This window comes from Arvicanthis niloticus, chromosome 21 (assembly GCF_011762505.2).
Source record: "Arvicanthis niloticus isolate mArvNil1 chromosome 21, mArvNil1.pat.X, whole genome shotgun sequence".
Lineage (NCBI taxonomy): Eukaryota > Metazoa > Chordata > Mammalia > Rodentia > Muridae > Arvicanthis > Arvicanthis niloticus.
Genome location: NC_047678.1, coordinates 31,880,338 through 32,126,296, shown reverse-complemented (window position 1 = coordinate 32,126,296; position 245,959 = coordinate 31,880,338). Strand labels below are relative to the sequence as shown.

Sequence of the window (245,959 nt, the reverse complement as noted above, 5' to 3'; positions counted from 1 at the left end):
ACATTTTTATCATGAAGTAAAATTTAAGAAGCCTGCTGTCCCCAGATATTGCTAGATCTTTCATTTTAAAGAGACTTTATAAGTCCTTCCCAGACTCTAAAGTGTTTGGTCCACCACCACCACCCCATATTCAGACTCATCTTTTCCACTTCCAAAAGGCCTAGTGGGTTTCCTGTGTCAGAGTAAGGCAAGAGATGGTGGAGGCAGTACAAGAGTAAAATGTGCATCTGTGCTTTTCCGTCCATTTTCACAGCATTCTCCTCTAATATAGGTTATACTCTTCAAAATCATCGCATAAGTAGATCCTTTTTTTCAAAATTAACTTTCATCAAAATGAGGTATTGGTACATGTTCATGTCTGTAATGTGTTTGGTTGCTACTTGAAGTATTTCTTCACAGTTTTATAGACTATCCCTATCCGGTAAACATTTTGAGACTGCTTACCAAAAGACCTTTATGTTTGGTGTTCTAGTTTATCTGGGTATAAAATTCAGGATCAGAAATCATTTACTCCAGTGTCTTCTAGCTTCGAGAATCATTGAAACTGCTAGAAACGTTTTACAACTGACCTCTTGTATTGCTCGTTTTTCTTTAATCTAGAAACCAAAAAGAAATTTCTTTTTCTCTTCCATGTTTTGAAGTTATGCAATGCTTGGCAGAGATGTGGGCCCAATTGTCCATTCCACAAGCCACTGGGTGTATCGTTTCATTCTTAGCAGTCAGACTCTCCAATTAACTTGTTGTTTATTTCTTCTCTGTATTCAGTATCTTCTCTTCTTGGATAGCCCTATCATTCAGATATTGGACTTCCAGAATTATCTCTGTGGCATAGTTCCTTAATTTCTAAATCACCATTGTCCTGGTTGACATTTTTGTTTTTTTTCTGCTCTTGCCTGTCTGTCTGTTTGTTTGTGTCTCACTATGTAGCCTGGGTTAGCCTGGAACTCACAATAGATAGATAGATAGATAGATAGATAGATAGATAGATAGATAGATCTGGCTTTTAACTCACAGAGATCTGCCTGTCTCTACTCTAATTTGTAAGCAGTATCCTCAACTTTATTTTTCCAATTCATCTTAATGACTGTTTCTTATATCAGACTTTTACTTTCCCAAGAACTCTTTATACAGTGAGCCTTGCTGTACTGGCATTCCATTTTCTTCTCATGATTGCATAGCTTTCCTTACCTCCCCCTAGAAACTGATGGCCGTCCTTTCTTCTCCTGCAAACTCTGTTGTCAGGATCTTCTTTATGTTTGTGTGCCTTGTTTCATTATGTTTCCTATGGCCTCTCTCCCCATGTCTGTTGCCCATGAGGATGACTAGGGGGCAGATGTCCATCACAAAGACACAGTGGAGAAACTGTGATACATTTGTACTTTAGGGTGCTATGAAGATATACTCAGGCGTGAAGGACATCTTCGTGCAACCCTATAGGCTGGCAATCAGGAAATATAAAGTGGCAAAAAATTTAGGTGGAACCGTATACTGTATAGTATGCCACTTTTGAATGATATCATTTGAAAATGTATTTTTTTAATAGGAGGTAGGTATGTGCACTTTAGTGTAGATGCTCACAGAAGCCAGAAGAGAGGACATCAGATTCCTGGAGCTGAGGTTACAGCTGGGTAGATTGTAAGCTAATCAACAGGACTGCTTGGAGCTGAACTCTGCTAGAGCAGTGCACATTCTTAACCACTATGCCTCCTCAGCCGCCCCAGGACGATACTTTTGGAGCAAGATAAAGAACTGGATATTTATTTATCTGTCTGTCTGAAAGAAACAATGTCAAGAAAACCAAAAGCTGTCATGCATGGCCACCTTTAAAGAGCAGTGGAGTATTGAGGACAGGGGCAAGCAAGGTTTCCTTACAAATACCTTATTTAATATAGTGTTAACTTTGGAACCATGCAAGCCTCTACCATAGTTGAAAAAGTGTATTTTAGTTTCTAAAAGTATTTCCAAATGGTGAAAATCAACAGAGATAAATGAACTTAACTATAGTCAAGTGGGTAGCATAACACAGCATGACAGTTACCTGAGGCATGAGGGTCACATGAGCTGACAAGTTTAAGACCAGCCTGGTCAAGCAGACCTCATTTCAAAAGTAAAATGAAATCTAAAAGGAGACGATTGTTATAGTGAAAAACAAAACAAAAACAAAAAACAACAACAAAAAAACCCTCTAATGGTTTGAGGATTATAACAGTAATTTTCTCTGTAACCCTAACATTTTACTTTATATATTGAACAAAATTATCCTTAGCAAGGATCTATCTAAGAGATCCATTAAAAAAAATATTTCTTGCTCTCTCTCAAGTTAAAAAACAATCAAACAAACAAGAGGCCAGTGAGATGGCTCAGTGGGTAAAGGTGCTTGCAGCCAAGCCTGATGAGGGGAGTTCAATCCTGGTAAACACAGGATAGAAGGAGAGAACTGATTCCCACAAAGAGGGAGGGAGAGAGATATGGAAAGAAAGGAGAGTGAGGGGATGTAGGGGTGACTCAAATAGAATATAAGAGAGTTAAATAGCATACATAACAAAATGCCACACATTAACCTGGAGTCTTGAGTCTAACAAACTGATTGTAAAAGTTAATCTTAAGACAGTCAAAGTAACTGAACATGGTGATTTTCTTTCTACAAATTAAGGAATTGTTGTTAGTTGGGTTATATGTGACAACCCATTATGGTGATTTTTTTTTTAATTGAGTTTTTAAAAGATTTATTTTTATCACTTTTAATTGTGTCTGTCTGTGTCTGTGTATGTGTTCAGGTGCCCATGGAGGCTGGAGGCATCAGATCCTCCTAGAACTGAAGTTACAGGTGATTGTGAGCCTCCTGATATGTGTGCTCTTAACCACTGAGCCACCTCTCCTGCCCCTCTCGTGATATTTTAAAGAAGTTTTTCTGTCATAAATGTGCCTTTTTCTTTAAAAGCAATGAAATAGTAGTTACACTGTGCCAAGTACTTTATTTAAAATACTCGAGCCGGACTTCCAAGTGGCTCAGCAAGTGAGACAGCCGCTGACAAGCCAGACAACACAAATTCTGTCCTTATCCCACATGGTGGACAGAGAGAACTAACTGACAAGCTGTCCTCTGACCACCACATGTGCTCCCCCAATGAACAAACATTTGAAATTACAAGACTGAAGCAGAACCGATGAGACAATGTCAGCTGATGCAGGCATGGGTCAGAACTGGGTAACAATGGCGAGGCGCCACAAGTGTCATTGGCTAGTAGGGGCCTTCTCCTTAGCCACGGTTTGGCCTGCCACCGATTCAGTCACCCACGACCAACCATAAAAATGTTAAATGGAAAAATTTCAGAGTTCAACTTTGTAAGTTTTAAATTGGGCACCGTTCAGCATGATGAAATCTTGGACCATCCTGTTCCATCCAGCCCGCGCATGAATCATCTCTTTGTCCACACTGTACTCACTACCCGTCCTTCCTGGTTATCAGACTGACTCTCAAGGCCCTCAAGGCCTGTGCTCAAGGAGCCCTCATTACCCTTAATCATAGCTCAAAGCACAAGGGGAGGGCTGTCAAAGCAAAGCCATAGAATGTTCCCTTTAAATGGAAATCTAAATAAATCTTTCACCTAAGATGAGGGAGAGAAAGAAATGTCAGAGTTGTTAAAATTGACAGAACCATCTTCTGTGGTTCCGGTTGTGAAGGAAAAGGAAATTCAAGCTATTGCTGTAGTCACATCAGGAGACCACCAGGGTTACAGTCACAGTGTGGGATAAACAAGTGGAGGAGTTAGACGGAAAACCCATTAAGTCTGTGTGTGGGTAGGTTCCAGAATACCTGCAGTTTCAGAAATCGGCTGAGGGTCAGGAAGAATTACTTTTCACTTCTGGGTACTTTTCTTAATTTTTCCATAATGAAAATATTTCATGCCTACAGAAACCATTCTGTCCATAGAGTCCTTGCTATGTACACAAGGTCTGGATTCAGTGCCCAGAATCCATGTTTTCAAAGCTCAGTATAGGAGTGTACAGATAATCCCAATGCTCAGAACAGAGACAGATAAATACCTGAGGCTCACCGACCTGCCAACCTAACCTATGCTGTAAGTTCCAGATCAGTGAGAGACCCTGATATTAAAGGGGTGGGGGATGGGACCTGAAGAACATCACCCCAACACCGAAGATTGACCTCTGTCCTCCATATGCATGCTCACCACACACATGCGTATACACACAAAAGACGAGAGGTTTTGTTGTTTTTGTTATTTTAAGAATGATGGATCTAAAGACAACTGGCAATCAGAACTATCTGGTGCCCATGATTCTTTAGCCCTGTATGATTATGTTGTGTAAAATGAGCTAGCCCTTGCCCTCAAACCTCCCTGCTGTCTGTAAAATGAGCTAGCCCTTGCCCTCAAGCCTGTAAAATGAGATAGCCCTTGCTCTCAAACCTGAAAAATGAGCTAGCCTTAGCCTCCAAACCTTCCTGCTGCCTGCTTGCTGATTGTCATTCCCTTTCCTGTAACCGCTTTCTAAAACACAGCCTTTGCCATCTCAATCTCCTTCTCTGGACATCCTTAGGAATAATTCCTTTACTGGGGGCTGAAAAAATAGGAGTGGGCAGGGAGGTAAACCACTCAGTGTGCAAGGGTGAACTAGAGTGCAAGCTCCCAGCATCCACGAGTGCAGAGCAAAAGCCTGGCTGTCATCCCAGTGCCAGTATAGACAGCATCCTTAGAGCTAAGTCTACCTTAAGTCAGTCTCGCTTTTTAGACTAGCTTCATTGATAAGCTCTAGATTCAGTGAGAGACTGCCTCGATATACAAGGTGCAGAGCAGTTGAGGAGCCACCATATACCAACCTCTGTCCTCCACATGTACATGCACACACGGGCCAAACACTCATTCACACGCATACATACACACTCTCATGCGCATGCTCACACATAACACATACATGCATACCCCACGCACGTGAAAAAATTCTAACTAGGAATGGTGGTGCCCACTTAAAATCCCAGCACTTAGAGGCAGGGGTGGGAAGCTAAGGAATTTAAGTTAGTTTGAGATCAGCCTGGCTCTCCAAAAACCTGTCTCAAAAAAAGGGGGGTGGAGAGGGACAAGCAGGGGAGCTAGGAAGATATCTCAGTTGATAGAGTGCTATGCCCGAGGGAGGGCCTCAATTCAAGCCCCCAACACCCACATAAAAAGCCTGGCATGATGAGATACATTTATAATTCCAGACAGGTGGATTCCTAAGGCTCACTGGCCACCCAGCCTAGCCTCATCATGACCCCCAGGTCCCAGTAAGAATCTATGATGCATAAAACAAGATGAGACGCTCTTGAGGAGGCCATACCCACGTGGCCTCCACGCCCACAGAAACACACAAGCTTGTGCATAAACACACACATGAAAATGCATGCACATGCACACACACCGCACATAAACACACATACACATAAATACACACAATTAAAAAAAAGTCTTTATATAGTTCTAATGAGGCATGAAGAGGGAGAGGTGCCAATATCTATGTTCATTCCATCACTGTGCCTCGGTGGTTGAAAGACCTGTCTTTGCTGAAGTGTGTGCTCCGTCATGTCACTCCTGCCCACCACACACACCCACACCTGAGCCCAGCTAAGCTGTGACATCAAACATCTCTTTCGGGGCCTTAGATTGCAGAGACAAAAAGAAGGGTTGACTCATCGGGGCAGCTGCCTGTGTTACTCACATGGCTGAGAAGCCTGAAACATTATTGGAAGGTTGACAGGATGGTGATGGCTGTGGCTATCAAACTGCAGGAGTTTTGGGGAAGACTGGAGACAGTGTTTTGGAGGACAGACAGAACCCTGAGGGTCAGATTCTCTAACAGCAGGTGGGTATCCCCTTCTGCTCAGAGCAGAGGGTCCTACTGGTCAGAGGGCTCTGCTCACGTTGTGCAGAGGCAGGGCAGAGCATCTAAATCCTGTCATAGAAAAATCCTCTAGACCACAGAAGAGACACTGTTATTCCAGAGCTCTTCCTCACTGTGCTCAGCCTTGCTCCTACCGCCCACTGCAGACAGACTGAACAGGTTTGGGGTCTTTGGAGACAGCCCAGTTGGTAAGGTACTGGCCATGCAAGCATGCTGTCTTGAGTTTAAATCCCCAGTTGGGTATGACAAGGCACACTTCCCAGTGCCAAGGAGGCAGAGATAGCCAAGTCACTGGAACTCACTGGCCACCTAGCCTATCCAAATGGGCACACTCCAGGTCCAGTGAGAAACCCTGTCTCAAAAATTAAGGTGGAGAGGAAGATGCCCAGTGTCAACCTCTGATCTCCACCAGTATATGCATGCACTCCCTTAAACACCTAAACACATAAATACACACATGTAACCCACACCCATGTTCCCCCACTCAGAAACACACAAAAATAACATGAATTTGGAAATGCAATGAAATGACTCAGCCAGGTCCACGGGCCTCCTTCCTGAGCCTGTGACTCACCTGCTACTACATAGTATCTTGTGACCATATCTTGCCCACACATCCTTCTGTTTTTCACTTATAAATGGTTAAGGAATAGAAAGCCCCTCTCACTTAAAAGCATTCAATGACTTATCTAGTAACCTTGGCGGACTGAAGATAGGCAGACGATCTTAGGAATATATGCAGGTCAAAAAACATTGTCGGAAACAACGAAAACAAGTAATAATTGAGCCCTACCAACCACAACGGCACGTGAAGACAGCAGACCCAAGCCCATGGTTCACCAAGTACAAAGAAAGACACTTAGGCACATGATTGAGATCATAGAACATGTCTTGTCAGACACCGTGTAACGGTGTTTATTTCAGCCAACTGCAATCTGCACCTGCAAAGTTCTGATCTCCTAGTGACAGCATTATCTGTCGTAGTGTTAGCCATGGTTCACATGTTTGTGGTAATTATGTAAACAAGCCCATACTGTCAATCATGCCGAAGTACAGCAATATGGTTGCGCATTATATATAACACTTTACATACGTATTATATATACATAAAACTTTGTATATAGTAAATAAGACTTTATATATATATTAGACATATAAATTTTTATGTGTTTATATATGATGTTTAATAAATGTTATTGGAATATGTTATGTTTACATATTTTATCATAATTTTATAGCATACTCCTTTCTCCAGAAACAAAAAGGCTTAATGTTCAAGAGCATGCTGTAGGTAGTGGCAGACATCAAACATGTCATGGTAAGCACATTTCTTGATTATGTCAAGAGACCACGTGAAGCAAGACCCACACCACCTAGACTGGTACACACCCATTCCATGATGTTATCACAATGACAAAACTGCCTAAAAGTGTATGTCTTAGACCATGCCCTGCTGTCAGGCAATGCATGACTGTATACACATAAAATCTGCTAACTACATTTAAAAGGAAGAACTTGCATGATGCCATGCACAGGAGGACGTGGTTTAATGTGCATTCAGCTCGCCTGTAAACTTGACAATACTTTAAATGCCTATGATGATCCATGTTGTGTTTTTGAAGTCACCCCTCAACCAAGGGTATAAACTAGCCTCACTTTACAGAAAAGAAACCTAGAGAAACGCAAGGGCAAGTAGTTCGCTGTGTGCCAGGGATCAGAGAGCTGAGCTCGGGAAAAGGGAAATGCAATCAGAACAACAAGTTTGGCTGTGTTTCTTGCACTCAGGAAATTCTGGCTTCTCGGACTGAAGAACAATTTCACAGGAGATTATTGTAGGCATTGTATGTTTTACATGCTTAGAGATGGGTGGATCTGTACAACAGAGATCATAAATTCTGCGCTAATATAAATTTTGGTTTTCACACAAATTCTAGTATAAGTGCGGCTGAAGTGAGCACTAAATCTTGTTTTTCACTTCAGCAGAGCCTGTCTTCTCATTGCATGTCAACACTCTAACAATGCCAACTATGCCAGTGCTGGCTCTCATCTATCCGGATGGCACAGGAGAAAAAAAGGGAGATCATTTAGTCCAACTCTAAGGCACATAGCTGTATGTACAGTGTAGCTCACACACACTGTAGGAACCCAGTTTAACATGACTACAGCCATCTTGCCTTCCAGGTGTCCTGTAACACATCCCAAACTCAATAAGACAAGAAAGTCATTTAAGATAGCCAGGCAAGCATGTGGTGCTACACTGATCCCTGGGCCTTCCTTAGCTGGTGTTTGACATGGAAATAGAGCTGTTTTTAAAATATCTTCTTTTTTTTTTTCTTTTTAAAAAAGATTTATTGCTGGGCAGTGGTGGTATACACCTTTAGTCCCAGCACAAAAGAGACAGAGGCAGGCAGATCTCTGAGTTCCAGGCCAGCCTGGTCTACATAGTGAGTTCCAGGACACTCGGGACTACACAGAAAAACCTTGTCTTAAAAGAAAAAAATTATTTACTTTTATTATATGTATATAAATGTTTTGTCTGAATATATGTTTGTACACAGTGTACATGTCTGATAGCTGTGGTGGCCAGAAGAGGTCATCGGATCATGTGGAACTGGAATTTAGTGATAGTTGATAGCCACTATGTGGGTGCTGGGACTTGAACCCAGGTCCTCCACAAAGCCATCTCTCCAGACCCTATGTTAACAGTTGTTTAGAGAGCCAAGTACAGTCTTGCTGGCCACAGGCTACCACTGCCTGAGTTAGCCCTTCGTCCCCTTCAGTGTGCTGAGACTTTCCTGCCTTGTTGCCTCAATCTCATTAAAACCCCCATCTATCTCAGACTTCAGTCTTTTCAGGCCTCTCTTCTTTGGCACCTGATTCTCAACATAAGGGGAATGGCTTTGTCAGAAATGTATCTATAATGGCACGGAGAATTCCACACTCTCAAACATGCTCACCTAAGATAAACAAATGAACCAGCCATTGCAGCTAACAGCCACACGTGACACAAAGACTATTACTGTCCCAAATTCCTCATTTTGAATAATTAAAGCGATCTATACAGAAACCAAAGCATAAATGCTCTCACTCAGCCTGCTGCCTACAGCAGGAGCTTCCTCTCTGTGTCTGCATTAGTCGGATTTTTTTTTTTTTTTTTTTTTTTTTTTTTTTTTTTTTTGTCACCTGAGAGGAACAATTTACAGGAGAAAAGCATACTCTCACTCGCAGCTGCTGACGCCTCAGTCTGCATTCAGCTGCCTCCACTGTTTCCAGGCAACAGCGAGGCAGAGAAAGCATCAGAGCCAAAGAGCAGGGAGAACAAGTTGTTCCCCTCATGGAAGCCAGGGAGCAGAGAATGAGTCAGGAAGGCGCCCCGAGACAGGGTATATCATCTAGAGCATTCACCAGTGGCCTACTTGATTCCACCAGGCCCACTTCCCAATAATACCATCAAACAAGGCATCCATCAATAGATTAATTCACCAATGAGGTCAAATGCCACTCATCCAAGCATCTCTCAATTATAGATAGCATTTCTACCATCTCTCAGTGATAGAGTCTACGTGTCCCGTCCAAAGCACAAGCCTTTGAGCCATCCCTCACAGAGACATCGGTACCCCTGAAACTCCTTCTGCCACTTACTGCCTGCTCTAGAATGGGATAAACTCGGGGCCTCCCATATCCTTAATGGATCTTCGGCAAAGTCTAGAGACACTGCTTCTTGCCCCAGTTTTGCAGGAGAGCGGATGGTTGTTACTGGTACCTGCTGGGTAGAGGCCAGAGCTGCTGTTAAACACCCTACAAAGGTTCATTCAGTAAGCAGTTATCCAGCTCCAAATGTCAGTGGTACCCATAGTTAGAAAAGCTTGTCTTAGAAGAAACAGTAGATTATCCTTTCTTAGCTCCCTGCTAATAAACTATGTGGAGGTGTATCTTCCAAGATAACTAGGCTTGATTTGACTCTGGATGGAACTACATATGCTGGGATGGGCACACACTTAGCTCAGGGCAGCCAGCATACAGACTAGCCAATTCTCCTTCCTGTGTCTCACTAGTACAAAAGTTGTCCCAGCAGGCACTGTGGTGATGTGCTAAACCAAGCCACCTCCAAGGGCTATGAAAGGGCCATGGGAATGAAGAGCCAGGGAAGTTGATACAGGGAACAGACAATAAAAATAAAGAGGGAAGGCAGCTGCAGAGCTGTCGCAGTCAGAGTTAGCTAAGTTGAAGCCATAGGGTAGAGAAAGAGAACCATGGAGGTGTGGCTGGTGGTTGGAAAGGAGCAGAGTGGTGGAGATGGCCAGTGGACTCTTGGTTGTTAGCAAGAGTCAGTAAGGATCAGGCTACTCTGGGGAAACCTCTTTTTGTTTCCAGTCTGAAGAAGGCCTGGATGTAAGGGTATTTCTGTGAACCTGAGTCTTTTCTGCCTTGTGGCCTGACAGACAGAGACGGTGCTGTAGGTTTGAAACTAGATTTGGTTCATACTGCCAGTCACTTACAGAAGCCCATAAAAGCAGAGACAGAATTAAATCGTGTGTGTGTGTGTGTGTGTGTGTGTGTGTGTGTGTGAGTGTGTGTGTGTGTGTGTGTGTGTGTGTGTGTGTGTGTGAGAGAGAGAGAGAGAGAGAGAGAGAGAGAGAGAGAGAGCATACACAAGTAGAAGCCAGAACTTGGTATTGGTATTACCCTCTTATTTTATTATTTGCCACCTTATTTTGAGACAAGGTCTCTCTGTATGTCTTAAACTCACCTATTCAGAAAGACTAGCTAGCCAGAAATGCCCAGGAACCCTCCTGTTTCTGCCTCCTGGTACTAGGATTATAGGCCCACCACCATGCCAGCTTTTGTGTGTGGGTGCTAGGGATCTGAACTCAACTCCTCTTGTTTGAGCAACAAGTGCCTTACCAAATGAGCCATCTCTCTAGTCCAGGAATTGAATCTTAAAACTACTTTATCCAGAGAGCTGGCAATCCGAGAAGAGTATAGCTTTGTACCCTGGTGTCACATTGCTTCTCAAGCCAGCAAATTATATGGGGAAAGCCGGCCACAAAGACAGCCCATCATTCTAGTCTTCAGTTTGCCTCTGTGGTCAAGTGGGCAGCCATGTTTTTGAGATGTGGATATCTGTGTTTTTCTCATCACCCCCTCCATTCTTTCCTTATCCTGGGGATGTCTGGGCTCAGGTTCCATCCTGAAACATTGAATCAAACAGTTCCTGCTGATATCTCCCTTGTACTCCTCCTGGGACATCTAACCTCTGAGGGAGGTTAGCTGGGAACAAAGGAACCATTAACAGTGGGAATGTGCTGACCTAGGCTAAGCTAGTGAGAGCAAACCTTCCCATAATGCTCTAAAATGTGGAGTACAAATGTGTCTTTATAATTCACGATATACTCACCTTCCTGACCTTTTTTTTCTGCACCGTCAACAGTGACTCTCAAAAGGTGTGTGCCCTGCCAAGGATGGGATCCTGTCACTGAGCACCTAGTGGGTTTCACCAGGACTTTTACTACTGAAAGAATCGTCCTGCACATAGTCTGTACACCAGGGCACACAGAAAAATGCCCAAAGTATGTCTGTGTCCGGAACAAATATCTTAAGCAGAATAAAAGTAGGAACCATGGTTAGGCAATATTAGCTAAGTGTCAGGTAAACCAGTCTGCTCTAGTTACCTCTGGAAGGGCTGGCACATATGACTTCACTCTTGTTGCCGGCTGTGAGATAAAGACCAGGCTGGCCTCAAGTATGAGACCCTCTTGCTTTAGCTTCCCAAGTGCTGGGCTTACAGGCAGGCACAAGCATCATGTCCAGTGGGTCTTTACTCCAAGCCTGACACTGTGATCACTTGTCTCTGATCAACATTCTTTGGAGATATTGCTGATTAACCATCTGTTGTTTGATCCTGATTGTCCTTCACTGCCACGGCCAGGATGAGATCTGTCCTGCCAGCTTTGTAAAGCATTTTCTCAGTACTGCATTTTTTAAACCTTCTGAAATATTAAAGGCATAAATACAAATAAAAGACCCAGTACACTTAGCATTACTACACAGAATATATACATACATAAATATATACATATATATATATGGCTTATGTTGGTATGCACACATATATAGGGTTGATTTTGTTTGTTTAGTTGGCTGGTTTTTCCAGACAGAGTTTCTCTGTGTAGCCCTGGCTGTCCTGGAACTCGCCCTCTAGACCAGGCTGGCCCCAAACTCACAGTGATGGGCCTCTGCATTGCTGAGATTAAAGGCATGCACCATTCCCAGAAATGTGGGGTTTGTTTTAAAGATTTTTTTTTCCCTCACAAAAATTGGAGAGTTACACATTTTATGGTCCAGCAAGAGCTGGCAAGACAACAAAGCGTTCAATGACCTTGGACAGCAAAGTAGCGTGTATGCCCAAGAAAGCAGTGGGGAGGGAAAATACTCAGAACGCCAGAAATCTTTATGTTAACCCTGTGTTTGCAGGCAGGACATGAAAGTCATTTGCTCTACTAAGAACGAGAGACAGAGAGAGAGAGAGAGAGAGACAGAGAGAGAGACAGAGAGACAGAGAGACAGAGACAGAGACACAGAGACAAAAGCAGAGGCAAAGAGAAGACAGAAACTAAGAGGAAGAGACAGACAGACAGACACACACGGGTAGGCACAGACAGAGTGCATACCAACAACTGCTTCTTTTTCATAGGGTCACAAGCATAATCAGGCCGTTTTGGCAGATTATGCTTCACAAGGCTGCCGCCAGGAAGAGGAAGTATGTCCACTTCTAAAGATGGAGCTCTGAAATAAACCAGGTGGAAAGGAGCAGAAGCTTCCTTTAAGTCAGAGGCCAGACAGGCCATAACCTGGGAAGCAGAGAGCAGTAGAAAGTGCTTTTAAACCAAAGGTCAGACAAGCCGTAGTCCAGGAACCGAACCATAAAACGCAGTCATCCACGGCAATATGTTTTGTGAAGCCCGTGGCTGAAGTAAAGAGAACAAAAGCCTCCAAGTGAATTCACCTGGTGGCTACGTGGTTCTCCGCCATGGAACCCCCAGTAGAGTTTTCCAGAGCCTTTGGTGTCTCTAAGCCAAGTCATTAACTTACTGGAGGCAGTCAGAGCAGTCATAAAGGCTGATGGTGCACACCTTTAATCCAGCACTCTGGGGGCAATGAAGGTGGATCTCTGTTAGTTCAAGGACAGCCTGGTCTACACAGTAAGTTCTAAGTTAACCAGACCTTGACTCAAACAAACAAACTAACAGACAAACAAAACCTATGAAACTGGAATTTAGTCACAATACCTTTCACAGAAACCAATAAACAGAGACAAGACTCAACTGTTCTTTTTTTTTTTTCCTTCATTTTTAAACATAGTTTTTAAAGATTTGCTTATTTTTTTTATTTTATGTGTGTGGATGTTTTGCCTACATGTATGTAAGTGCACCACATGCATGCCTGCTGCCTGAATAGGCCAGAATAGGGTGTTTGACCCCCTAGAACTGTAGTTACAGATGTTTGTAAACTACCCTGTGTGTGTGCTGAGAACCACACCTGGATCCTCTGCAAGAACAAGAGATTGTAACTGCTGAACCATCATCTCTCCAGCCTTTTCTCATTTTTTAATTCAAAGATCTACAGCTGGGCAGTGATGCTGCCTGCCTTTACTTTCAGCACTTGGGAGGCAGAGGCAGGCAGATCTCTGAGTTCAAGGCCAGTCTGACCTACAGAGTGAGTCCCAGGACAGCCAGGGATGGCTACACAGAGAAACCCTGTCTTGAAAAACAAGCAAACAATAAAACAATTAAAAGACTTGTTGTATTTTTAAATGTGTGTGTGGGGGGAGGGGGATACATGCACTCATGTACACATGACAGTGTTCTGAAGGCCAGAGGAGTCGGGTCCCCTGAAGCTGGTATTTCACATGCTTGTGCATGTGACACATCTGAGGCTTTTGCTAGGAATTAAACTGGTGCCCTCCATGAGATCGGTAAGCGCCCTTAACCACGGAGCCTACCTCTCCAGCCCAGGAACTGACTCTTGAACGCATACTTTACTCAGACAACAGCACTCTGAAGAGACAGCGGTCTAATACCCTAGAGTGCTCTCTCTCTCTTATGCCTCATCTCCAGTAAGCAGACTGCATGGGCTGTGGGAACACAAAGGCAGTCAGCCATTCTGGACTTCAGTCCTGCCCCCTCTGTCTTTGAGACATGCACTGTCTGGATTTCATCTTCATAATCACTCTTTGTTCTGTGGCTGTTTGGCTTCAGGAATACCTAGAAACTCTGAATCAAGTTAGTTTCTGCTGGCATCAACCTTGTCCTCCTCCAGGGACATCTGGACCAAGGGACTGGGGGTGTTAACTCTGAACAAACAAACTATTAAGGGTGTTCTATCTGACTCCTACTAGATGGGCTACAAATGCATCTTTGTAATGAAAATGTAATAGTGTCCCTGGCTGTCCTCCCTGTCCCTTATCAGGTTGATTATGTCCCTCTGTGAAGAATTGCTGAAGTGCTTACCTCAGCACTTCAGAATATGACCATGTTTGGAAACATAGCTATGAGTTGCCTGACGCTGGGGATAGATTCTGAAAAATATGCTATATGGCAATTTCCACTGTGCTTAAACATCCTAGTGGTTAACAAGCTTAGATGGTAAAGCCTACTACAAAACTAAAATATAATATATATAAAATAGGTACATAATGGTATCTATGATTATGTGTATATACATTCATGGTGTGTCTATATGATATTATAAACAAGACATTCCCAATACAGTAATGACTTCTTTTTCTGTTTTTTTCTATTATTTTCTTTTCTTTCTTTCTCTCTCTCTTTCTTTCTTTCTTTCTTTTTTTGAGACAAGGTCTCACTATGTAGCCCAGGCTGGCCTAGAACTCACAGAGACCCTCCTGCCTCTGCTCCCTGAGAGCTGGGATTGGGGTGTGTATCACCCACACCTAGCTATAACCTTTCTTTAAAAAGTATAATTATACTCTAAATTAATGTCAAAAAGTAGACTATCAAGAATAGATGAGCAGTCACAGAGTCACCACAGAGAGAGACCTGTTTATGCCAGCATTGAACAACTATATGACTTTATGTTCTTTTGCAGTTGTTTTTTGGTTGGTTGGTTTGGGGGGGGTTCATTTTGTTTCTTTGTTTTTCTGTTGGGGGTGGTGTTTTGTTTTTGTTTTTTATTAACGTATTTATTCACTTTACATCTCAATCTCAGCACCATCTCCCTCCTCTCCTCCCAGTCCCACCCTTATAAATCCCTCCCCCATTTTACCTCCTCTTCTCCTCAGAGAAGAGGGACCTCCCCTTGGGTACATTCAGTCCCAGCAAGATTAAGTGCATCCTTTCCCACTGAGGCCCAAGCAGGCGGTCCCATTAGGGAAAGGAGATCCCATGGCAGGCAACAGAGTCAGAATCCAGTTATTAGGGAACCCACATGAAGTCCAGGCTGCACATCTCCTAGAAATGTGTTAGGGGGCCTAGGTCCAGTCCAACCATGCTCTTTGGTTGGTGGTTCAGTCTCTGTGAACCCCCACAGGCCCAGGTTAATTAACGCTGTAGGTCTTCTTGTGGTGTCCTGGACCCTTCCTCAGGCTCACTCAGTTCTGTCCCCCACTCTCCCACAAGACTCCCCGGGCTCCACCTCATGTTTGTCTGGGAGTCTCTGCATCTGTTTCAGTCAGCTGCTCCATGAAGCTTCTCAGGAGACAGTTATGCTGCTAGGCTCCAGTCTGCAAGCACAGCAGAGTGTCATTCGTAGTATCAGAGGTTGGCTCTCTTACCTGGGACGGGTCTCAAGTTGAGCCAGTCATTGGTTGGCCATTCCTTCAATCTCTCTGCTCTATCTATTCCAGTGCATTTTGTAGGCAGGACAAATTTTAGGTTGAAGGTTTTGTGGGTGGGTTGATGTCCCCCCCCCTCCACTAGAAGTCCCACCTGGCTACAAGAAGTGACCACTTCAGTCTCCATATCCCTGGCTGGTAGGAGTTTCAGCTAGTATCAATCCCCATAGACTCTCCAGAGCCTCCCCCATCCCAGGTCTCTAGCTAGTCCCAGAGATGCCCCCATCAATTGCAGGTTTCACTTCCAGGGCCCTCCACCCTCTCCCCAAACCTGATCTCCATCCCCTTTTCCCTCCTCACCCCTCTCCCACCCAGTTCTCTCTCTCCACCCACCTTCAGTCTATTTTAGTTCCCCTTCTCAGTGAGATCCATGTATCCTCCCTTGGGCCTTTCTTATTACTTAGTGTCTTTGGGTCTGTGGATTGTAGCATGATTAGCCTGTACTTTTGTTTTGTTTTTTGTTTTGTTTAGACAAGGTCTCACTATGTAGTCCTGGCTGTCATGGAACATACTTTGTAGACCAGGCTGGCCTTGAACTCATAGAAATCTGTCTATGCTGCCTTCTCCCTTCCCAGTACTAAGATTAAAGACATGCCACCACACCCAGCAGTTGAGTTACTGATTAATTTAGTGTGTGTGTGTGTGCGTGAGTGCGTGCGTGCGTGTGTGCATGTGTGTGCGTGTGTGCGTGCGTGTTCGAGGACACCTATAGAGGACAAAGGACCTCCACCAAGGGAGCTCCAGAGATTGAACTCTAGCCCATCAGAGTGACAAGCACTTTTACCTGCTAAGCCACGCCATTACATCATGATGGCAACCCATGTCACTAATTAGAATTTTCAGCTCCATTTAATTTTTTTTATTTTTCAGGTTTCTTGGTAACCCCTGTCTTTTTACATGTATTTATTTTGTGCATGTGGAAGTGCACGGGTACATACATGTGTACCACACAGTTCCTATATGGGGGTCAGAGGACAGCTCGTGGGAGTCAGCACTCTTCTTTCACCAGAGGGTTCCAGGGAGAGAACTCGTAAAGTGGTCAGCCTTGGCAGCAAGCCCCTCTATTTGCTGAGCCATCTTACCAGCCCTCCATAATCTTAAGGGGATATATATATATATATATCTTAAGAAAATACAATTAAGAAAACTTAATTGTATTACCCGGAAGTTCCCTGTACTGGCTGGTTTTATGTGTCAACTTGACACAAGCTAGAGTTTTCAGAGAAAAGGGAGCTTCCCTTGAGGAAATGCCTCCATGAGATGCAGCTGTAAGGCATTTTCTCAATTAGTGATCAAGGGGGGGAGGGCCCATTGTGGGAGGTGCCATCCCTGGGCTGGTAGTCTTGGGTTTTATAAAAAAGCAAGCTGAGCAAGCCAGGGGAAGCAAGCCAGTCCGTAATGTCCCTCCATGGCCTCTGCATCAGCTGCTGCTTCCTGACCTGCTTGAGTCCCAGTCCTGACTTCCTTTGGTGATGAACAGCAGAGTGAAGTGTAAGCTGAATAAACCCTTTCCTCCCCAACTTGCTTCTGGGTCATGATGTTTTGTGCAGGAATAGAAACCCTGACTAAGACATTCCCATTTAACTAATTCAAATCTTCCATGCAGTGTCCACTAAGTCAGAACTAGCCACAGACCAGCCAGATAGGTCAACAAATTGATTAGCAGAAATAACACTAAACACCTACACTAGACCTACTGGGTAAGCTGAGGCAAACTTGAGGCTTCCCTCCATTTGATCCATTCTGATCTCACTGACTCCTCACTATAGCTAGAGGAACGTACGGGGTTTTGTGAACTGTTATTTTTTTCAGATGTATATATTTTTATGTGCCATGAATACTTTGCCTGCATGTATGGATGGATATGCACCACAGGCATGCCCCATGCCCATGGGTGTCAGAAGAGGGTCTTGGATCTCCTAGTCCTGGAGTTAGAGATGGTGAGCTGCCCTGTGGGTGCTGGGAATTGAACCTAAGTCCTCTGCAGGTGTCTAAAGCACTGAGTCATTGCTTAGGCCCCTGCGCTGTTATTTTTGCAAACTTACAAGTCTTCCTATCCTCTTCAGCCTTGCAAATTCCCAGTGTCCCCGTCTCCATGGTAACCTGTTATGGCTCAGGCAGCCTCTGCATCTCTGCCCTTTCTCTCCCTCACACTATTACATAGGCAGCTTTTCATGGTTTCCTTTTGGACTGTGGGGGCTAGCTCGGCTCCCCAAAGCCTCGGGTTATTTATGTTCCGAGATCCCTGACACTTAGCTAGCACAATGCTTGCAGAGTGAATAAAAAAACAGTGCATTAGCAATAGATATGAACATAACAAAACTGCTAGCGGTAATTCTAAAATAGAATACATGACAGTAAATATCATCATCACACACACACACACACACACACACGGAACCAAGTGTAGGGGAAAATAATATTCGGCGGGAATACTACATGAAAGAAATTTACATTAAACTTGGAAACTGATTCTCATGGGGAAATGAGGAATAATGATGTCAAGTGTCCAAGGACAGAAAACCTGAGGTGGCTCCGAGTGGCTGGGTCGGCTGAAGGTGGGATTGTAAAAGAAATGGCAGGATGCAAACAGGGCACCGTGAAAGGAGCGCGCGTGCTCTTGTGGAGAGGTGACTAGAGTGTGGGGTGATGAGAATAAGAACATTCTGCTAGCACTGTGCTATGTGTCACCCAGAGCTGACTCACCTGAGAAAGTTTTGTTTTCTGGATGCCTTGGGAGCATCAGCAGAGGATCAAGTGACTAGTCTGCTGCCCCCGTGTGGCGGGAGCGCACACTGCAGCGTCGCGGCAGAAAGCTTTACCACCAGAGGGCGCAAAGGGCTCACTCCCCCCCCCAACAGGCCTATAAACCTATGATGTCATTTGTGTATTTTCCAGAGAGGTAGGGGTGTGTGTGTGTGTGTGTGTGTGTGTGTGTGTGTGTGTGTGTGTGTGTCTTAATCTTTTATTTATTTATATTTCAAATGTCTCCCAGGTTTTCCCTCTGCAAACCCTCCATCCCATCCCCCCTCCCTTTGGCTCTATGAGGGTGCTCCTCCACCCATTCCCCACTCCCACCTCACCACTCTAGCATCCCCCTATGCTAGGGCATTGAGCCTTCCCAGGACCAAGGGCCTCCCATCCCACTGATGTCAGATAAGGCGATCCTCTGCTACATATGTAGCTGGAGCCATGAATCCCTTCATGCACACTCTTTGGTTGCTGGTTTAGTCCCTGGGAGCTCTGGGTGGTCTGGTTAGTTGATATTGTTCTTCCTATAGGGAGATAGAACCTGTAGAGACCACCTCCAGTAGATAGACACAGCCTCCAGTTGAGAGATGGGGCCACCTACCCATTTCAAAAATTTCAAACTGGAATTGTTCCTGCCTAAAGGAAATGCAGGGGCAAAAATGGAGCAGAGACCGAAGGAAAGGTCATCCAGAGACCATCCCACCTAGGGATCCATCCCATCTGCAGACCCCAAACCCCCACACTCTTGCTGATGCCAAGAAGTGCTTGCTGACAGGAGCCTGGTATAACTGTCCCCTGAGAGGCTCTGCCAGCACCTGACTAATACAGATGCAGATACTCACAGCCAACCATCGGACTGAGCCCGGGGAACCCAGCGGAAGAGCTAGGAACCAGGATCCTCTCTTCGGTTTCTTCCTTTCTGTCCCACTTAGGGTCACTATCGCTGTGATGAAACACCCTGACCAAAGCAACTCGGGGAGGACAGGGTTAATTTCCACGTACACTTCCAGGTAACTGTTCATCACTGAGGGAAGTTGGGGGCAGAAACCCAAGCAGGGCAGGAACCTGGAGGCAGGAGCTGACCCAGAGGTGAGGGGGTGCTGCCTGCTGGCTTGTTCTTCATGACTTGTTTAGTCCCTCCCCCATTAATCATTAATTAAGAAAATGCTTACAGCCAGATTTATGGAGACATTTTCTCAACTGTGGTTCTGTCCTTTTAGATAACTCTAGCTTGATATAAAACTAGCCAGCATGCTTACTACCTTATAAATTGCTAGGTCTGGGAACCTCATTCAAGTACACAATACACACACACACACACACACACACTCATCTCAGGACCTTGTACATTGCATACACACACACACACACACTCATCTCAGGACCTTGTACATTGCAGTTGCTTAATTTAAATGCCTCCGATTCTTGGATTTATATGAATGCCATGTGTAAGAAAATTTTAGACCTCCCAAAACAACTTCTTCTCCTTCCCCTCCCCCTCCTCCTCCCCCTCCTCATCCCCCTCCTCCTCCCCCTCCTCCTCCCCCTCCTCCTCTTCCTCCTCTTCCTCCTCTTCCTACTCCTCCCCCTCCTCCCCCTCCCCCTCCCCCTCCTCCTCCTTCTTCTTCTCCTTCTTCTTGGCTTGGTTTTTTGAGACATGGTTCCTCTATATATCTCTGGCTGTCCTGGAATTTATTCTGTAGACCAGGTTTGTCTCAAACTCAGAGATTGGCCGCACTGTCTTTTTAAAAAATGAAAGTAAAGATATGTTACCTCTAATTCTATAATAGTGACTCTCAGCCGGTCACTATTGATGATGATAAATAAGTCAGACATAGTAGATTCCTTCGTGTTCTCCATGAAGCAGTAGCCATATGGAATTGCTGGACGTCACATAATACTATGGAAAGAGATGTGGGGGAGATTACTTACCAATTCCACTTAAGTTGCTTTAGGCTTTTGGTAACAGAGAAGCCAAATCAAATTAGCTTAAAGGAAAACATGCTGGCTCCTAACTGAGAGGTTCAGAGATGGGTCAGGAAGTTGTCCTGTCCTAGTAACAATATAGCAGCTAGAATGACGTCAGGAGCCCAGAGTAAAACTTCCCTTTGCGACTTTTACCTCCTTCCCCCGACTTTGCCAATTAAGCCCAGCCAATTAGCCTTTCGACAACAAAGCCATCTCAGTCAGCCTTGCTAGTTCCTCATTATTAGACTGAAGAGATCCCACAAATCTGAGGGAAACATGTACCCGAATGACAAAGGAACACCAACAAATGACCTCTAAGGAAACAGAGGGGGAAGTGTAAGCAAAAAACTAAGGGCCAGCAAGATGGCTCTGCAGGTAAAGGTGCTTGTTGCCACGCCTGAGGACTGGGGCTGAAGTTTAAAATGCAGAGACAATAAGTTGAGACTAAGTATGGCTTGAAACCAAAATTAGTGAATTCATAAACTAAACACCATAGAATTATGAATTACGATGTTTTGTCTATCACAGTATCATATAGCTAGATGCCTAGGAACATAAAGAAATGGCATTTATATTATGCATTTGGACTCAGGGCCTCCATTTCTAGAAGACAATACCACATTAAGGGACAGACTCAGGAATACCAGTCACAGTGTTTTTATTTAAATGTGATAACAGGGCAAACATCAACTGATAGAGAAATTATTAACTCCCTTCCCCCAACACTAACCCATCAAGAGATCATTCCCACAGCAGCAGAAGTGTGAATGTGCCTTGGGTAGTGCGGGGAGGGAGGATGAAGAGACTTGACACGGGCTTTTAAAGTTTTGATATAAAATGCATTTCATGACCTGGATGTTGGCCATGTAGGTGTTTAATTACAACAGTTTATTAAGATGTGCTTGTACTGGAGAGAGGGCTTAGCAGTTAAAAGCACTGGCTGCTCTTCCAGAGGACCCAGGTTTGATTCCCAGCACCAACATGGCAGCTTAGAACCACCTGGAACTATACTTCCAGGGGATCTATAAAAGTAACTTTTATTCCCCTGGCTTAATTGTATCTCCAAGGCTTACTCCTTTATCTGCTAACCTTGGCTTAGACCTGGAAGCTTCTATCCTCTGTTCACTCTAATCTAGGCCTAGAATGTTTTCAGCCTGAGACTCACCGCTGAATAAACTCACACTTTCTATGTGTTTCTGAACTCTTACTGCCTGATTCAATTCAGCTGTTCTGGCTCAAACGCCTCTCCACACTTACTGATTCAGTCTCTCTCTCTCTCTCTCTCTCTCTCTCTCTCTCTCTCTCTCTCTCTCTCTCTCTCTCTCTCCTTCTTGCCTCTGATGTTTTGCTCTGCTTGGCCTCTAACTAAATTTTCTGGCTTCTTCTCATTCTCTGGCTTGTTCTGTCTCCACCTGTGTCTAGCTTGTTCTCCCTCTGCAACCTGTGTCTGTAAAACTGTCCCAATAAGACTGCCTCCTCCCTCTCTTTGCACTGCCTCTCAGGTAGCTTCCCTTTTCTCTCTCTTCTCCTAAGACTTGGGTATACCCTATCTTGTCAAATCATTCTCTGATTCATCACTTTGTCTGCCCCTTAATTAGACATCACTTACCAACGTAGATGCTTTCTTCTACGAACTAACTTTACCTTCATTGTTTGGGATTAAAGGTGTGAATGAAGGGCAAGTCTGCATCCCAGCCAGAAGGATTAAAAGTGTGTGCTAAGGGCTGAGGCACGTTGTAGTGCCAGAGAAATGTTAGTGATCCTCCCAAAATAGACAGGAGCCAATCTGATGCAATTCACAGCAGGGTCTTTATTCTATTGAGCTAGCTCGCCCCTCCCCCCCAACACACCACCATCACACAGGAAGGTTTTGCACAGGGATGCCCTCGAAGGTCTATCGGGCCAGGGCCTTATAGTAAGCAGCAAGTAGGGAGCACGTGTGCAAGCATCTAATTGGAAAGCTACCGTGGCCTTTAACATAATTAGCTGGTGCTGGGAGTCATATCACAAACTTAATTTCTGTTCCCCTCTTCATTGGTGGTCGTTAGGCAGGGGGTGGGCTTGTAACCTGGGGGTGTAGATTTGTTGGGGAAATAACCTGGAGATGCCTGTCTTGTTGAGGGTGTAACCTGGAGATGCTGGTCTTGTTGGGGATTAGCTTAGAGACTGGAGTTAGGCTCAGGTTTTGTTGGGGGGCAATTTGGAAACTAATGCTAGGTACCAGCCTGTTAGTTTACCTGAGTTCAAACTTAGGTCAGGTTCTCTAAAATGGAACCTGAACTTAAAAGATTTGGCATCTCAACATCATGTCTAGAAAAAGGTATTTTTAGTAAATAACAAAATTTTGGGGTCCACAATGTGATCGAGCATCTTGGAACAGAGATCCAACACCCTTTTCTGGCCTCTGGGAGCACCACATATATACATGGTTCCCAGACATAAATGCAGGCAAAATGCCCATACCCACAAAAATTAATAAAAAAAAATATTAAATCAAAATTCACAGAAACTAAAAGGCAGATTAGGGGCAGGGAGAGATGAAAGAGTCACGCTGGTAAAAATGGCTAGAATAGAATAAAAATTAGGTCATTTCAGAATAAAATCTAATGCTGTAAAAGTAACCAACAGGGAGAAAAATCAATGGCACAGCTATGATTAGGAGTCTGTGGCACAAAAGGAAGAAGTGGATGCTTACTGATCAGGAGAGGCTAAGACGTCACAGGCTAGCGGGGTGGCTCAGGGGCTAAAGGCGCTTGCTGCCAAGACCAACCACCTAAGTTTATCCCCCCTCCCCTGCGACATTCGAAGACAGAAAGGACTTCCAGGAGTTGTCCTCTGGCCCCTACATGTGCACACCCACACACAGTAAATAACTCTAATAAATGTAAAAACAAAATACAACCCATTTCAAAAATGAAAATATAATTCACAATATACAGATATACACATGAAGCAAAAATTAAAAAATAATATAAGAAAACGCAGTGAATCGTTAGGGCACATAAAGGACGGAACAAGGACACGCAGGCCTCTTATTATCTCTTTCAGCATTCTGATTTTTTTTTTTAATCACCCAGAGTCTTATGTACACAGACCAAAATGAAATATTATTTGCTGAGGCTTCCTTCCTTATGTGCTGTTGCTATGGATAAGTTCATGTCTGCTGCCTGGAGCCATTCATTAAGTGGACCCCGGTTGCCTAGGAAACCAGATCTGATACCAAAGCAACACCAAGGCGTACTGCTTCACCAGGCAGCCTTTCTGATCTATCTCCTGCTCCTGTGCGATGCGATGCTGTCAAGCCATAGGGAGCTTATAGTGTCCCCTGACACTGGCTAAGAAGTCACAATACTTAGCAGTATTGTCCTCTCCCTCTCCCTCCCTCTCTCCCTCTCTCCCTCTCCCTCCCCCTCTCCTTTCCCTCTCCCTCTCTCCCTCTCCCTCTCTCCCTCTCTCTCTCCTTCTCCCTCTCTCCCTCTCTCCCTCTCTCCCTCTCTCCCTCTCTCCCTCTCTCCCTCTCTCCCTCTCTCCCTCTCTCCCTCTCTCCCTCTCTCCCTCTCCCTCCCCCTCTCTTTCCCTCTCCCTCTCTCCCTCTCCCTCCCCCTCTCTTTCCCTCTCCCTCTCTCCCTCTCCCTCCCCCTCTCCCTCTCCCTCTCTCTACCTCTCTTTCTCTGTCTCCCTCTCCTCTCCTCCCTCTTCATCTTCCTCTCTGTCTCTCTGTCTCTGTCTCTGTCTCTGTCTCTCTCTCTCTCTCTCTCTGTGTGTGTGTGTGTATGTGTGTGTGTGTGTGTGTGTGTGTGTGTAGTGGTTTGGTCTGATGCTGCTATGTATTCAAATGCTAAATTCTATACCCCAAGATCTGGTTGTTCCAAGGCAAGGAGGTCCTCACATACACCAGCTTTTGTTGTGTAAACCTTCACACAACAATGAATGAAGTTCCCAGGCTTGGGTTCTCAAGCAGGAACCACGAGGAGAGAAGAAAGGATGAGGGGAAGAGGTCCCCATGGGGTAGCTGGATCATGAGCATGTAGCCATGAGGGCTGGCCTGTTGTAGTAGGAGTGGCCTAGGCAGAACATAGCAAGAGATATCTCTGGGTTATTGACAGAGAAGTAGACAAAATACCATAGAGGGTTGCTCTAATGCTTTAAGGCTTATTATAAACAGAAAGATTTTGCCAGGCAGTGGTGGTGCACGCCTTTAATCCCAGCACTTGGGAGGAAGAGGCAGATGAATTTCTGAGTTCGAGGCCAGCCTGGTCTACAGAGTGAGTTCCAGGACAGCCAGGGCTACACAGAGAAACCCTGTCTGGAAAATAAATAAATAAATAAATAAATAAATAAATAAATAAATAGGTTTTAAGTGTTTATTTGGGAACTAAATGCTCTAAGGTGGGTTAGAAACCCCCCCCCCAAATTTACCACAAAATGTGTTCGCGCATGTATATGTGTGTGTGTATGTGTGGGTGTGTAGAAATGTGTCTGCCATATATGTATTTGTGTACCCTCAGAGGCCAGATGAGGACATTGGATCCCCTGAAGCTGTAGCTATAGGAGGCTGTAAGCCACCCAGCATGGGTGTGGGGAATTGAACTCCCATCCTTCTAACCCCTGAATTAACAAAACTCCCATCCTCTTAACCCCCACCCCCAGTCATCCCTCCAGTCCCTCAATTCATTGGAATTTCCAAAGGTACCCAAGAGATGACTCCCCAAGTCTTTGCTCTCAAACTTTAACGAGTTACAGGAGATTATGAGATGTCCACTGTGGGTGCTGAGAACCCAGGTCCTCTACAGGAGGAGCCACTTCACATAACCACAGAGTCATCTCTTCAGCACCCACATTTCTGTATTCTTTTTCTTTTAAATTTTTAAAATCTTTTTTTTTTTATATATGCATAGGTGTTTTGCCTGCATGGATGTCTGTGTACCGTGTGGGTGCCTGGTGCCTTCAGAGGCCAGAAGAGGGCAGCACATTCGCATTACTGGAGTTACAGATGTTTGTAAGCTGTAGTGTAGATTCTGGGACTAGAACTCATGTCCTCTGATAGAACAACCAGCGCTTTTAACTGCTGAGCCACCTCTTCAGTACTCTATTTTAGATGATCCAGCATTAGGGGCCTCACTGACCTAAGACTGTTCCTCTTAGCATGCACATGTTTCTGGAGATAGCACATTAATTCTGTGAAGGTGCCACTCAAATGAAGCACCCATCTGAAGTCTATATCCTCCTCCTGCTTCTGCTTCTGCTTCTGCTTCTGCTTCTGCTCCTGCTCCTGCTTCTGCTCCTGCTCCTGCTCCTGCTCCTCCTCCTCCTCTTCCTCCTCTTCCTCTTCTTCCTCCTCTTCTTCTTCCTCCTCCTCCTCCTCCATCTAGCTCTTCCATCATAGGGTCAATACTCCTCTTCCTGTCTCATGCAGGACTGAGAACATCATCACCAGGATAGTCTCAGTATGGCAGAGGCCAGTGGAATTATTATTACTGAGTGCTACGCTTGTTGTCCTGCCTTGCCTGTTCATGCTTCCTCCTGCTCTTGGACACTGATGGATCCTGGTGCTTGATGTACATCCCTGTGTGATGTGTGACATCCATTCTGGTCTTACTTTTCTATTGCTGTGATAAAATACTATGACCAAGACAACTTATAAAAGTGTTGGATTGGGCTTACGGTTCCAGAAGGTTAGAGTGCAGGCGTGGAGCTCACATCTTGAACCACTGGGGATGGCTGGAGGCTGTTGAAACCGCCAAGCCTACCCCTGTTACATACCACCTCCCACAAGGCCACACCTCCTAATCCTTCCTAAACAGTTCTACCAATTGTGGACCAACCATTCAAACATATGCACTTATGGGGGCCATTCTCATTCAAACCACCACAATCTTCTTGGTGCTGTAACAAATGGCTCCCCCTTTTGTCACATATATGGTTTGTGTACATGTGCACGAGGGCAGGGTTAGTGTATAAGCCAGAGGTCTTATTTGATTACTCTCCACCTTATAAGTTAAGGTGGGGGTCTCTAGCTAAACCTGGATTCACTGATTCAGTCTGTCTAGCTACTCAACTTGCTCAGGGGATTCTTTTTTTTTTTTTTTTTTTTTTATAATACCCTGCAACAGGATATTATTCTTAACTTTAGTATTATTAACTTTTTTTTTAAAGATTTTTATTTATTTATTTATTTATTTATTTATTTATTTATTTATTTCATGTATGTGAGTACACTACCACTGTCTTCAGACACACCAGAAGAGGGCAGCACATTCGCATTACTGGAGTTACAGATCCCCGTTACAGATGGTTGTGAGCCACCATGTGGTTGCTGGGAATTGAACTCAGGACCTCTGGAAGAGCAGTCAGTGCTCTTAGCCACTGAGCCATCTCTCCAGCCCTCTCAGGGGATTCTTGTCTTCACCTCTTGTGCCCTGGGATTACTGATGGATGACCACACCCACCTGACATTTATGTGGATACTAGGGATCTTAGTTAGGGTTTCTATTGCTGCGATAAAACACCATAACCAAAGCAACTTGGGGAGGAAAGGGTTTATTTGGCTTACACTTCCACATCATAGTCATCACTGAAGGAAGTCAGGACAGAAACTCAAGCGGGGCTGGAACCCAGAGGCGGGAGCTGATGTAGAGGCCATGGAGGCTGTTGCTTACTGGCTTGCTCCTCGTGGCTTGTTCAGCCTCCTTTCCTATAGAACCCAGGACCACCAGCCAGGGCTGGCCTCCCCATCAAATTACTTATTAAGAAAATACCCTACAGCCTCCTCTTACCAAGGCATTTTCTTCAGGTTCCTTCTTCTCAGATGACTCTACCTTGTGTCAAGTTGACATAAAACCATGCATCATAAGTTCTAAACTCTGGTCCTCAGGCTTGCATGGCGTTTTGAGTCTAAGTTCTTTACACTGAGCCATCTTTGCAGCTCACGAACTGTCTCTTATTTATTTATTTATTTATTTATTTCCTTCCTTTAGGTTTTTTTTTTTTTTTTTATCTTTTGGTTTTTGCTTTTGTTTTATTTTCAAGTCAGGGTTTCTCTATGTGGCTTTGGCTGTCTTGGAACTCACTCTGTAGACCAGGGCTGCCTCTGTCTCCCGAGTGTTGGGACTAAAGGCATGCACTGCCTGGCCTGATTTTATTTTTTAAGTGCTCTTTCAATGACAGTCATTTTATCTTTTGCAGTCATCATGGTTTCTCTTGTGCTTTTTAATACATTTAAAAAAAATATTTACTGAGTAAGGATGAGTGTACGACAGTGTGTGTAAAAGTCAGAGGACAACTTTTAGAGTTAGTTCTCTGCTTCTACTACGTAGGTCCTGGGGACTAGACTCAAGTTGCCAGGTTTGGCTTCATAGGGTTCACTAAGGGAGGCCATCTTTGAGAGTGGCAGTCCTCAGTGTGATGTGCCCCCCAGAAAGTGTCCCTCTTCTACTCTCCCAACCACAGACCTGAGGTTACAGCTTTAGATGACAGACCCCTTAAGAGAAATGTCCCCCCAGTCACAATTGTGGTCCACAGAAAAGCAGCAGCTAAAGTCAGTATACAGAGGGACATAGGCTTGTTTTGGGTTTTGTTTGTTTTTATGAGGAAACAGTACAGACCCCTCCATTACCACTATTCACTGTACTCCAAGCACGTGCCTGGTCAGAAGGAAGACTGAATAAGCACAGGTCACTGCCCAAGAAATGGAGTTAGTACCTGAGATCAACCATTGGCATTAGAGAAGGATGGTTCCAGAAGCCAGGGAGGACAATGAAGGTTGGCCAGCCTGCAGGGTCAATGGTGGTTCTAAGAGATGATCATTTTGCAATATACAGAATGTTCCCTGCTAAATTCTATGTATATGCTATGCCTGTATGTGCATACAGGTTAGGTAAACACATGGCGGCCAAAAGTCAACATGTGGTACTTTACTTTCCACTTGATTTTTTTCAAACATGTTCTCCCACTGAACCTGGAATTCACTGATTTGGCAAAACAAGCTAGCTAGCAAGCAAGCCAGCCCCTGAGTCCTTCCATTTCTCCCCAGCACTAGGATTTCAGGTGTGCTCCACCACACCACCTGGCTTTTTTATGTGGGTGGCAACTGGGGTTCCAAATTCAGGTAGGTCCTCATGCTCTCATAACAAGTACTTTACCCAGCCCCAACCCCAGTAAATTCTTACATTGCAATCCTAACCCTCAACGTTGACAGTACTGCAAGAATTGGGAGGTATGTTGTGAAAATGGGGTTGGCTGGTACAGACAAGAAAAGGCTCCCCATTGTAGAGAGTATCTTGTATATTATGTGAATGTATCACTTGTCAATTAAAAGAAGAAACTATGGCCTATAAAAAAGGGTAGAATAGACATTTGGTAGGCAGAAAGGAGTCTGATAGAGCCAAGCATGGTAGGACATGGTCCCTGGAACCCAAAGGAGGACACATGGAACTTGAGCAGAGGTAACCTGCCACATGGCAGAACTTAGATTAGAATAAACAGGACATTAATTTTATGAGCTAGTTGGAGAATAAGCCAAAGCTCATGGCTAAGGTATTTATAAATATATTTTGAGTCTCACAGTCCTTATTCTGAGAGCTTATTCTGGAACAAGAGGAAAAACAGCTTTTACACCTCACTACATAAGGGCACAAGACAGCCAACTATAAACCGGCAGAAGCTTGTTGCCAGTCACTGGTCATTCGATGTAAATCTGAACTATGACATTGCCTTAGTTTTTCCCTTAAATTTTCCTTATTACTTGACACTAGATATGTTAAGGCTATTTCTTACTTTTTCATGGTCTAGTGCCCTGATGCTTGTCAATACTAAACTTCTTTTAAACATGTCAAGTTTCAAACACTTCAGTTGCACAGTAACGTTATTTTAAAAAGATGTGTAGTTTAAAATGTTTTTAAATTTATGTCTATGTCTGAGGGTGACATTGGAGGACAAGAGAGCATCAGATCCCTTTGGATCAGATTCCTATGGGTAGATGTGGGTGCTGGTTCTTGTTAAGGACCATAGTGAGCTCTTACCTGCTGGGCTCTCTCCAGCCCTGGGCCCTCTCCAGCCCCAGTAGCTAAATGTGTATAAGCACCAGTTATAGTTACATAGTCATAGTGTAGTTTATACCACTGGCACATTTAAAGAGGCCTTATGCTGGTACTATTTTAGGCTTAATACAAATACTTCCTCATCCCACTGCCTTTTACCTCTCTGCCCTAGCTTCCAGCACCCACCTAGCCACCATAAACGTGAACTGTTGGCAGTAAAATCATCCCACTAACAGACTCTAATCATCATCTGTAGAACTGTAATATAAGAACTTACACATTTCTGAAATCAAGGTGGGTTTTGTTTTCATTTCTACATATCTTTAAAAGTTAAAGATTAGTGCTTAGTGGGATAGTTAACACATCATAAGCCAGCGTTACAGCTTATGTTAAAACCAGTGGAGCTTCCAAGAGCAAAGTGGTAGAGCGTGTTTTACATGCTTAAGCCTTGCATTCATCTCCCAGCCTGAAGATAAAAACAAAGCCAAGCTCAAAGCCTCCAAACAAATAACCACTCAAATCACAAAACGTTTTATCTTAACCCCCAAATTGTATAAGCACAGCATTCAGCACACAGTAAAGTAAGGAGCTGGAAACAAAAGGTAAGATGTTAGAAGAGACACCAGGAAGAAAATATGTGTGAGTAAAGATGTCGGAACAGACAAACTTCAGCTTTTAACCTGATAGCAAACCACTGGAAGTTTTTGAGTAGGAAAGCAGCGCTATCTGAGAGATTTTTAAAGTAGAGATCAGTTTGGCTGCTTTGTGAAAAATAACCCATATAAAGTAAGTAGCAGACGTAAGGTTATCTGCCAAGGAATACAGCAAAAGGAAGGGGTAACTGGCACATGTTCACTGAAAGACAAACACAAGGCTTTTAATAGCAATTTTATTCATAATGACCATAAACTGGAAACAATCCAAATATTTATCAACATTGAATGGATCAACTTGTACAATGAATGGACTGTGACACAGAAGTGAAAAATGAGCTGTTACAATCCACAACATGGATTACTATAGCAGACACAGAGAGAACAGAAGATACAATAGTGTATTTAATTCCACTTGATATACATTTAAAACAGGCAAAACTAACTGACAGGCAATACAAGTCAGACCAGCAATTATCTCTCCATGAGAGGCAAAGGGCACCTACTGGAGTAACAGAAACATTTTCTACCTTGATCTGAGTGGTGCATTCACAGGTGAATATAAGAATCCACTGAAGTGGACACTTAATATTTGTAAACTTTAATCTCAATGAAAAAGCAAGACATATTTAAAGTGACGTAACTAGGGGAATAGAATGAGGATCAGTACTATGATCTTCCAAATAGCTAGCTCATCTTCCTCCCACCTGAATGGAGGGATTTGCAGTTCTTGAAATTTGGTGTGGCTGTGGACTTACAGAGCCAAACTTTCTCTTCTCTTTTACAAAGTGAGCAGTCAACTCCTATTGAGTTTATCTGCTTAGTCCCCAGGTAGGTAGGGACAATCTTAAGCAGGAAACAGTGGACTTTTCCAAAAAGTATTTTAGCTTGTGTTTCACACAGTGTCACAACTATGCAAGTCTGCAACTGTAGAGGGAAGTAGCCATGACAGCTCATAGACAGACATGGCTATAACTCCTGTAACACTTTCCTCAGAGAAGGATGAGCAGAGACGGACTTGGCCTGTGGGGGTTGTAGCCTGCCAGTTCAGAAAACTCAGATAACTTGTCACAGACAAGCTGTTGGGACACTAAACTTTTGTAGTTATTTACCTGCTCATGGCACCTCACCAATCCTGATGCAGAACTAAAATACTAAACAAATTGATTATTGATTATTTGCGAGTCAGTCAGGAAGATTGCTACTGGAAGATAGAAAAAAAAAAAAAAAAAAAAACGACACAGGGATGAGTTATATTATAGAGAGGCGAAAGTGCCCTGTGAGATGAACTGGGAGATAGGATATCTACCCTTTATTAAAGAAGAAAAAAATACTTTGTTGTGGCTGTTGGCTGCTTTAGACAAAATGTACAGGACATAAATTCAGTATTTGGTTGGTTTCAAGGCAGAATAAAGTACTTACAGTATAGTATGAATCAACTTTTCAATTTTTAAAATACGAGATTAAAAATGAGAAACCTTTATCCCAAAGGGTGACAAAAAACTAGTTTTGCAATAGGGTCAAATCTCTGGATAACTGTCATACTACCAAGACCTCAGAATGAATTAATTAGTGTGATTTCCTAAAACTGTAAGTCCAACTAAGAGAATGATACCAGTTTGTCTCTTAAATTGGGCAAAATGGCTTAATGAAAGAAACTAATAAGCATTTGGCTTTCTGACTTAAGACTGAAATGTCTCATTTACCTAGAAATGAAATTCAGAGGCATGAAAAAAGAAAGTAGGAAAATATAGCAACTCTAAAAGTCCCTGTTAACTGGATGTCATCTGGGGGTTTCCCCTTAGGAGATGATGTGGGAATTCTACAGGTTAAAAAAGAAGAGCTGAGGATCTTGTAGTCAGAAGGGCTGACTAAGACATCTTTCTCAGAAACATGTTTACTTACTTTTAAATTCCAGAAGAGCCAGAAATCATCTGTAAAGGAAAGTAACTACTAAATACCATGCCATTTCCTCCTAGGGTTGACGCCTACAAAAGGAAAAATGGGCATTAACTCTTTGCAGTATTGTCTTTCTTTCCTCAATACTGAAGGTAATTTTTAGATTACTGAACTCAGTTCAATCTAAGCAGTTATCCATTGTTTTCCTTCTGTTTGTAGGTTCCTTTGGAAATTAAAATAAAGACTCTGTATTATGAATGTACTTAACACTAGAGAGTAGATTTGTGAGTACACCTAGGTTTGAATCTTGACATTACTACTAGTTTACTAGGGTAAATTACAATCTGTTTTCTTAACATTCACATAATATTTGAACCACATGCTAAGCACTGCACTAAATTCAAGAAACACAACAATGAGATTCCTAGTCACAAATAAGGTGAGCTTCATTTCTTAATTTGCAATACATGGCTAAGAACTATTAAGTGAACAGGCAGGATGTCTGTGAAGGTCAAATGAAGACTGTGAAGGTTTCATATATATATATATAAGAAAAACATACACAAGTATTTATTTGCCCAAGCATTTGTTCAAATGCCAGGCATTGCACTATTCACTAGAGATGAAACAATGGACCACGTCTCTGGTCCAGTCTAGAAATGACCAATGCACAGTAAGAAATGCTAATTAGAAAGGACAGGGTGTTCAGCATGTGTAGTTGGGCACCTGGCCTAGAGGACACACCTGAAGCTTCTTAGATGATACGTAAGCCAATGTTCCACAAGATGAACAGAAGTTTGTCTTCTATCTACCCTGATAGCAAGGAAGGCAGGGGAGTGGTATGAGTGAGCTGACTGTTTTTGGCTTAGGCAAGGGCAACTGTATAAAGCCATTGGCTGAAGGAAAAGTGAGAGAAAGAGCAGATTTGGGAGAAAGAGCCAAGATGTGAGAGAGCATAGTGTTAGCAATATTAGCAACTAGGATTTAAAGCGAAATCTCAGGAGACAAAAATTTGGAAGTATCTGCATACAGGTGATACCTAAAGTCATAGAAAGAGATCAACTAAGGAAGTAATGTAGGGAAATGAGGCAAGGGAGTCTTAAAAGAAAACAAAACACAACAGCAAACCAAGCAACCAGATAGACATACTTAAGGAAGGAGGTGACTGCAATGACTGGAGCTGGTGTCTCTGCAATGCTAGGATGATTTCAAGAAGGGGAAAACACTGAACTTGAGTGATCTGACTGGCAATGTGGGCGCCTGGGCAAGCAAATATTTGAACTAGCAGGAATGAGAGAAATGGGAAGGGACAGTTAAGGACACAGAGTTGTAATAAATGGCACTTATTTTAACTATATTCACTGATACCACAGGACCAGTAACAACTATGTATTTAAAAAGGGAAAAACTGCCATGCAGCTACAGTTACTTACAGAAATACAGAAAACAGCAAAACACTTTAAACCAGCGGTTCTCAACCCATGGGTCCTGACCCCTCTGGGGCTTTGAATATCAGATATCCTGCATATCAGATATTTACATTACAATTCATAACAGTAGCAGATTACAGTTATGAAGTAGCAAAGAAATAACTTTATGGCTGGGGGTCACCACAACATGAGGAATTGTATTAAAGGGTCACAGCATTAGGAAGGTTAGAACCACTGCCTAAAACAAAGAAACAAACAAAAAATAAGACTAGTTACAGCAAACTATTGCTGACGGTCAATTTAAAACAAATTCCTTAGCTTATTTATATCTCCTCCATATTCACACAGTGGTTACATGATGCAAACTAATTTTATTATCACCTTAAGCAAAACACAAGAACTTGATAGAATGCACAAGACATTAATATTTAAGGGACCAGAAATAGAAAGTAGAAGCAGCTTTCAGGACTTCCAATCATTCTCTCAAATAACAAAAGAATTTGAAGTATTTACTGTGAAAGGTAATACACAAAGCTACCGGGAAACTACCGGTAGACTCCTGTTTTCCAGGTACGTAAGCTTATTCTTTGATAAGCAAAATGTCAATCTGACACTCGCTTTTCTTTTCTGAACTGTTGGAACTAGGCTTTCCTATCAAGTATACACCATCAGCTTCCACTGGAGATTTTCCCCTGTCCTTTGAAATAAGATGATGTATTCTCGATGGGGAGGAGGTGCTGGCACTTTGGGAGGAATGGATGATTCTTTATGGCATCAGGCTGTCTGAACACCATAGGAAGGAGAAATCTTCTTGGCTTACGTGCCAGCACAACCCTCCAGAAAATAAGATAATTACAAAGGTGCCCCTAACGCTTTCCAGCACTCTCTGGAAAAAAGGGTTTCTACCTTTGATTGAGAACCATTGACCTAACTTTGGTTCTTAGACTCCTGTGGCTTAATCATCAGTTCCTTCCAAATTCTTGGTTGTAATCAGGTTCCTTGAATGCGCAACACGACAATGCGCTGCAGTATTTCAGACAGAATGCAGCACAACAGCTTGTAAACTGTACTTGAGGATGAGTTACAAATCAGGTGCTGCTTTTAGTTCAGTTTGGCATGTTGAGCTTTACCTTTAGGTTGACTTTTCCACAGTTAATATGTCTGATAACATTATAGCACAAAACCGATGTCTCTAGAAACAGCAATTATTACAGTCTGTGGATAAGGCTGCCTCTTGAGATTTCAATATTTTTACTTGTGCACTGTCTTAACTACTCAGTGTGTGAGACAGTTCTAAATTCTAGAGTAAATCCATTTCCTGCAGTTAACAAAATCTGACACATCATTTCAGAATAAAGTGTCTCCTTTAAGCACAGTTTCTTTATAAAACACTAATACCCATGCAGACAAGACAAGCACGATAAAACCTCTCCTAACTCCTGATCTTGAAGTGTAAAAGTCTCTTCCCCCTTACTGTTTGGATAGGGCCAAAGTTCTGTGTAGAGGAGAAAAAAAAATTACTGACTGGCAGTGATCAAGATTCCATACTTACCATGGTCCTTTGATAGATGAGCTGAAAAAAATTGCTCCAGCTGTGAAAAAATAAGGAGCAAACCACCAATAATTGGTTATTCTTAACTCCTGGTAGTAAGAAATCTCCTAAATCAGAAACGTAAAATAAACCTTGCTGCTCCAACACCAAATTGATTACTTCCTCCATCCATAATGTCACCATCAACTGGTTAGGTGGGGATGGGGATTGTATTTACTTCAGACTCAGAAATATGCTTTAAAAAATAAACTTAAATTCTGTTAGCTAGATAAAATACCTCCACTGTGTATATGCTATTTATTTTCAGAAACTTAATTTGATGTTTCTGTAAACGGACTCAAATACACTTCTAAGAAGTTGGTCATTTCAAACCATGTGCCACACTTTCCACTGTGTCAAAATGAGAGCTGAAACTTTTGGCGTGTATCTTTAGACCATTTTAAAACCAGACTTCTAGTTCAACTGACAATATCAATACTGTTTGTTGAAAATCCGTTATAATAAAAGTAAAAGGCAATGAGTTTTCCATTACACTAAGGTTTTTAAAGGTGGTATTCTTATGCTTCAGTCCCACGCTGCCAAATGGGATAGAGAAAGGCAACTCGTCAGAAAGACTTCAATGTTTATCAATTTAGACATCTGTAGGCAGTTCAATGCTTTCCAACCGTCAAACTAATTTTCCCTTTTCAAATGACTTCTCCTTGTACCACGGTGGCTTAAGAATCATTTCTTTCTCTCACAAGATCATCCCAGCGAGGATCCATTTCAGTTGTGGCAACTCGAAATAGTGCTTGGAGATGCTCATCTGTCAGTGGCTGGCTCAATGTGTGCTGGTTTCGAGTTAAATATGCGAAAGCCTTATCACAGATTTGGTTACTATCAAATAAGGATGCCACCTTATAGGCAACCCCTTTGATAATTGGGTAAGCTTCACCAGACAGTCCAGCATAAAACTGTCCCAGGTCTTTGACTCTGTACTCATTCCACAGGTCAGTGTTCCCCTGAAGTTTTGTTAGCTCCACTCTTACGGAAATAGGCGCATATTCTGGTTTAAAGCTAAATGGATTTGCGAAAAGTTCTAAGTCCTTTTTAATGAACCTGAGGTCCTTAAAATGTCTCTCAAAATCTTTTTGCAGACGGGAGATCACCATTTGATACCTGTCAGGATCAAATATTTTTTGATCTTCCTTAAACTGCTGTCTAAGTTCATCAACGATTATGCTGAAGGCAGGAAAGTCTGTCAGGTTTACTTCTTCCATATGTCTCTGAAGTGAACTCAGCTTGTCCTCAAAGGTACAGATGCGATCAAAGGCAGCAGCAGCAAAGACTTTACTGATTTGCAGTTCTTCACTGATCTCTCGAAGATAATCCATAATATCTACCAAGAAACCAAAATCACAAAGCCACTGCTTGTCTGAGAAATGAACTGTTGTTGCTCCCACTGAAACCAAGAATGCCTCGATTTCTTTCCTTAGTGAAAATATTAGTTTTAACGTTTTGCCTCTTCTCAGCCAGTTGTTCAAACACCGTCCATTAACTCTTTCGCCATGCTCTGATTCAGACTCAGTTAGTAAAGACTGAAACTCCGGTCGCCTGACACCTCTGGTCTTAATCATAACTACCCATTCAGATATGGTATTTATGATCTGATTAATGTCAACATCATAAGAGCTCAACAGTTCCAAGTGAAGAAATCCCGAATAGTGGATAACGTTCCAACAGTTGGGACTCACAGCCTTTTCTCTCATGTAGGAGACCAGCCCGGAGTTCTCGCCGATCATCCTTAACGTGTGGGTCGTGGTCAGTCCAACCATTCGCTGTAAGCTGAGCCCTGCGGTCTGCAGGGCCTCCAGAATTGCCGACATGAGAGCCCCAACACTGAAGTGATGAGTCAGGTTGATAATCGTCAGAAGATCTTCCTGCACCTCCAGGTCCCGGCCGACGCCTCGGATGAAGACCAGCAGGTAGTTCTCATAGGCCACAAAAGCCTGGTCATCCAGAGCAAGGGAATAGGCCTTGAAGTCCCTGGCTCGGTTAAACAGCTGGCTACGGAGGTTGCTGTCAATGCTCAGAATCCTCTGCCGTGTGATCTCTGGAGATAAATCAATGCCTTCCAGGACGCCGACGTGATCTGGCAGCACCTCTCTCAGCAACACCTCCATGCACTGGTGTACGAAGTCACCCTCACCCCAGCCGCGACCCTTCAAGGCCAAGAAGCGGCAGAGGCCGAGGCCTGCCCGCGTCGCCCTCTCCTCCGGAGTGAGCACCGAAGCCAAAGACATGTCGCCCTGCCGCAGACGTTCCACCAGGGCCGCGCGCTCCTCGTCCCCTACAAACCGTTCATAGAATTCGTGTTCGGCCTCGTAGTGGCGCCTCACGTCGCGTTCCCGAGTAGAGGCGACCAGGCGGCGACACACCAGGCACAGGGCCCCGTCACCCTCCGCAGGCTCCACCACCAAGTAACGCTGGGTCCACTCGGGCCGAAACACCAGAGCCTCGTCGACTTCCATTCTAATCCTCTTGGGCGTCATCCACATTCTGCGGAGGCCACAGAATAACGCCGAGCTCTGAGGCCGCAGCAAACGGGGAGGAGCCCGAAGAACGGCAAGCACTCCCTGGGTTCTGCGCCAGATCACCCGAGCAGGGGTGCACCAGCCTCCGCCAGAGCACCTCCGTTCCTATTGGCTGGAGATTTCGTATTCCCTCAGCTCTCAGAAATGAGCCAATAGGAAGAGCGGACCGTGAACTTTGCCGCGCAAGCGCGTTGCCTTCTAGCCTGATGGGCAGCCGCTGTTTAGGGCGGGAACAGAGACCACAGGAACTGACGTAGGAAGCCCTTGACTGGCATTCATTCTGCCCAATCAGCACTTGCCGCTGGGAAGGCGGTGCAGGAGGGCGTTCGGCCGAAGCTGAAGGAAGAATTTGTGCGTAGGGAGCCGAAGTGATTGGCTGACGGTGAACTCGGGCGCCAACATGGCGTTTGTAGCGGGAGTTATTCGGCGTCTGGACGAGACGGTAGTGAATCGCATAGCGGCGGGGGAAGTCATCCAGCGGCCGGCCAATGCTATCAAAGAGATGATTGAAAACTGGTACGGAGGGAGCGGAGCCGAGTTCCCTGAATGCGAACCGGGACGGACCGACCCACCTGCTGCAGTCGGCCACCGTACCGGGCGCGGGGCACAGGGACCCTCCGGGGCCCCGGGCGCAAGGACCCTGCGCCCGCCAGGCCGGTGTCCCACTAGGAGCGGGGCCTTGGGTCCTCACGGCTTCTGTGAGACCTGTTTGGGTCGCAAGTAGGGAAAGCACGCGTGGTATTGGTTTAATGGCACCTTTCCGGAGGAACCGCCTCGCCACCACATTACATACGCAGAAGATGCGAGGCTGACGATAGGTGAATGTTTAAGGGTGGAAGAGAGAAACCGTCTTCAGAGTGTGCCATTTTAGGTTTATCGTTCATCCCCGGAATAATCCGTACACATCCAAGGCACAGTTTCTTTTGAGTTTTATTCAGACTTATCAGGACTTTCCTGTTGTCAAATTAGTGACCCTAGTTAATGTTCTAGGGGGAGGCATTTGTTGCATCTGAGATTTAAACCCTTCAGGTTGTGGAAGGGAGAAGTTAAACGTGTTAAAAAGCAGTGTGAATAGTATAACCCAAAATAGACACACCACCAAATAAGTTCAGAAAGGACACTCTGTATACATAAAGACTTTGTGTTAATATCAGTCGATGGTAGTGAGAGCCCCTACATGTTAAAAAAAAAAAAAAAAAAAAAAAAGACAAATAAATGCTCAGTGAAGAATAGAAGTCTGATAGAAGTGCACCGAAAAGGCAAACCATTCAGAACAACGACACTGAAGTAAATGACCTCAGGCTCTTTTTGGAGTCCAATGACCTTTATACAGGAGTCACCTAAGACCATCAGAAAATACAGATATTTATATTACAACCCAGAGCAGTAGCAAAATTACAGTTATGAAGTAGCAACAAAATAATTTTATGGTTAAGAATCACCACACATAACAAAGGGTCGCAGCTTTAGGAAGGATAAGAACCACTGTGCCACAGGGAGAAAGGAGAAGTTAAGAGGTAGCTAAAGGCAGGAGCAGGAAGCCTTCAGACATTTGATTGGTGTCCATAGACTGCCATAGGGTAACTTTTACAGTGTTAGGATGAACAGGATAATTTGAACCACTTAATTGTACTATGTCCGAATACTGTGCAATAAAATTAAGCTTAAAAGTAGCCTAGCAACGTGTATGCAAGCAGAGAGTTTGCACAGATTCTACTTAAATGTTTAAGTCAAGGTTTTTGATACAGAGGTACTAAGGAAAGTTTATTGCTTAAGTAACTTACTGGTTGCTTTTTTTTTTTTTTTAAATAAAGGATTTTTTATGAGAGGAGTTGAGAACTTCCCTTTTTCATGCAGCCCCAGGTCAAATTGCTTTCCTGTGGTAGATATTCTATTAGTATAGGCTGCTCTGAAAACTCACAAGAGTTTCATTCTTTTAAAGATTATTTCCTCTTTTTAATTTAGTTTATTTTCTTCTGTGATAGGGATTGTGTGTGCAACACACTTGTGAAGGTCAGAGAACAACTTGGATTCTCTCCTTTTATCATGTGGGTCTCAGAGATGGAACTCAGATCCTCTGGTTGGTGCCAGGCAATTTACCCACTCAGACATTTTATAGTCTCTATTGACATCTTTTTTTATTTTAAGTTTTCATTTTATTTGTGTGGATGTTTTGCCTGCATGTATGTCTATGTACCATGTACATGGATTGCTCTCAGAGACCAGAAAGAGTGTCAGGTCCTTTGTAGCTGGAGCTACAGATACCACGTGGATGCTGGGAATGAGCCCTGGTCCCCTGGAAGAGCAACCAGTACTCTTAATGGCTGAGCCACCTTTCCAGGCTCCAGCTCCTTAGGCCTCTTAAAGAAATTTCTGCATGGCAGTTTTTCTTTGCTTCATCATGAGTGTGTTTTCTTTATAAGAGTAGAGGAAAGTTGCATTTTTAAGTGATGTTCATTAGAGTCACTTAGAAACCAGAGACTGACTAGAGTTGTTATCATAGTAAATGTAGTTGAGAAGAGAGTAAGAAACACTTGTGCTGAAAGGACTGCCCTACAGGGATAGAAATGTGCACTGTCCTTGTCACTTACGCATGTTCATACAGTATGCATGTTCATACAGTACCCACATTGACCTTGTAAGACAAAGAAAAAGCATGCTAGTCAAGCACTCTATTTGTTTGAAATTTGATATTACAATATGTGCCTCAGAGTAGTTGTAACTGACAAAATTTTTTCTCTGATTTGCCAGTTTAGATGCAAAATCTACAAATATTCAAGTGATTGTTAAAGAAGGAGGCCTGAAGCTAATTCAGATCCAAGACAATGGCACTGGAATCAGGGTAAGCAAGGCCAGGGGAGCCAGTTTTCAATGCTTCATATCAAATCTCTAGGAAAATGCAGGACCTCTTCCTAGCCTGGTGACTGTAGTTTTTTTTTCAGAAGGTATTTTAGATTGAAAGCCTGAACACTTACCAATAATTAGTATTAAATTTCTACTGTATAGTGAACATTGTTCAAGGAATATGGCAGTGACTGACTGAAGTGGACAACAATCCTTTGTTTTCTGATAGGTGTTTTCTGTCATGGTAGTGGGAGTCAGGAAAAAGTGAATAGTGTGCCAGGTGACATAAAGTACTGTACAAAACCCAAAAGCTGGGAGACAGGATCAGAATGTGGCAAAGGATGTGACTTCCATTTATTCAGGGGGGCTTTGATATGGATGCAGACTTTATGGAGAAAACAAAAGGAGATCGGGGAGCAGGTTGAAACTGTTGAAAGGATGAATGTCTTGGGCAAAAAGAACAGAACAAAATCATGAAGTAGAAGCTTGAACTGATGGACCCGTAGGGAAGCCAGTGTGCCTACAACATGTCAAACAAGACAAGGGTAATGAGACATGAGGCCTAAGAGGAAACGTTCTGGGCATAGGAAAACTGGTGGTCTTTTTGGCAACTGTGGTGAGATATAACTCAATGATTGTAAAGCAAAATAGTACATGATATGGTGTTGAGTTTTATTTGAAAACCTTTGAATGGGCCTGGAGTGAGGACTCAGTGGTTAAGAGCACTTACTACACTTGGGGAGGAACCAAGTTCTGTTCTCAGCATCCATATCAAGTGTCTGACAACAGCTAGAACTCCAGTTTCGAGGGCTCAAGTGGCCTCTGAGGGCACTTCAAGCATATGGTACACATACAGTGAGGCACACACATACACATCAAAATAAAATTAAAAATTTTAAAAAGACTTTTGCAAACAAGTTGCTGGATGACAGTGTAGACAGAAGACTCTTGTAGGAACCCAGGAGTGGGATGACAGTGCCTTGGACTAGTTTGATTGTATTTGAGATGTAAGGAGCACTGAGATTCCTGAGTTAACTCTGAGGGCAGACCTCTCAGGATTTGCTGATGTAGGATATAGGGGATAATTGACTAAGAGTTGCCATTTAGCATAATAGGAAAGATTATGGAAGAAAGGTGTGAAGGAAGGACAAGCAGTTCCTATGGGGCATGTTAAACATAAAGTGCTCTTTACAGGGGTGTGTGTGTGTGTGTGTGTGTGTGTGTGTGTGAGAGAGAGAGAGAGAGAGAGAGAGAGAGAGAGAGAAAGAAAGAGAGGATGAATAAAATGTAGGTTTGCAGATCAAACTTTCAAACTTTGCATTTTGATATATGAGAAGTATAAGATTCATGAAAAGATGCTCGTATGTAGCTGTTTCAGAAATGCAGGTCCAAGCTGTGGCGAGATACTCTAATTTCACAATTATTAACGAGAGCACTATCAAAGAAGTAAAATTACATGGCTTGTTAGAAGGTAGAGGCATCGTCTCTGTGCTCTGTTGGTTGGGATGTAAACTAGTGTGGCAGTTATGGAAAGTGATGTGGTGTTCCCTCAGAATCACAGTCGCTGTTTCTACTGCGCACATATGGACAAGGGAAGCCAACTTGTGTACATCAGCCGATGAGTGGATAAGCAGATGGGATACACCCCACACAACATAGAAGAGTATCCAAGCCTTAGGTGGGCATGAAATTCTGACATCGTTCAACTTGGATAAACTTGGAAGAATTTATATAAGTGAAATTAATCAGTCACAAAAAATAAAAGGGCTGAACAGTTCCTATTATATGAGGTTTCTCAAGAAGTCAGACTCAGAGACATAGTGTGGAATGGTGATTGCCAGGGACTGGAGGAAAAGGAAGAATGGAAAGTTATTGTTAAACAGGTACTGAGATTCAGTTTAGGAAAAATAGCGAAGCTCTGGACATGGATGGTTGTGTATTTTTTTAACTTGTTACATAAATTTAAATAATGTAAATGTACTGAACTATACACTTAAAAGTGGTTAAAATGAAAAGGTTTTTTTTTTTTTTTTTTTTTTTAAAGATTCTCTGTCTATATGTAGGTGAGTGTGTGTGTAGGGAGTCTGTGTGTGTGAGTGTGTGTATGTGTGTAGGGTGTCTGTGGGTGAGTGTAGGCGTTTATGTAGGTGTGAAGGGTATGTGTGTGTAGGTGTATAGGGTATGTGTGTATAGGGTGTGTGTGTGTGTAGGGTGTATGTGTATAGGGTGTGTATCGGGTGTGTGTGTGTAGTGTGTGTAGGTAGGGGTGTGTGTGTGTGTGTGTAGTGATTTGTACCTGTGAGGGCTAGAACCTATAGAGGCATTGGATTTGCTGGAGCTGGGGTTAGAAGTAGCTGTGAGTCACCTGATGTGGGTGTTGGGAACTGAATTCAGGTTCTCTGGAAGCAGAAAGTGCTCTTTCCACTCTGAGGCATCTCTCCAGCCCTGGTTTATGGCTTTTGAGGCTGAGTCTTTTGTGGGCTAGACTAACCTTGATTGCACTGTGGAGCTAAGTTCTCATCCTTCCTACTTCTACCGACAAAGTGCTAGAATTTCAAGTGTGTGCCACCACACGCAGCTAAAATGATAATTTTGTTACAAGTATTTTTACTACTTGTAAGATAGTAAAGGTTTCCTTCTTGTAGACTGAAAATAAAGTTTTGGTTTTTTTAACTTAAAAAGAAAGACAGTGAAATTTGAGTATGATGTCACATGCATACAATTCCAGCACTTAAGAGGTCAAGGTAGGAGAATTAAGATTGAAGCATCCTAGACTATACAATGAGACTGTCTTGAAAAAGGATGGGGGAAGGGAGGGGCTAAGGAAGACAGAAATGAGTGAGTACAGGCAGAGAAGAGGTCTAAGCATGGAGTCCTAATGCTAGGAGGTGGGGGCTGGAAATGGGCACTGTACATGACACTGAGAAGGAACCACCCAGTACAGTGAAAATCCAGGTCTGAGGTATTTTGTTTGCCAATAAGGAAGTTGGTACTAATTTAGGCCTCCTGAGAATTTCTTCTCAGATTAAAGCAATAAAATGAAAATCCGGATTTGAAAAAATGAAGACATAATTATTTTCTACCCCTCCTCCTTAATCATGTAGAAGGAAGATCTGGATATTGTGTGTGAGAGGTTCACTACAAGTAAACTGCAGACTTTTGAGGACTTAGCCAGTATTTCTACCTATGGCTTTCGTGGTGAGGTAAGTTAGACTTAAAGGAAATATATAAAAATGCCCTCCCATGATAATGTTCTCATTTCTCAACAGATACAAATGTAATTTAATACTTGTACTCGTTCACTACATGTAAATTTGACAAATTTAGCTTTCCGCGACGAAGAAATTTTGAAAAATACTTAATATACTATTTTATCTACAGAGGCACTGGATATCATGTGTCTTTTTATTGAAGTCCTTAGCATTACCTACTGTGGTGGTTTGAATGTGGTTGGCCCAGGGAGTGGTGGTATTAGGAGGTGTGGCCTTGCTGGAGTAGGTATGGCCTTGTTGGAGGAAGTGTGTCACTGTATGGGTGGGCTTTGAGACCCTTCTAGCTGTCTGCAAGACAGTCTTCTCCTGTTTGCCTTTGCAACAAGATGTAGAACTCTCAACTCCTCCTGCACCATGTCAGCCTAGACACTGCCCTGCTTCTTGCTATGATGGTAATGGACTGAGCCTCTGAACCTGTAGGCCAGCCCCAATTAAGTGTTGTTCTTTATAAGGGTTGCCTTAGCCATGGTGTCCATTCACAGCAGTAAAACCCTAACCTAAGACACCTATGAAGTTTTATCAAAAAACCAAATGTGAATCTGATCAACAGCTTTATCTGCTTATCAGTATATTAAAAATATAGGAGACATGCAGGAATGGTAATGTAAGCAGTACTGGGATTAGAAAATACAGTACATACAATACATACAATCGACTGTCAGCCGCTAAACCACAGGAATAAGGAGCAGAGAAGAGCACGGACCTGTGAACTAAAGAGACTCAAAGGGTGTGAAAGCCTATGTGAGGCCCAGACTCTTCTCTGCCCGAAGATCAGGATGGAGTTCGCAGATATTTTTCTAGCAACATGCTTGCCTGCCTGCTGTCATGTTCCCAGCTATGATGACAATGAACTAATATCCCTCTGAAACTGTAAGCAAGCCCCCAGTTAAATGCTTTCTTTTATAAGAGTTACTATGGTCATGGTATCTCTTTACAACAATAGAACAATGACTAAGACAGGCATAGATTTTATTTAATTAAAAGACAGCTGATGTGGATACAGCACCAGGGATGTGAGGTAAGAGGTGACAGAGTCACTTGATGAATCCCAGGAAATATGACCCTGGAGACCAGCATCACGGTGCAGATCTGAGTTTATTGTCCCACCCATAAGCTTATATACAATGTTTGAGCCAATCCCAAGCCCCTAAATTGTTGATCAGTCATATCTCACCACACCATCATTGTGCTTCAATGAAAGCTTTGTCTAATGAGGTATCTCAGAAGGAGTTGGGGGAGTGTGGTCACCTGTGAGGACTTCGGTGAAGATGGGAAGTGGCCACCGCCCTGGCCTGGGTTCCTTTTTGCTGTCTCACTGGTGTGCTGGGAGTCATCTTACATGTAATACCATGTGCGGCAGATCAGAACTCTCTGAAGAGTCCCAGGAGCCTGTGGGGCCTCACTCTCCCTCCCACTTTTCCCTTTCCTAGGTTGACTTCCACATCCCCTACAAGTTGTGAGCCTTTCTCTATAATTTAGGTAGTGTAGGTCAAACCAGTATAGTCTCAATTGCCCTCTGGCTCCCAGTAACTTCAAAATTGTCCCCAGTAGACATTCTCTGAGAGGCTTGATTTACAGCTGCCTCTGGTCAGGTTGTAGCAAGGCAGTTTTATCCTAGCTGCAACCCTATGGGTCAGCTTCTAAGCCTCTGGCCTCTTGCACTTTAGTCTGTCTAAGGAGTCACTGTTTACTCGAATCAGAAGGTTTATACCTTTGAGCCAGTGATGTTTCTTTTGTGAATTAGCTCTTCCTTCTAATCCCCACAGCATAGAGTTACCATCTCCCTGATTCACATAGGATGTGTAAGAAACCTGATCGCTGCACACTAGACAGTGACAGAATGGAGGAGTGAATATAGGCACTCTGACCCCAGAATCTGTTCCTGTTTACTTGAAAAGGCTCCTTCTGAAGCAGCAGGGCTATCTGCTTGTATTGTGTATATTGGCCCACTTTCTTCCTGAAAACACAGAGGATTGTCTTCTGTGAGCAGCTCTTACCTTACACAGGTCTCAAAAATCATTTACATTTTAAATGTTTTTTATGGTTTGAACCAGGCCTTCTACAGCCCTGCTTGGTCTTGAACTTATGTAGCTGAGACTGATCTTCCTGCCTTTACCTCTAAAATATTGGGATTAAGGGTCTGCTACCATGTCAGGGACCCACTCTATCAATGTTGGAACCCGAACTGCCAAAAGCCTTGGGGGCTAAATTGTTAAAGCTCGCACTGCCCCAAGCTGTCCCGGTCCACGGGTCAGAGTTCAGCAAGAGAGAGAGTGAGGGCAGACACAAAGAATGGAGACCAGACAGAGTGTGATTCAGTCCCGTTTATTCTTAAGTCTCTCTTCTCTCCAAGTCCCTAGTTCCCAGTCCCAAGTTCCAAGTCCCTAGTTCCTAGTTCCTGGTGCCTGCAAGTTCCAAGTTTCCAGTTCTAAGTCTTAAGTCCTCATCCTCGTTCCAGCTGTAATAGGTCTCAAGTCCTTATCCCAGTTCTAAGTTGCTAGTCTTTCCCAGTTCCAAGTTTCTAGTCCAAGTTCCAAGTGCCTAATAATTTCTTCTGTCTGTCTCTCGCCTTTTATATGTCTCACTTAAAAGTCATGCCTTTAAGCCACGCCTTTAAGTCTTATCTCTAAATCACACCTTTAGGTCACGCCTTTAAATCTCACACTTTTAAGTCTTACACACCCAAGGGAAAATCCTGGATATCTAAAACAAGATGTTATCAGAGTGTGCTCAGTTGTTGTAGGCTGTTATAAACAAGTCTCTTGTCAGGGTATATGGCTCATGATGGCTGCAAGAATGATAGCCACCTTCTGTCGGCTCCCCACACTACCACACCCACTTTCTTAAATGTTGAAAATTATAAAAGCCAAGCTGGATGCAATGGTATATATGCCTGTAATCCCAGTACTTGAGAGGCTGAGACAGGAGGATCTAGAGTTTGAAACCAGCCAGATCTTCATAGCGAGTCTGAGGTCAACCTGGCTACAAAGAGAGAGAGAAAAGGTTATGAACCAGAGGAGTGTGGCTCTGACCAAGTAATGTCTGAGTGCGAAGCATGTCCCGTTTTAGTTTATATGTTTTCAAGATGGGACTGAGCTCCTCTGCTGATCTCAAACTCCAAACTCCAAGATTCCGGTGAGCCTTTTGCCTCAGCCACCCAAGCACAGTCATGCTTCTTTCAATGAGCTGAAACTGCTTCTGGTGTTTAGATACTGTTGCACAGACCCATTGTAGCAATTTTAAATTTGTATTTTTAAAAATATAATTGTTTCTGTAAAGCTGTTTTGAGAGATCCCATTATTTCTTTCTGAAGACACATTTTTAATTCCTTGTAAGATACATCACTGAGAGTATATTACTCTTTGAATCTGGAATATTCTCTAGAGGCCCATGAACTAAAAGCTTGGTCCATGGTTGTTGTTGTTGTTGTTATTAGAACAAATTTTAAGCTAAGTTTTGGCCTAGTAGGAGGTTTTGGGGTCATAAGATGTGCCCTTTAAGGGGACAGTGAACCCCTTCCTGTTCTCTTTGGCCTCTGTGGATGTGAGGTGTGAGTGGCTTTGGTCTTCATGAACTCTACACCACGATGAGTTTCTTCAACACAAGTTTTCTTTCATCTGGTTCCCTTTCCTCCCTAGGCTTTGGCAAGCATAAGCCATGTGGCCCATGTCACTATTACAACCAAAACAGCTGATGGAAAATGTGCATACAGGTATGTGTCCACCCTAAACATAAGTGTTACTCCCCACTCCACCCCCAACGCCTGCTAAGATACTAGTTTTCCTTCCATTCCTATGGATAAAGTATTCACCCACAGGGGTGATCATGAGTTGGTACTCTCTTCATGGCTTCTTTTTAAGACTTAAATAAATGTACTTTATGTGTATGGATATTTTGACTGCATTCATGTCTGTGTACCATGTGAATATTTGCTACCCTTGGAGGCCTGAAGAAGGAATGGCATCTACCAGGACTGGAGTTAGATATGATTGTAAACTGAGCACAACATGTAGGTTCTGGGAATAGAATACAGATTCTCTAGAAGCTTCTAGGTAATGAGATAGTCTCATTTCCTGTTCCTCTCTCTTTGGCCTCTGTGGAAGAGTAGCCAGTGCTTTTAACAGCTGAGCCATCTCCAGCCCCACTGAGTGTCTTCCTAAGAGATAGGTTGTAAAGAATTAGCAAGTGCCCAGGAAGGTGTCCGTTGCAGGTAGGTTTTCTAAGCACACAGTAGCTGCTCATGTTGTATCTGCCCTTTTGCCCTTCAGTGGGTCGGCACTTTGGGCTGATTACAGTTCTGTGGCTGGGATACTGGAGATTCAAAATTCATTTGCTGGCTCCTGAGCTTCTGGTTCCCTTCTTCCTGGGCCTGTGTGAGCTAGCTTGCTTTCCAGGAAGTATCTGCTGTCTGGTTGTTGTGCTCGCAGTTTCCAGAGGCTTGGAAATGGTCCTGAGACAGAACAAAAATGGGATTCAAGAAACCACAGTCATGCTTTTGTTTTTGTAAGCACTGGCTAACACTGCCTGAAGACTTTAGTCATACCTAACGAATGCAGAAAGAAAAAAGTAAGCATGCAGGTTGTTTGTAAATTAAATCAGGACAATTCTGTGTCAGTCTTCTGAAGACTAATGTGTGATGAAACAGAAGAGAGAGTGCTTCTGAGTTGGCAGGGCTGGTGTTAGGGGTCTTGGTTCTGTGTGTGCATTCTGGTGGGCTGATTGGAGTGTTACAAACCAGAGAGACAAATGTGAGTTAAGTTTTTGTGGGTAGCCTGAGCTGTGAGTCCTGTTTCAAGACCTTTGTCTTTTTGTTATGCCATACCTAAGGCTTCTAGTGACTCCCTTCTGTGACAGGATGAAATCCAGAGGTTTCATCTTGGCACCTGGTGCCTTCCTGTGCTGGATAGTTTTATGACATGCTAAAGTCATTTAAGAAGAGGGAACCTTAATTTTAAAAGTGCTTCCCCTCCCCCCCCCAAAAAAACCCAAAAACCAAACAAACAAAAAAACCCAGCTCCCCTAAGATCTGGCTGTAAGACATTTTCTTAATTAGTGATTAATGCGGAGGTTCCCAGCCCATTGTGGGTGGTTCCATTCGGGGGGGGGGGGCTGATGATCCTATAAGAAAGCAAGCTGAGCAAGCCAGTAAGCAGCACCCCTCCATGGCCTCAGCTTCAGCTCCTGCCTTCAGGTTCCTGTCCTACTTGAGAACCTTGATGTGGACGTGAAAGCCTTTTCCTCCCTAAGTTGCTTTGGTCATGGTGTTTCATCAGAGCAGCAGCAACCCTGACTAAGACACTTGGAAATGTCCTGACCCACTTTTCAGCCCCTTCTCTCCACATGTTACCCAGTGCCATGTGTTTCAAAGCTACTAGCTCTCTGACTTACAAGGTTTGTTCTCTGTTCACCTGAAACTATTTCTCCTTAAAGTCTGAATGAGTTTTCTTCTTTTCTCTGATAATACCACCTCCACAGTCACCTACCCACGCTAAAGGATCTTCTTGCTGGATCCCTTAATACATCAGTCTACACTTGTATAAAAGACTGTCCCTGGGGCAGATCAAGAGCTGTTTTTTGTGGGATATTGTGTTTTGTTTTGTTTTTGAGACAGGAGGCTCTGACTGCCTGGAACTTGGATTGACACTACTTTTGCCTCCAGAGTGCTGGGATTACGGGTGTACCCTACTGTTGCTGGTTAGGCTTTTCTTTATTACCAGGACATTAGCAGGCAAATGGTTGCAGAACTGCAGCAGCATTAACAGCTACCTTAAGCAGTGGCAAAGCTGTTGGTTAGTAATTTAGAATTTAATAGCTCAGGCAAGATTTGTTATCATAGGGCTTTAAAATAAAATCCAATTAATGTATAACATGGCTATGTTATAATGTATGATTGATATAATTTTTATTTTTAACGTGTGGAAATATGGACTGAATCCTGGTAATGGACACAATTATGAAAGAGATTAGAAAGTTCATTGTTTTACTAGCTCTCTCGTGGATAAGTGCATAAAATATATTCCATAATGAAGGTGTAAAATTTAATGTGAAGCTTCACAGATTAATTTCTCAATGCCTAGTTCATTGAGTTGTATAGACTTTGGGCCTGGTTAATTTTTGGTGTATGATGTTTTTATTTATGTGCAAGCTGTTTTTTAATGATGAAGTTTGTCATTTTTTAAATTTGACATAATAATGTATTTATGTTTTCTGCAGCTCAGGAAATTGTAAGGCATTTACAATGTTGGGGTTGCAGACATAGGCCTCTATACATGTACTATGATTTTTATTTTTATGCTTTGGATAAACATCCTGTTAATAGTCTTTTATATTTTCTGACTAGAGCAAGTTACTCAGATGGAAAGCTGCAAGCGCCTCCTAAACCGTGTGCAGGCAACCAGGGTACCCTGATCACGGTAAGGATGGTACATGGGACTAAAACTGCTGATTAATAGCTTAGTATGCTGAAGTAAAACTAAAACAAGCTCTGAGCTTCTGATGTAAAAATCAAATAAATTTTGACTTGTAATAGAAGTCCCAAGATACTTAAGCTTCTAAGTAAGAAAAATGATTATTGGGTTTTATGTATGGCAGCTTGCCTATCTTCTTGTCTTTTAAAGGGAGCTTAGGATGGTAAAAATCAGTGGGAAACAAGTTGCAGTTGACTCCAGAAGATGTGTCGGAGTCCCAATCTGGTATTTCAGCGCCTGTGTGTCCATGGGCAAGTCACTTAACCTCTCAGAATTTTAGTTTTCTAATTTCTCCAGTAGAACAAAGACTACCTAGCCATCTGCCGCAGAGGGTCATGGGTGGGTCATGTGAGTGCTGTTAGTCGAGAGGAAGCCCATCATGCAGCCTCATCACAGCATTTCAGTGTCTTTCTAGCTGGAGATTCCATGAAGCACCTCACGATCATGTTCCTGTCTGGTCCTTTACCCCTGACCCCAGCTATAACACATCGTGAAGGATTTCCAAGGACCTTTCCAAGTCCTGGCGTGATAGGCAGGCAGGAGGCAGAACAAACCTGTGCTTCACAGTGCTGGCTAGAGGGAGCCTTAGCTGCATACAAAGTGTGATTATTGAGAACTCCAAATTCTCGCCAGTTTTATGATTGTTCTTAGTTTGAAAAACATCTCTGTGTAATATAGTAATTGTTTGCAGAGTTACATTCGTGTCTTACTAAATTGTCCACTCTCTTGAGCAAGACAATAATTTAAAATGTCCTCATATTTTTAGCAAACAGCCTACCATGCAGCCAGCCATCATTATCTAAGAAGTCAGTGAATGTGAGATTGATGCTGTCTTATTTCTTCCCCTCCCCGAGTCAGCACTTAGAACAGTCTGTTGGGAATGTCACAGCATTCAATACTTTAATATCCAGCTTTCGGTAGACTGTGTGATTCTTTCCACACACACCCAGGAATTTACAAGACAAACGGATCTTTCTTCAGGTGGAAGACCTTTTTTACAACATAATCACAAGGAGGAAGGCTTTAAAGAATCCAAGTGAAGAGTACGGGAAGATTTTGGAAGTTGTTGCCAGGTACCGTCCAAAATTTGGGAGTGGGTCCTTGAGCTCTGTCTTTAAAGGAATGTGCCCCAGTGCTTGTCAATTGAGAGTACCTGACAGCTAGGTGCAAACAGCTGAGCAGGCCGTGTGCTGTTCTGGTCCCAGTTTGTTCATCAGTCTTGAGTCTTGACTCATCTTGCAAGGGGCACAGTTGGTCTCTTTTGCTGGGTTCCTGGCTGCCAGATGAAGCAAACTAACCTTAGATATCTTGAGCCAAAAGGAAAAAAAAAGTTACTGTTGCTCACTGGGTAGGTGAGATGAGGCAGGAGCCAAGGCGGCTGGTGATCCTTCTGTTGTTTTTTTCTGCCTCGGCTTTGGCGTCAACTCCTGGACAGTGCTATGATTGGCATTACTAGGATCCATAGTTTGGTACCCACAGCTCTGGGGAGACTTACTAGTTAGCAGTCTTTACTTAGCATGCTTTTGGAGGGATGGGATAAAAGAAGTTTCCCAAAGTGACTTCGATGTCTGATCCATTTAAACAGGAAAAGGGGATTCAAGCAAGCAAAGGTAGAATCAGGTACAGATAGGCATCATCCTTCACTATACATGGCTGCAATGGGGTTTGAACTACATGTCTTAATCATAATAGTGATTTGTGTCAGTAGTTCTAAAAATATATCTGTCCATACAGGAACAGGTTTATGTATTCGGTCTCCTACACTCTCCCCACTCTTCACTAGTAAAATTGTGTAAATTAGCATCAAAAATATTCTCAGTGGCTGTTTTGGTTCTAAGTGCGCTAAGGTAGACAATTGATATTAATAAAGACAGTTCTTTAGTTCGTGGAGTTAGTGAATATAGGAGTGATAAAGTTGGCTTCAAAAAGGCTGTGGCGATACTGAGATACTGGAGAGGACCAGCACCAGGAAAAGAGCAGTGATGAGCATGCTGTGCTGAGGGAATCAAGTGCAGAGGTGAATCGAGTGTTAGGATGTCGTGGTGGCAGCCCAGGTCTGTCACCATGAATGGAACCTACAGGTTCATATTAACTGAGATCCCGTCAGCAGCCTGTAACCCTTGGTGTTTCCTGTGACTTGGTCACATGGGGAGGCGTAATCTCCACGAGTCTGTGTTACTTTGTTTTCTTGTGGGTAATAGAGATTATACCAAGGTATTTTAGTTTGTACATACCTTTGCTTAAATCGCCTTTTTCTTATAAATCTACCAACTTATCTAATTAAAAGTAGCTGGCTGAATTTATTGTGCATTTGGATGCCCTCTGCTTAGCTTTTACTTTTTCTTTTCCAGGTATTCAATACACAACTCAGGCATTAGTTTCTCAGTTAAAAAAGTAAGTCATGATTTTTTTTTAAAGATATATCCATTTTTGTTTTATGTGTGCAAATTTTTGCCTGCATGTATGTCTGTATACCATGTACATGCTTGGTGCCCACAGAGGCCAGAAGAGGCCATCAGATCACCTGGAAATGGATTTATAGATGGTTTGTGAGTGCTGTGTGGGTTCTGGGAACAAACTTGGAACCTCTGCAGGAGCAGCAGCCAGTGTTCTTAATGGCTAGGCCACATCTTCAGTCCCTAAATTATGATTTTTGAAGAACAATTTTATATTAGGAAAGAAAAGTAGATGATTTTTAAGAAAAGCATTCTTCTTGGTGCCATCAGATGTCAAGTCACAATGTTGTCTGTTGTTTTTCAGCAAGGTGAGACAGTGTCTGATGTCAGAACACTACCCAATGCCACAACTGTGGACAACATTCGCTCCATCTTTGGAAATGCTGTTAGTCGGTATGTCAGTAATCACATATAACAGAATTCTTTTTGTTCCTTCCCTTGGTTCATCAACCCAGTTTTTACTTGAAACATGTTGACAGTAAATGCTGGAGAGTTGGCGTAGTCAGATATTAGGCTTGTTCCTGTGCTTCATGGTAGTTGATAGCGTCGATGTTTTATGTAGTCAGTGTTCCCTGGGGTGCTTTGTCTACTGGGTGCTGTGCCTATAAATCAGCTTGTTCTCTTTAAAGTTTAGAGTTCTGTCACTCTTGGACGTTCCTGTTCCCTTTTTTCGTTGTTATTGGGAGGATTTAACTTACTTGTCACTCAACGTTGATTAATTGCCTTTTTTATTTTAGATTTTGTGTCAGGAGTTAAAGATGTAAATCTGGATGATTTTTTTTTTTTTTTTTTTTTTTTTTTTTGGTTTTTTGAGACAGGGTTTCTCTGTGTAAGCCTGGCTGAAATGTTCTATTCTTAAAGACTACATATGCAGGCATTAGCAGCGCTTCATTTTCAGAGATGGCCCACAAGGAGAGTTTGCTTCTGGGATGAGTTCCTCTGGAGCTCCCCTTGTTTGTAAAGCCCACTATTCCCACTAGGAATGCCTGCTTTTTTTCACCACATACCCCAGGTGGCTTCCTGTGGAGCCAACGGGGTCTGCCTTCCCTTCCCACAAGGTTTCAAAAGCATTGGCAGTTGTCCTAATACTGAAATTCTACTTCCAAGGACAAACTATTCATTCTTTGAGTCAAACCAAGGGAACAAGTACTTTGATTGTTATCACACTTTTCTTTCTAATTAAATGTAAACGAGTTAGTTTTAAAAACTGTATTCCTAGAGCAAAGGAAGATCTCTGTATTCTACAGGGTAGCTTTTAAGAGCTTTTGACAAGATTTTAAGACTGAACAGTAGTTGCCATGGAATCCTCACAGGCTATAAGAGATTAGACATTGTCCCTAGAGAGCATTCCAGAAGCAGATTTCCAGTCTGACCTCCTGAGACATTGGCGGAAGAAAGAGTTTGTGTGTCAGTGTGTATGTGCAACCCTGCAGGCTGCACTTTCCACCTAGAGACTCAGGGCCTACTGCAGGAAAAGCATCCTCTGTCTGTGCAGCCAAATCTAGTGAGTGCATACCACAGTAGGGATGCACTTAGTTACCAGCTGGGATGACTCTGCTTCTCACAGGACTCTAGGAGGTAACTAGCTACCAGTAGGCTATTCTGAAGACTTAGGAAGAACTAAATGTGGCTTTCAGAGAGACCGGCTCCTGTTTACCTGTCCTTGCCAGTAAACATTCTTGGGAATCCATTATGGCGATAATCAGTACAGTAATGTTTCAGGTCAGCAGAGATGGGTTTGGGGCTTAAAGCTTTGGGATTTAGTTATGATAACAAAATTTAATTTTAAGCAAAGTAAGGACTGAGAGCCTAGATTCCTCTTTTCAGCAGTTAGAGTGGTGCCCAGCACTCAGCACATACTTGAAAACACTGAGTAGGTGGCTGGGCAGAGAATGGGTAGACAGTTGGATAGATGGAAGACAGATGTTGAGAGGACTTATAGGACCTTAGCTGAACTTAGACATAGATTTTTTTTTTTTTTTTTATGGGGCAAAGATGGCTTATGGGAAGGAACTCTGTTTTTTACTATTGTGATTCTTTTCTGACATGTAAGATTTCTTGTGCTTTCAAGAGTCTCAAAATTTCTCTTTTCTAAACAGAGAACTGATAGAAGTTGGGTGTGAGGATAAAACCCTAGCTTTCAAAATGAATGGATATATATCGAATGCAAACTACTCAGTGAAGAAGTGCATTTTTCTACTCTTCATCAACCGTAAGTGCGGAAGAACCAAGTGTCTACACAGATAGCTGTATGGAACCCAAGAGTTCCTAACTCCCAGGGAATCGCACATGGGGAGACTTCATGTCACAGTTTGGCCCAGTTAGAAAGTATCTATAATTTGTACCTTGTCTGTGTTGTTGGCTATCACACTCCGCTTCTTTACCTTGAGCAGTGTAGGCCAGATTGCCTTCCTCTGTGCTGGCATTACAGCCTTTACAAGCAGACCCTATTCTGCCTTTAGGTCAGGCTGCTGTTCCACATTGTACGGCAGAAAATCAAGACTTGAGTATAAGCATTGTCTTAGGGTTTTACTGCTGTGAAGAGAAACCATGAACAAGGCAACTCTTCTAAGGACAACATTTAATTGAGGCTGACTTACAGATTTAGAGGTTCAATCCATTATCATCAAGGCAAGGGCATGGCAGCATCCGGGCAGGCATGAGAATTCTACATCTTCATCTCAAGGCCTGCTAAGAGAAGACTGACTCCCACATGGTTAAGGGGAGGGTCTCATTGACCACCCCCTCAGTGACACATTCTAATAAGGCCACACCTACTCCAGCAAGGCCACACCTCCTAATAGTGCCACTCTGTGGGCCAAGCATATTCAAATCACCATAGGCATTGTTACTGAAAAGCTGAATCCTGAGAACCTTGAGAATTTTTCTTTTAAAGAATGAAATTTATGATACTAAGGATAATTCTAGAAATCAAGGGAGAAATTAAATTAGCTTGAAATTCTCTCCCAGTTCTTATCTCTCTGATAACGTGTTATTTACATGGTTTTTATTAAGTGAGTACTGTTTGACTTTCGGATTTGTGTAGCTCAGTTGTATATTGTGAGGGTTTGATGGTGCTAGAGTAACAGTACTGCCCGCCCTGGTAGTCAGAGCTCAGGGTCCTTTCCCACATGAGAAACAAACACCTTTCCACACATTCGATTTTCCTATTCTTATCTTCAAAGGCCTTTTTAAAAAAACAAAAACAAAATTGGAGTTTACTAAGAACCTGTTGAATAGAGATTTAAGATGGGTACTGAGAGAATGAAAAAGAATATACCTAAGACATGGGTATAGGCTGGTAAGATAAATTTAGTTTTGGCTATACTTATTTTACCTGTGTGAATGAATATTTTGCCTCCCTGTATGTTTGTTCACTGTGCATATGCCTGATGCCCTTGGAGGCAAGAAGTGTTGATTCCCCTGGAACTAGAGTTAAGAATGGTTGTGAACCATTGTTTTTTTGTTTTTAAGGTATAGATATATTTATTTTGTTTCTTAATTTGCATATAAAATAAAAGGTCTCATGTCATTTTCACACATACTTTTTGTCACTCCTCAGCTCCTGTCCCCTGCCCATGCCCTTCCTTGCCTAGGAGTTCCCCTTCCATCTCCATGTCCTGGTATTCTGTCCTATGCCACATCTGTCTTCCTAGGTCAGGTTAACTCTGTTAATATCACTTCAAGTTCCATTAATTTTTCTGCAAACTTGATGATTTTTCTTTATGACTTAATGAAATTCCGTTGTATTTATGGACTACATTTCCATATCCATTTATCTGGTGATAGCTTGTAGGCTGGTTCGGTTTCCTTGCTATTGTGAGTGGTGCAGCAGTGGACGTGAATGTACAGCACCTCTGTGGTGTATTGTAGGCCCGTGCCGTTATTATAAAGTGGTCATCATAACTCTGGTTGCTATCTTCTTTGTTTGCTATTGGAAATTGTATATTTTCTTCCTTTTTGGGGGGGGGCAGTAAGTGGCTATAAATCTTTTAAATTACACATCTTTAAACAAAATCTTTTTTTACTTATTTTTATTTATGTGTGAGTGCAGTGCCTGCAGAGGCCAGAAGAGACTGTTGTGTCTCCTAGAACTGGAGTTTCAGGTGATTGTGAGCTGCCTGGTGTGAGTTCTGGAAACCAACCTTAGATCCTGTGTAGGAGCCACCTCACTAGCCCTCAAGTTATGTATGTTCTTATCTGGTTTGGTTTGCTTTGGATTGGATGTTTGAGACAGGATTTCTCTGTATAACAACCCTGGCTGTTCTGGAACTTGCATTTTAGACCAGGCTGGAATCAAACTCCTAGAGATCTACCTGCCTTTGCCTCCTGAGTGCTGAGATTAAAAATATCCACCACTACCTCCTGGCTCATCATGTATATTTTACAGCAGTTGTTCAGAGCAATCCAGGAGCAGTTAAAGAGGCCAACCACTGTTAGATACATTCTGTTAATACCACTTATATAGCAGGCATCTTTTCTACTATATTAAGAAGTCCTAAGCCCAATAAATAATAAGGCTTGTCACATGTAAGGCTTAGGAACAATGTTTTCATTAGTTTTGTTCTAAGCATAAGAATAACAGCTTTAGGGGACAGTGTAAAGACTCAGCAAGTAAAGGCACTTATCAGAAAGCATGATGACCTGAGTTCTGGTCCCAGGACCACATCTTAGAACTGACTCCTGTAAGTTGTCCTCCATATGTCCTTGTCCCTCCTCCCCAAAAATAAGTATACTTAAGACTTAAAAAAAAAAAAAAAGAATAACTGCTTTATATTATACATGGTTACTATAGAGCACAAAAGCAAGAGTCAACCAAGTATTATTTGACTAGCCTGTTCATATTTCTGCTTGGTCCAGGAACCATACATCTTATGTTTTAACACTGGCTGATTTGTTCATAATGATGAAAAAGGCCAGCTTTCTATTCTGTCCTGTACATGCTCACCTAGGGACAGTGATAACCATCACTGTGAAAGAAAGCCTGCCTCACGTTCATAGACCTCAGCAGATTTGCTTCGTCTGTCTTGTTAGCTATACCACCAGGCCTGTATACCAGCAATACAGGAGTTACAGAGCACAGTGTGGCATTGTTAAAGGGGCTGTGAATGTGGAGATCACTCAAAAAATAATAGTCTCATCATTGATAAAATCTTCACTCTTGTTAGAAATACAAAGATGTGACATAGTCTTCTTGCCTGCCAGTTCATAGAACACAGTTCATTAAGCTACTTTTAAAAATATGTCTCAGGAGAAAAAAAATTTCTGAAAATAGATCTTCCTTTGTCTTTAGTCTTGACTTCTAGCCTTTCTCTATACCCTCAAAGCTTGGTTCACGTAAACCACCTTAACCAGCACTGAGCTGCTTCTACTGCCTGAGGTGCCAGGGAGCTTGCTCTTAGCCTTCCTCGTTTAGTATGGAGCCCTCTGTGGACAAAGTTAGTGCTCTCACCTCACTGTGGATCACACACATCTGTGCTGTAGGACTGGACACTTGGGCATAGTTTATCCATCACTGTGGTTTCTCTCAGCTTTTGGCGTGTGTGATTGGCAGCTTTGTCTTTGTGGACTGAAATGTCTGAGAGCTGCTAAGAGCCACTGACGGCAAAGCTAACGTGCACGGGCTGATGGGGGAAGGCAAGTGAGCAGGCAGAATTGGACACCCTCTCATGAGAGGAAAACCCCAAGCTTGTAGTGAGATGCTGGGAAGTGGTAACAGATAAAGGGGGCTCTTGTTGCTGGGCATCTGATAAGGTTGCCACTCCACGGGTGACTATGGCCATGTGTGAGGATGCAGCTGTGACCATCTAAAGGACAAGTATGATCTGGTTAATTCTCCTTTTATTTTTTCAGACCGTCTGGTAGAATCAGCTGCCTTGAGGAAAGCCATAGAAACTGTATATGCAGCATATTTGCCCAAAAACACACACCCATTCCTGTACCTCAGGTAATTAGCACCAGACACTTCAGTGCTCTGTGAAAGAGGTTGCCTGTCAGTTGTCAGCCACAGCCCTGAAAGGATGCCCTGTCCTTCCACAGGAAAATGGCATCTTTCTTACTCACTCAGAGACTGTGCTTCCTTCCACTTGGGTCAGGAAACAGCATCCTGCCTTTCAAGGAGTCTTTAAACATTTTAAAAGATTCTTTTTCTTTGTTTATTTAATGTAGCGGGGTGGTAAGAGAAAGAGAGAAGGAGTGGGAGAGCATGGGGCATGGGACACAAGGGACATGTATGGAAGTCAGCAGTCACATTTCTGGAGTCGGTTTTTCTTTCCTCTTTCCACCAGTTCTGGTTGGCAGGCCTGTGGTAACTGCCTTTACCTGCCTGCCTTCTTGTAGGGTTCATGCCTTAGCTTGGCAGATGCCAGTGGCTTCCTTAAATATTGTAGCAGCCATGCTTCATCATCACATATAGTTGAGGGCTTGCCTGACTTAAACCAAAGCCCATACAGTCAAAGTCTCTTCTTTATGTCTTGTTCTGCTTATCTGAAAAAGCCTCTCCAAAAATCAGCATGAAGAATGACCATTGTCTTTGCAACAAAACTTCACAAGGGCCCCATACAGAACTGAAATCTTTCAAGTTTGAAACCTTAGCCTTCTGGCAAAAACTGTCAAAAAGGTAATTCTTAGCTTAGCCTTCTGGAACACTCCTGTGAACCTGGTGTTTTGGAGAATTTTAAGTTTCTAGGCCAGTGTAACAAGACCCTGTCTCAAAAAAAGAAAGTTTTCTTTGTTCTAATCTCACTGAAATGAGAGAAAGAGTAAAAAAAAACATGTTCCAAAATGGGTTTTAGATGAGATCAGACATTTTATGGCCATGGATGAAAGTAGCTTTTAGATTTACTGTACAGTTGTTGACTCCATCATATGTGTCCTTGCTGGGCAATAAATCTGTAATGTCATCAGCTTGTTCTTTAACAGGCAGGATCTAAATAGGAGATAGAAATCATGCAACAGAACAAGAAAGTTTAATGAAGAAATTAATACTGAAGTCAAGTACCAGAGCCTTAAACAGAGATCAATGACAGGAACAACAGGTGCAAGAGAGCAGCCCCTTCTCCGGGCTGAGATATAATAGAGCCTCTTGCCATTCCTGTCTCCACCACCCTGCTGCTGAGATGAGGCCCTGATGAAAGAATGTGCCTGTGGCTTGTGTTCCTGGGAGAAGTGCTTGAGGCAGTCCTCAGCACTGTCCTGAGGAGCTGCTGTGCTCCTACTGCCCATAACAGGAAACTGCTGCTGAGCTTTGTGTGCAAGAAGACTCCTCCCGCTGTGCCTGTAGTGCCCTCTACCGACCGAGCTTCATAATGCCAAGCTCCATTTTTAGCAAGCCATGAAAGATGGATGAGGAGCAGGGTAAGAGCTCTGAGTTGACAAGAGAGTTCTTTTGCATCTTCTGGAAAGTGAGGGAAGGGGACAATTTGATAGTTACCCTGTCTTTGGAGCTGAGAAAACATTCAGAGACGTTGGCTACTTGCCTGAGGTCACATAATCCAGCAGTTCTGCTGACAGCTGACATGCGGTAACTAACATGCACACATGCATGCACGCACGCATGCAAGATGTCTTGCATGGACTTAATTCCCACTGTAACTAAAGTGAGGAGAGCTACTGTATCCAGTCTATAAATGATGCTAAGGCCAAGGACAGTGATGCAAGTCCCCAAAAGCCACACGGTTCCTGACTTGATCTTGAGGTTTGAGGCCATGGTGATTTGGCCTTGCCATGTTGTCTAGTCATCATATGTCACCACATGTAGATTTTTCCCATCTCTTGTGGTCCTTTTCTCTTTTCATGCTAGTTTGGAAATCAGTCCTCAGAATGTGGATGTCAATGTGCACCCCACCAAGCATGAAGTTCACTTTCTTCATGAGGAGAGTATTCTGCAGCTTGTGCAGCAGCACATTGAGAGCAAGCTACTGGGCTCCAACTCGTCCAGGATGTATTTCACCCAGGTGAGGAAGTCTACCTCTACAGTCTTTCTGGGCCTTTGCTGCTTTGAAATGTGTTCCACATTTTATCACATCATGAAAACAGGTTTTTTGTTACAACCTTGAATTGCCTTTTATTTCTTTGATAGTTTTCTTTCTTTCTTCCTTTCTTTCTTTCTTTCTTTCTTTCTTTCTTTCTTTCTTTTTCTCTGGGATTTTTGTACTTGAGTGTCTCTCTGTGTCTCTGTGTGTGTGCATGCACATGTGCACAGGTCATGCATCCATACACTTGTATGCAGAGGCCAGAGCAGGGTATTGACTTTGTTCTGTCTCCTTACTGCCTTGAGACTGACTTTCACTGAACTGATGCTCTCTGAGTGAGGCTGACGGGCAAGTGACTCTCAAGAGCTGCCTGCTTCTACCCCAGGAATTAGGTAATGGACACTGTGGCCAGGCCAGACCTTGCTGGATGCTGGGCATTTGACCCAGGTCCTCACGATTACACAGCAGATGTTCTGACCCCTGAGCCAGCCCTCCTCTGGACTTGGACTGTCTTCAAGAAAGGTGTTCTGTTTTTGAATAGCGCTGATACTTTGTTTTATCTTTATGCATTTTCTGTTATTTTGTCTTTTTTTTTTTTTTCCAGAGCTGAGGACCGAACCCAGGGCCTTGCGCTTGCTAGGCAAGCGCTCTACCACTGAGCTAAATCCCCAACCCTTCTTTATGCATTTTCTAAGCAGAGATAAAATTAAGTCGTCATGGGCTGGAGAGATGGCTCAGTAATCAAGAGCACTGGCTGCTCTTCCAGAGGTCCTGAGTTCAATTCACAGCAACCACATGGTGGCTCACAGCCATCTGTAATGGGATCTAATGCTCTCTTCTGGTGTGTCTAAAGACAGCAACAGTGTACTCATATACATAAAATAAATAGATTTTTTAAAAAATTAAGTCGTCATATACCTGTCGCCCAGCTTTAATAACATCGGCATTTTGCCCTGCTGGGTTTATATATTTTTGTCTTACTTAGGGGAGAGAAAATTATATCTTAAAGATATTTTAGACATTGATTTCTTCCTTAGTACTTCATTATACATCTAAAAAGTTTCTTATATAACCATAATATAAATAGGACACAATAAAATTAATAGCAATGACATCATTTACTATCTAATCTTATTCAAATATCTTAATTTTCCTGAGAGTCTGTTAAACAGTAGGTGTGTTCAAATCTGTATCCAGAGAAGTTCAGGTCATAATATTTAGTTGTTACATTTTTTTAAATCTCTTAATTTGGCTGTCTTGTCTGTGTTTACTTTTATTTTGGGGGAAATTGGGTTTCATAGCCTAGGCTGGCCTTGACTTTGAATAAAGTTGAGGAACCTTAAACTTCTGATTCTTCTGCTTCTGCCTCTCAAGAACTGGAGTCCCAGATGTGTACCACTGGGCCTCCCTTCCTGAAGTCTCTTAAGTTTCTTTGAATTAAGTAAAGCCACCTCCTTTGACTTATTTGTCTGTGTGTGCTCATGGAGGCGTGGTGCACACATGCTGTGGCGAGCATGTGAAGATCAGAAGGTAACTGTGATGAGTCAGATCTCTCCTTTTAGTGGTGACTTCCAGGGATTAACTCAGGTTGTCATGGTTTGCCGACCAGCACTTCTGCCCACAGAGCTATCCTGCCAGCCCCAGCTTCTTTTTTAAAATTGCTGTTCTCATTGGCATCTCTGTGTTTCCTGTAGCATAATGTACATTTAGATTGATTGGCTGGTTGTTTCTTTGTAGTGTTATTTAATTCTCTCTGATCCTCTATATTGCTTTGAGTTGGAAATCTAGGGGCATAACTATATTCAGACACAAAAACATTTTTTGCCTAGATTTTTTTAATAAATTTTATTCATTCTAGTTTGATTTCTCAAAAGAAAACAAATCCAAGTTAGCATACCTTGGTTTTCTGCACTTCCCGTGGCTGTAAATTCTCATACTCTAGTCCAAGAGCTGGTGTTTGATGTTATAGAGTGTAGCATCCGAAGCATTTTGACCACATACACAGTTCAGTGCTGTTAACTACAGTCACATCATCAGGATCTGGCTCAGAACTTCTCTGAATCACACACAGCCTAAAATTAGTTTGCCAGATGACTGTCGCCTTGCCCCTCCCATTCATTTTACCCCAGTAATTCTTTATCTGAAGATGGGTGTTTTTTTGGGGGGAGGGGGGCTCACTCATATGTGTCCATCTTACTCCTTTTGGTAGTGAGGAGGCAAACACTAGTCTTGCTTCTGCTGTGGATTATGGGATGGAACCAAGGCTTTCTTGTGAGAAGCAGTTGGGGGTGGTGGTGAGAAAGAGCACAGTGTTAGTCCCTGGATACTGCAGGAGTACACCAGGCTGAAAGGTAGGTTGGCCACATCAGAATCATTTCCTGCTGGGCTTTTTCCCTGTATTCTTTCCCTGTGGGATGAGAGAGCAATCTGGTTGTGGCATCTGTCACCCCATTGGTCACCAGCTGATCTGGCTGGCTGAGCAGGTTTCCCCTTCCTTACCACTCCATGTGCATCCTTCCGAAAGCTACATGCTCCTTCCTGAACAGAAGAGGACCTACAGGAGGACAGGTCTTTGGTCAAGAGTATAAAGTAGCGCTCCCCTGCTAGAACCTCCAGTCAAGCTCTCATTGTATCCGTGCTTAAATTACGAGCACTGAAGCATCTGGAGAGTGTTGAACAGTCTGCCTTCCTGTTAAGGAAATAAGCATGTTACTCTTGACCATAGCGTGTCTTAGCAAGTTCAGTGCAGTTTTCTGGGTCTCTCACATGTCTTTCTCAGTGTGGAAGTTGTAGCATAATTGTGAACTGCCAAGGACCAGCTTCGGGTTGGAGAGAGGGTTCTGTGAGAAGGGGTGTCTGGGAGCGGGGGAAAACAAACAACTGGAAGTCAAATCATAGGTCCAAGCTGGCAGCCTCTCTTCTGCTTTCTCTGAAGATCTCCAAACTACTCTCTCTATATATATTTTCTGCTTGAGACTGTTCTCTAAGGAGTTCTCTCTTGATATTCTAAAAATTCCTCTGGATAGCTCATCTCCTACAGATTATAAGCCCAGTCTTTTATTTTGCGTATCAATCCAGTCATTTACTCCAGGTTCCCTTTTGATTGTCTTATACATCAGCACCCTTGACCCAGCCCTCTGATTCTTTGGAGACAACTTGTACTTTCTTTATTTTTTTTTTTTTAGCATTGCAAAATAATTCAGAAATCTGCCTTCCTCTGTTGGTATGAAAAGCTAGCTGGGTGGGATCCCATCCGGGAATTACCGTTCTGACCATACCCGGACCTAAGTGCATTCTGTCTCAGGCCGACCTTGAACTCAGGAATCTGTCTGCATTTGTATCTGCCTGTCTTTGTATCTGACAAGGTGGTTCACAGTGTAGCTGCCTCTGTTCCTTCAGAACTGAAGCTCCTCATACAATTCATATTGTATCCTTACTGCAATTCATATTGCATCCTTATTGCAATTCATATTGCATTTTTTGCATGGTTGAGAAATTATATGTTTTTTAATTTATATTTTTAGAGTTCTTTTCTACAGCTTTAAAGGGTGTCCTGAAGGTCATAGCATTTACTGTTTAGCTGAGATATTAGCCATATGTTTGACTCTTGAACTCATGCTGTCTCTGATTATCATAGAGTCTTTAGTATTACCAGGGAAGACATTCCTTGGAGGAATTTGAAAACATGTACATTATTATACAAACAAGCCTTATGCCCATAGCAACCGTCAACACTGGTGGAAGAAGCCTACAGCCTGCTGGCTCTGTTCCAGGGGCGGGAGGAATCGTGTCATGCTGTCTCTTACACATGGCCAAGCTGGACTCAGCATCTGTGGAACAGGCCTGGAAATGAATGGTTCTGGGAAGGCTGGACCCTATACTTCCTAATGCATCCAACAGGAGGCTCATAATGACTTTCTGTGTTACCAGTAAGCTCCTCTGGTGACTGCCTGGTTCTTTTGCTTTAAGGTTGCCCTCCACGATATACCTTACTAGTGTCCCCAATACTGTAATCAGTTATTGCTTTAGATTGTAGGGCTATGGTCTTAACTACTTTATCATCTTGTCCTGTATTAATTGACAGGAATCTTTTATATAAAACTTTTTCTCATTTGTTAGAACTGTTGTTCCCTCCCTACTTTCTTTTCTTGGTACTGAGTCACAACAATTAACAAAGCAACTGCCTTAGTCACTTGTAGACATTTGTCTTTTTCTCATTTTCTTATCCAGTTGAAGTCCCTTTTAGCTGTTCCTTCATCTTTTTGGACCCAGTTCCATTAGGCTTCCAGATGTCCTGTGTCTGGCAATACAAGATGTTGTGGGTAGCCTTGTGCTTCTCTTCCAGCACCTGCCGGATTGGTTATTTCTCAAAGGTGCTCTAGTTCATGTCAGTGGAATTGGTATTTGGTAACTAGAATTCAGAATCTGGGACCTGGGATTTTCACTGTTTCTGGGTAGTCACTGTTTTTTTTAGACTCCGGTAACAGAATGAAGGAAATAAGTATATTTAAAAGTAGAATTCTGAGGCTATAACTCAGTGGTAGAGTGTCATAAGAGCCGTGGGGTCAGTCCCACAGCAAATTTAAAAGACAGCAGAATGACAGTTGTCGGGGCCTGGGGTGAGAAGACATGGGAAGTTGAGTGTGATTTTCGAGGGGTAAAAAGTTCTAGAGATAGAGCCCAGCTATGTGAATGTACTCACTGCCATGGAACTCTAGCTTAAAAATTGCTTAAGGTGGTTTGTTTCCTGCTGTGTATGTTTTACCATAAAAAATAAAATAGAATCTTTTTATAGTAGAAAAAGTCAAAATATAAGAACTTTTTACATTTCATTTAACATAATTTTAAGGTTATAAGAACTTTGCTTAATTCTTGAATTTTATATTTAAGAATGTTATACTGTGATGTAACTCCATCTGACTCTGACATCTTTGTCCACTACTGTTCTTTTTTGGGATCTGGACATTTATGTGCCCTTTTTACTGTCTTTTCTTTTGAAACAGACCTTGCTTCCAGGACTTGCTGGGCCCTCTGGCGAGGCAGTAAAACCCACAACAGGTGTGGCTTCCTCATCTACGAGTGGAAATGGTGACAAGGTCTATGCTTACCAGATGGTCCGTACAGACTCCCGGGACCAGAAGCTTGATGCCTTTCTGCAGCCTGTAAGCAGGCTTCTGCCCAGCCAGCCCCAGGATCCTGTCCAAGGGGACAGGACAGAGGGCTCTCCTGACAAAGCCATGCAGAAGGATGAGGAGATGTCTGAGCTCCCAGCCCCCGCTGAAGCAGCTGCTGAGAGTGAGAATTTGGAGAGGGAATCAGTAATAGGGACTTCAGAAGCAGCGGCACAGAAAGCAGCATCCACTTCCAGTCCAGGCAGCTCCAGGTGTGGCCTCCTGTGCTCCTCACTAAAACTCTTCCAGCAGGTTCTCCACAAATCAGTTGTGCCTTTTCCTACTAGATGTGGGCAGTGCGACAGCCGTGTTTACTGTCTGCATTTGACAGTAGTTCACATGGTTTCCTGTGAGAGTTCTTAAATGTCCACTGTTCTATGTTTTAGTTAATGCATCAGAAGGAACCAGAGATGTAGCTTTTGTTTTTAATAAAGCCTTGACATCAGAGATTACTGAAGAGAGAAGCCTAAAATGGCTCTTCTATCCTTGCCACAGCTGCTGCTGGTCCTTTCAGAAGCAGCCTAGTTTACAGGATTTCTAGTATATAAGCGTGTGGGAAAAGAATTTGTGAAAGGAGCTGTAGTCAAAAGGTGTCATTTAACTTTGAGCATTTCTAGTGCATGCTCTACAAGTTTGCAAAGTCTGGGTCTTGGGAGACTCAGGAGGTGGCCAGGCTTCATTTCATAAGCTGGTATTGACCCTAGTGCTCAATTTAAAATCCCTTGCCCGAGGTGCATGTTCTCTTAGAGGTGTTAGCAGGAACTGGCACTGTGCACTTGGACATACTACTTAACTCCAGTTGATCATTCCTTTATTATCCAAGCAAGACAGTGTCCAAGCAAGTTTTCCAGAGAATAAAATGATTTGAGTATTTTTCAAGCATGGGTACTTTATTTATATTACCTTATTTAATGCTCTTACTCTGCCAGGGAAATATTTTATTTGTTTATCATTTGGGAATTAAGTGCTATTTAAGCAGTCAAAAAACTTCAAAGCGATAATAGGGTTGTATTCCTTCTGCTGAAGCCTTTCTAAGGCTTCCCATTGCACACGAGATGATAGCCTGTGTCTCACTTGCTCCCCACTTGCCCTCTTTGCAGTACTTTAGCCACATGACTCATGGCTGGTCTGAACTGGCTGAGCTTCCCATCCTTTTACTGCCCTTGGTATTCCTCATCCTAGGAGCGCCGGGCTCTTGTCATCCATGTCTCAGCCCAAGTGTCAACTTTCCCAGAGGCTTTTGTCTTAGTTACTTTTCTGTTGGTGTGAAGAGAAACCATGACCAAGGCAACTTTTAGAAGAAAGCATTTAAGGGCTTCCACATAATTCAGAGGATTAGTCCATGATCATCATGGCAGGTAGACAGGCAGGTAGGCAGGCAGGTAGACAGGCAGGTAGACAGGCAGGTAGACAGGCAGGTAGGCAGGCAGGTAGACAGGCAGGTAGACAGGCAGGTAGGCAGGCAGGTAGACAGGCAGGTAGACAGGCAGGTAGACAGGCAGGTAGACAGGCAGGTAGGCAGGCAGGTAGGCAGGCAGGTAGGCAGGCAGGTAGACAGGCAGGTAGACAGGCAGGTAGACAGGCAGGTAGGCAGGAACGTAGGCAGGAACGTAGGCAGGCAGGTAGACAGGTAGGCAGGCAGGCAGGTAGACAGGCAGGCAGGTAGACAGGCAGGTAGACAGGCAGGTAGGCAGGCAGGCAGGTAGACAGGCAGGTAGACAGGCAGGCAGGTAGACAGGCAGGCAGGTAGACAGGCAGGCAGGTAGACAGGCAGGCAGGCAGGCAGGTAGACAGGTAGACAGGCAGGCAGGCATGGTATTGGCACAGTACTTGAGAGCCTCCATCTGATCTGTAAGTTGGAGACAGACAGACAGACAGAGATAGAGAGACTGGAACTATTGTGAGGTTTTGAAGCCTCATAGCCGCCCCCAATGACATACCTCTTCCAATAAGGCCTTTCCAAATAGTTCTACTAGGGACTAAATACTCAAGTACATGTACAGGTTATTCTCATTCAGACCAAACACACTGTCCGTTCCAATAAAAGATCCCTCTCCTCTTAGGTTCCCATCAGCCTTATTATGTGGCCTTATATTTTCTTCCTAGCATCTGCCACTATTAAAAGTCTTTTTCTTGGGCTGGAGAGATGGCTCAGTGGTTAAGAACACTGGCTGCTCTTACAGATGACCCAGGTTTGATTCCTAGCACCTAAAACCTGGTGGGTCACAGCCATCTGTAACTCCCAGGAAATTCAGTGCCGTCCTCTGCATACATATGGTGCATGGAGATACATTCAGACAAAATAGCCATACATACAAAATAGTTACACATTTAAAATTTGATTTTAAAAATCTTTTTCCGTTGCTAACTTTTCTACTAGAAAGTAAGCAAGAGGACTTCTCCTTTCCAATGTGTTCACTGCTGTATGTTGCTGGTGCCTATCAGTGTGAGATGGATGGGTGGGTGGGTAGACAGATGGATGGATGTATCACGGAATGATTCATGAATTAATGAAGCTTCACAAGGTCAGTTTACTTGCTCAAAACCCTTGAGATCTGAGGGTTGTCAGATAAGGAGTGTGACACAGGACAGTTACTGGTCTGCCACAGCACAGCTGTGTAGAGATAGCCACTGGAAGAGAGAAGCTGCTCCTTTCTCCAAAGTGCAACAGTTACATTTAGCTGAGTTAAAAATAAAACAGAAGAATAACAACCTGTCAGTTCTTCTCTTCATTGCAGAAAGAGACCTCGGGAAGACTCCGCTGTGGAAATGTTGGAAGATGATTCCCGGAAGGAAATGACAGCTGCTTGCTACCCTCGGAGGAGGATCATTAACCTCACCAGTGTTTTGAGTCTGCAGGAGGAAATTAATGAGCGGGGCCATGAGAGTACGTAAGTGCTGAGATCTGCCTGGCACTGACTGAGGGCTGTGGAAATACAGAAAGCACTCAGGTTGTCAGGTGGGCACGGCCATATGCTACACAGAGAGCTAGAGCTATTTCCCCTTACACAGAAGACAGTTCTCTAGAGGAAGAGAAAGGAGAAATAATCTATTGATTTTAAGTAGAATTAACTGGTATTTCTATTAACAGAAGGGGTTAACTACAAAGGTCATCGCAGAAATTTCTGCTTTTTTCTGTTACTGCTAAAAGCAACACTGTGAGTGAGCAGCAAAGTCCGGATCCTACCAGACGGGGTGTGCATAGCTGGGGGTGACAGTGCCTGGACTCCATCTCCACTGTGTGACCTCACTCTGTAATTCAGCTGTTCTGTGCCTCAGAAAGCGGTACTGATTTATCCTAGAAGGTCACCAGACTAATTAGAAGTAACTAATAAGACACTTGTTAAAAACATGGGATATTTCTATATCCTGAAGGCTGATAAGTTTCTGTCATCCTCAGAAATAGCTTTTGAGAATAATTGGGTACCAAACTTTATCCTGGTCCCTGTTACTAGAAAACTAGCTGAATGGTTTTAGGAGGATGGGGTCAGGGGTGTGAGCAGGTGTGTAAGGAGACTGTCCACACCTTAGGAGCTACGAACATTCCTAGTGTAGGGCAGCGTACAGGCTCCAGATGGCAGTTCTCCTTGAGTCTGTCATCTAGCCATGACCTTTCTGGTTTCATCTGTCAGGAATAAGCCCTAAAGCCTGCAGCATGGCTCCATGGGTAAAAGCACTCACCACAAGACTTGACAACCTGAGTTTGCTCCTTGGGACCCACATAGTAGAAAGAAAACTAACTCCTGAAAGTTGTCCTCTAATTTTCACATGTGTCCTGTGCCACATGCATAACCACACACACACACACAGAGGCAAGGGGAGAGGGAGAGAAGAAAGGGAGGGAAGAAGGGAGAGAATAAATCCATTTCAATATTTTTATAAACTATAAATGATGACCATCCGGGTCATAGTCATCTTGTTTGAGACGGTTTCATTATCAGCTCAGGCTGGCCAAGGGCTCAGGGTAGCCCACATTAACCTGGGTTCTCAGCTCTGCTCCTGCCTTCTACAGCTGGAATGGCTGGGCTCTGCCACCACACCTGCCTCCTGGATTAATTTCTGAAAAGACTATAAAGCTCAAGAGCAAATTACTTCTGTCTCCTCTAACCCTGAGCCTTCTCTCATGGCTGCTCTGTGTCAGCCTCTTCACTTCCTGTCTTAGTCACCAACATCTGAGCTCACACAAGAAGGCCTCAACTTTGTTTTCATAAATTGCTTCATGTCTGTCTGTCTGTCTTTGTCTCCTCCATCCCACCTTTCTGTCACTCTGGCATGTTACATGTAGTGAACATCTTCCTGTGCTGGGCTTCTGCCGCTGTACGTATTGGCCTCTGATTTTTCTTTCCATGAAATGTGCTGTGGTTGTTCTTTTCTTGCATTACCTTCCAAGCTGGGAGCGCTTTAAGTCCTAGAAGAAAGGTGAGGTGTTGTCTGATTTATTTAGCAGTCCTCTTTAGTAGTTTTTATAATAATCTCCCTTATCCTCAGAGGTCAGTGAGGACAATTCCAGTGATATCTTCCACTAATAGGCTGTTTTCAGTGCAGGTTAAAATTGTCTATCAGTGTGGTCAGGTTTAGAGTCATGCTGAGGGGGGGATGATGACTCTAAATCACACACACACACACACACATTCATGCATTCATGCATGCTACCTCTCTTAATTCTCAGGTAGTCTCTGGAAGGACTGCACGTTTTCCTTTCCTGTTTTAGAGATTAAGAAGTGAAAATAGAACAGATTTCATGGAACATCTGAACAATCTAAAACTGGCCTGCCATGCTTGTCCTTGCATTTAGTCCCTACCACTCTGAAAACTGAATCAGGAAGATCACTTCAGCCTAGGAATTCTAGGCTAGTCTGGACAACATAGTGAGACTTCATGTGAAAAACAACAAACAAAAAATAAATAAATAAAAAATGAAACAAACCAAAAGACAACCAAAAACAGCTAAGCAGAGTGAGTTGTACTGGCAGTGGCTCTGTGGGTAGGATCACTTGATATTAAAATGTAAAGTCAGGTCGGCCCATTGGTCTTTGTTAAATACTCTGTCTTGGATCAGAAGTTGACACTATTAACCTATTCGCGGGGACTGTTGAGCTACCCTTCAGCTAGTTACTTGCAGCATGCTATCAGATATACAAGTTGGCGTTGCGCCTACTTGTGGTGGCAGGTGAGACACATGGGGCTGGCACAGATTGTTTAGTGAATCCTGCTTCTCCAGGCAGAGTGGAAGAAGCCCTATGCCAGAAAAAAGGGCAAATAAGCAATACCCCACTGAGCCCCTGAGACCTGAGGGGCTGGGTGAGCGCATCTATTACCTCAGGCAGCGGCAGAGGCTCTCAAACGGTCCACTGGGGAACGGGGCCTCTACATTAGGACACCTCCTCAGATGAGCTTCATTTATTGGTGCTGAGACTCTGTCAAGGTCCACAGTCTCAATTTTGAAGTAGTTTATGTGGTTTAGCTTTGATGTAAAATTTGATGTAAAAGAAGGATTTTTTTGTGTATTTTGGTCTTTGCAGAATGGAGGAAAGCACATAGGAGAAACCAAGGCTAGAGGAGTGTTTAGGGTGGTGTAAAATACAGGCCTTGAGTCCTGTGGAAAAGGACCCGTGCTGGATCAGCACACATGGAGTCTGCTTTCCTGCTGGCCGAGTCGCAGGCCAGTAGCTGGAGACGGATAGAGAAGGCCATGAGTGTTCCTCTTGGAACCTCTGGCCTCGTTTCAGGTGGGCCATTAGTCCAGATTACTTGGTGTTTGTCAGCTTTAAAAACAATCACTTCCACCTACATAGACCATCCTGTAAAGACATGGAGTTTCCAGTGGAGGGGGGGAATCCCTGGTGCTCATTCCATAGGTGAAGACAGCAAGGTGCCGTAAGGGACATGGTTGCAGAACGCACACCGCAGTGAACACTCACAAGCACATCAGAGCAGCAGTGACAGGTTGAGTTCTGTTTCCTCAACTTCACTTTTTCTTAAAACTCCAGGTTGATGATGGTTTTTCTTGGGTGTTGAAGGTAGCAATCTTATGATTTCTCCTGTTGGAACTTCAGCCATGAGTCATGTACTGACGACTCATGGTCAGCCCTGCTGTCTTTCTGAGTTCATTAAGTATTCTTTTGTCCTCGAGTCTTCTCTTTGCCTTTCTGGACTGAATTGTGAGAATTTCTTTGGGCACACTGACATTGTGTATTGTGTTGCCTGCCTTTGTTTTAGCTGCAGTCAGTTCTCCACATTAAGAAGCTCTACCCAGTTCTTCAGAGTTGTACTTGACATTTGCAGCCGTGTCCTGCTCAAAAGTAGCTCAGATCCTCAGCCCTGTGACCATGCTCCTGTCCTCTGCTGTGTCTCCAGTCTGCAGGCCACTTCGAGTCTTCTGAGCTTGTTTCTGGACTCTGAAACTTGGGTCCTTGTTTCTCTTTTATAATAACACACCACACACACACACACACACACACACACACACACACATACACACACACACCGCACACACACACACTACACATATTCACACACATATACACACAGTCACACAGCTGCTACTTATTAGTACTTTATCTTGGGGAATTACTTGGAGCCTACTCTTAGTTTAACCCAAAAATCTCCAGTAGGGTTCTCAGGTAACCCACCTTTAAATCATTTGAGGATCAGCTGGTGAGTACACACTCAGGATGTCAAGGTCTTCTCTCCTTTCTTTACTGTCAACACGAAGATGGCAGGTGGTTGAATAGACATGGGTAATGCTTCCCTTGATGTGAGGGTGCAGCTCTTTCAGCTCCAGCAGCGGGCACTGATTTGTCAGGGTCTCCATTCCACACAGCTCTTACTTTGTCCTCTGTATGCTGCCACAGCCTGTCATGCTGTCGTGCCCACTCTGGAGAAGCCTTGCAGTCTTGGGCAAAGCTGGCTTCTTGTCATATCTCTGGCTTCCCACTTTGCCTTTCCTTTTGACCCTTAGCCTTTTAGCATCTTTTTTTGTTTCTAATTCAGTTTACATCCCCGTCACAGCACCCCTCCCTTCTCTTCCCAGTCCCACCCTCACAAATCCCTTCACCCCTGACCCTGGAACTTCCAGTCCCGGCAGGACTAGGCACATCCTCTCCCACTGAGGCCCAGTCAGGCATTCGAGATGGGGGAAAGGAGTCCAATGGCAGGAACAAAGACTGAAATGGCCCTTCCTGACTTGTTAGGTGATCCACATGAAGACCAAGTTGTCCATTTGCCACAAGTGTTTTTTTTTTGGGGGGGGGAGGGGGGTCCAAGTCCAGCTTCTGCATGCTTCCTAGTTGGTGGCCCAGGTTCTGTGAGGCCCCATGGTCCTAGGTAGTTGACTCTGTAGGTCTGGTTTCTCTTCAGATTGTATAAATCTTTGACCTTTTAGCATTTTAAGAGGTGGATTGTGTGTCGTTCCATATTTGGTTTCTTTCAACAAGAGCCTAGTTGACGCATCTTTGCTTGCCTGGTGCTTGAGGCATGAAGAGGTCTTTAGTACGATTCCATTACTTCCATGGTTTTGTTTGTTTCTAGCTCTCCGGGAGATGCTCCGTAACCATTCCTTTGTGGGCTGTGTGAATCCTCAGTGGGCCTTAGCACAGCACCAGACCAAGCTGTACCTCCTCAACACCACCAAGCTCAGGTAACTCTATATGTGAAAGCAGCAGAGCCACCAGAATAGCAATCTCTGAAGATAGGCACCAGTGGTGGAGGGTGGAGGAGCAGGTGAAGTGGCTGGAAAGGATATAGCCTTGAAAGTCACAGATGTGAGTTCCAATCCAGGGCTGACCTTTTCCCATTTACATGATAGGAAATTTCTTTTCTATTCTGTATTTCATGTATCTAACCTATACATAGGTTAGTAAGACTCAATTTGATTGGAATTTTGTGAGGATAAATAACTCGAGAAGCCCAGCTCTTGGCTTAGCACTCAGTAAACACTGGCTAAAGACCAGATGTTGAGGGCTTCCTGCTGTTAGAGATCTGTCTGGTGTCACTTATGTGCAGCAGAGTTGTGGAGAGGTGATAAAAGGAAGGCCTTGCCTCTCCCTGGCATGGGAGTGCAGCACAGGCTTCTATTCTAGCCACCAAAGTCAGCATTGCACAACATAGGAAGGGCAAGCCCAGTTTACCCTGTTCATACCTGGGGACATCTTTATTGTTTCCAGGGACTTTAGATCTATTGCAACTAGAGCTTGTAGTACATACATCCTCAAGTAGGTGGGTATATGGAAGGATGCCACTGCCTTGTGTCCACTATCATTTATCTGCTCTGGGACTTCTAAGTCTTTCTGTGACCTTAGGGTACCTGTTGGTCTTCTAAATAGAACAGATGCTGTACACTGCATGGACATGGTACATGAACTACAAATTTATTTGCTTTCTCTAATCTAGAAGCAGCCCCCGTCCTAAAGCTCACTACTGGACAGTACCTGCTCTGGAAATCAGGGTGATGTCTTGAGTTGGGGGCCTTTGGGGCATAGTGCTGAGTCCCATTCTCAATCAACTTGATAGCTCCTTTTCTCATTTCTGTGACCAATATATGTCGAGAAGCAACTTATAGGAAGATAAGTTTATCTGGGCTCCATGTTTGAGGAGATGTAGTCTGTCATGGTGGGAAAGGCATTGTGATGAAGTGCCTTCTGGCTGCCGTGAGTGGAGGAAGCATGAGTTCATGGGCTCATGAGCTGGGTCTGTGTGTGTGTGTGTATACTCTTCTCTCCATGCTGTGGCTTTTCTAACACATGTACATGTGTGAGACTTGCACGTCTCTACAGCTCACCTATGTGCAGCTTCTTTGATCTCACAGTAGCAGTCAAGGCTATGATATCCCTAACCTGAAATCCAAAATGACTTAGTGTAGTAAACCCAGATGATGACAGTATGGAAGTAGAAACCAGTGAGCTCCACGCCCTCTTTCATGGCTGCCATCTACCTGGGTCTTGTCCCTTCTTGTCCCTAATATTTAGTCTTCTTTAACATTGGGTTTTGTTTGTTTGGGTTTTGGGTTGGTTTTTTTTTTTTTTTTTTTTGTTAATTTTTCAAGACAGGGTTTCTCTATGTAGCTCTGGCTGTCCTGGAACTCACTCTGTAGACCAGGGTGGCCTCGAACTCAGAAATCCGCCTGTCTCTGCCTCCCAAGTGCTGGGATTAAAGTCGTGCGCCACCACTGCCTGGCATATTTAGTCTTCTTAGTTCTTTCTCCATGCTAAACTGCACCCACAAGTACTTTGTTTACATATTTATACTGTAGGCTAGGATTTGCATATGAGGAAGAACATGTGGTTTTAATTAGTAATTCAGTATACCTACTTAATAGCTGTTCTTGGATCATTGTCAGCCAATGCAACATACTAACTCAAATATCAATGTACTTCCAGACATGGGCTGTTTTAGTCAGGGTTTTACTGCTGTGAACAGACACTATGACCAAGGTAACATTATAAGGACAACATTTAATTGGGGCTGGCTTACAGGTTCAGAGGTTCAGTCCTTTATCATCAAGGTGGGAACATGGCACCATCCAGGCAGTCATGGGGCAGGCAGAGCTGAGAGTTCTACATCTTCATCTGAAGGCTACTGGTGGAAGACTGACTTCCAGGCAGCTAGGATGAGGGTTTTAAAGCCCACACTCACAGTGACACTCCTACTCCAACAAGGCCACACTTCCAAATAGTACCACTCCCTGGGCCAAGCATATGCAAACCATGACATGGGACAAACACTTGCAATTCAGCACTTGTCGGATGCAGGTAAGTTCCAGATCAGGCTACATAGCAAAACCTTTTCCCTACTCACTCCCCCCACACCCAATCAATGCAGCCCTAATGCCTTAGGGTTCGCTTCTGATAATTCAGGAAAACACTGCCTTTCTGTGTTCCATAAACGTTTCCACCTACACACTGTTTCTGTGGTGCTGAGGGTAGAGCCCAGGCCTTCATATGCTAGGCAAACACTCTACCCTATGGTGTTGAATGGTTGAATTGTCTCTTAACTGGGGGAACGGTAAGCAAACAGTGTCTTAAATTTCATTGCCGGTGTCTGAAACCTTTTACAGCACTAGAGAGGAGATGAGCCAGGCTTAGTATTTGAACTTGTCCGGGAAAGATGGCTGCAGAGTCCTGGCAGGAGTCAACACTAGGAATCCCAGTCCTTTGCATAGAGAGGACCTCTTAGCCAGGCAGCAGCTAAGAGGTTCTGTCCCGTTCTGTCCTTGCTGCTCGGCTTCAGGCACAGATTCATTCTCTTAAAGTCTTGAATTCTTACTTTCAGTGAAGAACTGTTCTACCAGATACTCATTTACGACTTTGCCAACTTCGGTGTTCTGAGGTTGTCGGTAAGTCTCTCCTCCCCGCCTTTGAACTGCACCTGGTCATTTCTCAGAATTTGAACTATACGGTGATACCCTATCTAGCAGAATGTTAACTTGCCAAGATTTGTTAGGAATATCTGTACATATTATTTGCAATTAAGTTTTTGTGGTTGAATCTTTTCAGGTGAATAGTTACTTTTATAGCCAGCTTAAATAAATGCTCCTTATTATAGAAGTTACTACATATTTACTTAAAATTAAAAGTAGAAGTATTCTGTAAAACTGTGGCCAGAACAGGGATGGGGTGTGTGTTTGCTTTCTCTTTATTTTGTGGCACGGTAGTAGGCACACACTCTGTATGGAACTTTACTCTGAACCTCTAACAATTTTAGCCCATCTGCTCCAAATGGTTTTGGTGCCTAATTTTAATTTAGCCTTTTGGAAGTTTGATTAGGATTGTATTTCATCTGTAGATCACTTTTGAGAAAAGACATTTTATTAATGTTTCATTTTTTTATAAGTGCCATCCATGGCAACTTAACAGTTTCAATTCCTGATGTTCATTGCTAGATTATAAATGCACTAGCTAAACAGTTAAGCAAAACTGCTAGTTTGCTTAGAGCCTTTGTAGAGTCTGGTTTTCTACATAAATGGTTATAATATTGAACTAACGGCTGCTGTCCCTCTTCACACCTAGTTTGGATGCCCGTCCTTTGTCTTCACAGCTTGCAGTCTGGGGCTAACTAAAGTAGCAGGGATGGAAACCCTTCTCTTGTTCTGATCTTGGGGGAATGGATCACACTTGTTGTTGAGTATGCTAGTACCTGGGAGCGAATTTTTGTGGGTATCCTTAGGAAGTTGGGGAATTTTTTTTTTCCTTTTTAATTTAGTAATAGACATTGAAAGTTTTTCAAATGCTTTTTCTTCCTCTAAAATACTATTTTGAATTTTTAGACTATTAATATGGTGAAATACATCGACTAGTTTCTATGTTTAGTTAAACCAATCTTGCACTCCTGGTGTGAACCCTACTTAGTTACATGTTACCAGACGTCATTTCCTAACGTTGTTATTTATGAGTTTTGTGTCTATGTTGATGAGTGTTACTATGTGTTGCTTTAGTAGAAGATAATGTGGACTCAGAGGAGTTGTGCGCTCTCCTTTGCCATTTGTCTGGAAAAGTTTGTAGGGTTGTTATTATTTACTCATTGTTTAAAACAGTCTGGGCGTGAAGATTGAGTGATAGGAAATTTGTATTGAGATTCAAGTTCTTGCTGTGCAAGTTTTTAGGTTGTCTCTTTTGTTTGTATGTGAAAGCCAGAGGATAGTATCAGGAGTTGTTCATGTGTGGAGACCAGAGAACAGTGTCAGGTGTCGTTCATGTGTGGAGACCAGAGGACAGTGTCAGGCGTTGTTCATGTGTGGAGACCAGAGGACAGTGTCAGGCGTTGTTCATGTGTGGAGACCAGAGGACAGTATCAGTCGTTGTTCATGTGTGGAGACCAGAGGACAGTGTCAGGCGTTGTTCATGTGTGGAGACCAGAGGACAGTATCAGGCGTTGTTCATGTGTGGAGACCAGAGGACAGTGTCAGGAGTTGTTCATGTGTGGAGACCAGAGGACAGTGTCAGGCGTTGTTCATGTGTGGAGACCAGAGGACAGTATCAGTCGTTGTTCATGTGTGGAGACCAGAGGACAGTATCAGTCGTTGTTCATGTGTGGAGACCAGAGGACAGTATCAGGCTTTGTTCATGTGTGGAGACCAGAGGACAGTGTCAGGAGTTGTTCATGTGTGGAGACCAGAGGACAGTGTCAGGAGTTGTTCATGTGTGGAGACCAGAGGACAGTGTCAGGTGTTGTTCATGTGTGGAGGCCAGAGGACAGTGTCAGGCGTTGTTTCCTAGGGAATATCACTTCATTTTGTTTTTTGACATTGTTTTGTTTTTGAGACAGGATGTCTCACTAGGACCTGGAGCTTTCTAAGTAGACTAGGCTGTTTGTATTTAGATCTCCATCATCTGGGGATCAGTCTCTTGGAGATTTCCCAGAAACCTGTAACTGATGTCTACCTTAATTCTAGCTTAGTTGAAAGACATTCATGAGTGTTCACACTTACTGAGACTTTTTTCATGGTCTAAAGCATGTGTTGTCATCTGAAAAAAATTATATTCTTACCTTGCTAGTACTGTTTATAAATGTCACATGAATCACACTCATTGTGGTACTCAACTTGATTGTCACCATAATGACTTGTCTACTTGTCCTGCTGTTAAGAATGAGGATACTGAAACCAGCATTGATGAGTGGCCATTCTGTCTCTGTTGATGCTCTATATCTGAACCGAGTTTGGTCTGACAGGCTTAAGGTTCCCACCTGATCCCTATATTTTTGCTCCTTCCCAGGAACCAGCACCACTCTTTGAGCTCGCCATGCTGGCCTTAGACAGTCCTGAAAGTGGCTGGACAGAGGAAGATGGCCCGAAGGAAGGACTTGCAGAATACATTGTTGAGTTTCTGAAGAAGAAAGCTGAGATGCTTGCAGACTATTTCTCTGTGGAAATCGATGAGGTAGGTGGGGCCATCTGAATGTCTTTGAGTCATCTTTAAATCGATGAGGTGGGTGGGGTCATTTGGAGTTACTTTTCGGATAAGAGTCAAATGCCTAGGTTGGGACAAAAAGGCTGGCTTCCCCTCAGAAGCAGCATGTATCGGTCATACATGGTATTTTCTCCATTTCTCATTTGCACTGGAGATCACACAGCCATACTGTTTCATCCATCTTGCTGTTCTTGTTCCCAGGATGAAAGACTCTCCCACGAGGGAAAGCTGAATCCCTGTCCTTGCAGGCCACAGAGTAAATGAAACTCTGACACTCGCTCCATTTCTTCCTCTTACTTACGCTTGTTCTTTGGGGCTTCCTGTCCTGACATTTGCAAGCAGATCCAGAAGGAAGAGTTGTTCTTAAACACAGGCTCTTTTTAAATGCGTGCCTGTCAGCTCACAGTGCCCATCCTACAACCTGCAGGACAAGGCTTGGAGAAGCACCAGAGAAATAAGCTATCATTTATAGTGCCATTATTTGTTACCCTCTTTTCTTGGCCTTTCCCCCACAAGCAGGAAGGGAACCTGATTGGATTACCTCTTCTGATTGATAGCTACGTGCCACCTTTGGAGGGACTGCCTATCTTCATTCTTCGACTGGCCACTGAGGTACATAGCAGCAGATGCTAAGCAGTGTGTGTGTGTGTGTGTGTGTGTGTGTGTGTGTGTGTGTGTGTGTGTACACGTGTGTGTATGTGTGTGTACTAGAGGATTTGGAATGGGAAAGATTAAAAAGAAAAAAACTCACCACTGAGGGCTCCATCAACCCACCCCCCTAGTCATCCCAGCTATACTTACAAGTCAAGTCTTAGTTCCAGAAAAGCCATGTTTTTTTTTTACCTGTTAAGTTTGTCAACTGTTCAGAAATGAAATGTTAAAGCACTGAGTTGAATGCTTGTCTTGTCTTGAATTCTGTGGACCAGGTGAATTGGGATGAAGAGAAGGAGTGTTTTGAAAGTCTCAGTAAGGAGTGTGCTATGTTTTACTCTATTCGGAAGCAGTATATACTGGAGGAGTCAGCCCTCTCAGGCCAGCAGGTACTGTGGTGATTACTGTACACTGGAGGAGTCAGCCCTCCCTCTCAGGCCAGCAGGTACTGTGGCGATTAATGCACACTGGCATCCAGGACTGGGGTAGGTCTCATGTACTTTTAGGATATGGGACTTAAATCATGTCTAAAATCCTATCTGTTCACTTTATATTGAAAAATTCAAACAGCAGCCTTCAACTTTTTTTTTTTAACCCAGGAATTTGCATATGGTTAATGTTAGCTTTGAACTCCTGCTTCAGCATCCTAAGTGCTGGGGTTATAGTGTGTACCAGCACACCCAACTTTTTACAATGATCAGGTTTTATTTATGAACATTATTTCCTTCTGCTGGACTAGAATATAGACTTCCAGAACGATCTAAGAACCTGTCAGATATAGTGGTGTATATATATAATATCAGAGTAAAAAAGGAGATGTTAGGCTGGAGTGTTGTAAGCCAGCAGCTCTGTAGGTACCACTGTTAGCACTTAAACAGAAGTCTTCAGATACTAGTCCAGCCCTCAGTCCACCTGTTTCTCCTACTTTGCATCCGACCTCTGCCTTCCTTACTAGAAAGTCTCTAACATCCCTCTTAGGCCAGCCTGACACAGAGCCTGGGCTCTACTGCTTGTCACTATTTTCAGATAGGAATGTTCACTCACATTTCAGAAGGAAGATTTTTCAGTGCTTTACAGTGGTGAACAGAAATTAGCCTTGGTTCCAGGCTGAAACCCCAGGAACTCTGATCCTGGTGGGGAAGGTAAAGCCCACAAAGGGTCTGAGCTGATCTGATAGGAACCAGAGGGATGGGAAAGAACATCTTTCTGTGAGGCATCCAAGGCTGACACAGAGCAATGGGGAGGCAAAGTTACCCACCATGAGGTGGCAGAACAGCACTGCTTTAAGGTATCCCAGGTTTAGTGTGGCGCTATGATCCAGAAGCCAGGCTCAGAATGTTAGATCCACTGAAGTGGAAATAAAGGTCTCTTCCATAGGCCATGCTTCCTCAAAATACTGCTTCCTTTTGCTTCCTCACAAACTTTGCTGCTTCTGCTCAGACCTGTGGGATCTCAAGACTGTCCTGCAGAAGCTGCTTCATAAGCATTGGACAGCACACCCATTACTTACCACTGAGACCTTTTTCCAGGCCCAGTGCCTGTCTTGTCATTATGTGGGGAGATAAGTGGCATTTCATGTATTTTTCAGAGTGACATGCCTGGCTCCACTTCAAAGCCCTGGAAGTGGACTGTGGAACACATTCTCTATAAAGCCTTCCGCTCACACCTTCTACCTCCGAAGCATTTCACAGAAGATGGCAATGTCCTGCAGCTTGCCAACCTGCCAGATCTATACAAAGTCTTTGAGAGGTGTTAAATACGATCATAGCCACCACAGAGACTGCATGGCCATCCAAGGTGAAGCCACAGGACAGGACACTTGGTTTCCAGTACTCACTGTTCTTGCACTGTATCCCATTGTTGGTGCTACAGCTTAATACTTCACCTATGGATTGGCTGCAAATAAACTCATGTGTGTTGATGTGATTTTTCTACAACCGAACACTGGAAAACTTTCTAAGATGATTATCACCTAGTATATACTGGGTAGAGTTGAAGATTCCAAAAAGAAGTTTGAAAATCCCTAAATCCCTGGTCACTGAGGAGGCATTTCTACACACATTCTTTTTTTTTTTTTTTTTTTTGGTTATTTCGAGACAGGGTTTCTCTGTGTAACCCTGGCTGTCCTGGAACTCACTCTGTAGACCAGGCTGGCCTCAAACTCAGAAATCCACCTGCCTCTGCCTCCCAAGTGCTGGGATTAAAGGTGTGTACCACCACTGCCCAGCTCTACACACACTCTTAAAAAAAAACTCTTGAAGTTTCTCCTAAATCCTGTTCTGATGTCTGTGTTCTAGAAATCTGCTGTCAGATACCCAGTTTCATCAGCTCAGATTCCTTTAAAAGAAGCCCCAGAACAGTAATTTTTGAGAAGTTCATGTCCATGTCTTAGGTTTTCTGCATCCCATCCCTCAATGTTCAGGCTTAATTAAATCCATCTTAAAACTTTCTTAACTCGTTTTACTTTAAAAGAAAAAAAGAAAAAACCCGAGGCCGGGCACTGTGCATGTCTTGATCCCAGCACTTGGGAGACAGAGACAGGTGGATCTGTGTGCTTGAGGCCTGCCAGGGCTACAGTGTGAGTTCTAAGCAAATTGAGACTACACAGTGAGACTCTGCCTCAAAAAAAGACAAAAAGTCTAGAGCACATAAGGCAGTCTTGTCAGGTGATTGGCTTTAGAGTGCTTGGGAAGATGCCTGGTTGGGCATGTCTCTGAGTGCTTCCAGAGCAGACAACTGGTTGGGAAGGCTTCTCCTCCAATTGGGCAACAGGAACCACTTCTAATCATCTGGGCATGAGAAGTTTGCAGGGACCTGCGTGTCCCCATCCTGATGCTGCCCACAGACTCTTAATGTCTTTGCCTTCCAAGGTGGACCTGGTACCAAGATTCCAGGTTTACAGAAGGGATGTGGAAACGTTTGGAGCTCAGGCTAGGGGGGCTTTGGAGTGTTGTAGACAGAACTTAATGGATGACTCGGTGGGACTTTAGGAGAAATGCAGCCAGTGAAGGGCATGGCTCTTGTGGGTTGAGAATGAGAACAAGGACGGGAGTAGGAGCTAGCAAAAGCCAGCCTCTGCCTTTCCTCTGAACTTGAGTAAGGCTGGTGGTAATGGATTAAGTTGTTTGGCAGAGGCAGTTTCAAGACAGCATAACCTTTGGGTGGTGGCATGGTTACCACTGTGTTTATTGAGGTTGATAATGACAATTTAAAATAGACAAGATGAAAAATAGGCAGTCTGGTGAGAAAAAAACAAGAACAAGGAGGATGAACACATTTAAAGTTGCAGAAAAGGAGAGTGCAGACAAAGATGAGCACAGCCAGAGAGAGAGAGAGACCTTAAACTCCACTGCGCAATGGCAAAGGGGTCAAGACTCCTCACCGAAGCTTCAGCATGTAGATAGGCAAATCCACTTGAGAAGTATGACCAGCATGCTAAGTAAAGGGTTTTGGGTTTTCTGCTTGAAAACCATCTGCCAAATCTTGCCCATGAGCTCTGCCGCACACCCTCTGTCATCCATAATGGGCTTTACTCTTAAATTGTGAGTCAAAATAAAGCTATCCATCCCTAAGTTACTTGTAAGGTGTTTGGTCAACAATGAGAAAAGTTAGTTAAAACTTCGGTATGTGTGTTGGTATTGAAGAGAGTGAGACTCTGTTATTATTGATAATCAAAGCTAATTAATTACTAGGGTCAAAACTTAAAACCACCCTTGCCCAGTCTTTTAACTGGCAAGAGTTAAGTCAGCCCACTTGGTGGCTGTAAACATGTTTCTAGGTGTTGTTTGGAAGATCTTGGGGAAGCAAGCAAGAAAAAAAAAAAAAAAAAAAAAAAAAAGAGTCAGTGGCCTCAGCCGGCTTTCCCCCCCCCACCCCCTCCCCCACCCCCCGAGTCATTCTGTTTTAGAGTTACTTTGGAATTGAGGACTAACAGGACTAGTGAGAAATATCTTTATGACGAGGGACCAAAGCTCCTCCCAGATAACACTCACAGGACAGATCATCCCTCAGAGTGAGACATTTCTCACAATGATGAGCCTACACTGGAAGAGGGAAATAACTGTCATAGGAACCATCAAGAGATGCTGGCAGCCACTTCTCCAGAGCCTTTCATAGGACCTGAACTTAATTACCTGTTGGACCACTGGCCTGGCCAAGATGACTTGCTTCATCAGCAATACATACTTCAGCTAGCTGTCTCCTTTGTTCCTTCTTTTGAACCATTAACACTTGGAAAATTAATTTGGAGTTCTGGGACCTTTTTGTCTCTTCCTCCCCACATGTCCATATGAAATGGCTTCACTATTCAACTGTGGTGACTTGCTGGGGTGGGTGGTCAAATCTAGTCCACTGGGAGTTAGCCAGGGCTTTTTCTCTAAAACCAGTAATAAAAAAATATATTATTCAGTGCCCAAACAGCTGCCTTAATACAGCCTTCCTCAGCAGAAGTACAAAACTCAGCCCAAGGACAAATGCCTAAGATTCTAAAGTAAAATACAGACCACAGGATGCAATGAAGAAGGTTCTAAAGAAAACAATTTATCTTAATGAAGAAATAGAGCCATTTCAATTGAAAAGACTAAAACAAGGGCTAGGTCCAGGCAGGGCTCCTCAGAGGGAAAGTTCAGGAGGCCAGGAGGGATACAGGCTAAGTGACATCAGTGAAGAGGAAGAGGTGCCGTCTAGGTATGAAGAGCTGGATAACTGGATTGTAGCTGAGAGATGTTAAGACAGATCTGTGTTCTTGTCCTACCCTTAAACAACTGTTACTCCTATTAGAAGATGCACAGGATCTTCTCAGCTCAGGATGTAGTTTCCATATTCTAAAAATGAAGGGTTATTGACTCTAAAGAAGGGACAACTATCATTCACTTGTGAGTTAATTTTATTATCTAGTTCCAAGGCTAGATTTATTAAGAGGCTTTGATTCATTAGATTTTTTCCTCAGTATAGTTTCTTTGTAAACACTTCGAGCTACAGTAATCATTCCCATGAAACCACCTTGATTCTGACAAAAGAGAATCACAAACCCTCTAAAGTAGTTATAGTAGGGGCAGGGGTATCTTGAACTGGGCTCTTTAAAGATCAAAGTTTTTAAGCATTTTATGTTCTGGAACCAGGCATGAAAGTACCGGCCTGGAATCCCAGCACTCAAGAGGTCCAATGAGGATGATTGTGAGGTGGAGACTAGCCTGGGCTACACAGATCCTTTCTCTCAAAAAAGTAGAAGAAAGTTCTGTACTCCAAAGTATCTCCTCTTGAGAAAAGAAGAGCAAGACAGGACTGTTCATGGTTGCCATGACTTGTCCTAAAGGCTTCTTTAACAATGACTGCCCGCAGCCAATCCTAGATGGCAGAAAGGTGTGTTTTAATAGGCAGATCCCCTGCCTGCCTGCACTGTCCCTCCCTCATTCCTTGAGCTTGTCTGAGGTTTCATTTCACAAATGAGCAGCAGATGGAAATACACAGAACAGCACAGTGGGTGTGGAGACTGAGGACCCTACTCTTTGGAGTACAGGCTTGGACTTGCTCTGCCCCATGCAATAAAGTTTAATATACACTCCCCGTATTGTTTTCTAACATTTTTTATATAAATTTAAATATCTTACAAGAAAAAGGCTTTTTCCTCCAAACACAAATTTGAGTGAAACACAAACTCCCCACTGCTGAAGACATCCTCACTGAAATGTAATTGCTCTGGTAAGAGGAGTAGGAATCTTGGCCACTTGGGTCTCTGAAGCCTGTATCACATTGTGGAGAAGGCACTTGTGTTTTTGAGGGCTCCAGCAAGTGTCTCAGCGCTCAGAATGGCCATCCTTCAGAACCCACAGCAAGGCTGCCCAAGTGCCTCGTCAGTGAGGCAGCTGGAAGAAGATGGTGAGAAAATGTGATTCTAGAATGTTGAAAATAAAAACAGCATAGACTAGTACTCACTGTAGGAGTGAACTACAAACAAAATCCAAATCCATAACGATTAAACCTGTTTCATTCTCATAAATTATAAAATACAAAGGTGGCTGTTTAATGACAAGACTCAAAACAGTACTTGAGGGGGTTTGTGTCAATGTACAAAAGAGTCAGTATCTCCCAGCAAGGCCCTCAGAGCAGCACCCAGGTGGAAGGAAGGAAGGGCGGCCTCCTACTGCTGGGCGAGAAGGGCTGTCCTGTTGGCCTTCATCTTCTCTAGCCGCTTCGCCAGGTGGCTGTTGGTCATCTCCATCTCCTCGATCTTGTCCTGTGCTGTCCGTAGCTGGAGACAAAGGGCGCAGTCACTTTATGTGGTAAGAAAGCCCAGAAACCCTTCCCACTTCTGGGAGACGGGAGCTGTGCCAGCCATGTATAGAGTCCCCAAACAGCTGCCACCTTCCTTCAGACCGCTAGAGGCCTAAGGAATTGTGTTGAAAATTGTTTAAACCACAACACAATGTGTAAAAGCTGAAAAACCTAATGTCATCTGAAGCAAAACCCAAAAATACTTTTTTTTTTTTTTTTTTGCTGCTTTACCAAAAAAGTCAGTGGCAGCCACTGTGTAGGCCCAAAGCCTGCATGTAGGGCAAGTGGCCCCATGATGTGTTTACCAGGTCTTCTTGGGTTTGAGACAAGGATCTCACTATGTAGACCGAGCTGCCATCAAACTAACAGAGACAGACCTGCTCTTCTGCATCCTGAATGCTGGAGTTAAAGGCACCACCATACTTGACTAAAGTCAGATTTCTTAGGCAGCATGAGATTTTCCCACAAAGTCTGTCTCTTTAGGAATGTGTTCCCCAAGAAGCGTATCAACACGGTACCTCTCGCTGTAGCTTCCTCCTTTCTGCTTTCAGCTCATCTTCAATTTTCTCAGCATTCTCAGCAGCAGTCTTGTACCTCAGCACCTGCCCTTCAAGCCGGCTGATCTGTGAATATAGCAAACGGGCATGTAGGGTCTGCCACCACTGGCAGCAAAGATGGAGATGCAGTGTCACTGGGCAGCCAAGGCTCCCAGGGAGGAGGACAGCTGCAGGCAGTCATTCACCATAGGGCTGATTCCCGTGGCAAGTCTTTAGGCTTGTGAAATTTATTATGAAAGGTTTTTTTTTTTTTTCCTTAACAGGGCCTGTTTTTAAGTCCTCTATAGAAATATCTACAAAAAACAATGACAGTTGCAAAGTACTGTTTGTTTTTTTTTTTTTTAAATCAATACATATATTTATTTACTGTGAGCATACAAGAGGTCTGTGCTTGTTTTGTATCAACTTGAAGAGGAGGGAACTTCAATTGAGAAAATGTTTCCATAAGACTGGACTGTGGGCAAGTCTGTAGTGCATTTTCTTAATTAATGACTGATGGGGGAGGGCCCAGCAGATTGGGTGATGCCATCCCTGGGCTGGTGGTCCTAGGGTCTGTAAGAAAGCAGACTGAGCAAGCCATAAGGGGAAAACCAGTAAGCAGCACCCTCCATGGCCTCTGCATCAGCTCCTGCCTCCAGGTTCCTGCCCTGCATGAGTTCCAGCCCTCACTCTTTTGATGAGGAACTGTGTGTGAGCCTACCCTTCACTCCCAAGTTGCATTTGGTCATGGTGTTTCAACACAGCAATAGAAACCCTAACTAGGACAGGATAAGAAGAGAACATGTGGGAACCAGTTGTCTCCTGCCATGTACTGTATCTTGAGGATCAAACTCTAGCCTTTAGATTTAGCAGCAAGTGTCTGTGCTGTACTATCTTGCTGACTCAGTCCTTTGTCTTTAGAGCAAACACAAAGCTGGGTTACCCCACCAGGTGTTCTCTGAGTTTTTCAACTATAACAGAGCTTTTGAAAAGATCTAGTTGCCAAGGCCACCCACAGAAACTCAAAGGTCTAGCCACTTTTATGCAAGAGGCTGAGAGGCATGTGATCTCATTTAGTGGCATGTAAACCACTTGGTGCATCACAGGACTACTTACACTTTGTTCCAAGGTAGCTATGTCTTGTTCTGCTTTCGAAAGCTTGAATTTGTATTCACTAATTTGTCTATTGGCATCTCCTAAAACAGAAGATAATAATGAATCACTCATCTCCAGAGAGGAAGCTGTGAAGGAGCATACGAAGGACATGCAGTTCAGGGTCTGGATGCTATGTACTACAAGAAGCTCCTATATTTCTGTTCTTCAGTATTCCTAGGACCAAAAGTCAGAAACAAAGTCCTTCTTTCCCTCTAGACCAGCAGTTCTCAACCTATGTGTCTGATCCCTTCAGGGGTCACATATCAGATATCCTGCATATCAGATATTTACATTACAATTCATAACATGAACAAAGTTACACTTAAGAAATAGCAATGAAAGATTTTTATGGTTGGGGGATCACTACAACATGAGGGATCACCACAACATGAGGGATCACCACAGCATGAGGGATCACCACAGCATGAGGGATCACCACAACATGAGGGATCACCACATGAGGGATCACAACAACATGAGGGATCACCACAACATGAGGAACTGTATTAAAGGGTTGTATCATTAGGAGGTTGAGAACCACTGCTCATGTAAACAGACCTTTGAGAAGGAAAGCTCACAGGGTGGCAATGCCCCTGCAATGCCCCTGCAGTCTCTGGGCTTCCTGCTTCTTTGAACCCAGCCCTGTACCTTGCAGCTCTCAGGCAGTTTCTGCTCTCCTACACATTCTGACAAGTCTTCACCAGCCTCAATAAGATGTACTCATTCATCTTCATGATTATGTCGTGCAAAGTTTATGGAACATAAATCGGATCTAACCCACCAAAAGAAATAATTCAAACACCCCAAGAACTGTCCTCTGTTTTCACATGAACAATAGTAGGCCTGCCATGCAGTGTTCAGTGCAGTTTTGCTGTTGGACAGTGCTATTACCTTAGAGTAATAGGAACCACAGGAGATAGCACCTACCTGTAATCTCAAGTCCCAGCACATGGGAGGCCAAAACAAGTGGACCATGAGTTTCAGGCCAGCCTGGCTGTACAATGAAATTATCTCAAAAGACAGATAAAGCAGCTATCTCCAAGGCTACCTCTGGGAGTGGAGAGAACATGCCATCATGAGCTCTTCAATGGAAGTAATAGTCCTGTTTTTACATTCATATCTCCAAGAACTCATTATCAAAATAGACAGCTTCTTTATCACTTCCAAACACTGACTCCTTCCTGTGTACAAGTCTATTCATTTCATGTGTGTGGTTTAGAAACCTTGCTCATTCTACAGGCCAAGCTGCAGTTCAGAGGCAGCAGCTACTCATCTCCTCTTCAGCAGCCAGTCCTGGCTTCCAGGCAGTGTCTCAGGTCATTTAACTTTCACCTGCAAAGCCCACCAATAACAGCTACTTGGTTCTAGGAAGCAATCACAAATGCTAGCCTGTTCCATTTTAACTTGGTTCCTTTTGAATCTGCTGCTTTTAGCAATCTTTCAAAACCTACTTCTGCCATCTGGAATTACCGACATCCATGGCAGTGGTCAGGCTTATCATCCAGCTTCTCAACCAGCCTTCCTACATTCTGTCACATCCCTGTCCCACTACACAAACTACTCACTAAGGAGTATGAGGGACCTGAGGTCTGAAAGAGGAAGTGATACTAACCCCAGAAGTTTTTACTAATAAGCTTCAAACTCCCAAGTCCGTCATCCAGCCTAAGTCCAATTAGCCACAGTTAGCCAGTTTTAAAGTCCAGGATCAGAAAAGCCCCTACTGTAGGTTACCTATCACTACCAATGGGGTAACTATAATAAAAATGGATGCTAGGACAACTCTCCTCTGGGATTTAGTGTGCCTACAGAAGACACTAAGAAAACCCTGGTTCAAATCCCAACACCCAGGTGGCAGCTCACAATTGTCTGTAACTCCAATACCAAAGGATCTCTCACAGACATACATCAGGTAAAAACATCAATGCATATAAAACTATGGGCCAAGCATAGTGGCACACTTTAATCCCAGCACTTGAGAGGTAAAGGCAGGCAGATCTCTGATTTCTTATCCAAACTGATCTACATAGTGATTTCAGGCCAGCTAGGACTATGTAAAGAGACCCTGCCTTAAACCAATGAGATGGAGTTAATAATAGAAAAGGAAGCATAACTTGGGTAAACAAACTATATTTTGTAGCCTTGTTTTTAATTTCATGTAAAGATGAAGTTTTGTTAAAAACTAGGAAATTGCAGAAACAACTCAACAGTAATATAAGCTGATCTTAAATCTTCAACTTTCCAAGATGAATTTCAAAGCAAAAGCTTAAATGGCAGAAGTTCCCACACAGGAGGTCAGAGATCAGATGCAAGCAGTGACTGATCCATGCCATCCCTGGGACATGGGTGAGCAGAACCACTCCCCTGGCTCCAGCAGCCCACATCCAACTATTGCAGGGATACTGCTGCACACCAGTGCAGACTGGCCGGTCCTCTGGTACCTACTCTGCATCTCGATGAGCTGCAGGTCTGAGCCATTCTGCAGTCCTTCCAGGTCGCCAGACATGCCGTCACTCCTGGAACACTTCTGCCGTTCTTCCTCTAACTGGAGCTTCAGTTTTCTAATCTGGAATGGAAGTAAAAGTCACCAGAGAGATCTATGTCTGACTCAGTTTATCTCTTCTTTGGTGATACTGGGGTGGAGCCCCGGGGCCCCAGGCATGCTAAGCAAATACTAACGTGGAGCTGTAGCCATAGGCCTCTGTTTTACTTTGAAATAGGTTCTCACTAAGCTGCCCAGGCTGAATTTGCATCCACTCTGAAACCCAGAAAGACCCTAAACTTGGGATTCTCTTTCCTCAGCCTCCCAAGTAGTTGGGATTTTAGACCTGTGTCACCAGGCCTGGATAGAAGATAAGTGTCTTGAGTTTGGCCTCTATCAGATGTCTTTCTCAATTGTTCCACATGTTATTTTGAGATTAGGATCTCACCAAACCTGGAGCTAATCAATTTAGCTAGGCTGGCTAGCCACCAAGCTCCAGCAAACTTTCTGTGTCCACCTCCCTGGGATCACAGAACATGCTATGGTTGGCTACTACTTGGAATTCAAATCTAGGTCATATGCTTGCACACCAAGTGCAATAAGACCATCTCCAAACCCCAATTCTCCAGTAAAGACTTCTATTCTTTATTACTTGTGTGTGTTTGCACAAAAGTACAGCTTTTGTTTTTTCTTAATCTCATTAAAGTGAAATTTTCCATGGGCAGTTAGGACTTTTTTAGTTTTTTAGAGACCTTTAAATATACAAAAATAATTGGAAGCACAAGTGGCTGGCTTCCCCAGTAGCCTCAACTCCACTGCCAGGGATCCAGAGGAGGCTGAGCAGGGGCTTTGCCCCTGCCCAATGCAAAGGGCAAGTGTGATTTCAGACTCAGTGAATGCATGGTCTCGGGTACCTCTGCCCTTTGCACACACATCATTTCTATCACACCTAAAAAGGCTCATCCTTCCTCTTCGGCACTCGTCCCCAAAGGCCCTGGCCATGCCTAACCTCACCCCACAAACTTCTCCAATGCCTCTGGAAGCGTCAGCCTGCTACCAGATGCTCCTGCCGCAGCCTCATCTCAGAGTACACCCATCACCTCAGTACTCTCACAGACTCCTCCCATTCCTGTAGCTCCACTAAGTGCTGCTACTTGTGTCTTCACAGCCTCCTACCTCAGCCTGGAAATGCAATCGTGTTCTCAGGCTTTCTTTGTTGTTGCTGCTGAACTAGCCTATACTCAGTCCCTGGAGTCTCTGGTCTTCATCTCATCTGTTCAAATTACTATCTAAGCACCTCCTATCTTTTCTGATGTGCTGTGCCTATCATGTTAGCTCCTGACTTGTACTCAGAAACTACCACTGTCTTAAGTCTTTGGCATTTCAGTGTACACCCGGAGTAGTGGCATGCTCCCACAATGCACCTGTTTCTGAATACCTGCCCTTCAAGGATCCTGCCATTTGCCTCTTTTTCCCTTGGTCATGTACAGCTGCCTTCATTAGATAGTCATATTCCCTGGATTATTTAGTTCCACATACTATGACTGCTCATTCCCCAGTTCATTCTCTCTAGACCCTAAGCCTAACATCCTCAGCCATATTCACTTCCAGTCATTGCTCTGTCTTCTTTCAGCTACACCTGATCTCTACTTAGAGGTCCTGTCAACACTGGTCATCCAGTGTAACTTCCAGGTCCAACATGGCCATTATGGTCTTATATACCACTACATCCTTTGCCCTGGTGACTTGAGCACATGCCTATATCATACAGCTGAATGCAGCTAGAGAAACACATAATAAATGTGTTCACGGAGACTTTTCAGATACAATACAGCTTCTAAATTCTATTGCTTGATCTCTTTCTACTAAGGCCTTCCAGGGCATAGATTCTTCAGATAAACCCACAACAATCTGTTCATCTAAATTTCCCACATGCCGTGAATAATATATTAAACCATGGAGTTTCACTCACTATTCCCTTACTGACTGAATAGGAGTTAGGGGAAGAGTAAATAAAATCACTCAAGTTTTTCAAACTCAGAACTAGAAGTTTCTAGAATCTAGAAGGGCTACTATGATGCTTGAAAACTTCTCAACACATCAACTTTGAGATTTCAAGCTACTAGAGACAGAGAAAAGGACAGAAGGGGAAAGCATGACCTATGAGCGATCAAATCTCAAAATGTACACACACACACACACACGGCAGAAAACATGCTTGTGGAGTCATCTGGCTTGCACAACATGCACTTCACTTGCTGAGCCACCTCACAGGCTTATGCCTTCACAATTCTCAACTATCTTCAAAGACAGGACAGTGAAGAACTAGGCCTCGGAAACTGCTTAAGGAAAATGACGCTTTCGTAGGCCTTTGGGGTTATGGGAATTTTTTTTAACAGCACACATGGTCTTTCTCAGGAAACTACTGGAATACTAACAAAAGAGTGAAGGAAAGAGGAAGGTGGGAGGACTGGGAGAGGAGCATCCATCCACAGCACAGACAGAGTCTCCTCAGGCCTGAAGAGCGAGCACATCAGGAATGATGAAGCCTCTACAGTCCAGGATGAGTTATGTCAGAGGCTCAAGACGGAAGGAACCCTGGTGTGTAACAGAAAATCCCTGTTCAGAACACAAACTAACTTTGTGATAAACACAAGAAAATAGGCATATGGCACACACACACACATACACAAAAAAAAAAGCAGCAGCAGCAGCCAGCTTGAACAGTGGGTGTCTCCTGTGGAGCCAACATTCAGAGTCCTGCAGATGAAAACAGCCTGGCCTTTAAGAGGCTACAGGACAGGAAGTTGCACACTGTGGCAGAGGCTTGTCTTCCACAGAGGAATGTCAATAGATGGTCCTTTAAGGAGCAGCATCATCTAGTCAGTGACTCACACTGAGGTGTCCCTAAAGGAGGATGGAGATGGTCAGGCTGGGGGTGGAAGGGCTGGCAGCAAGCTTTGTACGCATCCTATATATTCTCTTTTGAGACACAAAACATGAGTTATCTTTTCTTCCTTTAAATGTCACTTGAGTACCAAAGTTAGAAATATATTTCTAACTTTTTTTTTCCAGTTTTTTGTGTGTTTGTTTTCAAGACAGGGTCTCACTACAGTCCTGGAACTCACTATGTAGACCAGTCTGTCCTTGAACACACAGAGACCCACCTGCTTCTGCCTTCTGAGTGCTGAGATTATAGACATTACCACTACTTCACCCAGCTATTTCTCATTTCTAATGAGAATTCCAATTTATTAGCATTTTATTACCTATCTTAGATAAACTAATAGTTTCAGATGAGTAGACATCTTACCTGTGACAGTAGCTCATCCTTTTCTTCAGCAAGTTTTCGTAGCCTCACATCTGGAACAAGTGGGACAGCTATAAACTGAACTTGTAAAGGTGCTCACAAATAGCCAACAGCTAATACATTACATTATTTATACTCTGAACATGAAAAGACACAAAGGCTTTAATTGCAATAGAAAGAGTACTTTATTCATACTCCCAGCCAGTGATAGTTGCAATTATCAAATAAAATATCTGTTCCCAGAGCACTGACTTTCTGTCTAGAGACAAACTAGGGTCCAGAGGAAAGCAGGCTTTTGTTGTTGCTGCTGCAAAACTGTGCAACCTTTTTCCAGTTGTCTTTAGAGGCTCCCACTCTTGGTAGGACTATGAAGCAAGAGTGGGACGCAGGAGCGTGGAGTAGGGGACCATGGGCTAATGGCTAAGTGGGAGCAGGCAAGTGAGGTCCTCCAGACCACAGGGTGGAACAAAGAGCTGGAGTGGGCTTGAACTGATGTTTAAATCCATGGCTAACTTACTGATGAACACAAGAAAATCAAGCACACAGAACCTGGGCTCCAGCCTGGGGCAGATACCCCAGGCAGCTTCTTCCTGGGCAGGAACAGACCCTATATGCTGAGGAAACACTACTAGCTCAGCTAAAGCAGCAGTTCATAGCTGGCCAATGAACCCATAATAAATAAGGCTGGCTGTGTCAGTTCCAGTTCCCAAAGGCGGAGGCACCCAGGAGGGCTGGCCCACTGTGGTCTTCAGTTCTCTACAGTATCAGGCTATGAACAGTATGAATGGGAACAACAAAACAGTAAACTGACTTAAAAGATTTTTGGTTTGGTTTGGATTTTTAAACTTGAGTGTTTTTTAAGTGTGGGCTTTATAAATGACAACGTCACGTTAAATTTCAAAGGTGACCATGCCTGTAGGATCTTTCCTCTAGCTCACCTGTATCCTTCATCAAAGTGCTCGACACTTCATTATAGTTCTAGAATTCTACATGAGACAATATACCTACTAACTTTAAAGTAGTTCAGCCTATGTTGTTCTTACAATGCCTCATATTTCCTTAAAAAACTGTACACACAAAAACAAGGTAAAGGAAAAAAATTAAATGTACACTGATGACACAGTATCTAACTGCTGTTTTTCTTCCCCTAGTGTAAGATTTATTGTAGGGCAACATTTGAGCTGGGCCCCTCTGTGGCTTCCTGGAGAGAAGCTGTCATCCCATCTCCAGGGTTACTCTCAGCAGGACTGCATGCCATGCTCAGGAAGTCACACTTGTGTCAGTATGGTCTTTCCCATCATCAGTCTCTCATTATGAAAAGTGGTGGCAAAGAGCTGCCAAGTCCTGGGATAAGCTTAGAATCTGAATCCACATGGGCCAAGAAGAAGTTAAGTAGATGCTGAGAAGTCCTACAGCTCTGAGCTACCCATGGGATGGGCACACTGGACTCTGCACGAAGTCTATTTTAAGTAAAAGGAGATGTGTATAAACCTGCAGTGCTTCCCTCATGAAGACTTCACTGCTGGTTTCCCAAGATCAAGAATGTCTAAGGACCATATGTTCCGATTCCTTCTTGGCACCTACCCTGACCCCAGCTAGAAGTCCGACATCAATTCAAGACTAAATAGCAAGCAGTGTCTCACCTAGTGGCCCTTCTCCTGCTGACTCCAAGACCTGAGCAGCTTCCTGAGACACAGCAGTAATGGCTCCAACCACAGGCTCATGATTGACATCACCATTGGGAGTGCTGTCTGGGATTATAACTAAGCCATGTTTCTGTGAAGAAGAAAAAACTTAGTGTCACAAACAATAACCCACACAGACACTAAGTTCTATTGTGGCATCTCTGCAACAATGTTTGTTTGCCATGGGTAGAAGCTAGTGAGAAATTAGTTATATGATACACCTCTGTGGAGGGAACGGCTCAATCAACCATCAAATCAAGGCTGTCATTTATGGTCAGAAAAGACATAAGGCGAGAGGAGGGAAGAAGCCGGGCTGACATACCTCTGCCGTCTTCACCGTCTGCTGCAGCTCAGCCAGCTCCTCTCTGAGCACATCTCGCTCATTCCTGAGGCAGGCAATGTGTTCTTTCTGTTTCTCTAGGGCCTGGTTTTAGGCAGAGTAGCAGGGGCAAGAACAGCATAGAAAAAGAGCAAGAGAAAGGTGACTAATCCAATAAGCAGGAAGGCCTACAAGCAGGAGGTTAGAACATGGAAACGGTGGCCAGGCAGCGGGGAACAGGCTGTGTGCCAGCTGCAGAAGAGTTTAAACAGAAGAGTGCTCATGCGTGAACTTGGCAAGACATGCTCATCACACAAAGACCAGCTTTACCCACAGAAACTTCCTGCCTGACTTCCTCAGGATATTTTCATTTAGTAAACAACAAAAAACACACAACACATTTCACTTCATTTCATTTCATGTTAAACAAGAGTAGTTTAGTTAAGAATAGGCTTGATTTTTTTTAAAGATGAAATTAGTTTGGGAAGAAAAGCGAGTCTGGATAAATTAAATACTGGCTGTCTGCTTGTTCTCCAAGTGTTAGAGCAAAGTACTCAGACATCACCTGACCCAGGACAGCTCATCTCCAAAGCCACAAGCTGCTTATGTTAACTTAATTATACACGACTATGATTCGTTTGTTTTTCTGATATACTGATAAAATGAGAAAAAACCAAAACAACAAAATGAACACTAACCCAGCTGAGTAAGAGGTCAGGGGTTTCAAATCTAGCTTTGGAGACCTGACATAAGTTGTATCCAACACATCTGACCAACAGAAGGCCTGACAGCAGCACCCAGCTCGGAGGCATGCTGGCCTTGGAGTACTGCTTGCACTTGGCAAGTTACACAGTCTGGGAAAGGTGGGCAGTTCTGGGACCACATTCAAACACCAGAATGAGAAAGCAGGGAGCACAGCAGCCCGGCAGGAGCACTGTTTCTAAAGAACCCTTCTACTATATATTTTTCCTGCATTTAATGTTTTATCTCATCACCAGGTCAAAAATGATTAACTGCGTAGTTACTGATGGCTAAGAAGCATTTCCTGGTTCTCCTTGTTGCTGAACAGAAGGTCTCATACTGCCTAGGCTGGCCTTGAACTTGCTATGTCCTGGGTCTCCAGTGACTACCCACAGTGGGATAACAGGCATGTGTCAGTCAACATGCCTCGCTCTGACTGAGTAATTTCTATAAAGCCCTCTCGGTGCTTGTCTGTGAGCACCAGCACTGTGCAGCATGGACTGCGGCAGTGGATAGCATGACCTGGTGCCACTCACCCTTCTGTCCTCTGGGATGCACGGCTCACCTCCCTGCCCAAAGTTATAGTAGCCACCAAGGGAGACGAGGAATGCACTTCCCTCTGGTTCTAAAGCCCTCTCATATCGTTTATAGCACAACCTAGAGAGGCTGCATTTTCTTCTTTCACTTTCATCCCCCAATATGCTAGGGAAGTGTCCCTAGACAAGCCCGACCTTACTTTTCACATTGCAACGTCAGTCCCTACCTTCTTCCCATAAATGGTGAAAATTCACACATCTGCTCTATCTGCAGTTACCTGTAAAGTGATGTGAGACTCTAGATTCTGAAGCTTTTAACATTTGCTGCTGGTATCAACACCCTTAACAACATATAAAACATTAGAACAAGCACAGGACACATCCTGTATGATCCGTGTGGGTTAGATGTGTGTTACAGGCACAGCAGTCACTCACCCCAGGTTAGATGTGTGTTAAAAAAGCACAGCATGCAGTTGTGCTGTAATCATGACATGTAGCCGAGGAGGTGGTCACTTTCACAATGCACTTGTCAATAATCCCACTGAATACAAAAGACCTCAGGAACAGACCAATCTCAAGAATTCCAGCAAACACCAGTACGTGGCTTTTGTACCTCCTTCCACAATTATAGTACTGGGTTTTGCTTTACTTTTAGATTTTAAAATTTCCTCTTCCCATAATTACAGATAGGAAAATAAAATATATCCTGTATATTTGTTCATTTCACCACAAAACTTGAAAGCTACCCAAATACCTTATAATTGGGTCAAATGTATTTGTTCTAGATCTGTTCTAAATCCCCTGTATTGCCTGACCACATAACCACTGCCCTGTTCCTGCAGGCAGCAATTGCCAACTGATCAGAGTACAGAGTTCATCTTTGCAGAGATCTAAATAATTTTTTGTCAAAGATCTGACATCTAATTTTAGCAACAAAAATCCAAATAGAGGTGTGGACCAGGCTGTAGACTATGCAACCAGTTAAGTAACTGCAGTTATTGAAAATAAGAATTAACTGTGGCTGGGTTGGCCAAGAGCTTGGAGGCCTTTTTATGTGCACTACTCTAGTCTATGTGAGAACCCATGAGAACTTCAGGCCAGTGCTGAGAGGACTGATGTCACCACAGAAGGGAGGGAGAGAAGGCAGTTTAACCTGGGACCTCTTTCTTGATTAAGCTATTAGATTTTATTCTTGAAAGTGATGCTAGAGATAAGTGATGCTCTGGGTGCTGAAGCAAATAAAAAGGAAGCTGGATATGTGGATTCAGCCTGGTCTACACAGACTCTGTCTCAAAAAAAAATCAATGTCTAGAGAGATAGTTCAGTAGTAGAGCATTGCCCACCAGGAGTGAGGCCTGGGTTCCATTCCTAGGACTAGAAAGAGCAAAAGGCAAGAGCGGATAACATAACAGCTCCAGACAGAAAAGTAACAAGTATTGGTGAAGAAATGGAGAAAGCCCATCCTTGCTCATTGCTCAGGACAATGTAGAAGCACAGAACTGCTGTGGAATACAGTCCTCAAAAGAATTAACTAGAGTCACTAAATGACTTGGGGATATACCCAAAGTAACTGAAAGCAGAGCACAAAAGAGATGTCTGCACTACATGTCCACAGGAGGCAGAGATGGATGCTGCTGCCCAGGTGTCATTAACAGATAAATCTGATACACATGATGAAAGGTATGCCATTCAGTTTCAGCAAGTAAAAATATTTGCTGATTGTGGGTAAAAGATGCCTGGAGCCCCAACACTGAGAAGAAAATGGGAGAGTTATCCTGAACTACATAGTCTCCAGGAGAGACTGGAGAGGGGAAGAGAAGGGGCAGGGAACAGGGGAGAGAGGAGAGAGATTCATTCATTCTCACACAGACTGCAATGCCGATAACATGTTAGGATCGTATGCTACTGAAATCAAGGAGCCATAAGTGTGCAAGTGCTGTCTGACTGCACCTCAGTGAGGAGCCTGAGCAGTTAACTTGGAGACAGGGTGGAGCAGTGGCTGGCACAGGTAAGGCATTATGGGAACAGACCGTAAGCTGGAGAGGACAGGAACAGTGTGCACTGAAATGTCCAATGGTCACTGTGTGTAACAGGCACAATGTAAAGAAAAGCTAAGGGAGGGAGGGATAAGCTACTGTTACAACTGGATAAACTCTTTGAGTTACGCTGAATGGAAAAAAATCTGTCCAAAAATGTTCCACACCATAGGTGTCTATTTATACAACGTTCTTAAAATGGCAAAATTACGGAGTGGCTCTCAGGACTGGCGGGCAGTGGTAGATGGGTATCTATAAAAGGACAAATGGAAGTGGCTCTATCTTCACTATTCCAGGCAAGTCCTGGCTGTGGCACAATACTACAGCTCTGCAAGATGTGACATTTGTGAGCAAAGGGTATGCAGGGATATCTTGGTATCATTTCTTACACTTGAATGTGAATCTTAACTTTACTCAATATAAAAGCATTTAATTTCTCCACAAAACATTTACTATTGTGTATATGATGTGTGAGTTGCTCAGAGGCACACTCTGGAGTCTTCCCTCCTCTCACCTTCTGATGGGCTCTGGAGACCAAATGCCAGGGCATCATACTTGCAAGGCAAGCACTTTACCCTGAGCTATCTCAGCAGCCTATCAAAGTTTACTTTTTAAAAGTTAAATACATTATATCTCATAGAAAAGTTCAATAAATCCTCAGACAATTAAAAGCAGTGATGTTTATCTTTACCATCAGCATGTACATTTCTTTCTTTTCTTCTATTTTTCTTTTTGAGACAGGTCACACTGTGTAGCCCTGGCTGGTAGAGAACTTGCTATATAGACCAGGCTAGCCTTGAATTCATGAGATCCACTTGCATGCCTCTTCCTCCAAGTGCTGGGGTCAAAGGCATGTGCCGCTACAACCACTATTGGCATGTCTTTTTAGTATGAAAACAAGGCCTGTTTTAGTGAGCTCTTTTATGGAGTGTGTAGTTTTACTCTAGCTAGTCAGCTTCTGTTCCAAAATAATCATCTTAAAACACTAAGAAAATCATACAAATCAGAAGCCCTGGGCCTCCTGACCTTTGAGATGGCCATCCGGACAGTGTGTGCATTTTGAACTTTTTCTCCACAGACTGCCTACTGTGCACCCACCCCACACACCACCTCAGTCTCCCTACTCTGTGCACCCACCCCCACACATCACTTCACTTTTCCAAGGAAAAACATTTATAAATAAAGTAATTCACAATCGCAACGTCCCTTGGGAAGATTTTCTAGGTTTTGATGAAATTTTGGAGACTTGCTAACTTAAACTTCAAAAAATTATATAAAATTATCTTCTGTTCTTCTGTGTGACACTGTGCTATCCTGCAGCATGCTTGGCGTGTACCCACAGCACTACACAAAACAGCAATGAGGAAGTCCTCCTTACCAGGCCCCACTGGGCCTTCGGGCTATAATTAGAGTTGGTGTCACAGTCTGGCAGCCCTATGATCTTACATTCCTATCCATTTCCATAATTAAACTGATTTGTAATCCCTTCCGATTTTATTCACCAGCGATTTATAAGCTAACATTCCCCCTCCACCCCATCTTCTTTTTCAGTCCATATTTTATAATGTAAGCATATCTAACTGCCCACGGAATCTGAATTAGATGCCTGTGGTTGCTGTGGGGTAAGAATCTTTATTATATGGAGAATGAAGAACACTTCTTTTAAAGGTTTCTATTTGTGAGCTTCACAAGCATGAAGTCTGGAAAGAGAAGTTCTATGTAGGCACACTACCAGGGTTTCCTAGAAAATTCTCTGTCTTCTGGTTATCCATACTGTCTAAAAAGGTAATAATAAAAAGATGGCTTTTTGGCAACCTCTGAGTTAAATTCTCTTGGTCTATCCCTCAGGAATGAGCTTTTCCAAAGCCCCACCTCCTCTCATACCCCAATTATTTTATCTTTCCAGAGCAGGGTCTCTTGGAGGTCAAACACCTCTTTTGTCATGGTGTCTATTTTCTCCTGGAGGCGCTGATTCTCCTGAAGAAGAAGAGGGGAGGGAAATAATGAAAGCAGAAAGAAAAAAGCAAGGCAGTTAGAAGAAGGAAAAAACGAGGGAGGTGGGTGAATTCTAATGAGGAGGAGGAGTCTACAATCCACAGAAAAGAGAAAGGTGACACCCATTGTCTCCCAGCTGGACCCCAACAGTAAGTAAGGGAAGACAGCAGGGTGCAGCCAAGCTTGTGCTGTGTGTGGACAGGCACTGGGTTTAATCCCAAGCACCACAAGAAAAGAGCGCAGGGCAAATGTCAAAAAGGGTATCAGAGTAACTGCTCCAAGCAGAGTTCTGCGGCAGCCATCCAGCCTTCACTCCTACAAAATACGCACACTCCTGCATATCCGTCCCGGGATAACTGCCCTTCCACTCAGACATGGAGCCACTTAGATTTGCAGAAGGAAACATGTGTTTGCTTATGACTAAATAATGCTTTACCACAGAGGAAACTGGAGCTTTGAATGTTTTACTTGGTAAAGTAGAACTTAAAAGAAGACAGACATAACTCAGCTTGGTCATTTTGATTTCTGTTGGCAAAAATTGAAATATCAAGAATATCATAAAGTATAAAAGAAACATTAGTTTTTAGAAGATGGGATTTTAACACTTAGCTGTTGTCAAGCAAGTCTTCTGGTAAGTAATGATGTCCTGGTTAGCACTAACATAGCCTAGAATGCCCTGGGGGAAAAGTCTCAGGTGAATATAATTGTCTTTAGCAGGTCACTCTGTAGGCATGTCTGTAAGAGACTGTGTTGCTTGCTGACTGATTGACAGGGCCCAGCCTACTGGTGGCCAGATGGTGAGGGCTATATAAGGAAGCTACAGTGAGGAGAATAAGCTTCCGCCAGCCTGTGAGCTGGCCAGCTAGCACACAGCAACCTCCATAGTTCGCGGTATACTTCCTTGGTTGTGAGTGAGCTCCCTGGTTGGAAATAATGCTGTGTGGACCAGCTAACAATCCTGTCTTCAGGTTCCTGCCCTGACTTCCCTCAGTGATGGACTGTGACCTGAAAATGCAAGATGAATAAACCCTTTCCTCCTCCCCTAAGCTGCTTTTGGCTATCACAGCAACAGAAAGGCAGCCAGAGCAGGTACTTATTCTAGACCTCTTCCCATGTTTTTCCCTGTGAGCCACCAATCAATGACCAGCAACACTGCCCCGACTCACACACTCTCCACTTGATTATGCAGATCTTAACTGTCAAGACACATAAAGGCATTACATGCAATACTCGGGTTCCAGTTGTACATGATCAATAGATACTGACATCCAAACAATGGGAACTGAGAACATACAAAGACTAAGGCTTTCAAAGTCTTTAGCTAGCACCCTGGGCTTGTTTTCCAAGAAACTGGTAACAAATGACAAAAATCAATCCTTACTATCTTCATATAGAATTCTTAATGAAAACCAAAACATGTAAGCGTAGTAGGGATGGCGGTGGACAAACACCTTGAACACGTGCTGTGGCCCACCCTCCTTTGCACAGGGATGCTGCCTCAGTGTGGCACAGAGTCCCACCACAGTGGAGAGCTGAAGCCCTGTAGTGTAAGTTAAAGACCTTGACAACTCCCTCCTTTTCTTCAGCTACCTCAGTGCATCAAGCTGAGTAAGGGTTAAAATTCTCACTCCTATAGCATAGCATGCACTAGGACGCACAGAGTGTGACTCTATAATGCTTCCCTTTCCAAAGTCCTATATCGTCAGGAAAACGTGCTGAAGAATAAAAGACATTGGCCAAAACTCCTACTGCTAACGGGGGAATTTTATAGAGCTGGGAAGCATTCACTTTTTATGCTTGCCTTTATATTTCATTTTCAAAAAGTTTGGGAGAGCCAATGTTAACACAAGTAAACTTTATAGCAGCACTTTTCAACCTGTATGTCATGACCCCTTTAGGAGCCAAACAACCTGTTCTCAGGTCACCTAAGACTATCAGAAAACAGATAATTAATTACATTTGTAACAGTAGCAAAATTATAGTTATGAAGTAGCATCAGAAATAACTTTATGGTCAGATATTACTATGCCACAAGGTAAGGAATTAAAGGGTCACATTAGGAAAACTGAGAACACTGATTTATAGGACTTTACCAGTCTCCCAACCGCCATCCTACCCAACTCATTTCCAAACCGAGCATCTCCACAATGGAAGCGCACACACCTCGATGAGCTCGTCCCTCTGCCGAAGGCCTTCTTTGAGTTCATCCATCTTATGCTGCAGCACGCTGCACATGTGCTTCTGTCTTTCTAACTCCTGTTATTAAGAAAATGCTGAGGGTTAGAGGGTGTGGGATAGACACAAAGCTGGACACGTGTAATTTATCAGGGCCCCATGTGACTTCAGAATCATGCTTAGATGGCTGACTTGCATGAAAAGGGTCACACTTTAAATCTCCATCTTACATGATGAAGGAAGAAAAGCACCAAAATGGACAGCAAAATGTAGGGACTTTTTAAAAACAGGTCACTGTGGAGTAGAGGATTCCAATATCCAAAAACAATAAAGAATAATTCTAATTAAAATTGTTAGAATAGCAAAAGCTACCACAGAGTAAAGATAAGAATGACAACTACCCAAGAAATTATAATCTATGTTCAGAGACAAAGATTTACTATGCTTCCTAAAATAACAACAATAACAACAACAAAAACCCACTGACAACAAGGAAAACCAAGCTAAAGGCCAGGAAACAAGAAGGGAACAACTCCGACACGACACATGCTCACAGGAAAAAAGACATTAGCTCTGTGTGTCAGCACACACAGCTATGCAGGATGACTTCTGGACAGCAACACTGTGAACACCGTGACTGTGCACAACAGAGTAACTGCAGCAGGAGAAGCAGGAGAAGCAGGAGAAGCAGGAGAAGCAGCGAAGCTTTGTGTGCCTTACACAGAGCAGCGCTCACTGTGTGCTGCTGTTCTCTAAGGGAGGAGCACAAATGGATGTGTTTCCATTATCTCAAATGCTGTATCTCTTTTTAATCAAAATTGGCTGACATATCTTCTTGGCTTATAAAAGGAAAGACAGATCACTAAATGTAAGAAAAGGTCTCCATGGCTGGAGAGATCACTCAGCAGGTAAGAGCACTAGTTGCTTTTGCTGAGGACCTGAGTTTGGTTCTCAGCATGTGGTGGCTCACAATCATCTCTAAGTGTAGTTCCTGAAAAGCTAAGTCCTTCTTCTGACCTACACAAGCACCAGGCATACATACGGTGCACAGACATACACAAAACAAAATGAATGAAATTTTTTAAAAAATAGAAATAAAATAAAAAAAGAATTCCTGCTAAGAAAGAGGAAAACAAGGATAAAAGACAAATAAAATTTAAATTATGTCCTTTGTTTGACTTCAGATCTACCTATCTTTACATAGGTAGAGTTCAATTTAAAATGTGGCTCCAGGTAGAAGAAATAGCCCATGTCCTGGCAAATGAAGACCGGGGGTGGGGGGGGGTGGGGGGGTGGGGTGTGTAAATGTGGCCCAGACGGGACAGTGTCCAGCCTTGTAAAGGAGGAGCTCCATGTGAGTGTTGTAAGTCAAGATGTGTGCTGAGGAAGGCAGAGTGGTAGCCTGGGCTAGGGAAAGGGTCAAATGTCTCTATTACTTAATTTGTTTAGAGTTTACTTTTGCAAGATTAAAACATACAGCTTTCACACACGACAGTATAAAAAATCCTTCTGAACTATACCGTTTAAAATGGCTAAAATGGTTAACTTTATTGTGGTATGTCTTTATCATAATAAAAAAAATGTTAAATCTATTTCAAGTAACTGTTAAAGAACAGTATTTTGGCTATGCATAGCCTACTGTCCCAAAGAGAAGGCCAAGTCAACCACTATGGTTGCTTTCTATAATTACACCAGTGTTAATGTGGTCTTGCTTTTCTGAGTGATGTGCAGTACAGCAGTAAGAATTAGGGCAGAGGAACTGGAGAACATCGGGAACCAGATGCAATCCCTACAGTCATGCATATAAACTTGAACCATTACAGACAGCATAGTATATCTTCTCATATAAACAGACAAGGGCCCACATACATATTTTGACTGAAAGGCCATGAAGTGATTGACTGAGCATCAAGAGCAGCCTCAGGCCTTCGGGAGAACATGGGAACATGAAGGCCTCCTTTGACAAAGGATGCTAAAGATAAGGTCAGGACATCCTCGTCTGTCAGAAAGCATGGAGGCCACCGATCAGTGAGCCCTCCAAAGTGCTTGGGAGTCAGCAGAAAAGGGGCTCACAAGCGCCAGCAGTGGGAAAATCTGAGCATCAAAAGGAACAAAAGCTGAAATGCACAACACACAAATTTATAAAGACTTCATAAAGGATGATTGGTCACTGTGAAAGTTTAACTCCTTATTTTGAAACTATAAAAGCAAAAGAGTCTTTATTTTGACTTTCAAAACTATGCGAAGTGTCTCATCTAGGTAATAAAAAGTGAAGCCGGCGGTGGTGGCTCACACCTTTAATCCCAGCACTTGGGAGGCAAAGGCAGGCAGATTTCTGAGTTCGAGGCCAGCCTGGTCTACAGAGTGAGTTCCAGGACAACCAGGGCTACACAGAGAAACCCTGTCTCGAAAAACAAACAAACAAACAAACAAACAAACAAAAAAGTGAAGATCCTCTCTAAAGATGGACATGATAAAAGATAATAAGGCCACAAAGCTTAAGGAGGTTAAAAAAAAACACAAAAGGGGGAAGACAGCTACAAATCACTTATTTGCTACATAATCGATATCTGAAATATAGTCTTACAACAGTAATAAAAATTGAAAAATGAGCAATTTCAAAGGAGAAACCAGAAGCCCATGAAAAGATACTCAAAACTAGTAGCTTTATCAGAGTGCAAATCAGAGCTACATCCACTAGATGGCTAGACTGGAAAGGCCAAACTAGCAAACAGTGGAGAGGATGTTGGTAAAGAACACAGCCAGTAACATGGGCTAAAATGCTAACATTGCTTTGGAAAGTCTTCTGCTCCTCACTGGGTTTGTGCCAAATGACCCAGCAATCCCACTCTAAATAATTAGACAAAGGAAAGCAATGTCCACCCAAATCTACGAGGTGCTCATGTCAGCATTTCTCACGAAAGGCCAAAGGGAGACATGATCCAAATATCAATTAATGTTGCTAGATCCCCCAATGTATGTAGCTACCCTAAAGACGGAATAGTAAAGTGTCACAGAAAGAAATGAAGCACTTATATGTATGCCACAACATGGCTGACTCAGGATTACTATACTAAGTGTGAGATGGCAATCATGAGATAGTTCCTTTTATGATTTTGTTGATATCAAAGTCTAGAATGAGGAAATTTATAGAGACACAAAGAAGACCAGTAGTTACTTGGGCTGAGAGATCAGGCATAGGAAGATAATGACTAAAGAATATTCAGGTTCTACTTGAGAGAATGTCACTATTTTGTATGTGTGATAGATGCACCTTTATGTGAATATACTAAACTCCACTGAATCACAGACTTTAAATGGGAAGTTACATATGAATTGAATCATTTTTTAATTATTTTGTGTGTATGGGTGTTTGCCTGCATGTATGACTGTGCATCACTTTCTTGCCTGGTAACTGTGAAAGCCAGATGAGGGTATCAGATTACCTGGAACTGGATCTAAGCTAAACTTTAAATATCCAGCCACAGCATGAGAAGACAGCCAGCTACCTGGGCTCTGTAAAAAGGACCATGCCACTTCTGAAGCGGGCTTGCAAAAAAAGGGCTCCAGTTACATTTAGCTACATCTCTACACCTGACAGCCTGTTCATAGGAACTAAAGAGGACGGGGAATCCCAAAAAGACACTGTGGACATGAAAAAAAAAAAAGAAAATATTTAATAACAGCAAGCTCCTAGGACAGGCAATCAATTTTCCTCAAATCTAAACGGTACTGGGAAGAGGTAGAAAGAGAGTCATTAGCTAAGAGTCTCGATACAGCAACTAATTTCAAGGTGTAAGACTCACCTGGATCCCGGGAGGCTATGGCTAGGAGAGGATTGACTGGGGTGACGCAGGGATGATACAGGGTCTCAGGGTCTCACTGGACAGTCCCAGCTGGCCCAGAATTTAGTACTACACTGGGCTGGCCTCAGACTCACAGAGCATCCTCTTGACTCTAATTCTTCCATACTGGAATTAAAGATGCGTGCCACCATACCAATTTCTGTTTCTGTTTTGTTTTGAGAAAGGGTCTCAGTGTAATCCAGATGGCCATAAATCCATTATCCTCCTGCCTCAGCTTCTCAAGTGCTAGGATTATGTGCAAAACCATGACTAGCTTCTGATTTCTTTCTAAGCATAGAAAGAAAAAACTGTGTATGGCACTTTGAAATTACTAAAATTTTAATATGTAGGAATTGATATTAATTTTTCAAGTATGGACTGGTCTTTTGTATAAGCATGTGCATGCATGCATGTCTGTGAGTGTCAGATATGCAAGTGTGGATGCTGAGGCCTAAGCCAGGGATTTATTTTCTCACCTTTCATATTAAGGCAGAGTCTCTTGTTGAACCCAGAGCACACTGATTGTCTTGTCTCCCTAGCTTACTCCAGGTATCCTGACTCTGTCATGCCCTCGTATTACATGGGCACTGGGTATCCAAACTCTTGTCCTTAAGTTTATATGACAAGTGCTTTATCTGCTCAACCATCTCCAGCCCCTGAAATGTTTTTGTAATACAAAAAAAGAGAGAACATGTAGTCTGTCCAGATTAATTATTAAAATTAGATGCCTAAAATTTGTTTTAAATACAGAGTAGAAAAGGATGGGGCTGGGCTAACTATGGGTTGATGTCAACAAGAGGAAGCTGATGGACTAATTAGACTCTCTATTCTTTTTCTATGTTTAAAATCAATATAAATTTTAAATACTTATTTTTATTTTATGTGTCTGTATGAATATCTACATGCATGCATATGTACCATGTGTATGCTGGAACCTGCAGAGGCCAGAAGCATGGGTCAGATCCTGTGGAAGTGGAGTTACAAGCACCTGTGAGCTACCTGATATGGGTGCTGGCAATTAAATCTGGGACCCCTTGAAGAACAGCAAGTGTGCTTAGCCACTAAGTCATTCCTTAATAACAGCCCCCTTAGTAATTTGTTTTTAAATGTCAGATAAACTGGTTTCTTATTAAAGTACTATAACGTCATGGCATGTGAGCTTATCAAATGCTGTACAACTAGCCATCTCCCTTTATTATGTACAATTCAGATAGTGTTTCCAAAAATTTATCAACACCAATTTCCAAAACTGTTTTCTCTTTCTTTCTTTCTTTCTTTCTTTCTTTCTTTCTTTCTTTCTTTCTTTCTTTTAAGATTTTATTTATTTTATATATATGATGAGTACACTGTAGCTGTTTTCAGGCATTCCAGAAGAGGGCATCAGATCCCATTACAGATGGTTGTGAGCCACCATGTGGCTGCTGGGAATTGAACTCAGGACCTTTGAAAGAGCAGTCAGTGCTCTTAACCACTGAGCCATCTCTCCAGCCCTTCTCTTTATTTCTATATTGGCAATATAGCAGTAACTAATTTCTAACAATAATATCCAATAATTCTCTACTTAGAAACCAACTTTACAATGTCCAGGTCCAGTAAATGTTTAATACAACCCAATGTCTTTGCTACAGCTGCCTGAGGGCAGATATGACCTGTGGCTTTTATTCTTCAGCAGTATGTAACTTCTTCTTAAGAAAACACCTGTCGGTTTCTGACTCACATCTTTAAACTGCTGCTCCTAAGTAACTGGTTATTTGGAAAGTGGAATCTCTTGAAGTACTTAGAAACTCACAGAAAAAAAATCGCCTGTCTCACTGAGAGATTCTAAGTTCTGTCATTCTATTTACAATGGAGACAAAGAAGCAACTCAATGTCATTTTTGCAGTTAAAAGAATAAATATTTGAGTTCATAATCTAGTTTTTTAAAATGTAAAAAAATAGAAGTTTTTCCTTCAAAAAAAAATGTTTTTAATTGATAGGGCACTGGCTGATTTCTCAGGCCCCTCATTCTGACTGCAGTTCCCACCAACCCCATCTCTTTTAGACAAGCTTTGATTTTCTGCCCCCAAGACAGCGGTGTATGAGATGAGCAGCTACCTTAGATTTCTCTTCGTTTTCTCTGTAAAACTCTGCCATCTGCTCCTCCTGCTCTTCAATAACGTCCTTGAGGGTGTCCACCTGATAGATCAGATTGTTCTTCTCGTTGTCCAGTTGTGCATTGGACACCATGGCTTTCTTGTATTTCTCTTCTACTTCAGACAGAGACTCCTAAATAACAAAAAAAAAAAAAAAAAAACCATCAGCTTGACATGGTGGCTGCCCATGAGCGACACACAGGAGTATGGCCTGGCACATACACAGAAGCATTCCACACAATACAAGCAGGCTAGGCACTCCGTGTTCAGAATCGTGCACATGTAACAGAGAGATAAGAAGACACCAGTGCCTCTCTGACAAGTGGTCTCTTGCATGCCAAGAATACAACATTAAGCAGCAAAGAAAAAGTGTGCAGAAACATTTGTTTTTAAGAAACAGAAAATGTAAACAAATAATATTTTCAATAGTTTCTCTTGTAGTTTTTAACAAGCAAATGTCTAGTTCTACAAACATAGAGTTTGAGAGAGCACAGCCTCTCTCCACACAACCACACATAGCTCTGATTTTTCACTTTTGGCATTTGAGTTTTCAGTATTTCCTCAGTGTGTATAATGCTAATGTAAATAGGATGAACATTTTTCCTTGCAATTTTCCATCTCTGAGTCATTGTTAAATAAATACAAAAATCACTTAAGAGCTATTACACATGCCTGAACTTTTATATAATGCTCTAAAGCCTCTACCTACGATATTGCATACATATTTTAAAACAGTAAGTAACCTGATAACTGCAGTTGCCTATTGACTTATTAAAAGATAAAAAGAAAACTCATGTAGAAAAGCAACTTTTTTGAAATTTTTTTTAAATAACTTATTAAAAGATAAAAAGAAAACTCATTTAGAAAAGCAACTTTTTTGAATTTTTTTTTTAAATAATACAAATGTTTAACAAACCAAAATCAGTAAAACAGGCTTAGGACTCTGTAGTGAGAATTCTGGAATTTTGGTTTCTTTTTAAAAGTACAAAAATATGATTAAGAATATGTTTTCTGCTAGGCGGTGGTGGCACATGCCTTTAATCCCAGCACTTGGGAGACAGAGGCAGGTGGATTTCTGAGTTAGCCTGGTCTACAGAGTGAGTTCCAGGACAGCCAGGACTACACAGAGAAACCCTGTCTCGAAAAACAAAAAAAACAACAACAAAAAAAAGAATATGTTTTCTTTTTAATCCCAGGTGTGGGGTGTGACTACTCCGGACCGTCCACAGCAGCTGACTATGACTTGCCTCGTGCTCTAGCAGGGACATGACTTTTGCCAGCTGCAGATGGTTTCTACAATTGTGTGACATTTAGAATTCTGAGGACTTTTCAGAAGGTATATAAATACTAGGGCCCTGAAAGGCAGTATGGGCTGTTGGTTGGTTGCTGTGTTTGAGGTTTAATAGTTATGAACAGAAAAGAAACAAGGAGAAATTAGATATCCTGAGAGTCCTAATAAGCAGGAAAGAGTCTAATGATAATGTCTCCCCCTTTCCGACCCTGACTTTATTCTAGGATCTCTTTCCTTTCCTCTCTATCCTTTTTGCTCTCTTATCTAGTGTTAGGGAATGGAAAGAGAGGAAGAAAGAACAACCCGCAAAGTAGCCAATGACAGCTATAGGACTCCAGAACTTATAGTGAGAATTTTGGTTTCCTTAAAAACCCAATTATGTGACTGCGTTTTTGTTTTAATCCCAGGTGTGCGATATGGAGCTGCTTCAGTTTGTCCACAGCCGCTAACTCTGTCTCCTATTCTAGGAGAGGCATGGTTTTTATCAGCAACAGATAGTTAATTCTGGGGACTCTGGAGAGGGTACAAATTTAGAACCCCAGAGGGTCTGTGGCAGCTGTTGGTGCCCAGGCTGCTGGTTCATACTGTGGCTATGTTTGCTATTGCTGGACGGCTGGATATTCTGACAATAAAGACTGGACTTGCCCCTAGGAACTCAACACCCTTAATCAATAGGCAGTAGTCTAAAGATGTCTATGCCCTCCTTCCCCTCCATCCTTCTTCCTCTCCTACAAAGTGTTGGGGGGCTGGAAGGGGTCAGAGTGGAATAAAGGTTGGGAGGGAGGCAGAGGTGTAAGAACCTAGTAAAGTAGTAAACAAACCCATGAGAACCCTTGCATTTATGACTAGTTTTTCAACAAAGGTGTCCACACAATGCAAAGGGAAAACAATGAATGGTACTGAACAATTCACTGTTTAAAGAATGAAGACGGATGCCCAACACCACACACAAAAGTTAGCTCAAGATGAGCCAACCATCTAAATGCAAAGCTAACAACACTTTAGGGTGTGACTCCAAGTTTAACAGAATCCAAGGAAGCTCAGAATTAAGACACATAAACAAAATACATAATGCAATAAGTCCATGTAAATTCTGTGCAACATGAGTTCCTGTAAAAAGGAACTGTAAAAAACATATAAAACTTTAAAAGTGGGGCAGGAGAGATGGCTCAGTGGTTAAAAGCACTTGTACTTCTTTCAAGTTTGATTTGTGGCACCCACTACAGACAGCTTACAACTAACTACCTGTGTCTCCAGCTCTAAGAGATCTGATGTCTTCTGGTCTCTGGGGGAAACCACTTAAGTATACAAACATAAATAAAATATATTTTAAAGAAAGACTTTAAAGTGCCAAGGTGGAAAATATTCTAATTTTACTTGGACTTCAGGTTGGTCAGACAGTAACTGTGGTGGAACATGGTCCTCTCAGTCGCCATTAGCATCTTAATCAGAGCAGCTGGGATTTACTACAACAGATGGGGCCTGTTGAGGCTGGAGAGCTGGCTCAGTGGTTAAGAGGGAGTGCTGCTCTTGAAATGGACCTGAGCTCAGTTCCTAGCACCCAGTAAGGTAGCTCACAATCCACAGGCACACAACACTTTACACAGACACAAATACACTTAAAAAAATAAAAATAAAAAGACTGGGGCTATTGACATTGTGGAGAAGCTATTAGATCCTCACTTAAAAGTTTCCTGCCATTCCCTCCCCTCTGCACCTCCCTGCCAGTTGCATGTAATTCTGCTCCAGATGCATAGGATCTAGGAGAGGTGCAGGAGTATTTAGACTGTGGAGACTAGACTGGAGGAGGCACCTATGCAGCTATGAGGAAGCCTAAACCCTGCTGGAGTGACTGTTTGGTAACCATTTGGGGTTCACCCATGCTACTACAAGTAAGCCCCAGAAGCTCAATAGATCCCCAAGCTCAATAGAGTGGAATCATGACTCCAGTCTATTACTGGTGCCCCATCTGAGTTGAATAGACCAAATATACTAAATGCACCCAGAGACAGTTGATGTAACACTAGGTTTTGAGGAAATGTTTAATAATTCTGAAATGTTAACTATCAACTTAAAAATTGCTCTTAAAAATACCTAAGCAAAAAACACGGTAAGATTTTATAGGGAGAAAAAAAATGAAACATTCTTCCTTGCCCACCGTCCCTACAGAGGCACAGTGCTTGAGTCAGGCTGCTTCCTTTCGCATGTGTGCACAGGTACCCTCTTGCCTGGTTTACTATTTTTAACACTAACTGTATACATATATCTTGTTCCACAGCTTGCTACTTTTTCAATGAAAAAGCTACTTTTCATAAAAAGCTTATACTCACTAGAATGAAACAGGTAAATTACGTTCACTCATTTATTGCTCTAATTCTGTATTAAAATTTAATAAGGTATGTTTAATAGTTTTTAAATGGGTTTAGTCCTTTATAGAACCATTAAATATCTTTTATATCATTTATGCTTTTCAAACTATTTTACTACATTTTCTGAGAAATTCTACATACTATCAGTACACTCCATGGCATGGGGAAAACATTATAATACTCCTGATTAAAGGCCAGGTGGTAGGGAGTCTGGGACAAACTCTCCAAAAGTGCACATAATAATCAAGAACAATGTTCCAAGTAGCGAGGAACACCCCTTTTTAATAGGATATACCATAACACAATGGCCAATTACCAACTAGATACATTTTTGCTGTAATTTTTCTTCCAAATAAATAAATCATTTCAAGGATAAATAGAGCTCTGCAGTCAAGTTCAGTCACACACTGATATGGATTAAGAGAAGGAATCTTACCTGTTCAAATTTCAAATCATCAAATCAGATTTGTTTTTTTTCTTCAAGGAATTTAATCACAGATATAAAGTATAAATGAAATGTTTTAAATAAAATAAACAATAACAAACACCAGTTAGAAATCTCTTGACTCATTTGATTGCTGTCTGGATGTGCTGTTGTATAAGACTTTAGAGAGCATATATATGTATCTAACATACTGAATTTGTACCCTGATGCAAGGTATAAGTTATACCCTAAACGGAGGACTAAACCTTAAGATTTAGAGCAGTAAAAGAAACAGGCCATCAACTGACTGAGTCTCCTGGTGTGGACTCACAGCCTCATCTCACACCCCCAGGAGCACTCCTCACAAGACAGACTCTCATCCTCTTCAGTTCTCTGTCTTCACTGTGAATTCTGGACCATGCTACCTACAGAAAAGCTTTGACTAGTAGTGGAGTTATTTCAGATCATGATAGGAAGGAGTCAGGAAGCCTTGCTTATGAGGGCTGCCTGGTGTGTGTGTGTGTGTGTGTGTGTGTGTGTGTGTGTGTGTGTGTGATGCATGTCATGTGCTGAGTCACCTTTTGGAATGCCTTGCATTTTCTCTTGTAAATACTTGCTGGTGTTTGGCTTAAAAAAACAAACAAAACCCCTTTAGTTTTTTCATCATATCCAGCTTGAACTTAAAACTGAAACATGGAAGGGGTGGGCAGAATCAAATGCCATTTACAACCAAGTGTCTCCCAGACACATTTTCACTGGCAAGTACAGACATCCTTGTTGGGAGTAGATAAAAGTTATACAAATTGGCCTCCAAAAATTTTTTTAAAGATTAGATTTCTTAAAAATGTTTAAATTATATTTATTATTATCTGTATGCCACAGCACACGTGTGGCAGGCAGAAGACAAGCTGCAGGTGTCAGTTCACTTCTACCATGTGCATTTCAGGGATCCAACTCAGACATCAGGCTTGGCGGCAAGCTCCTTTACTCTCTGAGACATGTAGCCTGCACCAGGTTCATTAAGACACTAAACACATGTCATCCTTCTTAACTGACATACAGGCGAGAAAAGAATCAGTATGCATGCTTCAGGTCCCTTCTTCTCAAAGGGGCAGAGCAATGCTTCCTCCTTCCCACTTTAACTAGAATGGACTTGGTGACAGAATTAGGTAATGATTGTGCTAGGAAGAATTTCGAGGTCCAGTTCTCAAAAAAAAAATCTTTAGAATATTTGTGTTTGTCTAATGTAGTATGGTTAAGACCCAAGAGACAACTTAATATTTAACAGGTAGTAAAAATTGTAAGGAGCTGAGTGTGTTAACATACGGCTAAAATCCCAGCATCCAGGCCAAAACAGGATAACCATAAGCTTAAGATCAGCCTGGGCTACAGAGTCCCTGTCTCAAAACAACAAAAAGTACAAGTTACATTATCTTCTGCTCAGAATACCTCCCTGCAAAACCCACAGTAAACATTTAAACATCAGCCCAGACTGCAAGCTTCCCGTGACTGTGCTTTGCGGGTTAAGCACATGCTTGAAGGACAAACACTGTTAGTAAAGCTATAAGCAGTGGTTACTAGGACGCTGGAACCACCGTTACCGACACATCTGCAACAGAGCATGCATGGGCTGCAGCGGGAGCCCTGTACCTTCAGTTCCTTAAGCCCCTGCATGTATCTCCCTTCTACATCATGTATCTGGTCCTTCAGGTCATAGATGTCCTGCAGGACACAGGAGGGAACCATCGTACAAATATATCTCAAAACTCAGAAAAATCACATGAAGACACAAACTTAGCTCATCTAAAACTAGAGAAATTAAATATAAAAATACAAACATTCACCACTCTCAAAACACAGCAAGAGGAGAAATTAGTCTAGTATCAGTACTTTCTTGGCACTGAATTTTTTTAAAGATGGCATTAGAAAACAGGAACCAGGATATAAATATATCATTTTTTAAATGTATATTAATTCTAACATTTTTAAAATTAAGTTTTTAAATTTTATAAATCATAAATATTTTAGTATAATACTTCACTTCCAAGTAATAAACTATATAGTAAATTAATTAGAAGCAAATTTTACTCTTCATGCATAAGTTTCAAAACACGTAATATAGTATATATAAGAACTCAGGCACTTTTAAATTACATAGGTACTAAGCACATTAATTGGGAGAAAGAGAGGGAAGTTATACACAATGAGAACAATTTCCAGTGAGAAATTGTGTTCTGAGGACACATCTAAGTGGTGACAAGAGCATCTGCTCCAAAGGTTTCCATAATATTTTTTTAAATAGGCCAAATTTTATATGGAAAATATTATGTGTTGCATCCAATCATGTCATGTAACATCAAGGTAGGCTACAACTGCATCAGGGCTCTGAGTGCAGCATGGCACAGAATGGGCGGCTGGAGAGCATCTTGCTCGGTGATTTCCCTGCCTATCTCATTCCCTCTTGGATAGGTGTGCTAGCCTTGTACTCATTGATTCATTCAACAACCACTTTGCTAGGGGGCCAGCCCATCAGGAGTCAGGCACTAGGACCTAAATCCACCTCTTCCTCAGAGGCTATTCTTTGAAGGGAAAAATACTACACAAATGCCAAGAGTTATACAGGAGCTGCCTAAGTCCAAGGCTGGAATAGCTTGTCTCAGTGTCCTTCTGTCACGTGAGAATGAAGCCCCTAAAGGCAAACTTTTCCTTATGCAAACTCTGTGGCCTCAGCATTTACGCCTGGTCAATAGTAAGTGGAGTTCTTTGAGCTCCACTGCCCTGGCCAACTCTCCTCCCTGCTACTATTCTAGAACTCCTCTAGAAGGTTTTCTGCTATCTTGCAATTTCACAGCCAACCTCTTCTGCTAGCTACTTGGCAGTAGAAAGGCATGGCCACAAGCACATCCTCCAGGTAGCCTTATCTCCAACACTGCTGTCAGCTGTTGTCTGCTCTCCCTCAACTCTCAGCCTCCCTTTCTACCTGCTGAAGCCAACCCATGGAAATATAAGCAACCTCACTCTTACAAAAAGAAAAGGGAAGGAAAAAGGCAGCTATCCGTTTGATACTCCATCTCTTGACTTACTGCCCACTCTAATCTTAGTGTTATAAATTAACTTCAGGGCCAATTTCTTACATCTTCTCCCCTGCCCACCACATCCTCACTGTTCAAGCCCTGGGTGATAATCTCCCTCAGGATTATGGCGAGAGTTAGAGTTACTTTTAACAATGCAAATCAGGGGCTGGAGAGATGGCTCAGAGGTTAAGAGCACTGACTGCTCTTCCAGAGGTCCTGAGCTCAGTTCCCAGCAACCACATGGTGGCTCACAATCATCTGTAATGGGATCCAATGCCCTCTTCTGGTGTATCACACGCATATAAATAAAATAAATAGCCAGGCAGTGGTGGCTCACGCCTTTAATCCCAGCACTTGGGAGGCAGAGGCAGGTGGATTTCTGAGTTCAAGGCCAGTCTGGTCTACAGAGTGAGTTCCAGGGCTACACAGAGAAACCCTGTCTCGAAAAACCCCCCAAAATAAATAAATAAAATCATGCAAATCAAGTCATACTGCTTTCCTATGCATTACAGCAATTGTGGTTTGTATGCCCACTTCCATATGGCCTCACTTCCCCCACCACCACCCTACTGCTTCCTTTCACCAGCAATTCCTTCTTCCCTGTCCTCTGGCAAGCCTTCTGTACCAATGACCTTCAAGTTCTCTGAACTCATTCAAGAGAGACTCTCTTCCAGCTTCTATGCTTTATTCATTTTTATTCTTCCTTCAACTCTTAGCTCGGAGCTCGCTTCTCTGAAAAGCCTTTGCTCTCTTTTCCACGTCTTATGTGATGCCTTTCTAAACTAATTTATCCTGATCTTGGGACCACTGCACACTATTAGCTGGTTCAACTGATACGCATCAGTTTGTCTTTTTAAAGGACAGTGATCTCTTGAAGGCTAGATTACAACCAGCTGTCTACATGTCCACTGCCAAGTGTTCAAAAACTGTGACTGAGTGAGTGAGCAAGTGAGCAAGTGAGCAAGTAAATGAATGTAACTTCTCACAAATCTTGATCCATTCTTCAGATAACACATTCAGCAAATAAGACAGTCAAAAATAATTGTTTGGTACATTCTCATCTTCAAAATAAATGGGTTAATAAATACAGAGACTCAACTGATGGATCAAGTAAACTTTCCACTAGCTGACGTATTTCTGTTATCCAAATACTATTCTTTTATAACTATGAAAAACTCAGAGCCTGTATTCCAGTACCTAATACGATAATGGCTCAAAAGACTAACAGTTCCTTCTTGTTGTTCTTTATAAACCCAAATATTTTCCACTCAAAACATGGCAAGGTCATTCTTAAGAATTACTTTCATATAGACAACATAACTGTTTGGCACTAGCAGAATCCATTACAATGCCATCAAATCCTCAGAAGAGAAAACTGAAGAAAGAATAATCTAATCCACTCCTCTCAGCTCTGAAATATCCAGGTAAGATTTCTGAGCTCTGATGACCATGTCTTTACAGAAGTCACATGAAATGTTAAAGTTCCATGGACTACCAAATCCAAAGCTGCTTTTCAAAGGCAGACGAACTATAGCTTACCCGCAGTTCACTTAATGAGGTGTCTGGGTCTATTAAGCTGCTGGTGTCCCCACTACCCCGTCTGGATGAATTTCCACTTAGAGGCGTTGTTGCTGAGGCAGAATTTCGAGATGAAGGCTGAAAAAAAGGAAAAAAAAAAAAGTGACACTTGTGAGCTGTCTCGTTAGACATTTGCTGTGAAGATAAAGCAAGGGGCAGAGCAGTGGGGCCTCAGATGAGCATTCTAATAACGCAGTCAACAGGGACCACGTGCAACACATGCTGGTCTCAAGCAGGGTGAGCTGTCAGGATAACAGCTGTTTCAGAACTAATGTCTAATTAGTACTTCTCTACCTGGGTTCCTACATTGCTTAAGCAGCCCACCTTTGCTAAGAAAGATGAACTATTTTTGGCTAAGAGCAAGAATATTGTACACTGCTATGAATTTAGACGGCTCTTCCCAAAGCCGTCTGTTGGCTAATAGCAGAAAACTGAACTATCTAGAAGACTTGTCAAGTGCCATGAGAAACCACTTGAAATGAAGCTGATTCCAATGAGATGTAAGTATAAAATTTACACGAGACTTTGAAGGCTTTCTGCAGAAAAAAAAAAAACGTGAACAAAATGCACCACAGTCATCTTGGTAGAGTGTTATTGACTGCTGCAATACTCTTAAGTCCAGCAATAGGCTGAGGTAGGGGACCAAGGTCAGCCCAGGCTACCTGACTCAAACATCACAAAACAAAACATTTCTATTGATTCTGTATTGAAATGTGTTGGTTATTTGGGTTGAATATTATTTAAATTGATTTTATTTTTTCTAGAATGTGGCTAAAAAAATTAAAATCACACAGGCTTATAGTTCTGCTTTGCATTATAAAATTTAATACAGCACAACATTTTCCTAACTTCTTAAAAATATGTTTAGAAGCTGGATGGTGGTGGCACATGACTTTAATCCCGGCACTTGGGAGGCAGAGGCAGGAAGATCTCAGTGAATTTGAGGCCAGCCTGGTCTACAGAGTGAGTTCCTAACACAGAGAAAACCTGTCTAAAAAAAAAAAAAAAAAAAAAAAAAAAACCAAAAGAACAACAACCAGAAAACTGTTTAGGAAAAAGAACTTCACTGCAGAACACGCCTCCACAATGAAGCTATCCGAGTTTCCTTACAGAAGTGATTTAGCTACAAGAAAAACAATCAAAACTATGAGCGCACTGGTCTATTCCTAGACACTTAGTTTTCATGTTCAATGGCTTCTCAATGTCAGTTTTCAAAGACCGGGAATCAATCAGTAGCTTTAGGATGACATCCAAAATGAGCAAACTCTTCTCTCCTCGTAGGACTTTCACATGATCTAAGGCCGCAGGAATTTTGAGGGGTCAAGAACAGGAAATAGACGACGAGAAGAACCACTCTGTCGGCCAATTGTGCTGAACAGAGTGAAAGAGTCACAGGAAGCATGGGGCTGACCTCGAGAGCTCCATCCATCAAGAATTTTATACTCACTCTGGTGTAATTTTCAGCATACTGTTTGTCAGATTTTTCATCCAACTAGAAAAAAAAATAAGAGATAAAAATCAAGAAGACGCTCAGCATTGTTGACTTGATTTGGGGAGAGAAGAGCAATCTCAATGGTGCATTCTAAATTCGGTGACATGTGGAACCAAAGTGAACACATTAAAACTAGAATAAAAGTTATGACAACATGTCAAGAACTTTTAGTTCACATCCTAAAGAAGATCAGCAGAAAGCAAGCAGCATAGATTTAAAATTTTAGGTTGTTTAGACAGATTTTCCTTTAAAATTAAAGAAAACTACATACAAACCTCATGTGAACACTACAAACATCAATACAAAATGTAAACATTATTAAGATACAGAATAATGCATAAAACTATTTAATGACAAAAAAGGTTATATAAACTTTTCTTTTTACACAGCAAACTCAAAGAATACAAGAGGTTATAAAAATTGGCCTTTCTCCCCACCAATCCCTGCTCTACAAAGGACAATCAACCCAAGTCTCTCAAAACCTTAACAACAATGTCCCAGATACATTTTCTCACTCCTTTTCCCCTACTTCACTTTTCTTCATAGAATGTCTTATTCCCACACTATTACACTGATCTATTTGTTTGTTGTCTGATCTCTGTCATGCAAACCTTATGTCTATATAGACTGTACTCGAAGAACACAGACCAGCACCTGGTGTGTAAGGGCTCAAACACTACACCCATCTGTCCTCACAAGACTTCTTTTGTTTTAGTAGCTGCACAGTGGCAGGTCATCTTGACATGTGACATGCCAGTCATGCAAGTCACCCTGTCTTCTGCTGCTAAGCCTCACTTTCTCTGGCCTCCCAGACCTGCTGCAAGGAAAGTTCCTTATAGATCCATTCTGAATTCTAAGGGAAAAAATTCCGAGGTGGGAAGCTTTGCTGGAGGCTGGGCTGTTACAAAAGGTCCCAGCTAGATCTGAACGTGTTTCATGAACTACAGCATACACATTTGCTTGTCTATACTATTAACCACAGTGAAAAGGAAACAGCAACTTTAAACGAAAATAAAATAGCCCCAGCCCTGAACTATGAGATCAACCTTCCCAGCCCATCTAGAAAGGGGATTTGAAAACTTTCTTCAGTTGATTACTAAAACAGGAAACATCATTACACTCGCCTTTGCTCTGATGACTTTACTCCAACTTCTTCACACTTGAAAGGTTTTAACGTTATTTTTTATTACCCAGTCATTATGTTTAACAAAGACCTTTTACTCAGTTAATACTCAGTTAATACTCAGTTAATACTCTATCAGTAATACAAATGCTGGAGTTTGATATTTTATTTTGGGGGCCATTTCTTGCTGTAATATTTTCAAAAGGAAATAATTTTAATTTATTTGGACTTATTTAAAAATGACATCAAATGTTATACAATAAGCAAGCAATGACAGCTGGAATTTTAATATTGCCACTGTCTACTCTACATGAGGAAATTCCCTCTCAATCTGCTCTGGTGTAAAGCATTCCCCATTGGTTAATATTCAAAGTCAAGAAGGGTATCTTCATAAACTTCCTTATTTTTCTAATTCATTTCTGCTAATATTTTATGAGAAAAGAAATATTCAACATTGAAATAGTCTAGTCCACCTGAAATCCTTCTTCATATCACCTTTCCTATAAAATGACCCCAAACTCAGCCACCTTTACAGACCATCACTTTGGAATAATCATCTATTCAGAGGCTGCATCACTGAAGTTCACAACCCTGACTGCAGTGCTCACTGTATTCTGACATAGTCCAACTGTCACAGCTCAAACTGAGCTGAGCCAAACGTGAGGAGTCATTAAGCCAGCATAAAGCAGCCATGCCACAGGCCAAGTGTTCTGGCTGCAGTGACTCAGCCAGAGACTCCTTCGGGCTCCCTTCTGAGCTCACACTATAAAGCTTCCAGAGTCTATAAAGGTGGACTGCAGTGACAAGTAATGTTTACAGTCAAGACCGAAAGGACCTGCCAGACCCTAAAATGGCTTTTAAATGCAATAAAATGTAATCATGCTCAAGGTATAAAAGTACACTCTAAATAAAATGCTTACAGTGTGGTTTATTAAATATATTCATTGAATCACAATTACCCACTAACTTCTAATAAATGTCCTTCATTTGAAATACTTGGGGGAAAAGTGTTTCAAATTTAGGATTTTTTTTTTCAATTGTGGAAATAATTTTCTCTCTTGGGGAACGTACCCAAATGTAAACATAGAATACACCTGTACTTCACACTTTATATATGACTGTTAAAGCTAACTTTATATATTATTTTTAGTGTAATTGGAGTCTGACTGCAACCCAGATTATAAAACACCAGGTCAATATTCAACAACCTTTAGATTTTAGAACAAGATGATTTTTTTTTTGAGTTTTTCTACTAAGAATACTCAACCTAATAATAAGGTTATCTGAACGTGGTTTAAAGAAGAAAAAAAAACACAGAAAGTGGATCTGATTCTATAACCACAGAAGGGAAGTGAACAATGACTTTGATAATTTCCCGAAATGATCCTGGCTAAGGATTTCTTCCAGAAGCAGATGCAATGAATAAGTCAGCACATTCATATTCTTTTTATTTTCCTTTACTCTAGCCTGACCCATAGAGCAAGACAAGAGGTTACAACAGATGAACCCTGTAGTTTTGTAGAACTGGCTGGCACCTTTTCCAGCATCTCCTGGGTCCAAGATTATCATCCTGTGAGCATACAGTATGCCCACACACAACAGCTGGAAAGCATCTTTCAAAGGCAGAACTGGGGGCAGAAAAGGATGGACCAATATAAATCCCCCTTTCATCTGCTTCAATGAGGTGAACTGAAGCATGCGCTTGTTAAATTAGAGAGAGTTGCTAGTTTAGAGGACGTCATCAAAAGGCAAAGGTAACTGTATTTTATAGGCACTTAAAAATACAAAATGCAATGGCTCACAGGCTATAAAATAACAAGAATACTTGGAAAGCCCTGTCCTAGACAATCTTTTGCTTATATTAAAGAGCTATTTAATTAATAGAGGCAGGAAGAGACAAATTGTAAAGTTCTTCATTTCTACATAATTACTAAAGCAAATTGCCAACAACTGAATATACAGTGGATATAACCACTAATTCAGGTACCATGAGTTGTGAGACTGGCAGAAGTGAAGCTATTGAGAGAACAGGTATGTAGAGCAAATTCAATTATATTTATGGGGGAAAGCAGGTCCCAGTGGACCAATGGCACAGCTTGCTCAGCAGGTGGGCACTCGCCACTGAGCATCATGGATGAGTCCAACCCCCAGGACCACATGAAAGGAGAACAACAAACAACTCCTGTGAGCTGTCCTCAGACCCACACACATGCTCCATGCCAATGCTCACGTGAACACACATACACAAAATAAAATCTCAAAATTAAAACAAGGTTACTAAGCAGTTTAGTAAAATGGACAGCATCTCAGAGAATAACTAGGAACCACCTTTTAATTTTATATGTGGACAAAATCCTAGGTTCAATCCACAGCAAAACGAGACTGCTATACAGCCAGATTTAAGAACTAGTAATATGGAATATCTAGGACTGCAATTAAAATAGTTTAAATTTTTTCTATGATTAAAATAGTTCGGAAATAGCTACTTCATACTCTAAGTGAAGTGCTAATAAAACCAATCTTTGCATTCCCAGAAGAACTGCTACCTTTCATCCCCTCCAAAGTGCTGGGCAATTAGAACAGGGCTTGTCTGTGTGGTGCCAGCCGGGCATGGGGGGGGGGGGGAGCGTGGAGAGATGAGCTCAGAAGGCAGGTCACAATGAACCTAAATGGTGAGGATGGAGCTGTTGCCATGGACACTCTGCCTCTACACAGTCCCCACAGCTGGGAACCACTAGGAAGGGTGCCTCAGACCAATACCAGAGTCCATTTTAAAACAGAAAATCAGTGGCATTTTACTAAGTAACATTTTATTATTCAGATTTTAAAGTCTAACTATCACTTTATAGCTTTATCAAAACCAAGAAGAGGGGCAAGAAGTGAACCAGAAGCATCTGAATATGGGCCAAGTATGAGTGGGTATTAGGAAAGTACTTATTTCCTTAGGAATGGTCTGTTAGGTATGCATATCAAACTACTTATTAGGGAATGACATGATGTAAATGGATTGGCTCTGGAATAAGTCAGAAAAAAGAATAGTGAAAAACATCCCAAACACAATAAGCATTGATATCGGGACTCACCGAAAATGCTGACGAGCTCTGGGGGCATTCCACAGGGTAAGAGGGGAAGGGTGCTTTTAAGCACATTTTAACAAACATATTCCAAAATACTTACATTTCATGTTAATATGCTCAAGTAAATGTCTAAGGAGTTAATTCGGTTCCTAACTTTAAAAATAACTACTACAGAAGCTGTTAGTCACATGCCTGCAACAACACAATGAACCCATGCGATACACTCACGCTGGCCATGTCTGAGATGCCGGCGTCATCCACCTCAGAGACAACACTTCCCCTACGATTGGAGCGACTAAAGTAATCGGCAGCAGAAACCTTTCAGTCAGAGAAAATGAGACGCTTTAAAGTCAGAAAGGAAGAAAGAACACTAGCTAAAACTGGGAAATTGTGCATTTGCTTTAATATGATGCTTGGTGAAGTATCATGAAATGAGAAAACTTTTACAGTTAACTTATTTCAAAAACCAAATAGGAGGTATCTAAGTGAAGTCATAGCTCCTAAAACAAGCCTTCTGCAGCATCAAGTGCAATTCTGTGATAGAGACCATTCTCTGCCTGAGTTCATGACAAACAAACCTTGCACACTGAAGGCCCTGGAAACCTTCGACTTGGGGGGGGAGGGCAGTGTTCCCAGCTATTATTGACCTCTACTATATTTTTCAATATTATAACTCATTATAACTATCAACTCTGGCAATACTCAATTTCCACAATTCCTTTTCCACATGTCATTATATCAGGAATTGTTGGACAAAATAATGAAGACCAGCCTGGAAAATCCCTTCTCTCATTCTTCCACCACTGAGTCTCTTGTATGAGAAGTCACTGTCTCTGAAGACTCTTCCAAGGTCACTCTCACATACCCACCCTGAGGTGCTCCATCACATGCACCTGCCTTCTCCTCACACCGTGAGCTGTCTCCCGTCTGTGTTCCGTCTTCGATAGTTTATCTCTACGTCTCTAATAGGAGATAAGCTCAGAGATCTGTCCTCCTTGATTTGACACCTCACTCCTAGCACTTAACACAGTGCCTCAGGTATAACAGGCACTCCATTAACACCTATCAAATGCCTATCCCCACTCATCAGTTACTCTGTTGGTTAGTTCGTTTGTTTTGAGACAGCATTTCTTTTGGTAGCCTTGGCTGTCCTGGAACTCACGCTGTAGATAAGGCTGGCCTCAAACTCAGAGATCTGCCTACCTCTGCCTCCCAAGTGCTGGGATTAAAGGTATGTGCCACCACCACCTGGCTTCACAGTTACTCATAAGCTGCCTTGCCTTGCTTTAAAACTCCTCGCCAAAAAGTGAATTCAGAAACCCGTCCATAGGGACAAAATAGTCTTAAAAGTCTGAAGTCTGCTAAAGGCCAACAAGATCAGCCAATGATATTTTTATTCTTTAAAATAGTATTACAACTTGATTTATAGATACTAATATTTATTTGCATCAACTACCTTACAAGTTTGAAAGTTATCTTGCATAGTTATCCACTGAATACATATATTAAGCCTAACAACAAAGTAGACAGCCATTAGATTTCCATTAGAAACAACTAACAGGCTGTCAAGGTCGAGGCAAGCCCAGCAGAATCACCGGACAGTTCCTACCCTTTCCATTCGCTGCTTCCGAGATGCTTTCAGGTGTTCTGATTTTTATTTCTAGTTCAGTCATGAGTGGGAGTATTACATAGTTTGATAAGGGACCACAACTGCTTTAATTAGATGAATTTATTTCACATAAACATGTGGTGCTTCCTTCTCTATGAGAACTATAGATTTATAATCATCCACATTAATTCTGCCTGCACTAAATGGACTACTTTTCTGGAAGGAATTATAGCTTCATAGGCCTCTTTATTCTAGCTCCAAGCTGACAAACCATCTTCTACTCTATAATTTCCACATCATTTCTTTATAGAGAACAAAAATGTCACTCAGAAAATTTCCAACTTCTTTAAAGAATAACATGAAGCTAATACAGTGTCTACAATGATTAGTTAGGTAAATGTCTGAACTGATGTTTTAAAATCTTACCATCAACAGATAACAAAGGTCACAGTCTTAAGATCTGGACACGCACTGGCTCAACTTACAAGAAGCAACAGGTCCGTCCCCCACAACCCCCGGATTTCAGTTACAAGTACCACATGATAGTACAAGTGTGACTCTCATTTGAGAGGCTTGTCTTGGAAAATAAGCAGATAAATAGGTATGCATAAGGAAACAAAAAAATAAAATGAAAGTTTTTCAATAAAGGATTTGTACATAAAACATGTGAATCTCTGACTCATTCTCAAGACCACGTTACAAAGCAAGCTGTTCACATAAGCTGTATGTAAGGAAAATGCTCTCTTTGTCAAATACATATTTTACTTGGCAGCAAATTTCATATAATCATACACTGTTGTCATGTAAAAGCTATGTTTGTTTGCACGCAGACCATGCTCACCACACTCTCCCTTCGCCCACGACTGGCACGATCAGAAGACACAATGCTTTCGGTGTCATCATCGAAGGGCTACAGAAAGTAAAAGAGATTCAGTTTCTCTATGGGTCTCACAGGCTGTAAGCACACTGGCACCCTTCAGCAGGCCTCTCTCCATGAGCACCACAGTTGGCACAAGCCACTGTGCAGCACTACGGAGATAAGCTGCTGTAGGGCATAATGAACTATCCTTAAAGACCAAAGTACTTCCCCAAAGCACAACGAATAAAGTAAAACTCCATCTTTTACTTAAGTTTAATGATGGTGAGGGTGTGAAGAAACTAGACAAAACCAGTCAGGGAAGACTTGCAGATCTGTGTGGTCCCTTGAGAAGTCAATAAATACACTTAAGATTTTAATTTGGGAAAGAAAAAAAAATGATGCTTTAAGATGAAATAACATGTGTCAAAGAGGTTCCTACCAGCAAAGCTCTGAGGCAGTGACTCATTTCCTGGCTCTCATTCCTATGCAGCTAGCAGTGACGGTACTGTTATCCCCTTCACAGGGCTGTGTTCTTCCCACTGCATTGGCAGAACTCAACTGGTACAAGTAAGTAGCCTATCTTCATTCTGATGTCACTAAGATGCTATTCTGGCATCACTACAGTAGAAATTCTGAACCCAAATTGCAAATGAAATAGAATCTAACCAGCTCACAAGAACAAGGATCTACACTAATTTGTTTTTGAAAGTGTGCCATCAAAATTTTTTTGCAGGGGAGGCTACTTCATTTGGCATATTAAAAATGTCACCAGGTCTGAAAACTGCCAAGTAGAATTTGAGTATACAGTAGGTTAAAAGGAAGCACCATCTTTTGTGAAAACCTCTTACTCCCTAAACACACACAGGTGTGAGTTTTTGTAACATACAGGAGTGGGATCTGAGAAGTGCAACTCAGATGGCCATAACTACAAACATAAACATAAAAGAAAGCCAAGAAAACTCCTATTTTATCTGCCATAAAGTAATCTTAATGATTATTAATAATTTCTCCAATTTTGGGTAATCTGTAGGAATAACAATACAGTATACCTAAAGAAATCATTTGCTTTGGGAATGTAAATTAGAATAGTCTTTTTAGTTGTCAATATATGGCCATAGATTACAAAATTAAAATGCATATGCTCTGAGCATGGTGGCCTGCACCTTTAATCTCAGCACTAGGGAAGCAGAGGCCAGTGGACCTCTGAGTTTGAGGCCAGTTTAGTCTACATAGTGAGCTCCAGACCATCCAGAGCTACATAGAAAGGCCCCACCTCAAAGAGTATGAGGTTTAGAGAGATGGCTCAGCAGTTAAGATCACTTGCTGTTCTTGCCTTGCAAGTGACCAGGGTTTGATTCCCAACAGCCACATGGTAGTCCACAATCTCCTGTAAGCACAGCTCCAGAGGATATAATATCCTCTTCTAGCTTCCAAGGGCACAGACATGCACATGGTACACACACAAATATGTAGGCAAAACATTTACACACATAAAACAAAAATAAATATTTTTTAAACAATGCATATGCTCTTAAATTCCTATTATTTCCTGATACACGATTTGTCTTGCAGATATACTCATGTAAGTATATACTCTGTTTGGCACGTATATGCCTGTACAAGGGAGAGAAAGATAGAGGCAAAGAGAGAATGTGTATTCATCATAGGGCTAGGGAGATGGCTCAATAGGTAAAGTGGCTGCTCCGCAAGCATGGGGGCCTTAATTTGGACTCCCAGCATTCATGTCAAAGCCGGGGTGGAACTATGTGCACTGGGGACAGTGGCTCTCAGGCTCACTGGCCAGCCAGTCTAGCCAAAACAGTGATCGCCAGGTTCAGTGAGACTCCATCTAAACAAAGAAGGTAGAGGGGAGTAATTAACAAAGACACCTGACCCTGACCTCTGACCTCCATATGTGAATGCACAGCTCTTGTGTACACACAGCTAATGCCTAACAATCTAAATGACCACCAATACTAAAATAATTTTTAAAATAATATCTACGCCTTTGTGGGATAGTATGCTGACATTAAAAAGATTTGATAATACATAACTATCTCAAAGTGGTAATAAATGAAAAGGGGCATAACTTATTGATAAAAATAATAATGTCAAAAAAGGATGCTATGAATCTGTACGCAGTGACACGACATACTTTAAGAAACATAGAGGAGTAGCACATATGGAAAGGAAGCTATTTGTAGTCAAAATGAAAAGCATTCATACATGTCCAAAACATCTCTGAAAGTACGCCTGTGAACGGGTTCCGTGTTACTCTGGATTTACTAACATCACTTACTCATAAACTACAAAATAAACTTTAGCGTACCAGAAGGAGCAGGTCGTTGTACATAGTGAGTTTAAGAGTTGGGCTTGTCTCATCTCCCCCACCACTTCACAGACAGAAGATTTGGTAAACAAGGGAAATGACAACATGGGAACATATGCAGGGAGAGCCCGGAGCAGCACACCCAACACGAATATCAATTCTTGAGAGACAAAGTGTTTCTCATGAATGGCAATACAAAAACTTTAAGGCTACTCAATGGCCTCAATTCTAGACTCAGTTAAGCAATTACTCGGGTCCACACAGGTTAGCACATGTTAGTACTTGATTTGTATGGACTTAGGAACACATAATCCATGCACAAGATGGTGAAACACATCACTCCATCCCAAAGTGTGACTGCAGAACAACTAAGCATTCCTAAAGCATGCAGAGACATCAGCTCACCACAGGACTGCTTCTGGAGGAACTTGCTCTGGATGAATAGTAACTGTATTCAGATGGCTATAAAGTTTCCAAGAAGAAAGGATTTACAACAATGGCCAGCTCCGTTTCTCTGCTGAGAGTAAGATGACCCTACTCTTAACTCTTGCTGCTCAAGGTGAAAACAGCTGCTTTTCCTTGGTCTGACACCCCACCTCACACCTACCGTTAAATAGGGAGAAAATGCCCCAAAGAGTTTCTCTAGAGACTCCCCTCATATGTAACCTCCTAACTTCTAGTAGTCACCTTCTCATAACTGGCTGAGTGAATGGGTAGGGCCTGTCCCTGCCTGTATCCCTTCCCCCACCTTCCCCATTTAGACTTACAGTTCGAGAACCATAAGGGTTATATAATCCACCATCATACAATGATGCCTGAAGAACAAAAGAATATTATTTATCTATTTAGCACTAGAGTTGTTTTGAAAATATATTTATTATTTTAGAACTTCATAATTTAAAAACATTTAAGAGATAGTGTGTTACATTCACTTACATACATGGTTCACTGTATCAGTTTCATTATTCATCAATATACTTGGTTAGAAGAAAACCACTGCAGTATTTTCTTTTGCCCTCACGTTATAACGTGAGGAAGCAAACAGCCAGGAAGTAAAGAATTATAAGCACTCCTGGGGTTCCAGTCTGAAACTGGACACAGAACAACAACCAGCTAGAAGCACAAACAACTGGCACGTCACACAAAGCTATTGGTTATGCTTTAATTCAGCTTGCTTAATAGATTTTTGACTGCCATAGCCGGGGGTCATAGCCATAACCAAAGAAAACCATGGGAGTGTAGCAGGCCCCAGGGGAGTCTCTCTCCTTACAGGAAACAGAGTCTAAACACAAGCTACCCAAAGTCATCCATTTCTACATTGGCAAAGAACAGGATTATTTTTCATGCCCTAAGTTTTGTATCCTAAGCACAGGCAGAGTATACACAGCAGGGCACATGGCAGGAAGGCTACAGAGCTCAGCACCTGACAGTGGCCCTACTGCAGAACACACGCTGGAAGAAGGAAATACAAACCAGACTGGTACTTCTCAGCAGACCAGAAGTTACAGTAGGGGAGGCCTATGAAAAAGTGCACTAATTAAACCTAAAGAAAGGCGAGGGGAGCTGAAACAGCTACGCCCCTTGGAGAGTACTGACCCTGCTCTGACTCTTGGAGGTCCCCGTCGGCTCACTGCACAGGGAAGAAGACTGTAAGAGAGGCAGAACAACAGGGGTAAGCGAAAGCAAAGGCAGGAGAAGGTGTTCCCCATCATAGGCAGGAGAAGGCATTCCCCATCATAAGCAGGAGAAGGCATTCCCCATCATAGGCAGGAGACTTTAAGTTTATGATTTTTGATTCCATAACTCATTAGTCAGCCCCAAGCACTTAAAGTAGTGTAAAAACATATGAAATAAGAAAAAAAAGTCACTAAAACCTTTTTGAATGCTAACTGTTAAAGGTAAGATAGAAAATCACTTCTAACTATTGTCCATCAACATGTCTACAACCTTTTGGTACCATAAAATTATTGGCAGGGTGCAAGACAAGGACCCAGGAATGCACTGAAGAAAAGCCCCCCACCCTCCACCCCCACACTGAGAGTATATCAAATGGTGGCCTCTAAGCTGTCACCAGAGCTCCTGGGTCACTGTTGATGCTTTTGTGACAGACTCCCAGTGGGCTTGGCCAGGTTATAAAGGATTCGTGTAAGCAAACCCTCAGTTACTGCTATCACTACATTTTTTTCAAACAGATCTGAAAGCCTGTCTTTCCAAACATACATGAACACAGCATGGAAGTTAACCAAAGAAGCTGCACTCAGCAGCTGAGTTCACTCACTAAAAGCACTCTTTATAAAGAAATTACATCTCTTTCCCTACCGTGACTTAAGACACAATTTTCAGTTCTTTTCCCCTAAACCTAGACGAAGGAGAATAGTGAAAGAAACTGTGCAGGAAGTTTTTAAGTTGATAGCATTTTCAGTGCTTGAAACTGAATCCAGAGCCTTGCATGTGTCTATCACATAGATTTGCTCCCACTCCTTTTAAATGTACTAGGTACCACACATTAAAGCATACTTTAAATGTTAAATGCCAGGCAGTTTTTGGCACAGCCTTTAATCCCAGCACTTGAGAGGCAGATCTCTGATTCAAGGCCACCCTGCTCTACAGAGTGAGTTCCAGGACAACCAGTGCTACACAGAGAGACTCTGTCTTGAAAAACCATTTAAAAAAAAAAAGTTAAATGTCTTGAAAAGAAAAGTTCCTGACTGTGGTGATATGGGTAGCTGAGGCAGGATGACCTGTCTTGTCTACAGAGACACACATGTCTCAAAATCAAACAAAACAAAACAAGCAAAAACACAAAACAGACAAAAAAGAAAAACAAGATTCTAACATTACATTAATATTCTAACATAATAACATCCACCTCATCCTATATGTAGCGTATACTTTCACATGTACTGAGCAATGAGTGTACTGATGCCTGTAGCTTACTTTGTAATGAATCAAAAAAACTAGATAGAAGCTGGGCGTGGTGGTCCCACCTTAATGCCAACTACTGGGAGGCTAAGGCAGAGGACTCTTGAGTCTGAGCCTGGGCTACATATATAATGATACTCTGCCTAAAAAAAACAAAACAAACTAACAAAAGACAGGATGATAGATGAGATAACAGGCAAATAATGCTGTGATTGAGGAAATAAACTTTATAACCTAAGTAGTAAGAATGTGATGTTCACTATACAAAATCTTTTTCTGTTTGAAATTTTCATTACAAGCATGGTAATTTAACAGTTCTCTCTGAAGACACACCCAAGAAGGATTATATGAATCAATTACCAAAATTGGTATATCCAAACCATTCATAGATTAGTTACAAATAGTAAAAATGCAAAATGGGGGGTTAGAGATGTATTAAGATACATGAGAACAAAAATCTTTAAACAAACCCGGAAATAGTAGGTAGAGGCAGGTTTGCCATGTCTAAGACTGCTATAGTTTCTCTGGTCAAAGTAGAGGCCACTCTGCAAAAAGCAAAATTTAACAGTTTTCTTAGGTTATGTGTTTTTGATGCAACCACAACCAAAATAAACTTTGAACACACAGACAAAATCTGATACTGTACAAGTTCTTTCTTCCTCAGAGCAAGGCCTTTAGAGCAATGGACCACAGCAAAGGGCAAGCAGCAATGGTTTAAAATGTCTTAGAAAGGATGGGCATTAAAGGTCATCTACTTCAAACAGTCTCTACTAATTATTATTACTTTAAAGACCAGATAATACACCCTCAAATAAAAATAAAATACAAATAATGGAGTTACTCTTACTCTATATTTAAGAATGATCCTGAAAAACCTAGGGCTACTGTCTAATTACCACTTTTATAAATTACTGGGTTAGAGAAATACCTTCCCAAATCTCCCTCTTGGTAGAGGTTAAGCAAATGTACAGTATCCCTGCCTAGAACCTCTCTTCTCTGCTGCTGACACTACTCGAAGGGGCCTGCCTCTACCCCACCTGCACCCTCTAGACTCTGTCTTCTGCCATCACTGCCACTCACACCTCAACCAGGCACCTCAGCTCACCTGGCCACAAAGGTGCCAGTGTAGCTGGCTATTTCTCCCCCCCCCCCCCCACTATATTTGCAATAAAGCTCGGTCATTGGACAGTATGAAAGGTAGGTGGAGTGAGGAAGGGGAGGAGAGAAAAGGAGGCAGAAGAGAAGATGGCTGTGGATGTACACATGTCTCTAGCAGTCTAAGGTAGTTGTTATATAAAGGTTAGATTTTGGATAACAATTTAATTGTGTGGGCATCTTGTTAATTAAGCATTTCCAAAGATATAAATCCATTGGATAATCTTTAAGCATTAACAGTCTTTATTCTACCGGGTACTGCGGGCATAGTGGGAATGGTCTGGGCTCAGCCGAGCATTGTGGACAGTGTGGTAAATTGGCAGAGCCATCCCCCATGCTGGCGTCTTGTGGGTGTCAGTGCCTATGTTTCTAGATAGCTGGAGCCACGGTCACAGCAAGGAGCAGTGGGAAAAACATGCCCACAGAGCCGGAGCAGCAAGAAAATGGTGGCTGCCCAGGAAGAAGCTGGACAGGGCACGGTTTTCAAAATATCTCCCGATACAGTGTCCATGCCCCACATTCCAAGGCCTCTATAAACTGTTTTCAGCTACATTCTTCCTCTCTCTTCTCTTCTAGCTATATCCTCCCAAGGCTCCCATGGGATCCCAGAACTGGCAGGGAGCTAGAGACTGTATTTCTGCCAATGGCACAATAAGGAGAAAGAGGTGTTCTGAGTACCCCAATTCTGTAGCATTTGTTCTCTACAGAAATGTTTGGTCAAGTGACTGGAATGGAAAGCCTATTTGTTCTGCAGTGTAATCACAGAGGTGAAAGGGTCTATTACATACTTCACTGTTTCTACCAGGAAGTATATTCCAGGTTCCTAAAAACAAATTTTGAGAATGAAACCTACTTGTAATTTGATGTTTTTCATAATACCACAACTAGATGAAACTTCTGAAACAGAACTAACCAGTGGGTCTTTATAAGAACTAGAGGATCGCTTCTTCATCCCATGGGTGTGACTGTAAGAATGAGTCTGGAAATAAATATTGAAAGTTAACTTTAGAGATCATATAGTGAAATTTTAAGAATGAAACTCATCATAAAATAATAGCAAAAGTGCATATGATACAAAGTAGTGCACATGCAATCTACTTCCTATTTGTTAGTAGTGGACTCACTGAACTTGGAAGGCTGAGGAATGTGGCCTCAAGCACATCACTCTGTCTGGCCTCTCCTTGTGCCCGCTACTATCTAACCTGGTGTCTGGGCAGCTAAAGGAAACCTACTAGACACAGAGCAGAGGGATGTGTGTGGGGCCCTTCACGGCACCTTACTCGAGTCTCATCCCTGCTTCCTTGCCTTGAGAAAGCTCTATGTGGCGAGAGTCCACCTCTGTTAATTCTCTTACCAAAAGCAAAAGCGCTGCTGTAGATAAACTCAAAGTGTACACAGGCACTGCTCAAGACAGCATTCTTCTTTTGGATTTAGTGTATGTGCATTTATTTGCATGTATGCCATATGTGTACACATGCCAAAGACGGCATGGATCCCCAGAGCTGAGTTACAGTGGTTCTGAGCTAACCAACATGGATGCTGAGAACTGAGAGCAGTAACCACTCTTAACCCTTGAGCCAGCTCGCTATCCCTCAGACAATACACTTAGACCAAGTTAGTAGATCCATGACATATGTTCCTTAAAAGAGAAATGCCTAAAATATATGTTCTGAAGCTTATACAAAGTACTTTAAAAAGACGGTTACATAAAAAAAAAAAAAATCACTTTTCCCTGGGGGATAAAGATAGTCCTGTTACTAACAGACAACCAGCAGACAAGCTCAACCTATGTAGTGAGACTGTGCCGATGCAAGTCCCTAGACACAACAAAGGGCAACTGGCTGTCCTAGAAAAACTACTCAACAATAAGGATAAACGCATTTTCTTATTGTGAATGTTCTTTTATATTTCACTATCAACATTCTACGTGAAAACTGGGTAGTCCAGAAACTTGAGCAATCTACCAACATAATAGTGGCCCAAAGAAAACAAGCCAGTTTGACTTCCTTAGCTAATTCAGCATGTCAAGCCAAAATGCTTGGTCATCTTCAGCTGCCACCCATCACCCCTGGATGTTTTATTTAGTAACCTGCCAGTTTATGACACAAAATCAAGTACAGCTCTATGCTGTTATAGCTCACGGTGCACCAAAACACTGTGAGAGGGGCTGGAGAGATGGCTCAGAGAGTAAAGACGTTTGCTGTCAAGCCTGATACTAGATGAACTAAGTTCAATCCCTAAGACCCACATGTTAGGAGAGCCAGCTCCAACAAGTTGTCCTCTGACCTCCACATATATGCCATGTGACACACATACACAGGCAAAATAAATAAACCTGAAGTTAAAAAGTAGGCAAACCTGTCCTCCTGTGAAGCAAGTAAGCACACACGGGGTAAGCACGCATGGGCTGCCAGCTCCTCTCAAAGACAAATGGGACTACAGCAGATCTCAGTGACAGGGATCTTGGCTCTTATATTAAACATTCCAATCATTTTGAGGCGGTTTTGTTTTGTTTTATAGTATTGGGAAGCAAGTCTACAGCCTTGCAATGATAAAAAAAAAAAACAAAAAAAAAAAAACAAACAAACAAACAAAAAACCACCATGCCACTGGACAATGCTCTCAGTCCCTGATCCTGAAGTCTCTGGGAAAAGCTATTATTCTAGTAACAGATTACACCACAATTGCAAAAACAATGGTTTTTGTTTTCTTACATATCTTCCCCCAAAAGATTATAAAAGTTAGTCATAATCTATGACTCTAAACAACTGATGTTTAGAAAGTAAAACCTCACACGTAACACAAAGCCATGCACTACATACTAGTGACGAAACCCTTGGTGCTCTGTCCTTGGCGGTATCATACTGCAGTTCAGAAAAGTAGGAAAGTTGGTTGTATCGCCACAGTCAGGAACATAAAAGAAAAAGCAACTTTGTCATTATTAAAACCAAAGCAGTAAAAGATTATTAAATACAAAAGCTATTATATTTGGATATGACCTTTACTTTTTCAGTAGAAATTGTTGCTGAACTGTCTGTATAATTAAAACTTTGTTTTATGCCAGGCAAAGTTATGTGCACCCATAGCCGTGTCTACTCTGGAGTTTGAGACAGACCTAAACATCCAAAAGACGGTGCTCTGCACCCCGTCCTTTGGACTTCACTGCGGATTGAACTTAGAGCTTTGTGCATGCTGTACAAGCACTTTACCTCTGAAATACACCTCAGTCTCTGTTTCCCTATCAAATAACAAAATTCGGAAGCTGTAATGGTAAGATGACTCAATCTTAGAATATGACAGAACAGTACAGCCAAAGGAAGGCTTTAAATGTAAAGGAGAACCATTCTGAGGTCAAAGATGCTTTCCTCCTCATCTCTGTGGCTGCTACCACTGTTTGTCATCGTTTGACAGACAGCCAAGCAAGGAGGAGCACTACCTAATCTAGCTTGCAAAGGAATAATCCTGTTTTTTTTTTTTTTTCCCCCTTTGGTTTTTTTTTTTTTCAAGACAGGGTTTCTCTGTGTAGTCCTGCCTGTCCTGGAACTCAGTTTGTAGACCAGGCTGGCCTCGGCCACTACCACCCGGCAGGAATAATCCTGGAATCACAGCAGGAGCACTTCCTTGAGCCTACTTAAGAGACATACACCCTAAAATCTTATTTCTTTGAGAAAATGCTCAACAAAATGAGAAACTTGGCCAGAACAAAATGTGGTATGCACAGTAGACAAGCAAGTGACATTAGTACATGAATCAAAAAATCACAGAAGACCAGAAAAACGCACATTTCCATGTAAGATCCTTTAAAAGGAAATGCAACACACAGCCATGTAGATTTAGTCTCCTAGCAATGGGTCGTCAGCATTCTTAACAAGTTTTTAATCAATCTTACTTGAAAAAACATTTAAAAACACTATTTTGTAAAAATATCTTTCTTTTACATTTTTACACTGAGTTAGGGCATTAGAAAATATTATTCAAAACCTTGACCCACAGTAATGTTTTCCTAAATTTAAGTTGATTCCCTTTTGAAATCAATTCAGTGAGTTTAACTGGCAGTTTAAAAAAGTGAAGTACAGGAGAAAAAAAAATCACAGGATGTTGTGCACAGAAGAGTTAATATCATTTTATAAGACTAGGCACACACCTGTAATCCCAACACTCAATAAGTAGACTAAGGCTATAGAAAACCGAGTTCAAGGCCAGCCTAAGCCACTCAGTGAGCCATTATCTCAAAAAACAAGCAAACCATATATATTATATATACATATAGATACATAAGTAGTTCCATATGTAATTTTCTAAAATGTGTTTCAATGATACACAGAGAGCTAGAAATCTGTATATACAAACTAGATAAAGGAATAAAATATATTTCTGGTAGAGATCACAATTTTATAAAGCTTAAAATAGTCTAGAAGATAAAAATATACAATCTAACTTTAGTAAGATATTTAAAGACTAGTTCAAATATAACAAAGCCTGTCTATTTGTACCTATTTAGATTATTTAGATAATCATTTAGAACATATAAGGCAGAAACCTCAAAAATGTATTCTATTTAATATAGAACTGTGGTACAATTTTACCACTGGTATGAATTCACTGAAAATATTCTATGTGACATTTCTCTGAAAATCAAATCCCTTCTCTATATAAGTTTTATTTATTTCTTTTTCCTATTAAAACATTTATTTAGGGAAAAATATCCATGACCAAAACATACAGTATTAAAGTCCACATTCTCACACATGAATTATCCTACCCCAATAAGGTAAGCATACCTTCTCATCATCTCTGTAGATGACAGGGTGTTTTAGCAAGCAGAATCAAAACAATGTATTCCCATTTTTTCTTTCTTCAAAATACAATGTGGGATTCAGCTAGCTTTAAAAATTCCAGATTATATACAGCAGAGAAACCCATCAAGTGGATACATCAACAACTAAACACACACATACACACATTCACACACATATACACACATACATACACACACAACTTATCTGATAAATGGCAGCTAGTAGTGATGTCACTTAAAAATTATCAAAAGAAGGAAAATTGATAATATTAAGGACTCTGGATAAAACACTTCTATGTATGCTATTATAATCTATTTCTCCTAAAGAGCTTTGTCAACTTGACATAGCCCATAGTCATCTGAGAGGAAAGACTTGATTGAAAACTGCCTAGATCAATGGCTGTAGGAACATGGTGGGGAAGTGGAAGGGAAGGGATGTTATCTTATTAATTGATGTGGGAGGGAGGGCCCAGCCCAGTGTAGGCAACACCATCCCTAGTCATGAGTTTCATAAAGAAGCTAGCTAACCATGTGTCTGAAGGGAGGCTAGCAAGCAGCAACCCTCCCCTCCATGGTTTTGCTCCAAGCTGTTGTTTGAGTTTCTGCCATGACCTATCTCAGTGATGGTCTGTGACCAGGAAGTGTGAGCCACATAAACCCTCTCCTCCCCTAAGATGCTTCTCTCAGAGCATTTTATCACTAAAGTGAGATTTAAAAGGGGGAAAAGGCTTTAATCCTCAGAGAAATTTGCTTTAAAGTTTACACAAGGAAACAAAGCAGAAACACTCATGCCTTACCAGGCTATTCCTGATGTTACTATGTCCAGAATACTGTAAATCAACAAGAAATGCATGAAAATCTAAGACCACATATCTCAGAGTTACACACCATCATCTCTCTCCTCCTAGGCATACTGGCTCTGCTCCAGTGTGGTCCAGGAATATCCTTCGATGAACTCTTCAGTGGAATTAAACAGTGTAGTATTAAAATAACAAAAGACAAGTTTAAAGAATAATTAAAAGCTGAGTTCACAATTATTTCAAAGGTAGAAGTATATGACTAAAGAAACAGTAACTAAATAGTAAAAACTCCACAAATGGGGAATAGTGATTATCCTTTGATTCAAGGTCACTCTATTTCGTAATTTGAGATTTCTACTATTGTCTTCTTGTATTCGGTGCACACAACAATAATCAAACATTTGTAGTGTTTTTTAAGGCAGTTAACTGACTTATTAACTTCATGTTATTAGCAATCTGCTCCCAGTAACAAGCAGGCATGAACAGTTCTATTTTGCAGTCCAAGATTCTGACTTATTAGTCCCTCCCCCAAGTCAGGATTCAGCCGCAGGTTTCTTTTGTTCCTGTTATCTTTAGTCTTAATGTCTATAGCACTTCCGACCCATATAGCTTCTATAAGGGGCACCTTTCAACAGAGTAGTCTCTGAAACTGGACAAATGGAAAGTTCAATGTCCCAGGAATGCAGCATAAAACCATTAAATGTACCTGACCCACATCTAGGTACTGTTAACACTTCAAAACCAAATAAATGTGTAGACATTATGAGCCTTTTAAATACATAACTCTTAAGCTTACAAAAACAGGTAGAGAAACAATGAAACCTTTAAATCATATGGTAAACCACAAGAATATTTAGGTCACCATTTTAGACCATCCATAGTGTTTATTTTTTACACAGTACAGAAGCTGTCTGACATGTTCAGATTAATGGAAATGGTGGTCATTTGAAAAGCCAGTAATCCAGAGCTACTGACCACTCAGTGGCCTACCACATACTCTGGATCCAATCCCAAAAGCAAAAAAAACAAATGAAACTCCAAATGGTTGGAATCCTAATATCATCTAATTAAAACCAAACCTGGGAATGATCTCAAAGGCTGGGGGTGTGGCTGAGCCTCAGTGGAGGAGCACTTGGAAGTGGGCTCCATCCGCAGAGGGATCAAAAACAAAGAACATTGTTTAAGAGAAATGTAATGTGGATATCAGGAAGTGCATGCTGACAGGAGCCTGATATAGCTGTCTCCTTAGAGGTCTGCCAGAGCCTGACATGTACAGAGGAAGATGCTCACAGCTAACCATTGAACTGATCAAGGGGTTCCCAATGGAGGAGTTAGAGAGAAGACTGAAGGAGCTGAAAGGGTTTGTGGCCCCATGAGGAGAGCAACAATACCAACCAACCAGAGCTCCCAGGGTCTAAACCACCAGCCTGGGAGAACAGAGGGAGGGACCCATGGCTCCAGCTGTGTATATAAGGGAGGATGGCCCTGTTGGGCATAGGTGGGAAAGGAGATCCTTGGTCCCAAGAAGACTGGACTCCGTATGTGTGTGTGTGGGGGGGGGGGGGGGGGGAGGGGGAATTCAAGGGTGGGGAGGTGGGAGTTGGAGGGTAGGTGGGGGCACATCCTCATAGAAGCAGGAGGAGGCAGGATGGGTTAGGGGGTTCCTGGATGGGGGGGTGGGAGAAAATGGGGTAAGGAGATAACATCTGAAATGTAAATAAAATATCCAATTAAAAAAAAGAAACATACATACATACATACATACATACATACATACATACATAAAATGTAATTTAGTTTATCAGTGAGCATTCAGGCTTAATTTTGTAAAATCTATATATGTCAAATATGTTGCATATGTACATATACAGATTTAGAGAGTCCAGCCTCCTTTAGAACTTTTCAAGTTCAAGCACAGGTTTTCCCCTGCCAGGGATGGAGATTAAGCCCAGGTCCTTGCACATGCAAGTCAAGAACTCTACCACTTAAGCTACATCTTCAGCCCTCATATATTAACTTTAAAAATACAAAGAGACTTCCTCTACCATGGAAACTCATATAGTGACCATTAAAGAAAAGAAGAGTTAAACTGTAACTTTATACCCACTCCAGGGAAATAGTCCTTACCAGTTTAACTGCAGGTTTCTTTTCTTTGGAGGTTTGACTTAGAGTTCCCCAACTCAGGTCAAACTTAAAGATCAACTAACCCAAACCAGCTTCCCCAAGCTTATATGCAAATTTACTCAGCTCAATAAGGAAGGTGTGAAAGTTCATACTGTGAGCATTATAAAAGCAAAGAAACTAGTTACAGAAAGAAGGGAATATTGCCCTTGACTCTCAACTTTGAAACTTTGGTGGACTTTGTTGGAATCGTTTTAAAGTAATTTAAAGAGGAAATAAAAACTTCCTCTAGTAGGAAATACAACAAATAGATGCATTTTCTGCAAAAAAAAAAAAAAAAAAAAAAAAAAAAAGAAAAGAAAAAAGAAAAAAAGAAAAGAAAACCACATTCATATATATATAAATAATTTTAAAGAGTGTTTTGCTTGTGTGTATGTGTGTGTACAGTGTGAATCCCTGGTGCCTGCAGAGGCCAGAAAGATGGCATCAGATGCCCTAGATCTGGAGTTATAAATGTGAGCTGCAGTCGTGTGGATGCTAAGAATTCAACCCAGGTCCTCTGCAAAGGCAGCAAGTGCTTTTTAACTGCTGGGCCAGCTTTCCGACCACCTATAATGCCACCTTTAAGTCACTGATAATCTGAGATTTATTTAAAAACTTGAAAATATTCTAAAACAATTCTAAAATTTACAACTAAAGAAAGCAGGTATAACTTAAAACCAGTGTATAAAGTTATTCTAAAAACACAATAGATTACATCCACCAAAATAAAACAATGTATTAGAGTATAATGGAGTGTTTACAAATAAATATAAATGTGTTAATACCTGGTATGTTGGAATAGCTTAACTAGGCCATTTTTATATATGGTAGGAAGAAGATCAGAGTTGGAACAGATACACCCCTTAGTATGAAAGATGACTTTACTGATAAAAAACATAAATAGCATAAAATGCAAAACACATCTTATGGCACAGCTCTCTAAGAGATAAAAGGAGAGACAGTGCTGTAGCACAGCACACAGGACTTTAGGCAACTAATCACACTCAGTTTACAGCATCTACACTCAAGGCTAGGACGTTACAGTGCCAATCAAAATGTCAAAGCATAATTCCTACACATGGCCAGAAAAATTTCCAGTCAATAGTTTCATGTAATTATAATTGTAAATAATCAGGCAAGCCCCAAAGCTATTGCTCATTCAATAGATTGTCAGTTTAAACTATGAGAAGAGGAAAAAAAACCCTAAAAATTAGGACAAAGTAGATGTTATTTTAGAAAACTCAACCGTATCATTTTGTGATAGTTTAAAAATCAAAGCAATTTCTGTAGAAATTGAGAAGAGACCTCTGTTAAGATAGAAACGGCTAAGATTTTAGAACTGATTGAGAGGAAAGCATCTCTGTCCACTAAGAGCTTTGCCAGCATTCTCCATTAACTGTTAAAGGCGGAAGTATGATTGGAGACTGTCAGATCGCTTAGATAATCACTACTGCTGACGGAAGCTCAAGGTTAGAAGCTTTGCTCCTCAGTGTAAGCATCTTAGAATACCAACCCTGTAACTGCCAAGGCTTCGAAGGGACAGTGTATCCTCTACTCCCTGATAAAAATAAAAGCAAACATATTACAGGTTTGTGAGTGAATGAAGCCAATGAGGGACAGCATCATAGGTAAGCTTATATATATGTTACCACAAACCAGGTTAAGATGGCGGTGACCAGACCGGTGAGAATATCTGGCCCTTTCTGAATCTTCCTGGGAAAGAAGAAAGTACACCAATAATTAATCACTGAACAAGTAATTGTTTGTCACAGCAAAGGAGCAGAAGCAGCCCATCAAAAGCACAGCAACATCTTCTGAGGATAAGCAGGGTTGGACATTTGGGTTCCAGAGCTGAGCTGGGTAGCATCGGCTGCTTTGAGAGGAAAGCAGACACAAGCATGGCAGCAGTTTTACTTCAGCAGGTGTGCAAATGTCCGAACACTTATGGCCCAGAGAGCTCAACACACGGAGATAAAAACATGTGACAGCACTCAGCAAACAGACGCTGAGTAAAGAACTGAAAACACAGAGATTGACTTCGTCACTGTAAGCACTGGCTTATACAGGGAGAAGAAACATTCACTCTGTCAGAACTGTATTTTAAAAAGAATGCACACTGCTTTAAAATGCTTAGGTTGTAGTCTGGTGCTCACTGTGGGGAAACTTTTTGGTTGGTTTCTTTGTTTTGGTTTTTTTTTCCCTACTTCTCTCACTATTCTAACTGAAAAACAAAAGAAATAAGGAAATACATCCCAGTGTGTCGATGTGATAAACCACTCAGAAGAAGTAACATGTATGTTTCATGGTTGGTAGAGTTAAATCATGCCCATACATGTGTATACAGCTTATAAGGAGACAGACTACACTTTAGAGTTGACTACATTATGTGTGATTCTAAACATTCCCACACTTGCCCGTCAGCAGCCATGCAGCAAAGCTTTACATGGGCATCAAAGAGCTAGTACCCAAAACACGATCACCTGCAACCATAAGGAATTTCTGATTTTTCAGAATTTTATGGTCTAAATTATTAAAGTAACTTGCACTGTGACTAAAAACTACGTCTAACTTGTCTAGGTAGGCTCACCTTTCAACGGCAATGCTATCTTCTAAAATTAAACAATGCTATAGTGCCCCACAGTAATCAACTAGACCATTATGCCACTGAAAACAGATGGGGCTATCTCTGGCTCTCCATTGCAACACAAATAGTAATTCAAACAAAATGCCACATTTTACTCCTTCATTTCAGTCTCAGTTTTTGTGTACAACTTTTTTAAAATCATCTTTTGACACCTACTATGTATACTGCTAAACTGATAATACATGTCCTAAATTCTGTTTAAAGACAACATGATGATTTTGTGGCCCATTTCCAACAGGGTTGTGATCTCTAGGCATGAATCATTGATTTAAACTTTCTGTAAGTGAACCACAAGTTTTGGAGAAATGTGAGTTAGCACAGCAGAGCACAGAGTGCTAAGTGGTAACAGATTCCAAACTAATTAGACACCCTTGTGTTGCATAGGGACATTAATGTTACATGCCCACTGGTGTCATTTGGGATACCAAGCTGATATTCTAAACTTCTCTTTACTCTCTTTCCTTTCCATTTTACCAACCATAGAAGAGCACCTTTAGACAACACATCTAGCCAAATGTGATGGTACAGTCCTTTAATCCCAGCATTTTGGAGGCAGAGGCAGGCAGATCTCTGTGAGTTACAGATGAGCCTGGTCTACAAAGTGGGTTCCAGACCAGTCAGGGTTACACAGTTAAGACCCTGTATCTAAAGCAAACAAACAAAAACACATCTGCAGAACACATCCCTCATCTTCAGGATAGAAAGTTATCTCCTAGAAAGCTAAAGAGCACAGCTGGGGCCAGCATTTAGATCCTCAGACTCAGCACACCACAGAACCATAAATACAACATCCACCCTGCTGTAGCTCAATTACACAGAAACGACAAACTCGGGGCCTTTCTTCCATAGAGGAACAGCCCTCTGCATCATCCAGGTCAGATCTATAGTACTACAGTAACACCCAGTGTCTCTTCCTTAAGTAACAGCACCAGTAACAATTAAACAGATTACAGCAAACTGTCTTCTCAAGGCTCTAAATACAAAGCAGAGTGTTCCTCTTCTTTGAAAAGTCATGAGAAACAATCGCTGTCATAATCCTGGGTAGCCTTATTAGGGCTGAGCAACCCAAGCGTGACAATATTTAAATGACAGGGACATATTCAGTCCAAACTTTTGGGAGTCCTTTCCTCCCTGGCTGAGGACTGGCAACTCTCATGAATGACAAATTAAGCACCCACACTAGGAAGGTCACAACCAACAGACTTCTTCTGCCAGGACAACTTAGACTTTGTCTCAAAAAGTAAAAAGCAGGCTGGAAATAAAGCTCGGAGACAGAGCTTCCTCCTGCTCTGAGTGCCGCCCCAGTATTCTAAAATTTTAAAGTCGTGGATAAAAAGCCAGTGGTTGATAATGGTAAAATACAGATGGAGAAAAGGTTCTGCAATGATGTTTTCTATGATGACTAAGTTTTTCATAAGAACTAATAAAGTATAAAAACTTCAAAGCAGAACTTTCTGGAACTTTATCTTATATTCAAATTGGGTTAATCAAATTAAAACACGCTCTTTTTAAAAGTTCATTTAAGTAAGGAGAAGTGGTTTCAGTAAAAGGAAACCACAGCCCCAAGAGCAAGCCTGGCTGTCTTCACTGTCTACAAATATTATTAAGCTGGCACTGGAGTTGCTCCTTCAGTTTCAAATTAGGAAACCCTAGAAACAGCATTTACTCTTCCAGCCACACAAAGGTTGCTGACTGAAGCAGATAACTTGAAATCAGAATCATGAGAAATGGCCAGCTGGCTACACAGGACTGTATGGAAACCCAGGAGGACCTGGCCCTCCCCTTACCCTGCTTCCCTCTGCACCAGTGGTGGCTCCCCTTTCCTCCTTCACATTCTGACTCTGACTCTGCCAGTGTCAGTCACTAAACCTCTACCTGCTCCTCTCTTGTCCTAGTTTGCTTCCTGTTGCTATGACTGATAAAACACTGACCAAAACCAAGTTAGGAGAAGAAAGGTTTATTTGACTTACTGGTTATAGTTCATCAGTGAGGGAAGTCAGGGCAGGAACCTAGAAGCAGGAACTGATGCAGAGACTCTTGAGGAACACTGCTTACTGTGTTGCCTGCTCTGGCTTGCTCAACTACCTTTCTTACATAGCCTGGCCCATCTGCCTAGGGATGGCACCACCCACAGTGGGCTGGGACCTTTCTACATCAGTTAGTAATTAAGAAAATGGCTCATAGACATGGCCATAGGCCAATCTAATGGATGAAATTCCTCAGTTACAATGATTCTTTCTTCCTAGGTACTTCTAGATGGTTTCAAGTTGACAAAAGCCCATATATAAACTGGTAAGTGCCCCTATAGTAAAGTGACGTGAAAAGCTACAGCACAGTGCTGATACACAGCAGCTTCCTTCACTCTTGAACTTCCTGTTCTAATGCTCCCCATTCACATCCCAGCAAGTTAATCTGACACAAAAAAAAGAGTTAGAATCAAGGGAAATATTTAACATGGAAAGAACCATCTATCAACAGTCCTATTTGTGATTAAATGCTATAGATTTCACCAAAAACTTATTAACCACTTAGAGTTTATATCAAGAATATCAGGTAGCTATGTAGGCTCACTAACAAGGGAGCAAGAGTGAGGCAAGAGGGAATGGGAGACTCTACTTGGAAGGAGGAAACAGCATCACAGAAGTGCGGTGTGGTTACTCCCATCTGAACCAAGCCCTCCTTCTATGTATGCCCTGTCCTAACTCTCAGTCAAGACTCAGGTCAATCACCAACTGCACTTTAAGCCTCCATCCAAAAACGTCATAGGTCTAATACTCTCACTAGTTAAGATACACACAAATCAATGACCCTTTTAAATGGTTATCTTCATAGCCCCTGAACAGACAAATATCAGATTTTTAATATATGCTTTTGTTTGTATTTAACTTTTCTAGTTTGACCTAAGCTACTAAAACATTAAGTCATTTTAGAATTAAAATGCTTAATTAAAACAAATTAAAGTATATGTAAAATTAAGTGATTTTGTTTATTCAAACAAAATACTCTTCTTTGTGCATTAATATGACCCATGCAGAAAATGTATTAGATAAAATTAATTATACTACTTTCAGTTACAAAGAACAGATTGCACTCCAAAATAGCAAGCCCATACATGAGGAGCCACTGACTTTAGATTGCCAAGCATCTTTTTCAGTTGACTAAGTTGATTATCACAATGACTGAAGAAGTCCTAAATCCAAAGGTCAACACAGCGGGCCGTGTAGGAACGGATGCTCCTTACCACGCTGCTCTACAAGCACTTGTTTGGGAAGGTGATGTTTGAGCAGCGGCTGAGACAATGTTCTTAAACTCTCAGGGAAACTTCTCTTTGAATCTGGTGATTAACATACCTATCAACATTTCTCATAAAAATACACTTTCAAGTATTTGCATAATATTATTGGGCTTCATATACCACACCTTTCAAGCTAGTCACATATCAAATTAATAATCCTGATTAGAAAATAACTGAACTTGAAAAAAGTTCATGATTGCCAGCTACTATTCTACTGGCTCATGGTATTTGCTTTTGTAGCTAAAAGTCTGCATGGGAGTAGAGGACTTGACAAGGAGCTAAGAGATGAAATAAGAACCGAATTCAGAAGACATGGGCTAAGACCTAGGGTTACCTCCCATGGAAAACCTGAGGAGTTAATTTTTAAAGATGGAGAATGAGAGGAGGAAGCAGGGACTGGGGAGGAAAAGCAAACCCATTCAAAGAAAACATACATTCATTTACCCGACCTTTCTTCATCTGAGGTTTTCATGAGTTTCGAAGAGAGTCTATTGACTACAAAAGAAAATGCTGGACTCCAGTACCCATCTAATCCACTACAGACAGAACAGCTGCTCTGTGACCGTTAGGCCCACACAGAACACACCGCCTACTTCGCAAACCATTAGTCAATGTTTTGCTTCCATGTTGCATTAGTTCAGCAGTTATCACAGCATGCAGGGCAGGCAATCCTGGCCTACCAGCCACTTGTGAATCTGTCCCCATTTCCGGTCAAAGGAATGATGAGAAGGCTATAAACACAAAAGTTTTATGAGCTGAGTGGTTTTCAATTCACTCCATTCTCCAAAAAAGTCTCAGTCATACACACTTGCCCTAGACAACAATAGTAGGTGATTTGATCAAAGCTATACTTTGAAAATACAAGAAATTAATAAGCTAGTATGTTTAGTAACAAAAAGATGCATGGTTCTCTGCATAGATAGAACTTCTATTAATAACTATCTCTTCTATTTATAACTTCATGTAATCTTAAGAGTATAAAGACAACGCATTGGAACACTGCATTCCAAGCCAAGAACTGCAGCCAATATTCAAAGCTGTATCTAAGGGAGAAAATTACATCAACATAGAAAACAAATATATAAATTTTTTTAACTTATCAATAGAAAATCAACTAATAACATCAAAATAAATTACTTTCTCCTCCTCCACAGATGTTTTCCCCTTTGTAAATACAATACTGAAACATTTTTGTGAGTGTTTTCAAAATCAATGTCAGAGAGAAAGGTTAACAAGTATGTTATGTTAGGTCAGTTTCCATTTACCCGTTTTACTTTTTTCCACTTTTTTGATGACAAAAGCGTAATATAAATCTGTAAACTACAGAACATAATGAAACCCATTTATAATCCCATACAACAAACCAAGGTACTGATGAAACCAGTCCTTTCTGACCCTAGATATAGGTACTGGTTGTTTACTTTTTGTGTTGGGGTATCCTACTAATTTTATAGTTTGAGGTTTCCCCCCATATTCTTACATGAACATTTCCCTATCTTACCAAATATGCTTCAAAATGGTAAGCATGAGGATTCAGCTAGCTAGCTGGGGAGATCAGGGTTCACTGTGATGTTTCTGCCTGGACCTGCACACATCTCATGTAAAACCTTCCATTTCAAAACTTTGCCATTTAGCACAAAGATCCATTATGGAGGTGTCTCCCCTCATTCTATGGAAATAGGATTGACGGTAAGCATAGTAACAATGCAGGCAGAAACTGTGTTTATATTATAAGTCAGAAAACACAGGAAAACGTCCAGAACAGACTTACTAAATTGATCATCGTGAAGGCAGAGAATTGGAATTATGAAGTAAAATAAAGGGCCCTTACTTTTGCACCCTGGGCCCCTGTAGTTTTAACAACCCATCTTTTTCATATACGCTCTGCCATGCCCCCTTCTCTCTTTGTGTCCATTCTGAACTGGTTTATCTAAAAGGAAAAAGCAGTTGCTCACCTAGGAAGGCAAGACCCAGACCTGGTTGGGGAGGAGACTGCACCTTGAGGAAGTCTGTCCGTCATGAGGATTTTCCTGTCACTACCTCCCTATCATGCCTGTGTCTTACAAAAGCCCTCTGTACTCCTGCCCTGAAAATGGAGATCTGAGACCGTGAGATTTCTCCTCCCCTCACCCCATACACTGCACACATGCAGCACGTATGTATGCGCCAGCTAAGGCAGCTTCCGTTACCTCTCTCTGCTGTCGCTCCAGTTCCCTCATGCGGATGTCTCTTGCTTCTGCCCTGGCGGCCCGCTTTGCTGCTAGCCTTGCTTCTGCCTGAAAAGTAACATAAACCTCAGTTTTACAAAAAGATGGCAAAAGTACTTACATACCAGACTTGAGGACAAGGGACAATGGGACATATCTTCCAAGGAGGTTGGAAAAAGAAAATATTTTTAACAAGTTTGCCTGACTTCAATCAACTTTCATCCATTTCCTTCTCTCTCTGGCCTCAAGTCTTGAAGTCAGGGCCATTATCTTCAGCTGCTTGCCTTGACTACACATTTAACACACAGCTCACTACTAACTTCCCCCAAACTTGATCTGTTCCTTAATTTCTTAGCAATTCAATTGTAGAGACTAAGAACTTGAGAAACAACTGTTATTTGATTTTCAATATTGCCAATATTTAAACTTGCTATCACTGACTGTCTTGAACTCTGCTCGTTTCAGGGTCTCCACCCGTTCCCTGTGGCCTCCATCCCTGCTCCTCCCTCTTAAAGAAAGATATAATTTAAGCATCAAAGGTAATACATCATTTTTGAAGACGACCAGGTGTGCTCAGGGCAGCATGGATGCGGACTACCTCTACATTTTGAAGAATATAATTCGGTGGGTTTTAGTACTATGAACTCAAGAGCCTCAAGGAGAAAATCCACATACATGAATAATTCCTCCCTGTTATACCCCTACTAGCTCCAAGCAACTGCTGATATCTAATAATCTGCTGTGCTCACACTTGATGTAAATGGAGTCACAAAGGGAAAGCTCAGCTCTGTCTTCTGCTTGGACTACAACCACCTTCAAATCATCTCTCTAGAATCGGCCCTATAATCCATCCTCCACATGACCACAAAATGGACAAAGATGTCTCTGACGCCACTCAGGTGTTTAAAGTCCTCTACTGGTTCCCGTTGCCTGTAGTTAAAGTAAGAAGTGGAGGGACAGCAAGGCCAGGAGGGAAGAGGTGAAAGCAGAAACAAGGCTCCTCCCATCTTAATCCCATCCCCCCCTTTCTGCTGAGTGAGACTCTGCCCCAACTGCACATGGCTGTGTGGCCTCAGGAGGTGCTTGAGTACACACAGTGGAAGGCTAACCAACAGAGACTCCATCTAAGCAGCTTCACAAAACTCATCCTTCTCCACAGATGAGACCATGGGTGGTGTGGCTACTCTGGTCCTGTAAGTGACTCTCTGATCGTGCTCTGTACACAGGCCTGATTAACTAACATTAGTAGAATCACACTTTGCTCTACTGCAGGAGCCCCTATAATAAAGAGCAAGACATCTGTTTTCATCTCCTGAGGAAAGAGTTCCCACAACATAGGATGATTACCTGCCTCTGTCTTTCATAAACACTATGTACTCATATCTCTATATTCCTTTATAACTTTATATTAAAACTTCAAGCCAGGTGTGGTGACATACACCTCTAAAACCAACACTCAGGAGGCAGAGGCAGTAAGAATGAAATAAAATCTCAAAACTATCCTGTCTACACAGTGAGTTCCAGGCCAACCAGGATTACCCAAAGAGACCTTGTCTTTTGGGCTTGGAGGAGTAGGCAAATATGACCCAGAAGGTAAAGGCCCTTGGGACATACATGGTGGAAGGAGAAAATTAACCATGCAAGTTATCATCACACGCACATGCACACGCACACGCACATGCACACAATCTATTAAAAGCAATGTTTAAGAATTAAAAAATAAGCCAGAGGTGGCAGATCTCTGTGAGTTGGAGCCAGCCTGGTCTACATAGTGAGTTCCAGGACAGCCAGGGACCTGAGTTCAGTTCTTAACACCCACACTGTGGCTCACAACTGTCTGTAACTCCAGTGCCAGGAAACGAAATGCCCTCTTCTGGCATCTGAGCACTAGGCTCACAAGTAGAAGACAGAGACATGCAGGCAAAACATCCAATAAATAAAACGTTTTAGAATCGCATGCCTCTTGGCACTCCACAACTTTAATGCCTCAACATTTGCTAAAAAAGAAAGAAAGGAAGGAAGGAAGGGAGGGAGGGAGGGAGGGAGGGAGGGAGGGAGGGAGGGAAAAAAGAAAAGAAAGAAAAAGAAAAGGGAAAAATGAAGTATATTTCAAACTAAAGCCAAAATATCAAGGAAATTCATAAACAGTTTGATGTGCTACATGGACCATTCAAATCTCTCTGGTCTCTGCTTTGTGGTGATTCCCCTGTTCTTGGCCATACATGTCTCTAGGAGTCTGGGGTAGTTATTCATGTCAAAAGGTTAAATATTAGGTTAACAATTCTAATTGGGTTAACAATTCTAATTCTCTTGTATACTAATTCTCTTGTGTACTAATTCTAATTCTCTTGTGTACAATTCTCTTGTATACTGAGCATTTGCTAATATATAAATCCATTGGATAATCTTAAGAATTAAGAGTCTTATTCCTACCCGGTACTGTGAGGATGGCGGTTATTGTCTGGGGTTGAGTTGAGCACTATGAGGGTGGCAGAGTTGACCCAAGAGCCATGCTTAGAGCCGTGGGCTCCATGGAACTGACTGGCGGAGGCAACAGCCACGCCAACGTCTTGCTCCTGACCAGCCGATGCTGCAGCTAAAGCAATAACATAGAGCAGGAACATGGTGGCAGCCAGGAGCAAGTGGGGCCAAGCTGCCTTTTCTAATATCTACCGCAACACCCTAGGGCATAGACTTTCATATAAAATGTAATGGCAGGTGCATGAGCACGGACTGCATATGCTGCCTTGATTGTTGCTGCTGATGTTGGTAAATTTAAAGATGGTCTCTCAAAAAGCAATGGAAAGGCAGAGGCAGGCAGACCTCTGAGTTTGAGGCCCATCTAATCTACAGAAGGAGTTTCAGGGCAGCCAGGGCTATACAGAAAAACCTGCCTTTTTTTTTTTTTTTTTTTTTTTTTTTTTAAAGGGCTGATCCTTTCTGGTTCATAAAGCATGATGACTGGGTGTTCATGCCATTGTGTGATACGTGCTGCCCATAAACCTTGTTATGATGTGGGCACATTACCTGTCTGACATGAAAAGAAAAAAAAAAAAAAAACAACAGGCTGGTAGACCCATGTGCATACCTTCTAGCTTATACACTCGGTATGAAACAACTAATTGTTGGTCCCTGCAGCCAGAAGAGGGACAAAGTTCTTGCTTAGTAAGGCAGCACTCACACTAAGAAAATGAGCTACAACCTTCATTATGAGTATGTGTGCCAAATTCCTGGTCTAAGTCAAGTACTAATATGCCTTTGTTCACAGGATGGAATGTCACTCACGAGGTGCCAATGCCAGTGGAACCACACACTTGAGGCATAGACTGAATCCTGCCACCAGCTTGTAGAACTACAGGCCTTTGTGCCTGCCCTTCCAGAATGTTTACAATACTGGTGGTATTGCTATGGTCCCTGTGAACTGAGGATAACTAGAGTTCTCAAATGCAGTGCAGTGGCTGATTTTCTCCAGTCCGAGTCACAAGTGAAGTGTCACAAGTGTCATGTCAGTCCATGTCACAAGTGAAGATGCACCATGAAGCTTTGAGTGCAGCTACTCTTGAGGGAGCTGTTCATTAAACATGTTTGTCCAGGCAGTGATACAAATAAGAGCAAGCAAGAAAAAAATCCAGACCTGTCACTGGAAGCAGCTATCCCGAGCCATCCAAACTAAATCCATGCAGCTTCCATCCATCTACCAGCCTCCCACAGCTCACTGCTGACAGTGTGCTGAAGACAAGGTTCAGTGCTGTCTGGCTACAAAGCTGAAAGCTGGCACAGCTGTCATCATTGGTAAGGTCCTCAGCAAGGCTGCCTGTTAAGAAGCTTCCTTGACTATATTCCAAGAAGCACAAGAGTTGGGAAGGCCATCAACTGTGCCCAGGTAGCTGAGGGACAGGCCGAGTATCATCCCTAACACTTGTTACCTAGTCAGTGAAAAGATAACATCTCATAAAAGATGAGTATGGAAAAAGCTTCAGGAAGAAACAGTGCTGTGTGGACACATGTTTCTAGGTACATGAAAGCTTTGAGTCATTATTGTTGTTTGTTTTTACTCAGTGCTTATTAATGGAAAGAACTTGACCAAAACTGTGTCACATATTTTAAGACTCATTTAAAAAAAAATTAAAGAGAAAGGAGAGGGGGGAAAAGATAGAAGAAGACCTCACTTCCACTAAGCCACCAGTCACAGCTACTAGAATGACTTTAATAAAAATAAATTATTTTTTAAGGCAAAGTAATTAGAGCTGGCAAGAATGTGGCAAGATCAAAACCCATACACCCTGCTGGAAGTGTGCAACCATATCCAGCTGCTTTGGGAAAGTATGGCAGTTTCTCCAGAAGTTAAAGATAAAGTTGACACAAAGCCCAGCATTCACCCTACATGTGAACCTAAGGGAGATGAAGACACATGTTCCCACAAATATTCACAACAGTTCTGCTCATAACAGTCAAAATGCAGAGATAACCAACATTTCAGCAGCTGGCAAGTGGATAAACAAATGTGGGGGATCCACTACTGGAATATTATTCAGCCATTAAAACAAACACAGACTAATAAAGGCTAAAACATAGATAAACCCTGAAAACATTTTGCTGAGTGAGAAATGACAGATACAAAAAGTGACACGTGATTCTATGTCTATAAAATACCAAGAATAAGCAATCTATACAGACAGAAACTAGACTACTGGTTGCCAGGGAAGGATGAGATAGGGAGTGACTGCTAATTAAGAAGGGAGTTCTCCAGGGGCTGATGAAATGCTATGCAATTAGATAAAAGATGATAACCGTACGTCACAGTAAGCAGATTTTAAAGGCATGTAATATCCTAAAATGGTACCTGTGTTGGTCACTGTTATATACTTTTTTAATCTTTATCTTTATTTTATGTGCATGTGTATTTTTACCTCTATGTATGCCTGTGCACCATGCACACGCAGTGACCGGGGCAGAAGAAGGTGTGAGATTGTCTGAGCCTGAAGTTGCAGACAGTTGTACGTCACCATGTGGATTCTGGGAATCAAACCCAGATCCTCTGCAAGAGTAGTCAATGCTCTTAGCCACTGAGCCAGCTCTCCAGCACACTGAATTATATCATAAGTTAAGTTTTCTTAATAAATAAAAGTGCATTAGAAAAAAACCCAAGTTACAAGGTGTGGAGGCACATATCTGCAATTCTGGTACCTAGGAGGCTATGGCAGGAGTATGCCATCCTTATCTACATCATGAGTCTGAGGCCAGCCTGGGCTATATGAGAACCTATCTCAAAGACATACACAAACACACATATAGAAAGAGGGAGACAAACAATGAGCGAGAGAGAGAGAGAGAAAGAGAGAGAGAGAGAGAGGCAGAGAGAGAGGCAGAGAGAGACAGAGACAGAGAGACAGAGAGAGACAGAGAAAGAGAATGAGAGAGAAATACTAAAATATACAAAATTCCAGTTCACAAAGTTTAATGTATAAACATAAGAAAGGAAATTTTATGACCTAAAAGGTTTAGGAAATATTGGGGTTGAACTTCTTTTTAAGTCAGAATATTAATAACAACAAACATTAGAAGTCTCAAAGAGGGACACAGAATATATAGCATTTCTTGGACCAATTACTAAGTAAACCTTAAGTAATCTTTAAACATCATGATCCAGGAATAAAGTCTGAGGAATAAGCTTATGAAAATACATCAGAATCCAATTCAAACTGTAGTAAGTCTGCTAAGGGATAACCTTACCTAAAATCAAACAATATTATCAGAATAACTTCCTTATAATCAAAACCCAAACTTTCACCTGGCATAGTCAGGTATAACTGTAGTCCCAGCTGGTCTGGAGGCTGAGGCCAGAGAATCTTTGAGCCCAGGAATTAGAATCCAGCAAAGACAACATAGCAAGATCCCACCTCAAAAAAAATAAATAAAAACCACACTCTGCAGATAGTGGGCAAAGGGAGATCTCATTGCTCTAACTGTTGCCATTTGAACACTGACTTATTAGCAAGACTGGATGCCTGATTGCTTCTAACCCACAAAATCAGTCTCTGAGGTACACAGGACAAATACCTTGTTAATAACATCACCTCACCTGCAAATACTGGAGCCAAGACCCACATCCTAAGACTCTCATTGGTAGTCCATACTATTACCCTCTTTACTACAACCTGTCTATACATGTAGTCTGAGCCAATCTCCTCAGGCAAACCACAGAGCTATGCTTTGGGTGGTTTTCAAATGAGCTCCAATTCTCTTTTCTGTGGAGGTGCCCTGGGTGTTCTATTGGTTCTCTGACCAGTCCTGCACACCAGATGCAGATAACCTCCTTTTACTGTGCCCCAGCTTTCTGCTCATCTTTGATCGTAGTTTCAGCTATGAACCAATGAGGATTCAGAACCAGCACCACACCCTCTGACTTCTCAGTCATAATCAAAGCCTCATCTCTAACACCTAATGGATGAGCTAGCAGCAGACCAGGGTGAGTGAAAGCAACTCTACCCTTATCCAGTGGGCAGCCTGGATTCACTGGTCCCCCGTCTCCAGCAAGGGAGCCCACACCATCCCACTCAAGCCTCAGGACCTCCTAACCTCCTAAATCCATCCCAGATCCTTTCCAACAGACTCCTCCTCTTCCCAACAGCTCTTACCACTTTCACCTAGAGCACTACAAAGCTTCCTAATTCTAACTTCAGCTTCTCCCTTCTTTGAGACTTCCTGCTATATGCTATTAGGTCAACCTACTGAAACCCCCAGGAACAAGTACAGTAAAACTCCTCAAACTTCTACACTGTCAGCCTTGATATGCCTTCTGGTGTCCAATACCCAAAAGCATTCACAAGCTTTCTGCATGTTAAATTCGGATTCGGTCACTGCTTACGTTTAGCAGGCAGAGTGACTATGTTAAATCTGCTAGAGATTCCTGCAGCATTCCAGTCAGAGACTCACCTGAGGCCTGTCAATCCTGGTAGAACTCTGTTCACTGGATAGACAAGGAAGGAGGGGCTGCTTGATCAGCTGGGCAGTGTTCACTGTTTACTTTGATAAAATGCAAATATCACATCTCACTTGAGACTACTATTCTGGTATGAAACAAAGGTATGTTTATTTCACAATAGACTGAATCTAGTATCTAACAACTCAGAGGCAATAGAGTTAACCAACTATAAGATGCACCTACGTTCTGTAAATTGGGGTAGGTCCATCAGGTTATGAAGAATACCTAGTGAGCCACAAATAGGTGGTTTTGGTTTGTTTTTAGGATATACATACTCTATAAACCACAGAGGCTGTCAGAAACACAATAGGTACCACTGACAACCGTAGCATACTAATACAGACCGTTTCAAATATGCAGGAAAGAGCATTTCTAAGAAATACAATGGAAATGGTCCTGAGTGTCAATGGAGAAAGTTCTGCAATGTCACTTTTCTTCTCTCTCCTACATGAGGTATTTCTCCTCTTGTGCCAATGCTTTCCCCCCACAGAAGGAATCTTTCAAATGTGTCTAGAGATGTGCTTGAAGTAGAAGATACAGGTTGTGGCCTGAGGGAGGCCTCCCTCCACATCTTCTTGCGCAGGTCAGACCTCCCAGGCTCTACACTGTCCTTCTTCCTTTGAAGTCCCACTGAAGAGCTGTCCCTCCTGTTTGAGTCAGAGCTGCCCCAAGCCCACCACCCTCAAACACATCCCTCCAAAATGCCATGTACGACTCACCCACCCAGGACCCTGTCCCAACTATCCACCTTTCCCGTCTTAGCTTCTCCTTCTATTGGTTCATCAAAATTAGGCACAAGGTCTGTCCCATCTTTAAAAATTGAGTAAGGAATCTCCACGCAGCTCAGATCGACAGTCTCCCTTGGCAGCCCAGTTCTTACATAGCTCCTGCCTCACTTCCCACTTGGTTCAAATGACTACAGTCTGGCTTCTGCCCAAATCACTGAACTGAAACTACTCAGTCAGAGGTCACTAATGACCTCTAACTACCAAACCCAGTGGAATTCCTAAGTTCTTATCTCACTTCTCTCTGGGCAGCTGAAATCACTAACCCCTCATTCCTCCTGGAAGCTTTTGGTGTCCTGCAGCACTAACACCTTCTGGTCTCCTCTGTGCTCTCTACCATCCCTCTTCTGAATTCTGTGTGGACACACATTTATTTTGTAGATCCTTAAAGTTTGAACAGAATGGAGTTTCCAGGCTTAATCTTCTGTCTTCTCTCCTGGTGATGCTAACTTCAGCTGATAAAAGTCAGCCAATCTTCATGTCCAATCATGTCCTCAACAGGCTCCTCTCCCACCCATCTGATCTGATGGTCTATAAGAAATGGATCCTGTCCCACAAGAACTTCAGACTCAATAAATCCCTAATGAAACATAGACTCTTCCCTTTAAGGTCTCTCTTCTTGTTTATAGCTTCCCATCACTGTCCCTCGACTCAGAAGATGAAGTGATGAAGGCCCGTAAGGCTCTTTCCCTTTTCCTAGCCTCCCCCACAGATCAGTCCCTGAGCCCACCTACTCAGCCCCTAAGTGTGGACACTTTGCCATTCTCCCTGAACCTCTGTCTTCCCTCTGCCACAGCTTCCTCCACGGTCTCATCATCTCCAGAGATACAAACAGCAACTTTCTCACCATGCTCTCCCCTCCTCCAGACCCCAGACACTTCCCATGGTGACTAGGGAAACTGCCCCTAAGCCTAATCTGATGGTAGCCCCATAGCATTCAAAGTCAATTCCAACTCCTCGGCAGGAACCACCCCCCTTCCTGGTTGGCCAACTCCTCCAGCATCACCACTGTAACCAGTATGATGTATTCATGTGATAGGCCCAGCAGTTCAGTTCTCCACATCCTACTACCTGTTTCAGACCCTTGTACCTACAGACACTTAAGATTCAAAATACAAAAATCAGGGAACTGAGGCACAAGGGACCACTATGAGTTTGGGGCCACTCAGCTGAAGTAAATCTTTCCTCACTCACTAGGTGTGTGAAGGCAGGGGCCTATAATACCTGCACTTGGGCGCTTGAGACAGGAGTATCATAAATTTGAGGTCAGACAGGACTATATAGTCAGATTGTGTCTAAAAAAACGACTGAAACCCTCAAGAAAAACTGAATAACTCAGGTAGCGCGTGCTCAGCACTTACTGGTAATTTTGTTTATTCTTCCATGGCACTCAGGCCAAAAGAACACTGAAGAACAAATTAAGAGACATAATATTTATTGTGTTGCCATGGTTTCCAAATTAACAAATAAGAGTTATTATTCCATGTTCCTAGCAACTTCCCTTCAATCCAAAATGTGAGGTATCCTTTTTCTTAATTAGACCTTAACATGTAGTGTGCTTGATAATTTTTTTAAAAAGCTTTGGTATTTGAGAACAAATATTTAAATTTTTCTGAACATAGGCATTAATATGTATTAGATAAAACTAAAACAATAAAATCTAGAAAATATAACATCTTCTCATAATTGTCAAACAACTGTATCTTCTTTTTACTCAGAGACCTTTTGACAGCAAAAACAATCTTACCAAATAAGAAAGGAAATCAAAGGTTAAGAAGTTTAATTACTGAGATCTGGTTACAAACTAATAAATAGCCCAAGAAAAGCAAAATGTAGGATCTGCAATGACACAATCTAACCAAAGGAGGGATGTTGAGTACCAGGTTGAAGTACTGGGGGGGATGGCGGGTGGGGGAGACACACCAGTAATGTCTTCCCATTTACCATACTGGTACTGAAGGATCTGAATGCCAAAGGTGACAGTGAACATCTCAATCGTACCTAGAGAAAATAAAACCTTTAGCGTAATCATGCTCCCTTGACTCCAGACAGCAACAAATCACGGTGAAATACTGAGAGCAATACTGGTCTTCCTGAAGTCAGTGACAAGCAGGCAGGAAGTGACAAGCAGGCAGCAGTGGGTAGTAGCCTGGCAAGGAGTGCTTCAGCTCCATCTCTCTTTCTCCCTTTTCTCCTCAGCTGAGGATAAGGAGGAAACAAAGACTGGCTCAATGCGTGCACTAAGACACCTGAAAGAATTCTGGGTAAAGTCACAACTTAGAGCAGCTCTTTCAGACGATGTGCTAGTAAAGTCAGTAAGCAGAAAGGAGAACATTTTTTTTAACTGGGTAGAAATGGAAAAACATTTACTTCTCATAACTGAAAAAAGTAACTGCTATTTCACAATCACTTACGAATTTTGTGAACCAACATTGAGAACACTTTTAAATTACAAAGAGGAATAACTGACTTGTGAAATTATTTTTTTTCTGACAAACCCAATTTTCACAGAATAATATGAATCAAATACATAAAGCAAAAAAAAAAAAAAAAAAAATGTGTCAAAGATAAAACTCTACCTTGACCTGAAACTCTTTACAACTCAGCCAAAGAGAAGTCACCTTCCCCTCGCCTAGATGATGGCAATCACACTATTCAGTCACTCCAATGTGCCAATAAGATACAAGAATCGAGAATCTGCTAAAGCTACCCCTCGACTTTGAGCTCACAATCTGTGTTCTCAAACCACCCTGTGACATCTCCATGTGGCTGTCTCACGGCCACCTGAAATACAACACATGCCAACATGCAATCATGCCCTCCCCCCATCTGATTCTCCCTACCATCTATCCAGATGTATTCGCCCGAGTCCTGTCTCTGCCACCTATCCATACCTACTCAAGAGCACCAACTACTTACCTCCCCATTCCTACCACCCCCACCACCTGTGGCTCCTGACTCACCTGTGAAACCACTGATGTCTCTTCTCTGATACAATCTCCAGCCTATACTAAGTCACCCTTTTGATCATCCCACTTCCTACACAAACCTTCAGTATCTCCCCACTGTTCTCAGTACAGACTGGTGCTCCTGAGCTCAATCCATCCGAGTCTACCACCAGGGCTTCTGCTCATCACTCCTGTGCTGTGCACTGGGAAGTTTAGCAACATCCTCAGCCTCTACCCACACCTGCAGGCACCTTCCAAATGCCACCCTTCACTGTGACAGACACAAATGTCCACATACATTGACAAACAGCCCAGGGAACAAAACTAGCCCCTAGCTGCAATTACTAGCTTGAATTAGTGTATTTCTCTTTCTTCTCCTCTGTCTCAGCTGTCACCTGAGGCCCTAGATGATGGCATCCACATCTTTTAAGAGGTCAGGAACTATGGGAAATTCCAGCTCTCACCCTTCCAAGCATTATGGACTTGGCAAGGTTACCTGATGTCTCCGTGGCTTATATTCAGCAGATAAAATAGTAATGCATTAAAAGGCCTAGGGCTGTTCACTAAAGTACCTGAGACAGTATATAATAGTAAAAGCTAAATAAACCTTAGCTGCTGCTGTTAGTCCTTGAATTCTATACACTCCTCCAACCTCACAAGCTTACAAAAAGTTCTCTGACACTCCCTCTCCCTTGAGGAATAGCCCTCATCCTTCAAACCTCAGGTGAAAGGCCACTTCCTCCAAGGAAGCCTTCCCAAGGCCCTCAAACATGTCCCTTGTGGCACACTATTTAATGAAACTGTTTACAGTCCTCTCAAAGCACTTAGCAGTTATAAATACACATATTACATGTTTCCTCCATTCTAAGAATCCCAGTGACTATAGCAGACACAGATTTTTTTCAAGACAAAAAGGAATTGATAAGTGTCTGAAATTTGAGGAAGAATCCATTATGTGGTCTTCAGTGTCTATTTCCTCTTTCGAATTGAAGCTCCATGGTAGAATCATACACTCTATACCCTGTAAATGTAGCAGTGTCCATAATAATAGATGCTCAATAAATGTGTGCTGAATAAATATTAAAAGTTCACTTTGCCAGATGTAGTTAACCATGTCTACACAGAGAGCTCCCAGACAGCCAGCATGACACATAAGATCGTGTCTCAAAAATAAATTAAATTAAAAAAAAAGAAAATTATACTTCAAAAAATTAATTAAATAAAACACAAGCTAGGTGGTACCAAATGCCTTTAATCCCAACTGTAGGGAGGAAGAGGTAGAGGCAAGTGGATCTGTGAGTTTGAGGCCAGCGTGGTCTACAGAGTGAGTTTCAGCCAGAATCATATAGAGAGACCCTGTCTCAAAAATAAAACAAACAAATAAACAAAAAACCAAAGTTCATGTTTGTTTTAAAAAGTAACTATACCTTTAAGTGAAAGTTGGAATTAATACACCTAATTCCTGCTAACTATGGTAATCCACACTTTTTCAAACGTTTATTTATTATATGTATGTGAGTACATTGTCACTGTCTTCAGACACACCAGAAGAGGACATCAGATCTCATTACAGATGGCTGTGAGCCACCATGTGGTTGTTGGGAATTGAACTCAGGACCTCTGGAAGAGCAGCCAGTGCTCCTAACCACTGAGCCATCTCTCCAGCTCTGGTAATCCACATTTTAAGAAAGCTTTTGTACTATTTACCATGACCTAAAAATAAATTAATTACTGAGCACGGCAATATTACCATCAGCTCTGACCAGCTCTTATGGATGCCACTCCATAAAGCACTGCTAGAACATGTCTTCTTACCTAAGCCCAATCTACCTCTCCATACCTTTTCCTCGGGCTGTTAATCTATAATCAAGAGCCACAAACTAGTGTTCTCCTAGATGCCTAAATGGCTATTACCTCCTTAGGCAATAAGTGGCAATCCAATAAAGAACAATCAACAAATGAACTTATGAACAAAAAGAATATACACACAAAGGATGATTATTCAGCCACTAAAAAGAATTTAGATTGCCTAAAAGAAAATACAATTGTTAAAAGCAGGAAGACTGCTCTAAAACCTTGTCTTCTGGACATGACAGGGTCTTTGCCACTCAGGAACTCACAGCAGCTGTGGCTGCCTACGCAAGACTTACACAAGACCAAGCCAGTCAACATTGCAGCAAGGACAGGGGAGGTTCTCATGAGGCCCCACCCCAGCTAAAGAGCTATTGGCAACTGACAGCTCCTGGGAAAGGGAGAGTCAGTTTACCCAGGGGTGTGACCCGTGGTAGGCTGCCCATGTTCCAGCAGGTGCACCCACACCCACGTGCACAAAGGCAGCCCTAACTGGACTTAGTGGGGTATTTAAAAACAAAGAAAAAGGACATGAAGTTGGGAGGGAGATTGGATGGGGGTAGTTGGGTGTAATGCGGTATAGAGATAAGCAGAATACATTAAATACATATATGAGATTCTCAAAAATGATAATAAACATATTTATAGAAAAAAAAGCCCATCTTCAATCCTTTCTAAAGGTTTCAATTTCTTCTCAGACTACTCCTTAGTATATATAATTGGTTTTTTAAAAAAAGGTAAATGCCCCCAATATTTTTTTTAAAAAATAGATTTTCTTTGTGTATGCATGTGTGTGTGCATCTGCCTCTGCGTGTGCATGTGCATGTGTGTGTTCCAGGGCACATGTGTAGGGTTCAGTGGACAATTTTGAAAGTTGTCTGCTCAGTATGCTTGCTTGATGAGTAGATACACCAAGGCTGTGTATTCTGCAATATACAATTCTCAGAACAAGTTTTAGTATCAAGAGAAAAAAAAAATTTCCCACCCCCAGGGGGCTGACATTTTTTTTTTAAAGATGTTAGTTCTGAAGACTTTTTTTTCCCCGCTTGTTAAAATTGGTTGTAGTATTTACGTTTCAGATTTTATCCCCTTAGCCTACTTCCTCCCACCACCCAGAAACCTCCCATCCCATCCCCCTCCTCATGCTTCTATGAGGCAGTGACCATACCTACCCCCCCTCACTATCCCCTCCCTGCCCTCACATTCCCCCTACCCCCCACTGTGTGTTCATTTTTTTTTTTTTTTATGGGACCAAGAAACTCCTCTCCCACCTATGTCCGACAAGGCCATCCTCCCCTACATATACCTCTGGAGTCTTGGGTCCCTCCCTATGTGTTCCCAGGCTGGTGGTTTAGACCCTGGGGGGCTCTGGTTGTTTGGTATTGTTGCTTTCCACCTGGGGTCAATAACCCTTTCTGCTCCTTCAGTCCTCTCACTAAGTTCTCCATTGGGAAACCCCTGATCATATCAGTGGTTAATTGTGAACATTGTCCTCTGAGTGTGTTAGTCTTTGGCTGACCTCTAAGGAGACAGCTATATCATGTTCCTCACATTATGCACTTCCAGCCATCCACAACAGTGTTTAGATTAGGTGGCTGTACATGGGTTGAATATCCAGGTGGAATGGTCTCCTGATGGCCCCTCCTGCAGACCTGCCCAAACCTCTGATGTCCTGGAATTCCATCTGGATTCAGTGAAGACACAGCATCAGAGGCTTATCAACTTACTCTTCCCGCCACCCCTCTGCTAAAATCTCAACGCCCTTAACAGCTTGAAGAAGTTAAAGAAGAGTCAGCGCCCCTATTCCCTGAGCTTGGGGACTAATGTGGTTAATAATGGTCTGTCTTTCTAGGGACAAGTAGTGGTTTTGTTGGAACAGGGGGGATTAGCTAGGACTTATTGCATAGCCATAACCTATTGGTAGAAATCTGTATAATTATTATCAAGATGAAGTTATAATTTCTTAAATGGTACAAAATTTACTTTGACCTCAAATTTAAGGTTTTCATTGGTACGAGCCTCTTATTAATATAAAAATGAGATGAATATTGATACGCTCATGGGCATTGTGCCTGTATAACACATTTAGGAATAGAATGCCTAGACCCAGCCCTTTTTTAACTTTTTTAACTGATTTGGGACGGTTAACCTATGAGTTAAGGGACTATAGCAAATTCATGGCTTTGAGTTTATTGTTAGGGTGTTTTCCATATTTTATTTAGAAATAGCTGAGAGGAGTGAACAGACAACAGTCCAGGTTACCTTACATGGATAGTTGGTTTTCAAAACATCAGAAGTCCATAGAACTGACGCTACATATATTTATATATTAATGTTCATATTGATTAGAGACCTGTCTGCTCCTGACAGCTTCCTGTCGTGGATTCTAAGAAGAAATTGAGCATCCTTGGAGTTACTCCAGTTGTGTGGTAACAGCCACTAGGCAAGAATTGCCTCTCTCCATCTACAGACAAATTACTGTCCAGAAAAGGACACACATGCAGAATAGTTGACTGATTATATCTGCCTAGACAGAGTAATCAGTCCTTAATAATCCTGCATCACCAAGGTCTGTCAGATGATTCTGGGCCAGAAAGCTGAAGATTTGATGCTCCAACGTTCGGTAGTATAGGGGCTTTTCAGGTGTTCAGAGGTCTCTATAAATTGGCTAAGTTTTAGAAGCTATGCTTTGTGCTTCCCACAATTATAGTTAACTCAGTCATTCTGGATTTCTGATGGGGTTGAAAACTTATAGCTATTTACAGTAAGAGAAAAGACTTGAGTGGATGGTCGTCAGCTGACATTCATCCTAAAGCCAGGTTCAGAACTAAATGTTTTAGTTAGGATAGATGACAGAGGTGCTGGTTAGTCAACAAAAGGATGGACGGGGTATTAGGACTATCTTGTACCTCACTGGTACAAATTGGCATAATTATGCTCTAATTGTATTTTGAGAGAAAAGTTTCATTTTAACAGGAAGGGTGATGTGTAGGAGGAGTACTGAGAGGAAGAAAAGGAGTAAGAAGAGGAGAAGAAGAAGGAGAGGAGAAGCTAGGTGATGAAAGAGAGAAAGAGGGGGGAGACAGGGAGGCAGATATTCATGTATCTCCACCAGACAAAGATAGTTATTATATCTAGGTTGGTCAGTGGGTTACACCTCTGATTGAACAATTCCAAACTTATAATGCTTATAATTAACATTATTTTAAAACAATGTATAAATGCAAAAAGGAAAAGGGGACATGGGATAGGGGTTTTCTAAGGGGTGGGGGAATGGGGAAAGGGGATGGCATCTGAAGTGTAAATAAAATATCTAATAAAAAATAAAAAAATTAAAAAAAAAAAAAAAGAAAGAAAGTTGTCTTAGTTACAGCTTTACTGCTGTGAAGAGACACCATGATCAAGGCAACTCTTATAAAGGACAAGATGTAACTGGGGCTGGCTTACAGCTTCAGAGGTTCAGTCCATTATCATCAAGGCAGGAGCATGTCAGAGCCCAGGTGGGCATGGTGCAGGAGAAGCTGAGAGTTCTACATCTCCACCTGAAGACCACTAGGAGAAGACTGACTCCCACGTGGTTAAGAGGAGGGTCTGTCTCAAAGCCCACCCCTACAATGACACACTTCTTCCAACAAGGCCACACCTCCTAATAGTTCGGCTCCCTGGGCTAAGCATATTCAAACCACAAGTGTGGTTCTGCTTTTAGTCTTGTTGAAAGAGGGTCTCTCATTCTGCCCTATTATGTACTTCAGGCTAGGAGGCCCTCAAGCTTCCAGGCAATTCTCCTACCTCCTGCTTCCATCTGATTGCAGATATGAGAGGATTACAGATGTGTGCTACCACATCTAGCTCTGTATAATCTCCAGGACCTGCACCTGTCAGGCTTGTGAGACAAGTGCACTGACCATTGAACCCTCCCCACGTCCACCTTCAACTGTGAAACAAACACTTTAGTAATTTTAATTTTTATCTAAAGGTATGTGAGTTATTTAAATACTTAAGGCCACTATAAAGGACTATTTTTTTCATTTTTTAAAATATCTTTTTCAGCCAAAAATATCTGGCTTCTACTATTAAGTAATTGTATAGCCAGTTTTTGATAACTTTTCTTTATTTCAATACTGTCCTACTTAGTTTTAGTTAATGTTGCTTCAAATACTATTCTACAAAATTTGACTTCTTCACTAAAATGCTTGCTAAATAAGCATGAAGCCCAGAGTTCAATCACACAGAACGCACATTAAAAAGCTGTGCATACCTATAATCCCAGCACTGAGTACATGGAGAGACAGGAGGGTCCCTGGGGCTTGCTGGCTACCTGTCTAGATAAACTGCCAGCTCCAGCTCCAATGAGAGAGCCTGTCTCAAAAATATTAGGCAGAAGAGTGACAGGGTGCGGAGGGCAAAAGCCCTGATGGGCAAGCCTATGATGTCAGTCTGAGTCCAGACCCCATGGGTAAAGAAAAGAAATGACTTCTGAATGCTGTCACCTGACCTCCACCAGCACACTGTGGCTGGCATACACACACACACACACACACACACACACACACACACACACACAATCAAATAAAAAAGGAGCAAAAAGCAATTAAAGAAGACACTCCATATCAACCCCTGGCCTCCACATTTTTACACATAGACACATTATAAAAAAATAATTCTTAAAAGGGTGTGGTGATACAACTTCGAGTTTACCATGGGAGTGGGGACAGTATAAAGTCAGTAGAATCAGAAGTTCAAGGTCTACATAGGGACTCTGAGGCCAGGCTAGGCTACATGAGGAAGAAACTTTTAAATGCCAACAACAAAAAAGTTCAAATTAAAATAGCAAGGGGATATTACTGCCATCTTGCCTGATTGAAAAGGTTTTTAATAGTTGTATATACACTTGCTTGCTCTCTCTCTAAGTTATATATATATATATATATATATATATATACACACACACACATATATATATATACATAAAAGTTCACCCTTGTAGAGTATATAATGTAGTGCTTTTAGTATAATCACAGAATTGTTCAATCATCATTATTACCAAAATCCAGAAGGTTCCATTATCATCTCAATAAAGAAACCCATATACCTGAGCAGTTACTCCCTAATGCTCCTAGCTCTGGTATCACAATCCACCAACTTCTATGGATTTGCCTATGCTAATATTTCCTATAGATAAAATCACAATTAAAATATTATTTATCAAAACCTAAGCGCAAATCTGCAGCTACACTAAGAATCTGAAACACAGGTAGAGCCTCAGGAAGGCCCTGGCTGAGAGCTCTTCTAAACATCAACTACACAGAAGATGCTGCAGAGATTCAGAAAGCATCAAATCTTCCTTCCTCTTGCCCCTCCTTTCCCCTGTTATCAGCAAACTGAAACAAAAACTTCCTAGAAGCTGTTAGTATCTAAAGGATGAAACACAAAAGTTCCAGCATAGCCCAGCATAGCCCAGGATGCAGCGTGGTTGTTGCTGAGCTTGCCTAGCATGCACAACGCCCTGGGATCCAGCCCCAGCATCACACAAGCCACATATGGTAACACACTCTTGTAACCCCACCAATGGGAGGCGGAGACAGGAGGGTCAGACGGCATCCTTTGCTATATAGGGAGTTCAAGGCCAGCCTGGGCTTCATGAGACCCTCTCTCAAAAACAACAACAATAGATACATAGATAAATGGATGGATGGATAGACAGACAGACAGACAGACAGACAGTCAAACAAATATCAACAACAATGTTTCAAAAGGCAATCTTGGATTGAAAATCTGAACAAACACCCTTAAGGGCAGTTTCTGAGAGCTACATTTACCCAAATGTACATTTACTGAGCTACAAAGCTCAGTGAGTTGTATCACTGTTCTCAGACCTCCAAGATTCTAAGCAGATGCAAAGCACATAACTAGTAAAAAATTAATTTCAGATGAATTCTCAGAAAATCAAATCAGAAGGGATACAAATCTAAGTACATTTTACTAAGACAGATGATGTGAAAGGCCAGGCATTATGTCTTGTTCCCAGCAAATACCCCACAGCTAGCTGACAAGCAAATGTCTGCTCCATCACCACCACCACCCACCCCCCCAGCATCTATGAACATCATTTGTACACTTTAGCACACACCTCTCTGGCGATGTTACTCAAAGCTTCATCTTCTGCAGAAAATCGATCCTTCACTGGTGTTCTTTTCCTTCCAGAACCAGGAGTCCCCATCTTGTTTTTTTAAATAAATGTTTAACTCTGAAAATGAGTTTACTTGTGTTCAGCACTGAAATAAACAAAAACAGTAAGTTAGGATGTTTTCATCTCGGAGTCTTAAGGCTTAAACATGCAACTTAACACTGCAATTCTATTTCTTCTCAAAGAAATCAGTGAGCGAATTCCTTTCCCCACTACCAAATTATTTCAGTGCATTTTAGAGTATTTAAATTTATGTCAATTGCCAACTTACTAATGTCACTAAGCTATTCACAATAACCTATGAGAATGTTATCTTAGCTCAGAAAACTGTAATCAAAATGTAATTATACCTAACAATATAAAATTAATATGGCTTTTTCTAAAATCTATTTCCAGTCAAGAAAGATGTTTCATAAAAGTCATTCAGTCTGACGTTACAGACTGCATGAACGCATGACTATATGCAGAATGCATGGCAAGCTGCATACAGCCCCTTCTTCTGAATACACTGGTGAAAAACAGCTCATGTAACCCAGCATCCAGTAAGTCTACATATTTTTCCTAATTTTAATAAGAGAAACTGGAGACATTTCATTACAATATGACACACCAAGATCCCCCGAGTTAGTTTGCCCCATTAGAACAGGGCATGTTAAAAATACAAGTGACTTTCATGTACTTGAATTCACTTGACTCAAGACAACTGAGCAAAACCACCACACCAGAAGTGTTCTCCCAGCGACAGGCCAGGCCAGTCCTATCTTTTCTGACTTCTCGTTGCCTTGAGCTGACCTCCATATTTTTAGAAGATTTGAGTAACTGACTAAATGTATTCCATGTACCACCACATGTATGGCTGGAACCAAGGCGGACAGAAGAGGGCATTCATTTCCCAGAACTAGCTCCAGACTGTTGTGAGCCACCATGTAGGTGCTGGAAACTGAACTACCCTGGGTCCTCAGAAAGAGCAGAAAGAGCTCTTAACTGCTGAGACATCTCTCCAGTCCCAAACTGGCTTATATTTGTCGATAAAAGCAGATGCCAGGACTAGTGGCACCCACTTCTAATGCCAGCACTGGAGATACAGAGGCAAATAAGTTCCTCTGAGTTTCAGGCCAGTCAGAGCCACACAGTGAGACCCTTTCTCAAAATAAATAAATAAATAAAACCAAATAATTAAGACTACTATAGCAAATTTATCTAGATAATCACATTTGAATATAAGCAAACAAATTTTCCGGTCTGAAAGAAACAGCTGATAAATTATTTCTAAGTACAGATTAGTTGCCCTAGAGGTCTCCAATCTTTCTCCATGAAGGCTCAAATGAGGCACAATTAATGCAGGCATGTAATAAACTATTAAGTATTCCAGAAATCTTTAAAGTACCTTTAATTACCTCTTTTACTTATGTAACTTATAAAACTGACAAAGGCCACTCCTCATCTTTATTTACAATTTAGACTATGCTGTTTTACAGTCCTGAGGCTGAGCCCAGTGCTGCATGCTAGACACGGCAAGGACTACCTGAATGAGCGACATGCTCAGGCCCCTTTTCTCTCTGTCTCTGGAGATGGGTCCTCACCAGGCTGCCCATCTCCTTAGCACCTGAGGTCATAGGACTCCATTACTGTGTTGGCAATAGTTTTAGGCTCTAGCTAAACAAAGGGAGCCTTAGGTTATCTTCGTCAGTGCACACAGGTAAGAGCAAAAGTCAAGTCAAGACTTTTTGTTGACTCAAGGAATGATTTGTAAAAAATTAAAATATTTTTAACTATAATCATTTTATTATGAGAAACATTTGTATAATGAAAAGAGAAATCTGTAAGGTATTTTATGATATTTGAAGCCTCCTTCCAAGGATGTAGAGGAATACCTGAGTTTGGGGATGGTTTGGGGCCTTGTAGTTTTCAGTCTCCTTAGCAGAAGGCAGTCAGTCTACACAAAAACAGAACTAAAGAAACTATTCAACAGCACACTTAACATCTGTGCATTTATCTCCTAAATAAATCTTGCCTCAAAAGAAAAAAAGATTTCTATACAATTTTGAAACTCAGTTAATGATGTACACACGAAAATGTGTAGTGTTTGAGTGTACCAGCATCTGCTACTAATGTCTGCAACAGCGAAGAGCAAGCGAGGAATCCCGACACTGGGCTCACTGCACTCAGTTACAGCTATCAACTATTTCAACTTGTCTGTATAGTCTAAAACTGCTGTATTGTTTAAAAGTTTTTAATAGTATATTTGGGGAAAATAATGGTTGAGAAATATGAATGACTAGCTCAACAAAAGGCATGGGAATTAGAAATTATGCTTTTTTGGAATTATACTTTTTAATCATTTGATTTGAAGAGGGAAAAAAAGTAAAGGTAATTTCATACAAATAGTTACATATTAACTTTAAAAAACCATTGGCAAAAAGAATTGGTTCAAGACATCAATCCTACCAACATGCTATTCTATAAACAAACAGTAATTGCAATTTTTGTAATAATCAGTTATCAACTGTAGAAAACCCAAAGTGAGATTAACACGAGTAAGTCATATGCAAAATACATAGAAATAAAAAGTACATCAAGAAACTTTTTTTTTTTTTTTTTTTTTTTTTTTGGTTTTTCGAGACAGGGTTTCTCTGTGTAGCCCTGGCTGTCCTGGAACTCACTCTGTAGACCAGGCTGGACTCAAACTCAGAAATCCACCTGCCTCTGCCTCCCGAGTGCTGGGATTAAAGGCGTGCGCCACCACCACCCAGCATCAAGAAACTTTAAAAAGGTACAAAAGATTTCAAAATGTAGCTGGGCCTGGTAGCACACCAGCCTTCAAGTTCAAGCGTTATGGGTACAGAGTGAGAGCCTGTCTCCAAAAGAAGAAAGAAAGAAAGAAAGAAAGAAAGAAAGAAAGAAAGAAAGAAAGAAAGAAAGAAAGAAAGAAAGAAAGAGAACGAGCAAGCCAGGCAGTGGTGGCACATGCCTTTAATCCCAGCACTTGGGAGGCAGAGACGGGAGGATTTCTGAGTTCGAGGCCAGCCTGGTCTACAGAGTGAGTTCTAGGACAGCCAGGACTACACAGAGAAACCCTGTCTCCAAAAACCAAAAACCAAAAAAAAAAAAAAGAAAGAAAGAAAGAAAGAGTATATGAGCCAAAGCCCAGGACGGCACAGAATAAGAAAAGGAGAAGACTGAGTATAACCTCATCCTCTAAAGAACATGAGCACCTAATGGTTTTGCTAGGCTCACACTGTATGAAGCATAATGCCTGCACTCTACAGGGTTAGCCTGAGAACTGTAAAAATGACTTTTAAAGTCTTGTGGTCTGAACATACACTATTCTCTATACCCAACATACAGATAATCTGTCCACTTCCTCTCCTCATAAGATGGCATGCCAATGGTCACATTTCCTTCCTTGCCAACATGCTGTTCTATAAATGAACAGTAATGGCAATTTTTATAATAATTGGTTATCAACTGTAGAAAACCCAAACTTGATGTACTTTTACCAACAAATGCACTCTCTGAACCCTGACAGAAAACTACTTTCTAGTGTTGTGCAAATGACCTTCTTTCTCTATGCCTCTATGCCTGCTGAAGTATCTCAGAGGATGAAATGATGGAAAAAATTATAGTATTAAAGACGGAGACTTAAAAATAAAATAAACGAAAACAAGAAAAGGTCTAGGAAGACAATTCATGGGGTCAGAGTCTTTAGTGTGCAAGCATGAGGACATGAGTTCAAATCCCTAGCATCCTGTTAAAAATAAGTGGGCATGGCTTTGTGCCTGTAACCTTAGCACTACAGGAGGTGACAAGAGCCAGCCTGGGGTTTGCTGGCTGCCACCCTAGCAGGTTCAGCAAGAGACCATGCTTCAGAGAAATAAGATGAAGAATAAGAGAAGGGCACCCCAGGCATCCTCCTCCTGTGCATTACTCCACACACATGTGCATTACTACACACATACACACATACACACACACACACACACACACTAATAATAATAAGTTACAAATAAGTGAAATTGAACCACATAACCAAGTAACAAAGAACATCGCTGAAAGCAAAAACAAGAGAGAAATATATAATTTAATTTTTTATACAATTAATATGGAGGTTTGAAATTAAAGGCTTTTTTTTTAATGTCATGTAACTTTACTTGTTCTATATTTTAGAAATACTTGCTATTTTTAAGGCATGCCTTTAATCCCAGCACTCAGGAAGCAGAAGCAGGCAAACTCTGAGTTTGAGGACAGCCTGGTCTACATTACAAGTTCCATACCAGCCAGGATTACATAGTGAGATGCCCATCTCAAAACAAACAAACAAATAAAAGGAAAACCTACCAAGAATTTGCAAGGCATTTTTTCTAATATCTGTCTATTCACCTTTCTTAAGATTATTTTTATTTGTGTATGTACATACATAAGTGCATGTGCTCCAAACACATGAGTACATGTGCCTGTGGAGGCCAGAGACTCTTTGATCCCCTAATACTGGAGTTACAAGAGGTAGGGAACCTCCTGATGTGAAAGCATCGAGCCAAACGTAGGTCCTCTACAATAGAAGCACACACTCTTAACTGATGAGACACCTCTGCAGTGCCTCCCTCCATCCATCCATCTTTAATGATGTTCTACAAAGGAAGGAAGAAGTATGGGCTGGAGAGATGGCTCAGCAAGGAACAGCACTGGCTACTCTTCCAGAGGACCCAGGTTCATTACCCAGGTCCAATACTCACATGATGGTTCATAAACTTCTGTAATTCCACTCCCAGAAGATCAGATGCCCTTTTCTAGCCTTTGTGCACACTGTATACTCATGGTACCCAGATATACATGCAGGAAGCACACTCATACACATATAAAGATAAAAGTTATTTTAAGGAAGCACTATTTATTTTTCTTTTGTCTCTTCTTTTAGTTGTGTATACAAGAAACCATTGCCTATCCCAAGGCTATATTTACTCCTGCTTCTATGATTCATTAAGTTAATTTCTGAATATGGCATGAGGCAGGGATCCAATTTTATTCTTTTACATGTGAAAATCTACTTGTCTTGGCACCATGTACTGAAAAGACTAGTCTTTCTCTAGGAAATTATCATACCACCCTTATAAAACCCTTATCAGCTGGTAAGCCAGAATGATTCCACGGGTTTAAGTGCTTGCCAAGCGAGCTGGACAACCTGTGTTCAATTCCCAAAACTCATGTAAAGGTGCAGGAGAAGACCAAGTCGCAAGCACTGCCCTCTTACCACCACACCTGCACCTAGCATGCCCACACACTCTACCCATCCATCCACACTAATAATAAAAGTCAACACAATTTTTAATCTCCTAGCTATAAAAGTACAGGCAGATAGTGGGATAAGGAGTTAACCTGGTTCTATTCTATCAATCTATATATTTTTCTTTATACTGTACTACATCAACTTCATTACTGTGGCTTTGTATAATTGTTAAAATTAGAAAAGTGAGTCATCCAACTTTTATCTTGTTCCTTTAAGATTTTTGGCCTGAGAGTCCTGTGCACTTCCATGTAAATTTTAGGAAGTTTGTCATTTTTTTGGAAGAAATAAATGCACCCTGAATTATAAAAGCAATTACAAGGACTCTATAAATCAGTTTGAGGACTACCTTAGCAATATTAAGCCCCAATCCCAAAGTAACGGGATTCTTTCAGTTATTCTGTCCTCCTTATTTTGCCATGCGACATCGTGTTTTCAGTGTGCAGGTCTTGCATTTCTTTATTAAGTGCATTCCTAAGTCACAAGTATCATTTAGAAGCTCAAACAGATAAGAAAATTTCTATAAATTGTTACATGTGACAGAAAATTATCACTGATAACAACAAAAAAAAAGGTTGTGAAGTTAGAATCAAAGAGAAGGAGTCAAGGGAAAGCTCTGAAGTCCACCTGTAGTAGAGCTGAGGGTGGGTAGGTGGGAAACTGTACATTTTCAAACACAGTACAAGCAAGGTATGGTGGCACACAACTATAATCCCAGTACTTGGGAGGCTGAGACAGGGCTGTGGCAACAAGAATGACACCCTTTTAGGTCTCATACAAGTGAGGCCCATTTCTGCTTGGACATCTATGGCCTCCAAGCACACTGGCACTCATATGTACTTTCCAACACAGACACATACATATAATTAATAGTTTTAAACTAAATTAAAAAGATTAATAATGAAGAAAACAAAATTAGGGGCTAGTAAGATGGCTCAGCAGTGAAGAGCACTGGCTTTCTTCCAGAGGTCCTGAGTTCAATTCCTAGCAACTACATGGTAGCTCATGACCTGGTCCTCTTCTAGCATATAGGTGTATATGCAGACAGAGCACTCATACATAAAACAAAACAAAAAATAAATAAATTTAAAAAAACAAAATTACATGAGTAAATATGATTGCTCCAATTTCTTTTTAATCTATAATAAAACAAAACAGAAAATGGAGCAAACTGAGACTAATAGCCTAATGTCACACTGATCAATATCATGTAATAAATGGCTGTTTCAGAAAACGCAAGGGAAACAAAAAAAGGCAAATGTAATATGCCTTTTCAGATGGAAAATGGCATATAAACCAAGCCAGCAAATGTATTAAACTATGCACATATAAAACTGCACAAGACAATACATTCCTATTTTCACCATTAAGTTTTAAATACTGCTGATTAAAGCATCACCTCACAGCTGTACCAGAGCTACTTCCTAGATGAAAAGCATGAACTCGGGCTGGGAAGACAGCTCAAAACCAAGTCCTTGCTGTAAAAGTGTGAGGACAGGAGTCTGGGTTTCCAGCAGCCATGTAAAAGACAAGCTGGGGCAAGCTGGCTAGCTAGACAGGTGATCAGCAAGCTCCAGACTCCCAGACAGACACTGCCTTAACACATAAGACAGAGAATAACAGGGGACACCTGACTGTTTCAGTCTCTAACCTCCACATACATGTACACACACACGAATACCACACATACAAAATACACATACAGAAAGCAACAATAAACTTATAATAACCAACTTTGAAACTATAACAATAAACTGAATAGAGGGGACATCTGGTCTATAAGAACTGCTGACTAAAAATTCTGTACCTTGTTCACAGTTTTGACTGGTTGTGGTGCTAGGCATGGAAGCTACAGCCTTGTATATCTAGGTAAGCACACTATGGCCAAGCTGCCTACCTAGGCCCTTTACCCACACTTTGTGTCACACAGCCAATGCACAGCAAGAGGCACAGTAAATGTGGACGAGTGAGAACTAGTGACCTCACTGAAATCAGCTTTGTGTGCCGTTTATCATAGACAAATTAGAGCCTAAAGGTGTAATTTCTATAATGAGATAGAGAAGTTGAGTAGAAAGACAGCTAGAGGAGTGATGGTACAGAGCTGGAGACCTTGGGTCTTGACCTAGAGCACTAGAGGGATTGTGGAGATCCTCCCTTCAGTTAGTTTGATTTTTTAAATTCCATATTCAAAGTTTAACATATACACATATAATCATAATTTCAAACATAGATTGCTGATGTTTTGATGCCTCTAAAATAAAAAGCTGAAGACCAGAGAGATGGCTTAGTGGGTAGGAACTTGCACCAAGCATGGCGACCTGAGAAGAATGACCGAGACCCACATGATGGAGACAGCCAACTCTTCTACATACGTACATCAGACACAAGAGTACAACAAATAAGCTCACAAATAATGTAAAAAAAAAAAAAAGGAACATCTGAGTTAGATCCAGTTACACAGAAAGAGTAACCACAATCACTTCATTTACTTCCTTAAACTCCAATAAATCCTAAATTTTGAGGCATGGGTGGCAGTCAGAAGCTGTAATTTAAATTAAATATCTAAGATGCATAAAGCTAAGTGGAGAAAGGTTAACTGTGGATAGCCAGCAGTGACTGTTTCAGCATAAGGACCTATAAAGAGTGACTCCAAAAAGAAATAAGCAGTCTGACCTCTACAGAGCTGTGTAGCATCTCTAAGTGGCAGGCATGAGGGGCAGCCTCCCGCCAAAAAAAAATCAACATCACTTTTAAGGTCTCTATATAATATGCAGTTAGACCTCCAAGACTCTATCCACAGCCAAGCCAGAAACAAAGATTACATATTGTAGATATTTCTGTAACATGTCCATTAGAGGTTACACACAAAGACAGAAAACAGACCCTGCTTCCCAAGCCTAGAGGGAGGGAAGTGAAGGCAATGGTTTCTTCTGGAGGTAATGAAAAGGCTCTGGGATCAGACAGTGGTGGTGTTGGCTACACAGCTCTGTAAATGCACTAAGAACCATTGTGAGGACTATCACTTTAAATGGGTAAATGTTGTGATATGTATATTTTACCTCAGTAAAGAAATAAAGGATGGTGGTGCTGCATGCCTTTAGTTCCATCACTCAGGATGCAAAGGCAGGTAGATCTCAGTGAGTTCAAGACCAGTCTGGTCTACAAAGTGAGTTCTGGGACAGTCAGGTCTAGAAAAACCCTGCCCCCCCAAAAAAATTAATTAATAATAACAATAATAGCAATCTCTTAGACAAGTTGGCAAATGAAGTTCAGAAAATCTCACAGAAGAACAAAAAAAAAACAGAAAATAAAGAGTCAAAATTTAAATAAGCACTGGGAGTAGGGTTTGCAATGCTAACATGTGAGAAACTGAGGAGAGAAGAGAGAAGATGAGAGAGAGGCTATTAAAATGTTTTATCAAATCAAAGAGGACAAAAGACCTGAGCACACAAGAAATAACACAAATGAGGAGCATTAGGGGTCCTCAGTGGGATGACTGATATTCCAGGAAAAAACAGGAAGCCATATAATTCAAAAAACCTAACAGGACAGACCACTGTCATTACTAGTCTACCAGTCTTTGGGACATCCCTTTAACCTAAATCCAGTCCAGGTTGTTTAGTTCACCTTGACCCCATCTTGAGTTTTCCTGTAGTCCCTTTCTCTAATGCCTGGAAAAGCTGATCTACTTCACAACAGGGTATTTAACTTTTATCTATCCCTGACAACTAGACCATGATGAACTCTGAGGCAAAACCATACATACATAGTAGTCTGCTTCCCTGACTACCTTTTTTCCAGGTATTTACCAATCCCTTGTAAACATTTCGGCTACAATAAATGACTAGATTATGATGAGCCCTGTGTTTCTCAGAACTCATTAACAAGTTTTCCCAAAAACATACCCACCAAGGGCTCAAGGAAGACTTCCAATTTTACTCTCCGGAGCCTTCATCTAAGTGGGAAAGATGGACTTTCCTTCCACGGCCACTTGGTTGTCTGAAGCCCAACAATATATCACACAAAAAGACACACCATGGCCAAGACTGGTTCCCATTCACCAAACTGCTTCCCTTTTCTGCCTGGACTAAGAATTACATTATGTTCTTATCCTTTCCTGGAGTAAGCACAGTCATTTCATTGCATTCTTGACAATATAATGTGGGCAAGAACAAACAGGGTCCAGGCCTGCTATCAAATGTCCTGAAATCTACCACACTCCCTCTCTTTAGCCTGGCATCTGCCAGGCAGATGCAAAGCACCAGTGAAGCCCTCCAAGGCCCTAAGGGGTAAGAGTCCCTAGAGCTAAACTCTTCGGGTGCTTATGGAACAGATTAAATCTCTGCCGGCTTTCCAGCTTACAGTAGACAAGGATGTAAATGTGAGAAGAAAAAAAAACAAGGCTTGGCTGTATTAAGACTTAGGGACTGTTAAAGTGGCCAACCTGAGTCGTGGATATCACGCAATGGTAGAACACTTGCCAGACATGCAAAAACCCTGGGTTCAGTCTCCAGCACCACAAAAGCAATTAACCTGTTCTGAAACACTCATCAGGTGATACAGGTTTTCAGTTTTTCAAAATGAAACTGCACATTGGGTAGGAATGCATACATACAAGAGTGATGGAAACTTCAGGAGTTGGGACACCACTGATGTATAAAATGTAACTGTGACCAGGTGGAGGACAGGAGGTGCCAGGAAAAGAAATCCTGAGGGACCATCCCAGATATCTGTCATACATAATTTCTTAGATTAGTAGTAAGAATACTGATGTTCACTTTATTCTTTAACCATTTTGTTTTATATTTTTCTATATTCCTTAAACTAGCTGCTACTTATGTTACCTGCTGATAAATACAGTAAAATCTGGAAAAAATGAAAAACTGCTGGAGGATATAGGTGGAAGTGATAGATAAGCAGAAAATTATGCAAATTTTTAATAAAAAGAAAATATAATATACAGCTTAGTAATAAACAGTATCTTATTATAATGTAATCATCAATTATTGACTTCAGAATTGAAATGCTACAAGGAGGTAAAGTAGGAGGTAAAGAAGCAGTGAACGCTGGGGATGATTCATACATTCCATTCCCAGCACATGGGAAGCTAAAGAGGCTCACCATTGGTTAGAGGCCAGCAAGAGCTATATAGTAAATTTAGGACAGCATGAATTAGAGTCAGACCCAGACTGGGGGAGGAAGGGACAATCACAAAGTAACAATCAAACCAACAATAATTCTGAAAACAGTAACATTTAAAAACATATTACAAAATAATTAAACCAAAAGCAATTCTGAAGACAGTAACATTTAAAAACATACATTTCTTTAAACAAAGAAGGTATATTCAATGTATCATTTTGTAACCAGCTATAAGAAACAAATTCTTAGATGGCTCCCTCCGTACCTGAATGTCTTTTCTAGTATTAACACCATTGTGTAAATATCACTGATACATGAGGCCTATGGGTGAGACCTGAGATTTACTTCTAACCAACAAAGAATGGCCAAGGTCACAGGATGGCACTCCTGTGACTGTGTTACATTATGTAAGACTGTGGTGCTAGCTGATTGCTGCATAGATTCCCATGGTGGCTTGATGAAATACAAGAACTGCAAACAACTGCAGGCTGCCCAGGAGCTAGCTGACAGCAGTCTTTAGGAGTAAAGTGATCTCCAGTTGAAGAAGCCTCAGTGCTAAACCACAAGAAAACCAATTCTGGCAACAACCTACATGATTTGGAAGTGGATTTTCCCCCAGTTAAGTCTCCAGGTGAGACTCAGCTGAGTCAACACCTTCAGTATGGCCTCACTCAACACACCGAAGAGGACCCAGCTCAACCAGTCTCAGACTCCTGCCACACAGCAACAGGAGCAATAAAAGACATGCTGTCTTAAACTCCTAAATTTGTATAATTACACACAGTAGTTCCAACCTTTAAATCTTTCAACAACAACAAAACCTAAGCAAAGTTAGAAAATATAAAAACGAATGCAAGCACATGGTGGGGCATACCTTGGAGATGGGAAGGGGAGGAGGGAGTGGAAAGGGAGAGAGATAGAGAGAGGGAGAAAGGCAGAGAGAGGGAGAGAAAAGGAGAAAGAGAGAAAGAGAGAGAAGGAGAGAAGGAGAGAGGGAGAGAAGGAGGGAAAGAGGAAGAAAGGGGGGAGAGAGAGAGAAGGAGAGAAGAAGAGAGATTTGTTTCTAAATATCAACAATCCAAAAGGGAAATTCAAAAAGCAATTCCATTGATGATAGCATTAAAAAGAATAAAATACTTAGGAATAAACTTAACCAAGGAAGCAAAAGATATACATTGCAAATACTGGAAAAGAAAAATTAGGAAAACATAAGTTAATTGAAAGACACCATTCATGTTCACAGAGCGAAAGATAGCACTATTAAAACTGCAAAACTGGTCAAGAGAATCCACAAATTCAGTATAATCCTGTCAAAAGCCCAGTGTGCTGGGTCATTTTAACTGACAACCTGACACACAGGGGAAGACAGTCTTAACTGAGAAACTGCCTAGCTTGGGTTGGCCTGTGGTGTGTCGGTGAGGAGATTACCCGACTCAGTCCACTGCCAGGGGTGGGCCCTGAACTCCATTAGAATGAAGCAAGCTATCAAGCAAGCAGCTCAGCAGCACGGATATATTCATTTCCTACTCTGAACCATAGGTATAATGTGGGCTGTAAGTTCCTGCCTTGACTTCCCCATAATAACGGACTGTGATCTTGAATTTTAAGCCAAATAAACCCTTTCCCCTCGATCCTTCTTGATCTAAAATTTTACTACAAAACTATAATAATTAAAATGGTATGTTACAGGCATAAAGTAGACCCATAGATCAGTTAAATGGCCCATATATAAATTCTCACATGTATGGTCAAATGATTGTCAACAGAGGTATCAAAACCAGCCAGAAGAGAATAGATCATCTTTCCAATAAATAGTAGTACTAGTAAATTCATAACTGAATACAGTCAGACCCTTTAGATTACACAATATACAAAAGTTAACTCAAGGGCTTGAGAGACAGCTTGTGTGTGAAAGGCTAGGCTCATCACCAAAATATCAAAAGTTAACACATGATGCATCAAAACCTAAGTATATGAACTATAAATCTTTGCAAAGAAAACACACAGGAAAATCTTCATGACAGGATTTGACAAACATTTCTTGTCAAATTTGACAAACATTTCTTGTCAAATTTGACAAAATGAAAGTTAATAAAAGAATAGGCAAACTAGATTTCACCAAATTTAAATTCTGTACATCAACACCCACTATAAACAGTAAAAAAGGCAATCTAACAAAGAAAACACTTGTAAATAGGGTTGCTATCTAGGATATATAAGGAACTAAAGCCGGGCGGTGGTGGCGCACGCCTTTAATCCCAGCACTTGGCAGGCGGATTTCTGAGTTCGAGGCCAGCCTGGTCTACAGAGTGAGTTCCAGGACAGCCAGGGCTACACAGAGAAACCCTGTCTCGAAAAACCAAAAAAAATAAAAATAAAAATAAAATAATAATAATAATAATAATAAGGAACTAAAACTCAGTAACAAAAACAAATTAAGGGCCAGTAAGATGGCTCACAGATGAGAAAGTATTTGCCACCAAGCCTGATGATGACCTGAGTTTGATCCCTCAAACCCACATAAACACAAGAGGAAAGAATCTCCACAAAGCTGTTCTCTAACCTCCACATAAATGCTGTGAGCGTATGTACACACACCTAGATTCGGAACCTCACATCGTGCACATGTGCGTGTGCGAGTAATAATATAATTACTGTTTTAAAAGACTGTGAAGCTAGAGATACAGTTAGCACTTAAGAGTACCAGCTGCTCTTCCAGAGAACAGAAGTGTGACTGTCAGCACCCACATGAAGCTAACAACAACCATCTTTAACTCAGCTGCAAGGGTATCTGATGTCATGTGGCCTCCTTCCAAGAGTACTGCATGGACATGGTGCACAGCCGTACATAAGCAAAACATCCATACATATAAAAGAAAATAATTTTTAATTAAGAAATGGGCCAGGTAGGTGGCAGACATCTTTAATCTCAGCACTAGAGAGGCAAAGATAAGGTCAGTATGTTCTACAAAGACAGAAGTGGCTAATAAATGCACAAAAAGATACTACACAATATCACTAGTAATTAGGAAAATACAAACCAAAACCACAATGAGATATTCTTCACAAACTCATTAAGATGGTTTTCATGAGCAAAAACAAAGAAAGAAAATTTATAGAAAAGAGAAAATAACAAGTGTTGGCAGGCAGAGTGTACGTCCACTCTTGAGAGAAACTGAAGTGGTAGAGCCATTGTGGATAACAGCATGGTGATTTTCAAATATTCAGACATAAAATCAGCAGGATCCAGCATTTTCCTTCCTGGTTACGTACACAAAATAACGAACTGGGACTTGAATGCATAGTCATATACCTATGTCCTTGGCAGCATTATTCACAATAACCAAAAGGTAGGAGACCTAAATGGTGATCAACAGAAGTCAAATATACATGCTACAACATGAATGGTTTTGATGGCTTTATGCTAAAAATAAAATAAGTCAAACACGGAGAGCAGATATGTGAGTCCACAGATATGTTTGGCACCTAGAGTAGAGTACTTAAATCATGGAGACCAAGTAGCACAGTGGCTGCCAAAGGCTATAGGGAGTGAGCAGCTACAGTCTGATGGGCAGCTTTCAGTTTAAGATGCTGAAAATCTCCGCAGATGGATGCTTCGGTGGCTGCACCACACTCTGATGCACTGTAATGCCACAGAATTGTACAATTACACACGGTTTAGGGGTTAGGGTGGAGACCAGCGGCAGAGGGTTTATGCAGCATGTGCAAGGCCCTGGACCCAGTCCCCAGCACTCAAAAAAGGGGTAGAGGAGAGACATACATTGCATATATCTTCCACAATAAAAAGAATGGAAAAGGTCAATATGACAATGCTATTTAAGTTTTACCACAATCGAAAAAAATAAATAAATAAAACTAGGTGGATTGCAAGGAATGAATTTGGCAAGACAAGGAGACAATGGCCTCAGTTCCTTAATTGTCCACACAGATAAAGCATTATCCATGACATAGAATCGGGGTGAGTAGAGAGGTCTATTTGAAACTGAAATATTTATCTTTAATCCTACAACTACTAAACCACTTAGCTGGAGTACTTAATTTTTTTTAAAAGGTAACAACACGTGTTTGCTAAATCTATTCAATTTTTATTAAACATAGTTAAACTGTTTAACAGGAAAATAAGTATCTTAACATCTTATTGTTTGTTTAACTTTAACTCCTAGCTGTTAAAATGTTTCTATGTGAAAGTGGGGACTACAGAAAGAATAACTGCCTAAAGAAAACAGCCTAAAAATTCAGTTTTCAAAAGCAATAGACATATCCATTACATCAAAACTAGTTTAAAAAGTGGAGCTCCTATGAAGAAACCCTAAGACATACACAAGGTCCAAAATGAGAGCAATGGAAACTGAGTTTGGGATCGTGTCCTGGTGTTGCAGGGACACGGAGCAGCTCGCTTCTCGGGAAATAAAACACCTTGATATGCACTTAAAGTTTTCTCCCAATTCTTGACCATTCTCAGCCCACCAAGTTCTCTTTTTTGTTTTGTTTTATTGTTCTAGGGAAGAAATCAAGATAATAAGAATAAACCAAATAACAGGGAAAAAAAAATCTATTGCTCACTTCTTACATTAAATCCTAAAGACATCACCATGAAATACTAATGACCCCAAAAGTAAATACCCTGAGGTGATAACCTAAAGTAACACAAACCCAGCAACCATCTGTAGATTCACACCTATAAGGTATAGCTACAAGCTGAATCCTTCAGAAACCCTTGACTGTGGAACAGCTCAGCAGTGAACCAGGAGGTGAACCTTGGTCAGAGGGTGTAACAGTTAAGTTGTTCAACAGCTTTCTAGTCAAAGAAGTGAGATCACCTAGAGAACTTTAAACCTAAGTGCTCACTAAACACAGAAAACACCGACGTTTCCATGCACTACACAGCACAGAGAGACAACTATGTAGTCTGCTAACAATTTCAGAGCCAGAAGGCTTACTTGTTTGCCTTGAGCCTCACAACCAGAATTTGATCCCCAGGAGCCAGACGGTGGGAGACCCAAGTCTTTCAAATTGTCCTCTAACTTACATGCCCAAACCCACATGTGCACAAAATAAAATGAAGAAAATTAAATAAAATATATGATTTCACAACTCTTTCATGGGAGAAATAGAGTAAGAAGATAATTTAGCTGTGTGAATTTCAAACACCCCTGTAAAACAGTCGTATTCCAAGATCCCAGTGGAAAGTGTGAAAGACTCTGAGTTAGACAATTCAACTAGGAATGTGTCCTCCCTACATTCATAACATATTGTTTGTGTGTGTGTGTGTGTGTGTGTGTGTGTGTGTGTGTGTGATTGACACATTGTAACTGGGACAGCCCTGCATTCCTCCTTATGCACATTATCCTAAAAATCCCTCTTTACTTCTCTGCAGTCAAACTCTTTCCAAAAGTAAGCAAATAAATAACAGAAAACAAGACCCTGGATGCTAACACAGAAAACACCTGGTTGCTAGGATATGTAATATAATGTGCTCAGTAAATTGTTAGCCCAAAACTTAGCACCAGTTTTCTGAAGGCTTCCCTTCAAAACTCCCTCTTTTGCAGTTGCCACTTTCCCTAAACCACAGGCCTTCCTGACTTGCAGCAGGGCCAGGCCAGATTACGGTTATGCGGTAGATCCGTCAGGCAAGTTTTGACAGGGCCTCAGAATAGACCCTGGACAGCATCCAGGGAAACTGCCACTCATGATCTTCACCACACTTGAGCTCTCAGTGCTTTCTCTCTGTCTCATTTCAAAAGGACAAAGGCCTGGCCATGAGTCACCTGCAGAACTTCAAATTACATTCTGAACCTCCCTTCTTCTGCTTACCAACTCTTTGCAGGATAAAGTCTAAATCTCTACCTACTTCCTGCTTTGACAAAGGAATCTACCAACAGTGCTCTGGATTGCAAAAGAATTTCTGGCTCTCAGGTTCTATCATTCATTCTACTTAAAGTAGGATGTGGAAGATAAAGAAGAAACTCTGGGTCATTTCTTTCTCTTCTGACTAGTACCAGTTAACTAGTTAACTAGTACTAGTTAACTAAAGTTAAAGTTAACTAGTACTAGTTAACTTTAGCAGGGCAAAAATTAAAGTTATATAAAAGTTGTTTTTTACTATTTTTGTTGGTGGTGGTGGTGGTGGTTTCGTTTAGTTTTTTTGTATGTAACCCTAGAAGGCCTACAAGTGGCTATATGGACCAGCATGGCCCTGAATTCACAGAGATCTGCCTCTGCCTCCCAAGTGCTGGATTAAAGGTGCGTACCACCACACCCAGCTATATAAGTTTTTAATTAACAGAAAACATAAACTCTGAAACAAACCTACAAGATACAGCCATTTTACCAAATATAAGTGCTTTATGTTTGTCAACACCAGTCTTCAACTATAGTATTTTGACATTTACCAATTTAATCATCTACCACTCCAAAATGCTTTAAATTAACTTATAAACCCATTTGCAATTTTGTTTGAGACAGGGTCTTACTACATGCTGTATAGGCCACAGTAGCCTCAAACTCTCAGTCTCTTGGCTTAGCTTCCCAAATGTTGACAACAGGCAGATGTTATAAAGCCCAGTTCACAATACTTTTTCAAATGAAGAGATGGGTAACGAACATAACTTTTTAAATTCTTCCTCCCCCTGTGCCTGAGAAAACATTATCTTCTATCATAAAATAAAGTCAAATAAAACAAGTTTCTCATGTTCACAACCTAAGGACCAACTTCACAGTCATACATTCAAAACTGTACTCTACAGACAGACTTATAAATGGTCAAACACTTGCTTAAAAGTTCTTCTTATAGCGCTGTTTACAAAAGACTAATAATGACCTCATGTTTACTAACATAGAATTAGTAAAACTATGGAAAATGAATAAATCCAGTCTTTTTAAAATGAGATTGGAGTAGGTGCTAATATGGAAACATATCTCAGATACATCACAAGTAAAGGACATTTGTAAACACATGCAACTGTATATGTAACTGAGAACATGAAGGCGGAAAGTACAAGAAAAACCATTAACTATGGTAGCTTGGACTGGGAAATAGGGCTATGGGAAGGTAAAAAGTTTGTGCAGAAAGGAAAGGATTTTTTTTCCTCGAATGACCGTTTCTTTTACATGTTTTATCAATGATTAAAAGGTGCCACTGAGCCCACATCATTAGCTCTCTTTCTATGTACGTCATTTCTTCTCTCTTTCCAGGTGTCCATTTACCTATTTCTTTCCCGATCCCTAGACTGAAGAAGACCATACACAGGTATAGAGCTTCAGTGACTATCCAAGAAATAGCACTCTCACATAATGAACCCAGCTCTACAATTTATAATTTTAGCCTAGTGTGTAATTGCTTTAAGTCTAGACTAATTTACTGTTGACCTGAAGGATCACTTTCATCATTCAGACTCTGCAGAGAGAAAGCAACTACCAAAAAAAAAAAAAAAAAAAAAAAAAAAAAAAAAAAAAAGCTACCAACGGAATGATTGAGTAAGTGCAGCAGACAACACTCCTTGGATAAGGACAGAAGAATTTTATTTCCCTTTAGCTAATCCTCACCAAAACTCCCCCATGCCATAAGGACAATCATCCCCACTCCCCCACCATGTCATCAAATTTGTCCCTTTTCATACAAGGAGGAGGGTAAGCAATTCACAAAGATCTTTATAAGAAATCACTCACTTCTCCATCCTAAATTGATGAAAAAAAAATTTTGTCTTGTGTTGCAAAAGAGAGACACCTTATCAAATATACTTTCTATCTATTTTCCCTTCATTATGGAGATGCTTAAATCCTAACTTAAAAAGATTCCCCTTACGTATTTATGCATCAAGACTATCTCCAATGAAGATTTTCACAAGGGATTTTCCAAAAGGGAATCTCTGTTAACAACGAACAGAATCATCATCCTATCAGCTGGACAGAAATAAAAAGCAACATTAGAGAACACTCTGAATTTAAGTATCGATATCCAAAGAGAGAAAGATGCCAAAAATTTATCCAAAGAATCAAAGAGATGTCTGTCTTAAGCAACACCAATACATTCGGTATTACTTTCCAATTAGTCAATAGGACTTCTAACAGCCAATCAAGGTAAACTAGTCAATTCTAAAAATAAAGCAAAACTTCAACCCAATTCCTTTCAGAACAGAAGTTAGTATAGCCTCATTCGATATCTTTAAGGATAGGATGGCAAAGTGCTTCTTCAGCTTCCCACTCAAAAAGCTATTTTATATCGTACAGATTCTTCTACAGTACAATTTCATACCTTAGTGATGGTAACTTTTCTTTCCACTGACATTTATTTGTTTTCTAAACCCCTTCATTTGTCTTCCCACATCTGGTTAAAAAAAAGGGGGGGGGAGGGAGGATTTAAAATCACAGCAGACCATTTAGTAACTAACAAAGAACTACAAAACAAAACATTATGCAAATTTTAACGTTTTATTTCCATGCCATAGTGCATGACAATAACCACCCAGCAACAAACAGAAGCAAACATTATACATCACTTACTATAAAAAGAGTATAATTATCTAATTAAACGGGCAGAGGGGGACTCTGCTTTCCACTGTTTCAATGTAAAGAGCCAGATCAACGAGTCACAGAGTGTGACCTAACTTCCTACATGAATCACACTTTCCGAAATTCTTACTCGGCATGAGTGTATTAAATACGAGGTCATCGTCTCTCTGTAGTTGTTAAACAGAGCATGATGTTGGTTAAGTAGGGCTAACTCTGCAAGACATTCAAGCCGCGGTAAACTTGGCCAACTAACTTCCTGCAATACTATGCATTCTCCAGTAATTGCAGCTTTTCACACCTACTGGGGAGAAAACGTCAAACACTGATTAAGAATGCATCTGTCCTGGCTGCACCTCTTCTCACTGTGATAACACAACAGGAAGAGCAGTCACTGTTATCCTTACATAGTTTTCAATCAACTTACTGTATAAAAACTGTGGCCAAAATGCTGAGTCACTAAAATGCGAAAATTAAAAGGGACTACAAATACTGAAAATCTGAGATACCTTTAGCCATGTTTCAGCTCGAGGTGGGGGGAAAAAAATACATAAAGCTAACGCTTTAACTTTTCTCCTCTGGGTTCTCTTATGTACCCCTGCTTCCTGCTGGATATCCACAGCAAAGGGAAACCAGGCCTGACTGGAGCTATGAAACTCCACAATGTGGGTGTAAATAACGCCCGGTATTAGTCAAGCATTAACCCTGACCGTCCTGCCCTGAGCCTGGTAAGCGCGCGCTACAGTTCAGATCAAGAAGGAAGCAGGAGAGGGGGAGAAATCTCACTTAAAAAGCGACGCCCTCCACCGGCCTGACACCGTTCCCGGGGCGGCTCCTCTCGGGACAGACTGGGGAAAGAGTCTGAGAGAGTGTGGCGCCGGGAGCAACGGGAGCTGGAGCACCCAGCTGTCCGAAGTGATGCCCGGTCCAAGGGGCGTAACCCCTTCTTCCCCCGCAGGGGGCGGGAGAAGCGGCAGCCGGGGACCCACCAGGCGACCCCAGCCCGGAGCCGCTTCTGGGCAGCGCCTTGAGACAGCCGGGCCCGCCGCCTGCCCTTACCTGCGTGTGGCGCGGGATGAGGCTGCGGCGCCGCCCGGAAGGGCCGGAGCGGCCGCCCGGGAGCGGAGAGAAGGGAGCGGCGGCCACACTCTATCCCCGCACCGTCCACCCCGCGGGCCGCAGGGAGGCAAAAGAAGGGCTCCTCGCGCCGCGGCCGGTCGCGTAGTCACACTCGGGGCGCCCTTCGCGCCGCGGCCGACGCGGCGAACGCGACCCGGGATGAGCCGCAGCCCGAGCGGCGGCTGCAGCTGCGGCGGTGGCGGGGCAGAGGGGCGGGGCCACCGGCCGGCGACCCGCTCACCCGGAAGTAGTTGTGGCGGGCGGCCGGGTAGCGGACGCGCGCGGCTTAGTGGCTACTGGCTGGATCGCGGAGCGCAGGGCTCGCACCAGATGATGGAGCGGGTGACAGGGAGGGCGACGCGCTCGACACGACTGGCTCCAGCCGGGCCTGGTCCCGAGCGTTGGTATCCGAGCGTACTTAGCCAGGTGGCCTCTAAGCGGTCTGGTGGGAGGTTTTGGGTAAGTGAGGCACCTGGCGCGTAGTCTTTGGGAAAGGATATGGAGGGTGGGTGTGGCTGAACGAAATGAAAATACCTGTTTTTAAAGAAACTTCCAGCTGAGGCTGTAGCGCAGTTAATACGGTGCTTACTTAGCATACCTGTAACCCTAGGTGTCGTTCCCAGCATAAAACCTGGTATGATGCTGTACACCGTTGTCCCAGGTACCCTGGAGCCTGTGAAGGAGTTTGAATTATCAGTGAGACCTGTACGCACACCACACACACACCCAAATCGTAGACATGTTCTTCAATCCCAAAGTATCTGTGGAAGCCCCTCAGGTTCAAAGTTCAAGGCACCGGAAGGATCCTGCTCTCAGGGAAACTTGCCTTCTAATTGAATAGATAAACTTGAGCAGATAAACAAGGTAATGACAGATTGTCGTGAACTCAACGGCAAGCAATGATGAGAAAATTTTGAGGGTGAGGCCTCTGGCTGGAGAAGATGGTCAGAGAAGACCTCTGGCAGGAAGTGATAGCTGAGCAGGTATCTGGGGTAAAGGGCACAAAGTGGTCTTGGACACCACCTCCCATCAACAAAAACTGCACCATTTCAGAACCCACGAATAAGTCCACAGATGACATGTTTGGATTTTGTCTGATGGCTTCTAAAAGGACTTTCAGAGCTGCTCACACCCACTGAGATATCAAAGGCTTGATCATCCTTTCATCTTCGCGGGGCTTGCCATATGGGATCAATCCTGGAGGATCAGCGCACAGGGAAAAGTGTGCTGAGAGAAACTGTCTATCTGTCTGTCCACACTTGGCACCAGACAGCAACTTTGGGTGGTGTTCCCCTGGAGCCATGCTCCTTGTTTTTGTTTTTGTTTTTTTTTTTTTTAAAGACATTATTAAATCTCACATAGACCCAGAATTTGCCAGGTCAGCAAAGCTAGCAACCTCTACAGTGCTGAGGTTACAAGCCAGTGTCACCACACCTAGCTCTCTTTCACTGTAAAAATAGGCATTACCATAGTGTTGTGAAGCAGCTTTAGAAGTTCACTGTTACCTCTCCTTCATATTTTGCTACCTATTTGGCAACAGATAACAAAAACGGCTCCATTTATTGAGTCTGTAATAGACGATTTGAGCGTTGTGAAGAATGTTGTAGACTGACACTTTGTCATTGCAAGGAGTCCCTGACTCAGTAACTCAGTAACCCTGAATTACTTCGTAGGCAGTCATTCTCGGCACATTAAGTATTTCTTTCTGCCAAAAATATCTGTTCCCAGATCTTTATGGAATATTCTGACATGTGAATGCCCCAGGTCTGTGTGGGCTGGCTGCTCTGCGGATGTATTAATAGATGAAGGAAAATTTTGCAAATGTTTATAACTGTTTTGGAGAGTGAGATGGCTGGATCCACACTTATTTATTCTTTCCACAGCAAATCTTTCATAGTTTTCTTTGATAATGCCAAGAAGTAAAAATGTTTTCTTTTTTTAAAAGCAAATATTCGTTACTGTTTTTACTTGCCTGAATCAGATACTGTACTTTTTATTTCAACCATCATAATTGGTAAAAAATAGATATATTTTTAATATGAATTTCTCTGATATTAATGACAATAATGTGTTTTTCATGTTTTTTTCTTGTCTTTTCATATTTTTAGATGGAACCATCTTGGCAAAAGCTGTACAATGTTCCTTTATTTAAAACACATATCTGGAAACATTATTAGTTCAAACATTAAAAATAAGCTACTAGGAGTTGTGTGAGCAAGCCAGTCAAAATTTCAGCATGACTGGCATAAGGACTCCTGAGGCTCCAGCCATAACTCTGGAGCTATGGACAGCTGACAGCTCCTGAGGAAATGAGAGTGACTTTTCTTTGTAGACGTGGCTGTACCCCAGTGGGTGGCCTCACACCGTGTACATATGGCCAACAACAACTGGACTCAGGGGCTGGAAAGATGGGCCAGTGGTTAGGAATACAGACTGCTCTTTCCAAGGACCCAAGTTTGATTCCCAGCGCCCACATTGAGTGGTTCACAACTCTCTGTAACTCCAACTCCAGGGAAACCTCCCACTTCTGACCTTGTTTGGGTACCTGCACTCACATGTACACAATTCACAGAGAGACACACACATATATGTAACTAAAACTAATAAAAAATAAACCTTAAAAATAATAATTGGTCAAGACTCTCGATAGTAATTTAAAAAGAGAGCATGAAGTTGAGAGGAAAATGGATTTGAAGGTCTCCAGGGGAAGGTAGAGGGAGGTACATCATGTACATGTATGACAGGGAGATGGTTCGAAGCCTACAGCACTTTCTGTGGCATGAGGACCAGAGCTTGTGTGCCCAGAATCCACACAAATGCCAGGCGCAGGCAGACTTCATTTGTTCCCCTAGCATTAGAAAGCAAAGACAGGATCTCCAGAGCAAGCTGGCCAAGCAGACACGTCATATCCATGAGCTTCCAGTTCAGGTGAGAGACCCTGTCTCGATGAGTACAGTGGTGAGCACCCACACATGTGTGAATACAAATATACATGACTCACACACACAAGGAAAAACATAGGTGCCACTTTGTAAGTCTAATGTTTTGGGCTCTGTGTGTGTTACTTAATGTACCTCAACTGGTATCATCTCACTTACCCATAGTGCATCTTTTAATCTAGATTTTTAGTTTTTGTTTCACACCAAAATGTACCACTTCACTGTAATTCATTTCTGTTTTATTTGATTTGGCTCTTTTTCTTTCTTGAACAAGCAGATGTCAATAAGAAATTTTCCATGGCTCTAACTTCAACATTTCTTTTCTCAGAATCCTGCCTGAGCCAGGTGTTGGTTGTATTAGTTACTTACCTATAACTGTGATAAGCACCAGGACCAAGGCTGCATATGAAAGGAAGGGTTTGTTTGGGATTATGGTTCCAGAGCCACAACATCCCATCATCATCATGGGAAGTGTCAGGTATGGCAGCTGGAGCAGCAAGCTCACATCTTGATCCACAGGCATGAAGCAGAGAGAACAACCTACCAATGGCATTAGTCTTTAAACTCTGAAACCCCAGCCCAGTGACATTCTTCCTCTAGCAAGGCCACACCTTCTAAACATCCCCAAACATTACCACCAAACGGTGACCAAATATTCAAATGCATGAGCCTGTGTGGAGCATTACCCTGCAGACCACCACACCAACTCACTCCTGTAACCTAGCACTTGAAGAGCTGAGACAAGATTGCTGAAAGTTAGGCCAGCCTGGACTGAAAAAGAGTGAGACTATAAATAAACAAATTAATTTTGCCAGACAACAAAGTTGGAAATTACTCATTTGTAAGAAATTTTACTTCTGCTTATGCTGCTTCGTGTCCTTCTCCCATTCATCTATAAGCCTGTATGTGTGTGTTTTAATATATCTGACAACAAATATTTTTAGAAGTTAGTGTTGAAGTAAAAGGAAACAGAGTCTTCATGTAGCTGAAGTTAAAATTAAATGCTGCTTGGTTAGTTTTTGTCAACTTGGTGCAAACTGCCTTATTTTCTTTGTTGTGACAAAGCCCCAAGACCAAATCAAATTCTAGGAGAAAACATCTAATGGGATTTACAGTTTCTGAGGGTGAGTCCATGGCACTGAAAGGTTTCTATATGTTTGAATGCTTGAACTGCTGCTGGTGGTGGAAGTGTTTGGGAAGAATTAGGAGGTGTGGGCCTCCTAAGTCATTAGGTGTGGGCCATTCTTATTCAAATCACCACATAAGCGTACACATATCTGAGAATTGGGAATATTAATTAAGAAAACACCTCCATCAGAATTTTGTAGGCAAGTCTATGGAGCATTTTCTTGGTGATTTGGGTAGGAGAGTCAGCTCACTATGAGTGGTGCCACTCCTGAGCAGGTGTCCTGGGCTGTATAAGAAAGCAGGCTGAGCGAGCCATAAGAAACAAGCAAGTAAGCAGCACCCTCATGGCTTCTGCTTCAGATCCTGCCTCCAAGTTCCTGCCTTGAGTTCCTGCCTAGACATAACTTAGTGATGGACTGTTACCTAGGAGTGTAAGATGAAATGAACCTTTTCCTCCCCAGGATGCTTTCTGTTGTAGTCTTTATTATAGCAACAGACACAAAACTATAACAAACCCTATCAAAATGAGAGTGCCATAGCCTTTTGCTGAAGAATCTCACTCGTGTAATTCTGGCTCTGTACAGATTCTTCCAGAAGGGGCAGCTCACCCTTCAGTCCTAAGAATAAACAAGGAAGTGTAAAGTACTTTCTTTAGTCTTAAAAGTGAGGAAAGGTTGATAAGGAGCTGTTTCACTATCAATTTCATGTGAATGGCTAACTGCAGAAGGAATGGCCCTTTCTGCACTTCTACTTACAAATGAGCAATAAAACTTCACGTCATGACTTATCTATCAAACTTTAACCCATCATATACCAAGCACACAGGCAATAGAAACATGGCCATAAAATAGGATCTCTGCCCTAAAGACTAAAATACCACTGTTTCTGTTTAATGCACGTTTAAACTTATTTTTATGCACGTTTTTCCTACCCGTATGTATATATACATCATGTGTTCTTGGTACCCTCAGAGGACAGATTTCCTGGAACTGGAGTTACGGACTGTTGTGAGCTACCTACCCTATGGGTGGCTGGAAACTGACCCTGGTTCTTCTGCAAGTATAGCAGGTGCTCTTAACCACTGAGTCATCTCTTCAGCCCCTAAATACAGTTTGAAATGACTGTGATGCTCTTACTATGTTCCAGACACTTCCTGAGTGGAAGTGGCTATTCTGGGAAGGAGGAAAGATAGGGGGAAGTGGAATGGGGGGGGGCATTCATTTTCAATGAGACTTGCTGTCCTGTAATTGAGTCAACTTCACAAAATAACTTTACAGCCCAGCAAGTATTAATAGGTGTGGCACCGTCATGAAGGCACAGAAATGTGCGGTTCCTTGCCTAATCTAGTGTGTCAGGGTGTAACAGTACCTAAGAAGCCAGGTGTAGAGCACACACCTATAATTCCAGCACTTTAACTTAGGAGGCTAAGGCAAGAGGGTCGAGAGCTTGAGGCCGGCCTCAAGACCTTGTTTCAAAAGAAAGGGGTGGGGAGGGAGGAGTCGGGAATTTGCAAGACGGTTCAGAGGGCACCTGCACACGGCCAATCACCTGAGTTAGTTGCCTAGAACCCATATCCTCTTACCTCTGCTCTCATGTTTGGCATGTTCACACCCACACACACAGCATACACAATAATGGGTGGATTTTTTTTTTCAAATGACTGTGTTCATCTTATACAGACAGAAGGGAGGCTTTGGGAGATAAGGGTTAGAAAGACAACTGGCTGGAGAAGCAAAGAAAGGAGTAGTTGGGGTGGAAGAATTCAGTAAGTCCGTGTAAAAGTGATTCTATACACCCCAAGTCCCAACAGGCAGAGAAGCATCTGACTTCAGGAAGCCCAGCCACAAAAGAGAGGTAAAGTAGCAAGAATAGATCAGAGCAGCTGAGAAGGAACTTAGTCAGGAAACATGGAAGGATGGTTTGGAGCAGAGAACATTCTGGAGAGAGAGGGGAATACATCAGTTTGAATTACATCATTTTGCTTATATGTGATGTCCCTGGAGAAGGCTCCACTGCTTGCTGGCTTAATGTTTAGGGTTCACTTCGCATGCTGTTTTCCCCATGTCAGTAAATAACCTTTATAGCATTTAATGAATCAACAGTTCATCATGGAAATGGGCCCTGAGTTACTCTGTTCATCCCCTTGACTGGACCTTGTGACTCTTTCTCATACAAATGCTACTGTTGAAGCGTCTTGTCTTTCTGGTCACATCCACGGGGAGGACTACTTTAGCTGATTTGCTATAAATAGACTTTGGGCAGCAAGAACGAGAGCAGGAAGACCAGTTAGGCTATCCTAGTACCTCAGATTTCAGCAGAGTTAGAAAGGGGTGGTTTCACTCTAAAGAGATTTTAAACAGAGAGACAGCAAGATTTGCTTGGAACATTGATTCCCAGTGTGAGACAAAGGGCAAGAGATAACACTTAAGGGCTCAACCTTGAACAACTGAAAGGATTGTGTTGCTATCAACCGAAAGCTTGGAAGTCAGAGAAGGCCTGAAGGATTTAGAGAAACAAACTTTCCAGACTTTATGAGCTCCAGTTACCTGGCAGACATCTGAGCAGGAGTGTCAAGTCCACAATGTGAAAGTTGTTAGGTCATGAAATACCTACGTAGGAAATACAAACTTATGCAACTGCCTACAGATTAGGACTACGGGCAGTACCTTGAGGAGTAAGTGGAGATATTCAGGGTTAAGGCCTCTCACCCTTTGGTGTAGGCTGGCTGTGTTTATAGACAGTTATGAATTATTTCATATCCACTCATATCTTTTATACACATTAATATAATTATTATCTCCAGTTCACTCCTTTTCAAAAGGGTTTATATTTTAATTCTGTCATTTGGTTGTTTTGTCTTTTGAGACAGGGTCTCACTATATAGCCCTGACTAGCTTGGGATTTTCTATGTAGCCCAAACAGGCTTTAAACTCACAGAGACCCGCCTACTTCTGCCTCTTGAATGCTGGAATTAAACTATGCTCAACTATTTTTTTTTTTAAGACTTTTTTTTTTAAGATTTATTTTTTTGTATATGAATGTTTTGCCTACATGTGTGTCTGTACACCACGTGTGTGCCTGGTGCCCATGGAAGTCAGAAGAGGGCACTGAATCCCCTGGAACTGTAGCTATGATAGCTGTGAGCAACCAGGAGGATGCTGGGAGTTAAACCCAGGTCCTCTGAAAAAACAGCCAGTGCTCTTAACTGCTGAGTCGTCTCTCCAGCCCCCCACTCCTGCCCCTTTAAATACTGGCTTTGTCTTCCCAAGATTATATGCTTTTTGAGAAAAGGACTATTTTCTACACACCATAACTCCATACCCCTATGATACACTTACAAGTGTTCATAAAGTTCAAAAAGTAAAATATGTAAATACAGAGCTTTTTGTTTCTTCTTTTTTATTAAAGAATCAACTTTTGTTGTTGTTTCCCTGTCTAGCCTGGTCTTACTGAGTAGCCCAGTGTGGCCTTCAGTTTGTGACAATCACTTAATATTTAACTTAGACACGTCAAAGTGCCCTGGCAAAATAAAGGCAGAGGTAGAATTTTCAATCTATTGCAACTTGTGGTCATTTCAGGTCAGGCAAAAGAGCTGTGTGCAAGAAGAAGAAAAAAAAAATCTCAATGCTTCATCACAGTCTCTCTATACTCAGACTTTCTGAGGCACCGAGAACGTCTCAATAACTTCACTCTGGGTCCAGCAAGAGTGAAGCTCTCTCAGGAGCCCTTGATTCACCAAACCAGTGTGAACTACTTCCCTGTTCCTTAGGGCAGTGTTTCTCAACCTTCCTTCATGGTTCCTCATATTGTGGAGACCCCCAACCATAAAATCACATCATTGTTACTTCATAACTTTTGTTACTGTTATGAAACATTTTGTAAATGTCCAGTATGCGCCTCCAGCCCACAGGTTGAGAACCACTCTTTAGGGAGTTACTATAACTGGAAAAGTTCTGTCTGTGACTGGACAAATTTGAGCCGTACGAAAAAAGTGCATGGAGTACAAGCTACAAGTGGTTTCACAGAACGAAGGACAGGGCACTGTCACCAAGTAAGAAAAAGGTGAGGCACTGCCTCCCGGATAAGAAAATAGTGGTGCATGCCTTTAATTCCAGGGAGGCTGAAGCAGGCAGAATCTCTGTGAGTTCGAGGTCAGCCTGGCATACACAGTTAGTTCTAGGAGAGCTAAGGCTACACAAAGAAACCCTGGCTGGAAAAATCAAAAAAAGGAAAACCAAATGGATATGAATGATCAGAAACAATGCCTGCTATACCGGTTACACTAAAACCTGGGCTTCTTTAGGCCTGGGGTGTGGCGGCACATTTATAATCCAACCCCAAGGAGGCTGAGGAAGACGATGTTAAACTCAAAGCTAGTCTATCTTGAAGAAAAATGTTGTGGTTTGAATAGGCACTTGATTCCCAGCTCCATGTATGCTTTGGGGAGGTTGTGGAATGTTAGAGAGAGAAGGTGCCTGGGTGATTGACATGGGCTGCTGGGAGCTGGCCTCGACTTTCAGCTGAGCACTGTTCTGCCTGATCCACCAAGATATGAAGAATCCAAGCCACACATATCCATCACCGTGAACTCAGCCAAGATGGACGGCCATTCCCTTAAAGCTTAAGCCAGCATAAATCCTTCCTACGTTAAGGAGTTTCTGTCAAGTATTTGATCCCAGCAGTGAAACGTAACTAAGAGGAAAGGAGAGAAGGAGAAGTCTGTCTTGATACTTACTTTGCATATGTCCCAATATCATGTCCCACAGGTAATCATCAGGCCATTACAGAATCAGCTGTCACTACTTTGTATCACACACAAAAAAGTAAATATTAAGGCATGACTATAAAAGTTAACTATCTGGAAGGGTCAGTATTTCAGCACTTCACTTTCCAAAACACTCCTACCTGGCCTTACAGGTTGCTTCTTGTCTTTATGAGTCTTTCCTATTGTCAGTTTGCAGGAAAGTATTCATTTGCCTACCTTCAGTGCCCCGGGGACAGGGTGGCTGCTGATTGAGAGGCCTGGGAAACCACCACCATAGCAGACTAAAGTGAATCAGCTAGAAGGACATCTACCCAGTGTAGAGTCTTGAAAATGCATCAACAGATAGCCTTCCTCTGTAGCTTCACTGTCTCCTCTCTATACTAAGAAGCCATTTCCTCTGTGCGGTGTGTGACCCGTTTCGTATAACATGGGTAACCTTTCATTTAAAATATCCTTCAGGTACCACTAACGAGTATGCCCAGCAAAAGAGAAATGGACACAGAAAATGGGGTTCATGTACATAATGGGATTCTTTGTAGCCATAAAGAAGAGCAAAGTCATGTCGCTTGCAGGAAGATAGTTGCAGGTTGATGGAGGTTGTATACCCAGGTAAGCCAGTCGCAGAATGACAGGTATCTTTTCTCTCATTTGTGGTTCCTGGATTTTATGTAGTTCCATGAAATCATCCATATATAAAATGAAGACGGAAGTGCAGCTCTCTAGGGAGCAAAGTACACACAAATGGAAGGAGGAGGGGCACGAAAAGGGAGAGGAGAAAGTCGGGAGACCTGCTCAATGTCCAATAGATACCTGTCTGAGAAGTTTTCAAACTAGAGAAAACCTCAAAAATCAAAGAATTTGCTGTGGAGTATGCACCACTTTGGTGTGAAGAGAGGTGGAGATGGCTTCCCCCATCTGCTACTCTCCTCTTCCAAGAAGCACTTGCCATCCATGAGAAAGATGAGCATGTTGTCCGTCCAAAGCAAAAGAACTGTTTTTAGAGTCACGTCATGTGGTGCTGGGCCCTCTGTGGAGCAGTTTTTGTTAGCAAGCATGTTGTGGGGGAACTTCTACTCTGTGGTCTGGTTCACCAGAATTGTAGGAATTGGGCTTGGGCACTTAAAATGAGACAATAAAACCCATGGGGTGTGGCTATTATGTTTTCTGTTACAGGAGGAATGACTGAATATCTCACTATGTGTTTGAATGTACCGCTGAGTCTACTGAACAGTGTGTTCTACGTATCTCAACCTTGTTTACTATTACACACAAAGATTGTCACCAAATAAGAGACTTGAATGCTAATCTTAATCAATGGAGTTTCTGGAGCCTGAGCCATCAGCTGTTAGTTAAGACCACGAACTGCTCTTGGAGAGGACTCCAGTCTGGCTTCTAACACCTGTGTGGTGCTCACAACTATGTGTAACTCCAGCTCCAGGAGATCCGACACCCTCCTTGGTCACTACCAGTGCAGTACTCATATGCACAAAGATGTGCACACACTCATATACATAATTAAAAATAAACTCTTTAAGAAGTGAGGCTACCAATTGTCTTAATTTTTGCTTTTATAAATATCCCTATACTCTATCTGTAGTCAGGTTGATTGATTGATTGATCGATCGATCTATCTATCTATCTACCTATCTATCTATCTACATCCCAAATACTGCTCCTCCTGTTCCCTCCCTCACAGAGTTCCTCCCCCCACTCCCTTTCCCCGACCTCCTTACCCTCACACTCCTCCCTTTCTCTTCTGAGAGGTTGTCCCGCTTAGGTATCCCCACACCCTGGTACATCGAGTCTCCGCCAGATTAGGCACATCCTCTCCTACTGAAGCCAGACAAGGCACCCATGAAGACTGAGCTGCCTGTCTGCTACATATGTGCCTGGGGGCAGGGGGTGATGGGGTGAGCCTTGTTCCAGCTCATGTGTGTTGGTTGGTGGCTCAGATTCTGAGAGCTCCCAGGGCTCCAGGTTTGTTGACTCTGTTGGTCTTCCTGTGGGGATCCTATCCCTTTCAGGGCCTTCAATCCTTCCCCTAACTCTCCTGTAAAAGTTCTGTCTAATGTTCGTCAGTGGGTATCTGCATCTATTTCAGTCAGCTGCTTCTCCCAGAGGACAGTTATACTAGGCTCCTGTTTGCAAGCATAACAGGCTGTCATTAATAATGACATTAATAATGAGATGGGTTTCGAGTTGGGCTGGTTATTGGTTGTTCTTTCCTTCGGTCTCTTCTCCATCCCCGCATTTCTTTTAGATAGGACAAATTTTGGATCTAAAGTTTGTTTTGTGGGTGGGTTGGTGTCCTTAATCCCTCCACTGAGGGTCCTGCCTGGCTACAGGAGGTGGCCTCTTCAGGTTCCACGTCCCCACTCTTAGGCATCTTGGCTAAGGTCACCAGCATTGACTCCTGGGAGCCTCCCCAATATCTGGCCTCTAAGACTTCCTAGAGATTCTCCCTTCCCCCCACCCTCCCCTGGCTCCTGCAGCTGCAGATTTACATTCATAGGTGAACTCATTTTTAAAGAAAAAATAATCATAATGATGTTGTGGTCTGAATATCTGAGTCTGCTTAAAACTCAGAATTTGAAATCCTGTCACCAAAGAGATGGCATTTAGTCATGGAGGCTTTGAGATGTGACTAGGTCATGGTGGCAAAGCCCCAATAAAAGAAAGGAGAGCGGTCACCCTTCTATTCTGTGAAAATCAGAGTGAGACACGGGTCCAATCCCGACCCTAGATCTGCTGGTACATCACTGTCAGTTGCCTCCAGAACTGTATAAAATGAATTTCTTTTGTCAAAAAAAAAAAAAACCACTCGGTCTTTGGTATCTTATTTCAGTAAGTTGGACTCACAAAGTCCCTGAGTTTACTGGCATTGGGCTCTCCTGTCTAAATGCCCAATAGTTAAGGAAGTGGTACCTCCCTTTTTTTCTGTAGAACCACAGAGAAGAGAGATGCACAGTATCCACCACAGAGTTCAGTCCAAGTCACTTCTTATGGATGGTCTGCATGTCACTAAGCAAGCCATCAAGGCAAGGGTAGCTGGAGCCTGGATTGAACGGGGCCACAGTTATCGGATCGGGCTTTATGAGATAAGAGGACACCACGTTCAAATCCTGTGGGTGGCAACGAAAGTTGATAAGGACATTGCTTCTCAAGGGCATAGCTCTGAGATGTTCTGAACTCGGCATTGGCACCAGGCCCCCAGCTCCTACAGCAGCTATTGTCACACAAGCCAATCAGCTGTTGTTGAGATCACTCTGATTCCATACATGTGGAGGAAGGGGGAGGGAAGAGGAAAGTCTGGGTTCCCATAGCTGGGCCCATGGACCTTGAGGTGGCAACCAGGGACATCCTGGGAGAGACAGTGCAATCTTCAGCTGGAGGATCAGATTCACTCACTGCCCAGTACTTGAATTGCTTGACTGTATGTAATGGATTTAACTCTGTGACTGACAGGTGTGCCCAGAGTACTCCTCCCACTGCTCCCTTGCCCCTGTATAATCTTGGCGAGTTCTCTTCTTTCAATTATAATAAGAAGGCCTAGTGTGCTTACCTCCAGGCCTTGCGTGAGGATCCTAAGAGATAACGTGTAGAACTACAATTTTGTGAACTATCAAACGCTACACAAATGCAAGGGATCCTCATTGCTGTGACTGAGCCACAAAGTCACAAAGTCACAAAGCCCCATCCTTTCATTGTATGTTAACAATAAACGTTCAATTAGCATATTATAGACTTAGAAAGCCAAGACACAAGTACCAAGAAATTTAGAGTATAAGGTCACTCTACATTCTCCTTATGTTACATAGGAATCTAAGGAATAAGAAAAACATGTCCAAAAATAAATGCCAGGCAGTGATGTTCAAGGCCAGCCTGGTGTACAAAGTGAATTCCAGGAAAAAAAAAAAAAAGAAAAAAGAGGAGGAGGAGGATGGGGAGGAGGAAGATGGGGAGGAGGGGGAGGAGGGGAAAATCACATTCATACAGCTGAAGAGCTGCCTCGGCTATTAAAAGTGATTGCTGTTCTTCAGAGGACCAGTGTTCCTAGCACCCACATCAGGCGGCCAATGACCTCTTAGAACTCCAGTTCCAAGGGACATGACACCTTCTGACCTCCACCAGCACCTGCATGCAAGCAGTACATGTTAAACTCACAAAGACACACACACATCCAAACAAGCACATCTTTAGAAACAGAAAAGCAAGAACCCTGTATTAGGTTAATGCTTTATTGGTGTATCTTTGAATACGCGCTCATCAGTTTAGGAGACAAAGTGGATCTATTTTCTGTAAACAGTGTCTGTTGCCTTATCTCAGTGTTAAAAGCCAGTGTTTCTTCTGTTTAATAGAGTACAATGGGAGATGAGAGCAGAAGTCCGCATACTGGGATCCATGGGACAACTGGCCACCATCTATTTTTGTATGGCCTGTAAAGTAAGAATCATTTTGATGTTTTGACTTTTTAATCAAGAGAAAAGGAGTGGGAGTATGGCTCAGTGGTAAAGCACATGCCTGGCATTCATGAAGACCCTGGGTTAGATTCCAAGCACTACAAAGAATAGAATAAAGAAAAAAGATATTCCATAACACACATGATAAATAGTTATGCAAACGTCAGTCTCCATTTACATCCCATCAGCAAACAACAAAAGGAAAATGAAATGTCTAAAATGCTAACTTTTTAATTAACTTATTTACTGGGGGATTTTTAAGTAAAAGATGTATATATCTATTTGTCTTAGTGTGCATTTGTGTGCATCACATGGATACAGGAGCAAAAGACACCATGGATCCTGGAGACCAGAAGAAGACGACAGACCCCCTAGGACTGGAGTGGCAGGTGATTGTGAGCCACCCTGTCATTGCCATGGAGCAGAACCTGGGTCCTCTACAAAAGCAGTACATGGTGTTGACTGCTGGACCACCTCTCCAGTACCCTAGGGTTGTTTTTGTTGAGACACAGCCTCATTGTGTATTCCAGGCTGGCCTTGAACTCATGCTCCTCCTGCCTCAACTTCCTGAATGATAGGACGGCATGCAGTATTATAGATCTGTACCTCCATGACTGCTATTCATGTGTAGGTGTTCATAGGTACATATGCACATGTATGCGTGCACATGAGAAGCCCGAGGACAACCTTGGGTGCTGTCTCTCAGGTCTCATCCACAGTTTCTGTAAGGTAAGACTGCCTGGCCTGGAACTCAGTAGATAGTGTAAGGTAGCTGGCCAGCCTCCTCAGGAATCCACCTGTGTCCACCTGCCCAGCACTTCTGGGATTACAATCTCATGACACCATACTTGTCTTCTTCTTCTCCTTCTCCTTCTCCTTCTCCTTCTCCTTCTCCTTCTCCTTCTCCTTCTCCTTCTCCTTCTCCTTCTCCTTCTCCTTCTCCTTCTCCTTCTCCTCCTCCTCCTCCTCCTCCTCCTCCTCCTCCTCCTCCTCCTCCTCCTCCTCCTCCTTCTCCTTTTCTCCTCCCCCTCCCCCTCCCCTCTTCCCCTCCCCCTCCCCTACTCCCACTCCTACTCCTCTTCTCCTTCTCCTCTTTCTCCTTCTCCTTCTGCTTCTGCTTCTTCTGCTGCTGCTTCTCCTTCTCCTTCTCCTTCTCCTCCTCCTTCTTCTTTTCCTCCCCTTCTTCCTCCTTCTCCTCCCCTTCCTTCTCTTCTTCCTCTTCCTCCTCCTTCTTCCTTTTCTTTTTCTTTAACGTGGGTTCTGGGGGTCAAACTTAGACCTTCATACTTGCATGACAAGCATGTTCCTGACTGAACTATCTCCCCAGCTCACTGGTAACATTTTTTAAAAAGCATCAATAAACATTAGATCTGGAATGATAAATATAATAAAAAAATTTTAGTTTCCCCAAATTACCTACACATTGGTGAACTCCTAATGAAAACTCCAGAAGACTTTCTGTGTTGGGGTGGGCCTAGGACTGGAACCCAGGACTTCAGCTGCTACTGTGAGTAGTGGCTGATAAAGGTCATGACTGGTCCCCTCTACCAAATTACCTTGTCTTCAAATACTTGAAAACATATGTCCCTGACCGAGGCAGCCCCGCCAGTGGCTGGTGGTATGAGGTACATCTTTGTTCCACTTTGCAGGGCAGGTAACTCTTGTCCAGCCACACTCTGCAGACCTCACAGATGAACATGCCGGGGCCAGGCTTGCTTGGCCGTCTCCAGCTCTATCCCATTTCCCTCGCTCCTTGCCCTTGCCCTTGAGAGCACTCATAATCACCTGCACCAGACTCTCTCTGCTTCTGGGAAGCTGAACTAAGTCATAGGCTCCTTAAGAACACCCTGTTCCAGAGCCAAAAAGCCCTGGAACACGGAAACAGAATCACGATGATGGTAATATGACCATCAACGCGTTGTTTCCTTCCTGATCTGTGGCTGTTTGCCTGCCCCATTGGTTTTATAAAAGACCCTGGGAGCTTTCTAGTAATCATCCTTTCTTTTTTATTTTTTATTTTATTTGAGTTGGCCCAAGTGTGTATATCGTGCCTGAAAGTCATGTAACCTTAACTACTGTGATGAGTAATATAGGCCTGACCTACCAAGGCTTTGGAAATGAGACCCACTGCTGTACTGGGCTAGCATCAATTGAATCCTGACATGGACAACTTCCATCCCTGCAAGTGCTGCTAGGAACATCCTAGCTTCTAATCCTCTAGGACCTTGCAGAGCTGGGTTGCTAATTTGATACCCAGGGCCATATTTCCCTGAGGCCTTCCTGATCCCCATGCCACACCCCTACTCCCACCCCCACATCCACACCCCACACCCCACCCTCACACTCCACCTCGAAGGCCGGGAGAGCAACATTCCTTCCTCTGGATGTCATCCTCTTCATTTTTTTTTTTTAGTTTCCAAGCCTCTAGTATCTCCATGTGCTTTCTTCTGCCTAGAATGTGTTTTTCTTCACCATTTGGCTACTGTTTCTGTATGCACACATGTGTATACGTGTGTGATCCATTGTATATGTGTCAGAGGAGGTAATGGTCAAGTCAGGAGAGGTGTTCAAAAGTCAGATCACAGGCCAGACAGTGGTGGCACAAGCCTTTAATCACAGGAGGCAGAGGCAGGTGGATCTCTGAGAGTTTGAAGCCAGCCTGGTCATCAGAAAAGGACAGCCAAGGCTACACAGAGAAACCCTATCTTGGGAAGTTAAAAAAAAAAAAAAAGTCAAATCACTGCACAGCAGATCGAGGAAGGGCCACACAGTCCAAGCCTGATTAGTTCTATTCAGAGCTGTACACTGCTTCATCAGAAGACAGATCCTCCTGCTCCTGATGGTGCTTCCACCACAGTCTTCTGTTGTTTAGCCTAAGAGAAGTTCTACCACTGCCCGTGTGGATGGCCAGGACGCACCTACAGTGAAGGACTGAGAAGTAAGGGCTATGAAGGAAGAGAAGAATTTGAGAATGCAATGATTTCAGAGGATAGTCTGGTTAGTTCTCTGACATTTTTTGGTTGTTTGTTTTTTGTTTTTCTAGACAGGGTTTCTCTGTATAGTCCTGGCTGTCCTGGAACTCACTCTGTAGACCAGGCTGGCCTCGAACTCAGAAATCCTCCCGCCTCTGCCTCCCAAGTGCTGGGATTAAAGGCGTGCGCCAACACCACTGCCTGAATCTGATCAACTTCCTTGCCCTTATGTTGTTGTCCCTGACTCAATTTAAAGATTTAACATAGTGACTGGCACTGAACAAAAAAATGAAAGATAGTTACTGTTCTTAATTTTTTAAACAATAAGATTGTAACATTTCAGTCCAAACAATTACTTACCAACTATTAGGTTAGGGTTAGGGATTTTCCAGCTAAATTGCTGCTTCAAAGCCCTGTATGCACACAGGGGCAAAACCAAGACACTATGGTTCAGAAGTGCCCCCAGGGCCCAGCCTACAATTACACACTAATAAACCTGAAACAAAGCCAGTAAGATTAAAGGGCCTAAACTCCTGCCATTGTTAAGAGGGAAGTGGTGGTCTAAATCAGAGAGCTAGGAAGAGCCAGGGCAGAGCTGGCCCAAGAACCTGAGATGGCCTCCATCCCAACAGGATCCGTGGGAACTGGATGTAGGTGTCATGCTTGGGCTGGTTCATGAGCTTCCTAAGGAGCTGAGGAACTGGACCTGATAATGTAACTGTGTTCTGGAAATAATTCCACTCATCGCTCTGGAGGAAGTCAGAGAGTGGCTGATGCACACATAGCTCATTAAATAAAGTGCTCGCCACACAAGCTTGTGGATCTGAGTTACATTTTTAAAAAGCCAGGCATGATAGTGTGCAATTGTAATCTCAGCGCTGGGTAGTCAGAGATGGGTGGATCCCCCAGGACTTGCTGGCCAGCCAGCCTAGCTTATTTGGTGACTTCCAGGCCGTTGAGAGACCCTGTCTCAAAAAAGGAGGCACAGGGAAGTAGCACCTGATGAACCATGCCCAAAGTTGTCTCTGACTTCCTTATTCACATGCGTGTGTGCAAACATACACACACACACACACACACACACACACACACAGAGGCACACAGGGGCACACACATGAACACACACAGGCACACATCTAAAAAAGAAGTATGGTCTGTGCTGCCACTGGGGACCATACTGAGGCGTGCCACCACTGGCTAGCTGTTGTGGGCAGGGAAGCTTCTTTTGCAGAGGTATAGATGACTGCAGATTCACAGTTGAGAATGAGAGACATAGAAGGTTTCTATAACAACCTCCCCCTCTTCCCAAAACAAGCAGTCAAGACAGGAAGTTATTGAAGAGAGTCCTTAAGAATTATGATGGGGATGTCGAAGTGTCTTCATGCCTGATTGCTTCTGGCAGGGGCGGGGGAGAGGGGATGGAGGATGGGGAGAGTGGAAAAGGAGTCAGTTAAAAAAGAGGCACAGAGAAGATGACAGGGTGATGAAAACCTGCTGGTCCAGGAGTTAAAATCTCCCAGTCTACAGAGGATCTGCCAGGGCTTCCAGAAGTGACGGAGCCTCTCAAAGTCTGAGTTTCCCCGACTTTAGCCTTCATGCCCCACTCTTTCACCTCTGTGGATACAGCTCAGCCTTCTGGAACATCCTAACATATTTTTTTCTTCTTCCAAGAGTTCTTAGGGTCTCTGGAACATATCCTCTCCGTGGCAGATATTTTACCAAGTCCAGTAGGTGATTCTGGATATGGACTTGGAGCATCAGAAAGCAGCGAGTTTGTCTTGTCCTAGGTCACTGAGTTAGAAGGTTTTAAGGAAGGTCTTGCTTTCCACCACGTTCCTGCAAGGTAGGAGAGGTAAACATTAATTTCACTACAGGAAACGGAGCCACAGTAAGGAAGGGTGACTTGCCCATGATTACAGAACCAGGAAGTTGCCAGTCAACCCACATTTACTTCCTGTCTCAAATCTGGGGTGTTCTCCTTCATGGTCAGCAGTACCTCAGGCTATCTGGTCACCTCCAGGTTGTATGACCTCTGAAGGAAACTTCTGTGCCCAGGGACTAGGGAAACGCTCACTCCAGGCACGGGAGAATTGGGGGGAAATCTTAGAATGTGCGTAGAACCATCCTCAGACGTTGTCTTAGCTTCCTTTCTATGGCTGACATAAACACTACGACCAAAAGCAACTTGGAGAAGGGAGGGTTTATTTGGCTTACATATCTGAGGTCACAGTCTCTCACTGAAGGAAATCAAGGCAGGAACTCAAGACAGATATTGAAGCAGAGACCATGGAGGAATGCTTACTTGGTGGCTTGTTCCTTCATGGCTGGCTTGTCTTATTCTTTTTTTATATACAATTTAGGACCACCTGCCCAGGGATGTCACCACCTATAGTGGGCTGGTTCCTCCCACTTCAATCATGAATCAAGAAAGTACCTCCCACACTTGCCTACAGGCCAATGATATGTTCACATTTTCTCAACTGAGGCTTTTAAAGATAACTCTAGCTTATGTCAAGACAAACAAACAAACAAACAAACAAAAACAACACAGAGATGTTTTCCTTCTTGAGTCAAAGAAACATAAAGATCCTTATCTGCACAGAGTTGACATTTTTGTTAAAGAAGGAGAGACAATATACATAAATAAATCGATTCTAAAAGATGATAAAAGTTTTTAAAGACAGGGTCTTAAGTAGCTGAGGCTCACCTTGAAGCCATGATCTTCCTAGCTCAGCCTCCGAAATGCTAGGGTTACAAGCACCTGCTGGTTATCCCAAGCACCATGATTAAAAGTTACAAGAAAGTTACAGGGAAAGAAAGTTACAAGGAATGAGAAATCAGTATCAGAAGTGTCAATACAGGGCTAGTAAGATGTCTCAGAGAGGAGAGGTGCTTGCCACCAAGCTGCAAACCTGAGTCCCATCCCCAGGACCCATATGGTAGAAGAAGAGAAACAACTTGAAAAGCAGATATTCAACCATGGGCTATTTGGGCAAAGGATTCTGGGTAGAAAGGGCCAGAGCGAGTGGCTTTGAGATGAGTACAGTAGCTGGAGTGTAAATACAGCCAGAGAGGCTGGCATTTTGGGGGTGCTTCGTGGACTGTTGCTGTGTAGCAAAGCACCCCAAAACTTAATAGCTCAAAACAAAAAGTGTAACCTTGCAGCTTCTGTAGTCAGGAATACGGCAGAGCTGACAGTCACGACATGGGTCTTTTCTTAACTCGGATGGGGTCTCATGTGTCACAGACCCTCCTGTCTCCACATCTCCAGGGCTGGGATCACAGGTCCCCACCTCTGCACTCAGCTGAGCTGCGTGTGGACCCTGGGGTTCCAAACTCACACTATGCTTCCCTTAAAAGAGCTTTACCAACGGAATCACCACCTCCGTCCTCTCCCTTTTTACTAGTAAAAAATATGCGTTTTGGTGAAATTTTTTGTTTTTAATTTTCAGTAGTTTTGGCGATTGTAAACCTTGTGTTTACATATAAAGGCTTGTGTTAGTAGACACAGCACCTATAATGACAACTGAAGATCTGAGTAAGTTTTGAAACCAGGTTTCTCGTTGGTCACCTGCCTGGGACTTCTCTGCTGCCGCCACCTTGTGGCCAACTAGAGAAACGACAAGTAAGGTGCTGCCTTTGGTTGAGTGAATTACCAGACAATGTAGGTTTGCATCCTTACTTCATGAATTAGGTGTGGCGCCAGGTCACCAGTTACTTGTAAGATCATTATCTATCTATGATGTAAAACTCTGATTATTAGAAACTTCTTTCTGATGCTAAACCAAGTTCTGCTTTGGTCTAATTTCTACTTAATTTACCCTCTTTTTTTTTTTTTTTTTTTTTTCCTGGCTTTTAAATTCTGTTTAAAACATTATTTCTAGGCAACCACTTCTTGTGCTTCATTCAAATCCCTTTTCTTCCTTAAGTAAGGAGGCTCCTGATATTTCTTTAAATGCTTTATTTCCAGCATCCAGCTGCTGAGATGGGGCTTCAAGCCTGAGGGAAACAGAGCAAAGTGAGGAGGTGGTCTGGGCCAGAGGCCAGCCCGGACAGAGCCCTCGGGGTATGAGTGGTACCACTGTGTTTACCATTTAGATGTAAGGGCTCAGTCTTTTGTTTTCTATTGACTCGGTCTTTGGTGAGAGGAAGGGGTCACCTTGTTAAGTCAAGATGTCCCATCTCAGGAATGTTATGCCAACACTCACAGCATGTCGGGATGGGTGCCCAGGAAAAGTTTGTATCCCTTCTCACAGTCCCGAACACAAACAGCTCGGACACGGCCTGACATGTGAATTCCGATGGGGCCATTTAATCCCACCCTTCTTAGTTTAGGAATAACCGCCTAACTTCAGACCTGATTTATGCTCATCTAAATCACAAAATGTTTTCCTCATAAAAATTGCTCACAGGGGCCAGCAAGATGGCTCAGTGGGTAAAGGCACTTACTGCCAGGCCTGACAATGTGAGTTCAAGTCCGGGCCCCATAGGATGGAAGGAGAGAACTGATATCTGTGGGTGGTCCTCTAAGCTCCACAAGCACACTGAAACACACATGGCAGCCCCTCCCTGCAAAGATAAATAAATGCAATAAACAACTGATCCCAGGACAAGTGTTTCATCAGCAGAGATGGTTCCGTGGCACCAAGAGCAAGATGACTTCCATTCTTGGGCTGCCAGTTTGAAGCTCACACCTGCCTACACTGTCTTCTGGGGTTTGAATGGCAGTCTCTCTGTGGTGACTTTCAGTGTTCCTGTCTGTAGTCACGGGATGGTGGTGTGTCATGTAGTCCACTTAATTCCTGTCTCTTATTACACAGCAACAAAGGGACAGAAGTAGCTAGGAGCAGGCCTAAGGTCAGGGCCTGGAGTCAGCCACTAGAGAGCCTAGAACCCTGGTGCAGAAACATCAATACAAAACCTCAGGGATGGGAGTATTGTAGCCCTGAGATGACATCAGCCTGACAGGAAGCAGAGGCTATTTGATTTTGTCCTCACTCAGGCTCCAGGATGCTCCCAGGGAGTTGGCTACAGCATCATTTTCAAGTCATACCTCAGGAAGGCAGGCAGCAGAATGCTGTTCCCTTTTCTCAGTCAGCTGCTGTGCTCACACATCTAACAGGCGTGGGTGAGTGGCTTCATACTTCCCAACACTGACTAAGGTGTTTGGCCAAAGCCTTCTCTACCCCAGCCTCCCCCACCAAGCACTGCTTCTCCTCCTGGCCTTGTCCAGGATTGGTAAACTCTTTCCCAAAGGTAACAATGAAAGGCGGGTCATAGGAAATGTAAGAAATGAATTGCTACTGTACGTTTTCCGGATGGGACATGTTTAGCATTGGTAAGAGTCACAGGTAAGGAGGAGACACTGGGGGGAGGTACCCTCTCCCCCAGGCTGGTGGTTGCCCCTGCTAGTCTCAGAAGTATGAGGATTGGAAAGTTAAAGGAGTCTGCTACAGGACTAAGCCCATGATCAGAAAATGATACAATCTCAAGTCCTAAATGATTTATTAGCTAAGGCTTCGTCCTAAATCAATAGGATGGGAAATTTGAGAAGGAGACAAGTCCCAGGCTGGGAGGGGGGGGGGAGGACAAACATTTCTCACAGTTGAGTTGGGATGGATTACTTTTTTAAAAAATCACTTTCTTGGGCCAAACAGGTACATCAGCCATTTTCAACATTTCTCTAAGCTGGCACCCCTTTTCTGCAGAATTGCACATTTAAAACCACTTTCTGTTGACTAGTCTCTTTAATCTGTTATCATCTTATTTCCAACAGAAATACTGGGAACAATCTAAAAAATCACTTCATGTGCCCACAGGGATGTGTGTGACCCACCAGCTGTACAAATTGACGATGACCGCTCCATAGTATGGTTAAGGGGATGGATTTTATTACAGATATGAGACAGAGAACAGTCAGGGTATCTGGAAGAGTCCAGAGCAGAGAGAGAAAAAGTAGTCTGAACATGGACAACAGACTGGTTAATCACCAGGGCCATCTGTAAGAGAAGGAAGAATAGCAAGGGAGAGACAATAGAAAAACACCATGAGAGAAGCAGGAGAAGAGCAGAGAGTCAAGAATAGTAGGGATGGGGGCTGGAGAGATGGCTCAGCGGTTAAGAGCACTGGCTACTCTTCCAGAAGATCCAGGTTCAATTCCCAGCACCCACGTGACAGCTCACAAGTGTCTGTAACTCCAGTTCCAGGGGATCTGACTCCCTCATACAGGCTGGCAAAACACCAATGCGGGGGTGGGGGGGAGAGAGAGAGAGGAGAAAGGAGAGAGGAGAGAGGAGAGAGAGAGAGAGAGAGAGAGAGAGAGAGAGAGAGAGAGAGAGAATTATATATAAAGAAAAGGGGCAGAGTATATGATCTGAAAGCCCATGAGCTAGAGGGAGTTTATGGTATGGGAGGAGAGAAAGTCTAGGATGCTAGCATTGATTTTGAAATGTGTACCAGGTGCTTGTGATACTGAGGGATCCCAGAGGCCAGCATGAGTTAGTAGATTCCACAGGTAGCCATGTGTCCCTTCTGCCAGAGGTAAGGAAAAGTATTCCTTTGGTAGATAGGGATCAGTTTCACAAGTTCCTGAGGAATGCTGGCTTTTATCTGACCACCAGAAATGATACTAGTCCAGGTTGAACTAATTCCTGATTATCTGAATTGCCTTTTAAAGTTTGGGGAACTGGAGTTTCTTTTTACCCCAACACCGACTCTTTGGTAAGCACGGAGCCATTCTACCACCAACTCCACACCCTCAGCCTCCTGGAAGACAGATCCACAGACTCCAGAACTGTAGAAACCATTGCATGCATCAACTCTAGATCTTGAAGACTTTTTTTTTCTTGTCCCTAGTAAGAGCTTTAAGAATGACATGTTCTCTCTCATCTGCCAGGCTCAGTAGGTGGCGACCACCTGCATGGGATCCAAGCAGAATTACTTAAACCGGCAGTAAGACACCAAGCAGAGGTTCCAGAGCTGAAAAGCAGCGGATATGGAATTCGCTTCCTCTGATACATTCCTGACCTCAAACGGAGTGCTGGACCTCAAAGTCACCTTCCAACAATGTTGATTGAGCTGTGTGTACTCTGCACACATAATTTCCTTGGAATTGTCAACACATCATGCTGAGATGCAGCTAAGGCGGCTGAGTGCTTCCCAAGCTCGCACAAAGCACTGGGTTCTGTTAGGTCGCAGTGTTAGCCTTTCTTCTAGGCTCCACCCCACAGTTACCTGGCAACAGGCAGGTCTGCCAGACTCACTATAAAAGGGGCTGCTTGCCCCCCCCCTCCTTTGCTCTCTTACCCTCTTCCCCTTCTGTCTCTTCTCTCCCCATTCCCTTCCCCCCTCTCTCTCCACGTGTCTGTGGCTGGCCTGTACTCCTCTATTCCTCTACTCCTTTCTCTTCCTCTCCCTTTTCCTCTCCCTTTTCCTCTCCCTTTCCCTCTCCCTTTCCCTCTCCCCCTCCCTCTCCCCCTCCCCCTCCCCTACCCTTCCTCTCTCTCTCTCTCTCTCTCTCTCTCTCTCTCTCTCTCTGTCTCCCTCTCTCTGTGTCTCTCCTACCCCTACAAACCCCTCCCCATGCCCTAAATAAACTCTATTCTATACTCTACTTGTGTGGCTGGTCCCTCAGGGGGAAGGGATGCCTCAGCATGGGCCCACAGAGGCACCCCCTCTACCATGCCATGCCTCTACCAAACATATCCCTGGCTTCTTATTTATAAAACACAACACTCAGGATATGTCCATATCCTGCGTGCTGCACATGTGCATATGTCCAGAAATGACAGTCATGCCACAGCCTGAGCAGTGCTATAGGATTTCTAGCAACTGGATAAAAGCCAGTATTCCTCCAGGAACTTGTGAGCCAGTTCCTGTCTTCCAAAGGAGTCATTTCCCTTGCCTCTGGCAGAAGGGACATATGGCTCTCCGTTGTCATATACCTGTTACTGCATGTCAAAGCCCATCCTGGCCTCCAGGCTCCTTCAGCTCCTCTTCATACATACAAAGCATGCAATGCGCAGGCTAGCATCCTAACATCCGTGTCTTCTCATCTCCCACACTACACTGCTCGCAGGCCGCAGGCCATGCGGTTCACAGGCTCTCCTCCTCCCAGACACCCATTTGTTCTCTATTCTCCCCTCCCTCACCCTCTCACCACTCTCCCTCTTGCTGTTCTCTGCCATTCCCACTCCCCCAGCCCCCGATGTTAGGATTCATACCAATTTGGATAAAGTTTTTGGTTTTAGATCTGGTGGCACCCACTCTCCCAGGCTTTGCCAGAACCTGAAGGCTCAGCTGTGCATCATCCTGCCCATAAGCCTGGGCCGTACAGTGAGGAGTGGGGGGTTGGGTGGGGAAGCCTTAGGTCAAGTGTTTTTGAACCCAACTCCCTCTGCACCCCCCCCTCCCCCTCCCCGGGGTTATGTCTCCAGATGATAATTTATTCTCCGCCATGAGCTAATTCAATTCAAGCCAGATTACAGGATATAAAGGCAAATTTATTGGGAAACTACTCTTGGGCAGGTTCACTGATCCCAAGGAATGAAGCCATGGGGAGAGAGACAGAGGGAAAGGGGGAAAAGAAAAAGAGAAAGAGCGAGTGCATCCATGGGGAGAAAAAAATTCAGAGAGATAGAAAGGAGAGAGAGAGAGAGAGAGAGAGAGAGAGAGAGAGAGAGAGAGAGAAGAGGGAGAGTGCAAAATGTCTGGATTACATAGGAAAGAGACTCTGGGAAGAGGAAGCCCAGCCCTTCAGCTAGAAAGTTTAGGGCAAAGGGCAGAGTATACCAGCTATTCCCTGAAACAGGGAGGGACAGAGGGATGCTGGGAAAACCCGGAGGCCCAGTCTGCTCTGGTATGTTAGATATGACTTCAGCCACTTATCCTGGGTCTGAATCCCAACACTGGCTGTGTCCAGTCTTTCTTTCTGTTGTATCTGGACTCTTTCAGATATCTGTTCTCTCTCTCTTATCTAAAATAAAAACCTTCTCCCCAGATCATGCCACAACCATTTCAGTGGTCTTTTTCTTGAGACCTCACATACGTAAAGCCAGGATGGTACAGCACACTTGTAATCCCAGCGCTTGAGAAGTCAAGGCACAAGGGCCAGAAGTTCAAGGTTATCCTTGGCCATTTCATAAGTTTGAAGCCAATCTGGGCTACCTGATCTGTCTCAGAATAAAACTAAAAAAACAATGTGGTAGCGTATGAGGAAGAAGAGGAAGAGGAGGAGGAGGAGGATGAAGAGGAGGAAGAAGAAGGAGGAAGAGAGAACTTCCTTTTCATCTCAACTGTTTTCTTCAAATACAGCGTCTGAAACAAGGACTTACACTCAAGCAACATATTCAAGAGGTGACCCAGAGTGCAGAATAAAAATAACTGTTAATCCTGGAATTGGAAAAAAAAAAAAAAAAGTCTACATCCAAATTCAAGCAAGCTGTATTTGAAGGCAGTCTAGGCTGGCCGGGCGGGGCTGTCTTCCTAGATGTGTGTGTGTGTGTGTGTGTGTGTGTGTGTGTGTGTGTGTGTGGAAGGGTGGAGCTTCTTGAAATTCTTTTTATAGGGGAGATAAGGTGCTCACACAGGGTGAGAAGGTTGCCAATTATTCATTGTTAAATGGATACAATGACAAGGGGAAGAACAAAGGCGAGGATGTGTATCAAAGGAATGAGGTTACAAGCGGTCACAAAGACAAAGATACACATCAGTGACTGGGGGTTGCAAGCAGTCTGCATCTGACCAGGAACTTACTCCTGATTGCAAATAGAGGCCTTAATTATCAGGGACTTGACACAGGACACAAGGACTTATCTCTTAGCTAGATTTTAGCACCAAGAAAACTGTTTCAATTACAAACAGAACTCCCAACCAGTAAGGTATGTTCTCTGTGTTGGTCTTATTCCAACCTGTGAGGTATTTGTTCTGGCCTTGGTCTCACACAACAAAGGAGAAAACTGAGACAGAGACATCAGAATGAAGATTAAAACAGAAACATTTATTTTGGGGGTCTGGGGAGATAGCTCAGTCAATAAAGTGCTTGCCTCATAAGCTTGAATTTGATCCCCAGGACCCACATAAAAAAGCCAGAAGTGGGGCTAAGGAGACAGCTAGCATCTGATGCTCTTGCAGTGGACTTGGGTGTGGTTCTGAGTACCGGCCCATGCAGCAGCTTGTCATCACCAGTAATTCCAGTTCCAGGGAAGCCAATGCCTTCTCGGGCACTGCAGGAATGTAGGCTGTACACACACAAGCAAGAAAAACTAACACACACACATATACATATACACATATATACATATACACATATATATACCCATGCATACATATATACATGTATACATATATAATGTATACACACATATATATGTATATATGTATGTATATGTATGTATGTGTATGTATATATGTATGTATGTATGTATGTATGTATGTATGTATGTAGCTAGGAGTGATGGTGTACTTTTATAATCCCAGAACTTGGGTAGAGATAGGAGGATCCCTAGAACTGAGTGGACAGCTACCAGCCTACTTGGTGAGCTCCAGGTTAATAAGAAACCCCATCTCAATGACAGACAGTACAGTTTCCTGAGGAACACCACCAGAAGTGTTCATCCACATTTGCATACATGGGCCTTCACGTGGGTACCGCCCCCAAATATATACATACACAAAATAACTTTCATTCTGGATACATTAAGTTTGAACTGTTATTTGTTTCTTTACCCACTTGAGATGTTTTTGGGGGGGCTCAATGAAGAAGTTAAGCTGGCAGCTGTCATGTGGAGTCAGATGAGTCAGGACAAGAAAAAACACAACCCATTGCTGTTTGGTTTCTCCAGCAACAAGCTGATGACATAATGTCTGCCTCTGCCTTTCTAGACCTCGTGGCTGATGCTAGTTAATGGGAAGAGTGAGTGTACCAACTCTGCTTCGAGTCCAGAAGGCTCCTTTCCAGATGCCAGAATCATTCCTTAGATCTCTCGCTGCGTTAAAAAAAAAAATGGGGAGTTGCCACTTTCCGTAAAGTCCGTATTCACATCGTCATAGGCTGGTTTTCAATATCTTACTCTGAAGGAAGCAAGCCCTTACCATGCTCATTTCTTTCTCATGAAGCGCTGCAACGGGAATCGTGGATTCAGCAAGTGGAGCTGAAAGCCGTGTTAATGACGTGCGTGAACTACAGCCGAGGGGCACTCGTCGTAACATCTCTGAGTTTGCTGGTACAGAGAGACATGGCTCCTGCACACCTTCTGCTGGGGATGAAAGGGCTGGAGGCAAATCAAGTGCGCAGCTGCAAAACGTTTCTCGAGCAGAACGAATGAGGATGGTTATGACTTTAAGGATCCCCCTCCCTTCTTCCTTATCTCTTAAGGACCCAGGCTTGAATCAGGCATTTTGAAATCTGCCTGTTAATAAGTTCCTCTAAGTGATTTCCTGAGAATTTATCTGTTGTGTGACACTATTCCTTCGGAGGCATGAACAACCATCTACTCACCCCAGATAGGGAACTAAAGACAAAACTAAGTTATGGGCATCTCTGAAGTCTAACCTGATGAGTGAGCTTTTTGGGGGGGGATCACTTACAGGAAAGGAATATGGGTGAGAGGTGACTTACAGGAGCAAGGCTGACTGAAAGACAGCTTCATCACTGAAGCTCACCCCAGCATGGGAGACAGCTCACAGAAGCTGGGAACCTGGAGCACACTGCACAGCCTGCAGGCAGCTCAGCAGGTTGGAGAATGTCTCTTCCAGGTAGCCCAGGTGATCTGAGCCTCTTCCAGGAAGCTGGGCGGGTCTCTGCCTTAGAACTCAGGTTTTCAGGATTGCAAAGTGAGCTGACAAGAACCCTTACCTGCTCAGTCATCCTGAAGTCCCAAAGCAATACACTTTTCATTTGTAAAGAAAAAGGTTTTTTTTTTTTAATTCACTTTACATCCTGATTGAAGCCCCCCTCTCAACCCTCTCAACCCTCCCCTCACTCCCCCTCTTCTCCTCAGAAAAGAGGTTCCCCCTCCATGAGCACCAACCTGCATTGGTAATAGACTTTACAATTTTATTTGTGTCTTGTTATACCTCAGTACAATTTTGTTGCAAATGTTATAAAATTTCACATTTTGTTTCTGATAATAAAACATATAAACACACTTCTAGAAAATCTTTTGTTGTGTCTTGAATTCTTCAGATATATGGATTAAAATATTTCCATTTCTCAGTTTAAGTTGCCCAAGTTCAATTCAATGTCTGAGTTTGGTGAAATGATGTTTGCCCCTCTTCTTCTTCTTCTTCTTCTTCTTCTTCTTCTTCTTCTTCTTCTTCTTCTTCTTCTTCTTCTTCTTCTTCTTCTTCCTCTTCCTCTTCCTCTTCCTCTTCCTCTTCTTCTTCTTCTTCTCCTCCTCCCCCTCCTCCTCCTCCTCCTCCTTCTCCTCTTCTCTCTGTCCCTCTGTTTCTCTGTCTCTCTGTCTCTCTGTGTGTGTGTCTCTCTCTCTCTGTCATTCTTGTATTATATACTAGTGTGTGAACTGGTATATATGTTTTTGTATATATGAATATCCTATCTCCCTCTACTTTACCTCTCTTATTTTTAGTATTTAACTATTTGTGTGGGTAAACATGCAGAGGTCAGAAGACAATGTCTGGGAATTTGTTCTCTCTATTTACTGTAGGTACTAGGGATCAAACTTAGGTCATCAGGCTTGGTAGGGTGTGTGTGTGTGTGTGTGTGTGTGTGTGTGTGTGTGTGTTTACCAAGTATGTGTAGAGACCCATGGAAGCCAGAAAACGGCATTGGATCCCCTGGAGCTGGAGATACAGGCAACTGTGAGCTCATTGGATGTGAGTGCTGTGACCTGAACTCTGGTCGTCAGGAAGAGCAGCAAGCACTGTTAACAAAGGAGCCATCTCTCCGACCTCTGCCCTCCAACCTTAGTTTTTTAGTGCCTTTCACTGAACCTGGATCTCACTTATTTGGTTAGACTAGCCAACCAGCAAGCCCCCCAGTGCTGGAATTACTGCTAGGTTCAGCTTCTTACATGGATTCTGGGACCCCAAACTCAGGTCCTCATGTTTGAACAGTGAAGACTTTCCTGTCTGATGCATCTTCCTGGGCCCATGGGCTGCTGTTTGAAAGCAGAGCATGTGGAGAGTTTCTGCTGTTATTACCATGTCATAAACCTGGACTCGAACACAAGTCAAGTGGTGCAACCAGATTGAATGTTTGCCATCAAGGATTTGGAAAAATAAAACAAGGGAAGTGAAATGTCTCCAGTAAAAATGATGATCTGTCTGTCTCTGTTGACAAGCTGAAAACATGTATATATCACACAAGTAAGAACCTCTGACTTTCCCTGAATTTTGAAGGTGGAGTATATGGAGGAGGAAAAAGAGGGGGGAAAGGAGAAGGAGGGGGGAGAAGGAGGAAGAGGATATGGAGGAGTGGAAGAAGAGGAAGAGGAGGAAGAGGATGGGGAGGAGGAGGAGGAGGAGGAGGAGGAGGAGGAGGAGGAGGAGGAGAAGGAGAAGGAGAAGGAGAAGGAGAAGGAGAAGGAGAAGGAGAAGGAGAAGGAGAAGGAGAAGGAGAAGGAGAAGGAGAAGGAGAAGGAGAAGGAGAAGGAGAAGAAGAAGAAGAAGAAGAAGAAGAAGAAGAAGAAGAAGAAGAAGAAGAAGAAGAAGAAGAAGAAGTGCCTATCTTTAGAAAAGTTTGAACAGGTTACTCTGCCCATATACTATGACTGTTTGCTAATCCCTTCAACCATTTCTCAGTGTGAAAAGACCTCTGTGGTGGTTTGAATGAGAAAGAGCTCCAGAGACTAATATATTTGGATGTTTGGTCCCTAGTTGGTCAACTATTTAGGAAGGATTAGGAGGTGTGGCCTTGTTGGAAGAGTTGTGTCACTAGGATAGACTTCAAGGTTTCAAAAGCCACACCGGGTCCAGCCTTGTTCGTTCTTCTCTCTCTCTCTCTCTCTCTCTCTCTCTCTCTCTCTCTCTGCCCCCATCTTGCTAACAAGATATAAGCTCTATTGCTCCATTGCCATGCCAGCCTGCCTGGTGCCATGTCTGCCATGATGGTCAGACTCACCCTCAGAAGCTGTAAGCAACCCCCCAATTAAATGCTTCTAGTATAAGTTGCCTGGGTCATGGTGTGTCTTCACAGCAACAGAACAGGGACTCTGACAACCTCCTTTTGCAGAAATGTCAGTAAACAATCTCAGTGTTTATTTCCATTCTTCTGTGAACACCTGGTGACAGAACACAAGCCCATCCTAACTGAGGGACTTAGGAGAGCTTGAGGAAAGGGCTCAACTTCATCATCCCCTGATGAGAGCAGGAGAAGTCCTGGGATATCAGCGTGAACCACTGGGAGCACCTCAAAAAGGAAAATGGGGCCGAGTGCCTTTAATTCCACTTGGGAGGCAGAGGCAGGTGGATTTCTGAGTTCGAGGCCAGCCTGGTCTACAGAGTGAGTTCCAGGACAGCCAGGGCTACATAGAGAAACCCTGTTTTGAAAAACGAGAGAGAGAGAGAGAGAGAGAGAGAGAGAGAGAGAGAGAGAGAGAGAGAGCATCTCTGAGCTGGAAACATTTCCTGACCTCTGTCAGTGGCTGTACTTAATCTGACTCTTAAAAATAAAATAATTTTCACCTCTCAGCTGAGGCTTGCTGTCCAGGCAGGTCAGTAAGGGCTGCAGAGAGGCAGGCACATTAAGTCAGTTTCCTTCTCTGAGGCGGGCCAGTTTATAAGAGAGGTCTTGGGAAGCCAGGCCCAGTATTCTTAGGAGCATGGTGGCCACAGCCGGGACTCATTCTCTCTTAAGTGCCTTAGACTCCGGGAAGGAATGAGGGCAGCTGGCTGATGCTTTGTCGCCTGGCGCTCAGGTTCACCTGGGCCAACACTGACTCTTAGAGCATGCTTTTCCATCTTTCCAGTCATGGGCTAGGGCTGCCTTAATGTCACACCCCCCCCTTAGTCTTTCTGTCCTGCAGATGGACAATCATTGTGTCCTGTGCTACGACCAGCAGCAGTACTGACTATCTCTCGGTACTGACAGTTCACTGACATATCCCCGGTGCTCTTGGCTTAGGACGCCAGTAGCCAGCCCTCAGAAGTACCTAATCACATGTGTCTCCAAGTCTAGCCACCTGACCTCCTTGGGTGACTTAGTTAGGGTTTCTATTGATAAAACAAAACACCATAACCAAAAAGCAAGTTGGGGAGGAGACGGTTTGTTTGGATTACACTTTCAGATCATAGTCCATCATGGGAGAAAGTCAGGACAGAAACTCAAACAGAGCAGGAACCCAGAGGCAAAAACTGATGAGACTGTGGAAGGGTGCTGTTTACTGGTTTGCTTCCTGTACTGGCTGATTTTGCATGTCAACTTGTCACAAGCTGGAGTTATCACAGAGAAAGGAGCCTCCCTTGAGGAAATGCCTCCATGAGATCCAGCTGTAAGGCATTTTCTCAATTAGTGATCAGGGGAAGCAAGCCAGTAAGCAACATCTCCCCATGGCCTCTGCATCAGCTCCTGCTTCCTGACCTGCTTGAGTTCCAGTCCTGACTTCCTTTGGTAACGAACAGCATTGTGGAAGTGTAAGCTGAATAAGCCCTTTCCTCTTCAACTTGCTTCTTGGTCATGGTGTTTTGTGCAGGAATAGAAACCCTGATTACGCCACATCCCATGGCTTGCTCAGCCTGCTTTCTTATAGAATTCAAGACCACCAGCCCAGGGATGGTACCACCCACCATGAGCCAGGCCCTCACCCGTTGATGACTAACGGAGAAAATGCCTTATAGCTGGATCTCATGGAGGCATTTCCTCAAGGGAAGCTCCCTCCTCCCTGATGGCTCTAGCTTGTGTCAAGTTGACACACAAACCCAGCCAGTACATGGTGGTTCTCTGTGCTCCAGCACGAGGTCAAGACTGGTTCTTATGGATGTTCAAGTAGAAGCAGAGCCACTTTGCGTCGTGGCTCAAGCGCCGAGGAAGAGAGAACAAAGCCTGCTCTAAGCTCTGAGTGCCCTCTGCTCCGGAGATGTTTCCTCACCCCTGCTTGGGAGGGGTTTTCTCTGGTGTGGATTTCAGCATTCACTTCCCTCAGCTCCTTTCTTCCCCTCATAGAATAAGAAGGGGAAGCATGCCCCCTAGGCAGACAGTGTCAACTTGCTTCTTACCTGTGCAATGTCTTCCTAGGCCTGCCATTCTTTCTGACTCGCAAGGACAGGGCAATCATAGCTGCTCAGTGTGTGTTTCCTTTTCATTACATTTACTTATTGTGTATACATGCCCCAGTGCATATTGGAAGTCAAAAGAAGACTTGCAGGAGCTGGTTCTCTCCATATACCACATGGGTCCCAGGGATTAACTCAGGTCTTCAGCCTTGGGGACAAGAGGCTTTACATACAGGCAACTCTCAGTGCTTTGCTGACTGGACACTTTCAGTCAGACAAATATTAGCCAGTCATGATTGGAGTATTTGACACAAACACACTAGCTCGCCATCTTGATAGGGTGCATGGCTCTGAACTGAGGTCATCTCAGTGCGCACAACAACAGAACGGACAATTCTTCATCTCAGGTGCCACATCCTGCTGAAAGGTGGTGGAGCCTCATCTAGACCCTCCTATATGTACCTTCACTGAAGAAATTTATGTCTAGCTTGGTGTCAGAAAACCCTGCCATTATCTGACATTACAGGAAAGCCCTGAGCTTGGTGCAGGATGGAGGACTCCCTTGGTCAGCATGGCTTCCTTTTTCTCTACCTGGGGGATCCCTGGCCCCTCACTGCCTACCTAAGGAACATTGAGTAGCCCTTAGGAAATTACAGGTCCATAACCCCTCTCCCCCAAATAAGAAACCCATTCAGCAACTACCTGAGATTTCTGGAATGCCTCCCCATGCTAATGAGGCATTTCAGTACTTTAGCCTTCAGCCAATGACCTTTTCTCGCCCTGGATATTTCTACCCACTTCCCCCCAAAACTGTATAACCCTTGAGTCACCCAATAAAGTTGATCTGTCTCCCCAAGACTGATCCTGGAGAGTCATCATCTCCATTCCTCCTCACGGGCTTCTGAACTCCATGGCTGTCACCTCTGATCCATTTGCCCTCACGGCATCAAATCAGTCCATGATCCCAGGGAGCAGGGAGGGTCAGAGCTTGACATTGGTCTTCAGAATCTAGAAAGTTCTCCCTCTTTTGTGCTGTACACTCACACACACAACATTTTAAGGAGGCGTTTTGTCTTCTCCTGATATTGTTCCTTCATCCTGGTGTTTCTTGGATGGGGAAGACAAATATTGGTCATCTATTTCCAGGCTGATGATTCAACATCTGTGTGGGTCTCCCCCCCCCCCCCCGCTCATGGATTGTTGGCTGAGACAGACCATGGACAGTGGGAGCAGAGATGACAAGCAGGGGGTTAGGAAGCTCTGTGAGTACATATGGTAAATAACCACGCCGGGACCAGTTATCAGGAGGCAGATCAATTTTACATAGGGCAATTCAAGGCTTATAAAGTTTTGAGGGACTGAGGGTAGGGACATCCAGTCTGGGCAAAAGTTATTGGCTGAGGGCTTAGGGCATCAAAATGACTCATTAGCATGGGGAAGCTTTTCAGGAATCTCAGGTGCTAGCCGAACAGGTTTTATCAGGAAAAAGGAAATTGATCATGTACTTAACTAAGGCTAAGTGACATTCCTCAGGTACAGGTGTGTGTGAGGTCTTAGAATTCTCCAATCAGAGAAAGAAAAGCCCAGCTAACAAAGGGAGTCCTCCATATTGTGCCCAGCCCAGAGGCTACCTAGTCATGGTAGACTTCGACCTTAATCAGCAGTGTTTTCCCACACATCTGGTCCAGAGAAAACTTAATACAGAACCACACCTAAATCCAAACGAAATATATGCCCCAGGAATGCTGGTCCCAGATGCACCAAGTCTCAGAATTCCAGGGCGTCATCTGCACTGACAGCACTGCACACCAGCCATGAAGATGCCTCTTTCTCTGTCCCACACAACGCCACACTTCTCATCCCAGCAGACTAGATGCCCACGGCTCCTCTCTTTGCCCCTGACTCATCTCTCCTCCTTCATAGCAACATAAGCTGAGGTTCCAGAAGAGGAAAAAACCCTGCTTTAAAGACACCTTGTACTTCTGTGAAACTGTTGTTTAAAAAAAAAAAAAAAATCCCAACGAAAAATAGCAACGAAGACTCAGGAGCCAGATTCTGTGGTGAAAGCCTGCTAGCTCAGAGAGGCAGAGAAGGCACCCAGCTGACCTTCCTACTCCACCAACATCCTAGAAGGAAAAGGCCCTTCTCCTTTTCCAACTTCAAGGCAAAAGACCTTCTTACAGAGGAATCCCTTAGAAATTTTAACAGGGGCTTCTCGAAATTTGAACATAGTTTTAAATCTAATCACTAATCATCAAGGGTAGGGATGAAAATATTTCAGATTTCAAATACTAACTAACCCTAAAGTAAATAATGACCTAAAATATACGAGACAGGAACACAAAATGGAGGGCCTCCATGAGCCTTTATGAATCAGAAAATCTCTGTCAAGGATGTGAAGAAAGCAAGTCTGGGACATAGCTCACTTGATAGAATGGTTACCTAGCAGGCAGAAAGCCTGGGGCCCCATCCTCAGCATCTCAAGCAGCCATGATGGATACACACCTGTGCTTCTAGTGCCCGAGAGGTAGAGGTAGGAGGATCAGAAGATCCAGGTCATTCTTGGCTACATAGTGAGTTCAAAGCCAGCTACAATATTTGTGAAACCCCCCTCTCTCATACACACACACACACACACACACACACACACACACACACTCATGCACATGCACACACACACGCACACACGCACACACATGCACACACATCTACCAGTGTAAGGACATTTGCTCCCAATCCTGACAACCTGAGCTTCATTACTGTGACCATCTTTATCCACTGAAAGATGAGAAAAGAAATTGTGTTATAGGGGAGTGAATAAAACATGAGGGAGTAGGTTAAACAAAATTGAATGAGCCTATTTGAAGTTTGGAACAATACTCAGGAGTCCAGTCTGAAAATGTCTATGCAACGGCACTTACACTGTCCTGTCTTGTAGGGCCTGACAGCATCTCAGTTACTCTCAGATGTGAGTGTCTCAGCATTTGAGACAGAAGGCAAGACATAAGACGCTGTATCAACTGCTTATCCTAGAACATTCAGAATATACCTGCACTGTGAGGGCAGCAGGAATGATAGGAAATGTTTCACATTTAAAATGCATAATTTACAATTGTACATTTTATTACAAAAATGGAATCCCAGAGGTACACACTGTTACCCTCTATTTACAAGAACAAGTTAAATGAACTATATTACTTACTTTTCCATTGAGGCAGTAAACACCATAGTCAAAAGAAACTTATGGAAGAAAGAGTTTATTTTAGGTTACGTTTCCAGAGGGACCAGAGTCTATTGTGGCAGAGAGATACGGCAGGCAGCAACCAGCAAATATTGCAGTGTTAATCCTACCAGGTAAGAATAAGACCACTAGCACAATTATTTGAGCCAAATTTGAAGCAAGCTTTATCAAATACTGGCCAGGACAATGGACACTGAAAAGGTCTATACCCAAATTCCCAGAGAGTGGCCACATATGTTAATCTGGTGCTTATAAAGGCAAAACCCATAAGGCTATGTAATTCCTGTCTTCACCCTGTAGGGGGCAAGCGTGATCAAGCACATCCTCTGCAGCTTCCGCAACCAACCTTTGTTACAGAAGTGAAAACACACGGCTTGTTATCTTACATGATCAACAGCTCCCAGCACTCCAGGAAGTTATCTGTCCTTCAGTAAAAGTGGGGCTTACAGGTTAGAAGCATTTTTGTGTATAGCTCTCTTAAGCATAGTAATTTAAACTTAAAACATAACTTCAGTCTTCTCATGAACAGGAGTAGGAGGCTGGTGGCTCACATCTTCAAAAACAAACGCAAAGCAAACTAAAAGTGTGGCTGGGCTATGAAGCTCTCCAATACTCATCCCAGTTCTTACTCCAGCAAGGCTGCACCTCTCAATAACCTTCCCCAAACAGCCACGAACAGGGAACCAATGTCAAAATGCCCTAGCCTATGGGGGCTTTCTCATTCAAACCTCCACATGATCATAGACACTTCACCAAGATGGTGCAGACTAACCTGGATCATGTTAATTAAAGCTGACCACACTATATTATGTACTTGAAATTTGCTAAGAGAAGAGATATTTGTTTCTTCTCTCCTCTCCTCTCCTCTCCTCTCCTCTCCTCTCCTCTCCTCTCCTCTCCTCTCCTCTCCTCTCCTCTCCTCTCCTCTCCTCTCCTCTCCTCCTCCTCCTCCTCCTCCTCCTCCTCCTCCTCCTCCTCCTCCTCCTCCTCCTCCTCCTCTTCTTCTTCTTCTTCTTCTTCTTCTTCTTCTTCTTCTTCCTCTCTCTCTCTCTCTCTCTCTCTCTCTCTCTCTCTCTCTGCTCTTGATATGGTTTAACTGATGGGTCTGCTCCATACATTGGAAGTAGAAGTAACTAGCTCTACTACCATAGCCAATTCCACTCAGGGTAACTCTGTGGGACAGCAGAGAAAGACAGTTCACCCTAGGGCAGAAGATGGGAGAGTGAAATTCACTGCAGCTTGGTCTACATCAAGAGCTGGCAGGAAACTTAAATCTACTGGGGTTCATGTTTCTGGATGATCAGGGACTTGAGAAGATCCAAGGACAGGATCTGAAAATGAGTGACAGTGAATAGTGGGGGGAGCAGGGCGTGGTTCCGCATCTTCTGCTTTTTTCCTCTCAGAGTGTCTAGACATGGCTACACACCAGGCTGGGAGGATGCAGCAGAGTTGGGAACGGGTGGAGTTCTGTAGGAATCCAATCCAGCTGGGAATGGGGAGAGGGGGCACTTCTCCAAGGATCTTAGTGTCACAGCTTTTTTAGGTGAAGGCCTTCTCCAATGATCTTCAATGAAACACTTCTCTGAAACAATCTTAGCTTGTGTGCACACCTCTCTTCAGTGTGGGCTTGTATGCATACACTTTATTAAGGGTGAACCAAGGTTTACACAGTTTGGGGAAAGGGGGTGAGAATAACCAGGGTGGTCAAAGGTCATAAGGTACAGAGATGCCTCATTAGCATAGGGAGGCATTCCAGGAATCTCAGGCTGAGATGTTCCTCAGGTAGAGAGGAGGAAGCCCCAGTGACAAAGGGGAGCCTGCCATAAGTGCTATCTTTCTGGTAATGCCAGCCTTCATCCTTAGCATCGGGGGTTTCATGACAGCAGGGGGCTGGACCTCTCAGGAATAGGAGACTATTGTCTCCCCATGAGTGCTCACTTATGTAGGCATAAACACACCTCAGAGGTGGATATGAGGTGTACAAAATGTCACTCATAGCTATCAGTCAAGCTCATTTCCCAGTCGCCCAGCATCTGCCCAGTGGACTTGTAGACAGAGAGGTCCATAATGGTTGCATTACAAAGGCTAGTCAACACGGACTCCCCAAGACCAAGGCTGGAAGTCAGGAGAACCTAATACCCAAGCGGTATATGTTAGTTAATCCCTCTGAGAACAGTTTGCTGAGGGACCAGTCAGCCACCAGGTGGCAGGTTGATTCCACTGTGTCCCTTCTACCAGAAATGTGGATTTGTTTTCTCCACCTCTGCCTTCCTTTGCCTAGGCTCTTGGGACAACAAAATCACCACGGTGGAACACCCTCTCCACCACCCGAGTGTGTCTGTTGGCTGAGTTTACTACATTGCAAAGGAAGTTTAGTCGGCAAGAGGTGGAGGGGAATACAGTTTATGTGGCTTATCGGAGTGAGATGAGAGAGAGAGAGAGAGAGAGAGAGAGAGAGAGAGAGAGAGAGAGAGAGGAAGAAAAAAGAACGGAAATGAACTGGTGTGGGGGCATGCTTGAAAAAAATCAATGCAGGGCATGCAGGTGACCTAGCTCAAGTGCTTTGAAGGCACACACACACTCTTGAGATAATTCATTAGCTCACAAATCCACTAAGAGCAGAACAAAATTTTTTTAAAGCCTAGGACAGCCTTGAACTTGCTGTGTCGCCCAGGCTGGCCTCAAACTCATAATTTTCCACCCTCAGACTCACAAATGCTAGTGTTGTAGATGTGTCCCACGGTGTCGGTGAATCCGTTCTTGAGAGTGAGGAGCTAATCGGCTCCTCACCCTACCTCTGACTAGCTCATAAGGAGCATCACAGTTCAGCAGGAGGTTCGGAGACCATAAATGATAATCCAACCATAGCGAAACCCAGACCTCAATTTCCCACTTGGTGCCACTAAATGGTTACGATGCCCAGGAATATGCTGGCTGCGGTTCAACAGCCCCATCAGGACAATCTCTCGTGCCCTTTCTTTTCAACTTGGGCCGGGCAGAATGGCTCCTGCAAAGAAGGGTGGCGAGAAGAAGAAGGGCTGTTCTGCCATCAGTGAAGTGGTAGAATGAGAATACACCACCAACATTCACAAGCACATCCGTGGAGTGGGCTTCAAGAAGTGTGCTCCTCGGGCACTCAAAGAAATTCGGAAGTTTGCCATGATGGAAATGGGGACTCCAGATGTGCGCATTGACGCCAGGTTCAATAAAGCCGTTCGGGCCAAGGGAATAAGGAATGTTCCGTATCTCATTCGAGTATGTTTGTCCAGAAAACATAGTGAGCATGAAGATTCACCAAAATAGCTCTACACACTGGTAACTCACTTGCCTGTTACCACATTCAAAAATCTATAGACAGTCAACGTGGATGAGAACTAACCCGTTGAATGTCAAATAAAGTTGCAGAACTGCAAAACAAAACAAAACAAAAACCCCAAACCAACCAACCAACCAACCAACCAACCAACCAACCAACCAACAAACAAACAAAAAAAACCAAAAAACAGAAAACAAAACAAAACAAAAAACCCAGCCAGCTGCATCAGTTTCTGTGGAGGGTGCTATCAGCAGTTGCTACTCTCTGTTGTGTAAATATTCCCATGATGGCTGATTTCAGACTACCAAGGAGCTCTCTGATCACTGAAGTTAGAAAAGATGCCTCTTGTCATCTGTTTCGCAGAAGCTGGTGCATCACTGAGGGCTCCACAGCTAGCCTGTTCCTCATTCTCTAGTCTGGAGGGAAGTGGAGGACTTCCTGTGTTTCTGACAAGTGTAACCTGCTGGCTGAGCTGAGCAAACTGAATACCATGTACAGGAGAGCTAGAGTATGTGGGGTGCCCGAGGGTGTGTGTGTGTGGTGGAAAACGAACCCTGGGGCTGGAGAAATGGATCAGGATGGGGTTCTGTTCCTAGCATGCACACAGAGACTCACAACTCTGTGACTGTGACTCCAATTCCAGGGGCAAGATGCCCTCTTCTGGCCTCCACAGGTACTGTGTGCATTTGGTATACACAGGTACAGGCAGGCAAAACATCCATACACATAAAAATAAAAGTAAATAAATGTTTTCTTAGAACCAGTTGGTTTTATGAAGCAGCTCTGGCTCATACCAGATTGGCTTCCTTGCTTTTGTCAGCCTCAGTCTCCGTCTGTGTGTCTTTGAAAAGTATGTCCTCTTGCAACGTTCTGAAGCACAGCCTTGTGTGGTACCCCTCTTCTGGTCACATGATTCCTTCATTGGGGCCCCCTCCTCAATGTATTCAGAAGCTACATTTTTTTAAATTTGTATTTTATTTCTCTTTTTAGCTTGGAATGGAAAGCTTATGACTGCATCACGGCCTTGCAGAATAGACCCGGACTCTCGTATTCAGAGGTCCTAATGTCAGGCTTTTCAAACGTGACCCTCCTTCATCTGTTTGGCAGCATTGCACGAGGGGAAAATGTTAGAAGGCAAGACATTGTGAAGCAGCTATGGCCTACACTGATTTAAACAGTCCAGGCAAGGGTGCAGGGGATATTGACCCTTTTTCTTAAAGGACCCTTTACAAGGGACATTAAGAACTGGAGGCTCTGGGCTAGTTACCCAATTAAGCCAAATGGATGACAGAATCCATGTTTGAATCTCACTGCCCACAAGGCCACAAATTCAAAACATTTGGCCTTGTGACCATTTGATGGCTGAGCTGTGAGACAGCTTTGGTGGGATCGGATCAATGCCACAGATGTCCTCGCTGGCTTCCTTTTGTCTCCCCTCCCAACCCCACCCCCGTGTGTGTGTGTGTGTGTGTGTGTGTGTGTGTGTGTGTGTGTGTACCAGGTCTAAGAACATGCACTAAAAGCAGGGAGGTATTAAAGGAACCCATGCCCCAGTATGTTGGAAACAGCACATGGATACAGAATGATACACAATTATTGCTTTGTGTGCCGTTCTGAGTCAGTAGGAGCAGAAAAACAATTTCTCTGTGAGACTCCTGGCAAAGATTAATGCAAAAGCTCCTAATTCCTTTTTGTAACTATATCTGCTGTGTTGACCAATAGAGAGAGAGGATGGCCTTTGTTCAGCAATTTCCTCTACTTCTTAGATTAGACTCTTAGATTTTGGCTCAGGGTCATGAGTTCAAGCCCCACATTGGGTTCCAGATATTGCCTGTGCCCTGGACTGCCCACTGCCCTACCCTACTTGTCCTTGGGGGTTGGAGATGAGGTGGCATGGAATTAATTGCACAGGTGAGAACGCTGCAGCAAGCTCGTATGAATGCTGTCCCAAACTTGTTTAATAGTCCTCAGGGGGGCAGCCTTTAATCCTCTACCTGCATCCCATTGGTCCCCAGAAGCACCTCTTATAAGCAGCAGTTCCCAATTGGCTGGCATTGTCTGCATCCGCAATCTTTGATCTCTCAGGCAGTCTTCAATTAGGTCCTCTGGCAGAAGTAGCTTTTGCGCCTGCACAGCCTCCCCCCCCCCATTTATATAGAGGCGGCCACCTCCATTCCTCTAACAGTTTAGCAGAAGCCAAAGCTCTTTTAAATAAATCAAGTTCACTGTGTCAATGACACATAGATTTAGTCTTTCCTCAATGCAGTATTGTTAGAGATTTGTTTTCAAAATAATCCATTCAGGAAAGACTTATTGAGAAGCTACTGTGTCTGTGTTTGGCAGTAACAAGTCACAAGTTCCTGTGCATGTGTGCAAGCATACACACACACACACACACACACACACACACACACAATGCTGAGCTTACCAAATCAGCTTTACTTTATAGCTCAGACTAGCTCTGCCAAAACATATTGACACTTCAGCCTTTAGGGAATAGATCTGTCTCAGAGAGAACTTGAGCCCAAGAATGATTCTTCTGAAATCTCATGGTATTATCAACACAAACAAAACTCTGACTCATACGATCCACTCCTTGTTGTTTGCTTCAGAAACAGAGGAGCCCCTTTATCCCCACAAGCACGTTCAATTGAACCCACAGTTTCTAACATAGCAGGAGATGATATTAGCCCACAGGACACCCAATCCTATCTGGGGATATTTTGGTTGTCACAGCTGAGGGGTGGCAACTTGTAGGTGAAGGCCAGGGGTACAATTCAACATGATGCAGTGTACACAGCAGTCTCTGGGACTTTCAGCCACTCTAACAAAATACCTCAGCAAAACTACTTACAGAAGGAAACATCTCAGTTCATGGTTCCAGAAGCCAGGATGAGGAGGTAAATCAGAGTAGCTTATATCACAGTAGCCAGAGAGCAGAGAGAGAAAGCATTTCTGATTTGGTTGGTTTTCTGGTTTTTATCATTTTATTCTATCAAAGACAGTAGCCTAGGGGATGGTGCTGCCCACAGCCAGGGTACCCCCCTCTTTGTTAACCCTCTCAAAATGCTCTCCAATGTGTGACTGACTAATCTACTAGGTGCCTCTCTCTCTCTTGAGCTAACCAACAAGTTGAAGATTAAGATTAACCATCGAATCCTATAGTAAGAATTTATTCAAGCCAAGATGTCCATACAGGATGTCCATATACCCTACTATAGTGACTTCAACTCACTATAGTTTCATGAAGGTGAATTGGTTCAGGTGTTTGCAGCTGACTCTAGACCCGAGGGATATTTCAGATTCTTTGTATGGCCCCAGGGTACTTGAACTCTCCAAACATTGTTCTCAACAATGCATATGTGTTTCCTGCAATGTGTGTTCACTGCCTCCTTCCTGTCACTATCAGCCCCACCAAGGGGTCAGAATGCCACTCTCTCAGGCCTCATCATTGGCACAAGTGGACCTGGAAGCCAAGTGTCATCTGTCCTCTAAGGGCTAACGTGTCCTTAGATCACCTCAGTACTAATCTGTTTTAGATCATTGTCTGAGGGGTGTGGTCTCTTACACCACAGAAATTACAGGGAATTTCATTGGGAATTGTGCGTAGTATTGACATAAAAACTCAACTCTCAGCTCAAATCGGATAAAAGGTAGTTTATTCTATAGTGTCACATATGAGTGACCATAGTCTGGGAACACAGGTTCATGTTTGTGGGGCCAGAAGGTCATGTGACTGGGAGGAGCCAGTCCAGAGCAAGAGTGAGGTTGAGACATGTCCCAACCCCCAAAACTTCATCCTGAGACAGGCAGAAGTAGAACTGCTTCCTGCTCTGGACCTGCATGTCCCAGTGTACACAGAGCCTTATGACCCCCACCTCTGTCCCCCTTGAGGTAGTCACATAGCCAGGTGGCCAGGTTACAAGTTAAGCCTCCTCTTTCCTTGTAAGGACATGTCCAGCAAGTACCTGGAGTTCCTCTTCATGCAAGTGAAGCATTCCCCAGCACCTCGGCACCAGCCAATGATGTACGCTCACCCCAAAAACCCCTACCCATTCTCCAATGTTTATATAGCCCTTGTCGTCCTCCCTCCATCCCCAATAAAGAGAGCTGTTTCACTGAAAACTGTCTCTGGAGAAGGCTGTTTCGCCCATATTCATGAAGACTGAGACCCTGCCTAATTCACCCACCTTAGCTAAGCTTCTCTCCCTCCAGTCCAGCCTGCTGTGCAACGTGCTTAGACACATTGAGGGGAGAAGCAGGCCAGGAGTGGCACAGGTTAATCCATCTAGTGGTTTGAATAAGAATGTCCCCTATAGGTTCAGGCACTTGAACACTTGGTCCTGTTAGTGATGCTATTTGGGGATGTTTAGGAGATGCAGCCATGCTGAGAGAAAGTCACCAGGAGCTGGCTTTGAGAGAAGACAGCCTTGATTTACTTCCACGCTCTCCTTCTGTTTCATGTTTGTGGTTGAAGATGTGATCTCTATTGTCCTACTCCTGATGTCACACCTGCTATGCCTCCCTGCCAGTAACAGACTCATCAGCCTGGAACCATGAGCCAAAATAAACTCTTCCTTCTATAAGTTGCCTCGGACATGATGTTTTATCATAGCAGCAGAATAGTAATCCACCCCAAATTCCACATTCCATCATGGGAGAGTTTCATGAAGGATTTGGTTTTTGTTGTTGTTTTGATTTGGTTTTTGGCTTTTTAAAATGTGCACTGGTGTGTATTATGTGTATCATATATGTCTGTGTGAGAATGTTGGATACTCTGGAAACAGAGTTAACTACCATGTGGAAGCTGGGACTTGAATCTGGGTCCTCTGGAAGAGCAGCCAGTGCTTTTAATCACTGAGCCATCTCTCTAGTCCTCATGAAGTTTTTATAGTAACAGAACAAAGAAAATCATAGATCAAGAACTTTTAAGCACATTGATGGATTAAAAAGCAAGAAATCTCAGCTATAGGCCTCAGGTACTGTCTGATGTCTTAGCCTTTTGGTTAATGGAAAGTGGTTTTGTTAAATTAATATATTCCAAAGGCTTTCTTCTGTTATTCACAGAATGTCGGGTTCTACCCTGAGGTAGACAAGGAATGGCTAGGGAGCTAGTTATTCCAAGGTAAATTTTTATTAGGCTCTGGGCCTGCAACATTCTAAACTCCCCATAACTATTAACATTCCAACCAGTTAAGTCGGTCTTACAGAATGTTTCTTTGAAGGTATAGTATGTTTCTAGAAACTTCCATTCCCACAGGAAAACAGAGGTGTGTGGAGAAGGCAACTTCAGGGAATGGTAAGTGGCCTCTTTTTGTTTGTTGCACTTTAGAGTATTGGTTTGCGGGGTAGTTTGTGCCCTTGCCATGGCACACATGTGAGGTCAGAGGACAACCTTCAGGAGTTGAGTCTTTCCTCCCACCAACTGAGTCCTGGGGTCAAACTCTAGCCATCAGCCTTAATGGCAGACACCTTTACCCACTGGGCCTTGTCGCTGGCCTTTAGTGGCTTCTTGTGTGGAAAGGAAGAAGAAAGGTGGCACTGGAGGCTGGGAAGCAGAGGGCGCTGTCGGGGCCTTGGACACCTGTAGGGTAGGAAGAGGTCCTAACACAGTTTGGCACTGAGTTTGCAGTCTGTGTTGGCAACATGGAGATGGAGGTTGAGATGGAGGTGTGTGCAGTGCTGTTTCCAGAGCACAGTGGAGGTCTCAGAACAGGCACCTGATGGAGAAGTTAATGGCTCTAAATGTGACAATGGAGGACGAATAACCATCAGGGTGTGGACTTAAGGGAAGGTGGGAGGCCAAGGTGGGACTCTCAACCTCATGAAATGAAGAACACTGATCTTAAGGTACAGGAAGAGGGCTTCAACTTCCAACACTGACTGAGTTAGGAGTCCTGAGAGACATCCAGGCAATACCAGGGGAAGCTGGTGGTACAGGCAATAAATTTGGCAGAGTAACTGAATATCGGTCTTCACCTGGTAGTAGGCACCAAGGCAGTGGGAAAAATGACTCAGAATGAACCTGGAGCCACACAGGTAGCAAAAGAGCAAGGAAAGAGGCTGAAGATATAGCCCAGGGAGAAAAGTGCCCACCTTGCACACATGAGGACCTGAGTTTGATCCCCAGAACCCAGTTGTGTTTTGGGCAAACACTTATAATCTCAGTGACAGGAAGGGAGAGATGGGCAAACCCCTGGGGCTTAATGGCCAGCCAGCCTAGCCCACTTGGCAAGCTCCAGGCCAATAAGAAACTGTGTCTCAAAAAGAAAATGGTGCAAAGATCATCGCTGGAGGTTGTCCTCTGACCTCTATATGAATACTAAACAACATACACACACACACACACACACACACACACACACACACACACACACACACACTTCATTGAGGAGAGAATTTTGAAGAGTCAGAAGTGACAGCAGTGTCAAGTGCTACAAAGATGTGAAAGAAGATAAAAGTAGACAAAACAGGATGCAGTCCGAAAGACTGACCTCTCAGCCCCTGCCTGGTTTGTCCTTGCTTGATCCTGGCGTGCAGATTTTCCTTCCTCCCCTAAAGCACCACTTCAGTCCCCAAGTCCTGCATTCTCTAGAAAGCTCAGGACCAGCCTTGGGAACTGGAGGTCTTGGCTCACTGGGATGAGAGCCCCTTCCCAACGTTCTTCCCGGAGATTGTGGCTGAGTTATTTGAGACAAGATGGAGAACACAGGTTTGTGGATTCCTGGCAGTTAGGAGCTGGCTCAAATGGAGTCCTTAGAGACTGCTGGTCCTGGGACAGGAGAGGCAGTATAGCCTCTGAGGAACTTCAGGGCCTGACCCTGGAGGGAGCTGACAAAAAGAAAGCAAGATCTTCACAATGCCCAGTTTGGCACACAGGGACCTGGGCAGGACCCAAGACAGCCACTCGGGCTGCAGAGAAGGCTCCACTGAACCCTTGTCCTACATAATTAAATGGGTCACATATTATTAAAAAAGAATTCTATACCTCCCCCCCCTCTCTCTCTCTCTCTCTGTGTGTGTGTGTGTGTGTGTGTGGTGTGTGTGTGTGTGTGTGTGTGTGTGTTGCTGGGAATGGAATCTTTAGCCTCATGAAGTCTAGACAAGTACTTTGCCACTAAACTATATTCCCAGCTCCTAAAGACATTTTAAATGAGAGTGGTTTTGTGTGTGCATGTACATGTCCACGTGTGTATTTTTTACAGGTTTGTCAGAACATGTGGAAGTCAGAAGTCAGTCTTGGGTGTAGTTCCCGAGGACACTTTCCACCTTACTTTTTGAGGCAGGATCCCTCACTGACCCGGAACTTCCTGTTTCAGCTTGGCTGGCTGGGCAGTGAGAACCAGGGATCTATCTGCTTGTGCTACCATGCCTTTGTCATTTTGACATGGGATCTGGGAACTAACTAAGCCACCTCCCCTGACCCCTTTATTGCTTTTGATAATTTCTTATTCATGTGACATATGGTTAATATTGGGCCTGTGTCTGACCCACTCAACCCAACCCTGTGAAAACTGGAGAGTGACTAATTTCCTAGGGATGAAGAAGGGAGAGATGGAGGAGTGGGGCTGGGAGGGGCATCTCAGTTTCTCTCTGATCTTTCTCTGCACTCGATGACAGCAGCTAACCAAATGATCGGGGTGGGGGTGGGGCAACAATGAGCAGTGGGGCCTCACAAGACATGTGACTTCCTCTTTTATTGTGCTCACGCCCCGGGGTGGGTTCCCTGGACTTACGACACTCTGGGTTTGGAAATTTTCATTTCCATTTCTTGTCACTTTGGGTAAACACAATTTTTAGAAAGTCTGGAGACCCTCAGGGTCACAGAGGATGCTGTGGCGCCTGCCCAGATGCCCTCTTCAGGACCATTGTGCCTGTTTTCCCTCCATCTGTCCTCCAGGCAGTGCCATCTCCCAGGAGACAACTGGGGACAATGGCTGATGTGGAATTTCAGGAACCTGGTCTGGTCACCAAAGTCCAGGACAGTTCTCAGGAGCCATCCCAGGCTCACACCTTATGTAGGACCAGCTGAGGATTCAGGTGTTACCACGGTGCAGCCACTGCTTCTTCTTCTTCCTGGTGCTGCCTCATTCTATCCCCTACAGAGAGGTCTGCTGGAAGCCCTTGCACAACAAGCTTTCTGTTCACACTTCTGCCTCTCAAAGCTCTGGTTCCTAGGAATCTGATCCAGAGTCTGACTCTTGATTTCAGTGTTCTTTTTCACAGAAAGTCAATCACACATGGCAATAGACAAGAAAATGCCAAGACTTTTAATACCTTTATCTTGTCCCATCTCTGGGGCACAAAGAAATGACCCTGAAATGACAAATCATGACTGTTTACTTCTTCCAGTCTGTTGTACAGCAATGGATAGATAAATGGATAGATAAATGACAGTTACATAGATGGCTGATAGATAGATGATAGATAGTAGATGATAGATAGATGATAGACAAATATGAGGAAATAGATATTTGAAAAGAATATATTAAACTATGATATTATTAAGAAACTAATACCCATTTGTCATTATCAAGATAAATCCCTGAAAACTAAACTAACACCCTCCAGCACCCATCTCCCTAGCACCCTCCATCCTGTCATAAAGCTGAATAAAATGTACCAATCAGAAACCACAACAGCAACTTGAACAAGAGACTTTGTATATAAAAGATTATTATTTCAGGGATGGGCTACTGACTAGAGTAAGGAGAACCCTAAAGAACACAGAAACCGCAGTGCAGGAAGCAGCCATTGCCTCCAGGTTGACATGGAACATCCAAAAAAGGAGACATGGAAGATGTCCAGGGTCCTTCTCTGCAGATGGCTGGTGCACTGTATCCTTTGCTCTTTAAACTGAGTTAAGCCAGGAATAGTGGCATATATCTTCAGTCCCAGCATTGGCAGAGGCAGGCAGGTCTCTGTGAGTCCAGGGTTAGCCTGGTTTATCTAGCAAGCAAGTTCCAGGTCAGACAAGGTTACACAGTGGGAGATCTTTATATATATATATATATATATATATATATATATATATATATATATATAATATTTTATATATATTATTTATTATATATTTTTTATATATTATATATTTTAAATAATTATATTACATATATTAATTATATGTAACTATATATAATACTAACATAGTATATATACATATATACATATATATACCATATACACTATATATGTGTATATATATAGTATATATATACTAACATAGTATATAATCATACACATAATAATTAATATTATATTGTCAATTATATCAATAATCATTAATAAATTATTAATAAAACAGTCCACACATTAGTAATTAAATCAATTAAATAGTTAACTTTAGTGATTATTATTAATTATTGATTTATGTAATTAATTAGAATTTATATTATTAATAGCCTAATTAAAATATTAGTAAATAAATCTCATAGTAATTAATAATTAGTTAAATAATAAAAGAAAATAAATGGTTGATACTTAATAAATATAATACATTGATAATAATATATAGATGTATATGAACATATAAATATATAATATATAAATATGTAATGTGTTATGTATATAAACGTACAATACATATTTGAATAGAGAGTCAATAGACTGCAAGGAGTATCTCTGCATCTTTGGTGAAAGCATTGCTTCCTCTGAAGTAAGAACATTGTAACAGGAAACGTAAGACAATAAGTGTTTATGGGACCCAGTCCTTTGCAGCTTCCCTGCCCATCCTCACCCAGGCTGTCTCTCACTACGAATGGCCTAAGCCTTCTAGTCTTCCTCCCTTTACTTTTCCCTGGAGACCCCGGTAGCTACCAACTATCAATACACTTGATCGATTTTGGTTTTCTCTGTTGACTAGGAGCTCTCCGAAGGTCAGGATTTTTGCCTCTTTCGTTCACTGGTTTTCTGTCCTGCATCTAGAGTAGGGATGAACACATGCTAGGTACCATAGAAATGTTTGTTGAGTGAATGAGTGATCACATGTAGGGAGAGTGAGTACATAGGATAGCATTTCAGACCAATAGTGGGTTGAGTTAGGAGGAACTTGGACCTTCAACACTAAGGCTTGTGAGCCTCAAACCAGAGGTATAGAAGGCGCTTTGCTTTTACAAGGATGAATGCCGTGGTTTCAGTAAAGGCCACCTCAAGACTCTTGTGCAAAAAGTCCTCAGTCTGGGTACTTTGAGAGGTAGTAGGATCTTTAAAAGGTAGAAGTGAGTGGCAGAAGAAAGTGGGGTGACTGGGGATTGTGCTTGAGGGGAATAGGAGGATCACAACTCCTTCATCTCTGTCTCTGTCTCTTTGTCTCTGTCTCTCTGTCTTTCTCTCTCTTTCTCTCTCTCTCTCTCACTCTCTCCACTTCCAAGCTAACATTAGGGGAGTAGCTTTCTCAGCCATGAGCTCCAGCCACAATACACTGCCTTGTCACAATCCTAGAGGCACAGGGCTGAGACACATCTGACTGAAACTTTCGGAAGTCAAACTAAGCTTGTCCTCCTTTCAAAAGTTAATTGCCTCAAATACCGTGTCACACTGATGGAAAACTGATAAGACAGTGCTCTGTGTGATTACAGATGACAAAGCTTCCCACAGACCTCTGGGTCAGAGGTATACTTTCTTCCTTCCCATAGCCTTAAAGAAAACAACAAAGGCTGGGGAGGGTGTGAGGAAAGAGGAACCTTACACTCCTGGTGGGAATGTACATTGGTATAGCCACGACAGAAATCAGTGTCACAATGGGTGATGTCACTCGGGGACAGATCACTTGACCAGTGTGCATGTGGTACTAGGCTCAATCCCCAGTAGTGGGGAAAAAAATAAAAAATAAAAATGAACATCAGAGTGGAAGTTCCTCAAAAACAGACAAACAACAACAAAACTAAAAACAGAACTCCCCTGTAGCCCAGCTGCACCACTCCTTCGTAGATAATCACGTGACTCAAGGATGTCAGACCTCAGAAGCACTTTCAGCCATAAAGGAAAATCAAAACTATTACATCTGCAGAAAACTGAAACTGAAACTCATGATGTAAAGTGAAATAAGCCAAACCCAGAGGGACACGTATTGCATATTTTCTCTTATATGTAAAATCTAGACCTGATTGTGTGTGTATGTGTGTACACATGCATGTGTGAATGTGTGCACATGTGTATGCACACATGTATATGTGCATGTGTGTGTACGTGTGTGTGTGTGAGTGCATATGTGTACATACATGTATGTGTGTGTGTATGTATGTGTGTGTCTGGGGGGGGCTGTTGAGATGAGAAAGGAGGCTGTGTGGGGAGGAAGAGATCTTAGGAATAAGATCTTAAAGAATAAGAGAAAGAAGTTATAATGAAATATGTGTGACATGAAAGCAGGAGAAACAGTCTCAGGGTAGAAAGACAACAAGAAGGGACAGGGAAATAGGCAGAGTAGTGCGGATGGAGAACGAAGAATAGTGACACACATGCATGCATATTTTGTAATATTTGTATTTTGCACATTATTTTGTATGCTAATTTGGAAAAAAATTCCTGTGGCCTAAACGTGGACAGGCAGATGGTGGGAATCAAACTGAAATAAAGCAATACTGAAAGTGGAGGCCACACTGATAGAGAAGTCGGAGCGGCCTTGAGTTCACAGACCTGTCATTTTCCTCGAGAGATTTCAGTTTACCATCATGGTGTGACACAAAGCATATAGGGTGTCCACTGTCGCCTCCACCCCTTGCCCATCTAATGAGCAGTGTGAATGCTTGTGAGTCTGTCCGCTGTCTAGGACTGAACTGTGAGCCACTTAGCTTACTCACAGGCCAGGTGTCATGGCGTGGCTCCAGGACATCTAGCTGTAGAAGGTAGAGATCTCAGGAAGGTGACAGCTCAGAGGACCCTGAACTATAGCCATGTCCACAGGTAGACAGAGCACCCTAGGGCCTGGAGATTCCCACTCATTCATAGCTGCTCCCCACTAGGGGAGGAGAGGTCTTACCGGAAAGCTCTTCCATTCTGGGTTCTCTCTGCACCCATTTTCTGTTCTAGCTTCCAGGATGCTTTGAGCTTAATGCTCGACCATGTCTATCTAGGCTCTTTCCTTTCTGTATTTTCTTATTAGTCTCTTCATTATCTATCTCTGTTTTTATAGGTATGCTTTCCGAATCACGTGCGTCGGACACCTTGCTGATAATGCAAAGGACGTGACTAAATCAGAGACATCGATTTAGTTTCTAGATTATGTCAGTCACAGCTACACAGAGTTGTTGGCCTGAAGGCAGTTCATAAATGCCTTTCTCCCAGTTCTTTGAAGTTCGTCTTCTTCTTGGGGTACCCCTCTTTAAACGGCATCCTTCTCCTTCTGACCCCTCCCCGGCACTCCAAGACCAGGCAACTGTCTGTTTCCTTTCTTCATCTCCATCTTCCCTGAGAAGCCAAGCCTCACTTCCTCATGGTACCTTCCACCTGATCGTGTCCCACACATCCTCACACAGGATTTTCCCCGGGGGCTTCCCCTGAGCAGAGTCAGCTACATCAAGTGTCCCAACATCAATTGCTTCCTTCCAGCTGCTTGCAACACCCACTGCTTTCCTAAGGAGGAATGTCCACACCAGTCTTGCATTCAGCAATGCTCCTTTTCTGTCCCACTCTGTCCCCAACCTCCTTCCCTGCTGATACCAGTCGCTTCCACGTTCTCTGGTGAGTATGAACACCTTTGTGCTCTGGAAGCTGTTATCTACTCGGGAAACTTATGTCAGAAGCCAGGGGGTGGGGCCATTCGTCTCAGCTTCTGACATCACACTCTTATTATCGCTGGAAGCAGGCGTGAGTTAGTGTCCTTATCCGAGGAGCCTGGAGGACAGCTGGCCAAGAGGTACAGAGAAATCAAACATGGGATACCGGGAGAGGGAGAGATGAAAATAGCTTCTCAGTTTCTCTGCGGCTGACAGAGGCTCCTGAGAGAGGCTTTCAGAACTTGATTCCAGCTGGCCCTTGAAAGCTGTGGCTGGACGGGAGAGCTTCAGAGGAATAAACAGTGCTTTCTCTGGCTCCTCGGGGTCAAGACCAGTGTGTTCAGAAGGAAGTGGTGTTTCCCTGACCCCAGTGTTCCCACAGCCCCCTGGATGGTAGATCATGGGGCTGCACCCTTCCCCACCCTTGGGAACGAACTCAGTCAAATGGTTATCTTTATCTCACCAGCTTGTCCACGTGCTTGACCAGCGCAGTTTCACTTTTGCAAACATCTGTTTATATCCCTTGAGAGAAAAATATCAAGCAGCCTGCCTCAAGGACGCCGTTTTGGGTCGGTGAACAAGGTAAGGAACCCTGCTTTAAATGTCTGGGAAGTAGGCGGGCACCAACTTCTCAAGGTTAAGCCAGTGTCTGTCTGTGTCTCTCTCTCTCTCTCTCTCTCTCTCTCTCTCTCTCTCTCTCTCTCTCTCTCTCTCTCTCTCTCTCTCTCGTTGTTTTTAACTCTTTGTTTTCTTAGATCCTATCTCCCATTTAGAGTTTCATTTCAACCAAAAGAACTTAAGTGACTTTAACGTTCCTGACTTCTTTTGTGCCAGGCAGCTTCTGTCACATTAGCAGCTCGGTCCCTGGGCACTTAATGAGTAGATTGAGTACAGCCGCCACTCTGGGGGAGTGGGGCATATTTACTTTCAGTCTTTTGCTGTAGGGTGGAGGGGAGTCATAACTTCTGGTTTCCCCACAGGGCAGCTTCCGATGGATAATTACACAGTGGCCCCGGAGGATGAATATGATGTCCTCATAGAAGATGACCTGGACAACACTGGGCCAGACCAAGTTCCCACCCCTGAGTTCCTTTCCGCCCAGCAGGTGCTACGGTTCTGCTGCACGGTGTTTGCGGTGGGTCTCCTGGACAACGCGCTGGCGGTGTTTATCTTGGTGAAATACAAAGGACTCAAGAATCTGGGGAACATCTACTTTCTAAACCTGGCACTTTCAAATTTGTGTTTCCTGCTTCCCCTGCCCTTTTGGGCACATACTGCAGCACATGGGGAAAGCCCTGGCAATGGAACTTGTAAAGTTCTTGTTGGACTCCACTCCACCGGCTTGTACAGTGAGGTGCTTTTCAACACCCTCCTCCTCCTGCAAGGATACAAGGTGTTTTCCCAAGGGCGACTGTCCTCCATCTTCACGACAGTGTCTGGCGGGATTGTTACATGTGTCCTGGCATGGGTCATGGCTACTGCACTCTCTTTGCCTGAATCTGTGTTTTATGAGCCTCGGATGGAAAGACAGAAACACAAATGTGGCTTTGGCAAACCTCACTTCTTGCCAATTGAAGCGCCGTTCTGGAAGCATGTTCTGACGTCAAAGATGAACATCTTGGTACTTGCTTTTCCTCTGCTGGTTTTTATATTCTGCTGCGGGCAAATGAGGAAAAAGCAGAGCTTCAGGGAGAGGCAGTGCGACCTCCGCAAGCCGGCTCTTGTCGTTACCGGTGTGTTCCTTTTGATGTGGGCGCCCTACAATATTGTGCTTTTCCTGTCTGCTTTCCAGGAACACTTGTCCTTGCAGGACGAAAAGAGCAGCTACCATCTGGATGCCAGTGTTCAGGTCACACAGCTCATTGCGACCACCCACTGCTGCGTCAACCCGTTCCTCTATTTGCTTCTTGACAAGGCCTTTACGAGATATCTCTGCAGCCTGCTCCCAAGGTGCAATGATATCCCATATCAAAGTAATAGGGACTCTCAGCAAGCGACGCCAAGGGAAGGTCATGGCAGACCCATTGAACTGTACAGTACTTTGCATCAAAGGCAGGATATATAAACACTCATCCTTGTCTCTTCACATTATTTTATGTAATTTTTATGTTTGTATAAAAATAGAATATAAGAGGAAAGAGGGCTGGTTAATGAATATTTACTACTAAGCATTGGAATTTGTCTCTGGTGCAGGGCTAAGCTGTTTATAAAGATGAATTCTACTCTTCCTCTTCAGTGCTTGTCCACAGTGTGGGCATGGGTGGTGTGAGTTCCATCAACTGAAGCTCGGTAGTTGTCCAGAGTTATGCAACTATAAAGTGATAAAACTGATATGTAAGCCCAGAGATCACTGGCCCCAGAGCCTGTGAGTTATCCAAGTGTGCCAGGCTTTCAGTAAACTGTCAGTCAGCAGTGATGGCATGTCTCTAATCCCAGCACTCTAGGAGGCAAAGGCTGGTGGAATCTCACAAATGCAAGTATAACCTGGGCAACATAGCCATATCAAGTGCGTTTTGTTTTGTTTTGTTTTGTTTTTCAAGGCAGGGTTTCTCTGCATAGCCCTGGCAGTTCAGGAACTCTCTTTGTAGTCCAGGCTGGCCTTGAACTCAGAGATGTGCCTGCCTCTGTCTCCTGAGTACTAGGATTAAAGGCTTGTGCTACCACTTGGTGATACACGTCTTAATTTCAGCTCAACTCAAGAAGTAAATGACCTAGAAAGATCAGATGTTCAAGGTCACCCTTGGCTACATAGTGAGTTAAGGCCAGCCTGAATCCCTTAGACCCTGTCTTTAAAAACATCCCTAGACCCAATTTGACCACATTCTAAATTAGAAGCAGGCATTAGCATGGAAACAATTTCCCAGGCACACACTCCTGCAGGTCATGAGAAGACCTGGCTGCACGGAGACTGTGCAAACCAAAGGTAAAGTGATTGGTCCTGTGGAACCCGCTGGGCTGTCTTGACTACTCACTATACTCAGGCTTTCCAGATTCTTCCAGCCCTTGATTCCTCTGAGGTTTTAGAGTCTGTATCATGAAGGCTCTGGTGTCTTAGGAAAGTTAACAAGAGCAGATGTAAAAGTCCGCTTAGAAGTGCTGGAGTGTGTGACCTTTGAAATATAACACATCCCTCAGGCCTCATTAGCCTATGACTACAAATAAGTTCCCACTTCCTTTCAAAGTTGAGTTACACTTGGGGTGTGTGTGCAGGGGGCACCTGCCAGTCAGCAGAGGCCAGCTCTTTGCCCGGGGTTACAGGTCTGAGAGTACCGAGATCTATGAGTGTCCCCTTTTCCTATGTGAGTGTTCAGTGCTGGACTCCACACTCCACCAGGGCCAAAGGCAGTGGCCACAGATCTTCTTTTACAGCTATAATGGGGCTACTAAGTGGGGGTGGGGGGGCAAAATGGGCAGGCAAAGAATATAACTAGAGCATCCTCCCAGAGATCCTTCCCAGGATGTCATAGGTAAATGACAGTCACCATCATAGCAGAAGGAAAAGAAATGAGAGCCAGGCAGCAACGTGGCTCAGTGTGTGGAGGTCCTTGCTATGGAAGCCTGGTGAGCTGAGTCAGTCCCTGGAACCCCTGTGAAGGTGGGAGGAGAGAACTGCCTCTGCAAGTTGTCCTCTGACTTCACACATGTGCTTATGCTTGCTTACACACACACACACACACACACATAAATGTACACACACATTCATACTCACATGCACACACACATGCACACAACAGATACAGATACACATACACACACACACACACACACACACACACACACACACACACACATTTTAAATGCCTCCAAGGAACTAAAATTAGAATTCTCCTGCACTGTTGATGGGAATATAAAATGACACAACCAGTTTGGAAAGAGATTTATTTTGTTTGTTTTTCAAGACAGGGTTTCTCTGTGTAGCCCTGGCTGTTCTGGAACTCACTCTCTAGATCAGGCTGGCCTTGAACTCAGAGATCCACCTGCCTCTGCCTCCTTAGTGCTGGGATCAAAGGCATGCACTGCCATAAAAAGCTAAATACATAGTTACCAGTCATTCCACTTCTAAATGCTTTCCCAAGAACACTGAAATGGGAAACGTGCCTGTGCACACACCTCGCCACGGACTTTCATGGAAGCTGTATTTATACAGCTCTACGATGCTGTTGATTCACCAGCCCCTCAACAGATGGATGGAGAAAGAGCCACAGGCTGTGGAATCACACCACTTCAAGCATGAAGTCTTAAAAGGCTGCGCAAAGGATGACTTCTGTTCAGTTATCTATTCTAATTTCCAATGTGTTCATTTTTGGTTTTATTTGGATAAAATTTTAGAAAACACGGTCTAATCTTTAGTGGCGGAAGCCGTGGCTACTAAGGCTGCTTAGACAGAAGGCTTGTGGGATTCAGTACAAAAGGCACAGGGCATTGAGGAGCCTGGTGGATGTGTTTTTTATCAGGACTGAAATGTTGTTTGCACTAACACTGTGGTCTCTCCTGTCTTTACTCCAATATGGCTTTTTAAAAGCCTCTGAGGCACTCCGATGTGTTAGTGCAGGCTGTCTTTGGGACAGCCTAGGGTCTTCTGCTGCTCAGATTTCCATTATATACTCAAATAAAGTTTCCAAGCAGCACAAGGGGGGACCCCCCCCCCATCCCTACCCCTGGCTAAGGAGGAGAGTGGGGACAGCACCCTTGCAAGAGAGACAGACAGACAGACAGACAGACAGATAGACAGACAGACAGAGACAGACACAGAGAGAAACAGGCAGACAGACTCAGGGAGACAATATCTCAGTAGATATACAAGAGGTTTGGAAAGTTTGGGAATATAATCTCATCACAGACTTAAGGAAATATGTCTATACTCTCCAACCACTTCTGTTCCATGTCAAAAAGAAGTGTCTCCCGGAGGAAATCACATTATTCTCTGTTACTGATAGAGATGAACTCAAAGGATGGCCTTGTCAGAATTTCCAGAATGAAAATTCAAAAAGGAGAGAGACCCAGAAACCCTAGTGGGGGGCTGTAAGGAAGACAGATGCTGAGAATCAAGACTGTTCCCTAGAATACAAGCTGTACTTGAGGCCCAGCAAAGTGGCTCAGACAGTAAGGGTGCTTACCACCAGGCTGCTGACCCTGCTTGGGTCCCTGGATCCACAGGGTGGAAGGAGAGAGCCAACTCCAAGTGGTCCTCTGACTTCTATATTTATGCTTCGGTACACACACTAATAAAAATGTAATAAAATTAAAAATAGCACTAGTTTTTCTATTTCCCACAAATGCTATAATTAAAAAAAAAAAAACCCTAGCAAACAGAAAATGACTAGTGTAGTTTAAAACATAGTGCTTCTCTTTTGCTTGTAAGTTATTTGCCAGTGGAAAAACCTGGTTGGCCCTGTCTGTGAGGAAGGCTTGTCCCTGTAGAGTATTGAGGTAGCTAAGACTGGGGCATCGGCTGGCCATCGGCCTTCAGTCTCACCATAGCCGGCAGCCACACAAAGACAAATCTTCCTGTGTCTGGGCACTGGAATCCACCCTTCCAGCTCCCTAGACCACACCGCCTAGGAAAGGGACCACACATTCCCAGGAAAGGGTGTGGCCATCCCAACAGAAATGAAAATGTGTGCCTCTATCCCTTTGGATATCAGACTATTAAAACAATGAAGGGAATTGGAACTTCCCCCAGGAGTCTCATGATAGAAAGGGGGAGCTGGATGGGCATCTTGTCTTCTGGGAAGAGACTTCACACAGTTCTGAGCACTTGTTAGACTCCCCTTCAGGACAGACTGGACTAGAGACAATGATCTGTGTGGGACCACACCTTGACTAGAATGGCTCGGTTTTACAAAGCTTTTGCCTTCTATTTAAACCTGAACCTCATGCCAGGACCCCCAATATAGACTTGGGTGGAGGTTATCACTGTGTTACCAGATTTGGATCAGAGCCTGAGTCCTGACAGACTCCTGACAAACTAGGTTTGGTCATCGGTCCTCAACAAGTCAATTAAACAAATAAGTGATGTTAAAAAGCAGGAGAGAGAGAGAGACAGAGAGACAGACAGACACAGAGAGAGTTGTTTAATGTGGTCATTGGTTGGGAAGAACAAAGAGAGCCAATGTCCTTCTTTGTCTTCATGGGTCCTCATCTGAGGTTTTGGGTTCAGTATGCTGAGGAGCAGTCTGGGTTAGGATGTGGTTCTGCCCATCACCATTGTCCTAGCTTGTCTCTACTGCAAGCCTAAATGCAGCTTGCTAGGGGTTGTCAGGACCCACATTCTGAAGCTAACACCAACTCCAAGCAACAAGGACACCTCTGAAGACTGTACAGAGGCCCCAGAGCCCTCCCATATCTCTAAAATGGCACTATGAAACATCTTGTGAGTTATCCAGCATAGTGGCACTGTTCCTCCCTCATGTTGGGTGAGGTAGAGAAGCATAGGGAATGGTTTAGTAACCCAGGACTCCGCCTGGTTTGGGTTATGCTTGCCTACCTTTTAATATCACTCGTGGCAGCCTTGCTCCTTTACCTGCACATGCTGTGTACACATGCCTCTCTCTGAACAATGCACTCAACAACCTCAGACCCCACTTTCATCAGGCCACACCCACACCCCCTCTCTGAATAATGGGATATGTTTCTCTTCTCTATCAAACTCTGACAGTTTCTATTCAAAAGTATTCCTCATACATCCTAGTTGAGGGTCAGCTCATCAAGCCTGAATTGGATTTGAGTAAATGTGCATTAAGGCCAAACTGTCCTCAAGTGAACTTCTGGGGAGAATCCCCCATGTTACATTTGCTTTTCCAGTGCTGTGATAAAACATCCTGACCAAACGCAAGATAGGGAGGAAATGATTTATTGGGTTTACAGGTTACAGTCAATCATGAAGGGAAGCCAAGGCAGGAATCTGGAACTGGAGATAATGGGGGAGCACTGGTTTGTAGATTAGTGTCTGTATGCAGGTGAGGTCAAGTGAAATATAAGGATAAAGCCTGTGATTGGGCAATGGAAAAGGAAGGCGGGGCTAAGAGTTTTAGAGAGAAAGGACAGGACAGACAAGGGAAGGACAGAGAAAGATGGAGGAAGAGAACTAACCAGATCCACATGGCTTGCAATAGCCACAGGTAGCTATGGATATCATAGAAGAGCAATAGAATAATGTGGAGCAATTTGTCCAGTCTAGGTGGGCAGCTTGTATCAGTATCAGTTGAGTTTTGTGTTCTTTGAGTGGGCATTTTGTGAGTTAAGAATTTACTGTTATAAATCTGACTGATAAATTAAAAGTCTCTGGGGTTTTGACTTTACTGGGTTACTGGGTTTTATGACAGCTAGCCACAGGGGGCAGATGGCTGGGAAGATAGCAGCCAGAGGTTCAGAGGCAGGCGAACCACGAGAAGTTGAGTGGATGCTGCATGGGGATAAACATGGGGGTGGGGAGACCACTGCAGCTGGAGAGTAGCCGGTGTTAGTGTGGATTGTTTTTTAATAATCACACGCAACACTGATTCATGGTTTATTGTTCCTCACTTGCTCGGGTACCTTGCTTGTATAACCCCCCGACCACCTGCCCAGGGATGGTATGGTCCACACTGGGCTGGACCACCCTAATCAACTAGCAATCAAGATTATGCCCCACAGACATGATCAGAGG

General features: G+C 42.8%; 5 protein-coding genes, 1 non-coding gene and 1 pseudogene across 30 annotated transcripts; 5 read left to right on the top strand and 2 right to left on the bottom strand.

Moving 5' to 3' along the window:
- Positions 1-30,383: 30,383 nt before the first annotated feature.
- Positions 30,384-37,717, bottom strand: Epm2aip1 (EPM2A interacting protein 1). Its single transcript, XM_034483801.2, has one exon. It carries the CDS (start codon positions 37,577-37,579, stop codon positions 35,759-35,761), a length of 1,821 nt encoding a protein of 606 aa, XP_034339692.1. The 5' UTR covers positions 37,580-37,717; the 3' UTR covers positions 30,384-35,758.
- Positions 37,718-37,918: 201 nt separating this feature from the next.
- Mlh1 (mutL homolog 1) lies at positions 37,919-81,291 on the top strand. 5 transcript variants are annotated; one of them, XM_034484496.2, is made up of 19 exons: positions 37,919-38,131; positions 40,367-40,457; positions 43,564-43,662; positions 47,370-47,443; positions 50,072-50,144; positions 51,180-51,271; positions 52,550-52,592; positions 52,959-53,047; positions 54,754-54,866; positions 58,508-58,601; positions 60,456-60,609; positions 65,631-66,010; positions 68,537-68,685; positions 73,329-73,437; positions 76,068-76,131; positions 78,509-78,673; positions 79,223-79,315; positions 79,630-79,743; positions 80,943-81,291. In XM_034484496.2, exons 1-19 carry the CDS (start codon positions 38,016-38,018, stop codon positions 81,108-81,110), a joined length of 2,280 nt encoding a protein of 759 aa, XP_034340387.1. In that variant the 5' UTR covers positions 37,919-38,015; the 3' UTR covers positions 81,111-81,291. The 5 variants fall into 5 exon arrangements, 4 of the variants coding, with proteins under 4 accessions (XP_034340387.1, XP_076774001.1, XP_076774000.1 ...); XR_013105708.1 differs by having other exon boundaries at positions 37,938-38,131; positions 79,261-79,315; positions 80,943-80,963; XM_076917885.1 differs by having other exon boundaries at positions 37,939-38,131; positions 79,220-79,315.
- A 2,581-nt stretch (positions 81,292-83,872) lies between these two features.
- Lrrfip2 (LRR binding FLII interacting protein 2) lies at positions 83,873-186,691 on the bottom strand. Of its 20 annotated transcripts, XM_076917400.1 has the most exons (30): positions 186,548-186,691; positions 185,235-185,306; positions 166,480-166,624; positions 147,763-147,849; positions 146,254-146,304; positions 141,291-141,347; positions 141,148-141,192; positions 137,560-137,628; positions 134,696-134,737; positions 132,787-132,852; positions 131,189-131,263; positions 129,393-129,443; positions 129,270-129,314; positions 128,564-128,611; positions 128,202-128,258; positions 125,450-125,518; positions 123,228-123,317; positions 118,755-118,799; positions 117,269-117,385; positions 114,306-114,377; positions 108,534-108,704; positions 102,583-102,675; positions 100,309-100,401; positions 95,115-95,216; positions 94,751-94,883; positions 93,111-93,160; positions 89,761-89,881; positions 87,280-87,359; positions 86,146-86,250; positions 83,873-85,604 (listed from the first exon to the last, which is right to left on the bottom strand). In XM_076917400.1, the coding sequence occupies exons 3-30, from the start codon at positions 166,567-166,569 to the stop codon at positions 85,494-85,496; spliced, it is 2,235 nt and encodes a 744-aa protein (XP_076773515.1). In that variant the 5' UTR covers positions 166,570-166,624; positions 185,235-185,306; positions 186,548-186,691; the 3' UTR covers positions 83,873-85,493. The 20 variants fall into 20 exon arrangements, with proteins under 20 accessions (XP_076773515.1, XP_034339852.1, XP_076773517.1 ...); XM_034483961.2 differs by lacking the exon at positions 100,309-100,401; XM_076917402.1 differs by lacking the exon at positions 114,306-114,377.
- Positions 150,714-150,817, top strand: LOC117693892 (small nucleolar RNA U13). The gene has a single exon (XR_004604486.1). It is a non-coding gene; the product is annotated as a small nucleolar RNA U13 (small nucleolar RNA).
- On the top strand, positions 186,407-189,807 carry LOC143435432 (uncharacterized). The gene is made up of 2 exons (XM_076918105.1): positions 186,407-187,066; positions 188,716-189,807. Exons 1-2 carry the CDS (start codon positions 186,407-186,409, stop codon positions 188,782-188,784), a joined length of 729 nt encoding a protein of 242 aa, XP_076774220.1. The 3' UTR covers positions 188,785-189,807.
- A 35,448-nt stretch (positions 189,808-225,255) lies between these two features.
- Positions 225,256-225,660, top strand: LOC117693790 (large ribosomal subunit protein eL31 pseudogene; annotated as a pseudogene).
- A 12,528-nt stretch (positions 225,661-238,188) lies between these two features.
- Ccrl2 (C-C motif chemokine receptor like 2) lies at positions 238,189-240,402 on the top strand. Of its 2 annotated transcripts, none has more exons than XM_034484243.2 (3): positions 238,189-238,276; positions 238,778-238,893; positions 239,292-240,402. In XM_034484243.2, the coding sequence occupies exon 3, from the start codon at positions 239,303-239,305 to the stop codon at positions 240,374-240,376; it is 1,074 nt and encodes a 357-aa protein (XP_034340134.1). In that variant the 5' UTR covers positions 238,189-238,276; positions 238,778-238,893; positions 239,292-239,302; the 3' UTR covers positions 240,377-240,402. The 2 variants fall into 2 exon arrangements, with proteins under 2 accessions (XP_034340134.1, XP_034340133.1); XM_034484242.2 differs by lacking the exon at positions 238,189-238,276 and adding an exon at positions 238,372-238,451.
- The last annotated feature ends 5,557 nt before the right edge of the window (positions 240,403-245,959 follow it).

Excerpts from the sequence above, each read along its gene's own strand:
- Ccrl2 (XM_034484243.2), top strand. The coding sequence starts at position 239,303 with ATGGATAATTACACAGTGGCCCCGGAGGATGAATATGATGTCCTCATA.
- Epm2aip1 (XM_034483801.2), bottom strand. The coding sequence starts at position 37,579 with ATGTGGATGACGCCCAAGAGGATTAGAATGGAAGTCGACGAGGCTCTG.
- Lrrfip2 (XM_076917400.1), bottom strand. The coding sequence starts at position 166,569 with ATGGGGACTCCTGGTTCTGGAAGGAAAAGAACACCAGTGAAGGATCGA. Across the intron at positions 93,161-94,750 it reads AGCAGGAGAAGGGCCACTAG|ATGTGAGGCTACGAAAACTT; the intron begins GTGAGACACTGC and ends CACTTGTTCCAG. Across the intron at positions 86,251-87,279 it reads TAGCTACCTTGGAACAAAGT|ATCAGCCGGCTTGAAGGGCA; the intron begins GTAAGTAGTCCT and ends CTATATTCACAG.
- Mlh1 (XM_076917885.1), top strand. The coding sequence starts at position 38,016 with ATGGCGTTTGTAGCGGGAGTTATTCGGCGTCTGGACGAGACGGTAGTG. Across the intron at positions 60,610-65,630 it reads CCAGGATGTATTTCACCCAG|ACCTTGCTTCCAGGACTTGC; the intron begins GTGAGGAAGTCT and ends CTTTTGAAACAG. Across the intron at positions 76,132-78,508 it reads TCGGTGTTCTGAGGTTGTCG|GAACCAGCACCACTCTTTGA; the intron begins GTAAGTCTCTCC and ends GCTCCTTCCCAG.
- LOC143435432 (XM_076918105.1), top strand. The coding sequence starts at position 186,407 with ATGCCCGGTCCAAGGGGCGTAACCCCTTCTTCCCCCGCAGGGGGCGGG. Across the intron at positions 187,067-188,715 it reads GGTCTGGTGGGAGGTTTTGG|ATGGAACCATCTTGGCAAAA; the intron begins GTAAGTGAGGCA and ends TCATATTTTTAG.